This window comes from Rhinopithecus roxellana, chromosome 18 (genome assembly GCF_007565055.1).
Source record: "Rhinopithecus roxellana isolate Shanxi Qingling chromosome 18, ASM756505v1, whole genome shotgun sequence".
Lineage (NCBI taxonomy): Eukaryota > Metazoa > Chordata > Mammalia > Primates > Cercopithecidae > Rhinopithecus > Rhinopithecus roxellana.
The window spans coordinates 54,635,284-54,898,200 of record NC_044566.1 but is presented as its reverse complement, the minus strand read 5'-3'; the positions used below and the strand labels follow the sequence as shown (position 1 = coordinate 54,898,200).

At 35.2% G+C, this 262,917-nt stretch overlaps 1 protein-coding gene across 7 annotated transcripts; it reads right to left on the bottom strand.

Annotated features, from left to right (window-relative positions):
* Positions 1-20,349: 20,349 nt before the first annotated feature.
* TRPC4 (transient receptor potential cation channel subfamily C member 4) lies at positions 20,350-249,124 on the bottom strand. Of its 7 annotated transcripts, XM_010383061.2 has the most exons (12): positions 248,185-249,124; positions 170,003-170,407; positions 134,835-135,353; positions 79,568-79,904; positions 61,489-61,628; positions 51,921-52,234; positions 43,655-43,850; positions 39,397-39,591; positions 27,521-27,562; positions 27,303-27,392; positions 25,743-25,884; positions 20,350-25,490 (listed from the first exon to the last, which is right to left on the bottom strand). In XM_010383061.2, exons 2-12 carry the CDS (start codon positions 170,378-170,380, stop codon positions 25,162-25,164), a joined length of 2,682 nt encoding a protein of 893 aa, XP_010381363.1. In that variant the 5' UTR covers positions 170,381-170,407; positions 248,185-249,124; the 3' UTR covers positions 20,350-25,161. The 7 variants fall into 7 exon arrangements, with proteins under 7 accessions (XP_010381363.1, XP_010381359.1, XP_010381365.1 ...); XM_010383057.2 differs by having other exon boundaries at positions 20,350-25,884; positions 39,382-39,591; XM_010383063.2 differs by lacking the exon at positions 39,397-39,591.
* Positions 249,125-262,917: the final 13,793 nt, after the last annotated feature.

Genomic DNA, 262,917 nt, shown 5'->3' with positions numbered 1-262,917 from the left:
CATTGGAATGGTTACTATGGAGCTGTTCTGGGATACTCTTCTATAGTGATAGTGAAGACAGATGAGGAATAACCTAATTTTAAGCAGCACTCCCTCCTTTCCTACTCTTTTGCCTGCCGCTCCTTCCTTTTTCTTGGTAGAATTTGTGGGTTGGAGGTAATGATATTCCTTAGCTCATGGAACGTTATTGGTATAGAAAAGTTAAGCCTCCTCCATTATTCTATTTCATTATTATTTTCTTTTTTTAAAAAAACTCACTGCACAAAGCATTTCTCTTCTTCCTGTAGAAACTCAGTTGATTGTAAATATATGTTTGTGGTAGAAAAAAATGTATTGTTTTGTGTGTGCATATGATGAGTTTACACAAATATTTTGCTATAGATAATGTATATTTTACTCAATATTGCACATTAAAATGTATCCATATAGCTATGTGCAGATTGTTTAATATGTCAGACTGCTGCATAACATTCAAATGTATGCTTTTGGAACATTGTAGATATCTGATCCCTTAGTGATAGATGGCTAGAAATCTCTTCTATAGCCTGTGCTCTTTCTATAATGTTCTGAACTACCATTATGTTCCCAATTCTCCACTGGAAAGTAAACACAATTTTTTCTCCAAGGATCACGCGTGTACGTGTGTGTGTGTGTGCGCGCGCGCACTACATTCTATCATCCTTCAACCTCTCTCTTTTTCTTGCTTATGTGGCATCTATAAGTTGAGTTTAGGTAAGAGAGCCACTAACCCAGGTTTGTTTATTATAGTCTTTTGTATCTCAACGCCCTGTGAAACACTTAATTTCATTCTCATAATTCATTAAGTCACGTACTGTGATTAACTACATTTTATTGCGAAGGCAACTAAACTCTTGGTGAAACTAAATCCTATGTGATGAATTGTGAAGTAAAGCTAAACTCTTAGGACCTCTTACAGTGCATTAACTTAGTCAGAATAAGTCTTTAGCAACCAAATTGTGACAAATTCAGCTCATATTTTCATTACAGTCACTAGTGCTTAGTAGTACCCAGAAGAAGTTCTACAAAGAGACGGAGTACTATAAATTATCATCAATTCACTTTGAAACTCTCTGAACTTGACTTGGCATTGCCTATTATACCACTACATAGTCTCACGTACATGGTTTAAATACAGCTAGAAGGTGTTACCCTACCACAGGATGACATCATGTTTTGAAGAATCCCAATTAAATCTCATGTAGTATGACAGGCCTATAGAGGATTCTCTAAAACACAGCATTTAATCAGTAGTAGATGCCATTCAGTATGACAACTCCTCAAGGCTGGTGCTGTGATATAACTGGCTTAGGATTCCAGAGCTTTAGATTCCTGTGTTGCTTTCATCTCTAACTTGCTATGCAACCTTTTAAATATAGTTTTACTTCACTGAACCTCATTTGAAATTAGACTACTGGAATAGATTATTTTAAAGATTCCCTCCAACTTGAAATTCTGTATTTATAGTACACTGTTAATTTAAATAAAATAACAACTCTCAAATAGTCCTCTGAATAAGGAATTTAAAAATTGTTTATATCTTCATTCATGGTGGTACAAGATGAAAGTACCAATGATTAGTTTTTGACAAATATTTTTATAAATAATTATGCCTTTTAGATGTATACCAATTACAATATTATTACTGCATAATAATAAGATAATCAATTATGATGACAGCATTTTTAGAGATGATAAATTCTAAAATTTATCATCACTGTTACTTTTCTCTGGGTTAAAGAAACAATTTCTGATGCAGAGAATGATACATAAATTGTATGTCCAAAGACCGTTTTATGATAAAAGAAAACAAACAGAAAGTTACTAGCTAAGCAGTTTCACAGAAGTCTCCATACGGGAGGAAGAAACAAGACTGATATTGACTTGGCGCATCTATCAGGTGAGATTCATTGAACTAGTTGTAAGAGTGAAAGTGGCGTGTCTCCACTGAAGCTTCAGAGGAAGAAGAATCATCTGCTCATTTATACATTTCTGAGATTCCTTTCAATAGGGGCATTCTCAAATGTAAACCCTAGGTTCTCATGAACAATTATGGACAGAAGAGGGAAGAATGGAGAAACTCAAAGCATAAAATATGTAAAAGAAAAATGGCAGAGAGTTTGTTTTTAATAGCACATAGTATGTGATCCTCTTCTATAACATTCAAGCATCCGTTATCGAAACAAAGACTTTGTGTCTTTGCACAGTTCTACTGGCTATGTGATGTCGTCAACTTTTTAACCACTTTGAAACTCGGTTTCATCATCTTTATGATGGGTATAATAACATATTATTTGGAAAGTATTAGAGTCAGAATTTGTAAAAAATCTACATTACCTGAATAATGTAGCTTTTCTTATATTTAGTATTAATATCTCCGATAAGGAATTAATAAACAGAGAGAGTGGAAACTCTTAAGTACATTAGTATGTTTATACCATCAGCTGAGTTTGTTGTTGATATGGTTAGGCTTTGTATCCCCAAATCTCTCAAATCCACTCAAATCTCATCATAAGTTATAATCCTCATAATCCTTATAATCCCCACGTGTCTAAGGAGAGACCAGGTGGAGGTAATTGGACCATGGGGTGCATTTTCCCCCATGCTGTTCTCCTGACAGTGACTGAGTTCTCACAATATCCGATGGTTTTATAAGGTACTGTCCCCGCTTTGCTTAGCACTTCTCCTACCTGCCACCTTGTGAAGAAGGTGCCTTGGTTCCCCTTTGTCTTCTGCCATGATTGTAAGTTTCCTGAGGTCCCCCAGCCATGCTGAACTATCAAACCTCTTTCCTTTATAAAGTTCCCAGTCTCAGGCAGTTTTTACAGTAGTGTGAAAATGGACTAATGCAGTTGCCATTGCGGAAATTTCCCCCACTGGGAAAAAATACCTTAGATAGTTGCCTCTGAATTGGGAACGAGGCTGTGGTTACTTCCTGCCTATGACATAGTCTCACACACACCAGTGCACAAACTCACAGATAGCTATGTTTTCAAAAGTCAAAATCGGTTTGAAGTTATCCTTGTGCCACTCTAATCCTGATTGAAACTCATAATTCCTCCTATACTCATGAGTAAAGGGCTTGGGACTTGCATTTCTCACATTTTTTTAAGTCTCCTGGTCTCTTCTGTAGAGCAATTCCTTCACAGATGTCATCTGCTTCTTAACAGAGGGTGAGAAGTTGGAAATAAATAGATTGCTAATGCAAAAGCTTATGCTAGAAGAGTTAAAACTGTGGCAATTGCCATTATTTTTCTACTTGAGTCAAGTCAAAGGAGCATTCTGATATGAGGAAAAAGCCAGCATTGCTCCTGAGAACTAGTGACCCACGTGGGTGAGAGGATAATAGCAGAGAGTAGTGTCCCTATTTGTTCTCTTTTTACCAGTCAATAGCCAATTCCATTCAACAGCTAAAATCACCCATCCCAGGATGTTGCAAGTTATAATATTCATCTTATTTTAGAGGCAGACAAAGGACTGTGTATCAAAAATTTCATAGCAAAGCTTAAAAATGTGGTACTTGGAAAAACATTTACATTTGCTCTCAGTTAAACTGTGTGCAATTAACCTTTGTAAAACATCACATCATGACAATAGAATCTGCTTTGATTCTGTATTGCTGCAGTTGCTTCTTTTTTACCCTGCACTCAAAGCTAATTTTGGCTTCTATAGCTTTTGACTTTTTACTTGATGCAATTATATACATCACTGACCCAATAATCAAATGATAGAAACCTTTATCAGAGTCTACAATGATTATTGTTGGTGGTGACATGAATCAATGGAATACAGCACAGGTAAGAAAGACAGACAGACAGATGTGAAAACTTAGAGTAGACACAGCTTGTTAAGACTGTTCTGCCTTTATCAGCTGAAAATACAAGACTCAAAAACATCTTTAATGCAAAATGCACATACTGTCACATCATATTCCAGTTTTATTTCATAGATAACTATGCTAATTTCAGGGTGGATTTCTTTAGACTTTTATGGTGTCTGTACATGTAGATGCTCTGAAAAGGCAGAAAACAATAAAAGAAAAAATCTTTTTTGTTTGTTTTTATAAACAAACGATGGTTCTCTGACAGGTTCTCAAATGTGAGAGGAAACAATTATGATAGTACTTTTATGTTTAAGAGACAATAGCTTAGTGTTTCTAATTTCCTCATTTCATTTTTTGTATAATATAATAGGCAAATGCAAACAATGTAACTCCAGCTAGCTGAAACATGAGGATCCGTAAAGAAGAAAGAACATGGTATCTCTCAATTTACCATGACTGAAAGAACCAGCCCAAATATATTGTTCAGAAAGTCAGCTCGGGTTATCAATGAAGCCCAGTGTATTCTGCCTTTCTTTTCTCTCTTACTGTCAAAGATTATGATATAACCAAAACAACATGGGCTTCAGAATTTAAAATATCCAAGTTCAAATGCCAGCTCCACTAGCTTTTAGCTGTGAGTCACTTGCAGAAATTATGCAAATTCTCTTTTAAGTGAAATGGGAATGAAGTTTCTCAGATCAAATTCTTATGAAAATTATGATGAGGTAAAGTGTTTATTCTAAGAGGGTTAGTTTTTCTTCTGTCTTCTTCCTCCTAACCTCCATTACGTTTTGCCTTTTATCTTCTTCCTTCTTCCTTTTGAAGTGAGATACTTATGTTAACATCTATCATATTCCACAAACATGTCATTTGACTTTGGGTATAATACTAAGTTTTCTCAATCCTTTTTCTTCACTGAGAAAACTGTGAAACTGTAAACTATTAACAACCTTTACGAGTTACATTAAACAAAATATGTCTGAAAATCTCTCAATTAAATTAAATGTTCAAAAGTATATTTCTTTGTTAAATTTTCTATAAAATTTATAATTTTAGGTAACCATTGAGTTTATAGACATTTTGCTATTCCTACTACTTTGATTTGATAGAGGAAATCAGGATGGCAAGTGAAATGATAGTATGAGAAAAACTTCAAATCTTTATTCAAAAATATTTGTTAGGTATACATTAAAACCCCAGGACTTTTATAGACACTGGAAATATAATAAACAAGATGGGCAAGTCTCCTGCCCTTCAAGAGAAGTATTTCACAGAGAAAGAGGCAGAAAATACACAGAGAAGCAACACATAAGTTTCTGATTAAGAAAAATGTTAGATAGTCTGATGATTTTTAAGAACTATCATAAAAATTGAGAGCTGGAAATTAACTTTACCAACCTTGTATAAAAATTACGGTGAATTCATTATCTTCTCCTGAATAAACTTTTGTCATATTTTAACAAATCTCAATTTTTTCTTTTAGTTTTAAACGATAGTTCTCAAGGTACTGTTGACTTCAGTTACCGTTTTTATTCAACAAATGAATAAATCTATCACTATTCAGGACTCCTGGTTAGAATGGTAATCTCTAATTAAAAATCCATCACATGTCATCTCACCGGGGTTTAAGACTCCCTCAGAAACACAATCAAAATTGAGACTAATTTTTCCCAGACAGAAAAGTAATAAAAATAATGTTTCCACTTTCTCCCCAAGTGCACCAAGAACGTGGGAAACCAAGTATTTTGGTAAACCTTGAAACACACCAGACTACTCTGTTTTATATCTTTGTTATATAGTTAATTACCCTTAATGTTATTTTTTCAGTCACTATTCCCTCCTGCGATTTTTTTTTTTTTTCTTTTTCTCTGAAATGGAATCTCGCTCTGTCCCAGGCTGGAGTGCAATTGCACGATCTTGGCTCACTTCAACCTCTGATTCCTGAGTTCAAGCTATTCTCATGTCTTAGCCTCCCGAGTAGCTGAGATTACAGGCATCCACCACCACGCCCGGCTAATTTTTGTATTTTTAGTAGAGACAGGGTTTCACCATGGTTGGCCAGGCTGGTCCTGAACTCTTGACCTCATAATCTGCCCACCACTGCCTCCCAAAGTGCTGGGATTATAGGCATGAGGCACCGTGCCTGGCCTCTCCTGTGATTTCTTTTCAAAATCCTTCCATTTTAAATTCTGGAACAACTGTTTATTTACTTATTTCATGGTGAAAACTATTAGTTTTAACTAATCACCCGCTACTTTGAAAATAATTTTGAACAGTTTTCCATATCTCAAAACTAGGTTCTCTCCTGTGAAAACCACCTCCTCACGTAGCCCTGACTTGTGGTTGTGGTTTATTGTCCAGATTCCATGCATCAGGAGAGCAGGAAGGTGGAAGCTGAATCTTTTTATATTTCCAATAGGCCTTTCAGCATATTGCTCTTCCACCCTGTGAATCTCATGTTAATTTACTCTAATCTATGCTGTTCTTTATTTCAGCTGTTCCCCAAGAAATTCTATCTTTACGTTATTTGACCTCTTGAAGCTCTGTCAATGGAAGCTAATTTCTCTTGAAAGACTTTTCTTTCTCGCATTTCAGTATTTTCTATCTCACTGGTTACAGATACTTAGACTGTTTGGTTATTTCCTTTCACATTGTTTATTTCTTGAACTACCTATCCACCCAGGCTACAGACCTGAGTATCCTACTTCACTTCTCCATTTTTCTTAACTATCAGTTTGAGTTGGTCTTTCAAATCAAGCACTAGGATATACATAAGTTTAATTGGCACGTGTAAACTTCAGAATTGGATGTAAGCTTACTTGATAGTATTTGTCATCCTCTTAATTTTGTGTGTGTTTAGTAACTACTATGAACTGACTGTCCTCTCCAAAGACTCATGTTGAAACTTAATCTCCGGTGTGGCAGTATTGAGGGATGGGGCATTTAAGAGGTGATTGGATCATGAGGACTTTGCCCTCATGCATGGGTTAATCCATTTATGAATCAATAGGATAATGAGTTATCATGGGAATGAAACGGGTGGCTTCATAAGAAGGGGAAGAGCAACCTGAGTTAACACACACAGCCCTCTCACCATGTGATATCTTGCACTGTCTCAGAGTTCCCAGCAGCAAAAAGGCTCTCACCAGAATGCAACCCCTTGGCCTTGGACTTCTCAGCTTCCATAACTGTAAGAAATACATTCATTTTCTTGATAAATTACACAGTTTCAGGTATTCTGCTATAAGTAACATAAAATGGACTGAGATCATAAACTTCGGTAGGTCTGCAATATAATGTGTACAATGAGATTTGGCAATAATACTAAGATCTGTGGCTCTTAGACTAGCAAACTTGCCTATGGATGCACACATGTGTACCCGCTGAGAAATACCAGCTGGTTGTATGCCAGGAAGTCTCACAAGCTGGCCTCCCTTGATGAATGTCCCTTAATTCAGGGTCTGGCTCTTTGCCTGCAGGCTCTGAAATCTAACTTTGTCAGCATCTGTGTAGTATAGCCTCATCTCTTACAGACTCAAGTTTGTTAAATGCAGGAGGCTGTATTTTACAGTCAGGATGACTGCTCCTTATTTCCGTAGTTATTGCTAGCACACAAACCAGACTACATGTTCAACATCACTAGTGCATTTGTTCCATGAATAAAGTTATAATGGGGACTTAGTTAGAATCAGAAAATTAGTTTTTCGTCATGGTATCAGCGGCATCCAGCTAATATATCTTCATGTCTTTCCACAGCTAGGTCAGCTACACCCATAGGACCTGAATGATCTAAGTCTATTGGCTAAGAATGCTTCCAAGTAAATATTTGAGTGGACAATGCCATCGGCTTCTCTAACACTCCTTTCCCTTTTTCTAATGGCATTTTTACCAACTGTGGTTATCCTTCCATTCTGACAGACTTTCCTTGTTTAGCTACATTGATACATTAGGCCAGATTGAGCCTGTGGCTCATCCGGCTTCCTTAAGGTGACTTGCAATTTTATTTGATCCCAGCTGTATGAGAAGAAACTCCTATATGACTTAATCCTGAAATCTCTGGAATTCCTTAGTGCTATCCTAATATAATGAAAAAAAAAATCATGCACACATAATTCTTATACTTAACAAAATAATTTTATTTCTTCATGTTTTAAATCATAATGATAACTGAGCTCCTTGGTTCAGAATAGTAAGTAGCTATTTTCCCATCATATAAATGAGCCAATAGAGACATTAGGATAAAGATAGAAATTGAACTTTTTGCTTCCAAGTCCAATAGTCAAAGCAGAAGATTCTGGCCAAAATATTTGGGCTTGGGGATGCCTTTGGCTAGTTTCACTCATTAAACGTGATTACAGCCAAGTTCCCTCCCAGTTTAGTGAGATTATACGTATTTGGAGTATTTGTATCCATGATTAGCCTGACTTCTTCAAAAACATTTATTTCTCTTTAAATTGCTGTTGATAAGGACAAGAAAGAGCAAATGAGGCTGGGCGCAGTGGGTCACGCCTGTGGTCCCAGCACTTTGGGCGGCCGAGGGGCGTAGACACAAGGTCAGCAGATCGAGACCATCCTGGTCAACATAGTGAAATCCCCTTTCTATTAAAAATACAAAAATTAGCCGCGCATGGTGGTGTGTGCCTGTAGTCCCAGCTACTTGGGAGGCTGAGGCAGGAGAATCGCTTGAACCCGGGAGGTGGAGGTTACAGTGAGCCGAGATCACGCCACTGCACTCCAGCCTGGTGACAGAGGGAGACTCCGTCTCAGAAAAGAAAAAAAAAAAATGAGTAAGGCCTTGTCAGGAGCTCAATTCTCATCCTTCTTCCCCTAAGGGTTGTGGATGAAGAGTTGTGCTCGTTACTATCTTCCTACTCAATTTTTTTTATCTCATCCATAGTGAAATCTTAATCTTCAAATATCATGAACCTAGTTTTCCCACACAGGCCAGCCCATCTTTGCCTTTTCCTATCACGTTTTCAACTAATGTAACCAATTAGTCTGGCTATGGTCTAGTGTAAGGAAGTAATTTGAACACGAATCCTCCAAAGTGGCTAGATTTATTCTTTCTACTGTCATATATAAGAGTGATGAAATACATTGATATTAAAAGCTGGTGAAATTTGGGGGCATACTTGCCATGTCAGTAAAAAAATTCACGACTAAGTAGATTAAAATTATGAATAAGAAAAATAGTAACATGTATTTAAGTCTACTTCCTATGCCTCATTGCTCATTAATCAGTGAAATTATAAGTAGATATTTGTAAGTGAGGGTTCTTATATTGTTTACTTAATGTATAACAACCTAGAGCATACACATACAGAAAATCCAAAACAGTTTAAAAGTTTCTTCTCACCTGAGGTCAGGAGTTCGAGACCAGTCTGGCCAACATAGCAAAACCACAGCTCTACTAAAAACACAAAAATTAGCTGGGTTTGGCGGGCGCCTGTAATCCCAGCTGCTCAAGAGGCTAAGGCTGGAGAATCGCTTGAACCCAGGGGCGGAGTTTACAGTGAGTTGAGATTGTACCACTTCACTCCCACCTGGATGAAACAGCAAGACTCTGTCTCACCAAAAAAAAAAAAAAAAAAAGAAAAAGAAAAAGAAAAAAAGAACCCCAGGAAATTTGTGTATACATTACTCTGTGCTGAAATGGGTAATAATACTAGGTTTTGGTGTAAGCACAAACTTGTCATTAACACATGTACCACACTGCAATTTAAATTGGCAAAAGTTATATAGATACTACGCATGGTAATTAATATAAAACTATTAAGTAGAAATCAGAACATAAATGTGGAATTCGGTCTTTAAATATTTTATTCTTGGCATTGATATGTACTGCCTTTAAAACAATTGAAACAAATTGGTTTATCAATAAAAAAAGTTGATTCCCTCAGATACTGTAAAATTAATTAGCAAAAAGCTTCTAATTAATAGGTGTCCAGAATTTCACTTTATCAATTTTTGATTAATTGCGGCACCGATGAATTTCTGTATATGTATTTGTGCATCAATCATTTCTGGCCTTTGAGGCTCTTAAAAGACTATTACAATTTCATTTACAATAGCATCAAAAAGAATAAAATATTTAGGAAAATATTCAACAAAAGTACAAAATTTATACTCTGAAAATTACAGAACTTTGTTGAAAGAAATTAAAGAAGATCTAAACAAATGGGAAAATATCTGGTGTTCGTAGATTAAAAGATATAATATTCTTGAAATGGCAATACTCCCATAAGTGACCTACAGATTTACTGAAACCTCTTTCAGAATCACAGCTAACTTCTTTGTAGAAATTGAAAAGCTATTCTAAAGTGGAATTGCGAGGGACCCAGAACAGCCAGAACAGTTCTGAAAAAGAACAAAACATGAGGACTCCCACTTCCTGATTTCAGTACTACAAAGCAGCAATGATTGAGGCAATGTGGTAAGAGCACAAGGATAGACATATGGATCAATGAAATAGAAAAGAGTCCAGAAATAAGAACATCTAGCCATCCATCTATGGCCAACTTACTTTTTTCTCTTTTTTATTCTTCTTTTTATTATTTATTTCAGTTGACAAAAAAGTGTACATATTTATGGTGCACAACATGATGTTGTAAAATATGCACACATTGTGAAATGGCTAAATCAAGCTAAATAATATATGGATTACCTTACATATCATTTTTCTGTAATGAGGACACTTAAAAATGCTATCTTAGCAATTTGCAAGTATACAATATTTTGTCATTGTAGAGTCACCATATGGTAGGATAGCTGTCTTGAACTTATTACTTCCATGTAACTGAAATATTGTATTCTTTGATGGGGTCAATTGATTTTTGACAAGGGTGCCAAGACCATTCAATGGGAAAAGAACAGTGCTGAAGGCAACTAAATAGCCACATGCAAAAGAATAAAGTTGGATATTTACCTCACAGAATATTTTAAAAACTAACTCAAAAATGAATCAAAGACTTCAATATAAGAGCTAAAACTATAAAACTTTCAGAAAAAATGCGGTAAATAAATATTTATGACATTAGCAAAGGATTCTTAGATATGACACTCAAAGCATAAACAACCAAAAAAATTAGATAAATTGGACTTCATCAAATTTGTAAAAAAAATCATGCTTCACAGGACATCATCAAGAAAGTGAAAAGACAACCTGCAGAAGTTGAGGCAATATTTGCAAGTTTTATGTCTGATAAGGATTTGTATCTACAGTATATAAGAACTCTTAAAATTCAATAGTAAAAGACAAGTAGCCTAATTAAAATTGAACAAAGGATCCTAATAGATATTTCTACAGGGAAGTTATACAAATGGCCAATAAACACATGAAAAGATGTTTGACATAATTAGTTATTAGGAAGATGCAAACCAAACACATGTGAGATACTACTTCATACCCACTAGGATGGCTAGAATCAAAAACCGAGAAAATAAGTATTGGTCAGGATGTGGAGAAACAGGAATTGTCATACATTTCCAATGGGAATGTAAAATGGAGGAGCTGCTGTGGGAAGGTCTGGCATGTCCTCAAATGATGAAACATAGAGTTGTCTCTCACCCAGCAACACCATTCCCAGGTATTTACTCAAGAGAAATGAGAATGTATGTCCACACAAAACTTTGTAATATTATGTATAGTAGCGAAAAAGGTGGAAACAACTCAAATGCCCATCAACAGACAAATGGATAAACCAAGGGTGGTATATCCATAAATGGAATATTACTTGGGCATAAAAAGAAAGGAAATACTAATACAGGTTATGACATGAATGAAACTTGAAAACATTATGTTCTGAAAGAAGCCAGTCACAAAATGCCACATATATGATTCTACTCATATAAAAATTCAAAACAGGAAGTCTATAGAGACTGAGAAGTTCATGTTTGCTTGGGGATAGAGGTGGGTGGGAGAGGGAGCACAGGGTGGTGATAGATGAAGAGTGGGTTTCTTTTTGAGGCAATGAAAATGTAAAATGGACTGTAGTGATAATTACATATATCTATGAATATACTAAAACCATTGAATTATACACTTTAAGTAGGCAAATTGGTATAGTATGTGGATTATATCTCAATAAAGCTATTTAAAAAGATGTTTAATCTTTAGATGCTTAACAATGGCCAGAAAATTCATTACAATTGAATATAAAACATATTTAGTTTTTAAACATAACATATAAAACTTGTTAGAATTGTAGTCACTTGTTTTGCATTAGAAAAATTTATTCCCCATTTATTGTCTGCAGATTGGAAATCAGGTTATTTCACACCATTGAGTGAAATCCCCAAAAAACTCCCTTTCAGAATTGAAAGAACTCACTTCTCTTTAATTTTGACAGGCAAATGTGAGGATTATTTCCTCATCTCATTCTGTCTGTAGTTAAATAGAATTTTGTCATGATAAACTACAAAATTATTTAATGACACCCAATTATTCCCAGGATAAAGATCAACTTCCAAATGACTATTACTCATCTTTAGGAAATAACACAGACATCTCTTATTCTCTGTTCCTCATACTGGGCTGGATTCCCCTCCTAGATTCTCCCCAGTGACACCATAATTATCACACTTAATTGTTATTTCCATTGGATTGACCTTCTTTTAGTGCAACAACTTTTTGTTATTTTATTCTCAGCGAGTATTACAATGTGTGTCACAAAGTGTATGCTTAATCAATGTTGATAAAGGAAATAATAATTGTTTCAAATGGCAATTTGCCATGTGGGTGAGTGAAAATATGAAGGCGCTAAATAATCAATATATCATCAATTTAATAAATTTATTCTAGGTGTGACATGAAAAATGGTGTCTTTTCTGTATGTCTTATTATATTTCTATCTGAAAGAAAATGAAAATACTTACCTAATTTAACAAAGTAGTCTCTTTTCACGTGGTTTAATGAGTGATGGAGAGAAAAAAAAAAGATCTGCAAACCCTGACTGTTAAGCACCATCTATAGGGTGACAAACACCATGTTTCTGATCTTACAATACAAAACATGAGTGAGATTTTTCCCGACATGACATTGTGAGTTCCTATAGAAGGCATTATTCATCTTTTTCCTTCCATTTTTTGACACAGAGTCAAAACTCTAATTTGGGGGAAAAAATGGAAAATCATAGAAAGTGAAAGCCAAATTAGAGATCCAGATGATCTTATACGTGAAATTACTATTTCCAACTTTGAATTTTGTAAAAAGTGGCGACTTCAAATTTATAAGAGAATTCCAATTGTTTCCATTGATTAAGCAATTTCTTTGATTGCTCTATTTTCATCAGAGAATAAAAATATTATGATATTATATATCATAATGACCTAGCCAAAACTGTAGTCTACATTTTTATGGTTATTTATTAAAAATAATTATCCTTCTAATGCAAGCCTTGCAAATGATTTCAATTCACATGGGAATTTCATGCCGCACTCCTTATCATTAAATGGCTATATTTTTGCTGGGCACTAAATTGTAATGTTTAATGTTTTATACACAGTCTCATAAAATTATAATTTCATTATTCTAATTTGATTTATACCAATGAATTACATTAATTTTTTTTTTACCCAGGTTATTTTCTTTTGTTGTCATTATTCACTGTCAAAGCTAAAACGAAACACATGATTGGTGGTTTCAATGGTAGCTACATACAAACTTCAAATTTAGCGAATATTCTTTAGAACACAGGGTGCCATGCCGTATTTCTGCAATCTCATGCTTTTTCAAACAGCCATTGATTTCATGATGTGGTTTGCATTTGAACTTTTTAAATGTATTTGTTTATTTCTGGCTTCCAGTCTCATCAGAGCAATTTTTCTCATCTTTATTGCTTCTCCATCTGGTTCAAGAAGTTGCGAGAAAGAAATGTAATAGAATTGAAAAATTACTTCAGTTTTTTTTTTTTTTCAAATTTCAGAAAAGTCTGGCTACAATTTCAGGGTAACTGGGTTAGTTTTTATCTCATAAAAATGATTTTTCTTTCGTGTTATCTCTTCATTTCACTGCTATTAATAACTGCATGTTTGCCGGTCAGCATTCACCTCATCATTTCCTCTATGCATACATGTGTGATTCTATTCCTGAAGCTTACTTTTCTTCTATAAATCTGTATGTATGTGATGTGGTTTATTTATTTGTCCCCTCCAAATCTCATGTTTAATTGTGATCCCAGTGATGGAGCTGGTGCTTAGGGAAAGGTGTTTGGGTAATTGGGACAGATCCCTCATGAGTGGCTTGGTGCCCTCCTCGTAGTAATGAGTTCACACGAGAGTTGGTTGTTTTTAAAAGAGTATAGCAACTCTCTCTCGGGCTCTCGCTCACTATGGGACACACCTGATATCCCTTTGCCTTCTGCCAAGAATAAAAGCTTCTTGTTCACCAGAAGCTGGTCAGATGCCAACACCATGCTTGCACAGCCTGCAGAACCCTGAGCCAAACCTCTTTTCTTTATAAATTACCCAGCCTAAGGTATTCCTTTATAGCAATGCAAAATGAACTAATATGGTATACTACTTAGTGTACTTGAAAAAGTGGGAAAGACAGCATGATTACATATAAAACACAAAAGAATACAACCTTTAGAAAAAAAACCACATAGAATGAAATCCTCATGATCTAGGCAAAGTGTTCTTCGAATTTTTGTAAAAAGTGAGATCAAAAAACTGGACTTAAAATCTTAAAATTGTGCTTTGTTGAAAACTCTGTCAAGAAGATGAAAAGGCAAGTTACAGACTGGGAGAAAATATTTGCAAAACACATCCGACAGATGACTGGTATCTCAAATATAAAAAGGACACTCAAAAAGTCAGCAATAAAAACAAACACACTAACAGTCTAATTAGAAAATGTACAAATGACATGAGCAGACATGTCACCATGATGGCATACAGATGGGGAAGAAACACAAGAAATAGTGTTTAAAATCATTATCCATCAGGAAAATGCAAATTAATATCACAATGAGATATTATTACATAGGAATCAGAATGAGTAAAATACAAACTGGTACCTACATAAAATGCTAGCAAAAAAAGAGAAACAGAATCACTCACATGTTGTTGGCGAGTGTGTAAAAGGTGTAGTACACTGACATGTCTTTTATAAAACTAAGTATGAAACTGCCATAGTACCTAGCAATTGTAGTTCTGGGCATCTATCCCAGACAAATAAAAATTATGTTCACACCAAAACCTGTACATAAATGTTCATAGCAGCTTTATTTGTATTAACCAAACACTGGGAATAGCCTAGCTATCCTTCCATGGGTGAAACGCTAAACAAACACTGTTATATCCACACCCGGGAATTTAACTGAGCAATAAGAAAGAATCAAACTATTGATGGATATAAACAAACAACTTGAATAAATTTTCAAAGAATTATGCTGAGCAAAAAGCACTAACCTCTAAAGGTTACATGCTACATAATTCCATTTATATAACACTGGTAAATGTTTTGATTTGAAATGACAAAATGATAAAAAATGGATAACAAATTAGTGGTAGTCAGGGGTTAGGGATGGGTGCGGGGGTGCAGCAGGGGAAACGGAAGTATTATGCAGCTGTACCTTGTTTTACTGCACTTTTCTCCACTGTGCTTCACAGATATTGCGTTGTTTTACAAATGGAACCTGCGAGTCTATGGATGCCATCTTTTTAACAGCATGTGCTCACTTTGTGCCTTTGTGTCACATTTTGGTAATTCCACAATATTGTAAACCTTTTCATTATTATTATATCTGTTATAGTAATCTGTGATCCATGATCCTTGACATCACTATTGTCATTGTTTGGGGGGTAACACAGACTGTGCCCATGTAAGATGGTGAACTAAATCCATAAATGTGGTCTGTTCTGACAGCCCCACTGACTGAATATTACCCTTCTCTCTTCCCTTCCTTTGGACTCCCTGTGCCCTGGACACAACTATATTGAAAGTAGGCCAATTAATAACCTTGCGAAGTCTTCTAAGTGTGCAAGTGAAAGAAAGAGCTGCATATCTCTCACTTGAAATCAAAAGCTATAGATATAATGAAGTTTAGTGAGGAAAACTTGTTAAAAGCCACGATAGGGTGAAAGCTAGGCCTCTCGCACCAAACAGTCAAATTGTGAATGTAAAGAAAAAGTTCTTGAAGGAAATTAAAAGTTTGACTCCAGTGAACACACAAATGTTAAAGCAGAATAGACTTATTGCTAATATGAAGAAAGTCTGAGTGGTCTGGATAGAACATCAAACCAGCCACAACATTCCCTTAAGCCAAAGTCTAATCCAGACCAAAACGCTAACTCTCTTCAATTCTATGATGACTGAGATAGGTGAGGAAGCTGGAAAACAAAAGTCTGGAGCTGGCAGAGATTGTTTCATAAGGTTTAAGAAAAGAAGCAATCTTCATAACATAAAAGTGGAAGGTAAAGCAGCAAGTGCTAATGTAGAAGCTGCAGTGAAGTGTCCAGAAGACAAAACAGCCTTCTACTGGAAGAAGATACTGTCTAGGACTTTCTAGCTAGAGAGAAGTCAATGGTTGGGTTCAAAGAATAGGCTTCAAAGTTTCAAAGAATAGGCTGATTCTCTTGTTAGGGTATAATGCAGCTGTTGACTGAAGCCAGTGCTCATTTACCATTCCAAAAATCCTAGGGCCTTTAAAAACTATGATAAATCTCCTCTGCCTATGCTCTATTGATGGTACAACAAAGCTTAGATGACAGCACATCTGTTTACTGCATGGTTTACTGAATATTTTAAGCCCACTGTTGAGAACTACTGCTCAGAACAAGAGTTTTGTTTTGTTTTTTAAAATACTACTGTTCATTTACAGTGTGCCTGGTCACCTAAGAAATCGGATGGAGAGATACCAAGAGGTGTTTCCATGTGAGCTAACACTGCATCCATTCTACGGCCCATGGATCAAGGACAATTTTTGACTTTCAAGTCATATTATTTAAAAAATACATTTTGTTAGGCTGTAAATGCCATAGATAGCGATTCCTCTGATGGATCTGGGCAAAGTATATTGAAAACTTTCTGGAAAGAATTTACCATTGTAGATATCATTAATAATATTTGTGATTCATGAGGAGAAGTCAAAGTACCAGCATGAACCAGTGTTTGGACGGAGCAGATTCCAGCCCTCATGGATGACTTTGAAGTTTTCAATATTTTAGTGGAGGAAGTCACTGCAGATGTGGTAGAAATAGCAAAAGAATTAGAATTAGAAGCAGAGCCTGAAGATATAACTAAATTGCTGCAATCTCATGATAAAAGTAATACAGCTGAGAAATTGCTTCTTATGGATGAGCAAAGATAGTGGCCGCTTTTTTTTTTTTTTTTTTTTTTTTTTAAAGACAGAATCTACTCCTGATGAAGATGCTGTGAAGATTGTTAAAATGACCAACAAGGGATTTAGATGATTACTTAAACTTAGTTGCTAAAGCAGCAGTAGGTTTTGAAATGACTGACTCCAATTGTGAAATAAGTTCTATGAGTAAAATGCTATCAAACAGCATCAGATGCTACAGAGAAAATTTTTTGTGAAAGGAAGAGTCAATCAAGTCACCAAACTTCAATGTTGTATTATGTGAAAAAATTGCCACAGTGACCCCAAAAGTCAGCCACAACCACTCTGATAAATCAGCAGCCATCAACATAGAGAAAAGGCCCTTCACCAGCAAAACGATTACAGCTCACTGAAGTTTCAGGTTATTGTTTGCAATATTTAGCAATAAACCCTTTTTAGTTAAGATAAGTACATTGCTTTTGATATGTACGTTGCTTTTTAGAAATAGTGCTATCACATACTTAATGGACTATAGTATAGTATCAATGTAACTTTTTTTTCTGATTTATCTGTTTTATTTGGGTCTCAGTACAGTAAGGAATAAAATGTAATCTTTTTTAGGGGGAAAAGACACTTGCTTTCCATTTCATTAGGTTTTAGAAACTAACCCAAAGAGAAGGGAGGGAACTCCACCCACTTCAAATTTTCAATACTTTTATAATATTTACACACTAGAATTCAGAACATCTGAAAAACCAAAATGCACTTTGGAATAGACTTTTAATCTAAAAGTACCATAGTAACATTTTATTAGTTACATAGTCAATAATAGTCATTGAATCCTAAAAATAATATTTTTTCTAGTAATTAAAATCTGAAAAATACGTCTGCTAAATTTCAACTTTTGATGTCTCCTCTAACTTTCAGGAGAAAATAACATTCAGGATTCTCTCTTCACTGATGAAAGAGAAGACAAAAACTAATGTTCTACATTGAAACTTTGTGATTTATCATGCTCCAGTGGTATACTTGTTTATAAACATAAATATAAGAGCCAAACATTCGAAGAGAATAGGACCCAAACTTTGTTGCTTCAAATCACAACATGTTTAGACAAAAAAAAAAAAAAAAAAAAAGCATTCTGCAAACCCTGCTATCAATTTGAGTACTGATATTTAAAAGTCTTATTTGTTCTTATTCAAAGCACTTTGTATATGACATTTGTTTTTCCTGCTGCTCTAAGATCAGACCTGACTTTCAGTTAACTCTGCCCTCCACTGTCCCTGAGTCCTGGTCTAGATTCTCTGTAGTTCCAATTTTTTCAGAGAACGAACCCCTCATCTCGTGGATTTGAGGAACATTGCTGTCCAGCTGGGGTGATTTTTATATGTACTGGGAAATGAAAACATTTGTGTAACTTGCTTTATTGTGATATTTGCTTTATTGCAGTAGTCTGGAACTGAACCAACAATATTTCTGAGGTATTTCTCTAAAAGGACAATTTCAGGATTCTTGTGGTGATAGAAATTTTCTGTATTTTGTCTATATATATTTGTTCTGTATTTTGTATCCAGGTTGTGGATACACAAACCTGTATGTGTGATAAAACTGTATAAAACTAAGTAAACACACAAATACACACACACACACACACGTAAGTACATGTAAATCTTTGGAAATAAGCGTAACATCAGTGGATAATGAAACACATGTCAAAATCCTGCGATATTTGCATTATAGTTTGAAAGATGTTTCCATTGGGGGAAAATGAGTACATGGTACATGAGATATGCTTGCATTATTTCTTACAATTGAATATGAATCTGCGATAATCTAAAAAACCTTTTTTTCTAATTTCATATTTGGTACTTCTAACTTTAGAAAGATGACTTAGTATAGTTTCATAATTTTGAGATAGATATTTTCATCCAGAAATTTCAAATATCGGCAACTGAAGTCTAAAGAGATGAAGTGCCTGACTTGCAGTCACCCCACAGCAGCTATGAAAAAATATCAGTTTCCTGCCTTCCCCCAAAGGACAGGGCATTTTGCATTCTGAATGCTGAAGTAGCACAGTGAGTTGTCTGCTGGGTGTAATTAATCCTCTCAAAGTACACTGGTGCCCTGAAAGCATGTCATGTCAATGTGGATCACACCTCATTTCCAGAGGGGTAACCTGGCCCTTCATGTACAGTATTAGGAAAAGATTTTCTAAAAAAAAAAGAAAAATCCAGAAGGAATTTGGTAAAACAATTAGATTAGACCTAAAGAAAATCATAAAATAAGTCAACTAGAATTAATTAAAATCCTGTATTAAAATTATTTGAAGTAATAAAATTTTGGTACAATTCTTATTCAAGCATGGAAAAACAATGTTTGCAAATGTTAGAGAAAAGAACAATACTAACTCATAAGTAGCGAAAAGAAGTTTAGAATGGCTAAAGTATAGTGTGTGAGAGAACGATGCAGAGAAGCGATGCTGGTACCAGAAACCCAGCCCTGCAAGACTGTAAACAAAAGAGAGAAATGAGCTTATTTGCCTTTCAGACATACCTTGTTGTCTATCAGGCACTTCTCATCACTTAAATACCTTGTGGGCTGGGTCTGGTGGCTCACGCCTGTAATCCCAGCCCTGTGGGAGGCTGAGGCGGGTTCATCATAACGTCAGGAGTTTGAGACCAGCCTGGCCAATATGGTCAAATCTCATCTCTACTAAAAATACAAAAATTAGTCAGATGTGTGGTACGTATCTGTAATCCAAGCTACTTAGGAGGCTAAGGCAGAAGAATCGCTTGAACCCAGGAGACGGAGGTTGCAGTGAGCCAAGATTGCGCCAGTGCACTCCAGCCTGGGCAACAGAGAGAGACTCTCTCAAAAAACAAACAAACAAAACCTTGTGTTTTCTCCAATAAGTAGCTCTTTTATCATGGTTTTAAAAATAGCATGTGACAATATTTCACTAGGTAAAATAACTAGTGGAGGAATTTATTTATATAGGTTCAAATGGCTCCTCTATATTTAATTACTTTAGAAAAGGTTTCCATGATACAGTTAGATAAAAACATTAAGTTATAGGTATAGTGTGATGAAATTCTTGATAAAAATGATAACAAAACCATAACCTATATAGCTGCATGTATATTTACATATTAATACATTTGTGAAGGCAAAGGAAAAACATGGAAAAACAGCAAATTATGACCAGTGATTCCATTAGAAGATTAGGAATCAAGGAGAGACTGCAAACTTTAATAGAGCTACATAAAATGTTTTTGAGTAATTAAATACAGAATTTTCTACCGTTGTAATTCAGATGATGGAGATACATGAGTTGACTGAAACCAATACAAATGTTCCTGAGCAGCAGTGTCCAATAGAAATGCATTTCAAGGCACAAATGCAAGCTACATACATATTTTTCGATTTTCTAGTAGCCACATTGAAAAAGGAAAAAAGAAACGTAACTCGTTTAGTTAGTATATTTTATATCAATACTTCGTAAGTACTATCAGTTCAATATGTAGCCAATATAAAATATTTATGAGCTAGTTTACATGATTTCATACTGTCTTAGAAATCTGATGTGTGTTTCACAATTACAGCACATCTTAATTCAGACTTGTCACACTTATAAGTGATTGATAGCTGTATGTGGATAGGAGCTACCTTATTGAACAGTGCAGCTCTAGAGGAAATTAATGGTTTTGCTACTGGTGAATTTGACCTGCAGACATCTTCACTGTCAGCCTAGTAATGGTGTGACTGTACCCAGGTTTGGTCTCACTGTCCCAATCTTAGTTCAACTGTACATTGTCCATCTCTATTGTTTTTCAGTTGAGAAGCTTTGATATTATTTAATACATTTTATTATTACCAATATGCATATAGGTTACCATAAAATCTACACTTTCAGTGAAAATGAACAGTGTATTTTCTGAAAACAGTAAGAAACCAACTTTGAAAAAATTCTCTGAACACAACTTTGTAGAAAAACAAAAGATAACATGGTATTAATTCTGAATTTTAACTTGAATGTTTGGACAACTATATCTTCTACAAGGGCAAAGAGGACAAAACGTTCCCCAAACAAAAAGTCAGTGGTCAAGGCATTTATAATGTGATGTCTCATCCAAATATCAAGATAAGGGAGGTGTTTAAGCCCCCAACTTGACCACCAAACACCTGGGTAAATTTAGATAATTTCCATAAATTCCCTGGGCTTTACTTTCCCCAGTTATCTACAGTGAACTTGTTTAACATGGTTCTAAAATTTAAATTAAAAAAGGCATGTGATAACACTGTATGAATAAAATGCCTTTTCAGACATTGTAAAATCAGAGTAATGGTTTTGGAGTTAAGAGGCATGCCAGTAATATTAAATTTCTAAATTCTACGGTTAGTTTTAAGTCAGAATTTCAGATAATCCAAAAAAGAAAAATATATTGTAAGCACGTTTACAGGGCCACAATGGATGGTTCTTACTAGGTTGAGTTTTAAGGACACTGAGCGTGGAAGGCAGCTGTATACACTGTAGAAGACAGATAAAAATACAATGTACAAGGACTAAGAATGGACAGACTTCAAAACTTAGTGGCCTCTCTTCAATAAAGAGCCATGAGACTGGATAGTCATTTACTCAACTAAATCCCAGAGTTATTAAGGATTATCGAATGTTCGAAGAATATATTCTTATGCCGTTGTTACTTCTGTTTCCTCCACCTCTGCTAGAAAACTGACCTTGCTTCTTCAAGAATAGCATGGTAAGTCGACTATCCTTGACTTTTCATCAATTTGTTTGATCACTAAAGTATTTCAAGTCGCTGTCCACGTCAAGGCAGGAAAGTGAGTATGTTTTTGCATTAGTTTAATTGCCATCCAGTAAATAGAGTAACTATTTTAAGAAAATTTGATATACAAATATTCAGCTCATGAAATAGATACATTTTGAGGATGTTTAGCACTTTGAAAAATTACTCATCATTTTATAAAATAATTCACCACCATTTAAAAAAATATAGCCAATTTCCTTACTGAAGTTAATATAGATTTATTTGCACAGAAATTTTCAGGAAAACCTTTATTACAAATGATGAGGTACATCTTTATAGCATACTTTCTTATAAATGGAGCTTCCAAAATATACTTGTGATAAACAAAGTGTTTTAAACTTACCTGCTAGTCTATTAAACCGAATTTTCAACACGCTCCTTCACCCAATTCAGACACAAAATTTAAGAAAAATAGATTTTTTAAGATTAAGAGAGTATGAAAAAGGAGAAATATTGTTTATGTAAATGAAGGTGATTTCAAACTTCTCTGTAGCATTTAGAAATTTCTGTGGATAGAAATATGAGTAGAAATGAAAACCCTGAAGTACTCACTTACAGACCTCAAAGAAATAATATTTCTTTGCTTGCTATCCTGCTGTTGTTTTACTTTTCTTAGTTTATCCCTACTCATCTTCATTAATGCTACATAATATCACTACATATTTAGAATAGCATTCAATTCTAGTGATTTAGTAGCAGCTGGTACTAATAATATCCAACACTTTGTTCATACTCATAAACACATCTGTCAGCAACATCTGGGGGTTGTTAGAATCATCCTTGCTAGGACACTGAAAAGGGTGATCTTACTTGCTCCAAATACATTCCTCTACTACCATCATGCTCCCCTATAAAATGTCAGCACCTTAACCCTTGATGTAAATAAGCTACTGGGGAAAAAAGGTTTTGTTGCTTGTACTGTTATTGGTGTTGCTTGAAGGAACAGAGAGAATTTGAAATTAAATTCTGGTAAAGTATATATAATGGTGATGTATAGTGTCCTTTGGGAAAAAGCAAAACAAAACAGCAATGCACAGGAGAGGCAAAAAGAAATTAATGGAAAATATCCCAAATGTTAAGAATAGGCCTACAATTTCTCTACTACAGTATGTATGATTTAGAAAAAATTGAGTAGCCCCAGGATTTGCTCTGAGCCCTAATATACTTAAGATAAAGATGTTCTTGAAACAATAAATACATTCATTAGGCTTGTGTTTCTCCAAATCTATCTGGTCCGTTCCTAAGTCCCCAAAAACTAGATTTAGGAGTGAACAGGGGCTTAGTGTTCCTGGCTTTTCTGAAAATTAAAATCTAATATTTCAAATTGAATTCTGAGATCACATACTAAGTATGTTTTAAAAATTACTAGCTTTAATGTAATTTAGTCTAAAGAATCAAATACAGCACATTTTATATTTTGCACATTTCTCTGGCTTTAGAAGAAGGGACACTTATGAAGCTTACCATACTCATTCTCTCTCAAGGTATAGGGCTTCAGAAGTGGCAATGGTAACCCCTGTATATGCATATTTTATAACTTGCTCTTTTTACGTTCTGAAAGGCAGTACAATGCAGTGGTGAAGGGAATGGCTCTGATGGACATATCACAGCTCCATCACGAGCTGTGTTACCTTAGCCAGTTAGTGCTGGTCTCAGTTTCATCATCTGTAAAATGGGGACAAAAACAGGAGCTACTTCAGAGGGCTGTTAAGAGCAGTACATATATGTTAATAGGTGTATAGGAATAGAACAGACTGGCATTGTTATTGCTGTTATTCCTTATTTTGATGTTTGGTAATGAGAAACTGAGTCCCATAATATTATGCCTTTTGGGGTCAATGATAAACCATATGCAATTTCTGAGGTTTGCAGAGTAATTTTTGAAATAAAATGAACTTAGCATTTTTCTATTTATTTGAAATAAATGCTAATTTTATGTGGTGAAGAAACTTCCCATAGTGGCTTAAATAGACACAAGCAATGTAATTTAAGCTTTAAGTTTCTAGTACCAATTTTATGTAAATTGGGAACACTTTCCTTGTAATAGTTCAGTGAATTACTATAAGCTAAATTATCTTGCAAACAAGAAAGAAAGAAAAACAAGAAATAAGAATGCTTTTCCTATAGGCAAAACTATATATCTATATCTGCTGATAAATTAATAATGATTTTTGAGTGATTTTAATTTTAAAGAAATATATAACGATTACTGGTGAAAAGAGGAGACTGCTAGGTTTTTGTACTTCTTTTGAATTGATTACAATATTGCGTTGATTGAAAATACTGGAATTCAACTTCACTTAGATTTAGATTGGTTAGAATACATTCGTTTTCATTTGGATATTATTAGTATGCAATCATCTTGCTTGTTCAATGTGCTTACAGCATTATGGTTTGTTATTCTTTTCTATAACAGAAATTTTGCCATATTTTTGAATTTCAGTTATTCATAAAGACTCATATTTATACTGATAAGCAGTTGAATCTGAAATAGGTAATTAAAAAAAACTGGAGGGGTGAGTTTTTTCTGAAAAAATGTCATCGAAAATCATCAATCATCAAAATGTATTAAGACAAACACTTTTTTACTTACTGAAAGGAAACCCTGGAACAACCTAAAACCCTACAAAGTATTTCTGACTTTGAGGGGGTTTAGACATGACTCCATGAGAACAAGACTTGCTTGCTTTAATTGTGTACAACAATTATTTACATGTCCTTTAGAAATAATTTGGTAATATTTGTGTTTTAAAGTCAAACTGTAGGACTAGGTGAAAAGTCCTTGGCGAGTAACCCTCTCTAGAGACCCTAAAAAATTATGAAAGGCTATAATATTTCAGCCACATTGGTTTTTGCGTATAAAAATAGCTATTTTAGGAGTCAACTACCACATGAAATAAATGACGTTTTAATTGAAAAAGATAGCTAAAATGTTTCTGTGGGTTATTGCAACAGTACAAGAATACAAGGTGCATTTATTTATTAACCAAAACAATTGTAAAACAAATTGTGAAAGCAAAAGCAGGCTACAAAACAAAAAGGTTTTTGATTGCCTTTGCCTTATTTAAACATGTTACAGGTTAATATGCCACAGTTGATAAACGCTATAAAGTGTAAGTTAGCATTTGCTAATACAATTTAAACATTTTCCCACACCCAGAGCACTACAGAAAATATATATGTGTATGGTAAACGCTTCCTCCTTCAAGTATCACAATCTTGTGGTCACATAATCTTCCTGGGTGACTGTGTCTGGGAGGTTTAGATCATAGTCTATACTAGAGTCCTCTTCTTTTGCATGTTTCTCCTTTGGTATTATAGGAACCGTGTCTTCCACCACCACCTTCTCTGACTTGAATGGACACACTCTCTTGCCTACCTGTAACCCCAGTGTGTCCGTATTCCTTTCTCTATGGTCTACTAACACACACTGTTCACTGAGACCGGGAATGCTCAGGTCAGCCCGTGAAGCTAATCCTCGAGATTCCAGTTGAATGTTTCTCTCAAGTGGTCCTGCAGCCTGTTGACGAGCAACTTCTTCTGAAACAGAGAAGATTTGGTTTGCATTTTGCTCAGCAGCATTTTGTTTTGATCGTCTATGAAATAACCCAAAGTTTTTGATATCGGTCACAAAATTCACTTTTCTCTGCTTCTCCCTGGGTGGCTCCTGCACCACCAGGGCAGAGCCATTGCTTATGTTATGTCTTTCGGAGGCAATTGCTGCTGATCTTGGATGAATCAGGGTGGTTAAATCAAAAAGGCTGAAATTCTTTTTCTTGTCCTTGCTATTACCTTCGTTATCACTCTTTTCATCTGAGTCTGCCGAATTTGAGGACTCCTTCGAGGCATTTGCAGATTGTATTGTGGAAAGTTTGCTTCCTCTTAGTAATCCCAGAACTTCAAAGCGGAAACTAGAAATGTCTTGCTTTAGTTCCTACGTAGAATTTAAAATGAAAAATTAGGTTAGGACTTAAACATTTGGAAATACCATTTTCTTTTCTCATGTATGGGTCAGAACTGTTTTCACTCCTTTTCAAAAACAAGGATTCTACTCTACTGTGGTTCTATTTAGAATTCCAAGTTCTCTCCCGGATACTTGATGTCATTTTGATGTCTACTAATTTCCTTATCGGAATTGGGAAGGATACTTCCTAAGGTTGATGCAAAAAGAAACATGAGTTATCTTTGCCACCAACGCGCAGCTGAGTATATTGGGTTTCTCTGGGACTACAGTTTCGAAGACTTCCTCTCCAAATGATTCATCTGCTGCCAAGTTACTTCACTGTCTCTGGGGTGTGTTTTATAAGATTTTAAATATTGGCACATTTTTCTGTCCACAGGGATATCTGAAAATTATGTGGAGCCTAACTTTTTAAGAGCTGGTAGTTACTTGCAGTTGTTTACTGTCTTAAGGAGGACTTTCCCCCTAAATCTGGGTCAGCCTCTACATCCTAGGAATTTCTTCGGATCTAATGACATTTCTTAGACTCATCCTTTTTCCTTGTCTTTTGGGGCAACTGAATTCTCAGTCTTAACCTGATGGCAGCCTTCTTGGTGGCTTCCTGCCCTAACCTATCTCCTAAAGCAACATGAATCATTTAACATTACAATTTGAACTTTATGACTGCAAAGAAAATCTGGGCTTCTAGCTAGTTTTCAACCTGCACTTTAGGTTTTGTAATTTCTCTATCTTCTTACCTAATTCACTACTTCATCCTCACGTTCAAACCTGCTATTTTCTATGTTAAATATCGCCTATAGATTTTGTTTAATTTGTTTGTTTTTGGCCTGTAAGATCTTATTGACCTTAATCATCCAAAATCTCTAAACACTAAATAATTTTAACCTAAATTATTTTAAACATGTGATTCAAGCATATAGTATTTCACACATTTTACTTATTTCCTCTTACACAATTTAAAAAATATCAAGGAGAATGTTTATAAGTGTATTAGTTACAATTAAACTCAAATCTTAAATTTTCTGCTATCAAAGTTTTGCAGAACACACCAAGTTTTTGTTGTTGTTAGTGTGTTAGTTACTAAATGTTTCAGATTTTAAAATCAGGCTGAAATTTCAGAAACAGAAGCTCACTCTGGGATCAGGTAGGTCAGAATCCCTTAATCACTAGGCTTTTCTCTGTATGTTTGGAAACATTGTATTTTGAGAAGGAGTTTCATCACGAGCTTTTCTTTTCTTTTTACAGTTCTATAGGGTTTCAGTTGAAAGATGAGAAGGCACACAGGCTTGCTGGAACACACAGCCGCATTTCTAGCTCTGATTTTAAATGTGCTCTATCTGGATCCATATTCTGCACAATCTGCTTCCTGTGATGGAGATGAAAATGGTTACCTTAAAGTTCTCTTCGGTCAGTCCTTCTTCAGTTTTAGCATCTCTAATCATTGCAGCAACGTATCGCTTCACCAGGTTCCTCATAACTTCCTGAGGCATTTTAGAACAAGAGTATTGATACTCAGTGAGTAAATACATTTCCTCCTGAGTCAGTTCTGAAGGGGGGACTGCATTTTATTTTAATGAAAATTTCAAGACCTAGTACAAGGACAACTTACTTGGTACTGGTGATGTCTTCTCAAATTATCAGCAGCTCGCCTCTGAAAAGGAAAAGGACATTCCTTTCTGGTTATACTGTTATATTACTATTCTAAAAAGTAATTTCTTTTTTTTAATCAAGAATGTTTTTATTCTCATTTCTTCAAAGCGGGAGTTTTACTAGTCAATGGGCAATGGCTAAAGAGTGCTGCACATGGGCCGGGCGTGGTGACTCACGCCTGTAATCCCAGCACTTTGGGAGACCAAGGAGGGTGGATCACGAGGTCAGGAGATCGAGACCATCCTGGCTAACACGGTGAAACCCCGTCTCTACCGAAAATAACCAAAAATGAGCCGGGCGCGGCGGCCGGCGCCTGTAGTCCCAACTACTCGGGAGGCTGAGGCAGGAGAGTGGCGTGAACCCGGGAGGCGGAGCTTGCAGTGAGTGGAGATAGCGCCACTGCGCTCCAGCCTGGGGGACAGAGTCAGACTCCGTCTCAAAAAAAAAAAAAAAAAAAAAAAAAAAAAAAAAAAAAAAAAAAAAAGTGCTGCACATGAATCAAAAGAATGAGTGAACAAGCGTCTATATGACATTTGAAACGCAGAATAAGTTAACAATGACAGAACTGTTGTTCTCATACAGGACACAAGATGATGAAAAATTAGTTAATTAGAGTTAATACACACTCAAAATCAGTTGAAATGATGCTAAGAGAGATAGTACATATCAAATAGAAATTTAAAAGTCTTCATAAATATTAACATGGCAAGATTAAGAAGTTAGTTATGTTATGTAACAGTTAATCAGAAATCTTGTTAGTCACTGAACTCTCCAATATTCATTTCAATAGTATATACAGTAAGAGGAGATTCCTGTTTAAGTAGATGGCTGGATTTAACAGAATAAATAAATAAGGGATTCTGTTGAAACACAGCATTTATTAACTCATTTAATAAATTAAATGTGAGTCCCAGCTCATATTCTGAAGGCATCAGAATGGTTTGAGAGCAGAGGTGGGGTAAGCACAGAGCAGTGATTTGGGAGTATGGAATTAGAGAGATGGGTTGTTTAATGATTGAAAAAAGTCCATTATGAGTTGAGTTAAATAATAAATGACATTAAAATTATATATTTGCAGATTCTCCAGTATTCTAAATATATGAGAAAAACCCCCACATAATCCCAATTTTATGTGTGTTGAATAAACATCAGCATTGATTCTTCAGGAAGAAAACTGGCCAAAATAATATAAAATAAAAATATCTCTATAATAAAGGAATTAATCTGGTAAATTGTGAGAAAGCAAAAGGGATAATATATCTTGGTTTTAAAATGAGGCTTTTGATCTTGTTCCTTAATAAATAATCACAGGCTGATAAAGTAGAATTTCGAAAAGAGCTGTGCCTGCATCACTGTGAAATGATAATTTAAATATTAAACAATTTAAAAGAAACTCTTTTCTTCTCTTCAGAGAAAGAGAAGAAAATGCTATTTTCACTGGCCATAAGGATGCATCCGTCTTTCATGACTAGTAGTGACTTGTAGGAACAGATGAAAGACACGCTTAGCTTCCTAAAGGTCACTAATTATTTTGACTATCATTCACTTTTGCATGAGAAATATATTTTGAGAAAAACATTTAAAATAGGATTAAGCTATTAATTTAAAAACTCAGAAATTTGAAACGACACAAATGTAGAGCATCTTGAAAAAGGATGGCTTGGGAATTTTATGGCTGGGCCACCAGATGGAGGTGTCTGACTCATATTGAGACACAGCTCAGCTGAAACCTAAGACAAACCGCACTTCTAAAAGGAAACACACAGTCTTCTAGATCTCCTTAAATTTACTTAAACTAAAATGCTAAAGTGAGTCGTACATCAATTTCTTTAACACTCTCACCCTAAATATTATAACAGGGATCTGATTTTCATTATTTAAGTAGCTAGAAACTCTCAATTTAATATAGAAAGAATTTAGTCTACTTAATTTTTATTGTTTCGGGGTTCTATAACATTTCACTACTGTGTTTTAGAATCCTATCCTTCTAAAATCCAATAAAGACGTTTTCAACAGAGAGCAGTTAGAAGTCAAGATTTAACTTTAAATTTCTTTAACATCAAACTACGATTGAGGATGACAGAATCAGAAAATTATGAGTAATAAGTGAAAATTATCATAATACATTTTAGTATTAAAATGAGTACAAACTGTCTTTCCTTCAGTAGAATCTTACTCATCCAAAGCCAAAAATTTTTAATACAAATATAAAAAGGTCAAAGACTACATTTGAAATGATAATTCTAGGTTAATTTTCTTGGGAAAAAATTTAAAAAATCAAAATAGCTTGTCAAAAAGAAGAACACTAAAAATGTTCACTATGTACCTTTCAGGTGTTATTCAGTTTCTATAGTGCAGGTTTAAGACTAAGTTAATGCAGTTCATTGTTTTTGCCAACCAATTATTCTCCACAATTATGTGGTAATACCACAAAGCTATTTTTTAGTTGCATGAAATTTTATCAGGCAATGAACTTCAACATCCTGGCTAGAAAAATAGGAATGGATGAAGTTAACCATCTTCTGAACCTAAAACTCAGAATGAATGCAGTGCACTCACCAAATAATTAATGCTAAATTATGCAGCTGATAGAGCTCTCATCTGTTTAATCTCTCTTTCCCTGATTAGCATGACAGAATAGGCTGTTTAGTGATCATTACCATTATGCCCTTACTTTCTGGGAGAAAGTGTGGTGTGACGTTAAGAACATGGTACCAGGGGTTTCACCTGGGTTTGAAGCGGACTGTGCCTAGTCAGGGAGTTTAACTCTGACACCCTCCCTCTTCCTTGATTTTTTATTTTACAGGGTGAAGATAAACTCCACGTGTAGTTTTGAAGATTAAATTAGATAAGATTTATGGCATCTGTCGCTAGCTAATGTTAGTTCTTGTCCTCTGCATTGTTTTCCTTTTTGATTAATAATATGATTTAACAGCCCTTTAAAATATCTTGATTCTCAAAGCTTGTGCGTAGCAGGACACATATAATGATTACCTCTGAGAAAGTAAAATAACATACTTAGATTTCACTGTGTCCCTTTGCGTGATTTTGATGGCAATTCATGCTTGTGGAGAGCATTTCCTTCAGTTAAATCATTAGATGGCTTCAGCTTTGGTAGTAGAGAAGTTTAGAGGTAGGAAACTTGCATGTAAGTGACAGAGTAAGGGGATAATTCTGGTAAATTTGGACAGATGTGACCCAGACTCTGTAGGCAGTCATCTTTTGGGGAAGCCCAAAAGTTTTACGAACTTTTCTGCATGACATTGAATTTTTGCTATGACATTAATGAGACAGCCATATGTGAGCACTGATATAGAAACTCAAAGGAAAATTCAGAGGTCATAGCAAAAAGGAACACTGGCTAGGGGTTCCTGCCCAGCGGACCTGTGGAATGCACCTCCTACAACATGTTGTTACTGAAGAGCCACTGTGATTCAGAGTCTCCTTTGGTCGAGTTACAGAGCAGAGTCTCCAGGCCTGGGGATGAGAGTTCCTCCTTTGCCTTTGTCTCTGGCTGAGCTCGGGGATATTTCTCTTCAGGGGCTCAGGATGATTTTCATGGGTTGAGACAAGGAGAAGCCTACGTCTAGGAAATGCAAGATATTGGGGAAGCTGATTGTCTACCTCAGATCTCAGTTTTTTCAGTGTAGGAACCGTGAGTTGGGAGAAATTGTTTATATTCTTGGTGCCAGGCAGATTGAAGGGAACGGCACCTGGATATGGAAATATGACAGTGTCTCGCTTTGTCGCCAGTCTGGAGTGCAATGATCTTGGCACACTGCAACTTCGTTCTCCCACGTTCAAGCCATTCCCCGGCCTCACCTTCCTGAGCAGCTGGGATTACAGGTGCATGTCACCATGCCTGGCTAACTTTTGTGTTTTTAATACAGATGGGGATTACACCATGTTGGTCAGGCTGGTCTCGAACTCCTGACCTTGTGATCTGCCTGCCTCAGTCTCCCAAAGTGCTGGGATTACAGGTGTGAGCCATGGCACCTGGCCGGAAATATGATTCTTTTACCATGTGCTAGGAGTTTTTCATTTCTCTGCGACCCCTGGAAAGGGCTTTGCCTCCTATGTGAGTCCTGGGATATTTCTGGTGATACTCCTGACACTGTATATTTGGGTTTGGTTTGCCATGGTGGGGAGTAAAGCCAGCTTGTCTCAAGGCTCCATTTTGGAACCAGAACTCTCTTAACTTGTTGGGCTAATTTAAGGTATATTTATTAAGTGACTACATGTGTATGGCAATAGAGTGCAAGAAACCAGAGATGAATAAAGCACATTTTTGCCCTTAAATGGCTTAGAGTCCAAAAGGTGGATTGCCAAGATCATGAATGACTACACATGAAGGCAAAATACAAAAGAAAACATGGGAAGTGATGTAAGTGTGTTATTTGAGTACAGGGGAGAAGGAGATAATACCATGCGAAGGAAAGAAGCCAGAACAGTCCTGTTATAGAGAATAGGGTATTACATGGGACATGAAACGATTATAGGATTTGGACAAGGGGAGGTGCACAGGTGTTCTAGACGATTGGAATAGGATGAGCACATATGCTAGGGTTAGAAAGTGAGAAGCACATTATGGAGACTTCTGGCAGGATAGTTGCAAAGTCTTTGCTATTGGGAATATATAGGTTAGATTGTAGTGGGAAGTTAGCATGGACTGTTAATGTAGAATTTTGATTGGCACATGAATCCAATGGTTACTAGGCACTTGGGGATTTTGACTAGTTGAGTGACATGTGATGAAAGTTTAATTTCATTGATAGTCATCTAGCAGCAGCATCAGGTGGGAATGAGACTTCCTAGCTTCTGGTGGTGGCTGTTAATTCTTGGAGGTCTTTGGCTGGCAGGTGCCTATCTGCAATCTCACATGGTGTTTTTCTCGGGTCTCGGTCTTTACATGGCCATGTTCTTACAATGACCCTATTCCAGTGTAATCTCACCTTAACTAAGTATGTCTGCAATAATCTTATTTCCAAATAAGGTCACAATCTAAGTATGGGTGGTTAGGACTCCAACCTATCTTTTTTGAAGGGGCACAGAATTCAACTCATAATGTATGTACTATTTGCAATAAACATCACAATAATTTTTGGCAATTAGTGACACCATTGAATATTATGCAATAGAACTACCATCAATGATATTTAGGATATTCATATACTTTCTGTTGGGTAAAGGTCAGCTGAGCTTCAAAGGGATTTGTTACCATAAGAGAAGATATTTTTTCTTATATTATCACTGGAAAAGACCAAGAACAGGATAAATGAACAATTTGTGTTTAAAAGTAATATAATGAAAGCCATTTCATTTAAAAATGCCTAAGTGGGTACTGAGCTTTAATACCTAAGAAAATAGGTATTTAATTTTCTTTCAAGCCATTTGCATGTTAACTTTGACAGAGTAATCTGCATTGACTAGGTGTTGTCTAAAAATAATAACTTAGGTAGAATTATAGCATGGTAGACCTGTGTTAGGAATAAAGAATTTCTCAGTGAATGAGTGTACAATATCACATAGAAATTTCCGGAACTGGGCGGCCGGGCGTGGTGGTTCATGCCTATAATCCCAGCACTTTGGGAGGCTGAGGAGGGTGGAGCACAAGGTCAGGAGCTCAAGACCATCCTAACATGGTGAAACCCCGTCTGTACTAAAAATATACAAAAAAATTAGCTGGGCATAGTGGCAGCCGCCTGTAGTCCCAGCTACTCAGGAGGCTGAGGTGGGAGAATGGTGTGAACCCAGGAGGTGGAGCTTGCAGTGAGCCGAGATAGCACCACTGTACTCCAGCCTGGGCAACAGAGTGAGACTCCATCTCAGAAAAAAAAAAAAAAGAGAAAAAGAAATAAATTTCTGGAACTTTCATTTTGCAGCTTTTTTTTTTTTTTTTTTTTTAACTAGATTGGTTGTGAGTTGTGTTTAAGACAGAAAAAATGGACTATATGACAAATCAAGGACTTTTCTTCCTGAGTGTCTAGGAAAAATATTTTGGAAGAAGTGCTCTTTAAGTTGACACTTTTCTTTGCAAACTACATCAGAAGTCACTAGACTGTTTGTGGAATATTCCTTGGCAAGGTAGCTTTAAAGGAGAAGATGGGGGGCATACCTGTGTGCCATATTAGCATAATTCACAGTTTGCAGGTTCCTCCTGATTTGTTAGGACAAGACAATGGCAGTGTTTGGATCAGAGAACTCATGTTAAGGAGAAAGACCATCTAGTGAAAAACTGCTGCTGCTGCAAGGAAACTCTGGGATTTCAATATAAGTGTCAAGTTCCTTTAGAGCAGGGAAGATTTTGCAGCTAGAAAAGAGAGGTCTCTGGAGAATGAGCTGTGACATTTTCTCACTCTTATCTCCAGTTCTCTCCAGGTCCACTATGTAGAATGTCACGCTCACTTCATGTAGCTAGCCTCTGCTGTCAAATTTCAGTGCCGTTTTCTCTCATTTCCACTCTGGTTTTGGTCTAGCAGTGAATTTTAAGCCCATGAATTATGCCTTTTAGTCTTTGCTTTGCTCCTTGAATTCCTTAAGCCATGCATCTTGCTGTGTTCTTCTCCTTTCACGAAAACTAAAAAGGCAAGGGGGCATTCTGGGATGTGATCCCTTTACAAAATTTGCAGTTTGACTTCTTTGCAGATGGATCTACATATTGTTCTCTATAAACAGTCTTTCTCTACCCTTATAGCATACATCTGCTTACTGTTTTTCATGAACATATTTTCTAAGCATATCAAAATAATTCATGTGAAATGTTTGAATGTTGTATCGTCAAACCAAATATTCAGGAACTCACTCTTGAAATACCAAGAATATCAAGCAATTAATTTCTATATATCCCCAATGGGGAAATAAAGTTTCATCAAAAGGCCCTGCCAACAAATCTTGCAGCAGTAATTTAGGAAATCTGGAGATACTCATGGATGAAAGTTGTCGTATTTGTAAGATTTGTCATTAGGCCTACTGAATGTCCTAAAGATTAGGGAGCAATACATTTTGACAAATTGCCACTATAAACGAAGTCTGAGAGGCATGTACTGAGTATTTTTTCTTTAGTGATGATAGCTGTTGCTAATCTATTCAGTTTCTAATTCATTTGCAGTGACTTAACTGAGCATATTTCTGTGGCAACTAGTCAGGCTCGAATATTCCACCTGTATCTCAGGGCTGAGTGGTGCTCAGAGTGATCTGCCAGAGATCATCATGCCTCCTGTTCTTCTCACCATGTGCTTGAGAGAAAACCAAAAAGTGGAAGACATAAAACTAAGGAAGTTAAAAACATTTCTTATGATTTTATCGAAAGAACTAGTAGTTTTTTTGGTCTGGTATACTAACATATGAATGTAAACATTTCATTTAGAAAACTAGTCTGTGGCATTAAATACGTTTCACATTAATTAAATGCTTTGGGGAAGTACTGTATTATAATAGCATCTTTGTACTTGAATTAAATGGATGGGACCTTTGGAGCAACAGCATGAAACCTGGTTTTGTTTTAGTTTAAATAGCTCAGATCTACTATGTACTCACACAAATTAAAGATTCAAAAACTTCAAAAAAAAATTGTGGTAAATACCAGTGCTGTCTTGAATAGAAATGTCCAGTTAAAGTTATAAACTGGAAATGCTTGTTAAAATGGAGACTCCTGACAATTCTTGTATGCTATAAAATTTGAGAACAAATGCTTTAATAACAAGAAGGGCATTTGCTGATAAAATGAGATTAAACAAAACATTTGACAAGAAGCAATATCAAAAAACACAAGTTAGAGTGTGTTTCTTATTTGGGTAGGCTGCCTTTTTCATGGTTTTTTAATAGCCCAGAGATGAAGCATCTCTCAATAATGGGTTTGCTTTCTATCACAAATGTTGTGCTCAGTAATAAAGCATTTCTCCTCCATTTGTGTGTTCTCCCACAAAGCAGTAAAGTGAAAGATTAATTTACCTGGAACTCCCAAACACCCATTAAATGAAGTCCAGAGTTACAAAGAAATATGAGTTAATGAGTTTTCAGAGCTAGTTGTATCAGTATTACTAGGACGCCGTAAATAGCACGGTAAGATCATCAATAATGGGCTCCTAGAGAGTGGCCAATGTAGCAACCCTGAAGAGCACTAGTTTCCCAGGCATTTCCTGGGAACGTGAATGGAATGAGCACCAGGGTGACGTTTACGCAAAGGCTGGGTGACGAGTGTCAGTAAGTGCACTACAAATGGGAAGGTTACAGAAAAATACTTCAAAGAATGAATTCACTTCCAGTGTAGCTTTAATTTTCTGCTTCAAAAATGCAGCATAAAGATAAGCAGGTTGAGGATAAGGGCAGAAGGTAAACCAGCCTGGTAAACAAGGGATTCTGGATACAGGAGTCTAAGAGGCAGCCGAAAACAATGATGATAGGATTTGCAAAGGCTGCTGAGAACAATCAAAAGACACAACAGGGAAGGTATTGCTGCATGTTCACCAGACTTCTCAGGGAAATAAGAGAGGGCAATGGAAAGCAGTTTGAACTGGGAAACGGAAGACCCGGCATTTTTCCCCTGCTCTGTCTCTAAGAGTCCCTCAGACAATGGGCAAAGTAAACAGGTTCTCTTAAAAGAAATGGTTGAGCTAAATGATATCTAAGATCCCTTTGGGGTATAATGGTATATTCTAAGCCATGTGCTGGTTTCACAAAGTGACTGTTACTGTTCCTTAAATGTCACCTTTTAATTAATAGCTATTTGTGTATCTCATTGTCTTTGTATGTACACCTAATAAACTGTCAGGAGGATTAACCAAGTTGAAATAAATTCACAACAAAATTAAATACTTTTCATATCACTTTCTCAGTTAAACCCTCTTTTAATAATACAACCATCTTAATTTATATCTCATTTATCTTATACATTTATTTATTTATTGTTTGAGATGGAATCTCGCTCTGTCACCAGGCTGGAGTGCAGTGGTATGATCTCACTGCAACCTCCATCTCCCGGGTTCAAGCAATTCTTCTGCCTCAGCCTCCTGAGTAGCTGGGACTACAAGTGCCCACCACCACGCCCAGCTAATTTTTGTATTTTTAGTAGAGACGGGGTTTCACCATGTTAGCCAGGATGGTCTCTATCTCTTGACCTTGTGATCCCAAAGTGCTAGGATTACAGGTGTGAGCCGCCGCACCTAGCCTTTCTTATACTTTTATAAGCAAGAACTTCTTTACAAATTATACCTATCATTTATTTTCATACAAACAAAAAATGTATAAAACTCAACTAAGAGTAGGCATCCGAAAATCATATGTTCTTTTCATTCTGGAAATGCAGTATGGAGAAAGAGTAAATTTAGACAGCATTGATGTTGATTGGACTGATGCCTACCCAAGGCTCTAGATTGGTGGAAAAGAGAGACATGACTCAGAATATTTTCCCCTTTGGCATAAATTCCCAAAGCATCCAAATACCCATTGTTGAATGTTAGTAAAATATTAATAGTGAAAAAAAAAAAAAGGAATGGTTTGAGATTCTGATTAGTTTCAAATTATTTTGCTGTGCATCAGCTTGGAGCAAAAAATTCAAATATAGAGATAGACACATAAAAGAAATGTGTGGGTTACTTTTGAGACCAGTAATATATAGCAAATAAAACTGTTTAACTCTGAGAATGAATCACTACTTTAATAGAAAAGCCAATTGACTGAGAGCTCCTCTTTGCTTCTAAAGAATGATGGCAACATAATCCTTTCCAAGAGTCAACAGTGAGAGGATAGGAGGGAGGGTCAGAAGTCAAGCTTTTGGTCTGGTTCTCCATTGGTTTTGTTGGCAGTACAGACGGATCGCTTAAAACATCAGAGTAGGACCCTGTGTTTTGTTACAAGTTTCCTGTTATCTTAAAAACCAAGATTCTCTCTGCCATTGCCTAAAATTAAAATATGAAATACATATTTCTTTGGTGAGTAGGTTTTTTTTTTTGACGCAGAAGCTCTTTTTAAATCAGAATACTCTTATGAAAGGTAGTATATTATGACAGCATTAATCATCACTATCTTTTCTGAGATCGATTAAAAAATGCTTAGAAATTTAAGGATGAGATGGTACAAAGGATAAGTATGTTTGATCTGGAAAGGAGTAAGCTGGAGTCTGGCTTCCTTGAAATCTTGTCCTGTTTACCTCAAGGGAAGCATTAATTATGTCTTGCATTTTTCCCATAGTCTTTTGCATGTGACTGTATGATAATGTTAAATATATTACATAACATATCTGTTTTTATTTCTGAATCTCTCATATTAAAATTGGTGCCCTCAAAGATGGAAGCCATGCCTTCGTACCTCTTGCTACTCCTCAAATTCTAGTTCAGTTATGGCAAGGGGGACACATGCAGTAATTGCTTATTAAATCTAAGCTATTACATTTATTCTAAAACTTTTAACACGAAAGTCAAATATCTGGAGTAAAATAATTTCCTTCCCTTCTAAGGTCAGTCTTAAAGTTCATAAATTAGTATGAGGATGGCAGGATAAGCCTTTGTCACAATCTGACTTTGGTTTCTAAGGTCAGATATATTCGCAAACTGTAGTCCCCCAAATCTATGGGTAATAGTTTATGGGAAAGAATATAACTGTATCTCCCAATCACCTCTTTGTAACATTCACTTGCCAGTCAACTTCTCTTTGGAATTAGAGTTGTTACCGAGATGAGAGGAAAATTAATGCCACTGTCAGCAGGAGAAAGCTCCATTTGGTGCTGACGACAATGCCTGGTGGGCAATGAAGTGAAAGAGTGGAAAGGATTTCTTAGGGCATAGCAGTCACACACCATGTCAAATAAAATTGAAAACAAATTAATATTTTTTATTTTTAATTAATCTCAAATAGTACTTGGTAATCCTAATATAACAACATTTTCAAATACTTCCAAAGCAATTTTCCTGAGAAGATCAAAGTGACTAATGAGTATCAGTGTGTTAATTCCCAAAACATCACTATGAGAACTTTCAAAATTAGAACACAAAGGGAGGAAGGCGTGAAAAATGATTTGTCTTATGTCAATGGTATGGCTGGACCAAAAGCTCAATGTGATGTATCTTCTGCTGGAATTGCTTGAAATCTTGATTTCTAAAATGAGGAAAGGGAAATATCATCTTCCAGTTTACCAGGAGCATGGTTCTGAGCAGTCTCTCTCTCTCTCTCTCTCTCTCTCTCTCTCTCTGTGTGTGTGTGTGTGTCTATATATATATATATTTAGATGCCTAACTTCTTGGCATCTAATATGATAGAGAGTAGACGCAACATATTGAGTAATTAAACATGTTCTGGAATCACAGTTGACAGTTGGCACAGCATATTTAAGTTATAATATTCAGTCAATCATTTAATTGATAATTCTTATCAAGCATAAAATGTTCCGTGTAAGGACCTATGTTAGGCACGAGGAATTTGAGGTCACTAAAACACATGCCCTGCCCTCATGGAGCATACAGTCCAGAGGGGGAACAGACAATGAGGAATAAATGCCACAAATAACCTGCTGTCACATTCTGAAAAGACCTAGAAGACAAGGTACTAAGACAGAGTATGCTAGTTCCCCATCCTTGACTAGCAGAACTTGAGGAGGGCTGTGTGAAGAGTGGGACTTCTATTAAAATAGCAGTGACTGCCCTCGATGCAGGAAATGCACTTGTGAAGAAATCCTAGTTAATCAGACACTGCCTTGGTCATGGGAGATGTGCTATAAATGTTCATGACATGCAGTCGGTAAGAACAAAAAGGCTAAAGACCTGAACATGTTCATTAAAGAATACAAATATGTTCAAATATACAATTTAGAAAAAGAGTAATACTAACATGCTGTGTTCTTACCCCTATTGTTCCAAAACTTTCTGGCTTTCTTCTCATCTTTTTCTTGCACAAGTGTGTCCAGATCCATTTGATCAGGTACCAGAGAGACTTGGGGCTTGGGATGACATTGAAGGGAGTAGGCAGAGTACCTCCTTCTTCAAAATAACTCATCCAAAGCTTTGTTCGTGCAAATTTCCATTCTATATCTGCATGGTCCTGAACAGGAGAACATGACAACTGATGACAGGTTCCTTAATTAATAAGGTACCATGAATTTCACAGACAGCCTGTAACCTGACTTCAAGCGACTCTTGGAACATTAATTAAATTGCTTCTAAAACCACCACTGACTCCCAGAGATAGTCATCTAAACATTTCAGATGGTGGCTTAACCTAGAGTAGTCACAGGTCTTGTGTCACTTCTCATACTTCCTTCTTCAGTGAAACAGACATCTAAAATAATTCCACGTTAAAAAGACTGCAGTAATTAGTTATGACTTGAAGATTAGCCTGCATCTTCTGCACTGTAGGCTCACGTTAGCACAGTTTCATTTGATTCAGGAATAGATTTTCTGTCTTAACCAAAGCCTTGTATTCCTGTTTCAATTAATGTTACCTCCACAGATGCTCATGGCTTAGCCTTCAGTGTTGCCAGGAAAAGTCTTATTGGATATGTTTTCATGTGAATATTATTGCCCACCTTTGGCCAATGGAAATAAACACAGAAAGAAGTTCCTCTAATAAATGTAGAATTGGGCCTCTCTGACACACCATTGAATCTTGACCTAACTTCGGACAGATTTCACCAAAGAGCAGTATGGCCAGTGGTTGCCCACAATCCTGAGGCTATCCCCTTCATCATGTATTACTCACTCCACTTTATTAACCTCCTGGGGAAACTTTGGAACATTTGTGGCAATTAGATTTGGGGCGGCCAGTCTCTTCTTAGAAATTTAGCCATAAATCTGATTTAAGCAGAAAATCTGAGAAGTAGGAGGTGGTAGAGACTGGGCATACATTCATTTTAAGAATTCAGAATAGTTCATTGTAACCAGTTAATATCATAAACACGAACTCATATTTTACAGTAGGAGAATAATCTTCAACTATGCTTCATTTTGATATTCCTAAATTGCTGTATGCTGATGAATAAGTTATACATACATTTCTACTCTGCACAACACGGGTTTTAATCCAGATACTGGGCAGATTGTGCTTTGAACAAGAATCACCATAGCTAGAAATTGCATGGCCTTATTGTTGCTAAGCGAATGTTTGATAAATGGGAACACAGAAGCTGCAGTTTCTCTCCCTTTTCCCCTCCCTTTCCTTTCTTATTTCTCCCTCGTTTCCTTTCTCTTTCTTTCTAAACAAGCTTATCGGTTCTGGCTGATTATACTGCATTGGTAAAGAGAATTGTATATATTGTTTCCTGCAGGCATAGAGAATGGGACTCAGTAGATCTGGCTCAAGGAAATAAAAAGACAATCACTTAGATAAAGCATTGGCCTGTGAATAGCTCCTTCTGATTCTCTGATTCCCAGGGAGTCTCAAATTATGTTATCTTATTGCAATCACTAAGCAAGTGCTTTCTTTGTTCATGATTTAGGATTTTAAGAGGGTCTATAACATAGTCTATGGTGCTTAGAAAATCTCGAGATAAAAAGTTCTAAGCTGGTGATGACTAGATCCACCTTCCACTACTCACCTTCTAACTCCTAGTCAACATTTGAAACTCGGCTTAAGAATCCTCTCTACTCAGAAGCCTGCTCTGCCTCCCATCAGTCCTGAGCTGCCTCATATTTCCAACCCCAGTCAAGGTCCCCTCTTCCACACTTTCATGACATCCTCAAATTTCTTTTCTCAATATTGAAATTATTTATCGATTCTTTATCTCTACTATATCATTTTTTGTTGTTGTTGAAAACGGGACTTTTTAATTCTTTGTATCCCTAAAATTAAGCATATGTCTGGTATATAGTTGGTTCACGATAAATATTTAATCAATGAACAAATGAGTGAACGGAAAACAGGCTTTAGTTGGGGCCTACATAACTGCTTCTGCCTTTCGACAGTTTAATTTTCCTCGTTTTTCATGGTTTAACTATGACTCTGAGTTACAGTTAGCAAGAAAAAAAAGAGAAATAAAAAAAGAAAGAATGTAAGAGAGAAAGAAGAAAGAAAGAAAAAGGAAGGAAGAAAGAAAGATAAAGATAAGAAAGATAAAGAAAAAGAAAGAAAGATAAAGATAAAGAAAAAGAAAGATAAGAAAGAAAGATAAAGAAAGCTAAAGAAAGAAAGAAAAAGAAAGAAAGAAAGACCCCAGAGTATATTCTGCCATTCTGGGACAGGGGAAAGCGATATTTGGCATGTTCATGCCTCAAGGAGGCTTCATGCATGGAGACCTGGAATCACACCTGTCTCAGGTTCTTAATACCTGTTTTGTTCTCCATACTCTTAGGGTTTGGGCTAAGTAGAAATAGAGAGTTGAAGATGATTCTCATCTCTGTGATGAAGTTACCTAGAAAAGCACACCTCACAAAGAAGCAATAAAAAAAGTCATAATATTCTTAAATAGTGTTTTCTTCTTGATGAAATTGGGACATTTAATGTTTTAAAAGATCCAGGCCGGGCGTGGTGGCTCACGCCTGTAATCTCAGCACTTTGGGAGGCCGAGATGGGCGGATCACAAGGTCAGGAGATCGAGACCATCCTGGCCAACACGGTGAAACCCCGTCTCTATTAAAAAAAATATAAAGAACTAGCCGGGCGTGGTGGCGGGCGCCTATAGTCCCAGCTACTCAGGAAGCTGAGGCAGGAGAATGGCATGAACCCGGGAGGCAGAACTTGCAGTGAGCCAAGATTGCGCCACTGCACTCCAGCCTGGGTGACAGAGCCAGACTCCGTCTCAAAAAAAAAAAAAAAAAAAAAAAAAAAAATCCAAATTGCTGGCAGCTTCCTTGTATCTAGCTTGATAATTAAAGGACTTCTAATTTGTTGTTGTTGCTAATGTTCTGGAAAACAGAACCCACATTTTGGCAATAAGTTGATTAGTAGAATATAGAACTTCTGACACAAAAATTTAGAGTCTATAAAAATTTCAGATCGTAAGATGCTTAAATGAAATTCAAAGTATCTACAAATTCAGATATTAACCTCCAAATCCTAGGAGCTACCTATTTCCAGAGGAATTATTTATGCATTTGGAATACTTTAGTCTGTGAATTGATAAATAAAAACCATCTATTTTCATGTTCTATGCAGTTTTACGTCAGTGATGTCTTATGAGAAAAATGTGCCCCCCTAAAGATGGCTGAAGTAAAATTCAGAGTTCTGCTAGACAAAAACACAGTAATAACACTTCAGAGATTTAACCATAGATTCAAAGGTATAATGTAATGTAGTTATTTATGAAGAGAATGGGAAAACTATAATTATGCTTATAAAATAATAATGTCTAAGGTATAAATATGAAATTGTCTTGGTATAAATACTTGTCTAAGGTATAAATATGAAAGACTTAACCATATTACATTCCACTAAGGGTTCTGATTTGCTGCTATTGCTAGTGGTCATAGACGTATATCACTAGTATGTAAGTTCAAGCAGATAAGTTCAAGCTTTGTCTTTCTTGTGCATTGCTGTATTTCTGGTTCCCAGAACAGTACTGGGCAACACAGTATGTACCAAGTAATTATGTGTTGAATGAATAAATAAATAACTTATGCTAAGTTGTTTAGATTCCAGAGTTTCAAAAAAATGTATTGTATTGTGTATTATCCTACAGAATTTAATACTACTTCTCTGAATACATTGCTTTCCCTGAGTCTTAAGAAATTGAAAATCCTATGGCTTCTCCCCTCCCCAGACTCCTCTCTGGGTTATCTTCTGTGTCTTCCCCTACAGGAATGACTTTGCTTATGTGAGGGTGGCAGGTTAAACGGACCGACAGGAGGCAAAACCTGTTGTACGCTGCACAGAGATGAGTTGCTTGTTTCTAAATCAGACCTCAGCTACTATTTACCATAGCCAATGACTGCCTGGCAAAATAGATTTGGTTTATCTTTGTAATCATGTGTAACACGACAAAATCAGATTAACTTATAGCTACATACAATGTGCTACTGCTCAGAAATTTCAAATTAACCATTGATAATTCTTATCTGTCTCATCAATGGCTAATTATAGATTTTATTTATGATGGTAAGAAGATGGAGTATAGCTGACAACAACAGATTCTAGAGGAAATATTGAATTAAAATAAAGCTGGTCAACTTACAGCAATCAGTTGGTAAGAATTATTCATCATAGCTATTAACATGTTGAGTAGAACAACCAGAGAGATGACATTGTATGTCCCAAACATGGTGGCACCAACAAATTCAGTAAATTCATGCTGTGCTTTGACATTGGTCACATATAAATTGATGAGTCCAAATATTGACCAAAACAGGGACTGCAATGTCTCAAATAACCTGTGATAAAGATAAAAGGATACTAATAGCTATAGTAATGGAATAATTATACATAGGGTATAACAATAAAGCTTGGTGCTATTATATATATAATTAACTTAAACATTAATATCAACAGTAAAATAACCTTTTAGGACAATTATAAAATTAAACGATAAAAAGAGTGAAAGGAAACTGTTTTCCTCAAACTAGTAGAAATGGTGTACTTAAATTTCCCAAGAGCTTTGAAAGCTAAATTTAGTTTCTTAGGGCAGAGAGAGGAAAATGTGGCATGGGTACTGAGTTAAGAATGGTTTTTACTTTCTCAAATGGTTGGGAAAAAAAAAAAATCAAAAGAGTGATATTTTGCGACATGAAAATTCTGTAAAATTCGCATCTCCATATCCATAAATAAAATTTTATTGAAGCGTATCCATTCTCATTCATTTATTCATTCCCTATAGCTTCGTTTGTGCTACAATGGCAGAAGAAAGTAGTCACAGCAGAGAACATATGGCTCAGAAAACCAAAAATATTTACTATCTGTTCCTTTTCATAGAACATTTGTCAATCTCTGTTCTAGAGCACTAAGTCATCACTAATAAATGATAGATCCCAAATTTTAGGCTTTAAAAAAGTCTGTTCTTTTACTGATTTTGCTTTGGTTGTAGGAGAATGGAGAACATTATAATTATTACAGATTTCCATGTTTGCAACTAAAATTGGATATTTTGTAAGATGGCAAAGAGTCTCAGAATGCTTAGATAATAAAATTTGGTGGGTTTTTGTTTTTTTGGTATTTCAAGGAACATTTTATTTATTCTAGCCAATGAATGAGCTCTGGCTATTTTATTGAAAATAAATAACTTGCTCCAAAAAATAAAATAAGCTGAGGAGTATCTGAACCCAAATGGAGAATTGTTTGTTTCAAAGGGACCATAATAATTCATTAATATAGTGTAAAAACGACAATAGAGCTTTCATACTCCTTGATAAATCATTAAAATGAGACTATTTAAATTACGAAAATAAAACGAAAACCTCATAGCGGGCATGATGACTAAGGAGGTAGGATTTCTGTCTGTCGAGAGATTAGCATTAGATTGGAATGGTGTTGCAGAACCAAGTCAATTATGGCTTCTGGCAACTCTCAGCCCCAGTAGCATTGTCCCCTATATGCCCTTTTATGGAAAGATAGTCCTTGTGTCAGACTCTGGGGCTCCTCAGCCAATGCCTCTGTGGATTAAGTCAATCATGGTCAAGTGACCCAAGGACAGACAATTCATATAAGGCCAGTGGCCTGTGGCATGCACTAAGGCAAAAATGATCAGAATTCCCCTCTAGACAAGTTTGCCTTAAAAATATCAAGATAATTGCCCAAAGGGGTTGAGATGACAGGGGTTATGATGTGGAGTCAGAGTCACTGGAATGACAGGATGCCAAGGGTCTGAGACAGCACAAACTAAGAAGCAGAGAATTGAGGATGAATAAGCCAGGCAATAAGTAAACTCGGAATAAGGATGAAGTAGCTGACTCACTTTAATGCTGACACACAGAGTAACAATCCCATGGCCCAGCACTATGTCAACTCCGGCTCTTCCTAAAGCTGGGGCTTGCTCTAGGTTCTGCCCTTGCAAAGATAAACCCTTACTCAGAAGATTGAAGGGCTATAATTCTGTGCATGATTTTTATAGCAAAATGCCTGTTACTTGAAATAAGCCATGAATTCTGGTGCATATAACCAGGAGATTCTAACTAAATATGCCTAATTGGCATTCAGGATGGAAATTGCTTTTTTAAAAAGGTAAAAAATTTCGTATTTTTAATTGAGCAACTAATTTTAAGATATAAAATTAACTATTTTCTAGAGCTGTAAAACGATGGAACAACAGATTATTGTGAAGCAGAAAGGGCACTGATCTGATCAACTTTAGCCAGACTGTGATTCTTAAATGGAATGCTGCACATTCATTCTTAGAGGAAAACCCAGATGTCAGATTCCAACAATATTAGAGAGAATTAAATCTGGCTCATCGGCCCTAGACAAAGGGCACTAAAGCCACTCTTTGAAAATTTCTCAGGAAAAAGTAAATTCGGCCCATGGTCATGAATTCTTTATTTTGAGTAACTTTAAAGACAATTCTAAAATTAATCATAGTGTCCTTTGGATTTAATGTGAAATAATTGTATTCTTTCTTTCCAAATAGTGTATTTTCTCACTGTGAGTATACACATAAAAATCAGCTAGTTTTCCTGACATGAATAGCAATTCAAGGAAAGTTATAAGTTAAATATTATAAGTTATAAAACATATTGTGTAAAATGTTACCACATAAATCCCATTACAGGTTCTTTTTCAAATAAAAACAATGATGCAGAATAAACGGCTTATTATTTTGAATAGTATACATTTGCTCCTGTCTAAATACTAACTACTAATCTTAGGAAATATTAGTAAACACTTTTGCAAGATATTTATTGATGTTTAAAAAAATTTAAAGGGGAAAATTCTAAATAAAGTGACATTTCATGATTACTTATGGATTCTTTCTTTCTTTGATTTTCCTTCTTTCAGTGGAATAAGTCACTGGTGAGGATTAAAGACTAGTTCCACTTAACTAAAATATATTTACTACTCAGAGGAATTAAGACCCTGGTCTTAAAGTGTTTCTCAGTGAATTGTTCAGATAATAGGTGGATTTTTAAAAAATCGGTCTGGGTTAACATTTCAAAGCCATTGCTTTCAGAAATGTTTTTATCATTATTAATTCCCAAATCTGTTGAGACCAACATTGCCCATAAATTGAAGGATCCTTACTTAATGCATCACATCTCAGAATGCCTTTACATGACTAATATTTTTCTTGTTCTGTGGTAAGATATGAGCTGAAAACTCTCCAAGATAATGCTGTAATTTAATTAAGTGACATTTAGTACAATACTTGGGTCAAAGACTAAATCCTAACAGTCTGTATGGGTGGACCGAGGTCCTGCCTTCCTAATGATAACATTTTGTCTCTTGCTTTGAATATATTGCTCAACATCTACTTTATATAATTAGCTGGTTTTCCTGATTATATATTTACAGCCAGAAACATTGAATGTGTAAAATGTAATGTATTCCACCATTGAAGTTTTCCTCTATCCCATGGGACTAAAACAATGAGCAAACATAAATTAATAAAAATTCATCTGAATATTTTATCTTTAGTTTATAAGCAAAAATATAATATTAAAATAATGTATGACTCCAACTGGCCAATTACAACCATTAGGAATACAGCTCCAACAAATATAAAAGGGCTTTGCTTAATGAGACAATACCTGTCACAAAGCCTGTGCCCCTCTCTTCATAAGAGAGTACCTTGCCAGGGGCTAATAGCTTAAAATTGCACATAGAGTAGTTTCAACAACTAAATATTCTGTATCTTTTGGTAACATGTAGTTCTCGGGGTATTTAGAGAATAACCTGGAAAGGAGCAGAAGGAAGTATTTGTTCACTGGTGGGAAACTGCATGAAGTCGGAGAGAAGACATGGATCACAGCCTGACACTGGGTGTTCACAGCTAGGGAGAAGATCAGAAAAGGCCCCCAGAAAAGGCCTCCTGGAAAAGGTATATCTGAGGTAGGATTTGGAAAAAATAAATTGCCAAATGGAAGGACAGATAAGGACATTCTTGAATAAGAGAAGAAAATAACATATTTGGAGATTTATATTTACAATCCATCAGGAAATATTGAAGAGTAAAGTATTGCTGGAGGATTGAAAGATGAGACAAGAAAAGGAAGTGATACAGAGGATGTTCGTCTCCTTCAAATACCATGTTGAAATGTAATCCCTGATGTTGAAAGGTGGGGCGTAGAAGGATGTGTTTGAGTGATGGTGGTGGATCATGGGTTGCTCACAAAAGGCTTAGCGTCATTCTAGGAGCAATTAGTGAGTTCTCACAAGATCTGATTGTTGAAAAGACCTCTGCACCTCCCTGCCTTGCTTTCTTCCTCTTTCCCCCTGTGATGCCTGCTTCCCACTTCCCTTAGCCTTTCACTGTGAATGGAAGCTTCCTGAGGCCCTCCCCAGGATCAGATGTTGATGCTGTGCTTCTTATAGAGTGTGCAGAGCCATGAACCAAATAAACCTCTTTTCTTTATAAATTACCCAGTCTCAGGTATTTCTTCATTGCAACAAAAATGGACTAAGATAGGAGGCAGGGGACAGACAGATCAATGAATGATCTTAAACATCAAGCTAAAGAATGTGGCAGTATCCTGTAAGCAATAGGAAACCATTTTGGCACTTTAAACAGAGGACCCTCAGATTTTGGTTTAGAAATATAACTCAGGAAGCAAGATGGAAGACATGAAATAAGGCAGAGACCAGGGGCAGGGGTACTTAGATTTGGGCATGAGTGGAGAGCAAGGGGAAGACAGTGTCAAGATAATAAGAGCGGGAACAGACATTTGTTGACTGACTACACATGGAAGAGATGAGAAGAAGGTAGGATCTAGAATAAGATATACATTTTTGATGTAAGTTTCTGGGTGGATTGTGGTCATGTTGACTAAGAAAAGGAATTAAGCAGGAGGAAGAATACGTTTTAGAGAGACTATGATAAATTCTCTTTGATGGAATGTAAGTCTTTAAGAGGCACGTAGAGAGAAGTGTCTAATAGACAGCTGAATATATTGTGCAACCCAAGGATAGAAATTGGTGTTAGTAATATAAATATGGAAGTCATGTCTTAGACATATACAGCCAGTTCCAAAAGCGTGGATGAGTTTTCATAGGGGTACTGTTAAAAGGGTCTCAGGTTAGTATGCTAAGACATACCACTATTTAAAAGCAGTAATGAAAATAAAAAATTATCAGAGTAAAGTTAGGGTTAGGGTTAAAGTGAGAAAGGCTAGAGAAGTAAGATTTGAAGTGAAAAGGGTAATAATATGGAAGTTAAAAGGGGACAAGATTTGCAAAAAGGGAAGCATTAAACAGGGTCAAATGAAGCAGACACATTAAGTAAAATGTGAGCAGATAAATGTCCATAGTTAATGGTGATAAGAAGGCTCTAGATGATAATTTTTAGAGCAGTTTTAGTGGAATGATGGAAGCAGAAGCCAAATTGTAATTGGATGAAGTCTGAGTGAGAGGTGAGAAAATAACATATCTTGCATAGGCTTATTTTAGGGTTACTTGGATGAAACGAATGAGAGAAACAGGAGTGGTAGCTAATGGGAAATACTGGGTTCAAAATTTCTACAAAGTTTGAACCTGAGTGGAAGGAATAATAGAGATGAAACCTTATGAGAGGTATGTGAGAGATAATCCTCTACCATTGCCAATCATGACAATAATAAGAGTAGCTACCATTTTTGATGACATTGTATGACATGCACTGTGTTAGGTACTTTATATGAATTATTTTATTTTTAACCTTCACATAGAATAAGGTCTCAGAAATAGTGGGTAATTTTTAATTTATGAATCATACAGAATTACAAAAAGAAAATTAAAGACCAAAGAAAGCACAGAAGTAAGATGTAGAGCAGGGGCCCCAACGGTATCACTATATACCCTGTGACAGTGACTGATGTCCGTTTTGCTTAAACAGAGTCATCAAGGGATAGGTGACTTATGCCTAGGACCTCCTGCTTCCTAATGCTAAGGGCTATTGATATATATTTTAATTTTTCAATATCGTGAAGCAAAAACTAACTTGTGGCTTGCAGATTTACGTTCTATTATTTAGAAAAAATAATTCAAGTGCAATAACTGATTTATTTGGGTTGAATGATATAGGCCTATAGTATTTAAGACACATAATTATATGTTGCTTCTCATGACAATAGAGGAAACCATTGGTATAGACAAACGAAAGTAATACATAATCCCAATAATCCAATATATTTGATTTTGGAATAGAATTTATATTAAGTATTTTACATCTTACTTGTCTGGCCATAATCTCCTTTGATTTATGTTATGATTAATTTGTAATATGTTATTACTTACAAATAAACCAATACTAGGGACAAGGAAATTCCTAGGAATTTTAGGGGATCATAAATCATGACAGTGTTAGGTATAACCTATTGATTGCAGAGGAATCAGATAGGTGAGAAGGGTTGGGTCTGGGAACCAGAACTGTTCCCCCAAAATAAAGAGGACCTAGGAGTTAACACAGTTTTAAATGCTGTGTGGAAGTTCTTTCTGGAAGGCAAAGGAGGAAGTCAGAAGGATATGGCAACAGGAACAGATGGGGTGGTTTGGGCAAGCAGTTTGCATCAGGTTATGCAGCGTAAAGTGAGAAGAAAGTTGTGAAAGAGCATTCACAAGGGTTTTCCATCAGAAATCCAGGAGACCAGCTGGCAGACAGACAAAGACTGTTAGAGCAGAACTCTCATTTATGAAGGAAGAGGTTGGTGGGATCTGACCAATGTAAATCTCTAATCCAGGTTTCCCTGGCCAAGTTGCAAGTCAAGAACCACAAACGAGATGGGGGTGAGGGAGGAAGAGAAGTTCAGATATAAAAACTGGGATGCCATCCTCGGCCATGCTAGTTATGAGGATGTTTTTGCAAGGGATTTCATTGATTCCTCCTGTCCAGGGTCAGAAGAGAGCAGTGGGAAGATGTCAAGACTGAGTGAACCAGTCAGGTCAAGAAACTGCTGCTTAGGAATACAGGATCAAGATGGAGCTGGAAGGCCGGCGAAGTGGCTCACGCCTGTAATCCCCATACTTTGGGAGGCTGAGGCGGGTAGATCCCTTGAGGTTAGGAGTTCAAGACTCAGCTATGGCCAACATGGTGAAACGCCATCTCTACTAAAAATACAAAAATTAGCCGGGCATGGTGGTGGGTGCCTGTAGCCCCAGCTACTCCGGAGGCTGAAGCAGGAGAATCACTTGAACCCTGCAGGCAGAAGTTGCAGTGAGCCAAGATCACACCACTGCACTCCAGCCTGGGCGACCGAGCAAAACTCTGTCAAAAAAAAAAAAAAAAAAAAAAAATTGTGTTTTATTTAAGATCCGTGGATGTATCAAATCTATTTCTGAAAAAAATGAGGTATCAATGGCTGACATTTAAAAATTATGTGCAAATAAAAAGATGATGGATAATTAAAATGAAGTTTTAAATATTGGGGCTAAGATAAAACAGATGTAGAATTAAACCAACAAGAGCATTTTAGCTGTAAGTGATTTTGTTCATGTGATATTGAATTTTTCTTACTTGAGAAATTACCATCCTCTCTTATAGTATACATGATTCTGTGATGGCTCATGAATAAGATATGACTTTTAAAGTCACCTACAAAATGACTGTGTATTCAAATGTGGTTACTGTGTGGAGGAATATCACTTCACTTATTAACTCACCTACTAGTTAACTGTCTGTTTGTCACAGTGGGAAGGAAATGGGACAGATATATAGAGGAATAGCCTATGAGAGCTGCGTGACCATCAGACACAGTGCCCATGAAGCTGCGTGCTGTTAGCAAAGCCTGTTATAAGAATAACTGAAGAGAGTTGACAATAGACACTGTCTATTGTTCATCCAGCTGTAAGGGCACAGGAAGTGTTGTGTGCATGACAATAATGGCTAGATTAGTCTTAGATTTCCATTTGCACTATTTTTAGATGCTTAAGTTTTTGTGTAGGAAACTAGAGAATGAAAGAGATACATAAATGGACTTTAGTACCTGGGAAACACATAAGGAAACATTGAAACCTACTTGAATTTTCCAACATGAGTGGTTTTACATATGTTCTATCTTTTAATGTACTTGTAAGCTTTTGTAGTACATAGGTTACCTCTTTCAATTCTACATCAAAAAAATAGTATCTATTGCTTTCTTTTTCATGAAGTCATTTAGAAGAAAAGATGATTTTACTAAAATTTAAAATAAATGTGCCAGGTATTCTTTTTCCTGTCGGTAGTTTTCATTTCTATTTAAAGCCACATTAATTCTGTTTTCTGCATTAAGCATAATTTTAATTCCCCATTTTCTTTATAACTATTTGTCATAGGTTTTTCAAGTTTGTGATGTGGTGCACTCTAAATGCTGTACAACATTACCAGTAGAAATGTCTATTAGACTTACGTTGAAAATGCATTATTCTGCTTTTCACATCGTATGCCTTTGCAGGTCAACCCTTTCGTTTCTTCATAATAGAAGTACAATTGATTTAGGCCATTTGCAAATGCTAGCAACACAAGGCAGTATATGAATAGAAACTTCAAAATGTCCAGGAGCATTCTTCCCAGAGATATTTGCAGAGGTCCCAGGTGAGAATTTGCAGTAAACAGTGAGATCAGACGCAGAGAACTGAAGATGTTTGCAATAGCAAATAAAGCCTCTGCCACCAGAGTAGGATGCCACATGTCCCATGATTCTCGTGGATTAAGGGCACTGTACTGGAGAAAACAGAAACAAAAGGAAAGTAAAACCAACACATGCATATAAATATATCAAGGTCAGACCCAGAAGGTAAACTATTAAATTTTGAACAAAATAATTGATGACCTTGTTTTTGATTTTTGAACACACTTGCCAATTCTAGAGGAACACAGGTAGGATACAAATTACATACAAATGAGTACAAGTGGCGGTCTGTTGCTATGGAAACAGAAATGACCAATATGGGCAAAACCCATCAGTGCTTCCTCTCTGCTATGTCCTAAATGTAAATACAACCTAACTTACAAATCATCCCGGCAGTCATTGAATGGCTAATTTTTTACATTTAATATATAGGAAATATAACATTTATCTGAATGTTCCTTAAGTAGGTAAAATATGTGATTTGAGAAAAAAATTGCCACCTTAAACTTTGACCAGCAATTATTTAAAAAGTAAGCAGATTAATTAAAATGTCAGATTTGAATTATCCTGATATTGAAACATATAAAGAGCAAAATAAAATTTAACTGTGTACTATCAAGGTAAATTTGTATCCTTTTTTTTTTTTGAAGGGTCAAGGTCAGGCATGGTGGCGCACGCCTGTAATCCCAGCACTTCGGGAGGCTGAAGAGGGCAGATTACCTGAGGTCAGGAGTCTGAGACCAGCCTGACCAACACGGAGAAACCCCGTCTTTACTAAAATACAAAAAAAAAAAAAAAGCCAGGCATGGTGGCGGGCACCTGTAATCCCGGCTACTGGGGAGGCTGAGGCAGGAGAATTGCTTGAACCCAGGAAATGGAGGTTGTGGTGAGCCGAGATCACGCCACTGCACTCCAGCCTGGGCAATAAGAGCAAAACTCCGTCTCAAAAAAAAAAAAAAAAAAAAAAAAAAAAAAAAAAAAAGGTCGAATATCCTTTTTGAAATATTGCAGTATGAAAATCGGTAATTAAATCTGTATTAGAACTGAACAATAAATTGAATTATTTGCTTCATACACATCACTGAAAAATATATCTAGACAACCAAGATATTTTTCCGATGAAAAGAAAGTTAGTGCTACTCTGAGTTCCACAGAATGTTTTTTACTCTTTTTATAGCACATTTTACATCAAAGACCTTTACAAATGTGAATCAATTAATTCTCCTTGAAACTAATAGATAGTAGTTTTTAATCTCTCTGGGGAGAAAATGTATTATAGGCTCCTGATCTTATTCAACACTCAGACTCTTGCTTGACTGGTGGTGTAAAACAATCAAGTTTGAACTAGAAGAAAATTATTTTCTATTTTTAAATCCCGATAAATGTTCTTGAACATTCCCACACATAGCTTCCGCACAAAATAGCTAATTACTGAAGATGTAAAAAAAAAGCTAAGATGTTTTTCTCTTTCATTATGACAAGTGTCAGAGTGAAAGTTGGATACTAAACATTACCTAATTCTCTGCTCTTAGTCTCACTATGTATGATGCCACCTTTTCCTTCAAACACCAAGATCACATTCTCCTTCCTTTCCTCACTTCTTTCTTAAAAGACACACACATTTAAGTCCATAAATATTGATAGCTGTTCCCCTATAATTGATAGCTAATTCTGTCAACTATAGAATCAACTCATAAATATTTATAGTTGAGGAATATCCCCCTATGTTGATAGCTAATTCAATTTCTCTTCCTTTAACCTAATATAGCTCGGGACTATATATCAAGATATACAAAAAATGAAACAAGAAGTATTCTTAAGAATGCAGTCATTTTCTTGAACTTTTTACAACATTTAACACAGTGTCCTGAATATCGTGGGTGCTCAAGAAATATTTTCTCCTGTCAAGTATTCATAGTCCAGTGAGGCACAACTAATTATAATAAAAATGCTCTAAGAGATTAACACAAAGTGCGGTGGGAATAGGGAAGAGGAAGTGATGAATTCTGTCTGGCGCTCCTGAGGCTAGGAATGGATAGAGATGATGTGTTGTCAAAGCTTTAAAAGTCCTTCAAATCTAGGAAAGATGCTATGCAGTGATTTAGGTTTCACATCCAGGCCAGCTGGGATGTGGAACCATCATCACATTATGACTGGGTCAAGCTCTATTACGGACCTACTGTGAAAAGAGCCCTTCTTGGTAAATTATCTCAGCTGAGACTAAAAAAAAAAAAAAAAAAAAAAAAAATCCTAAGAGGAAGGTTTTCCATTTTTACAGATTCTGCGCCACTGTGATTATCTAACTTACTTGATTTCATAGTCCAGCACTTCTAGTCATGGCCAGGAAAAAATGCTACATGAATATATTCACTTTATACAAGGTCAAAGCTTTAGGTAAAACATTGCTGGCATCTGGGTTAAAGGATGTTTGAATGGCAAAGAACCATTGGAAGTTAAAGATGGAGAACTCCTGAGAAACTTAGGGTCATCTTCCCAGAAGCTATGTGCTTACACTCAGAATAATAAACCTAGGGACCTTTGCCTCCCCAGGGACAATTTATTTACTTTAGTTGAAGTCTTTCTCTTTTCTTCTCCAGGGGAAAGAGAGGCAGCTGGCTCAGCTGCACGGTATGAGTTCTGAGACACGTATTTTCCAACCTCCTCTCCTGGGGTACAAACCCCTGTATACACAGGGTACGGCTGGCTACTAGGTCCCCCACTGGGGACTGGGGGATGGGGAACCAGTGCTAAGTTTGCTATGTAAGTAAATAATTTATCTGTTCTCTGATCCAAAAAACCTCATATCCTGTCACGGATTAAGATATATAAATATGAAGCAATTATCTCTTGATTTTATTCTAAGTTTTGCTTTTTGAAATTTTTATCCCATCCTTCACATAGACATTTTCTTAAGTTTTTAACTATAGTCATCATTTAACAAAGTGATTGTTATAATGCTTACAAATTGTAACATTCTTTGAATTTGCAGCAAATAATTGTAATTCTTCAATCAGTCAACGAATTTTCCACGCCTATTCTTAGGAATTAAAATATCAATTTGAATTTTTAAAAAATTTCTTTGGCTCTGCTATTTAAGAGCAATTTACAAAACCTACCTTTACTTTTCATCTTTGCATGTTTGTCTTTGAGTGGCCTCTTCTCAGTTTCCTTTGGAAGTTCCTCAATCTCACCTGTCCCTTAGAAGTTGAGTTCACTTTTCAAGCCTCCTCTCTTCTCATTCTACACATTCTCCCTGAGTGTTTTCCAGGATTTCAACTCTCAGTGATTATTCTCAACTCTACATCTCCAGCTGAGACTTCTCACCTAACAGCCCTATTCTGCACTGTACTGTCTGGTTGACTTTTCCACTTGGACATCTCACAGGCATCTCAAACTCACAGACTGAAAGTGTAACTCATCATCTTGGCATCCTCAAACTCTTTCTCTATTTACCCCTTCTGATCTTATGAATGGCAACAGGTCACCAAGTCAGAATTTGAGGTTCATCCTAGAATCTTTACATCTAAAATTCCAGCATCTAAACCCAAATCTTATGTAGGTTGCTTCCTTCTCTTCGTACCTCTTATTTCTCAGATATAACTGTAGCACCTTCCTCACTGCTCTCCCTGCCTTAAGTCTTATGTCCTCCATCATCTATGTATCTCCTCAAGAATCTTGTTTTTTGAGATGTAGTCTCACTCTGTCGCCCAGGCTGGAATGCAGTCCCATAATCTCGGCTCACTGCAACCTCCGTCTCCTGGGTTCAAGCACTTCTCCTACCTCAGCCTCCTGAGTAACTGTGATTACAGGCACCCACCACCATGCCCAGCCAAGTTTTACATTTTTAGTAGAGATGGGGTTTCACCACATTGGCCAGGCTGGTCTTGAACTCCTGACCTCAGGTGATCTGCCGGTCTGGGCCTTACAAAGTGCTGGGATTACAGGCATGAGCCACCACGTCCAGCCCTCCTCCAGAATCTTTTAAAGGAGCCAACCAGACCATGTCACATATTATTTAATGTTCTTCAATCACAACATTGTCCTTGAGATGGCCTTCTGGTTTTTCAACATGCTACATAAAGCTTCTGTGTTCTGACTTCTTTTAAAGATTTAACTGCCATTTGGCCCTAATTAAACACCTAATGTTTTGGCTCAAACTTTCAATACTGGTAATTCCTCAGATTAGTTACACATTCTTACCAAAATGCTTTTCCATGAACATTGTACCATTTTTCTAGAACGAATTTAAATTCCAATTATTTTGTTATTCATTCATAAAGTATACATGAGTGTGCCTGCTCTGTGTCAGGCACTATCTTCAGGGTTCATGGTAGTGATCAAGGAAGATGCCATACGAGTTTACAACATGGTGAAGTCTTACATTAATCAAGCCGTGCTAATCTTTTACTCCGACTGCAGAAGCACGGACACTAGGATCTTGCTGATCAGAGCTGACAGCTCCGTGTTGTAAAGTAATCCTTTAGAAAGAAATCAAGAACTACTTTAAACACACATAGGTTTTCTCGGATCATTCATTCCTGTATTCCTCCTTCTCTCAATTATTTGTTTTCAGTCCGTACGTACCCTAGTTCGGTTTTGCCCCAAGACTTTATTTCTATTCAAAAAGCACTCTGGGGAGAAGAATTATAGACATATTAAAAAACAAAGTGATTAGAGTATATGGATCATTTTTATAAATGTATCTTGACACAGATGTAACACAGAAGATCTGGAGACAGTGAGATGAGTATGAGAGGATGAGATAAGTTGGAGCCAAGTCATGAAGAGTTTAGCAGGAATGTTAAGAGAGAAAGATGAACTGAATCATAATATTGGATCAGAAGTTTATTGAATGTAGGAAAATATGTTAGGTTATCTTTATATCTTCTATAGTCTCTGATGCATACTTGTGAATGTCAAGTAATAAATAGAAATGAGTAAAAGTTAAATTAATATGAAATAAAAATACTGGGCAGTGAGATTAAATAAGAAACATGTATTTGGTTTTAATGTGTGCTTTACATGGTGAAATCTTTTCCCTTTCTAGAAATTCATCAGATAATTAAGTAGTGAAAGGCCAAAAGGACCAGTGTTTATACCAGGAAGGCATATTATTTTCTCTTCAAGTACATAATTCTGATTAAACAACTAAGATTCAAATCTCTATAGCTTTCTGCCATAAAACTAAAGAATATCTTAGACAATCCCACACTTTGGGGAGCAGACTAAAGTTACACCACAAAACTTTGCATGTAAAATGGATAATATTGAAGCCATACATATTTTTATGCTCTCTTTGCACATTATAATACTGTTGCATTGTATATAAAAATTAAGAGCATATACTGCATTTTTATATTAGATTCTATTCTATGGCATTAAATGTTCATTGATTTAATCTTCATAAACATTCTATTATGTTTGATTGTTATTATTGTTTTACAGCAGAGAAATGTGAGGCATAGATTCAGTAACTTGCTCCAGATCGCATAGGTAGGAAGTGATATAAGTCGTAGTCACAGCAGTTCCACGGCCTTGGTTAGAAGGGCTGTTTAGTGTGTGTTTTAAAGAAAGATCTTTCCTGCAAGTAGATGAATTGCAGAAGTGTGAGTGCCATGAACTGAATTGCACCTCCCCAAACTGAGCCCCCCAGTGTGATGGTATTTGGAGATGGTATTTTTGGGAGGTGATTAGGTTTAGATGAGGTCATGAGGGTGGACTTTCATGATGAGAGGAGTGTCCTTAAAAGGAGACACACCTTATAAGGAGAGAAAGTTTGCATTCTCTCCCAACCTCTTACGCCCCATCCCCACCAGGTGAATGTGGCCAACCTTCCATAAGTCAGTGAGAGAGACCTCACCAGAAACCAACTATGCTGGAACCTTGATCTCAGGCTTCCAGTCTCTGTAATTGCAAGACCCCAGCAGAGGTCCTAGTTATAACACTGGTAATCCTATCTGATGCAAAAGAGGTGAATCTATTTACTAAGGAGAATTATTAGCATGATTTCATCTACCTCGTATTTCATAATTACTAAATCACATATCTCCCAGACCTTAATACCTAAATTTGTTCAAGTCTAATCTTCTCTCATCTTCTCATATGTTCACTGCTCTATTTCAGGCAATCATCATCATTTGAACCATTCCCTGCATAAATGTCATAAATGGATCCTTATAATTTATAGGGTAAAATTCAAGCCCGATAGCAAGATGTGGAAAGTCCTTCTCACCTTCTCCTTGCCCACATTTTTAGGATAATCCAAAATAGATATTGAACTCTGCTTGTTAGACACTCTCACTTTTGCATATTGTGTCTTTTCTGTCTTGAATGCTCATGCATGTTCATGATCATGATAGATGTCCACTTGTACTGTCCTCTGGATAATTCCATGCCATTATAGAAAAGTTCAGTTCCTTCTCTCATGCCACAGTAGCCCCTGTTATAGACCTTACTACATTGTAAGATCCTTGTTTACATGCATTTCTCTTTCATCTGCCTAACTGTGACCCACTTGAAGGCAAGAGCTACCTCTTGGGCAGATTTGCATTCTCAGCAACCAGATCAAAAGCTGTTTCTTAGTGTGCTCCAATAAATGCTTATCGATTTAATTAGCTTCTTGATTCACATAATAGCTGTTTGCTTTATCTACATCAGACTCTATTTTTTCCTGCAAATAACCTACCTGTTCTTAAAATAATAATTTATAAGTTATTACAAATTAGCCTGAAAAAATTGAATGACAGAACAAGCGTAAGGTAAGAAAGGACAAATCAAAAAGTCACAGTGACATCACAGGTCCCCACAAATAGCAAATCAAAAATAATCTTTTGATTGCTATCATCAACTTACAGATGATAAAATTGATACCTACATTCAATAATTTGCCCCACACCATACAGATTGAACATGGTGAAGGCAAGTGTGGACCTAAAGCTCACACTCTTTTTAAATTAAAATAAAGCAAAAGAGACACATTAAAGACCTTACAAAAGGCAAGTCTAGTGGACTCATAGTATATGAGGAAGAAAGCAAAGACAAAAATAAAAAAAAAAAAAAGGAAAAACGAATTTAGTGTGTTTATTCTGTAACAGGCACTTTAAATACATCGACTCATTTACTTCTCATGCCAACAGCATAAGGTAGAGATTATTATTTTTCTTATTTTATGGATGAGACAAACAGAGATGAAGAAACAGTCTCAAGATCACCCAACTAGTAAGTGATGGAGGAAAGGAGCACAAAAGATGTGATTTTACAGTGCATGCCAGTGAATACATGCACCCAACTCAAACACATACATTGTGCTAAATGCAAATCCTTCAGAAAGGACATGTCATGGTTTATATTTCCAATTATAGCTGAACTCCTATGACCATATATTAACAAACTATGTATTTTTTGAAGATTTCACATTCCTTAGGTCGTCTTCATCTGCAGTAATTACTGTGCACTTCTCCATATCCCGTTTCCCCCTCTGCCCCCTCCTCTTCATCACTGGGGGTGAATGAGTTTAATTCTAAACATAAAGAACAATGCTTAGATTTTAATGGTAAATTAGATTTTGCCACTGTAGAATTTACAACTTTTTAACTAAATTAAAATCCCACATCTAAAAGTCTTGAGGCAAAACATCTACAAATATCCATTAATCTGTGTAAGCATACTCACTACATACCAGAGTTCTTACATATGAAAAAATATATGTACTGTATATAAACATCATACAAATGTAACAAATACAAACATGATATAGCTTAGTTTAAATATTTTCTAAATAAATGTATAATAGCAGTTTCTTTTGGACTCAATCTCACACTTCTCTGAGCTGTAGAATAGGTCTAGCTATACAATGCAATGTTCTTCACAGTGTCTTCCTTAGATCAACTGTGTCAATATAAACTGGGAGTTTGTTAGAAATGCAAATTTGGACCTTGTCCTAGTATGCCTAACTTAAACCTGGTGATGGAGAAAAGGAGCCTGAGTTTTAGCAAGCTCTCCTTATGATTCTTGTCCACCTAGAAATTTGAGAAGAACTGCTATTGTGATATAATCCCAGAATTTCATAACAGCACAAAACCACAAAATAACTACCTATATTACTTTTAGAAGAAGGTCTGAACAATTTTATGTATACATCTAAGGATTATGACAGAAGAAGGGGACTGGAGAGCTAGGCGCTTAATCACAGACTGCCCACCTCTTACAGAGATGCATAGTCTCCTTTGGTTAAAAGAGTACCTTCTGCTGTCTTAAATTTTTCAAGGTCATTTACCTCAATGCATTAATACAATTACCGAATTATGTTTTCATTTTAAAATATACTTGCTTTCCATAAAATTGACAGAAATTGCTTTCCCCTAGTATTTTGGTGAGAACTGGTAGCATTTTAACTGAAAACTATGGCCTTTCCAACTTCAGACAATTTTGATTCTGTCATACCTGAAGGTTGCCCACAGAAGCAGAGGGCGTTATTTTAAGAACTAGGCCAAATGAATAAAAGTTAATCTACATGTTAGAATTTCGTAGTTCAGATTATTAAATTGAATGCATTATTTATGTCATACCCAATTGTATATTCTTTATTTATTTATTTATTTTACTAATTAAGTAGTCATTTTGAAAATTTTTTTTAAAAGAAAGAGAAAAGAAAAGGGGGAAAAGGCAAGTCAGTGAAGGAGAGAAGATAATCCTTTGGGTTGAAAGAAACCCAACAAAGTACAAAATAATCCCAATTGTCATGACAGAACAAAACTGTTTTATGCAAATTATGAGGTTGGGATAAGATTGATGGTGTACAAAATCTGGGGGAGTAATGAGTGTGTGAGATTTCAGGCACTGTCAGGTTGAATGGGATGAGGAGAAAGAAATTATATTCTGCTCTAATTATATCAAATTGTATTAGTTTATACTGAAATAATAATTTCAACGCTTTGAAAGAGTAATATTTTGATCTGTCTATGAAATTTTATCTATTAGTTATAACTGAAGAAAATAGGTTTGGGTTGTCAAAATTTAAACAGTGTTTGAAGTAGAATTTCAGTAGAAATAGAAAGGATTAGAAACTAGAGCAGTTACCGTGAATAATTTTGAGACATCATTCTACTTAGTAGATGCAAGGGAATTGGGTGATAACTTCTACTTATAAAAATTTGTTTTGTGATTAAAGGTTATGCATTTACTTATGTATTTTTATCCCTATATATCTATTAATAAAACCATGAGCTGATGAATACTACATCCATAAAAAGCTCTAGGTAACTTTATTAATAAAATTAATATCAATTGAAAGTATATCATTAATAATCAGAACATATGCTTTACCAACAACATAAATAATAGTTACCTTTACAAACGCAACAATTTTCAAGGAGATTGTTGCTAAATATAAGGAGTTCATTACAAAGTCCATTAGATTCCACCAATCATGGATGTAGTCCTGAAGTCCGCCATCCCACATCTGTTTAATTTCTCCCCATATGAAACCTGCGATTATAGAAAGATTCATTATAAGTATGGTTTCAGTAGAATCACTAAAAAAAAGCAATATACAATTTAACAATTACAGATCTCGAAGCTGCAAGAGACCACACTGTTACACTAGAATGCAATTTCTATTTTTTTATAGGTAATAATATTGAGTCCCAGCCATAGTTTAAGACTTTCAGATACTAAGTTAATTCTAGAAGATGTTGTTAGGACAGCCTCACTTTCTTTTATCCATTTGATAAATTCATAAAGATATGTAGTTTTTGAGTTATACTGTAGCTCCTTTATAACTATATATTTCCCTTGCAAAATAACATTTTCTAAAAAGCAAATATCTTGACATATATTTTTCTCCCAAGTCAAAATGACTCAAAGATCATGAAAATCAGTGTATCTAGCAATCAAAACTGGTTTCAGACAATAAGTGGAGTACCTTATTGTCTTTCTTTAAGCAGTTAGTGCCTTCAGAGACCGGACTTTAGTCTTGAGAAATGATGGTTATAGCATTCATGGTAATTCATTAAAATACTTTATATGTAGCAATAGCTTTAAAGCTGTATCTAGAAAAATATTTTTTTAATTTTTAATAGGAAATGCTTTATTTTCAAGTTCTATGAAGTACTTACAAAATATTAGTGTAGGTTATTTTATTTCCATTATCTTATTAAAATTTTATAATTCCATATTTAGAGCCTAATGATGAGAGAGATATCAAAATATCTAGATTCAGTAAATATTAAAAGGGTAAATATGATGTCATAACTACATTAACACAAGCAAACAATGAGAATTCTTCAGGATAATATTCTGAAACATGAAATTTAGAGTTGAAGATCTACATAGGATGTAGAAAGTTGGAAAAGTATTATCCCTACACTGACTCAAGAAAAATTGAAATTATAAAATTATAATTTTTCAAGCATGCATCAGAGAGATGAGAAATCAAAGAATCTAAACTTTAAATATAAGTACTCTCCTCTGAAGGATCCATGTTTTGAGCCTTAGCTCACCTGCGGCAGAGTATGCAAGGAAGAGACACTGGTACCATCCAAGACATTAGGCTCACTGTGAGGTCGCAGGAGAGACGAATCCCTGGGACCCACAGTCACAAGGAACATTTCTACTGTTTTGCATGCTCTTCTTCATGGACCCTATCCAAAGCTCAGGGGAAATATTATAGTTCAAGCCCGGGGAAGAAAAGAGGCTGTTTCTGTGGAAGAGGCACAGATTCCTATCCAGGCTCCTCTCCCCTAAGGAGCAAAACACTTTGGCCTGGTGGAAGAGACAGAAAGCACTCCTGGGTCTCAGGTTTAAAGCAACACCAGTAGAGCAGGGGCAGGAAAAACTTCCCTGTACATAAGCTGCCATGTTTGCCATGAAAAAGAGGGCATAGATCATGGAGAAAGTGCCATCCCTAGCACTCAGATATAGGCCTGCCTATGTCTGACCCTGGATGAGGACATCAGAGAGTTTTCCTGCCCTGCATCACTAGGCCAACAAACACCAGTGAACAATCAGCAATTGACAACCACTGGAGGAAGGGCCTCTGAGGCACAGATGCACAGGGAAGGTGGAGAAGGAACACTGAGAATAATCTTCTTTTCCACCCTAAGCTGAGGCATGTGATGCACTGAAATTGACTGTAGCAACAACAAAACCCAAACCCAACTCAACTCCTGACTTACTGCCTCAAACCTCTACACTAACATAGAAGAGAAGAGGCATGTACATTTTTGGGCATAAAGGCTGCGTACATCTGTTGCTAGTCTTCAGCACAGGTGGAATGAATAACTTTCCAAAACACACGTACACATATGTACCCACATACACCATGATGCATCATACTCAAGCCGTCAAAAAAAAAGATAAAGAAAAAATACCGAAAGCAGCCAAGAAAAAAAAAAAAAAAACAATGAAGAAAAGTAAGACTGACAGCATACTTCTGATGTAAAAAATATATACAAGGCAATGGAGTAACATCTTTTTTTTGTTTTGTTTTGTTTTGTTTAGACGGAGTTTTGCTCTGTCACCAGGCTGGAGTGCAGTAGCGTGATCTCGGCCCACTGCAATCTCCGCCTCCTGGGTTAAAATGATTTCCCTGCTTCAGCCTCCCAAGTAGCTGGGACTACAGGCACACACTACCCCACCCGGCCAAGTTTTTGTATTTTAGTAGAGATGGGGGTGTCACCATGTTGGCCAGGATGGTCTCGATCTCCTGACCTCATGCTCCGTCTGCCTTGGCCTCCCAAAGTGCTGGGATTACAGGCAGGAGCCACCGCGCCCGGCCTGGAGTGACATCTTTAAAGTGCTGACAGAAAAAGAATAAAAATTAACCCAGGATTCTATATACAACACAAACAGCTCTAAGAAATACTAAAGACTTTTTCTTCAAACAATCAAAATCTGAGACAATTTATTTCTGTCAGACCCACACTAAAAGACATACTAAAAGGATATTTTTAAGCCAGAAGTTATATAATATTGGACAGAAAGTTAGATTTATTTTTAAAAATGAAGATTTATGTCCAGAAATGTGTGTGTATGTGTACATATACATATATGAAGATATGTTATATATATATAAATATATTTATTTTTATTTAAGTTTTCTAACTTATAATTACTGCCTAAGTAAAAGCTGTAGCAATATACTGTAATTTTCAACATATGTAAAAGTAAAATGTATAATGACATTAGCACAGAAGATGAGACGGGAATTATAAGCCTACCATCATAAGGTTCTTATACTACACATAAAGCAGAATAATATTTTTGAAGTTAGAATGTAATAAATTAAGTTTATATCATAAATATTATGGCATCCTTTTAAATATTTTTAAATATATGAGCCATAAATGTAAATAATAGTGATATACAAATATTTAATCCAATAACAGGCAAATAAGGAAAAATGCAATGAAGAACAGATGGAATAAATAGGAAAGAACAATAGCAATGGGGGTAGATTTCCAGTTTACCCATATCATAATTATACTCAATGAAACGTATGATCTAAACACACTAATGAAAATACAGAGATGATCATACACCAAAAAAAAGTACAGGCACAGCTCTATTACAGTTCATTCCTTTACTTCATTACACAGAAGTAAAGGAAAAATAAAGAAATAACATAAAACAATAATTAAAAGACAGCTCCCGTGGCTACATTAATATAAAAGTAGATGTATTTTACAAGAAGCAATATTACTAGGCATAGAGAGGGATATAACATAAAAATAAAAAGGCCAATTCGCTGAGAAGATATAAAAATTCTGTGTGTGCTTATGGTTAACAAAAGAACCCTATAATACAAGATGCCATAACTATTAAAACTGAAATAAGAAACAAAGAAAAGTAAAATTATAATTGGAGCTTTCAGCATTCCTCTCTGTAACCAACACAACCAGTAGACAGAAATTTAGTAATGACACAGAAGACCTGAACAACACTATCAACAACATGACAACAGCAGAAAACGTAGTTCTTTCTTGTGCACATGGAACATTGACCAAGATAGACCATAGTATGGACCCTAAAACAAACCTCAACACATTTATATATGTTGAAGTCATACTAAGTAAGTTCTATGACCACAACACAAATAAACAACCAATCAATAATTAAATGTACCTAGAAAATCTCCAAATATTTTTCAACTAAACAATATAGATCTTTCGGCTCAAATACGAATTTATGAGAATAATTAAAAATATTTTGAAAAGATTGAAAACGAAGATACAACTAAAAACTCTTGGTGAGGTTTCTAGAGCAGTGCTTAGAGGAAATGTGTAGCTCTGAATGCTTTATTAAAAAAGAATGAGGGGTTCAACTCAGTGATTTCACCTTCAATTAAGACATTATAAAAAGAAGAGCAAGTTTAAACCAAAACAAGCAGAAAGAAGAAAATAACAAAGGTAACAAAAATCAATAAAATCTGAAACATAAAATGAAAGGTAAATCGATGAAAACAAAATCTAGTTTTTTGAAGTGGTCAATAAAATTGATAAAGCGCTAGCCAGAATGATTAACAAAAAAAGATGATATAAATGATCAATATCAGAAATTAAAGAAGGAACATCAATGCAGATCTTATAGATATTATAAGAATAATAAGCAACTAGAATGAATAACTGGGTGCTCCTACATTTCACAACTTAAATGAGTTTTTTTTCCTGAGACGTAAACTTCAAAACTCACTCAGGAGGACATAAAGCAACCTGAATGGTCCTATACTTATTAAAGGAAATAAACATGTAGTTAATATCCTTCCAACAACAAAAAAATTCAGGTCCAGTTGGTTTCATGGTGCGTTCAACCAAACATTTCAAGAAAAAATAATACTGGTGCTAATCAAATTCTTACAAAGACACAACAGTAAGAAACATTTAAGAGGCAAGTATTACACTGATAAACAATCAGACAAAATTCTTTAAAATGACACACCAATAGCCCTTATAAATATGCACAAAAATCCTCAATAAATAGTAGTGAATAAAAGTTAGCTATATATATATAATAAATAATGACCAAATCATGTTTTTTCCAGATAATGAAATATTGTTTCAATATTTAAAAATCAATCAGCATAATTTATCCCATCAACAGATTTTTGAAAAAATGTGATCATTTCAATAGATGCAGTATAAGCATTTGACAAAATTTAACATGCATTCATGATAAAAACTTTCAGTAAAGTATGAATAAAAGGGAAATTTCTTAATTTGATAAAGGGCATTTATAAAAAATTACAACGACTTTTCTGTAAAGGGCCAGAGAACAAATAATTTAGGCTTTGCAATAAATGAGCATCAATGTGTTTCAATGAAATTATTTTAAAAAACTGGCAAACAATCTGAGATCAGGGCCATAGTTTGCTGCCTCCTGTGGTGGTGACTGTATGTGTTTGATAACATCTTATATCTCTGCACTCAACTCCAAAAGTTAGTGTTACAACTTAATTTGAATGTAGCAAAAATTACAAAATTGATATTGAGGAATGAATACAGTGATAGAAAAAATAATTTAAAATATTATTATAATACATTGATTACAGGTAATATATGAGTAACTACATTTCTTTTACATTTTCTCTATGTTTGAAAATTTTAATAATAAAATGTTGAACGAAATAAAAGCATAGTCGACATGAAGTTCTATCATTAATTAGTGAAAATCAACAATGACTATTTAAAATTATCAATAAAGTTTTGTTTTTATATTTTGTTATATTCAAATTTCTAACTCATATGAGAGCTGCTTTCAGATAAATTAATTATAGTGTATTTTTTAAAGTTGGCTGTAGACAACTGCTTTATTCTAAATTCAGCATTTATGTCCTAGTTTCCCCTTTTAGTCATCTTTCACAAATAAATCTCTCATGAGAGGTCAGATAGAATTGGGACATAATTGGGAAAATGATAATATTTACTACCTCCATATTGGAGAAAGGAGTATATCAGAACTGAGTAAGATACGATGCCTGCACTGGATTTTAGAGCTGGTGGGAAACTTAGAATTTAAAATATCCAGTGAGAAAAAATGCTTGGCACACATTTTTTCCACACCTATGGTGCTTTCTCCTACTAACCTGGCTACAGACTCAGAATTCAATAGAAAACCACAGCCTGCATGAGAAAACTAAGGCCCAAAGAGGCAGTGTAAACAACAATGCGATGCCACTAGGTAATGAAGAAACCAGGACTGGATCGGAATCTTCTAAATGCAGTGCACTTGGACAACATTTTCTTATTCTTGAGAGTTTACAAGGCACAGAGCTATGTGCTTCAGAGGACAGAAAGAGGGCTTTGGGAAGGAGGCATAAAGAAGAAGTTATGAGCTCAGTACAATGTTGCTTATTTGTTTTGTCTTGCTTGACACTGCAAATTCCCAGATATTAAATATGTGCATGCAATCATTGGTTTAACAAATGCATTTCAAGTTAATTTTTCACCAGAAGGCACAGTGATAAGAGCTAGTCTATGTTAGGTGATCAAGGGGCCAGGCTCAACTCAGCTAGCAATCAGCTTTAGAATCTTAGCTTAGCCTCTCTAGGTTTCAGTTCACTTCAAAAATCAGAGGTTTGGATTACATGACTTTTACAAAGTATGATTTTTATCCTAACTGGATAAATTGCCAAAGATCACTTCTTCCTATTAGGATTATAACAATTTTACTAAAAGCAGTCATCACAATCGCTGCCATGAGAGATGAAGAGCTGTCCTGTACAAGAGGGCACAGACTTGCTCTGGTCTGCTCCACAAAGCAGAAATTGGACCTTTGATAAGAAAAATATAGAGAGATGGCTTCTGGCCAAATATAAGGAAGAATATTCTGGCAATTAGAGTTGCTCTAAAACTGGAATGGATTACCCTGTGACATAGAGATTCCAATCCAGAGGCTGTCTTTAAGCCACAGAAATTGTAGCAGTGAGTGGAGACGGATCTGCGTAATCTCTAAAATTCATTCCAACTTAATGAATTTGTAATTCGGTTGCTTTCAGATTTGTATGTATCATGAAATAAAATATATTTTAAAGTACATGCTAACCGGAACATTTATATTTCATTATGTATTACAGATAAACTTCATTATCTTTGTACCTGCTTCTGCTAAACTGGAAAGTCAAATGTGATTATTAACAGTCACCGAAATAGCTAAATTCAAATATTTTGTGGGTATTTACATAGAGGAAGAAAGGCTTTGGGAAGGAAGTATAAAGAAGTTATGAGCTCAGTACAAGTCAATATTTTATTTCAACTTCCTTCATAGCTGAGCAGACTCTGTTCTCATTTGATGGGTTAAAGGAGATGAAACTTCAACTGGAAGTTTAGACTAGATGACCTCTAAGGTTTTCTAAGAAGACTACCAAGCAATACTCACAATGCTGATATATTACAGTTCCTTGGGAGATCAAGGAGGAGACATTAAATCTGATTTTCTTGACCACCCAAAATCTTACTTCACTTCTGACCTTTGAAAGGCACAATTGTGTGGGAAAAACAGAGATCCTGATAAAACTGGGAACTCATGCCATCATTTTGTTTAAACTTGAGCTATAGATAAGATTGCCAATCAATGTCTGTTGGGTAATGTGTTGGGATCTCTTTTTTTAAGTTCCAGATTGAAATATCACTTTTTATAGCTCTGGTCACCACATACCTGTCAGATGGCTGTGGATTTATGTTTGTTATGAGCATGGTAGCGGAATGGCCAGTTTCATTTATTCTGGCAACATTTACTGAATATTTGAAGAAACAAGCTTTTAGAAAAACTAGAGGGTGCTATTAACTAAAAAAATGAATTCAGATAGTAAATTATCCATGGTAACTAAAAAGCCTGAAGAGAACAAAGATTAAGAGAGCTTCTGTCACAAAATGTTTATCTTGTTCCCACAATGGGAACATTTCAAAATTGCTCTTTGCTGTTTATAAACAGAGGACATGATTTCTCAGAGTTGTGGTGGAGGCCTAATTACAAGCATCGATGTCAAGACTGTGGGGACCAACAAAGGAAAGATCACAGTACAAATGGGTCAGAGAACTTCCTTTTACAAATATTTGTAGATGCCTGGAAGTTTTTACTATTTTTTTTTTTCTACCTTTCCCATAACAATTTTCACTCAGGGCTATTTGAGGGTTCTATTATGTCCTGCGAAGCTGGCTGTGAGGATGTGATGGGGTAGGCAACGCTCAGCTGCCACATTTAACAGCACCAATTACATGTGACAAATGTGTAACTCTGCAAACAGATCTCCTGTCGTTCCCTTTCTTACTGTCAGTACTTACACCAATAGTAAATAACCCCAAACAAAAAGTACGTCACCTTTTCACCTATGACAACTTCCAGGGGTCCAGCATTTAAACCCCAAAGCTGTGGGGGACCTGACCTTGGAAGTCTCTTCACAGGACACTGAGCTTTATGTTGTGGTATCAAATCAACGAAGATAACTGAACACAAAACATTCCTCCCTGTTGGAGTTTTGTATTGTTTTGTTTTTTGATTTTCAAATCAGGGAATATAAAAGTAGTCTCTTGTCAAAACTCTGCTTCTGTTCAAAGAGAAATTTAAAGGAATTCTTTTTTTCAGTAGAAACCCAGTTGTTCTGAACCGCTAAGAGGCACTCAGTTAAGGGGCAGCTCCTGTTCTCAGCACTATACTTAAAACTCAAACAAAGATGAAAACAAGGACCCCAAGTATCCACGTTCTGAAAAGAGTTTACAGAAAATTGTAACCAAACTTTTCCTTCTAGGGCCTACTAGGAGGCATCAGGACCCTATCTGTTCCCAAACATCTAGCCCTCTACTTCCATAATTTATAACAGAGGTAGACCTAGGAAGACAGATGGCGAGAGAGCCACGAGGTCAGGGAGTGCAGGGTTTCTGTTTTGTTTTTGTCGTCGTTGTTATTTTTTAGAGACAGAGTCTCACCCTGTTTCCCAGGTTGCCGTGTAGTGGTGCTTTATATCTCACTGCATCCTCAAACCCCTGAGCTCATGCGATGCTCCCACTTCAGCCTCCTGTGTAGAGTAGCAAAGACTAGAGGCACATGCTACCATGCCCAGCTATCTTTTTTTTGTTGTTGTTGTTGTTTCTGGTAGAAAAGAAATCTTGCTATGTTGGCCAGGCTGGTCTTGGACTCCTGGCATCAAGCAATCTCCCCACCTTGGCCTCCCAAGGAGGGAGCTTGGATTACAGGCATCGGCAGCCTGGCCAGGACAGTGCAGTTTTCGTGCTAAAAGTGAATATCAGAAGGAGACGTAAGGGTGTTTCCTCACCAATACTACTGCCTCCCTAAGTCAAGTAAAGGAGACTCCAAGAAAACCCCTCATAAAGTCTGGGAATTTCCACAAGGAGGAACTACTACCTCACCGCTGCTGGAGCATCTGTTTGGGCAGTTGGCTTGCTCTCTCCCCTTGGGTCCAGCTCATCACAGAAAATAGAAAAGCAGGGAAGTTTGGCAATAGAGTAGCCCATGGTAGTCTGGCCTTCTGTCTTTTAAGGTGGTAATGTTCTGTGATGCTGTTGTGAGGTAAGTGCATGTTACAAGGATAGGCTGGGTTTGAGCCTTCTTGCAAGGACTCAATAGGGATTTGTTAGGGTTCCAGGACCCCCATTAGGGACTGACTGCTGGTTGCAGGAGTGGAGGAACTGGAAGATGCCTGGCAGAGTTGAATCTCTGACTCAGAGAACTATGCAGTATGGAGGCACAACCGGGCCCTCAAAGAACAGCCATGCACCCCTCAGGAGAGTCAGCATCGCACAGGTGGCTCAGTAATAGCCGGAGAGGCAGGACAACCAACCAAGAAAGAGCTCTGACCAGGGTACCAGATAAATCAGGACATTTAACTTCTCTCATCCCCCATCTTCCCTAAAGCAACAGGAATGAGGAAACATGAAGAGCCTATGTCCCACCTTGAATACCAGTGTTGGAGTTAAAGGATGTGTAAGAGATGGACAATTCCATATCCTTCAAGCCATGAGTCAGGCCTTTATTGGGAAGAGAAGATCTTTAAGCTTATTATAAAATTTGAGTTTTAAACTGAACATAGCCTACTTTTAAATAATGTGAATTTCAGAAAATTTATGATAACTGATAGTGATATCATTCGGAAACAAAGAAAGGATATTTGATATAAGGTGGCCAAGGAGAGTGACAGAAAGAAGTAAAACCATTTCATGTTTAGATTCAAATACATTGAAGCTCCTTAATAAAACCATTACATGATTAGGAAATTTGACTTCCAGAATTGTTTCTCAGTCTTTAATGTTTAAAATACTTTTGGAATTTCTAAATCAGCCAACCATAATCTGAATTTGTCATAAGAATCTACAGTAATTATAATTTTAGTCAGCAGACCATACTTCAAAAAACACTGACATAAAGAGACAGTGAATGTTAAATATTCTTAGTTGGAAGACATCTAAAAATGCTTAAACCACTATGGGTTTTGACACCATTATTTTAACATTTTGAGAAAAAAAAGCTAGGAATATATAATTAAGGAAGTACACATTTTTAAGTTTACCAAGAAAGGATGCCATGTTAGTTTCAGAGTAAGAGTGAAGTGTAGAACTTTAGAATTCCAGATCATCTGATAGCTTCTGACCTAAAAATAGTTACTTAAAAATCAAGTGAGACATTTTATCAGTGTAGGAGCATTCTTTTTATAGGATTTTAATTTAAAAATTTTCCATGAAAACTAAGAAGTAGAATGCTTATGTAGATAGGAAGACAAGGAATAAATATTTCTCCAGTTCCTTGTTCATTACCCTTTCAACAGGTAGCAGTAGTTGCCTAATATATAGTTTCGAATAAGTGAATATTAATAGTTTCACTATGAAAATTACCACCTTCCACTTAATACAAACTTCTGAATATTTTAAAAATAAATATGCACAAAGGAAATATATTTATTTCTTTCAGTTTTCCTGAGTACCCCTTACATACACACACACACACACACACACACACACACACACACACACACACAGAAATTTAAAAAATAATAATGTCCTTGAAGAAAACAAGTTTAACTTTAAGACATAGCAACTAACACATGGAAAGCAAAAGAGGAAACATGTCTAGGTCAAATCGAAGGCCTTACTCTTTCTTTCTTGGAATGGATTGTTTCTTTTAGTACTATAAAGCCACACATAATATGTTTTAGATTAGAAGCAAGGCAGTGATGATTCCTGTGGTGATGTGAGCGTGGTGGTAGTGATAAGTTTGGTATGTTGGTAAAGATAATATTCAATAGTAAATCATATCAAATGTACATCTTAAAGAGCATTACACGTTTAATGAAGCAGAAACATGGTCCATTCAAATTTCACCTGTGTAAAAATCTAAGTCGGCAAATAGAAGTGAAGAAGTCTTAGGTATGGAGACATGTTCTGAGCTGTTTTTGCCTTTTCAAATTCTACCTCTCACACTTTTGGGTCAGTGTCTCAGAAAGGATAAAGAATCTAGATCTAGACTTACATGGACTGGAGTTTGAATTTAGTATCACTTGTTAGCTCCTTGATCCCTTGATCCCTGCAAGGAATCTAAATTCTCTAAGCCTGTTTCCTCTCTGTGAAATGAGACATTAACTCATTTATTATGATTAAATGGAACAGTTACTGTGAAGTTCGAACAAAAGAATGCATTTAAATTACTCAGCACAGTGCCTAACTTTTCAGTTTCTACTATTTATGACTACGATTACTACTACTACTACCACTACTACTACCACTACTACTACTACCACTACTACTACCACTACTACTACTACTACTACCACTACTACTACTACTACTACTATTGTTACTCTGTGCTAATGAACACTAATTCAAGAATCTCTCATGCTGTTTTTTTTTTTTTTTTTTTTTTTTTTTTTTTTTTTTTTTTACTATGACCCTTTCTTTTTAGTATCTACTCTTTTCCTATCTTTTCCCCTCTTCCCTTGAACCATCTAAACCATGTTTTCAAACATTCTCTGAAGGCCTGGAAATTTCAATTTTGCTGTATCAAATTTATATTTCACTGTCATGGCCTAAAAAGAGTTCATTTCTCTCCAATAAAGAAATCATGTGTTCAGCATGAATAGGAGCACACACAATAACTGAAATCTTCATTAATATTTCATTGTTTGAGATATTACTGTGTTAGTCTTTATAATTCTGTGAAGGTGATGTTAAAATATTTTTTCGCACAGATAAATAGTAACATGAGCGTCATATGTCACACTGTACTATCTGATTTCCTCAAAAATTAAAATATCCATTTTAAATTAATAAATGGGTAGTCTGCAACTTGGGTTTGAAGGTCTGTGTGTGTCTGAAGCTAGTTTGCTAAGATTATTTGAGCACCACGCCAAGGGAGGAACTGGGGAAAGTAATAGGCGTATTTCTTATACTTGTGAGTATATTGTCTGGGGCTGCTTGAGGGGATGGGAAATTCAGCAGTGAGGCTGAAAATATGAAGCCATATGATCTTAATGACTTTTGACAAAAGATGAAAAAATGGTCATAAGAGGAAGAATTTAATATATGTGCACACATATGTATATATACACATATGTATATATACACATGTGTGTGTATGTGTATATATGTATGTGTATATATGTGTCTATATGTACTTATATACACATAACTGATTATACATATATGTGTAAAAACCATAACTGGTTATACACATATGTGTGTATATATATACACACACACATACACACACATATATATCCATACATATAGTATTATTTGACTCTACGAATATTTATCTAGATGAAAATGTGATCATCAACTTTTCATTCTACATCTTCAATTTGGTAGGCCTTGTTGAAATGTTCAGACTTGTTAATATCAACCTTTTAAAACATAAAAATGTAAAATAAATTATGGAAATGAGAAACCAATCTTGTTTAAAAAATTGCTAAATAAAGTATGTGTTATAGGCAAGTTGTATAATCTGGATATTATGAGCAATTCTTACTTTATGCCTAGGAATTCAATAGAAGCTATTTTTAACAGAGCTTAGACCTCCTCCTATGTTATATCTTTTCCTCAGTTCACCTTTCTCACCATGCTCAGTGTGCATAGATTTGCATACTGTTTAATTGTGGCATAATCATGGGCATGCTCACAGTGTCATATCACTTCAGCAGCCATTTTGTTTTCTCATAGGAACAAAGTATTTCCTGCTGTATTCATACAATAGCCTTCATTAAAGTTTCTTTCTTTTCTTTCTTTCTGTTTCTTTCTTTCTTTCTTTCTTTCTTTCTTTCTTTCTTTCTTTCTTTCTTTCTTTCTTTCTTTCTTTCTTTCTCTCTTTCTTTCATTTCTCTCTTTCTTTCTTTCCTTTCCTTTTTTTTTTTTTTTTTTTTGAGATGGAGTCTTGCTCTGTCGTCTAGGCTGGAGTGCAGTGGCACAATCTCGGCTCACTGCAACCTCTGCCTTCCGAGTTCAAGCGATTCTCCTGTCTCAGCTTCCTGAGTAGCTGGGACTACATGTGCCCGCCACTATGCCCATCTAATTTTAGTGTTTTAAGTAGAGATAGGGTTTCACTATGTTGGCCAGTCCAGTCGCGAACCCCTCGTAATCTGCCCACCTGGTCCTCCTAAAGTGCTGGGATTACAGGTGTGAGCCACCACACCCAGTCCAAAGTTCTACTTCTTTCATGAAAAGTGTTATCCATTTTATAATTGATTTTACTAAGCTCATTACATAAGTCTACATCTGGAAATTTTACACATATCCATACTCTTTTGTGCAAAGGGATAAGTTATAACAAAATTTGTGGGTTACAATCAGAGTTGGAATGAATTCTGAGGGAAAATTCAAACTGGGTTTCAGGAAGCCCTGAAAACTAGCATTCAAAAGTTTGCTTTTCCCTTATCTTACTACGTATTATCTTCAGAAACAAATGACCTCTCTTTGAGATAAAACTCTTGCCATAATTTCGATGAATTCTCATAATGCACATTACACATATAACATACTTTAGTTTTCATGTAATTTTTAAATAAATTTATCATATTCTATTCATTGCATATTCCTAGTATAATACATTAAAAATCAAACCCTGAATAAGTTAAGACCCTCAGAGTCATGGAGAACATAAAAGTACCCAAGTCTCTGATCTTCTAGCCTCCAGCTCTTTCTAATGCATCATTCAGTGTTTCCAACGAAACTTTTTCTCCAGACACCCAAAAAGTATAGCTCTGTTATCAGGTCCATATCAAGGCTTGATCAAACAACTGTTTTACTTTTTACTCTAGATTAAGTGGGTAATTTGACAGCCTGAGAAGGATATTGGTGTCTATCTGTCTGGAATTTACTCATCTGTTGAGAGTTCTAACAGAATTATCCATGATTAGTTTTCTCTATTAGTTAGAACTGTATCACAATGACCAGCATCATAAGTTTGGTCCCTGTAAAGCTTTTTGGCTTTCTTTCTTATATAATAAAGTTCATCCTGACAGCAAATATGTGCAAGAAGATCTCTTGAGGCTGTTTGATGGCAGAAAGGAAAGGTCTATAACCTTCAAATACAAGCAAGTCTGAAGTAAAAATAATTCTAAAAGCTTTGTTGGACGGTGAGTTCCAACTTATCACTGACACCGTGGCAGAAGGATAGAAGAGCCATTATGAACTGCTTTCTAAAGATATAAAACACAATAGATTTAAACAGTCAACAATGTTGAACCTCAACAAGAAAGATACTGAAATAACAGAAACCTTATTCTGCCATTGTACTGAAACACAAGATAACTGGTTCTATGAGGCTGAATACAGTTCTTATTGCTGAAACACGGCAAGATATATAAAATAACAGAAATTCCCAAGCAAAACCATATTTCTTAAGAAGAAAAAGAAATTGGTTTCAAAGGTTAGGCTTTAAAGTTAGAGAACTTTCCTACCTAGATAAACATGGACATTTATGATATAAATATATAAAAGAAATAAGTGAAAAGTGTTTTGCTAGTATAACCAAATGAGAGGTATAAAGTGATCATTTCTCATACATCAAGATATTATGAAGGTGAGGAAGATCTTTTGAAAATGGAAGAAAAGTAAATTTAGTACAAATAAAGAAGTATTACTTTATACAACAAGTAACTCACAGAGGTGACATGGTTTGAAAATCTAAGTCAATTCAAGAAGACTTGAGAAAAAACCATAAATAGAGTTCCAATCTACCATTGGGACAATTAACATGATGAGGGACACACTTATAAGCCACATCATTTCCGTAAGTCATTCAATCTTGATATTATAAATCTAGAACCTTGCAAACAATGAACTATGAAATGTTCTGCTAAGGGACTCATGGCCACTTACTTTATCTGACAGCAGTACAGGGCAAGATAATATAGAAGATTCATTCATATAGTCATCAAATCAGACCATGCTTTTTTATATATATCACATTTTTGGTAAAAGATTAAAGTGTTCCTACTCTGATGTCTTTAGCTTGGTTCTCCCACTCAACACCATACCTCCCCCGAAAGGATCAATTTTTTCTGTTTTAATAATGGTAGCTTAGCAGACAGGATGATACGATTCGGGGGGACTTCAGATGTCATTCACTCTAAATCTTGTATTTTGTAGATGAAGACACTGAAAATCCTGAGAACTTGTGACCACCCATAATTTAATAGTCTCCTAATGGTAGAACCTGAGCATGGATTTAAGTCCAGTGCCTTTTGCAGAACAGCCCAACAACATAGCACACACTCCTTATAATCATGGATCTAGCAAGGCACTGAGAACTCAGTATCGGATATGAGGCATTCACAATTCACCAGACTTGGTGAACAATATAATGGTTTGACAGATCTCTTTGATATATAAACATTTTTTCCTCATGCCCCATTATTTAAGCAAGATGATCATTTGTATGCCTGTTTTTTTTTTTTTTTTTTTTTTTTTTTTTTCCCTAGGAAATCTCTTTTCATCCTAAAATTCTCAGAAATATTAACTCCCTACAGTCAGGAAATCTTGAGAAAATATTGCCTATAGCAGATATTTTTCTAAGCTGGAATTATAATACTCACAATTAAATCTATACCTCATATAATCATTTAGCTGTGGTTGGATGTAGTTTCTTCCAGCCAGCTTTCATGAAATATTCTGTTAGAATCTTGGTGTGTAGCGGGCAGCCAATGACTGTTTTCACTGAACAAGTAATTAGAACTTTGGACGTCCTATTTTTTAAATACTATTTACTATTTTATGACATTATGTCACAAATCTGTCTATTACCCATTTATTCCAGTAAAATTTAAGCTTCATTAGCAGAAGTGCTCTTTGTTGCTTTACTTTTGTCACTATCATCCTTCACTGCACATTCTGCCTGGAAAGTACTTGACACAGTTTCATTGATGGTATCAAGGAAAGATTAGGAATACTCTACATGCTTACATTTTATTGTATCTATAGTATTTTTTCCAAATGAAGTGTTCTGCATTTTATTTGGGACACTAGAATTTTTAGACATTCAATGTAAGTTATCCATAATGGAAAATGTAATGTCCTAAACTCTTCATAAGAATTGTTCCCAAGACATTTTCTAAGAAAACTCCTTTAAAAAATTCTTAATGGGATATATTTAATTTAAATGAAACAGGAAGGGTTATTTTATCTTTAATACCAACTGCAATGTCATAATTATTTTATTCCAAAGGACATTCGGGACACATAGATTATGTGAGCCTTTTAAATTTTTCTTCTTTTCTCTCTTTTTTTGAGACAGAGTCTCACTTTGTCACCCAGGTTGGAGTGCAGTGGTGCAATCTCGGTTCACTGCAACCTCTGACTCTCAGGCTCAAGCTATTCTCCTGCCTCAGCATCCAGGTAGCTGGGATTACAGGCTCTGGCCACCATGCCCAGCTAATTTTCATATTTTTAGTAGAGATGGGTACTACCCGAACTTCTGATCTCAAGCGATCCACCCACTTTGGCCTCCCAAAGTGCTGAGATTACAGGCATGAGCCACTGTGTCCTGCCCGGTCTGACCCTTTTTTCTAATTTAAACAAGATCACACTTTATGCACTTTAGATTAATGAGAAGCTACTCTATTTTAAAGTTCACCTGAGGATTTTGTCAGTTATATATGTAAAACATCAAATCTTGTCCCTATTAATTTTTCTTATTGGCAATACTTAAAGTATGGTTTTTACAATTTTTAAAACTGAAAAACATATCTATCTCAAATAGGCTGTCTTTTTTTTTTCTGCCTCAATGTCATTTTAGTCTCTTCAGCAGTGTTCAGAGTAACCCAAACTGAATTCTGAGATTTTGAATCATGAAATTTGTCACATATTTTCTAATAGACAAATGATGAGGTGAATATGATAGCAGAGAGGTTTAAAATGATGAGCTAAATTGAGAAAATGTGATTTCTCAGCAAACCATAGTAAAGAGAAAAGCATAATTAAAACGTACATTTTAACCATGGCTATAATAACAAGGAGAAAGGAAAACAAGGTTTTCACTAGCTACTTTTTTTCTTTTCTTTTTTTTCTTTTTTATTTTTTTGAGATGGAGTCTCGCTCTGTCGCCCAGGCTGGAGTGCAGTGGCGCGATCTCGGCTCACTGCAAGCTCCGCCTCTCGGGTTCACGCCATTCTCCTGCCTCAGCCTCCCGAGTAGCTGGGACTACAGGCGCCCGCCACCACGGCCGGCTAATTTCTTTTTGTATTTTTAGCAGAGACGGAGTATCACCGTGTTAGCCAGGCTCGGAGTATCACTGTGTTAGCCAGGAAACACAGGATGGCTACGATCTTCTGACCTAGTGATCCGCCCGCCTCGGCCTCCCAAAGTGCTGGGATTACAGGCGTGAGCCACTGCGCCCGGCCGGAAAACAAGGTTTTCACTAGCTACTTTAAGGTGTTCTACCTTACAGTGGTTTGCTTCAGACCCAACACAACTTTCTATGACAAGAACAAAAAGCGAGTGGCCAATGTCCTGCTGTTTAATTTCCTATTATTTTAAATTAATATAGATTTCAAAGATAAATTGGAACGGATTTTTTAAAAACGGTTTCAGTTACTTTATGTAGAGAATCACTAATTCTTCAGAGTAATCTGTGTGTACTTTTAGAAGACTTATCTATGAGGAATATTAGAATGATTATTTACATATAGCCAATGAGATATGTTGAGAAGTTTTAATAAACAAACTCATAGACAGTCAGTCATGGAATATGAAGTCATTAAAATCTGTAATTCGAAAACTTAAGGTTACATTTCTTAAACTGCTTTTGTAAGCAGATCCACTGCAGCTTGTAAAATAGTTGTTTGGCTTTGGGGGTTAGGTTCTTGGAGCTACAATAGTCAGAACCTGTTCTAAACATTCCTAGGTTCCCAAACGTTAATGAATATTTTCTCAGCAACAAAATTCCATGGCAGCAACATGTTTTTATTATATTTTCTATAGTAACACATTTACCCAGGACCCATGGTAATATCATCCACTCGACGATGGTTGGTGGTGGACCTTGCCTGTTCAAGTCTGACCTGTCGATGTGCTGAGAGGCAAGCAGCAGCAGGAACAAAAAAGTCAAATAGGAGGCTGTGTGGCAGATAAACTTGATAAATGGCTTCCTGATGAACAGTCCGAGTGGGCTTTTGGGAGCTATCAGGTAGCACACAGAGAAGACAGGAAAAAGAAGTCCTATGATGAAACATGTCACCATCTTCACTGCCCAGTGTCTTCTCCTCCAGCCTGGAAATTCGTCATACCAGCGAGATGCCAGCAGCTGTTGACAATTGGGCTGGGCAACAAACTAAACAGAAGGGAAAGGAAAAGGAAAAATAAGTCACAGTTACATGGAGTGGCCTCAGTTCATCAATAAGAACACAACTGGGATATTTAAAGACAGAAATGCTGTTTCACATAATTTTACATTTAAACAATCAAAAGGCCTTAAGTCATTCTGTGAATAAAGCCAATGTATTGAATATTTATTCTACCCAAGCAAGGCACAGTATGACATGTTTAGTGAGACACAACTGAAGTCAAAATACTATGGCTGCACTTGAAGCAAAAATAGAACTGGGGAATAGGAATATGCAAAAGATACACTGATAAATGAACAAAGCAGTTTACAAAGATACACATCTATATACACATATATAAAAATATATAAATGTGGCTCTTTTTTGATATAGTTATTTCTTGGTTGCAACACTATACTTAATTTTTATTTTTATATTGTGTGTACTTTTAACAGTTTTCTGTAATAGATATTTATTACTTTAATCATCAGGAAAAGCAAACTTTATGAGGTACAAGCTAAATATACTTTTAATTGGGTTGAGGCAATATGAAAAACAGATGAAAGAAGATAATATTCACCAGAATGTTAATCATCATAGCTTAATTCAGTATAAACAATGCAAACACCTTCCTAAGTATACCTAATTACCTTATACAAAACATTTCACAGACATGACTCATTCTATCCTGACAACATTTTAGAGATGTAGCATGGACACTACTTACTGTATGTTAAGGAGGTTACATATCTATCAAATTACGAGATGTTTGAATATCTGGTCCAGGATTTTTTTCCTCAATATTTCTTTTTTTCTTCAGTATTTCTCAGATTCTATTTCTGAAACTTTCTCATTGGGATTGTCAGTTAAGCAATATATGAATTAAGAGAAAATTGTATCTTTCAGATGGAACAGTCCAAGAATGCTTCCACCTGGACATACTTGTGTAAGTAGAAAAAGAAGATGAAGGCAATCCATGGCAAGATACCATGGGAGAACAAGAGCATAACCTAGTGAGAAAGTGTATAGTGGGATTAAGCAATGCCCTATGGACAGGTCTGATTGAAGGAGAGGTGTAAGTTCCTTGTAAGAGACTTGGAAAAGTTCTGTTGGCATAATAAAACAGGCTTACTCTAAAAACAAACTTAGTGCTTGTTCCTTTTACAGGTCTCTCCACCCAACTCCACATTTCCCATCTTTCTTCTTTAGTCTAAGCCATATGGCTGTCCTTTAGGCAAGACTTTTTCCTTTCTCTTTTCTAATGGTAAGCAAGCAAGCAGTCTCTGGATATGCAGAAAGGATGCTTTGTTTGGGGATGAAGAAAGAGATGAGGTGACATTCAAAGAGTAATCCAATAGTTGAGGTGTTCAACCATTTCGATTAGATGAATAATGGTTTTTCATGCAACTGTTTCTCTTCATCTTGTCTTGCATATCTACTTATCAATGTATATAGTGGGCAAATAAATATGCAAACAACTGAATTAGGTTTATAATAATGGATTCAGTAAATACAGATAAAACTAGATAAAGTAGTATAGTTTTAAGGCTGGGATAGGGAGGACTCTCCTCATTATCTTGCATGGTGCTTATTTACGGAAATTTCAAGCTCCATAAACAGTCAAGCTAAATTTTATTCCAGACAAAGCCAGGTATTTGAAAGTCAAAATAGAGTTTTTGCTTATATAACTGTAGAGTACTGACAAACAGTGGTTTAGATCGTTAACAAGCACTGTTCTCTTTAAGAGTTTTATTTTTCCCCCCACATAATCCTTTCCATCAGCATTTGATAAAGAAATCATAGTCTACCATCTTCTTTTTTTTTTATTCCCCATGGAATAAAATATTTTTAGTAGTATTAAACTTTAGGACAACTGAAATGTCTTGATAAAAGAGAGTTAAGAAAGCCTATGGGAAATGCAAGATATAACAAGAAGTTGCCATCATCTTATCAGTATTCACACATTGACAAAACACTATAAGGGACTAAGTACTAAGTAACTCATTCCGTGCATGCAGAAAGAGTAAGAGAAAGGTGTGTACTTTGTTCACTACAGTCTAAGTGAGGTCTTGGATTCAAACTCTGCCCTTTCTGGTCAAAATCTCACTACAGCATGGGGCACCTGAGGACAATCAAACAGAGAACTTTCTTAGGATAATTTAAGATTTGTTTGAATTAATATTTCTGCTGTGAATACATACATATATACCCCGTAAAATTACCTAAAAGAAGCAGAGTTTAATCCTCATAGAACACCTGCCATTGCAAAGTGCTAGGATAGCCATGATTTTGTATTTATGTTTCATTCTTAAAAGTGCTTTTTCTTTCTTTAGTTATTGAAAGTATATACAGTGCTTAGTAAATGAACAGTATATGTAATTTTACATTAAACACAGACACAGGGAGGTTGTTGCAGAAGTAAAAAATATGGAGAGGAATAAGAAGAGCAGGAATGAGTGTACATAACACACAAGGTTCCCCAAATGTGGATGTTATTTGGCTATGTATTTGATCTAATCATAGGATTGAAATAAACCAAAAAGTATTCTGCGAATCATTGTAAATCCACATATTCTCGTGGTAATTTCACGTCACCTTTCAACCAAACATGTTCTTTACTTGTCTATACCAGCATTCTCTAAATTGTATCCCGGTAATTAATAGATTTTCCATGCAAAAATGGGTTCGGTGGTTAAATTAGTTATCAAATTAAGGATTGAAATAATTACAATTTTATATTACAGGATTTTTCAGTCTTCAATTGCTAACATAGATTAAATCACTTCAATTATCTCTTGCCCCTCTTTCCCTTCCTCCCTCCCTCCCTGTCTTCCTTCTTCCCTTCTTTCATTCCTTCCTTCTTCCCACCCTCCCTTCCTTCCTCTCCCTGTGTCTTTTTCTTTGTCTGCCTCCCTCTCTGTTTACCTGGATTACTTGGAGTAATGCTTAGCTTTACTTCAACTCCCTCTGAAGGACACCCTCAGAGAGGGGCCACCTGATTCTTTGACAGTGGCCACCAGTCCATTCCAGCAATGCCCTCTCCAGGTGGACCATCACATTGCCTACAGTGTGCTGGGAGCCTACAGCCCCCACCTCCTACGCCATCTTTCTACTGCACCATGAGTCATAAGAGGAGCTACCATCTTCCGCACCATTCCAGGATTGGGAGAAGTGAGGTTTGTTTTTAGACACAATTCATTACAGCCCTTCTTTCTCTAGAGTTGTTGGCCAATTCCAGCACAACTCCTGCCATCCCATTAAAATTCATATTAAAACACTAAAACTTTCAAATTCACATTTGTGCTATGCACTTATAAAGTACGCTGTGAAAACAATTTTAAAGACTTGCCATCTCTTTCAATAACCTTTAAAAAGTTTGAAAAGTCTGATCTCATAATTATTTATAGAATCAATGAGTCATGGGATTCCAAATATTGAAGACACTGTGAAAACCATTGAATCTAATCTCATTTTTACAAATAGAATAAGAGAGATCCAGTATCAATGATTTAAAATTAACTACTAGAAATATGAAAGCTCCAAACCATAACAGCAACAAAGGAGAACAAAAAGGATAAATCTGGAAAGTATATAAAAGCAAAACAAAACCAAATAAACAAGAAACTTCACTACATTGTATTAGTCAGTTTTCATACCACTGATAAAGACATACCTGAAACAGGGCAATTTACAGAAGAGGTTTAATGGATGCACAGTCCCATGTGGCTGGGGAGGCCTCACAATCGTGGTGGTAGTTAAGAGGCATGTCTCACATGATGGCAGACAAGAGAGCTCGTGCAGGGAAACTCCCCTTTTTAAAACCATCAGATCTCATGAGACTTATTCACTATCATGAGAACAGCATGGGAAAGACCTGACCCCATGATTCAATTATCTCTCACTGGGTCCCTCCCACAACATGTGGGAATTATGGGAGCTACAATTCAAGATGAGATTTGGGTGGGGACACAGCCAAACCATATCCAGTATCTAGAAAAGTGAACTAAAATATTGTGTATGGACAAAGTAAGCAGAAAATAATTTAAAATATATAAAACAGATAAATCAAATAATGAAAGTAACTATGGATCAGATTTACTTAGTATTTGTTCTTTCTTCATCTTTTCAGTTTTTCAATGTATTTTTCTAGTTTAAAAAGTTGTACACAAAGTTCAGACTGTAGTCATTCTCTATAGGAAGAAAATCCAAATTCTGGGAACAACCATCCTGGTTACTTTATCTATCTTGACTGCATCAGAGAGTCACAAGGAAGTCTCAACTGACTGCCGGGTGATTATAAAGAGAGTTGAAACTTTGGATTAGCTGTATCATAGTGATTTACATAAGGGCAATCTGATTCCTCTGCTCTAAAAGGACCACAAATTCATATAAACACCAGTGTGCTCTGGGTATTACTGTGTATTCTTTAGCAATTCAAAAATAATCTGCATGGGGGAGGAGTTATTTCCTCTGCCAGAATGCTTTTCAAAAACTCATTTTATAATGCTGATAGCAGGGTCTAAGGATTATTTACAGGCAGAAGACCTTCAGGGAATTAATTTTTTCCATAGCTGAAAAATATATATTTTTAATCTTTTACTTCATCCCCTACATCCCTCATGGCCTCCAATGACTTTTAAATGTCTCTGTCTCTCCCTGCTTCCTGGTGATACCTCTGGTCATGTTCTTCATTAAACAATTCTTCTAGTCCCTCTGAGCATAGTCATACCACATGATTAATTGGACCCACCTGTTTCATTAATCAAAGCATTATTTTCATCTGCCTTTGCAGGACAGGTGAAACACTAGTAAAGCCAATAGCATTCAGCATCATATGTGAGTCAGAGAGTGGCTAGATAAGTGAGGGGAGTGCCATGATATGTAAGAACCACATAAATCTGTATTCTGGGAACTCAAAATACATTGGGACTAATTATGTAACTGGATAACTTCATACAGAGCATTATATAACTTGTTTAAAAAGAGGTATAGGGTATATAAGAGTATGTCTGACATGAAATAAACTGAAAATTTAAGAAAGGAGGTGGAATTGGTTAGTTAAGCCTGAAATAACAGATAGATTTCAACAGTGACAGCTTCGTAAGTGAATGTGTTTTATGTTAGATTAAAAGAATTTCATGTTAAAAACATGGGGATAGAGATAAGTATATTCAGATGAGAAATGTCTTGTGCTAGAAGGTTGTAACCAATTGTAGATATGCTAGAGATGAAATGTAAAGGCAAACTGTGACAATATTTTGGGGTATGGATGAAAATGTTTGTTGAGGACATGCTTGAGTCTAAATTGTTGCAACTCAATTTGTGGGCTGAGGCCAGTAAGATTGAAATCAACAGGAAGGCTGTTAGAGATGGAGAATATCAGGTCCCACTTCAAATCTGCTGAATACAAATCTGCATAGCATGATTCCTATGAATGTTAAAACTTGGTAAACACTGGTTTAAAAGATTTGATGTCTAACGAAATTACCTATAGCTCCATTGTATCTGATAAATATTCAAAGAGTAGTTTCAATTCAGCATAAATATATATTCTAATGTCTACAAAGTAAGCAGTATACAGCTGACCCCGAAACCCTGGGAATGTCTGTGTGTGTATATGTGTATGTATGTGAGCGTGCACGAGTTCTTGAGTGATAGGGATGAGCCATACAGTGGTGGTTCTCAAAATTGAGCAAGCAGCAGGATCACCTGGAGGCTGATAAAACACATGAGCCCCACCCCAGTGTCTGATTGATTCAGTAGGTACAAGGTGAGGCCCTAAACTCTGCATTTTGCCCAGTTCTCTAGGTGACTCCAAGGACTTTTTTTTTTTTTTTTTGAGACGGAGCTCCGCCTCCCGGGCTCAGGTCATTCTCCTGCCTCAGCCTCTGGAGGTTGCTGGGACTAAAGGCGCCGGCCACCACGCCGGGTTAATTTTTTGTATTTTTAGTAGAGACGAGGTTTCACTGTGTGAGCCAGGATGGTCTCGATCTCCTGACCTCGTGATCCGCCTGCCTCGGCCTCCCAAAGTGCTGGGAGGACTAACTTTTAATAACCACTGCCTTACAGAAAGACCTTTGAATAATGTGGGATAGTCTTCTAGTTTTTCTAATGTTTACTATTTTCCTGGTTTTTGCTTTCCTCATTTAAAGTCAACCTTCTTATTAAGGTTATCAACAAGCAAATTTAGCTCTGCAAAGATGCCTTTAAAGGGAATTGCATAGAAGTCACACATCAAGCAGATGTTCTATGGTGTAGTTTAGTATAATATCTAATTACAGGAATAAACACAAAAATATCAACAATAATCCCCACCAAATCACTGAACTCTTGTGCAAGTGGAAAAGCCAAACACAGTGTAATCGCAAGCAAAGGATGATAGCTGACTAATTCACCATTAAGCATGGATACCAATAGGGGACTTAAACCAGTGTTAGACAGACTGGGCTTCAGTGGGCATGAGAAACATGAGTAGGCGATAAAGATCCTGGATAAAAAAGGAAGAAAATACCTACACCTAGTTTCTCACAGATATTTACCCTATGCACCACCATATGCCTTCATCATGACTCCAAAGTGATATGGCAAATCTACTGTACTTTGTATAATGTATTTGGATATTGTAGGGATTAAGAGCACATAAGCCTTAGAAAAATCCCATTGGGATTTGCACCTTGGATTGCTGCTTCCTGATTGTATGAGTATTAATAAATTATTAAATTATTATTGTGTCTTTTCCCCAACTTGTAAAATGGGGATAGTGGAAACACTTATCTCACAGGGTTATTGAAAAATTAAATGAATTAATATATGAAAGGTATGAGTTCCTAGGTCATAGTATATGTTCAATAAATACTAAGTATCACCATTATTGTATATAAACACATGTTTACACACACAAAGATATATGTATATACACATATGTCCATATACATATACAATAACTTATAGACATATATACCCAAGTGTATAATGTGTGTTCACTTTCAGCATAATAATAATTAAAAGATTTATGCAAGGAAATTACAATCACAAGATAATAATAACTGAAGCATAAGGGAACATCAATAAGATAACTAGTTGCCCAATTAAGTTTTTCAGCCTTGTTAAAAGGCAAAAAATCAATAAAGCTTTAATCAAATCTGAGATACGTTGGCTAAAATGCTTGAGAATAATGAAGAAGACTAATTGATAAACTACAGATTCTATTTTCTGCAGACTCTCTTGGCCAACAAGTGCCCTGGCTCTATCAAGTTCAAAAATTTCCTATCCAGTCATAAAATCACCTAAGCATTTTCTTAAATATACGTGTTAAATTCAGATTTGCAGATCAGGATTCAAGGAAGAGCTAAATGCATATTACAGGGGCACCACATTTGATGTCACATAACCAGAAGGGAAGACGATAACTAAATTTCATATGATGATGGTGTTGGTGAGGCAGAAGCTGATTCAACTTCTGAAACCATTCCTGAGTCTACATTCAAAATTGGTTTGGCAATTGATCTGAGACGATGAGTGAGCAATAATGGAAAGTTGAAAATGAGAAAGGTAAAGGAAATAAAGCATATGTGTGTGGGTGATAAACCCAACATTGAACTTAGCAAACAAAACAGCAAGCAACCAAAACCCAATTTAGGTGGTAGGAAGGTCGAGTCAATAAATAATGTTTGTTCTTTGAAAATTATAAAGGGTAGCAGTTGGTACAAAGTCTACCTCTACTCACCAATACCCTTCTCAGAGCACATATACATTATTCCAAACTATTATGGAAAATAGATGAAAAAAATGCTAGTTATTTCTAGGTAGTTACCTAGATGCATTCTTAAAACTTGAATAGAGGTGTGGAGGCAGAAAATTATACTGTATTGAAGAAACAACCATTTGACTTTTGAATCATGTAGGTAATAGATGAAAATGGTGGATGGAAAGCAGTGAGGAAGTCTCAGATCATGGCCTTACATGAATGGGCTGGTTCTCCAGTCTCTAATGAGCCACTGACATTTTCCACATAGTGGAGTGGCATGTTCAGAACTTGTGTTTCACTTTTAATCAAAGTCTCCCGGAGAGACTCTTACTGAAGAATGAACACTGAAGAATGCCAGAGATTTAGGTCCCAAAACTGAAGGAACTGTGCCTTTTCACTTTGGACATCTTCTTGGATCTCTTTGATCTGAGCCTCCTGACCTTTACTGACTAGGGGAGGAGGAAAAGTTAACAGTCCTCATGTCTTCAAGCTTCAATGCTAGCATTCTTTCTGTCCTAAAATAAAGATTGTATTTCTTGCCCTACTATCTTCCAGTAGGGCAAGAATTCAGAAAGGAAAAAAGAGACAGAATGGGAATGAATACTAGTTGTTCTTATGAAATAAAAGGGTATAAACATTCTGCTTTTCCCTTCTCTATTCCTTTTAACATAATATCAAGATCTATTGTTTTAGAGAAAATTAAATTGTTCAAGGCCTTATAAAATAGGAAACTCATTTCATACCTTCTTTCCAGAATCAAAAGTTGATATCACAGAACGGAGTTTTTCTCTACCCATCTAATTTATACATATAAATAATATATGTGAAGGGTTATATTTGTTTCCAATGTGTTAGGTCCTGTAAGCAGAATTTTAAAACTGTAGCCTTAGGGTCAAGAATAAATTCACTTCCTTTTATGCTCTCCAAACTCTTTTCTGTCTCCCTGACAAAAGCTCTGCAGACTATCTTGGCTGACAAATTTTCTGGGCTTAAAAAAGATCATAATAATACTCAGTTTTTAAATGATCTGTTAGTTGAGGTTGGAATTAAATTAGTCTATAATATACAGAGAAAAAGTTATGTATTTTGGAAACAGCAGAGTCCACACAGTCACCCACCTCTCAGGTTGTGCTATCTGCTCCAACTTGTATGGCAACAGAAGGGGCAACTGCACAGAAACGACACATGAAAGAGCCCCCAAAAAGAGAAAAATGGCCAAAAAGAGTAATATTTCCCTATAATTCTGTCAGTCTTTGATATCATTTTCACAAAGCAGACAGGAATATGGAGTAAAGTATTTGTCAAATGGAAATTATCCTTTGGCATCATTTTATTTTTTATTCTTTATTGGCTCATCTAATTGTCACTGATTCCTGCTGATCAAACATCTGGGCTGTTCCTCCCTGGCTGCACCATCTCTCCAGCTCCTCTGCCATCTCTCTCATCTAGGTGTTTTATTTTTTACAAGGGTTATTGAATAATGAGCTTCTCTCTCTCATTCTGTTTTTAAACAGCCTAAGTTATGTTCCTAAAAATGAGGCATGTATCATTTCCTCTCCCTCATCATTGTCATTTCCAGCATTTCCACTTGCCACACGTGCAAGCGTTGCTTGTTCCCGTCCTGGTCTCTGTGGTCTTCATGCTAGTTTCCTGAGAAAATGCACATCCCAATAAGTAAGGACAAATCATGAGACAGGGTGAAGGATGACTTGAAAATAAGGAACAAACTACTGTACACGAGCATATTAGTCACTGAAAACTTAGACCTATAACCATCAATAGTTCAAAGGAACTCAACCTGCAACCTAAAGAATCTGCATGTGAATAAGGACTTCACTGATTATTTTCTGACCAAAGGTACTGCTATTATTGTGGATATTGAAATGTTTTATATATAGACTGTATCTCCATATGCTATAGAGATTTTATTAAAATTTATTTGCTCATTGTGTTAGTTCCTAAGAGCTGCCGTAACAAAGTACCATAAATTAGGTGGCTTAAAGCAACATGATTTTTTTTTTCTCACAGTTCTGAAAATGTGAATTCTAAAACCAGAGTGTTGGCAGTGCCATGCTTTCTCTGAGACTCTGGGTAGAATCTTTCCTGGACTTTAGCAACCTTCTGGTAAGTGACTGTGAATTCAAGTCATTCCTTGACTTGATGGCTATGTCATTCCAATCTCTGCCTCTGCCGTCACATGGCATTCTCCCTGTATGCCTCATTTCACATCATCATCTCTCTTTTTATAAGATAACCAGTCATATTGGAGTAAGAGTCTGTCCCACTCCAGAATGACCTCATCTTCAGTAATTTCTTGTGCAATGATCTATTTCCAAATAAAGTCACGTTCTGAGACAGGCACTTGGGGTTTAGACATTAGCGTATCTTTTTGCCAGATACAATTTAAACCATAAAGTCGACAGTTACTCATTTTCTAGTAGTTGTCTAGTATATAGTTTTTGACTCTATAGTTTACATTAAAATTGATATTTCAAATGCTCCAAAAGTATTTCAAGATCATAAATAATTTTAAAACCTAGATAACATTGTTTATAACACTGTTTTATTAAATATGATTGTTAGCCCAAATTAACATTCTGGAAAAATTGAAGAAATATCACCGTGGTAAATTGTGGCCTTAGATCCCTGTCTTCCAAACTATTCAGTTTTCCTCTGTCTCTTATACCATATTTTTTAATTTTTCTTATTTTGTCACAAGGATTGATAATAAATTGCAATAAATAAAAGAAACAAGGAAGAGAAAAGTATCAATCACATTATGAAATGAGGGGACCCTACACATAGGCAGTCAGCTGTACACATAATGCAATTTTTGAAGGTCTGAAAAAGGTCATATATCTAAAATCATCTCCTATATCAGTCCTCTGTTACAATTAAATCTTCCTAAGAGCTTTCTGAAGACTTGCATATTTTAACTGGAATAAAACATTACATTGCTTAGACAAAAAAGGAATTAAGCAACTAGTACATAATTGTCATCTAGTGAAGACAGGGCTTTTATGCAATGGGATGAAAAAATTTGAAGGCTGGAATAAAGAAGGGTCATAAGGCTTTAATGTAGTCCAGTACTGCACCCTTAGTAAAGAATTCCAGGGATGTAGGAGAAAATATATGTATAAGAATTATCTGAGAGCAAACATGTAAAAGGTGGTAGTTGTATGTACTAGGACTCTCCAATAGAAGAAAAACTTTTAGTATAGTTGCGCTTGGTTTCATCACATTCCTAAGGTTGAATTATTCACATAGCTCTTCTTTTGGAAAATTGCCGCTTGAAAGTCATACAGATACATAAAATTCAATAAGTTCACAATTTAATTAACATTTTGGACCATAACACGGTTTACCCATCTGTGTTCATTGTATTGTTCATTGTATTGATAAGTAGATGAAAGATGAACTCTTCTCCATCCACTCATCCACTCATAGAATAAGTTAAGATTTAGAGAGTTTAGTTAAGATTTAGAGAGTTTCTACCATCCAAAAAACCTGTATTTTGTAACTCAGCTTCTCCCCGACCAAGTATAATTAACCAAATATAATAATGAGGAAACAAAAAACTCAAATAAAAAATGGGGACCAAAATTTGAAGAGACAGCATCAAAAGATATATAGATGGCAAATAAGCCATAAAAACATGATCAACATCCGTTGCACATTAGGGAAATGCAAATCAAAGTCGCAATGAGGTATCACTGCATACCTATTAGAATGGCTAACATTTTTAAAATATCTAACCAAAACATGGTGATACATATTTGCAGACACTTAAACTCTCATACATTGAACAACGAAATATAAATAGCCCTTTTAAAAAAGTTTGCATTTTGGTTTGGTTTGTTTTTACATTAAATATACATCTACCAATGATACAGCCATTCTTATTCTAGGCATCTATCCAAAAGAAAATAGAAACTGAAAAAGAAAATAGAAAATAAAAATTTATGTACATAAAAATATTTGACTACAAATATCATAGTAGCTTTTTTGTAATAACCTCAAACTGGAACAAGCCAAATGTCCACCAACCCAGGAATGGATAAGCAAAATATGGTATATTCATATAATGGAAGATTAGTCAGCAATGAAAAGGAATGAACTGTTGTATTGATATACACACATGGTTGAATATTTTTTAAATTATGCAGAACGAAAGAAGCCAAGGGAAAAAAAGAACACATACTGTATAATCTCATTTGTATAAACTCTAGAAAATGAAAACTAATCTAGTGACGGGCAGCAGATCAACAGTTGCCTACGGGGGAATGGGGAGGGTGCCAGGAAGAATTATAAAAGAGCGGAAGTGACCTGTGATGGTGATGGATGTGTTCTCTATCTTAATTTGGTTATGTTTTCACAGGTGTATACATTTTACAAAAACTCACTTTAAATATATGCAGTTAATTGTATGTCAATTTTGCTTCAATAAAGTTGCTATAAAATAAGTCTGGCCAAGCATGGTGGCTCATGCCTGTAATCCCAGCATTTTGGGAGGCCAAGGCGGGCAGATCACTTGAGGTCAGGAGTTTGAGACCAGCCTGGCCAACATGGTGAGACCTCGTCTCTACTAAAAATACAAAAAGTAGCCAGAAATTGCTTGAACCCAAGAGGCAGAGGTTGCAGTGAGGTGAGATCATGCCACTGCATTCCAGCCTGGGCAACAGAGCAAGACTCCATCTCTAAATAAATAAACAAGCAAATAAGTAATAAATAAATAATACAAGTCTGTTCCTATTTTGCTGGTACAACAAGCACATTGAGGATTATCAACCTCCAATTTGTTCCCAATATTATCAAGTCAGCCTCTTTATCTCTTGTATTCATCTCCTTATTTTATCTCAATATTCCCCCTTAGTTACCATGGAATGTCATCATAATAAAACATCAGATGCATGGGAATTTAAATTAGTACAATCATTATGGAAAATAGTATGGAGGGTCCTAGAAAAGTAAAAATAGGACTACCATATGGTCCAGCAATCCCACTACTGGGCATATATCGATAAGAAATGAAATTATGATGTCCAAGAGATATCTGCACTTCTGTGTTTTTTGCAGCAGTATTCACAATAATCAAGATACAGAATTTCAACCTAAGTGGCTATCAGTGTATCAAAGGATAAAGAAGCTGTGGTATAGATATATACTAGAAAATTATTAAGCCTTATGAAAAGATGGAATTTCTGTCATGTGAGACAACATGGATGAAACTGAAGGACATTATGTTACCTGAAAGAAGCCAGACATAGCAATACAGTTACAGCATGATCTCACTGATATGTGGAATCTTAAAAGTTTGAATTCACAGACACAGAGAACAGAATGATGATTACCAGGGGCAGGATGGTGGGGGCAGGTTTGAGGAAGATGTTGGTCAAAGGGTGCAACATTTCAGGTAGACAGGAATAAGTTTAAGACATTTGTTGTAAAATGTGATGACTATAGTTAATAACAATGTTATTATATTGTTGAAGATCTTTGAGAGTATATTTTAAGTGTTATCACCACAAAAAAGATAAGGATATGAGGTAATGCATATGTTAATGAGCCCAATTCAGCCATTCCATAATGTATGCATATTTCAAAATATGTTGTAATCAATAAGTATAAGCAGTTTTTATTTAATTAAAAAAAGAAATGAACCTCTTTTATGAAAAGAAAATCATATGCATGACTCTAGGCCTAACTCTAATCAGTCTTTGAGTTCCTCTCCTTCTAACCCACGCACCATTCTGCTGAGATGGTGGGCCTTCCAGCATGCATATTTACCTGCATCTTTCTCATTTAAAACTCTGAACTATTTCATAGTCCCCAGGAAAGAGCCCCAGATAGCTCCTTTACCACACCTTCTCTGCCTTCCCTTAGCCTTGCAAGGCTACACTTCAGGCATACACACCACTCAAAGTGCTTTAACCATGCCTGGGCCTTCCTCACCGTTACAGGTTTGTATATAGTATACTGATACATTTGCCTGGAATTATCCATCTCCTGATTTTTCATGATGAGTTCCTATTGGTCTTTCAACTCCGCTTCAGATTCCCCTCGTTACTTCCATAGTTATATGTTCTAAGTACTGTTTTTTTACCTTAAACATACATTTACAATTGCACCTATCCCCTATATCTCCAGCATTATAATTAGGAATTATAATGAGATATTTGAAGATCTGTCACTTTTCATCACTTAATCCCTAGCACTAGTGCCTGACACTGAGATGTCAATGTCTATTTACTCAACTGAAACTGCAGAACATAGCAAAAGGCTTATGGGTCTATTTAGTCAGGCATTAACTGTTCATGTAAGTTCCACAGAAAACCCTGGTTGAAGTCAGTAACCTCAACAACAAGAAGGACACTTTATATTTTTACGCCTATTTCTAGAAGTTACACATATAACTAGCTTCTTCTCCCTCTTCTTAACATAATGTGAAATAGTCCAGGCAGATTCCCAGGAGATCCACTGTGTTGTTTGAGGGTGGGGTAAGAAGGCTGCCTCAGTCCAGGTTAGAAGTCAGTGCTTAGAAGCTATTAAAAATCAAGTTTTTCTTGGAAAGTACATCTTTACAATGAGCAGAAAGTCAGAGTATTTTAAATAGTTGACAAGGAAATACATTTCAGAATAACGTGTTTTTATTCTACAGGAATTGATGAAAGAAGGACAGGACTCAGAAGTGGCAAATCTGGTATTTAATATTCTTCAATTCTCCTGATACTGTTTAAAATACAATAATGATATTTTTCCTCACTTTGCTTTTCTTGTGTAAACAGACATATGCATGTGTCATGAAAAAATGTAGTTTCTAAAAAAAGCAAGCCAGTATTAAAGAATTTGTGTCTTTGAATATAATTCTATTAATGATGTCTAAACATTGGGAAGAAATATCAACATTCAACTCACGTAGGAAAATATTGATGTTAAAAATACACATATAAGAACTATTATTTTTTATAACCCTTAGTCTCTATAGATTATTATTCACTACTCATATCAAATTTGAAATATTTCAAAAGTAGATGCAAAGTTTTATTCTCTTAGGCTGTCATGAACATATACCATAGAGCATATATGAATACACTAAAGCAACTTGTATGTTTTGAGTAGGAGATTTCAATACTCAATATCACTCTGTTCCAAGATGTAAATGTACCCTCAAACTCCATTTCCCTAAGTTATAAGCTTCTGTAATACCATCTATTTGTAGTTTAGGGGCTGTCTCTAAAAGGCTTTCAATAATTATCTTTCGGCCGGGCGCGGTGGCTCAAGCCTGTAATCCCAGCACTTTGGGAGGCCGAGACGGGCGGATCACGAGGTCAGGAGATCGAGACCATCCTGGCTAACACGGTGAAACCCCGTCTCTACTAAAAAAATACAAAAAACTAGCCGGGCATGGTGGCAGGTGCCTGTAGTCCCAGCTACTCGGGAGGCTGAGGCAAGAGAATGGCATAAACCCGGGAGGCGGAGCTTGCAGTGAGCTGAGATCTGGCCACTGCACTCCAGCCTGGGCGACAGAGCCAGACTCCGTCTCAAAAAAAAAAAAAAAAAAAAAAAAAAAAAAATTATAATAATAATAATAATTATCTTTCAATATCACAGTCACAAGACATGAATAGAGTATTTAGTAGTTAGTTATGTATATACAATCTGATTATAAAGTCCAAGGCAAATTCTAAAATAAGCCTCTTATATAGAAAAAGTTCGGTTTTATAGTTTCCTATGTCAGTACCAATATCCATTCCAACTCCTTCCTACCACCACCGTAACTACCACGATATAATTCAGGCAGTCCTATAGACGGTAAGCAGTGACACTTAATCCTCTTGCTATTCGCAGATACCCAAATTTCGTATCTACTTTGCTTGCAGTGGAACCAAGACTATGCTTCTAGAACTCCTTATATTAGCTAGGAATGGTGTGATTAGGAGATGAAAGAATTCATACAAAATTACAGCTAACTGATTTATCTTACTCTTTCATTTTCACTTAAGAAATGATAAAAGACAGTGAATGCCAGAGATTTAGGTCCCAAAACTGAAGGAACTGTGCCTTTTCACTTTAGACATCTTCTTGGATCTCTTTGATCTGGGCCTCCTGACCTTTACTGACTGGGGGAGGAGGAAAAGTTAACAGTCCTCATGTCTTCAAGCTTCAATGCTAGCACTCTTTCTGTCCTAAAATAAAGACTGTATTTCTTAGTTCAAACAGAAAAGAGGCCTCCATACTTGATAGTAAATAGAATTAAAATCTTAGCAATAATAAACATAATCATAATTAAACAAAATGCCTGTTTTCTTTTTGTACCTAGACTTTCTGTGGAAATAAATAAAAGCTATAAGGAGATTTAAAAATGCTCAAGAATTTCTTGCTAAGTTCTTCTCTAGTGCTGGAAAGTCCATTTGATAGTAAGCAGAACCTATCTGCTTCATATCATCTAGACATATTATTACCAAATGTGAGTAACTATTTAACCACCTCCAAACTTTACAATGCAATTTTTGGTGCATCATACATATGCTAAATGTAGTCAAAATATTTACTTATATTTCTGTCAGGATAAATGTACTTTACGGAAAACATTGTTGAAAGCTGAAGACAGTGGAACGTTTTTTCCTTCCCTAATTTCAGGAAGACTATGATGTATATTCTGGACATTTCTGTAGGCACCTATTTCCCTGATCTCAAAGGAATTCAAAAGTCACAATAGGGAATGTTTTCGTATCTACCCTTGGAAATTCAAGAATTTTAGGCAATGCTCTAAAATTATATATATATACACACACACATATCCTTAAATTATATATAGTTATATATATACACATATATCACTATATATGTATATATATAATTTAAGTCAAAAATCTTAATTTCCAGTAAATCATTATTCCATTGGTTGAAAGTAAAAAGTGAAAGTTCCAGAAAGTGTCAAAGATACTTTGTTTTTCTTTCTCTGTATACATAAACGAGATCTAACTAATCTCTACCTTCTCAGCAGGTTGAAGATGGGTTTCTCATTTAGAAAGGACTAGAGGATCATTTATGACATATTTTCCTGAGGTTTACATACTCTTGTTATTTTATTTTTACCACAATAATCTTCTGTCATATCTGTACAAGTTATAGGTCTTCCCAGAGAAGGAAATATCCACCTGTAACTGAAGTTAAGTAGAAGACAAACTTTTCCACCCTAGGAGAGTGTGGAGGCAGAAAAACACTGGGGATGAACTTGAAGAGCCACATTTAAGACAGTTCTTCACTATATCGCTGCAGTGTTAGCTTTAAAAAATAATCAGGTATTTAGATGGAGAATATGTTTTGAGTTGAGGAATGGGAACACTCACTCATTATCTAAGAGGTAATGATAACTTCTGGTACTAAATGTTGTCAGCATTCAGATTTCTGTTCAATACCCAGATTTTAAGAAAATCCAACACATCATAAGGAACTGTAACTCACATTGAAAGGATATTAACCAAGCATAAAATATTTTGCTGTAATAGTGAAGAGTATAGAATTAATATTTAACAATAACAGTACTGATAATGAACAACAATTGTAGAACTATTAATTTAATGGGAAGGGCACAATTTTGTATTTGAAACAGAGAATGATAAATGACATCCTCTTTCATTACTCACCTTCCCTCCTTCATGCATACATTTAAAACTCCAGTAGTCCCTTGTCCCCAACACTTTCTCTTCCTTATTTAACCAGTCCAATCACCACTATACTTTCTTCTCTGTTCAGTGGCTCTCATTCTGAAAAAGCCTTCCTGAAACACCCTTCACCGTGGTGGTTTTCTTTATATGTGCATGTATCATGGGATGAACTATAATATAAAACATTATAGCTATTTACATATTTGTCTCTGCAAACTCACATACCGATTTGATATTATTTATTTCTGCATCTAAAATTCCATTCGGAATTTCTGGTAAAAGGAACATTTTTGAGAATTTTTTTAGAATAAATGAATAAACATATGAATAGTAACAGAGAAACAAATTTTACCTACTGTTATCAAAATTGTGCCTGTGTTATTTTATGGCTTTAAGATTGCTACATACCACAGAAGGAGAGGCTTTTCCTATACATAGGACAGATGACAAAAGAAAGAGACACATAAGTGATAAGATATTCTTTGTCAAAGAAGTCAAAGATATACAGCACAGTACTGGCTTAAATAGTCTATCTGAAGCATTAGGAAGAATATTATTTTCTCAGCAAATAAACATGATCATGAAATATAGAAAAAGAACTGTTTGCTTTAATTCTGTTACAAATTAATTACTGATTTCTAACCCTTATTGGATTCTCAGACTTCTACTCTCTTGGTTTATGTAAACATTAAGAGATTAATCAATGATCCTCAGCTTAAGCATAAGACTTGAAGTATCAACAAAATAAATGTTGACTGTGACTGTGTTTTAATATGCAGAGTTTGAAGAATAAAGTAAATCGAGAAATGCATAAAAATTTGTTTATTTATTTTTGGTTGCTACTCCTTCGTTTTAAAAAGAGTTATTTAAATTTCTCAGATTTTAAAAGGGTGTTTTTACCTACACCACACACAAAAAGTACTTCATGAGATTATCTCCTTCCTATTTTTCAACTATGGTTGAATGCATTTTATAACTTTGGTATGGAAATTATTGGTTTTCACATCAAAGAGAAAGACACAGCTTAGAAATACTAATATAAAGTAACACATGACTATTTCCTAGCGAACTATATTGCTAAATACATTTCTACATCCAAACACATTATTTGTCCCTTATTCTGTTCAAAAAATTGTTAGCTGATGATCTTCTTTAAGGGTCTTGAATCTGTCTTCTCTCTAAGGTATAAAATCTGTATGACTAGAGATATCTGGCCATGAATTGTATCAGTTATCGATTTTCAATTAGGAAAGGGAAAAAAGTAGATGAAGCACAAATTTTTTTAGTAGAAAGATAGACTATGGCTTTTATATCAAGATAATTGAGAAAAAAGCTTCTGGGGCCTCTAAGATGCTATATAATTTGTAATTAGATATTCTCTAATACCAGGCAAAGCCTGATTTTGTACTCTAAATTGAAACTTCATCAAAAAATCTTCTTCACAAAGTAACCACAAAACAAAGTCTACTGTTGTGAATATATTAATTCTTAAGTCTACGATCTAAAAGGTCACGCAGAATGTGTTTAGATAAAATAGCACTACATATCTTTTGCTTAAAATATTTGTGTTTTTATACTAGAGGTCTACTATTGCTCCCATTTTGAAGCTTCTTTTTGTTTGCATTCTACAGATTCACAAATAACTTTTTGGAATAGGATATAAAGATAATATATTCCATCAATTATTTTAACATCGTATTACATGGATGGTCAAAGAAATGGTTATTTCAAACAGAACTTCTCTGCAACATTTTCTAAGGGTTTATGGTATAAGCAATGATAGTACTTTGAAAATAGTTAAGTATGGTACAAATATTGTGACAATGAGATCTTAACTGTATTCAATGTGAAGTAATTTATTAATTACATAATAAACAAATCCATGATTCTAGTGTAAAGATTCCTGATTTCTGTTACATTTAAAGTTTTATTCCCTGCATTCCCAGAATAAATGAATCACCAAAATGTGAATACATTTGAAGTTCACTTTAATTATTTTCACTACCATTCAAGATATAAGCCTCTGAAAGATATAGCAAAGATATCTAAGAAAAAAATATGGTAATCTGTAAAGAGATTTAAGGGGAATAACTTTCTATATTTCTTTCCATACTTTTTTACTTCAATAGTTGGCTTGTTTACCTTGACCAGTAAACTATAGACATTTAATGTATGAGTCTGGTACAGTGCTGTCCCCCAAAATAAAATGTGAGCCATATTTGCAATTTTAAATGTTCTAATAGACACATTTCAGAAAAGAAAATAGAAATGGGTAAAATTCATTTTAATAATTTTAATAATGAACTTGGACATATCTAAAATTATTTTGTGGTAGGATATAAGCAATATAAACATTTATTAATGAGATATTTTGCATTCTTTTCCTTTCTTTTTTGTACCAAGCCCTTGAAATCTCGTGTGTATTTTACACGTTCAGCATATTTCCATTTCGACAAACTATATTTTGAGTGCTCGACTGCCTCATGTGGCTAGTCGCTACAATGCTGGAAAAGGCAGTCCAAGTGTTGTTCAAGTCATAGATGATGGATATCTTTAGAGATTTCAAAAGAACTCTCGAGGGTTACTGAGTACTGAATGTGGGGAACAGTAATTTTGTTGTTTCAGTGGCTGTTTGTAACAGGTCTATTCCAGAAGACAGTGATTGTAGTTATGACCTTGACTGCCCTTCTCTCCAAAGACTGACAAGTAGGCAGTCAACTGATGATCCCCACACTGCTTTTCACTACTACCCAATGCTACATAGTACAGGGGATTTGCATTCTTCTCTCCCACTTATAGAGCCCCTTTTATAGTGCTAAAAGAAGTTTCAATCATGGGGATATCGAAGACTTTAGAAACGGGATGTCCAGTTACCAATTTCTGTTCCTAGGACGGACTTTGGAAGAAGATAGCCCTGCCTAGACAATGACACCTAGTCCTACGCATTTTTTCATTGTCACACTATCAGTGAGCTATCACTGGTGTCAATAGTTCCTATCTTGAAAAGCTGAACTACTTCAGTCCTATCTACTTATCAGTCAGTGACATCTCTGTATGGCATATTTTTGAATAGGAAATCAGACTGCTTTGGTCCTTGCTAATATTGTCCTTAAGAGCATGGGAGAATTGGTCAGTTTTTATGTGGGAGCATTTCACTAATGGATTGGCTTGAGAGAGGTTCTGCCAAAGGAGCTTTGTAAAACGTAATGACCTGGAAAAAGCATGTCTAGAGAAGGGTGAGAGGCTGAAATAGACGGCAGGGGGGCCAAAGATACAGTCTGCATACTAGCAAATATCTCATGTGGCTGAGATCTTAACACTGCAAATGACTTATTGTGTATTTGTATTTGTTCCTCAAAAGAGAAAGAAATGCATGAGGTTTACTTCCAACATTGAAGATGTGCCTGACTGAAAAAAGTTGAATAGACAAAACCTATGCATGCTCACACAAGCACCCTCTATGTCAGGCTAACCAAGATTTGTTGTTCTTAGAAAGTTAGAGGTACAAGGCATTGAAAAGTCATCAAGCATTTCATCTTCCAACCTTTCCATTTTTCAAACAGGAAATTGAGGACCATGGAGGTCAGATGAGTTTCAGGGACACAAAACTAGCAGCAGAAGCAGAGTTAGGTCCTTATAGATGTGATATTGATTGGGCCTTCCTGGGTGAGGGAGAGGAGTTTTGGGATTAAGTCTACCCCAGAATGATTTAAAGGTTGTATAACTATAACTACAATTCAGTAATTACAGAATTTGCAAAAGAGCTGTATTACTTATATGACCACGTACCATTTTGCATTCTTTTATGTAGATAATAAAAGGCATAAAATGAGTAATCCTGGTTTAATCAACCTCTAAAGTTTGCATGAAATAAAAGCTAAACTTTCAGTTCTAAAGTATTGGCTCTTTGTTTAAAAGCTTTTCTTTTCTTTCTCCTAATCTTATGGAGTCCCTGAAATTGTTGTAGACAGTTTCTCATTATCTGAATAACCAACATAGTCCCTTCAATGAGAAACAAATGTTGCCACTGTCTGTCTTGCATGTCTTACTTGGTATTTTGTAAAGGGATTAAAAGAATGTCTCAGTCTTAAAAAAACTGAGACAGAAGAGTAATTTTACTTAGGATCAGGTATAATGATCTGAACATACATAATGGAAATGAAAAGGAGAAGGTGGACTCCCACCTCCCTCAAAAAATCCATGGACATTTTGTTTTTTAGTTTAGTTTTTATTCTAGAGGGTCAAGTAGAGGAATCACTTACTGATCCTAAGGATTAATAAAGCAATGTTCTCTGCTATAAGAGAGATGAGCCCAGGAAGAAGAGGTCATGCACATAGTGACCAATAAGTGGCTATATTTTTAGTAGGAATCTGTGCATTCTTTACTTCTATTTCAACTTTCATATAGAAATTTTCTAAGTTTATCCCTATGCATTCTTTTCCTTTACTCCACGACTTTTCCTACATCCTCCATTTCTCTCTCTACTCTTATTACTGCCACCTAAGCTACCATCATTTCTTTCTTTCCTTCCTTCCTTCCTTCCTTCCTTCCTTCCTTCCTTCCTTCCTTCCTTCCTTCCTTTCTTTCTTTCTTTCTTTCTTTCTTTCTTTCTTTCTTTTCTCTCTCTCTCCTCTCTCTTCCTTCCTTCTTTCCTTTCTTTTCTTTGTTTTCTTTTTTGTCTTACTCTGTCACCCAGGCTGGAGTGCAGGGGTGTGACCTTGGCTCACTGCAACCTCTGCCTCCTGGGTTCCAGCGATTTTCCTGCCTCAGCCTCCTAAGTAGCTGGGACTACAGGTGTGTGCTGCCATGCCCAGCTAATTTTTGTATTTTTAGTAGAGACAGGGTTTCACCGTGTTGGCCAGACTGGTCTCGAACTCCTGACCTCAGGTGATCCATCCACCTCGGCCATACAAAGCACTGGGATTACAGGCATGAGCCACTGTGCCGGGCCTACTTCTTATCTGACACATTTCAGTTACTTGGCCCACTCTATTCTACACACAACACCTAAACTGATCTTTTCAAAGTCACACATTTAATCATGACACATAGCTGCAGAAAATCTTTTAAAAGCTTCTTTTAGCATTTAGGATAAAAACTAAAATTCTTAAAGAGGACACACCCGATCTCACCTCTGCATACCACTCTCTAGGGCTAGCTCACCTACTGGCCTTGCTCTCTGTGCTCCAGCCACACTGATTTCTGCCATCAAAGTATCACCCCACGTGATGCTCCCTTTGTCTATAATACTATTTGTAACCCCTCACCACTCCTTTACCTCCTTTTTTCTCCTATTCAGTCAGTCTTCCTAGTTGAGATTCCCTCTGGTGTTGTTATATTGCTCCGTATATTTTTCTTCATAATGCTTTTCAAAGACTGCACTAATACTTTAATTTGAGCCATTATTTTTATATTAATCTCTCCCACTAGAGCTCTAGTTACACAGGGCAAGAACTCTACTCATTCACCTCAGCATTACCAATGCCTAACAATTCCTAATACATATAGGTATACAAATAATATTTGTTTAATGAAGAATAAATAAAGGCATGTATGCATATGTATGTGCATAAATAAATTGATAAAGCAATGAGATACTTATTGCACCTCTCCTGGAATAGTTCAGAGTGTTCACAAGAATTTGCAGGAGTCTCATGGTCTAAAGAGAGCTGAAAGCACTTGTCTAGGCCCACCTTCCAGACTTGTCCACTTTTCTTCCTCCTGGTATCTTAGACTGGATATGGCTGGAAGGTACAGTGTGAGCCACCTGATGTTGACAAACCCAAGAGCACAATGCCATTTGCAGGCCAGATGTGCATATCTCTATGTCAACATATAGACCTACAGGAAATCAAGGAAATCAACAAAGTAATGCATCTTTGCATAGGTTGAATGGTAGTAAATGAATAAGGGAATTTTCTGTTTTAAGGAAAAAACATGTATTATATGAAGTGTCCAGACTCCAGAGCCAGAAAGACGTGTCTTTAAAATGCAGATTCTAAAAATAGCCACCTTTGGGGGAAAAATAAAATGAGATAAGTATGTGAAGAGCTTTTCACAGTACCAGGTGCAAAAAATATTAGTAGTTCTTTCCTTCTTCCTGCCCCCCAATCCCAATGCACATATTTGCATTGAAGGCGTTACACAGCTTAAAGTAATTTGTAAATATTGCTGTATCTACTTGCAACTACAGTGAGAGAAGTGGGTTCACAAAGTTCAATCATACGTTGCTTTTTCTGGACACTGCATCTGACCTCATAAGGAATTATTATTCACTAGATCATAACATCATAGGCTGTTTTGTCAGATAAGACACTTGGGAAATCTACCAGTTGAAATGTGATCTTGGTCATTATCCAGAATTGGCATATATTAAAAACTGTCTATCTCTCTCCTCTTGTAACTGTATATGGAGGTTTGAATTGCTTCCTAGGAATTATCCCTGCCAACCTATGACAGATACAGCAAAGTGACTCAGAGAAACCGTGGGAATGTGCCTCAGTGCCCCACTCCATTTTAGGAGCCAAGGCATACACATAGACATTTTGTATGTCCTTTTTAAGAGCCTCAAGACCGGATAAAACTTTGTTAGAATGGAATATGTTGTTTTTGAGTGTTTGTATTTTTACCGACTAAGAGAAACATGAAAATTTTTTTTTCTCCTTGCTGCAAATCAAAAGCAGAGAGAAAATATTGTTTAAAACATATCTTAATTTGTTATGTGTTGTTGGTGTGACTTCCTGCATAATTTCTTACATGGAATAGTGCTTTGGCAATCACCTTATCCTTCAAGGTATAAAAAAATTCTAAGTACTAAAATATATGGGAATTACAAGTAAGGAGACGAACAAATTCATTAAATATGAGGTACCTTCTGTTAGAGGAGAATTTTGAATCCTAAAATTATAAGTAAATTAAATTTAAAACTACTCACTTGAATTTGCACTTCTATTTCATACCAACTTTTCATTAGCCAAGGTTTCTTTACCATATATTTGCCAACATGGGGTAGTTCATGAAGAGAGCACTGGCTTTGAGTTTCAAGTCAAGTTTTGTATAAGAAAAATTCTAGGCTGAGTTATTCTTTTTCAAAATAAAGTTGAACTCTGAACCTACATAGTATCTTGAGGAAGTGGTTAGTACTTTGTGTATGTGGTAGGAGGGGAGGTCATTCTGAGGACATAAAAGACATTACTGCTGAAATATGAATGTTGATTCTTAAATATTTTTAACATAAAATTTCAGATAAACAGATCTTAAAAAAAAAAAAAACCACACACTCTCTCTACTCAAGGGCTATTTTTAATCGTTAAAAGTCTCAACGAGCATGGTATTTTTAAACCAGGAAGCTGGAAGAAAACATTTTTATTTTTAAATTGTCCTTTGTGAGTTTATTTTCCTCATAGCTGCTTCTCTTGGGTACATCTGAGTTCTTAAAGTGTTTTTTATCGTGTTTGATATAGGAAACTAAGAGAGAAGTCTGGTGGGGATGGTGGTAAAATATCATAGACTGAATACATGTTTGTATAACCAAATGCACACTCTTTGATCTGGAGACCTACAGTAAGAGTGTAATAACACATGTAGGTGGAAAACAAAAACATAAGAAGTGAGGCTGCCCAGAAGATAGTAACTTATTTCCATGACAATACTTCATATTCACAACATTTTACAGGGAGTTATAAGGGGAGAGAATCAGATTCAAGAACAATTTTCAAAAATTAATAATACAATTCTCAGTGAATTACACTGATTTAGAGATTTATACCAAAGCTTTTCACAGAGTGAACAGCTAATAGATGATGATATCAGAAAATAGTTTTAGAATAGAAGGCTATTTCTACTTTAGAAATGTATAGATTTTAAATCTACATTTTAAATGCTATTGGTTACTTAATAGTAGGAAGAGGAATGGACATAGGTTATATTTTACACACCAGTATGAGTTTGTTAGCAGCGTGGGTCTAGAATATACACTGATGGGGAGTAGCCTGTCGGAGTCTCTGTCAGCTGTGGTGTGGCTGAAACATTTCTTTATGAACTGTTATGGTCTCAATTGCATCCTCTACCCAAGGTTAGTATGTTGAAGTCCTAACCCCAGGATCTCAGAGTGTGACAGGATTTAGAGATAAAATCTTTAAAGAGATAATTAAGATAAAATGAAATACAGAGAAAGGACCAGGTGTAAACACAGAAAGAAGACAGTTATATTCAAGCCAAGGAGAGAGGTCTCAGAAAACTCCAACCCTCTCTATATGTTTCTCTCAGTCTTCCAGTCTCTAGAGTTGTGAGATAATAAATTTCCGTTGCTTAAGCTACCTGGTAAAGGGTACCTTCTTATGGAAGCCCTAGGGAACTAACGTATAGACCAACCCCTGTGAAAAGAATAACCATAACGTTGAAGAAAACACAATGAAAAACTACCCTTAAATTATGAAAATGAATAAAAACAGGCAGAGTCTCGAAAAGAGTAAAAACTTGGAAGAAAGGACCAGGCCAATGAGTTTCTTATTTACTTATTTGTTTGCTTGTATATAGCTATTAGCCTGAGGACAGGCTACCACTGTGGTACATTGTGGAGTGGCAAAAACTCTGAAAATATGAATAATAATGGCCTACAAAAATATATGACAGTATTCAGGGCAACCACAACTGCTGGAAAATGAAGAAAGAATTCCGTAAAAGAGGGAGTCAGAGAAAAGATTCCCAAATTCTGTGCAGAACCCTGAGCCATGCATACATAGGGCAGACTGCAGACAGTCTAGTTAAAGATTTAGAGAAGTACTGAACTGAGATTTTAAGTATACTGGCTCTAAACTACAAAACACACACACACACGCGCGCACACACACACACACACACACACACACACAGAAACATAACAAAACTTTAAAAGATTATAACAGAATCTAGAGTCTCTACAACAACTTACAACATCCAAAATACAACGCAAAATTTCTCCTTCTAGAAAGAAGCAGGAAAATGTGATCCATTCTCAAGAGAAAAGACAATCAATGAAGACTGACCCTGAGATCACCCAGATAATGGATTTAGCAGACATAGACTTTAGTTATTATAACTAAATGCAAGATGGCAAGTACAAAAATATGGTCATAATAAATGAAAACATAAGAAATCTCAGCAGAGAAATAGAAATTATAAAAGTGCAAAGTGGAAAGTTCAGAACTGAAAATAAAATACCTAAAATATAAAAATATCACTAATGAGCTTAACAGCAGAATGGATATGACAGAGGAAAAAGTAAGACAAGCCAAACACAGATCAAGAGAAATTATCCAATCTAAGAAAAAAAAAGAGAAGCAAAAATTAAAGTTAATAGAACCTTAAGTATCTGTGGAATAATATCAAAAGGTATATTTGAAGTCTCAGAAGAATAAAAGAAAGATAATGAGTCAGGAAAAGAATATTTGAGGAGATAATGGCATAAAGTTTCCTCCAAATTGTTGAAATATATTTACAGAATCAAAAAGCTCAGGAAAACCTCAAACAAAATAACAATGGAGAAAACTATGCCAGAACACGTTTATAGCCAAACTTCTAAGACAACAAAGGAGAAAAAATCTTAAAAGCAGTCTGAGAAAATGGCATATTACACGCAGGAGAACACGAATTAAAATTATTGCTGACAGTTCATCAGAAATTATAGAGCCCTGAAGGGGATGGGGCAATATCTTTAAAAGGCTGACAATGAAAGACAAAAAACTGTCAATCCAGAATTTTATACTGAATGAAAACATTCTTCAAGAATGGAGATGAGTGGCACATGCCTATAATCCCAGCTACTTTGGAGGCTGAGGTGGGAGAATCACCTGAGTCTGGGAGGTTAAGGCTGCAGTGAGCTGTGATCATGTCACTGCACTTCAGCCTGGGTGACATAGTGAAACCATGTCTTATAAAAAGGAAAAAAAAATGAAGGTAAAACAAAGACATTTTGAGATAAAAGAACACTAAAAATATCTGTTGCCAACAGACATGTACCACAAGACGTGTTGAAGAGGGTTCTTCTGGTTTAAAGGAAATGATACTGGAAAAAAGAAACAGATCATTTTTTCTATTATTTAAAAAATAAACATACCAATGTGTAAAGCAAAAATTAAGACACTGTCTTGTGATGTTTATAACGTATGGAATATATATGTCAACTACAGCATAAAGAACAGCAATGTGGGGTAAATGGGCCTTTTCTGTGGCAAAGCTTCTACATACTGCATGAAGTGTACAATATAAACTCCAAGTAGATTGTGAAAAATTGAGGGTATTGTGGCAGACAGAATAATGCCCTCCCCCCAGAGATGTCCATGTGGGATAGGTTATGTTACATGGCAAGTGGGAATGAAGGTTGCAGATGGAATTGAGGTTGTTAATCAGCTAACATTAAAATAGAAAAATTATTCTGGATTATCTAAGTGGGTTCAGTGTAGTCAGATGCGTTCTTAAAAGATGGAAGAAGGAGGCAGGAGGAGGCTAAGGTGATGCTGCTGAGAAGGACTCAACCTGCTACTATTGCTGGCTTTAAAGATGGAGGAAGAGGAGAAGATGGAAAGGTCAAGGAAAATGATTCTCCTCTGAGCTTCTAGAAGGAATGCAACCATGCCAAGATCTCAATTTTAGCTCAGAGACTTGAATCATATTTTTGACATACTGCCCTATAAAATAATAAAGTTGTGTTGTTTTCAGCCACTATGCGAAAAATCTGTTACAGCAGCAAGAGAAAACTAATTAATGTATATATTAAAATTTTGAAAGCAACCACTGAAATATAAGGTGAAAAGGTATAGCTATCTAGTGCAGATCCTAGAATGAAAGAGAATGCCAGATATTTGCCATTCCTAGCAATGGGAAGCCTAAGTCTGTCCTTTGTTTTGGACATGAGAAACTGAGCACTGAGGATATTATTATAAGTATTATTATTATTTTGCTTTTTCCTGGAATTATTTTTTCCTATATTGAAATTGGTGTTCTGAATTATCTAATGAGAATGGATTTAAATAGTCATTTTATTTTATTTTGTACTAAAATAATCAGTATTTAAGTGTTTTACGAATAAATATTTATTTCTCAATACCTCAGATAATGACAGATACACCTAAATATTGGCAAAACTAATCTTTTGCACTTGTGCTGTTGTACAAGTTTTACTCAAGAGTGTATTTATTTTTCATTTTTCATTTGAACACATATTTCCTATTTTGTTAACAGGAGTTTCACTTGGGTACATTCTGAATATACTTCATTTTCAATTCTTTAGGGATACGTAATTAATAATATACAGAGCCACAACTCAGGATATTTATGCAACTCAACAATTGGTGCAGTCTAATCTTTAAACACATGGCGTGTCCGTGATTTACACAACAGACTCAAAGGCTGGTGTAAAAATGTTTGCCACTGCCTGGTAAAATATTTATTATGCGTACTTGGAAGAATTTGAAGAAAAGAACTATTAGGAGACACATTCCAAACAAATAGCTGCTTCTTCCTAACCTCACAGACTATACACAAAGCTTCCCAAGAGTCAGCCTATGAATTGTTAGAAAAGAAAGGAGAAGGACCTTGTTCATTTACAGCCTGCATCTTTCCATTTCTCATGGTGCTTATTTAGAAAATAGTTGTCCACTGCTAAAGAAGATTGAAAAAGGAAACCCTCTAGTTTCTGTAAGTTCTTTCCTCCAATAATATCTTGAAAAGGTTAGCAAATATAGTAGTAAGCTCAATTTATTTTAGCATTTATTATATTTTTAATTTCAAAACACTTGTCCGGTAAGTCATTTATCGAAAGGCAAAAGATTGTTAACAAAAGTATTCCTAAGGGATGTTGTGAAGTGAAATTCAAAATATATTTCAGCATTAATGTTAAAATGTAGGGCTTTCAAAGAGGCTGTCTTAGGGTTTTTACACTATGCCATTTTTAGTAGAATATTGCAAAGGAGTTTCTGCCCATTGCACTTGGCCCTACTATGTATCCATGAACATTATAAAGCAGTCTAGAGTGAGGAACCAATCAGATGGGTAGATGTGGCTGAACATTGCAAACCTTGTAATTTTGCCTTTGAAAAAATGAAACTAAACGTTCAAAGACTGTTTAACTTCATCTTTAAACTGATTCATTTATAAATAACTTAAAATATAGACTTTTCTAGTGAATTTTATTTAAATAAATTTTATTTTCTTATTTTGTATTTCAGTCTCCTACTGTAAGAGTAATGTGATTTATAGGTGATTTTATTTATTTATTTTTTTTACTTTCAAAATATTTTTATATGTATGCACATGGAGTTTTGCTATGCTGCCCAGGCTGGTCTTGAACTCCTGGGCTCCTGTGATCCTCCCACCTTGGTCTCACAAAATGCTGAGATTACAGGTGTGATCCACCACACCTGTGGCCTATTTTAATTCATCCCTCTTCAGACAGGAAAATCTTATTCAAGAATTATCATTATTATATTAGTGTTTATTCAGATATTGTAGAAGATTATGGATTAACCTCTTTGATATAACAATTTCAGAAGGAGTATGTGGAGATATGTAAAAGATAAGAATAAAATGTCTATTCACAGATAAGGAACTACAGACTGAGGAAGGTTAAATATTTTGTTCAAAGTTACACAGCAGTAACTCTCAGAGCAGTGTAGACCCAGGTGAGTTTTGCTGTTGGGATTCTCTCTATTATATTTTACTCTTCCCCGACTATCTAGCCACATCAGCCCAATCAGCCTGGGTGTTCAATGGTTTGACACACTGGAGTCAAATCAATCACATATGAAAAGTTTTTAAAATAACATTCTTCCACCACTGGCTCCATTAATTATGTAATATGGCAGGGCAAAAAAGGTTTGACTCGGTTAAATTGGATGTAATAAGAGCATTTACATTTGTTGTGCTCACTGACTCCGTACTAGTAAACATCCCTTATGTGGTATTTGAAAGGTCCACTTAATCCAAACAGTTGTTGAATGGTCAGTGTTTTTAACACCACACTAGAAGAACAAACACTTGGATTATTTTTAAGTTTTAACTCTCAGGGACATCAAATACCTTGTTTTCTATAATGTTTTCATACACAAGATGTTTCTATTTCTTTCAGAAAGTACCCAAGGAAATAGGGAAGTAGCATTTAGGTTGCAAAATATTTAGTTTATTTCTATACATAAGCGATAAATACATTAATTAAGATCAAGTATCAACTATTTTTTCAATTTTATTTTTATTCTAATATTAATTAGTAAATAAGCACTTACTATTATTGCAATTATTGCATTAAAAAAGATAAATGTGACTAAGACAGAATCCCTATACTCAAGAATCTCACACTGAGGGAGTAAAAATCCAAATCAGTATATGTGAAATATTTGGATGAGGAATGACAAGGATAAGCACAGGGTAATATAGGTGTACACAGAAGGGATATCTCATACAGCAGGTGGGAAGGAAGTGTTGACTAGTACTTAATGGGAGCTATGACACTTGAGTTAGTACCAAACAAGTCCCAAGTCCCGTAAAAATACACAGTGGCAAGATTCTCTCTCTCTCTCTCTCTCTCTCTCTCTCTCTCTCTCTCTCTGCAAACATACAAACACGCAAATGCACACATGCACACACACGGGGAAATATAGGAGAACATCTTTATAATTTTGTCTTTAGGGAGTCCCTTTATAAAAAAGAGAGATATTTAAAAATAACAAAAGCATATGATTAAGAGATTTGAACACAGAAAAGCGTAAAATGTTGTACACCCAGACAAAAAACATACAAAAAATCTACAATATATTAACAAAACATTGACATTCATACTATGTAAGGGTTGTCTACAAAACAATGAGAATAAACGCCTACTCCAATAGAAAAATAGACAAGATATAATCATACAAAGAAACTCGAAACTCCAAATGGCTAATGAAAAAAACTATGCTATTCATTAAGCTAATACTTTGTTCCCCTTATTAGATAGGTAAAATTTAAGAAGAATAGTACTATGCTGACAGATGTGAAGAAAAGTTGATACCATTGATACCCACTGTTGGTGGGGATGCAAATTATTGTTTGGTTTGTTTTGTTTTTTTTTTGACAGTGTCACTGTTGCCCAGGTGGAGTACAGTGGTGCTATCACAGTTCACTGCAGCTTTGACTTCTTGAGCTTAAGCAATCCTCTGCCTCAGCCTTCTGAGTAGCTAGAACTACAGGCACACACTATGATGCCCAGCTAATTTTTAAAAATTCCTTTGTAGAGAAGATGAGGTCTTGCTATGTTGCCCAGGCTGGTCTTGACCTCCTAAACTCAAGTGATCCTCCTGTCTTGGGCTCCCAAAGCACTGGGATTACAGGTGTAAGCCACCATGCCTGGCTATTATCTTTTTAATATGGAAAAAATTAAAACTGTAAAATTTTATAAAACATACCTATATTGATGGAACTATTCCTTTCTAAAAATCTATCCTGCAGACAAACTGGCTTATAAATGCAAAGATACTTTTACAAGAAAGTTTACTGAAGCCTCATTTATGATAGGAAAAAATGAGAAAACTTGAATGTCCACAAATTAGAGATTAATTTTATAAACAATGATTCATTCATTATTTATGAATTCCATATGTCACTTCAAAATAATAAAGTAAATATGTAATTATTGATATTTTAAAAATCTCTAAGACATGTTTTTCAAAGGAAAAAATAAATAACACAGCCATACACATAACATATTCCCATTTATATATACAATTTAAAACTGTGGGTGTGTCAATGAGTGTGTCGGTCCATAAGTGTGTTGGTGTGTTTTGTGTGCGTGTGGATGCGGAAATCGGGTTTTGGAGGTGTGCACAGGCAAACATCTGGGAGTATTTCCCTTGATACATCCAACAATAATTCCCAACTTTGAGGAATGAATTAGAACTGGTAAAAAGGGTCTATAACTTTTATTATTTCATGCCTTTAGTTAGGTATTCTGTAATTCAAAATTATTTACACTATCGTATTATGATGAATTTTTATTATAATTATGAAGTTCTAGGGAAGAAGGATTAGCAAATATTTCCTGAAACCAGAAAAACACTATATAAGTGGGTTTTTTTGTTTGCTTTAATCTTCCACATCCATAATGAGGATATTAGGCAAAACAATCTAAGTAGTTGGTAACATTATTGTGAGTAAAAAGTGTTGGTCTCTTTGTTTCAAGAGGTCCTTTCACATCTTTTTGGCAAGGCCCAAAACTCCAACTGTGGTTTTACTTTTTCAAACAAAGTCAATTTGAGAATCTCTAGAATATAGGAAGCATTCAATAATTTCTTGTTAAGTAATTTGTTATTTAATGAGTACTTGAAAGGCTGAATTGGTGAATGCCTGAATGAATGAATTATAGATGGAGAAAACATTAACTGTAAACCAATAGAAATTGTCTCTGAGAAATACTTGAGGGCAGATATAACAAAGACTTTAAAACAACTGTTTTGAAGGTGCTTAAAGAACTAAAGGAGAAATCACAAAAATTGTGTATGAACAGGAAGTAACAATAAAGAATTTAAAAACCTAAGAAGGAAACAAAAAAGAAATTCTGGAGCTGAAGTAAAAAAAAACACACTCAGTAGATTAGAAAGCAGATTTGAGCAGACAGAAGAAAAAATGAGTGAACTTGAAGATAAGACAATTGAAATTTTCTAATTTGAGGAACAGAGAAAAAAATGAAAGGTGAACAGAGTCTAAAGAACCTGCAAGACACCATCAAGTGGACCAATATATACACTGTGGAGGTCCAGAAGAAGAGAGAAAGAGGCAGAGAGAATATTTGAGGAAATAATGACAAACATTTTGATGAAAAGCATGACTATAAACATCTAAGGAGCTCAATGAGCTCCAAGTATTATAATCTCAAAGAGATCTACACCAAGACACATTATAATACAATCATCAAGGACAAAGACAAAGAGAGAATCTTGAACGCAGTATGAAAGAAGAGACTCATTGCATACAAGGAATCCTGAATAAGATTATCAACAGATTTCTCATCAGAAACTTTAGATGACAGAAGGCAGTAAGCTGATATATTTAATGCACTAAAAAAGTTTAAAAAGAAACAAAAAAGAAACTCTAGAGCTGAAATAAAAAACTCAACCAACAATCATTGAGTTATATACATTAAGTATATATAGCTTTGTCCATGTCAATCATACCTCAAGAAAGCAGTTTGGATAAAAAATATTCCTATGTCTGGCAGAACTGTACTTCCAAAGTGAGGGAGAAAAACATTCTAGACCAGCTCTGCAAGAAATGCTAAATTGAGTTCTGCAGTTTGACATGAAAGGATGTTAGTAGCACAAAGCTGTACGAGAAAATAAAGATCACAGTAAAAGTGAATATGTAGATCACTAAAAAGTTAGTATTGGCAGCTCATGCCTGTAATCCCAGCACTTTGGGAGGCTGAGGCAGGCAGATCACAAGGTCAGGAGTTTGAGACCAGCCTGGCCAGTATGGTGAAACCCCGTCTCTACTAAAAGTATAAAAATTCGCCAGGCATGGTGGCGGGCACCTGTAGTCCCAGCTACTCAAGAGGCTGAGGCAGGAGAATCACTTGAACTCAGGAGGTGGAGATTGCAGTGAGCTGAGATCGCGTTACTGCACTTCAGCCTGGGTGACAGAGTGAGACTCCATCTCAGAAAAAAAAAAAAAGTTAGCATTATTATTACTTTGTTTTATAACTCCACATTTTGTTTTCTACATAATTTAAGAGACAAATGCATTTAAAAATCATTTGATTATATTTCATATCTAATGTATAAAGATATAATTTTGTGACATCAACCACTGAAAAGTGTGGAGATGGAGCTAAAAAGAAACTGTATTTTTGCATGTTATTGAAGTTAAGATGGTATGAATTTAAATTAGAAAGTTATATCATTAGAACATTAAATGTAATCCCCATGGTAACCACAAAGAAAATAGCTATGGAATATACACAAAAGAAAATGAGAAGGTAATTACAAAAAAACCCAGCTATACATAAAAACACAGTAATACAGGAAATAAACAAAAACAAATGGTAAAATGACAGAAGTAAGTATCCTTTATCAGCAATAACTTTAAATGTAAATGGATGAAACTCTCCAACTCAAAAGACAGGAATTGGAGGAATGAATAAGACATGATTCAACTATATGCTTTCTACAAGAGACTCACCTTAAATTCAAATACACAAATAGTTTGAAAGTGAAAGAATAAAAAAGGCAATTAAATGAAAATAGTAACCAAAGGGAGAAAAAGTGGCAATACTAATATCAGACAAAATTGACTTTAAATAAAAAAGTGACAAAAAGAACATTATATATTAATAAAAGGTTTATTACAAGAAGATATAATTATTATAAACATTGACATGCCTGATGATAGTTCATGAAAATACATCAATTTTGACAGACTTCCAGGTAGAAGTAAAAAATTCTACAATAATAGAGACTTCAATACCCACTCTCAAGAACAGACAGAATAATCTTCCTTTAAGGAATGAAATAGAGGACCTGAGGAACACAATAAGCCAATTAGATCTAACAGACACATACAGAACACTCTACTCAACAATAACGGAATACACAATTTTCCTCAAGTGATCATGTGACATTATCAGGACAGACTATGTGTTAGGTCACAAATTAATTCTTAATAAATTTAAAAATATCAATATCATACAAAGTATCTTTTCTGAACACAAGAGGATGAAGTCGGAAGTCAATATGAAAAGCAAAACGGAAAAGAAATCACAAATTTGTGAAAATTGAACAACAACCAACGGATCAAAGAAGAAAGACAAGAAAAATTAGAAAATAAACATCAATGAAAATAAAAATACAACACACCAAAATTAATGAGACACAGAGATAGTAGTGCTAAGGAGGAAATTTATAGCTATAAATACATCAAAGAACAGAAAGATCTCAAGTTGAAAGTTTATTTTTACAACTTAGTAAATTGGAAAAGGCAAGCATAAAGCTAACAGAAGAAAGAAAATAATAAAGATGAAAGCAGAGATAAACAAAATAAAGAATAGAAAACAGACAGTCAATGAGACCAAAAAGCTGGTCCTTCAAAGAGATCAATAAAATTGACAAACCTTCAGTGAGACTGACTAAAATAGAGAAGACTCAATTTACTAAAATCAGAAATGAAAACACCACTACTTATTCTAAAGAAAGAAAAAGGATTATAAGAGAAGAATATGAACAGTCACATGCCACCAAATTGGATAACAAATAAAATGAGCAAATTTTTGGAAACACAAAACGTACCAAGACTATCATTACCAAACGGGATTTATTACTGGAATGCACTGATTTTTCAACATATAAAATCAATCAATGTAATACACTACATTAACTGAATGAATTTAAAAAATCATATTATTTTCTCAATTGATTAAGGAAAATTATTTAACAAAATTCTATACCCTTTCATGATTTAAAAAAAAAACACACACACTCAACAAATTAGGCATAGAAGGAAATTATTGCAACACAGTAAACCCACATATGAAAGATCAACACTGGATATCATACTCAATGGTGAAAGACTAAAAGCTTTTTCTCCAAGATCAGGAACAAAGCGAGGATGCCTGCTGTCACTGCTTCTATTCAACATAGCACCAGAATTTCTAGCCAGAGCGGTTACTTGAAAAAGAAAATAAAACTGTCAACGCTGGGAAGAAAAAAGTAAAATTATCTGTTTACATATGATGTAATCTTATATGCAGAAAACCCTAAAGATTCAACAAAAGAATAGTTAGAATTAAACAAAATCAGCAAGGTAGCAGAGTACAAATCAACTCATGAAAATAAGTTACATTTCTATACATAATCAATGAGTAATTTTAAAAGAAAATTAAGAAAATTCAATTTATAAAAAAATCAAAAAGTATAAAATATGTAGAAATTACCATAACCACGGATGTAAAAACTTATACAATGAAAACTATGAAACATTGGTGGAGGAAATTAAAGAGGACATACATAAATTGAAAGTTGTCCCACATTCATGGATTGGAAGACTTAATAGTATTAAGAGCTCAACACTACCCAAAGCAATTTATAGACTCAACACAATCCCTATACAAAGCCCAGTGATAATTTTTGTAGAAATAGAAAATCTATCCTAAAATTCATATGGAATCTCAAGGGACCCTGAGAATCAAAATAATCTTCTATTATTATTATTATTATTATTATTTTATTATACTTTAAGTTCTAGGGTACATGTGCATAACGTGCAGGTTTGTTACATATGTATACTTGTGCCATGTTGGTGTGCTGCACCCATCAACTCGTCATTTACATCAGGTATAACTCCCAATGCAATCCCTCCCCCTCCCCCCTCCCCACGATAGGCCCCGGTGTGTGATGTTCCCCTTCCCGAGTCCAAGTGATCTCATTGTTCAGTTCCCACCTATGAGTGAGAACATGCGGTGTTTGGTTTTCTGTTATTGTGATAGTTTGCTAAGAATGATGGTTTCCAGCTGCATCCATGTCCCTACAAAGGACACAAACTCATCCTTTTTTATGGCTGCATAATATTCCATGGTGTGTATGTGCCACATTTTCTTAATCCAGTCTGAAATGGGGAAAGAATTCCCTATTTAATAAATGGTGCTGGGAAAATTGGCTAGCCATAAGTAGAAAGCTGAAACTGGATCCTTTTCTTACTCCTTATACGAAAATTAATTCAAGATGGATTAGAGACTTAAATGTTAGACCTAATACCATAAAAACCCTAGAAGAAAACCTAGGTAGTACCATTCAGGACATAGGCATGGGCAAGGACTTCATGTCTAAAACACCAAAAGCAACGGCAGCAAAAGCCAAAATTGACAAATGGGATCTAATTAAACTAAAGAGCTGCTGCACAGCAGAAGAAACTACCATCAGAGTGAACAAAATAATCTTGATAAAGAAGAACAAAGCTTGAGGTCTCATACTTCCTGATTTCAAAACTTACTGCTAAGCTACTATAATGAAAACATTGGCACTGGCAAAAGAAAAAAAAAAAAAAACACAGACATAATCACCGGTGAAATAGTCAAGAGCCTAGAAATGAGCCCTCACATATATGATCAAATTGTTTCTGATAATGGTGCCAAGACCATTCAATAGGGGAAAAGAAAGTTTTTCAACAAATGATGCTGGGAAAACTGAATATACACATAAAAAAGAATGAAGTTGGACCCTTGCCATACCAAAAATTAACTCAAAATGAATCAAAGTCCTAAACATAGACCTAAAACTCTCCAACTCTTAGAAAATTAAATAGAACAAAAACTTCATGACATTGGACTTGGCAATAATTTTTAGATGTAACACAAAAGGCACAGGTGAAAAAAGAAAATGGGCAAAGAACCTGTGTAGACATTTTTCCAAAGAAGATATACCAACAGCCAATAAGCACTTGCAAAGAGGCTCGACATCATTGATCATGAGGGAAATGCATATCAAAACTACAATGAGATGCAACCTCACACCCATTAGGATGGCCGCTATTTACAAAAACAGATGACAACAATTGTGGGTGAGGATGTGGAGAAATGGGAACGCTCACGCAGTGTTGGTGGGAAAGTAAAATGGTAAAGTCACTGTGAAAAACACTTGTGGAGGGTTCTCAAAAATTAAAAAAATACAATTACTGTATGATTCAGAAGTTCCACTTCTGGAGGTATGCCCAAAAGAATTGAAAGTAGAGTGCTGAGTATTTGTATTTTCATTTCTATAGTAGTGTTATCACCACAGCTAAAATGTGGAAGTAACCAACCCAAGTATCCTTCAGTGGATGATTGGATAGGCAAATGTGGTATATACATACAATGGAATATTGTTTAGCCTTAAAAAGGAAGGAAAAAATCTGGCATTTGTCACGACATAGATGAACTTTGAGGACATTAGGTTAAGTGAAATAAGCTAATCAGATAAAGTCAAATATATAATTCCATTTATATGCGGTAATTAGTCAAAATTATAAAGGCAGAAACTAGAATGGTGGATGCCAGAGACTGAATATCTATACTGATTAAACACTAACTCCTCATTTCCCCTTCCCTCCAGCTTTGCAAGATGAAAACAGTTGTAGAGTGGATCGTAATGATGGTTGCACAATATGAGTGCAATTAATGTCACTTGGCTATATACACAAAATGGCTAAGATAGTAAATTTTGTATTTTGTGTATCTCACCACAGTACAAAAATTAAAAACAGAACAAAACAAAGCACAGTAGTCAGAGGTTGGCCACTCAGAAAGACTACGACAGAGAAAGACAGCTGGCTAATCCTCTGTGACTATTCAGGTTTCCAGTGAAAACATTAAAGTGAGAAAGTTCTTGTGTTTTGAAAATGCAATGGATCTCTTAAAATGTAGCAGATTAGGCCTATTTTTAAAAACACATTAGTATATTTTTACCTCGGGAGGTAGGTTCAGGGACGGGGAGCTTGTTTGTTATTATGCTTTATTATTTACACACACACACACACACACACACACACATATACATATCTCACATATTTTCTTTTATATGTAAGTATCAAATAATAATACTTTTTCAAGAGCTTGAAAAAACCTGCAGTTATGTTTTGTTTATAATTAAATTATTCAGTAAATGTTAGCAGCGCTTCCCTCATGAATTCCTATGTTGATAATTTCCAAAAAAATTAAATGTTTGGTTAAATTAACTGGCTTTTCTGTAAGTTTCCAATAAACTCCAGAGAAGTAGTTCTTCATTGTTTATATTAATTATGCTTTAATTTTCAAGAGTCTAAACATTTCCTTTTATATTATCAAAGCTCTTTGTACACACACATACACACGCAAACACACACACACAGATTCATTTTAAATACTCACAAATAGCTTCTTAGGCAACCTTGATCTCTCTGAAACTTAAGAAAGTAAAACAAATTATCCAAGATATTATCCAAAATATTCAGGCATTAAATATTATGCATTGTATTTCTAAATGAATTCCCATATTTTTACTCAGAGAATTTTTATTTTGATTTTCCCACACTTCAGCCTGGAGTAGTTTTCAGTTTGCCCAGTCCAAAATTGATCAGAATAAGTACCTAAATAATGGCAGCTGCTTTGACACTAGCAAGTAGAGGCAAATAGTGAGGGACAAGACTTTAAAACTATAAAAAGATAGATTTCTGCCATAATTTTCATACAGGCCAAAAAAGCTATTAATATGAGTGTTTAAAAATCCTAAACTTACAACTAGATGTCAAAGTATAATAACTGGGGTCTATTCTGAAGCTCTGAGTTATTAAGAAAAAAACTACATATATTATATTTTGTGTAAAAATGAGAAGATACACAATGTGTTAGATTTTTAGCCAAATGATTTTCATCAGAATTTATTACATTATAAGCAAGACAATGTTGGCACTTACAATTTAGCTATTCGAAATAATCTATTACTAGCACCAATTTTACCCCTAATATCCCTGGTTAACAGACTTTCTTACATATCCATTCATTGTCTTTTCTGAAAATGGTTGGTCAAGATTCTAAAACACTCAGTTCACACAGTCAGCACACAGAAACATCAAAAACTAATGCTGCTTATACATCCTGATATATTAATCATTTTTTCTTAACACAAGAAGCTGAGAAAATTAAAACTTCCTCTAGAGTTTAAGCGCTAGACAGAGACATGTTGGCAATAGTCAATGAAGAAATGGTAAAACATAAGTAAAACCAAAATGATAGAAGGTGAGAAACACATAGAAAAAATTAAAATGCTTCAATACAACAGTATCTGTTATATTTTAAGAGCTATTACAGCTTCCTAGGCATCTGAACTTTAATCACACAATCAATGCTACGTGAATAATATTTTTGGCAATATTTGTTTGACCAGATAAATGTCAAACTGTATAAGAGATAAAAATGAAATGCAGTCAATCAGTATTAAAATTGTTTTGTCAAATTTTACATCCAATATGCCTTTCATTAAAATAGTTAAAAAGCAAACAAAATCATTATATTTTGCATATGTTTGCCTAAATATTATTTAAGTAGTATGTCCCTTTCCCCACCTCCAAAGGAGCAATCTACTATTTCTTTTTTCTTTCCCCTTATAGTATTTACCTTCATTGTATGCATAGAAGGCAGTCAACAAAAGTTATATGCAAAGCTTTACTATTTTTTCCCCACCAATGGTCAAGTTATTCCTCAACATAAAATCTATTAGAATAACTGCCATCAAGCTGTTATACAAATGGGTTGTTTGGCTTGAAGAAAAAAAAATGTAGCATTAATTCCACAAACATGTATTGAGCTCATACCTAATGTGCCAGTGTCACTGTAGTTGCTGAAAATAGCAAAATAAAGATTTCAGTTCTTGGATTCAAGGAACTCAGAGCCTCATGAATGGGAGAGACCTAAAACAATTAATTATAATATAATGTGGTAAACGTACATGCTCTATATACAGAAGAGGGAAAACTAGTCTAACCTGAGAAATGAGGGGGAATTTATTAAGACCCAGTTTTAACATCATGAAGAAAGAGTAGGATCTAGCTAGAGGTAATTGTTTTATTTCAAACCAATGAAACAATGAGATAATGAGTTGGGAAAAGTTGACAGCATTCTTGTTAAGAACTAAAACAAGACAAGGATGCCACTTTTACCCCTCCTATTCAACAGGGTACTGGAAGTCCTAGCAAGAGCAATTAGGCAAGAGAAAAAAATAAAAAGTATCCAAATTGGAAAATAAGTAAAATTAACCCTGTTCATCGACGACATGTCTTACAGCTAGAAAACCACAAAGGCTTCACCAAAAAACTCTTAGATTTGAATAAATGAATTCAACAAAATTTCAGTATATACAAAGTCAATGTGCAAAAATCAGTAGCACTTCTATACACCAATAACAGTCTAGCTGTGAACAAAATCAAGAAGGCAATTTCATTTACAAAAGGTACAAAAAAAAACCACAAAAACCTAAGAATATATTTAACCATGGAGGTGAAAGATCTTTACAAGGAAAACTACAAAACATTGACGAAATAGTAGATGGCATAAACAAATGGAAAAACATGCCATGCTCACAGATCAAAATTAATATAATTAAAAATGATCTTACTGCCTGAAGCAACTACAGATTCAACCACCAATGTCATTTTTCACAAAATTAGAAAAAGCAATTGTAAAATTCATAGGAAACCAAAAATAAAACAGAACAAAATGCCCAAATAGTCAAAGCAATCCTGTAATCCCAACCTTTTGGGATGCCAAGTTGAGTGTATTGCTCGAGCTCAGGAGTTTGAGACCAGCCTGGGCAACATGGCAAAACTTTGTCTTTACAAAAGATACAAAAATTAGCCCCATGTGGTTGCATGTATCTGTGGTTCCAGCTACTTGGGAGGCTGAGGTGGGAAGATCACTTGAGCCCAGGAGACAGAGGTTGTTATGAACCAAGACTGTACCAATGCACTCCAGCTTGCACGACAGAGTGAGACCCGGTCCCAAAAAACAGTGAGCCTAAGAATAAAGTCAGTTCTGTTGCATTCTATGGGTCATGCAGGTAGTCAAGGCAAGCTCTGATTCAAGAGAAGGGAAATCAGCCAGCACCTCTCAATTTGCATTTATCTCTCTTCTACCCCATCAGGCTTTTGGAGATGATGGATATAAAATAATCAAGGATGACTCTCAGATATCTAACATAAGTAACTGGGAGTGCTTTCTACTTTAACAGAGATGATAGAAGGACGAGACTTAAAGAGAAAGACAATGAGTTCTTCTTTGAAGAATAGGAGTTTCCAAAAATAATGAAGATAATATTGATCTATGTATTTAATCATGATAAAATATCACAGCATTTTATAAAAACCAGGTTCCTTGGCATTGCTGATCCTAGGTCTTTATGACCTAGTCTTGCTGTTTTTTCCTAATTTCACCTTCTGTCCACCCTGATTTATGATCATTTATTTTGGACTTAGTATATTCGAAGCACTGTTTCAGGGATTGAAATTGCACTAATAATCAAATCAGAAAAGATAACACTTAGATACAGGTGGAGGAGGATAGATAATAAACACACAAATAAAATTATTTTGGATTTTGATAAAGGTTGCAAAGATAATAAAATTGTGATATAAAAGGGAATAATGGGTGGGAGAAAAGGATACCAATGGGATGGAATGTTCTGGAAGTCTTCACTGAGAAGGTGATAATATGAGCTGACACCAACAGAGGAGCCAGCCACACTTGCCCAATAGAGAGAAAGTGAGGGTAGAGGCCACGGGTTTGGAATGAGGACGGAAAGGTCACTGAATGTGCCTCCATGTTTCATGCTCTTCTTTGCCTCCATGAATCTGCACAGAGTATTTCTTCCCCATATGCCTTTTTCTAACTTCTTTGCCTGAATAAATCCTATTTTCCCACTGAAACTCAATTAAGGTGTTTTATTTTTAGGAAAGTCTCCCATAAAATCTCAAGGTTAGAAATATTTTCCTGGGCTTCAATAAGGTGACTCTTGGAAATCTCATTTTATTATCTAAGCAAGAGCAAAATTCCAGGTTTTAGGAAACTTCTGAAAGAAATTTGAACTTGGCCTGGGGCTTGCTGTCTTCTCATTTTGCCATTCTTAGTCTTTGGCACCGAAAATACACCTTTTGTGGAATTGCATTTAGAGACAGAAGATCTCTGTGGTGGGAGCTCCAATCCCCTCTGTTAGCCTCCTCACGTGCTCTCTGTCTTAGCTACCAGCAAGATTTCCAGCTTCACCCCAATGGTCAAAGAGAAGGACCATGTGTTTGAGATGGTGGATATGCTAATTAGCCTGAGCTGATCACTACACATTCTATGTATCAAAACATCACTATGTACCCCAGGAATAAGTACAATTATTAATTGGCAATTAATAAGATAAAAAGAGGAGAATAAAGAAAAGGGTAAAAAGAGGTTTCAGGGCTTCATGTCTCACAGCTACCTGGGAAAATCACTGTTCATCGATAAGGGCATGGAGAAAAATAACAACAACGTCCATCATTTAACACTGTATCAGGGTTGTGAAGAATTTTTTTTTTTCAGCAGGCTTTTACAAACAAGAAGGGAGCTAGCAAGGAACCATGTCGGATGGGCTTAGTTTGCTCCTTCTGTGCATGCAGAGGGCATGCCACTCCATGTTCCCTAACACTCCGAAGGAGAAAGGGAATAGGGTGTGAAACAACAACCATAGAGCTATGTGATTGCTTTCCCTGTTCTATACCACCTAGAAGCCATCTGGAAACACACAGCTTCAGAATCACAAATCACCAAATTATAGCACAGGCATTATCAATCCTAGAGAGTTTTACTGTATGTCTTTGTTTCTAAAAATTCAAACAAAAGAATTAACCTCTATTTAGAAAAATTATGACTATGCCTAACAGGATAAAAGATTAATGACGGTGAGGAATAAGTAAAAATGTTTCCTCTCATATGAGTAATTTATGAGAACTCAAGCAGAAGTTTATATCTCAAAATCAACAAAAGTTTCTTGAGAACTATAACGTTTCAGTTTCATAAACTTCCGTAAGACAGAAAGCCAATCTATTGGCTTTCCGTATTTTTCCAGGAAATATGTTGAATGGAATAAGCTGTTAAGCCCGTAACTCTAAAAGCTGGCAATTCTTGTGCTTTGTGATGAATGACAGAGAAAATATGGGTCACTAAATAATGACCTAAGAGAAAATAACCCTGAAGTATAAATGTGAACATTTTTACAACAGAAACAAGAGAAAGCCTTCTCTGTCACTGACAAACTACATGATTGTATCTGAATAATGGAAACCTAATGATCTTATTGCTAGCACTTTCTTTCTTGTCAATCATCATAGTCAGAAGTACCAGTTTTATGCTGAAAAGCAATTCATTTGAGGGCCAAGGGAAGGTATCCAATACACAATGCAGTTTATCAAAGATATTATCACTAGCTTAATGTTTTTGATTCTTGTTTTTGCTCAATGAAAGCTGTATCAGGAAGAGCTGCTTATGTACATTTTCTCAGGTGAATAGAAGAGTACACTTCCTTGAGCATACATTTTTAAATATTTGTTTAAAGTAGTATCAAATAAAAGTTTTTATATCTAATTTAAAACTAAAATTTGCTGTTTTATGTTTTATAAGACACACTTGTCACTTCTTAAACAGTGCTGTTTGAGAGGACAAATTTATACAATGTTTTGGACACACACAATTTCAAATTTAACTGTGAGAAGAAAACACTTTCAGATAGGAATTAGAAGACAGTGGTTACATGTAACTTAATTAGCTGTAAAGAAACTCATGCGGATTGAATTCCAAGCTCTAAAAACCTAGTGTTAAATTAAATGCCTAATGACTTGTCATAGTTTCATGACCCAGTCTGAAAAGTACTGAATAGGCATTTGCTTCTGCCATTACAGAGTGGCAGGCACTGAGAGGTTTGGTCCCTAGCAGGGGGCGGGGGTAAAGCATTAGGGATTCTGTGATCCATGTTGCCTCTGCCTAGCAACAGCAGGTGTGTGCACAACCATGGAGAAAAGAAAGGCAGAGGTTCAGCAATCAGTCATTGAGCATGCTCTACAGAACAGCAGGAGAGAAAACTAAGCTACAGGAATTCTGCATTATATTTTTCTTCTACAGATTTCACAATTCACATCGCTCAGTGTAATCTCACGTATGAAAATCCTTTCTATGAGTATAGCTAAGATTCTGAGGTGTAGCAGTCAGGTTCAAAGGGCATACATAATGAATGCCTACAATATATTTTAAAATGTCATTCAGATGGGCAAGTTAATATCAAGTATGTACTACACAATGTAAGTTGCTTTGAAAGCCTATAATGGGAAGAGTTATTAAAGGCTGGGATGAAGTATATATTATACTTTTTTGGTGACAATATACATCTTAATATAAATAGTTTGGAGTACTTACTATACCAATAGACTTAAGAAAAACAAACTTTTTTCCTTTCTTTTTTCTTTTTTTGGAGACAGGGTCTCACTCTGTCACCCAGGCTTAAGTGCAGTGGTGCAATCATGGCTCACTGAAGCCCCAACCTCCTGAGCTCAAGTGATCCTCCCATCTCAGGCTCCCAAGTAGCTGGGAGTACAGACACACACCACCATGCCTGGCTAATTTTTTTATTTTTATTTTTTTGCAGAGACAAGGTTGCACCATGTTGCCCAGGCTGGTCTCAAACTCCTGAGCTCAAGCAATCCGCCTGCCTTGGCTTCCCAAAGTGCTGGGCTTACAGATGTAAGCCAGCGTGTCCAGCCGAAACTTCTTTTTGATATTCAAAATAGTAATGTAACCCACAAGAAACAGTTGAATGTTTATAACAAGTATTAAAATGTTAAATGATGAAGCTAACACTTTCTTACAATTTCTGCTGCATAGTATATAGTGGAATCATGTATTTTTCTGCATATGCTTAGCCTTTCATATTGGGGGCCCAGGAACAGACAAAAAATAGTAGTAGTAGTAATAATAATAATAACAGAAAACAATAGATAGCCACTCTTTCATGAGCAAATATGCAAGGAAATATGCTAAGCTTTGTACTTGCATTATCACATTTCATCTTCACAAGGCAACCTATTTTAGGGAAGAGAAAATAGAAACGCAAAGGATAAGTTGTCCAACACTACATCCTTGGTTACGAACAGAAAAGAGCATTATATCCAATTCATAGACCTTATTTATTTATTTATTTATTTATTTATTTATTTATTTATTCTATTTTATTTATTTGGTGGGTCTCATTCTGTCACCCAGGCTGGAGTGCACTGCTACAATCTTGGCTCACTGCAGCCTCAACCTGCCTGGCTGCAGGTGATCCTCCCACCTCAGCTTCACAAGTAGCTGGGACTACAGGCACATGCCACCATGCCCAGCTAAATTGTTTTTTCTTTGTAGAGACGGAATTTTGCTTTGTTGCCCGAGCTGGTCTCCAACTGCTAGGCTCAAGTGATCTGCCTTGCCTCGGCCTCCCAAAGTGTTGTGATTTCAAGAATGAGCCACCATAACCAACCTGTTCTTTCACTTTTAATATAATATTTTATTTCAACCACAGAGAGATGAGTTACTTGATACCATTAAAACATTTTCCCCACAGTTCTTATACCTTTAGATGATCAGAAACTTACATGGAAGAAGATCTGTCTATTGTGTATGTACTAGGAATGGAAAGGTTTCCTTTCTCTGTGCCCTAGGCTACTTATCCCAGGACAGGGAAAATGTTAATGTATGAGCCCTTTCCTTCTATGTGCCGATTAACAGCCATCAATAATTCCCTGCCTGGTTGTCTTTCCATTCCCCAGGTCTACTCCTCCATTTTAAATAGGATATTGATTTCCCACCAGACTCTTTCGTTTTGAAGATAGGGAAAATAAAGAAATGAAAGCTCTGAGAGTCCTGAGAGATGAGCAGGATATACAGTAGGTAGAGAGGATGGCTTCTGGTTCTGCGAAGCCATAATACAGTAAGGAAATGGCAGGGTGGACAGTGAGGAGAGGAGAAAGATGGGAAAAATTTGAAATAAGTTTCATGGGATGTCATGAATGCAAGGACTTATTGAAGGCAAATTTCTGCATGCAAAGTGCTATGTTTAAAAACTGTCCGGGCAAGTTTGATAATCAGACACATTTGGGAGCCATTGTCTTCTCTACCTGAGAGAGTCAAGGAAATCGACAGAAGCTTGAAGTCACAGGAAAAACCTTAATCGACAATTTTAAGTGGTGCTCAACCTTGATTGCACATTAGAATTATCTGGAGAGTTTGAAACTTAAAAAGTTTCAAAGATGCGGTGAACATCCCAGATGTTCTGATTTAACTAGTTTGAAAGTGGGATATATGCAGCAATGTAGTGTTTACAAACTTCCCAGGTGATGCTAATATGATCCAGATGAAACCCATTGCAATAGATGAACAAAGAAATAGGGCCGACCTCAAGAGATGCCTGATATAAAGGCCTAGAAGGGGAAATACTGCAACAATGTTATTAATGTTCCCACTTGGCTGAAATACAGACTCTAAGTAGTGATGGTGGGCATTAAGAAAGGTAAAACTGAAAAATTTACGCAGAATCTACATAAGACGGCTGTGGCAGTTAGACTTTATGTGATAGACACTACAATGCTTAACACAGAACTCTTATGATCAGATTTACAGTGACCCAAACTGAGGGTTTCCCTGGGCTTGGGATTTTCAGTTGTATAACTGGCAAAGTTTTTCCTAGATCTGCCTTTCCAAAAAATAAAATAAAACAAAAAACCTTTAGTAGTGTTGTGAGTAATGTTTTGGAGGAGGTTAGTATTAGAGGCAAAATGTTCAACTGGAGAAGCAAAATGTGAAAACAAATAATAAAAGGAAAAATCAACATTTCTAATAAAGGAATGTTTCTACCATACAAAAGGGAAAACAATAACTAATTTTAACCGGGGTATAATTTAAGGGAAGGTTTTTCAGAGAAAGTGGTATTTGAGGGGACATTGGAGGACATGCATCTTTTCAAAGCAGTTTAAACATAGAAGAAGCATAAGGGAAAAGGACATGGTAATTGAATCTCATTCAGATAACCCAGTGTGTTAAATAAGAAAACCAAACTAAGGAAAAGGCTTTACCAACTTTACTTACATAAATGACTCAGCTATGAAGGGAAACACCATAAGGACTATGATGTTCTCTCTCATGTTTCTCCCAGTAGTCTCTTTGCTCTCCTTCTCTAAGAGTTATTTGATGTCCATGAGAAAAAGTCTCCATAGCATGACTTTTTTTTTTTTTTTTTTTTTTTTGAGATGGAGTCTCGCTCTGTTGCTTAGTCTGGAGTGCAGTGGCATGATCTCGGCTCACTGCAACCTCTGCCTCCTGGGTTCAAGCAATTTTCCTGTCTCAGCCTCCCGAGTAACTGGGATTAAAGGCACCCACCACCATGCCCAGCTAATTTTTGTATTTTTAGTAGAGACGGGGTTTCACTTTGTTGGCCAAGTTGCTCTCAAACTCCTGACCTCATGATCCGCCTGCCTTGGCCTCCCAAAGTGCTGGGATTACAGGTGTGAGCCACTGCACCTGACCAGCATGAGATTTTCAAACTTATTTTTAAAAAATGTTCATAGCATGAGATATTTTCCCCAAATTATATATACTCTGGTATGTCAGCTACAGGCATAACAAAATATGAAAGGTATGTTTTACACATCTCAGGTTAAACAAGAGTAAAAAAGGAGAAAAACAAAAGACTAAGACAGTCAGTGGTTAAATGGTCAGCTATGCTGTCAAATTTGTAGCAAGTGCAAAGGTCTAGCATGGCTGCTGACCAGACATCAAAATCCACTGGATCTAGGAGGAGAGAATCATTGTTTCCCAACACCAACCCAACGTCCTTATGAGATAGCAAGGATGCAACATTATCATTAACTTAGCTGTGTGACTTTTTTAAAGATGGGTAGGGTACAACCTTGAAGGTTAGTAATTTCAAATCAAAAACTATGTAGAGAGAGATGTTACTGTCCCTCAACTACTAACAGAAGCACAAAATGACATCTTGCTATAGATCTCAGATATGTAGATATCAGGTAGAAAAAGAACAGGAGTGGTATTTTTAATTTGTTTGTTGGTTGATTTTTTTGTTTGTTTGTTTGTTTTTGTTTTGAGACGGAGTCTCGCTCTGTCGCCCAAACTGGAGTGCAGTGGCCGGATCTCAGCTCACTGCAAGCTCCGCCTTTCGGGTTCACACCATTCTCCTGCCCCAGCCTCCCGAGTAGCTGGGACTACAGGCGCCGGCCACCTCACCCGGCTAGTTTTTTGTATTTTTTAGTAGAGACGGGGTTTCACCGTGTTAGCCAGGATGGTCTCGATCTCCTGACCTTGTGATCCACCCGTCTCGGCCTCCCAAAGTGCTGGGATTACAGGCTTGAGCCACCACGCCCGGCCTCTTGGTTGATTTTTAATATGAAGTTCATATTGTAAGATTGGATTTAGATGATTATTTATTGCCTTTTCAAATAAAATTTGAATTAAAAACCTGTTGGCTTGATAAACTTATCAAAAAAGAGTTTATAAAATAAAGGCCATGATATACAGACAAGTATGGTTCTAGGCAGTTTTAAGAAAACACAATCTGCAGTGTCTGCTCTATTTGTTATTTAACTGGGTTAGCACTCTTGCGATGCACCCCAACTCTCACCCAAGGTGTCCCTTGGTTGTATTAAGACTACACCCTACGTGTTTCCTGTGTCCCTAGATTCTCCCCCACCTCCCCTGTCTCCTTTCTGACAGCAGTCTTGTTTCTCACTTCCATATCAAGGGGTTTGAAATAAATCAAGAAACAGAACCAAGAATCTTGAGATTAAGAGAGCTTTAAAGAGCTGTCTGGAACATTTCAAATCAATTTAGTTTACCTTGCCATGGATAGTGTCTGATTGACATGAATCTCTTCATATTTTCTCCATTCCCCCAACAATGGATAAACAGAAGGTTAGGAGGTCATGAGCAGAGGGCTGTTCAAATGTTGATCTTTCTCCTTCTTCAACAATCCCATTAATGTATGGGACAAAACCCAGATTAGTTCCAAAGTTTAAGCTAATGTTGCAAAGCTGCTGAAACACCTTCATGAAAGGGAAAGACAATATATATATATGTATATGTGTATATATATGTCTGTATATGTGTATATATGTATATGTATATGTGTTTATATACACACACATATATACACACATATATACACATACATACATATATATCTCTTATACTATTTACTGTGCAGAGATTACTTTTCACTTAAATTTCAAAAGCTATAGAGAGTTTGAATTGTAATGTTTTTAGACAGAATAATGTATTTTCTTGCTTTTTATTGTTATTCAACATCTAGGCTACTCTGTCTCTTAATTAGTTACTTCACAATATTGTGAATCGTGTACTTAAAACTAGGGAAGGTCTTTGCTGTAGAAAATAGTTAAGAAGTGTGTTAAGCTTCCCATTCACCTTTAGTAATCTTATAAATATTAGGCAAGAGGAATGACTACATGAAAGTAATTTTAACTGCCACAGACTCTGCATCGCAAAAATCATGCCAGAAACCAAAGGACAAGTTCTTAGTCTAAGACATGTCCTCAGTCATACCTCGCCTTTATGTTACACTCAGAGGAAGAATCAGTTTTAAGGGTATGACTACGTGCTTTTGGTTTCCACCTTCCTTTGATATTATTGATTTAGATGATTGACATTGGGATGGGAGTGCTTGGTCAAGGGAGCAACCTTAAACCTTAAACCTGTCCCATTGCAGAATGGTACTTGAAAGATTTTTGTTTGACACAGAAACATAAAAGTGGAGTAAGAAAGAAAGGAAAAGCAGGCTTCACACTCTTTGAAGAAATCAAGTCCTTCATCACAACGTGAAAACAAAGAAAACTTCACGTTGAAATGCAAAGCTTTCATTACAGGGGAGCTGAGTCATAAAATAAATTCATGTGCTCAACGAAACTAGGCTAGTAGCTTCAGTTTTCTCAGGTTGACCCAGTGTTCGGCAGGATGATGTCTGGGTGGAGGCAATACGGTGTGATGGTTAGAGCAAAGTTTTTGTAGTTAAGATCTGGATTTGCAATCTGGCCCCAATATATAACAGAGTAACACATTATATAACCCTCTGTGACTCTGTTTTTTTCATGAAAAAACCAACAACAAATAGTTCATACTTCAGAAGTGTATTTGGAGGTTTAATATAATAAACCATGTAAACAACTTAACCCAGTTGCTAAAATACATTCATTTGAATTGATACAACATGTTTGTTCTACTAATATACGATCAATACAATTACAGCATCATTAGCCTAGAATTAATAGAAATAATTCTTCTTTCTATGATGCTGCTGCTTAGAAAGAATATATAAAATGAAAATGTAAAAATATCTATGGCATATAATTAACACAGAGCTTTCCCTTTGGATGAGATTAGAGAAGTACCAGAACAAGTCTGCAATCAAATCCTGGCAACATTAATTGTTTTAATATGTTGATTCATAAGGAAACTGTTATTAGGAGATTAACCTAAACAGTGCAATTTATTCAGGCAGGGAACCATCCAGATCTAAGAGCACCTGTGACTTCATTCAGGTGCATTCATCACCTAGCACCTTCTGTGTGTCAGGGGCTACAGTATGACTGGTGAGTAAGATGGATGTGTTCCTGACACCGCCTAGAGGAGGAGATGGAAAAGTAATAACACAATGCAATATAGGGTGTGTATAACGAGGACATTTATCCAAGAGAATCTACGGAGGGGTTTGCTTCATAGAATGCTTCCAGGGTGAGACAAGACGTGAGATGATCTTTAAAGAGTGTGCAGGACTTAGCTATGTGAATGAAGGTCAATAAGAAAGCATTCCAAATCCTGAGAGATGGACTAAAGACAAACCTCAGACTTGTTTAGACCAAATCAAGGAAAACTTTTGGTAAGAAAGATATGAAGCAAGACATGCTAAAGCAGAGTTTTCTTTAAGGCACATGATCTTACTAGAAAACCCTTAATATTTGAATTTAATGATTTCTGAATAACCTAAGAATACATGCTGTAAAACACAACTTATGATTTTAAAAGATATATATGAAAGATATGAAAGTAAAATCTTATTCCTGAATTTTTTAAATTATGCTATCAGTTATCCAATGTTACTTTGCTTTGGGAAAATCATCAATCTGAGAAAAATATGCTCTTTGATAGTAAATGCAAGATACTCCAGAACAACTGTGTAAGAATTTCATTTTCATTTTTTTCTCCATTGAAATTTCAAAACATTTTGAAAGGAAAAAAAATATCATATAATGTCTTTTAAAATTGTATCTTTTGGGGAGGATTGCTTGAACCCAGGAGTCTGAGATCAGCCTGGGCAACATAGCAAGACACCATATCTACAAGAAAATTATCTTTTAAAAAATAGCACTAATTCTTATTTTTCTGTTACATGCTAGATGTTTTTTGCTATCTTTTATCTTGTGTTATTAGGCCCTATCACCCTTCCATAACTTCATATTAGCAAGAATACAAACATCCTGAGAGAAGTGTTAGAAATTATCAAATGTCTTCCATTGCTTTGCTTCTTACATACTGAAGATGGGATTAGAGTTATGGCTTTTTCATAGGTTTTGACATTGAATGCACTTTTTATATTTATAACATATACAGAAGAACATAAGCAAAGAAAACATGTTCGGAAAGGAAGAACATTTTTAGTGGTTCAGGAACAAAATGAAGAACATACATTCAATGTTTTATTGTCTCTCCTAATAGACTATAAGCTGTATGAGATCAGAGACCTGACACCAGGGAATCCCAAGTGCCCCGTGCGTTGCCTGGAATGTGTTCTGTGAAATATATGTTGAAAGAGTTATTAAGGAAATTAATGCATGACCAAAGTGTATTAAATGCTTTTTAGTTAAAAATATAAATACAAATATGCAAGAAATTCAAATTACAATTTCTATCTCCAACAACTCTTTGACAGGAATTTGGCAGCGCCAGTTAATGCAATATCATTGACAGCATTCTGTTATGAGGATATGGTAAAGGAGTTTATGAATATTTTGTTCCCAGGCTTTCACAAAAGTTATTGTGGCCAAAGACGACACTAAATCAGCTCTGATGGCATGACCAAAATGAGTGCAGGCAAAAAATAAATCTGAGTTCCTTCACTGGCTGCAGAGAGACCTAAAGAGCAACAAGTGAGCAGAGCAGGCTGCTTCTGTGTTTTCTGTTTCATTTCGTGAATTGCACATCTTGGGAACTTTATTCCATTTAACGTTTGTAGGATAATGTTAACACTGAACAGCTATGGCATAAGAGAAAATCTTTGCAATCATCGTGTCGATTCTTTAAACCCCTTCTCCAAAGAAAAATTAAAGCAAAGCATACTACTGTGCTAATATGGATCTTTAAGAAGATTTAGGCCACATCAATATCTCAATATCGTTCAAGTCTAAAGCCTATAATGACTTCTTATCTTCCCATTTACCACTTTGAACATCTTTCATCCATATAGCTTGTCGTTGTGCAGTAAAATTATTCTAGTTCCTTTAAAATGTTAGATCTCTGAGTCTAAAACATAAAAACCTAAGAAAATGAGTTAATACTGCTGACATGGACTCAAAATAGCAAAGGTGATTTTATAGTTAGAGGGAACGGACGCAAAAGAAGCTGTTCACTTCACTATTAAGGAAAAAGTTCATTTCACCTTGTTTCTGCCCCCATAACAACCAGATCAGCTTCACTAATCACATAACTAGAGGAAAAAATTGAGAAAGCAAATTCAGGTATCTTGAGCCTTGAGTATTTAGTGAGTAGCAACAGACAAAGCAGCCAGGGCTTACATGGGATCATCAAGGCCAAATTCAAGAGCAACTGAGTACATTTTACAATTCAGAAGTCTTTTACTTTTTCTCTTTGGTTTTTCATCTTACATAGCATTTCTAAGTATTATTCTGGAATAGAAAATTCCTATCATTTAAGTGTGAACAGAGAACCAATATTTTCTTCAGATAGAAGTAAACAGTCTTTTGAGAACTCACTCGAACACAAAGCAATTATGCTGTATGATTAAGGGTAAGAGGTATGAGATTATGTTATTTAATACAACATTTTTAATTTATGGACATTTTACAATAAATTTATTACTCCCTTACAATGAACTTATTTGGTTTCTTATTCCTGACAAATCAAAAAAGTGAGCAAGACATGAGAAAAGTTTTAGTACTTACATCTGCTATTGTACTAAAGTATTTTATTTTATTAAGAATTTATAATAATGTATTTATTGATATAAATAAAACAATACTATATAATTTACTAAGAGTCTTCACACATCCACGTATTTCACACTTCCTAAAAGCCTATGAGGAAAATGTTGTCTATGTATACAGCTGTCCCCAAGCACCTGTGGGGGACTGGTTCCAGGACCTCATGCAGATACCAAAATCCATGGCTGCTCTAGCCCTGCAGCAGTTGACCCTACAGGACCCATAGATAGGAAAAAATCAGCCTTCCATATCTGAAGGTGCCACATCCTATAAATGTTGCACTTTCCATCCACAGGTGATTGAACCCAAGGATGCAGAACCTGCTGATACAGAGGGCTGATTATATATATATATTAAATCCATTAAGCAGGTGAGAATACTGAAGCTTAAGGAAATCTGTCTGTGACCCTCTAAAGTTACAAGACTTATGAATAACAGAGCCAGAAATCTCAGTCTGGACATACTAAAATTCATTAGCTTTTCCATTATACCATACTCGATGTGTACATTTTAACACAGAGGCCAAAAACATCAATTATTAAACCATTTATTACTACTCTTCAATATGATTCATAATTATTAATCCAGCAGACAATAAATGTCATCCACTTACAGCTGAATAGAAAATGCTCTAAAACTCAAAACTAATTTTGTCAGTAGCAGTTTGCTTCACTGTGTGTGATTAAATTCTATGGCATTTTGATGGATCAAGTCTGGCAACACTCACCTCTTTTTGACGGTACTTAATGGCCAATTTTAGTCTTGCAAGATCATTTCCACTTTGTTCTTCTATGAGACTATTGTCATCTCGGTAATTAAGAATGATTTCCAGTTCTCTGGAACTTCTTGTCTGATCCAGTAGGTCCTTAGCAAATTGTTTGCACTGCCGTGACAGCTCTTCATACTCCGACTTGAATTCATTTTCCACCTTGCTCAGTTCCTGAAGCTCCCAACTTAACTGAAAGGCTGTGAGAAAAGGATCTTCGCTTGACAGTGCAATGAGAGAGGGACTGGCCAAGGCCTTGTAGATGTTGAGTCTGGAGCGGGAGTGACGGAGGCTGTCCACATCTGAACTGGACACGCATTCCACACAGTTACAGCGGACCTCGTGGGGTCGAGGCACTGAGACTCCTTTCTGAACCAAGAGTTTTATTATCTCATAATTGTTTGTATGGGCTGCCAAAATGATTGGTGTAATGTCCGGAGTGAATTCAGAGAACTGCTTATCAAGGAGTATAGGAGGCACCTAAAAAAAAAAAAAAGGCAGAGGTGATGAATATTTATTCACTTGTTCAAGCCCATGAATTTCATATACCATGCTACAGCAATATGGAACGGGGTTCATATGCCTTTGGCCAGTTTTTTGTTTTTGTTTTTGTTTTTGTTTTTTTTTGCAGGAGAGATATGGCCTTTTCCCCTACAAAAGACAAGACAAAATTGGGAAAAAACTTTCCAATATGATACATTATTCTTTTCTTAATCTGAGTTATGACATTTTACAGCATTTTAAAATAGGTGGTTATGGAAACTCTTTACTTGATGAAAGTCTTTCTTTCTTTTAAATAAGCCCAACTTGTTTTCTGGCTGACAACCTTTGCTTTGGTTTCTCAGAGATGTTGACGTCCTAAATAATCAAGAAATACACTCAAAAACAGCTAATGATTTGTTTTAAACCCAAGCTCTTTCTCTGCAGTAGAAGTCCTTTAATTCCTCAATTAGGTCTTGTCTTTTGTTTGTTTTTACTGTGTTTTAGCTTCTGCTTTCCTATCATTCAGCCTAGTGACTAAACATGGCAATAAAAATAAGTGGGCTGGCCTCATGCTTCCTCATTTCATCTGTGCTTTTCGGGCATATTTTCCAGATGACAAGAGGTTCTCCATAGCTAGCATTACTGTTTTATTAGAAATAAGCCAAGCATTGAGTCAAGTCAGCAGTGTGAATTCCACTGAGTCAGGTCACCAATGTGTTTAGGCACGACTTCCTTTGGGTTATGCTCTAGGGATGGTAATGATGAAAATAATAATAGCTGCTATTTAGTAAGCATCTGCTAGGTACATTAACCCTCACCCTTTATTATTCACATTTTATGGATGTAGTTCCTCAGTGAGTAAGTGGAAGGCCTGCAATTTGACCTGCAATTTCCATATACTTTAAAGACCTTATATAATAAACACAGATTCACCTGTCTGACACCCAAGCCTGAGTGAATTGCACTGCACTATGTTGCTTTAGCACTTTCAGTTTTTTATTTTTGATGGCACAAAGCCATGGAAGCATTTATAAAAAGTAAATGCTACATAAGGGCAGTTAAACAGGCATGGCAGAAAAAATGATGATGCACATCACATTGAAATATGCTGCTGGAAAAATGAAGGAAACCACAAAAAGATCAGAGGAAAACCATGTGGAGGAAAACGACACTCATGACGACACTTCACTAATGCTACTTTTAAATATAGGTACATTTTTATATGTGGATAATTACATACATTTTAAAGTCATCTGGCCATATAGGATATCCCTTGGTTTCACCAGAAACATTAAAGATAATAGGAATGAAATGTTCTGTTTAAAATTTCCTTTACAGAGGTATGCAGTTATTTAATAGTGAAGATGATAATAAATACTTTTTGAAATGTGCTTGTGAATACTAGGGTGACCACACTGCCTGTTAAGATAGTGTTTTACATTTGTGCACTTTGAGGTCACTATGAAGGTAAATAAAGACTCCTTGGTCACAAGCAGTGCAATCTCGTATCAGTAAATCTGATAACCAAGATGGCTCCTGAGTGATTAAGGTTTGTCAAGTGGATGTAGTGTGCATCTGCCTGACAAAGTGAGAATTCACGTCCCAGGTAAGACCGAGTGGGACAACTCGAGATTTCATCGTGCTGTTCAGAATGGTACAAAATTTACAACTTGTGTATTGTTTCTGGAATTTTCAATTTAATATTTTTGGACCACAGTTAAGTGTTGGTAACTGAAACTGATGAAAGCAAAACTTTGGATATGAGGGGACTACTGTACTTTTAGTGTTTTCTGTGGCAGACAATGAGGGAAGACAAAACAATGTAACTAAATAATTTCCTACATTAGATGTATATTTAAGTGACAGATGTAATTTGCAGGTAATTTCTGGATTCAGTACAATTTCATCTTGTATTTCTATGCTTTTTAAGCTGTTAAGAATTTAAAATGTATTAACCATAAAATATATCTTTGTAGAATATTGCAGAAAATTTTATTTTAAAATTAAGTATAATATATCCATACAGAATAGCACACATTTTTTTTCAAAAAATAACAGTGTAAAAGTATTAAAGAGAGATATAGTAAGTTTATTAAAATATGTAAGAATATACCAAGAATAAATCTGTTTGAGTTTTAATATTCAATAAACCATTGCATATTTTAATTTTTAAAAATATAAAAACATTTATAACTATAAACATATCTAATTTTTATCTCTTATGAGAAACTTTGTTTTTGAAAATGATTTTTGAGTGGAACTATTCTATAGATCCACTCATAAGAATTGATTGGTCAGTAATGATATGGTTTGGCTTTGGGTCCCCACCCAAATCCCATTTTGAATTGTACCCCTCATATATAGAGGGATATAGTTGGTGAGCAGTGATTGGATCATGGGGACGACTTCTCCCATGCTGTTCTTGTAATAGAGAGTTCTCACAAGATCTGGCTGTTTGATAAGTGTCTGGTACTTCCCCCTTCTTTCTCTCACTCTCTCCTGCTGCCATGTAAGATGTGCCTTGCTTCCCTTTTGCCTTCTGCCATGATTATCAGTTTCTTGAGGGCTCCCCAGCCATATGGAACTGTGAGTTAATTAAACCTCTTTCCTTTATAAATTACCCAGACTCAGGTAGTATCTTTACAGAAGTGTGAAAATGGACTAATATAGTAAATAACTATTGTTAAATTATATACTCATAATTATTTTAGAGCTTACTCTTACTCTAAAATGTATTCTAAATGTAACATTATATGTTGTCTTTACCACTAATTGCCTGGCACCCAGCTGGTCATAGAGTGTTAGACATCAGGAACTGATTGTCTTAGCTGGACTCCACGGGGGACTCTGCTGGGACCGTGACTCAGCCAGGCAGGCAAAATATTAATATTTATCTAGGTCTCAGGAGACAGGTTTGCATCCTCTCCGATTGCATGAAGACAATAAAAACCAAACAAAAGTGTTTTAAGAAAATAATTGCCTGTTATGGAGTACTAACTACAAGCCTACATCAATTATTACATGGTTTTTGAAAGCCTGAGTTTTTCTTATTCTCTCATCACTTCTACATTTATTATATTGCATTCTTCTACGTATGAAAGTTCTCCCTCTTCTCCTTTTTGTTGTTGGATATTGCTGTGACCCCACGAATTCTTTCTTTTATTTAATATATTATGATTCATTGCTGTCACTATTCATTTTATGCTTGTTATTAAAGTATAACATACGTATACTAAAATGCATAAATATTAATATACAGCTTGATGACTTTTAAAAATCTGAACATGCTTAGGTAACACAACCCAGATTAAAACCTAGAAGAGTGCCTGCACCTCACAAGCCTCCCACTTGTTACTCTTTTCAGTTACTACTTTTCTCAGGTATACCCACAGATTTAATGGTTATCAGTATAAGTTACTTCCACACACTTTTTAAATTTTATATAAATAGAATCACAAAATATGTGCTTTTTTTATGTCTAGCTTTCTTTGTTCAACTTTAGTTCTTTGAAATATATTCCTGTTATTAGTAGCAAAAACTGTTTTTTCAATTCTGCAAAATACTTCAATTTCTATTTTATTTCATTTCATTGTTGATGACATTTTTGTGGTTTGCAGGCTGGGGCCATTAGGAATATTGCTCTTATGCACATTTTATTTCTGGTTTGAAAATGAGAGGAAAATGTACATGTATATTGATCCTGCATATTGGGATAGAATTTTCTTGTCACACAGTTTTCTTAAGCTAAACTTACACCAACTTGTCCGGCCACCACAATTATACTTGGTTTTATTTATTATATTTATGCCATATACAAATAATTTCTTATTTATTATGAGTGTTGAATTTTGTCTAATGCCTTTCCTGTTTCAATGGATATAATCATATAATTGTCCTCCTTAGTCCTAAAAGTATGGCAAATTATGTTAACACATTTCTGAATATTGAAACATTCTGGCCTGAAATTATTCCCACATGGTCAAACGCATAATGTTTTTACTTTGGCAATTTTTAAAAAATTTTTTTATTATTTTTGTATTTTAAGTTCTGGAGTACATGTGCAGAAGTGCAGGTTTGTTACATAGATATACATGTGCCATGGTGGTTTGCTGCACCCATCAACCCGCCATCTACGTTAGGTATTTTTCCTAATGCTGTCCCTCCCCTAGTCCCCCACCCCCTGGCAGGCCCCAGTGTGTGATGTTCCCCTCCCTGTGTCCATGTGTTCTCATTGTTCAACTCCCACTTATGAGAAATATTTTGGAATCGATTTTCCTAAGTGAGATGGATTTCTAATCTTCACTGTGCTGTCTTTATCAAGTTTTGGTATCAATGTGAAGTTTTCTTCATTAAAAGAATAAGAATGCTTTCCTCCTGAATGTAGTCTACCAGTAGCTAACTGGTCCAGGTTCTTCCTCAGTTTTAAAACACAGGAACAATGGAGGACCAAGCAGAGTTGATGGACAGGGCCCAGCTATTTCCACCCAGCATAGGACATGGCTCATTAGGCAGCCGTATCCTCTGGAGCTCCTGTTTACAGTGGCAGGAACATTCGTCCGCTCTGCATCATGACTTCCGCTTCTCCATCCTGCTTCCTTTGCTTTTAATTTCAAAGACGCTATTCGAAATATATACAAATGTAGGAAAATGTACATTTTATTTTTGCTTTGAAAATGAGAAAAGAAAGAGAGAGAGAAGGAAAGAGAGAGAAGGGTCTGATAAAAGACTTCATGGTTAACCAGCTAATAGAATAGAAGCTTTAATAAAGGAAAGGGGAACCCTATGGTTACTATAAAATTATTAATATAAAATGTAAACCATCCTAAAGGAAAAGATGGGTCTCTGGGATCTTCAATTCTTTCCCTCCACTAGTGCAAATGTGGTTTTTCTAATATAGCAACCTCTTCAGGCAATTCCCTTTCTTAAAATGTTTTATAATTACTTTGATCCAATAATTTATTCATGTATTGAATCAACAAATATTTATTGAGTCTATTGTCTGGCACTGCATTAGATGTAGAGAATTAAGAAAAATGAAGATAAAGCAGTTCAAATCCTCACAGAGATGACTGTCGTATTTGACAGAAAAGTAGAACACAGATTTCCTGTATCTCCCAAGCAAACTGAATCAAATGTTTATTTACTTCAAATCCAACATCATGGTAGGTATCAAGAGAAATACACAGAAAAATAAGAAATGAGTACATGCAGTGTCACATCAGATGATAACCAAATTTTAATCTGAAACTTTCAGTTCTGAAAATTTGCCAAGTACTTTCCAAAATCTCAGGGTACTTTTTCTGCTTTATATATATATATCCTATATTGGACTGGCAGAGTTAGAATACAACAGTAACTGTAGAAATCTGCTATAAGCCTTAGAACATAAAAATTATTTGCTAAATACAGTTTTTTTTGTTCGGTACTAACAAGAATACGGTAGTGCCCAACATTTTACTTTCCTTAGCAAGAAGCGAATAATTGACATACTTGGAGCAGAAAACTGCAGATGCAAACTGTTCTTTTGGAAGTGTTAGAACGTTCAGGCTGCCATTCTTTTTCTACTTGGCAAAGTGCCTAGCAGATAGGTGGTGTTCCATAGATGACATATCGACTTATTCTCCACACAGGTGACTGCCATTTCCGTAGGGTGAAGCCACTAAATCAGATTTCCAAGCCTTCCAATTGGAAACTGAGTCAATCTCAGACGACAAGGAAGGGCAGATCACAGATAGTGAAACAATGCAAGCTAAAGTGACCCCCTCAAGATTTTGCTCTCAGGAATGAATCTCTCTCTAGAAAGACCAAAACACCACTTCTGTCCCCCTCCCCCTCCCAGACCCTTTTTCTTTGCTAAGTTTTCCTGGCTCTCCTTTCAAAATGTCTAATGTTACAGCCCTTCATTTGTACACAAATGGTCTTTGGGGTATATAGAGACTTAAATTCCCCAGTCCTTTTCCCTAGATGGCTGGTACATTTAGCTAGATGGCTGAACATTATTTCAGATGTTATGTCCCAGGATTACAGATTTGCAGGTGCTCAAACAAAAAAGAAAATAAAGAAAATAACTTCACTAAATCTTATAACAATAAATCAGGTCACTTTAATGCCTTTCAATTAATTAACAAATAATTACTATACATGAGCAATGTACAAGGCAATGTGCTGGTGGTAAAAGATGTGTTTTGCCCTCTAGAAACATAATGGAAATTTCCTCTCTCCCTAAACACACACACACACACGCGCGAGTGCACACAGTGTAATAATACTATACAAATGATTTTTTTTTTTTTTTTTGAGACGGAGTCTCGCTCTGTCGCCTAGGCTGGAAGTCTAAAATATAAGTCATTTGACCTCAGAAACATTTAGAAAACCCAGAAAATGGGCTTACTGCCCCTTTGTCATGCTTCGTTCTCAACACAGTCTATTTTCTATCTCAATCCCTCTCCTTTGCTTTATTCAATGTCTCCCGTATGTACTCTTTCTCTTTCCTTTTGTGGTTCCATTGTTACAAGTGAAGAGCACATTTTTCTAGCACATAAAATAAATAGGCCATTGTAGGCACTCAGTAACTATTACTTTTCCATTAACTTTTCTTCTTAAATTTATAAAGTTTTCCATCTTGCATATTTAAGGACATAACCCTGCAGATGAAAATCACACTGTGTTTTATTTATTTTGCTGAAGTAAAATCTACAGACATAAAGGCATTACACCCAGGAAAACGTTTTTGCATTAAATGATATACTCACATTACTAAGAAGCAAACCACACACTCCAAACAAACTACTTTTTAAAAATAAATTCCAAGTTATTGAATCACATATTTCAGTCAGCAATCTATAACAATAGTAGAAGAGGCAATTAAAAGAGGATCCTGAAATTAAACCAAATAAATCCCCCTGTTTTTTATGTTGCATAACTAACCATAAGGTTGCTTTGGCTTTTATTCTGTCCAAACTTTATAAATTTATCTGTTCAACTTTTTTTTCTCAATTTTACTGCAAGATTAGTTACATTAATAACTGTATTATTTTGATAACATACAGCATTAAATATTATTGACGTATACAAGCAATCCATTAACTTAACTTAAAACTGATTGCTATTCTTAAAAGGTATCTACATATTTCACCCTGAAGTGACTCAGCACCAATCTGAAGCACCTATTTTAAAAATAGAGAGTCTGAGGTTTTACCCAAACATATTAATTTTTGCCATTAAAAGTAACGGCAAATACATCATAGAAATTTATCTCTGTCACTAAAATATACATGTTTGAACCATTATTAATACTGAAGTCAAAATTTTTGGAGAGAAATTCATTCTGAAGTGACATTCATACAATTTAAGGGTATTCAATCTATTAAATTCAGTTTTTACAAAATAGGTTATATTGAGTAAAAACAGTTTACTGACATAATACTGTTTGGTGTACCCTAGATTTTAAGAATAAATGGATACATATTCTAACCTGGCTCTTAAAAAAAAAAAAAAAAAGAAATAGGATCTCACTCTGTGGCCCAGGCTGAACTGTAGTGGCATAAACACCAATCACCTCTTTCCTGGGCTCAAACAATCCTTTCCCCTCAGCCTCCCAAGTAATTGGGACTACAGGCATAGCACCACCATACCTGGATAATTTTTTATTTTTTGCAGAGACAGAGTCTCACTATATTGCCCAGGCTGGTCTCAAACTCCTAGGCTCAAGTGATCCCCCTCCTCTCAGCCTCCCAAGTAGCTGGACCACAGGCACAGCACCACCACGCCTGGATCATATTTTTGTAGGGACAGCATCTCACTATATTGTCCAGGCTGGTCTTAAACTCCTAGGCTCAAGTGATCCTCCTACCTCAGCCTCCCAATGTGCTGGGATTACGGGAGTGCACTCACTTGGCTCTGTTTTTAATTATCTCTACAATCCTGTGAAAGTCTCTTAAAGATGTTAAGGGGCATTTTTTATATGCAAAGGAATATCCCTTGTAACATGAAATTTCTGTGACTCAAATGCCTTTTTAAAGTTCTAGATGATCGTAAAATAATAGAAACTTTATGAAAAAGGTGTTTCTTTTTTCAACGGCTTCAATAAAAATGTGCTAAATTATTTAGTTGCCCCTTGTGTTTAGGATCATTGTTTTACTCTAATATATCAAAAGCAACACTTAAAAAAAACCCTCAGGATAATAATTATAAAATTTATCTCTTTCACACTCAGAGACTGATTTCTAATTCAAATCAACACAAGAAATTTCAGCTTAAAGTTATATTTAAAATTTTATATAGCATTATATTTAAAAATTTATTTGACAACAGTAATTTAGAACCTAAATTTATATACATATGTGTGTATATGTATGTGCGTGTGTGCACACACACATACATATATACACATGAGCACAAACTACTTGCACAAAAGCAAGTGGATGTCATATGAATGAAGAAATTGACAGATGAATGCATGGATGGACAGGTGGATGAATAAGTTCGGTTACGATCTTATCGAAACAAAGTCAAAAGTATTATTTTAGGCTCAAACTTCTGCCTTGAAAGAGTAAACAGAATTCAAATTTGCACTTACATAGACAAAAAATTCTTTCTTAGTCTCAGCCTAGGACTAATAATTTACCACAATGTTCATGACAACTGGTGGATAAGAGCAAAGACTCTTGTGCTTTTTACTTCTTCAGTGTGGTTGCAACTTTAAATACACTATTTTTTTTTTTTTTTTTTTTTTTTTTTGAGATGGAGTCTTGCTCTGTCGCCCAGGCTGGAGTGTAATGGCGTGATCTTGGCTCACTGCAACCTTTGCCTCCCAGGTTCAATTGATTCTCCTGCTTCAGCCTCCCGAGTAGCTGGGATTACAGGCATGCACCACCACACTTGGCTAATTTTTTTGGATTTTTAGCAGAGATGGGGTTTTACCATGTTGGCCATGAACTCAGGTGATCCACCCGCCTCGGCCTCCCAAAGTGCTGGGATTACGGGCGTGAGCCACTGTGACTGGCCTAAATACACTAATAGTTTGATTTGACGTCTGATGAAACATTGATCCAGAAAATAATTATAATAAACAGCTTGAAAGAAATTTGGCACAGTTACATACATATGGCTCTAAATCAGGAGTTTTTAAATTTTTGTGTGCCACGGACTTCTTTGGACATCTGAAGCAGCCTGTGGACCCTCATTCAGAAAGAACACTATTTTTTTTTTTTTTTTTTTTTTTTTGAGACGGAGTCTCGCTCTGTCGCCCAGGCTGGAGTGCAGTGGCCGGATCTCAGCTCACTGCAAGCTCCGCCTCCGGGAAAGAACACTATTTCTAAACAAAATCCATAGTATTACACATAAAAATATATTTAAATATATTTACAATATATTGAAAAGCAAATATGCAATGTGGTAACATATGTGCCTATTAGTACATTAAGTAAAAAGTTATACTGGAAGATAATTAGACTACTTTTGAAATAATAAACATATAGGTATATCAGATATATAGTGTAATAGTGATATGATAGGAAAATATCTATAGGAAAATATATTGACAAAGACACAGGCATGGCTAGTGAAACTGATTTTTGGCCTACATTCATAATTGAAGGAAATTACGTGAAATTTACTAAAACTAAAGATGTATTTTTTCCCATCTTCATTCACAGATATCTTTGAATTCTGTTTAACACATCACTAAGTTAAGAATCTCTTAAGTCTAAGTAAATTAAGACTTGGAAGACAAATACAATTTTTAACTGGAAAGCACCAAGCAGATAGTCTTTTTGTAGGAGAAGTAATTGGAAAATTAGGAAGACTTTCTGGAAAGGAAGGTATGATATTTGAAAATTTTTAAAAATTACATTTATATTTATTAAAACACAGAATATTCTATTATCATGGATGCCTTAGAGTATCAAGCTGAAGAAATAAATCACAACACACACACACACACACAAATATTTACTTCATGCAGAAAAATTCTGGAGATTTGGGGAAAGTTGCAGAAGATCTAAAATGTAAATAAAAGTTACTGAAAGATAAAGAATACCTAGAGAAAAGTCAGAAGTGAGGCATAAACAACCAGACAAATTTCTTATTCTAAGCAAATGATGAGTCTGTGCACTGATAGTATTTCCAGGTATTTGGTTAAAGTAATGATAACAATTATTTACAATTAAATATATTCCGGTGAAATCCCAAATGAGTGAGTAGGGTTCAAGGTTGGAAAATTTTAAAAAAACAGCACTTTATTTTACTGAGTCTCTTAGGTACAACATAGATCTTCCTTAATTTACTTGACATATGGGCCTCTATATTTCAGTTAGGGGTAATTTGCCTGTTCACGTAAGTTACTGACTTTTGGCCTCCATATTATTTTAAAATCATTGTATATATTACTACTTTTATTTGTTGCAGTTTTCTGCTTTAGTTTTGTATTTTAGATGGGCAATAAACAAAAGTCTTGGTTGCTAACAAAGTAAGAAATCCTATTCTACATCAACAAAGATCAAACAAAAATTAAAATAAAATGTAAAATTATCTGGTAAGGACATCACTAAAATAATTGTTAGTATGTTGAATCCAACAGTGTATCAAAGGGATAAAGTAGAGCTTATTTCAAAAGTGCAAATTACCTTTACAATTATGATATTTTTAGCTATCATTCATTATGGTAAATAATATTTTTCAATGTGATAATATTGTATGTGAAACAGTGTTTGAAGAATTTCATCACTATTCCTAGAAATGATAAGGATTATTTACCAAAAACCAGTAGCAAAACGCATAATAAAGAATGAAAACTTTTTTCATTAAAATTAGAAATAAGATGGAAATGTTTATTCTCATCATCTTACTCATGATTATTTTGGACTTTCTACATAATGCAATAAGATTAGAAAATGAAATATTAAGAAACAACCTGTTCCTGTTTGGCAGATTACATGGTCATATATTTTGAAAAACTCAGAGATTTCAAGTTTAGAAGCATTAATAAAGCTTAATTCGACATGCACATGCAGTACAGAAATCTATACTTTTCTTGATATTAGTAATACAACTTAATAACAGAAGTGATTACATACAGAATGATAAAAGTTGGACATTATTAAGTGACAACGGATATAGTAAGTGTGAATAGATTATAGAAAAAATAAAACCTTATTAGGGCATAAAAAAAATCGGAAATATAGGAAAATTATTCTGTTTGTGAAATGAAGACCTCATATCAGAGTTATGTTGATTTTTTTATAATAAATACATGCATTTAGTACCATTTCATTAGAATATTTTTGGTTATATTGTTTTATTTAGAACTTCATAAAATTGTTATATTAATTGATATGAAGGAATATATATCCAAGAATGGCTAAAAAATATGAAATTGAGACTATAATCCAAGAATATAGTGAGAGATATGAATCACTTGAACAGAATTTTGACCAGAATTACTTTTGTTTATATATTTAAAGTTTATATGTGAAAAGTGAAATTTTTATTTATTTGGGAAAGCAGTTCATTTACTAACTGGCACTGAAACAATCTTCTACCCAAGCAAAGTTAGGCTACTCATCTCGTGCCATAACAACAAATTTGAGATGGGGTAAATATCTAAATGTAAAAAACAAAAAGCAACACAATTTTAGAAGAGTGATTGTCTGCCCTGAGATTGAGAGCTCGTAAAGCAAGACTGTAAACACAGAATGAAAAACCACATATTTTGTTATACAATTATTGAGTGGGATGGCTAAAGACACAATACACACATAAAGTAAAAAATAAGCTAATAAACTACAATAAAACGCATTTGCAACATATGAAACATACTTAATATCACACGCAGAAAAAAATGTAAATCAAAAAACATCTTATAAGCAATACAATGGACAAATAAACAGTTATAAGCAGATATTTTACAGAAGAAAATCAAAGGGCTAGAAATATAAGAAATGATGATTTTTCTCAATAGTCAAGGAAAAACAGCTAAAAACAATAATGAAATACAAATATTTGTCCATCATATGGTCACGTTTGAAAAGCTATGGAGACAGGCTCCCCCATTCATTGAAAGCTACAGGGATACAATTTTATAGCTTTATGGGAGAGTATGCAGCGTTTATACAAATCTCAAGAAGTCTTACCTCAGGGACTGCTTCCTACAGAAAAGCAGGGACAATGAGAATATTTCTTTACATTTTTATTTCATCACTTTGTGTCCTGATAGAAATTTGGACATCACTTCCATGTTTTTCAAAAGAGAACAGTTTGAACAAATTGTACAAACATATTCTTGTGTGAAATATGATGATGACATTGAATATTTGAATTAGCAGGAATGTTGTATGTATCATTCCAGAGAGATGCTCCTGAAGTTTCATTTTGTCATGCTGGAGAGTTGTAGAATAATTATTTATATAAAGGTTCCTTATTTTAGGCTCTTTAAACACCAGTTGAGAATCTACTTCCTATCAGACATTGTCCTTAGTATTATCTCTATCTGAACTACTTTATTTGATGTGCAAAATCCTTTATAATTAGTTCAATCTCTATATTAAAATCTACTGTGCACTACGCTTCAGTATGCTTCCTATGGTTTGAGCATTTCACCATCAAACTTTCCATACAGCTTTTTAAATTGGTGTTTGCCTTTTCCCTCTCACTTATCCAATTCTGTCACTCAGAACCCATCTTAGTATTATAATTTTTATGATGTCCTTTTGTAAAATGGAACTGTCAATGGGCTGCTTTTTTTGTCTTTAATGGAGGAAGGGGGAAAGGGAAGGTATTATAACTTTCCTACAAGTCAAGAGGAACCCATTTTCAGAAAAGGAGTTTCTAAGAATAGTTAGGAGGATGAGTGCATACTCCACAATTGCAGATTCCCTTATTTCCATCGAAGGCTCTTATTACAAAGTACACCTAACTTCACCCAAGCTTTAGCACAAGTCCATGGCCCACAGGCTGTATGTGGCCCAGGACAGCTTTGAATGCAGCCCAACATAAATTTACAAACTTTCTTAAAACGTTATGAGATTTTTTTTGCAATTAAAAATAATCTCATCAGCTATCGTTAGTGTTAGCGTATTTTATATGTGGCCCAAGACATTCCTCTTCTAAAGTGGTCCTAGGAAGTCAAAAAATTAGATACCCTGCTTTAGTTAGTGATGCATCCAGTATAAGTAAGGATAACTTAATATCAATAACTACTTTTATTTTTTGTAAAGCAAACATTCATTTGAAATTGCATAGACTACTCTTTATTGGAAGCCCATTTTCAGTCTACTTTGAATTAAAAATACCAGCAAAGACTTACAGTGTTGATTTGAAAAGCTATATAGGGCACATAGTAAATATAATCCTATGATTGAATGACAGATTTGTCTTAGAAAAAGGACATGCATTGATACAAATGAACAAGGATCTGGCTAAAACTACTTCAATTAATTGATGTTGTAAGTGCAAATATACTTGGAGTCTAATGATAATAAGATAAGCAATAGCTAACCTGTATGAAACACTTGCCATGTGCCATGCCCTGTGTGGGGAGCTTGTTATACCTCATCTCAGTCAATCCTCAAAATAATGTTTACATGTACTATTATTGTTATCTTCTTTATACAAAAGAGAATGACAGGCCTCAGAGAAGTTCAGTAACTTGTTCATGGTCATATAGAAATCCATGCAACCTGATTCCAGAGTCTAAATTCTTCATCAATAGATGATATGTCTTCTAGGTAAGGCAGTTGCAAATTGTGGGAACAACTCAGGTAGCAAGAATAGGAAAATGTTCATTAAATCCTGCCTCAACCATTCTAGCTGTGACGAAGCCAGTTAACTTCCCCACATTTCTATTTTCTCATTTCCAAATGTGGGCATTTGTTCAAGATATTTCTCATTAAGGAATAAGAACTGAAGAAGCATATATCAAAGCCTTCTCAAAGTTAATTCCCATAGGGCTGTGGTGAAGATTAAATGTGAAAGAATGTTGTAATCTATAAATCACTAAATAACATGGAGGTACTAGTGTTATGTGACAGTCTTAGGATTGTTAGGAGCAAGACCAGAAAACTGTCTTGTTCAGTTTGACCAGATTCATTTGTTTCTCCTCACATAAACACAGTCCCAATTATAGTGCTTGATTCATCCGAAAGGTAGAACAATAATTTCCTTGTGGGCCAATTTTGTAAGGTAGATGTCAAGGTTTACGATGCATGCTTTTTGTTGCTGAAAATTTAAGCTGTGTATTTCCTGAAATGGCATCTGCTTCTTTATTGTGTACAGCTATATATCCATCAGGAATAATAATTAAATACCTTTTTTGTATCATAGGTAAATACTGGAGAAATATATTACAACTCTCAAGGAGACATCAAACAAATAGCAACTTGAAATCACCACCAGGTTGGACTAGGATGAATCACTAAAGGAACTTGAGGGTTACTATCACTAACTCTTAGATTGTTTAGTTCACAGACTTCACTTTTTAAAAACTATATAATATATACATGTATATATGACACCGAAAGGGAATCTACTAAATGACATTTAAGTAAATGTTAAGTTTGTTGAAAATTTGAACTGTCTGACATTTTGAAATTTAGAGATGGAGAAGATGAGGAAGGACCAGTAAAAGATATTGAGAAAATAGATGGTGAAGTAGGCGAAAAATAAGGAGAGCGTGAAATCCTGAAGTACTAAGGCATATATTGAGGCAGGTTGGTAGCTATGGTGGTGGAAGCATATGGAAGTTTTCCCATGACTGATGCTATTTTCTTAGTAAAATAGAAAACATGGCTTCACCTGAGGAAGAGGAGAAGAGAATTAAGGAACTCGTTGAAGAAAAGAGAGAGAGAGAGAAAAATGAATGAATCCTCTAGGCAAGTGGGAGGGTACCCAGGAAATGTAGTAACATTGCTGGGCACCACTGAGCACCCGCTTGAAATTAGTGGTCATGACTTTAGCGTGAAACTAGCTCAAATGGTTGTATGCTTTCCTTAGCCCTCTCTGGCCACCTGAGTACAAGCATACAATAGGCAGAGATTGGACTAAACCAAAAATGTAATTTTACCAGATAATATTAAAAAACGAGTGAGGCAAACTTGTCTTCAGGTGGGAAACTACAAGGATGAATCATTGAATTTTAAATCAGGGAAGTAACATCACAAGGGATGAGGGTCCAAACATATTAGAGTATGCATGGGTACTAGATAGCATGAGCAGGGAAGAAATTGTGATGTTGGGGTAGAATAGTTAATGATAGTACCAAGTCCAAGGGTGGCCCTAGTAGGAGGTGACTAACTCAAGATGGAGTTAAAGATAAATATCTGGGAAAAAGGAAAGTAGGTTAAGGACGCCAGCGTAATTCTAGCATTGTTTGTTTCACCTTTATCTGTTAAGGCAGTGAAATACATTACTACATTTTTCTAATTCTTGCTTAATATTTTTACACTTATATTTTTGAGTGAGATGAGCATATTTTTTTCTTTCTCATGTTGTCCTCTTCAGGCTTTGATAGCAAGGTATACTTATAAAATGATAAATATTTGTGAAAGATTGAAATAGTAAGTTCCTTGAATGGTAGGGCTTATCTGATGTTTTAACGATGTCTTAAATATATTAATCGTTTTGATCTATCATATTTATTTTGAATATTTTAGCCAGGTTCTAATTTCTGTGTGCAGTTTCATTATAAAGATTGTTAATATTACTTTCATCTTGATTATCAAATCTACCAGTCTCCTTTCCCCCAAAATTGTTCACTATAGACCAGGTACTAATTCATTAAAATAGGGCACCAACCTATGCGAATGAACACTAGGCTTAAAAGCATGTCCACAGGATTTTTTTATAGGCTAAATATCTGCTTACTTTAAGCTTTATAGTCTCGTTCATGTGCAAACAAACCAGTAACCTTGGCAAAAGATTTAATGTTCACCAATATGTCAAATTGATACAGTGTGATCTCTTTTAATCCATGTGGAATTCAGCTGTCATTTGATATGTATTTCTCCCATGATAGATTTAAGTCTTTTGAACATCATTATAATAGTTACACAATACTTTAATTAAAATACCCAGTAATTTAGCTAGTTACCACCTAGAATTTTAGAGTGTATATTAATATCTCCTGTATTTTGACTGCATGAGAGAATGAGTATAGGAATATAAGTAAATTTTTTCTTTGGTTTTGCTTTCACTAAATATTACTAAATTGCTTTCCAAAAGGATTCAGTTCCAATATAAATGAAGGGTGTTTGTTGACCTGTATTAAATATAGAAGACTGCATAAGTGCCTTATTGTCTTTTGCTGATTTATCATTCAGTGTTAAATAGAATTATTTTGATTACTTTTCTTATATGCTTTGTAAATTTTTCTTTTCTAGATATATTTGATGTTTTTTTAAATGCACAAATGAACACTTACTCAAATAATTTCATAGTTTACTTTGAAATAAAAACAAATCCTTTAGAGATTAAAACCACACCAAGATGAATCATCTTTTTTCCATTTTCCATTTTTCTTCATTAGGTTTGTTTAAAGCATGCAGCACATAAATTAATGTAGATTTACATTAATGAATGAAAGTTGATATAATTATATTAAGTCCTATGATTTAAGGTTCTAATGAAGCCTACATGCAGTGAAATATATCTTAGTATATGTTAATTTTAAACAAATACTATCAAGCTTGCCTGTAATTTTCAAATGGCCTGAGACTCCTAGAATTGTGGACAATACATTATGAGAGAATTATCTAAATTGGATGGAGCAGGAAAGTAGGGACGATTTACATGGATCCTCACATCTTAACCCACTTTGAATGAGGAACACTGAGAATATGGAGCATGTGAATATATAGAGAATGAGGCCTCAGCAATTCTTTATGGTAATATGCTGTTGCATATGAAATTAACCAAACTTTTTAAAACAAATCTATGCTAAACATGGGAAAATTGGCTCTCAGGGCTTTTCCCAAAATTGGCTTTCAGGGATTTTCCCAAATTTGATTATTTTAGAAAATAATCAAAAACTTCCTATGGACCCTTTTTGGGAGTGAGAAATGCAGAGGAAATATATGGATAATATATCCTGGTGACAAAATGTGCTGGTCCAAAATGCTAGGATGGGAACTAGAATGATTCGTGAATAAGGAACAGCAAAGTCAGAGATACATGTGTAGGGTAGGAAGTCTGAATGTCTGGCTGTTATGATTGGCTAACAGTAGACTTGTGGCTGGGTAAGTTATTTCAAAAGGAATTGAGATAAAATTGAGGAGTTAGATGATCTCGGCTCATCCACGAACTAGCCACATGGCCTTGACCACATCATTCGCCAGCTTCATTGTTAGAGAAAACATCACTGACTGTCTATTCACAGGACTAAGTGACCTTAACATGATGAAAGTGCTTATACAGTGGCAGAGTGATTTATAAATATAAGGAGGAGAAAGTAAGCTTTACTCTAATGATATTAAGAACAAAGATACAGAAAATGACTGTAATTGCTTTTATTTTTCTATTAATGAGAAAGTCAATTTCAGAATATTAAATAAAATTTTAGATTACGAATACTGAAGGAACTAGTCTCTTGAGTGGGCGTAAGATTTCTACATTTTATGTCTCTTTAGTTGAATACTGTATAATTAATGATTTTCCAAGAAACAAATCTATGTTTATGTTTAACCTGCCAGTATATTTAGTAATTTCCTTCTCATTCATTGCCTGTTGTTTTTGTGGTACATCCAAGTAGTATAGTCCTTGAGACAGCATTGACTTTATCCTGCTAAAAAGCTGTATATTCTATTGCTTAAAGATTTTTAAAATGTCAAAAGAAAAAAGAAGAAAATAAAATTCACTCTAAGACACACTCCCCAGAGATCTACATTCAGCATATTATATGACGATAATAACATTAAACCAGATGTAAATACACTAGGCACTTTACATGATTTTTTTTCTAATTTCTAATTCTCATGATAATGATGGAATATAGGCATGTTCTGTTTCAGGTTAAATAGGTAACACAAATAGTAAGTCGTGGAGCTAGGATTTGCACCCACAGTTTTCTAACACACACACACACACACACACACACATATATATACATATATATATATATGTTTGTATATATATGCATACAGATATCTGTATTTTGTAGAGAAAATTGGGAGCAAGTCTTTATATATATATATATATTTTTAGCAAATACAGGCTTGTATAGATTATTGCAAGCTCTGCAAAGAAGACTGCGTGCTATATATGGGACCAACTTTTCAAAGTGTGGAAGACTCCTCAGAACCCCGTACTCCACTTAAAATATTAGGCAGCATTGTCATGTAGTAGAAGCCACATTGAAGAAAAAATGTACATTCCCACATAATCTCTTAACAAAGGTGTTAATAATCTTGGTTTCATTCTGGAAGTGATCCAAACCAGAACTGTTACCTTAACTAAAGCCTGTAAGACCTGTGATGTTTGACTTAATCTTGCCAGGTTGTGCTTTGCCAGATTTTACTTTCATGAACAATTATAAGGTTTTTTAAAATCTACCATATTCATCCATCTACCTATCCATTTCCAAAACTATTACTTAGTACCTAGGATGTACATAGAATTATGCAGCCAGTTGAAGAAAACAAAAAAGACTAAGATTTGGTTTACAGTATAATTTTTGCCTAATGAATAGATTGGCATTCATAAGTTTGCAAAGCAACAGTAGTACCTAAAACGCCCATCACAGTTCAATGGACTGAAAAATAGTTTTATTTCAAAAGACCCAAATGCAACATCAAGAGCTGATAAGAGTTTTATTATTTTAGATATAAGTAATCTTAGGAGGGAACAAATTAAAGTGAGAAAAACTCCATAAAGAAGAATTGTGTGCGTGTGTGCGCGCATGCGTGTGTGTTTGTACATTAAAATAGGAGTTAAGAGTCTCTTAATGTCTTGGTTGCTAAAGAACTCGTAAATTTCTGAAATATTTCAGTCTTGACTCTAAACATTTGAATTCAATAGAGGAAAAACTCCTCTTCTTTCTCTTCCCATGAATTTATCAACATCAAATCAAAAATCTGTATGGTATTTTCTTTAGTTTTGAAAAAGGAAAGCCATCATTCCATCAGGAAGAGTAAGAATGTCCCTCCATCAGTTTTCTCTTGCCTGGAAAGCCCTGCTATATGGTAACATGACTCTCCGCGTATCTTTTTTAATTAGCTTCACACTGTCAATTCCTAAAATTTTTCCAAGTGTTATTTCAGTTATTTTTGTGCAATCTCAGAAGAGAACTTTTTAAAAGACAACTTATTTTGGTAGCACTCCTTAGTTTTATAGCCACATTTTTAATCCTAAAGACTAAGTTTTTGTGGTCTCACCTTCCCTGACGTGCTTACAAATCAATACATTATGTGATATTGTTATCCTCATTTACCTTAATTTGTTAATTCTTCTTTATGGAGTTTTTCTAACAAACCTCTGGTAATATTGCATAGTGAAAAAACTATAATCCACTGAAAAGTAAAGAAAAATAATTTAAAGTATTTTTAATACTTTTAAGTTTTTGCCAGCCAGATGTTTGAAACTAATACATGTATTTTCGAAAGCCTCAAATGTTCACCAGGTGGCAGTGTTTTCCTTAATTGTGGTCAAAATAAACGATCTGTTTTGCCTCATTTATTAAAAAAAGATAGGACGACAGGTGAATATTGATTCCACACTTACATTGGCAATACTGCATTTCGATGCTCTGTCTTTTGTAAAAACATCCTTCCTAAAATATACCTAAGGGAACCTGTATATTATTCTGTATTATTATATATGATAATATATTATCATATATAATAATATATATTATTATATATAATATTATTATATTATTCTATTGGGTTATCTCTGATTATTTCCCTTTATCATGATTTTTTTCCCTTCTCTTTCTCTATTTAAGGAAAGGCTACATTGTGTTTGGTGATTTATAATATGTTTAGATGATGTTTATTCAAACTTTTCTGTGTCTTATAATCCTGGTGCATTTCCTTCCTTTTAGCTCAGGGTCATGCTTCCTGGCTCCATGCAACCTTTCATAGATTCACACCCTCCTAACCACTATGCAGGTATCTAGAAGCCTATCCTCAGAGATTTCATCACCAGAATGCAACAGGTTTGTCTCTTGCATTCTGCATCAGCATATTTGAAGTCTGATCCTAACAACCTGAAAGCATGACACAAATGTGAATCTTTAGATGTAGATCAAACTGGCATACTTCATTCTGAAATTAATAATCATGATGATAACATTAAACCAGATGTAAATACACTAGGCACTTTACATTTTTTTTTTCTAATTTCTAATTCTCACGATAATTATGGAATATAGGCATGTTCTGTTTCAGGTTAAACAGGTGACACAAATAGTAAGTCGTGGAACTAGGATTTGCAACCACATTTTTCTAATTCCAAACCTGATCCTTTTCAACCATGAAATATTTCCTTTTACATGAAACAAACCTCAAAATATTTAGTTTTATTTATATTTTTTTCTTGTTTCATAAAATCTTTATGATGGGGCTAAAGTGGCAAATATGACAAATATGACTGCAAATTGATATAATAAATATGACTGAATTCCAGTCCTGACTCAAGGACTAATAATCTCAGTAGTCCTTGGTAAATTTCCTCACCTTCTTTAAGCTTCACTTTCCTCATATCTGTAAAAGGTGATGACTCCAAGACTTACTTTGTATTAGAAGAATGGGGTGCCATCACTTTAAAGGTGATGTCAAAATGCACTTTAATTATCTCCAATTTTAAGATTAGGCATTGATTCTGCTTTTTGATCGAGAGAATCAGGCAGACTAAGTTGGGATTCAATAGAACACGATACAGTAAAGAGAAAATTCATCCAAAACAGGTGCTTCTGAAACCCTTGATTTAATGCACATTACCACCAAGTCAAGTATTAAATTTAGTGTAAAAGCACCAAGCGGAATACGCTTGATCTACACTTTCCTAAGGCTAGTAATTTAAAGTGAGGTCAGAAGAATCAAAAACTCTTCAGGTGATAAAGGATTAAAGAATTCAGATGTTCTAGGATAAAGTATGCAAGAGAAATATGAATTAGCAACATTTAACATTAATTTATCAAATATGCATTTTTAAATTTTAAGCATTTTATTGATAGAATTAATAGTTATATATGTGCATAATAAAAATATTTCCTATTGATTCCATTCAAGGTGAAGAGTGTATCGTATTCTGCAATGGACTATCCGCCTAATATGACAATCTACTACACTTTTCCCCAAACCATGAAATAGTTTATTTTTAATACAGTTTTACCATGTTCACAGAAACACAGTGGTACTTGTCTATATCTTCTTATTGATGTTGAACTACTTCAGTTTCTGTGTCTTACAAAATGTGATATGACTGTTATGAATTAGGTCCTTTCAGCCTACTCTCACAAAAAAATAGATGTGAATACAATTGGGAAACCAATACTGTATAGAAAACAGAAAAAAGTGAGGATGCATGTTAAACATAATTACTTATATTTACCCTAAAACTGCAATTGATAGCTAATTAGATTCCTTGAGGTGAGGGGTTCATTTGTAAGTATGTTTTAACAAGATTTTGATCACAGTAGGCAACCAAGGAAATTTTAAAGTTATAAGAAGAAATGAGAAAATACATTATCCTTTGTTGAAACTTTGCTAACCAAAACCCTTGTCCTCACTTTCTTACTTCTTTCCTCATCTTGAGTTGTTCCCTTGCTGCTCTGCTATAGCGAAATTGAAGAGGGAGCAGAAGAGAGTGATTCTATTAATATATCAAGAATGCTGAGCATGAATAATAGACACTGTATGTGTGATTGTGCCAGATAACCTTTAGAATCTCCTCCAAACCTAAGAAACTATCTGTGATTTTAAGAAAAGCAGTTTATTTTTTCATTTTTTTTATGAAGGTATAGTGTGCATGCATGTGTGTGTGTGTGGAATATAGAAAGAAAGCAGATATAAAGAAGTTTTGATTGATAAGATTCATTTTATAACCTAAGAAATAGAAAAATTAATAATAGACCATCAGCAAGTCTTTGCGGAGTCTCGAGTCCTTGTTATTAAATTTAGCCAACATTTATTGAACACATATCATGTATTAGGAAATCTGTTGGGTATATATAGAAGGAAAAAAGGAATCCAACATTTGTTAAAGAGGTGAGAGTTCCTTATATAGATAACAGGGTATGAAAGTTGAAATTTTTACAGGTACCAGATACAATTGATGACAGATTCCAGAGTTCACAATGCTTCAAGAGTATATAGCATGGAGACAATAGAGATAAGGGTGGATTTGTGAGGAGGATTTCTTTGTAGACAACTGAAGTTGGACTAGGGGGCACCTGTGTCCCCAAGGATGAGAGAGAGATTGTCTGCCCAGGCACCTCAAATCAAGCCTGGGGGGGTTTACCAGAACCATGGACTTCCTGAAAACGACAACAGCAACTGGAAACTCCATGCTCGATGAATGCGCTTTTCCCCTAATCTTCTCACTGGATTCTCTTCACTTCCGAAATCTTTCTCTCTCACACACACAGTTAGTGTATGGAAAGGAAAAGATAAAACTTTGAATTGGGGCTACTACATCTATTACCTGACAGTAGGAGGGAAAATATGTCCAAACAAAGCCTACGAGGACCACCCCAATAAACAAATGTTAAAGAGAGCTGGACGAAAGCATGTCCAAGCAAAGCCCAAGAGGACTACCCCAGTGAACGAACGTTTCAAGAGAGGAGAGGGAGGGGAAATGCAGCATGGAAATTTTACTATAAATCAAGTCTACGCCATTGCAGATGGATAAATCAGTAAGATACATACATATTCATGTGTGTCTGCATGTGTGCATATAAATATATTTGTGTATGTATATGCATATAAACACATACTCTGTGGTATTATGAAGCTCACAAAGTGGAGGAAAGTAAAACATATTTTCAACATAATATTCGAAGAGTATGAGGAGGCGTATAGGATATGATTATAATGGTAGTAAAGAAGAGAGACGTTTAACTTCATCAGTGTTTCACAATTTATATCATATCACATCATATTTTATAATTTATATCAAAAAAGGGTTCACATTATCTGCCAAATAACTGCCTCCAGCATGGATGGCGGGATCTATTTCTGCAGAGTCTCAGCTGTCAGGTTTCAGTTTAGAAATGGGCCCCTCCCAGAGTCTCTCAACTTGCTGCATCAGGCTGCCCAACAGGGTAATATTGAAATGTGCATTGCTTGACATTAAATCTCCTACACTCTTGTGAATGTGCTGTTCTCGCCTCCCTCTTCCCAGAAATTTCTCAATGTGCCAGCAGTGTCTCCCTTATTACTGCCAGTCTCTTCCTACAACAATCTAAGAGGAATTGAGAAAATCAGATAACCAGTTTTGTTAAATCGGTAATTTAATGCACTCAAACTTCGGTCAAGGGCCAAGATTCAGTCAGGGGCCTCTGACTGAAGGAATTTCAGGACACTTGCTCCATCAAAAGCATGGAAAGAACTTTCTATGCTGCTTAGTGGCCAAGGTTTATTTCTAGACCTGTTCAAAAGAGCTTAGGTTTCTAGACATGCCAGGGTCAAAATATCCAGGCAATTTGGCAAAATAAGAATAAAGTCCAGGAAAACAGAGAAACCTCTACTCAAATCTCACTTAAGCAAGTTAATCTCTCTGAGCCACAATTTCTTTATCCATAACAGTTCAATATATGTGGAAAGAATCTACCAAATAAATGTGAAAACACATCCCAAACCATCAAAGAAAACATTTTCTGTAGTTCCCACTCATGTACATGCATTTATTCCTCACTTATTGAACCCCTATTATTTAGTCATGACTGCTTAAACAAGTGTTCACCAAAGATTCAAAGGCTGCTACTAGGGTCAACGAGAATGAACTCTGCAACTCCTTGGCAGTATCCACTTGGTGCTGGAGGGAGAAAAATGGCAATTGAAGTACTTAGTTATGTCTAGTGGCATGGAGGGAAGTACACCTCTCGTTCTAAAATGACAATAATGAAAGAACTTATCGCAAGGGTTGTTACGAGGTTTAAATAATATAACAATCTAGAATGATCTTAAGAGGATGCTTGATAAATTGCATATTGAATTTTTTGTTAGCAATTTTTATTATTGTGACCTTAGATGACTAGGGTAAAATATTGAAATAGATTTACAATTCACTGCAGCCTATTTGCTTTTTGAAGTTATGTATTATGTTTTGAAGAAAATTATTCAATATATTGCTAATTGAGAATTATCTGAAATTTTGGAGAGTGGGAAATACACAAAACATAAAGTCCAAATAAATGTGTAATTATTTCTCATTTTTACTCATCCAAATATCAATGTGCCAAAAATTCACATTTATATATAATGATACTAGTGTTGCTTAGTGATTAAACTTATATCTCCAAGTCAAATGAATCTATATACTTTCCCTCAGGGACTCCAGAAATCAAGAAGGGATGATGCAATTAAGGAGATGAGTGTTAGGCAAAGTTAACCCCACTCCACTTATATACTATCACCTTTTTTTAAGGGAAGAGAGATTATACATCCAGTTGATAAAATTTACAGCTATCAATTTCTCTTACCCACTCCTGGGTGGGTTTTAGCATTCCCTCAGAAAGCTGTATTCTATAAGTCAGTTCTCACATACTCAAAGTTTGCAGTACAAAACTATTGTCAAGTGTTTCTAATAAATGACTCAAACAATAGAGACTTGAAACATTGACATATTTAGAAACTGATTGAAAAATGAGTGTATAAAACATAAATTGTGATAATGAAAATAAGAACACTCTTTTTAGATGCTTGAAGAACTCGTTCTTGAAAAGAACATTTTTAAAAAACTTTTAAGTTCTAGGGTACAAGTGGAGGTAATTACATAGGTAAACTAGTGTCATGGGGGTTTATTGTGCAGATTATTTTTTTAATTTAATTTTTTTAGATATTAAGACATTATAAAGCTGCAATAATTAAGATACTATGATATTGGCTCAAGGATACATGAATAGAGCAAAGGAATAGAATAGAGTTCAGTAATAATGGTTACAGACATATGCATATCTGACAAAGTACTTGCATCCAAAATACTTCAAGAATCTTATACAGCAGTTGGAAAAGTACAGTCAAGCCAATTAAAATGTGGGAAAAATACTTGAAAAAGCTTTCAGAGAAGATAATATCACAATTTACTGTAAACATAAAAAGATGCTCAACATTATTAGTCATGAGAAAAATGCAAATAAAAATAACAATGTTATATCGCCACCCACCCACCAGAATTGCTAAAATGTAAAAGACTGACAATGTTAAGCTATTATTGCAGATTTTTGGTGACCTGGAGAAAATAATTCACTCTGTGCGCTCTGTCCTTATGGTTCAAACCCTATATGATTGGGTCTTCTTGCAATTTTTGGCAGTGGTACCCCAAACCCCTCTCACTGATTCAGTCTTGCCTTGTGTCCACAGCCTCCTCATATCATCCAGGTAGATGTAGCTAATATACTCAGGTCTTCCAATGAAACACTAATTATCACCACTCCCCATATTAATCACTATGCTGACTTCGTAGCTGTAAATTAATTTTGCCTGTTTTTGAATTTTATATGTGTGGAATCATATAAGATTTACTTTACTTATGAACACTTTTGTATTTGGGTTATTTTACTCAACATCCATATATTGAGATCTAGGTATTATGTCTACCTGTGGTTCATTCTTTTTCATGGCTGTAGGCGATTCCAATTTCTATAAATTTAATTGTATACACTTATTAATTCTGTGATTGATAGACTCTTGGGTTGCTTCCAATTTGGGATTATTACAAAAATATTGCTATGAATATTCTTATGTATTGTGCAGATTATTTTATTACCCATGTATTAAGCCAAGTACCTATTGGTTATTTTCCCCGATCCTGTCCCTCTTCTCACCCTCCACTTTCCGATAGGCCCCAGTGTGTGCCATTCTACTCTACGTGAAAAAGAACATTTAAAATTCGGCATTACCTGTATCCTTGTTTGCTTGTGTTTTGATACCAAAACCAGAAAACTACTCATTTTGCTTGTAATCAGAGAATAAGTGAATATGGCAGGCAGAAAGAAAGGGTATGTTGAAAACAGTTACTGAACATTCTAATCATAACGTGTATTTTCATAATTCCCAATTATATTAACACCTTACGTATTCAAGTAATTACAGTGTTTATATGACTATTATTCCTAAATGATTAATATTTCAATATTATGGTTAATGAAGAAATTCAATTAATACACTGCTTACTGAAACATAATGCTATTAACTTTAGATTTAATCACGTTAATAATGGATTAGAGGGATCTAATAAAATCACCCAAAAAAGCTTTTCGACAAAACCCACATATGAAAGATTCATTTGTCTCTTTCTTATTTTAATGTTAAGCCATTTTTTTTTTTTTTTTTTTTTTTTTTTTGAGGCGGAGTCTCGCTCTGTCGCCTGGACTGGAGTGCAGTGGCCGGATCTCAGCTCACTGCAAGCTCCACCTCCCGGGTTTACGCCATTTTCCTGCCTCAGCCTCCCGAGTAGCTGGGACTACAGGCGCCCGCCACCTCGCCCGGCTAGTTTTTGTATTTTTTTTAGTAGAGACGGGGTTTCACCGTGTTAGCCAGGATGGTCTCGATCTCCTGACCTCGTGATCCGCCCGTCTCGGCCTCCCAAAGTGCTGGGATTACAGGCTTGAGCCACCGCGCCCGGCTACCCATTCTTTATACAAGCACTGAAACTTCACAGGGTATTTGCTTTGAGGAATATTTAGCCTCTTCAGTGCAAATATGCATTATTAATTTAATCACATATAATAATCTAAAGTGCTTTAGGGTAAGAATATAATAACTTTCAAATGGTATCAGAGTTTTCTATTTACCATGCTCTTTCAACGTTAGGCATAGATCCTGGTGAGTGGCAGCTGTGATCCACTTCTTTTTCTTTTGTTTAGATTTTTTTGTTAGTTATTTGTCATTTTTTAATTTCCAACTTTTAAGTTAAGGGGTACATGTGCAGGTTTGTTACATAGGTAAATGTGTGCCACGGTAGTTTGTGACACAGGTCATTCCATCACCTAGGTATTAGCCCAGTATCCATGATGAGAAAGTCAAGGCTCAAAGGACTAAATAATTTTTCTGACATTATAAGACAAGATTAATATCTAAACATTTCTCTCTCGAAACTCTCTCTACTATTTCTCACTCCTTCCAGCCTAAAGATCCTACATGACTCAGTTTTTCTACCTAAACATAGTAAAGAAGAGCCCCATTCTGCATTTTCACATCGTGGAATAAAAATCCCTAAACACTTAGAGGTTTGTTTTATTACTTGTGGCTTTTTTGTTTTGTGTTACCTGATTTTTTTTTTTTTTTTGAAAGTGGTAAATGCCTTTCACTCCCGTGTGTTCCAAATATATCTAATATTTTTGCTTTTATAGTATATCATGCTGAGAGGGAAAAGCACCAGAACATGTTTCAGAGGGATTATTTATCTATAATTTGCTGGTCTTCAAGACAAAAACCATGTCAATGAGACTAAGGAGGTTAAATGATGTATTAATACAGAAATCAGAATAGCCAAGTAGCTTAAACCACTTTATCATACTAATAGTGCAACATGGTCCATCTTTTAAGAATTCTTTCTTTCAGGAGAGAATTTTTCAGGTCTCTTATGACTGCCATTTGCCAGCTGACTATGCTCTATGCTGTAACAGCCTTTAAACTCCCTGCTGTGGAATAATAAGATTCCATTTATTTTTTAGACATTCAAAGTACTTGTTTATATTGACTACATTGAAAATATCAACTTTGGGGGCCATTTTCAGCTTTTTAATCTTAATGGCAGAATAAGAAAATAGTCTAAGACACTTTCCTATTGATAACTTAAATTGATACATAAAGAAATATAATTGATAACCCATATATAATTGAAATATCATTGATAGCTATATCTCAATATGGGATAAGTATTTTATGGGGAGAAATGAACATCTTTAATACTACACTATAACTCTTATTCCTTTCTCTCTTTAGCTCTCTCTCTCTCTGAATTTTGATGTTACCTGAGTTATGGTTACACATGCATTGAGGCTCACTTACTGTCAGTATCCAAGATTTGACCTCAAACAGGGTGTAATAAAAATCAAATAGAAAAGAGTAATTTCAATTGGGCTAACCACAAAGAAGTTAAAATGTTTTCATTCTTTAGAGGGTGGCTCTATGAGTTAGAGTTTATAGATCCTCTTGGTATACAATATCATGTAATAATTACCATATAAAGTTCATGAGATTGCAGACTTGTTCCAAAGCCCAATGTGGAAAACCCAATGAATACAAGAGTTAAAAGTGAAGTTTTTTCAGGGTAACTGAATCCTTTTTGATTCATTCCAAAAAATTTAGATTTGTCTAAAGAACACATTTCTATGTCCAGTAGACAGGAATATATTTATTGGAATCCATATTGACTAAAATTCTTCTATATTTTTATTCAGCAGTGTATATTTTGGGTTATATATTTGTATTAACACGCTAGTACCAATGTTTTATTTCAGACTGTTTGATTTTCTGATCACATAACAGGCAATGTTCTAAAGACACAATTGTATTAACAAATCTACTGAAACAGGTATGTCCAAAAAAAGATTTCCTATATGCACTGAGGTAGAAAGAAAATAAGTAAACCGAGATATATTTTCTTTTGCTCTCCCTGAATTGAGTTTCTGTTTCCAATTGTATTAGTCCATTCTCACATTGATATAAAGAACTACCCGAGACTGAGTAATTTATGAGGAAGAGAGGTTTAATTGACTTACAGTTCCACAGGCTATACAGGAGGCATGTCTGGGGAGGCCTCAGGAAACTTATAATCATGGCAGAAGAGTGAAGGGGAAGCAAGCATGTCTTCACATGGCAGCAGGAGAAAGAGAGCAAAGGGGAAGGTGCTATACACTTTCAAACAACCAGATCTTGCGAGAAGTCTATCACAGGACAGCACTAGGGAGATGGTACTAAAGTATTAAAAATGACCCCACGATCCAGTTATCTTCCACCAGCTCCCACCTCTAATATTGGGGATTAAATTCAACATGAGATTTGGGTAGGGACAAAGAGCCACACCATATCAACAATGGCTACATTTTGCAAATGAAAAAAGAGGTCTTGAACTCTAAAGGGTAAATTGCTGATGCTTAATCTTTTCACATATTTTGTATTATTTGTACATTTCTTTGTCAATAGGAAGACAGAGATAATGGCATAATACAGTAATAATGCCAAAACTATTATTACACGTTACCTTATAAAAACACTTTTACAGAATTTGACCATCACTAGACTTTGAGAAGTAGGTAAGATTCAGACCACAAGTCTGATTAACAGCCAAGAAAAAACCAAGGCTCAGAGAGATTCAGACGCTTGTCCAATTAGCAAGTGGTGAACTGAACTGGAAGCCAGCATACTGTCACTTCACTTCTTTCTATGCTCTTTCCCAGCACTTCACAACTTCTAATGACTTTGTTATTTCTTAGTGTAACGCTATGGTAAGGAGTTTCTGGGGTCACAGTGAATATTTGTTGGGCAACAAAATTATAAATGGCATTATAATATTCAGAATAGAGACGGTCTGAATGTGTACATCCAGAGACTTCTTAAAATTTGTCTAATTCATATCCTGAATTAAAAATAAGTAATTAATGATTTAAATGACACCCATTCAAATTGATGCAATGGCTAAAGCCAGACCAGCATAGTGACTATCTTCAGAGACTCTTGAGTTCCAGCACTGGTATTTCCTTTCTTTGTGATCTGGGACGTGTCACTATGTCACTTAAGCCTTTTAATGCCTTCATTTTCCCATTTGTAAGTGGAGATAGCAATAGCACCTACCTTCATAGGACAATATAAAGATTAAGTGAGATAAAGCAAGTAAAATTCTAACCACAGTTACTGGCATGGTGACAAACTCAGTGAATATCATCTAGTATTACTACTGTTGTTGTCATTTTTTGTCATACAATTTTTATTATTATCCAGACTATGTCAAGGTTGGTTGCTAGCTATTAATTTATAGGTCCTTTCAGTCTGGCCAACCCACTGCCCCATTGAGTCCTCTTTCCTGTCCCTCCTTTGTAAAATGAGGTGATTGATTAGGTTGATCTCCAGGAATCCTTCCAATTATAAAATACCCTGCATTAGTTTTAGTAGAACTTTAAAACCAAAATTTCTTCAGCTAATCACTCTGGAATTTAACTGTTTATAATGTATAGCAAAGTCTTTTTTTCCAAAGTGGGAATACATAATACAGATGTTACTGAAATTGGGAAACTCTCATATATTAAATACCACCTAATAGCTAGTATTTAAGGGAATGAATTGAAATTTCCTGAAAATCAGGTTAGCATAGTATAGTATAAGATATCTAACATAAAATATACAGCTGTAGGTTTTCTCTAACCTGCTACATCTTCTGAATCAGTGGTTCTCAAAGCCCTGTTGCTAGACTGGTAGCATTAGCATTACCTGGCGTACTCATTAGAAATACGAATCCCAAGGCCTCACTTTAGACCTGCTCTGTCAGAACCTCTGCAGATAGGTCCTAGTAGTCTGTGTTGTAACAAGCCTTTCCAGTGATGATGCTAAAGATTGGCAACCACTGATCTAACAAAAAAATTGAAAAGCAAGGTCTGCGTCTGATAAACATTTACTGAAGCAGCTGAAACTGAAATTAAATCTGGACTTAGAAGACATCTAAGGTCTGCTAAAAATAATGAAAAGTCAAATTACCAATCAACTGACTGAAAAGAGGGTTAAGAAGTCAGTCTCAGTTATCCCCTCTAGAGAAATAAGGTATTAAGAAGGTTAAAGCCAGGTTCGGTAAAGTCATCAGACACTATCAGTGCAATGATTGCTGCTTAGTGGAGAGAATCAGAGGCTCTCTGTGCTGTCTCCTGTGGGAAAGAAATAAGCTATTACTCTTCTCATTTAAAAACAACAACAACAAAAAAAAAACAACTAAATTCAAGACCCTGATTTATGAAGGACTACCTTAAATATGGGAGAAAATATTTAATGATCTATGCCCATCTATTTATCTGGAAATACCTAGATCTTTTCATCACATGCTGCATTGAGAAAAATCATTTAATATACTAAAACTCACAAATCTTTAAAACATGTATAAGGTCAAAAAGAAAAAAATCAATGTCAGAACTGCAGGAAGACAAGGTGATTTTATATGCTTCAATGTCCTGCTTCAATATCATCTACATAACAATCTTAGATCCCATTCTTAAATCCAACATTTCTAATTAAATCCTAAGTATTAATGCTAACAAATAAAAAGCTACATATGTCCAATTTGGTCCCATAAGTCTTTTCTTATAGGCTTTATTTCAGTTAATGGTGTTATTTTTTTCAAGGTATATACCCATCAACGTTCTTCTCCTTTTTCCTTCAAGCCCTTCTCCACCCCTCTACCCGCTAACATTTCGTGTTTGCCAAATCCAGCCGATTTAACTTCATAATTTTCTGAGGATTCATTTTCATCTTTTCAGTTCTGACAGCCTTTATTCATATTCCCATGATGCTTTTCTTTTCTGTATTCACAATCGGACCTTAGGACTCTCGAGAAAAGGAACAGTGTCTCCTCCTCAGGGCCCAGGACGAGGCCTGGCAGAGCAGGCATCTGGAAATTGTTCCCCAGTGAAAGCCTTTAAGCGTAGACAAATTCATCTGAAATCTCACAGCTCCCATGACCTAAGGATGCCTACGAAATCTTTTTTTTTCCAGAGAAATAAGTTAATATGTGACAAATTTCTAAAAAAGTATATTTTGAATACACATTTCTCACATTTTAGAAACTACTAAGTGTTCTAAAAATCAGATATGGATGATTTTTTTTTTTTATTACAACCTCTTTCTTTACTCATTTTAGGATGTTACATTTATTTTGTTCAGTTTGATATTATTGTTTTCAGGTTTTATCATTCGGCCTCAATGACCTCAACAAAACGAATGACAACACGTCCCAGAATCTTTGGAGATACCATCAGTATGAAAATTAGGAGAATTAAAATAAAACAAAAATGGCTTTCAATGATCACAAGAATAAGGAATTACACCTTATGAGAGAAAAAAGTCCTATCAAGAACATATTTGCTACTTACAACACAGTGATTTATGAAAACTGTCATTCCAAAAGATGCTGACCTTCCTTAGGAAATAAATTACCTAAGAAAATCACAAATAAATAGCCAGGCTCTAATGGGATTTGATACGACCCAAGCACTGAGGAAATCTTTGTGTGCTATGCTATGCACATTTCATGTTGCTAAAACTTCAGTTTTCATTGTGCAAGATGCCAAGAATTCTGAGGGAGATTGAAATTACTCTTTCAAAATTACAAAGTTCAAACAAAATCATACAATTTTTGTTTATTCTCAGTGCCTTCACTGAAGAGGAATTCTAGAATGTACAAATAGAAAAGGAATTCTTGGCCAGTAGACTGATACAAGAGAAATCTTCCAGAAACACATGGTCTGGGAAATTTCAGGCTCCTGGCAGATCACAAACCTTGACTGCCTTTTATTAATAATCACGATCCAGATCAAATGCCTGTAAGGAGCCAGGACCTACTTGTGAGGCTAGAGTTTAGTTCAGAAGTTGAACATCTTCCAACAAACACTCTCATAATAGCAGACATCTTCTGCAGACACAAAATTATTCTGGTCAGTACAAATGTCATTGACTAAAGAGACACTGAAATTTATGGCCAGTGTTCTCTAGAAAATAGAACTAAGAAGGTTCTTTAGTAATAAAACCAAAAACATGTTCAATGGCAGTTTTATTCTATAGACTTGCTGTAATCTATAATGATTTACATCACCGCCAAAACATCTGTCTTATGGTTGCCTATATAGACATAAAATAAGAGAGTGTACAATATAATATCATTGCTGTTAGAAAATGCAAATACTTGAGAGATACAGCTGTGGAAAGAATTTCAGTACCACAAGGAGACTAAAGTAGTAGCACCTAAACTTACACAGATTAAAAACAGACTCTTACTCATTCCTGTCTGTGTTCTGTATCTCCTTAGTGGTGAAAGTCTGGTATATAACATGAAATGTGTCTTTGGATATTACTATTACCTGTCTACCCCAATCAAGGCTTGTTCACTTTTGAAAGGATACAAGAAACAAGCAAATTTTCATAGCAGTAAAATTTTACCAATATAATGAGAGTAATCCACAAACAACTGTTTATGAAAGAAACAGCAAAATGCCAGCAAAGCAACAAGCAAAAAAGTATTGTTGTTGTGGGGTGTTGTTTTACCAAAGTTTTAGTTCAGGTGAGGGGAAGGGTTGAATGGGGATGAAACATAAAATGGGACCATAAAAACACAGGCTTTTCCCAGCAGACAGGGGTACTCAGCTATAAAGTTCTTTTCCTAATAATGTGGCCAAAATTCTGATAAAAGTCCTCCAGGAAAGCAAGAAGAGCTTGCTTGTAAAAAAAAAAAAAAAAAAAAAAAAAAAAAAAAAGGCACACCTCTTAACAGTCTAGCGTTTGCAGAGACAGAGATGTGTATGTTAACAAATAGGCTAGAATTTGCTAGAGCTGAAATAACATCCATTTTATAAGATTTTACTTTAAAAGACAGATTTTTGAACCACTGCAGAACCTGCAATGTCTTTGCATTAGTCAATTAGCCTTGATGCAAGGAAGTGATGAGTTCAGTGTGAAAGGAAAAAGGATCAAATAGATAATTCAGACACAAGGCAGTTGCAAAGGGAAGAGTCCAGACAGACAAAAACAGACTCCTTATTCATTTCTGTCTATGATGTCTCCACTTCCTCAGTGGAAAAAGACAGAGAGATAGAAAGAAAAAAACACACATTGTATTTATAATTGTGTGCCATTTTAGTTTATTTTCTGTTGATAACTATAAGATAGAGCTACATTTGCACCATTAGTAAATTTGATGTAGTTAAGCCCATAGAGTTCAGCTATCTCATAGTAATCCTTTTTGTTTCTTTCTTTAAGTCTCAATTTAAAAGAATCTACTAGAGTTTGTTAAAGGATAATATCAAAATTAGATGGTGCAACTCACTTTTGCAGTAAGTTGCAGAAGCCCAGAACAGGCGAGCAGGCTAAATAGGAAAAGAAGAAACCAATTCACCCTCTGCTAGCGTAGAATGTAAGAAAATGAAAGGCAAGAGGAAAAAACACCCAGACATACACATAAAGTTACAAGCAACCTATGTTGAGCTTTACGTAGAAATGTTTCCAATTTATTTATGAGCAGTCTACTTAGATTACTTTATTTTGCTTTAGCTCTCACAATTACTTATGATTTTCCGGGGCAGGAAATGCAAGTGGATGTAACTATCATAGGACATGAAGGGTATATCTAATGGTAGTTTTCTGTTATAATATAGTTCAGATTTTGAAGCTTGTATTTCTTAAATTTTCAGGGCATTTGAAACTCTAAAAAAAAAATAGAAAAAGAAAAAGCAAACAAGCAAGCAAACAAAAAACCCTTCTGCAGGTGAAATAAATTAAAAACTGTATTTTTGCAGGTACCTGTTTTTCTCCACTAGGTTTTTTGTGGTTCAATAACAGCTCAACAGCTCCGACGACTTCTTTTCTGATAGCATGTAATAGAGCATCTCCAACATAGACATTAAAGCTTAAGAGTAGTTCGATGAGCTCCAAGTTCTCATTTTCAATTGCAATGAGGAGAGCAGTTCTTCCGAGAGGATCAATGCAATTAATATTGATTTTAAAATAAATTTCAGCTTCCTCTAGGGATTTCTTGACACTGGCATAATCTCCCTTTTCCACAGCATTCAAGTAGGCTTTTTCTGATGGCGAGAGTTCTGATTCTGCTCTTACTATCCTCAGAGGGATGCGATCCCTATAGGGAGCATTAACATTTCTTTTGTAATAGAACTGAGCCATGTTTCATGCCATGCTATTTCTTTGTCTCTGAAAGTAGAAACCAAAAATACAAAGATATTAGTGTTAATATGCTTTTAAAATTGGTAAGCATCATACTTCTTCTCCAACTCACAGTGATATCCATAACAACAATACCATTAGTAACTATTAAGAGTTAAGGTTTCTTTTTTTCTTAAACAATATAAATACTAAATAGTTGTTAAATTATGTGGCAACAAAGTCTTCTTCTAAAATAAATAAAAAGAGATTAACATTTGGTAAACTATTTAAAAAGTTACTCTGGAAGTGAATTTTATCAGAGAATGCATTTAGAGTTTTGGAAATTATTTACAAAGTTTATCATAATTATATATAGTTTTCAGACAATCACTTTGAATATCAGAGGCCATATTTTTGAGATCTCAAAACTAGACCAAGGATATTCAAATGTAGAATTCATTGTCAATTTTTCTAATTGTGGAAACGCTATTGAGATTACGTAATACCATTGTGTTTGCAAAATATTGTTAATTTGTCATATTCGTTTTGTTTGTTTGTTTTCTTTTTTTTTTTTTTTTTGGTAGAGACAGGGTTTTGCCATGTTGCCAGGCTGGTCTCAAACTCTTGGGCTCAAGAGATCCACCTGCCTTTACCTTTCAAACTGCCGGAATTACAGGTGTGAGCCACTATGCCCTGCCCTCTATACTCAATGCTAGTACGTAGTGACATTGAAGTTAATGTAAATTAACAACATTAATGTCAATAAAATATACTGAGCCCAATGAACATGATTGTATTTTTTTCTCTCTTTGAGTTCATTGAGGGTGGAAGACATGTACTGAGAATATTAATTAATCGTCAAGATGAGTCTAAGCAATTCCATTTCCAGAAGAAGATTTGGAAAGGATTAAATGGTGAAAGAATTTATTATAAAAATGTTATTTTCTTAATTCTACTGCCTTTAAAAAATGACAATAAACCACAAGGCAGGAATGTATTCATTATAATTTTTTTTATTTAAAAGTTAGATTAAGGATATAGGTGAATATGAGAAAATTAATTCAAATAAATGAAAGCTCATCTTATCATAAATTAACAAAGGTACTGGAAGTCATATTGATCTAGTATCATCCTAGTGATAGAGATTCATAGAAAAAAAGTATTACATCTTGAGTATGATTTATTTGTTGCTGTTAGTTCCTCTTGCATACTTAGTATCTAACCTATTTTATTTTTCTATGTTATTTAAATTGAACTCACATGCTTATTTGCATACGTTTGCTCTGCAAAATTAAAATAAATAGGGTGTTCTAAGTACTTAAACATGCATATTCTTTTCAATTGATTTTTTTAACCCTAATCATTTTATGAGTAAATTAATTTGATTTGAATTCTGTTTTAACCATAGATTAAACATGAATTACATTAACAAATATGATTATATTTAATAATATTTTTATTCTGGGAAATTTTACATTGTTTGTGTATTACCTCAATTTATTATTTTAATTATCAAGGAATTAATTTTTACCCTTTGACATCCAGATAATTCATCATGATTTCTAAAATATCTAGGTGTAAGAGCTACTATAAAAAACTATTATTTCATAATTGGTATTTCCTCTGGCATAGTATTTTGTAAAGCTACCTTCACAAACTAAGCAAAAAGTGAGTGTTCAATATGTATTAATTTTAGATGTGTGAATTACTTGCTTGAAGGCTGATTATAACTTTAGTATTGTGGGAATGCTTTAACTTACTCTAGAATAACAGGATTAGCATTTATATTACAGAATATCAAGGAGAATTTAATATTCCTCCAATATCACTAACACTTGAGTAAATCAAGATGATTATGAGACTATCTACGTCATTGTAATTATCTGATCCTGAACGCCCCCATTTTTTGCATCAGTGATGCCATTACAATGTTGGCCTTGGAGAGGTGGTTGACACTCCCTTCCTTGGCACCTTTTTTCTCAGTCCCAGGTCAGAGTCTGTAACTGTGTGGGATCAATGCCATGACCTTACCATTGTAATTTTATTAGGACTGACATCTAAATTTTTCATAATAATAATGACTGGTATTTATATCCAATTTCAGCACTGTGCATACTCTTTATTATCTTAGTTCTTTCTTATCTATGATTCCTGGAAAAATATATGAATTTTTATTTTAGAGTTGAATTTAATTTTCCTACCAATAATATTTTTAGCTTGAGACCAGTGTTTGAATGTAGCTCACCCAAAATACAGGTTAAAATGAAAATACACATGCACTTACACACATGCATGCACACATCAGTTCTGCATGTGAATTATGATTCAATCAAGATTCAATCAAGATTAAGAATCATGCTAGAGAATGAACAAACTATTTTTTTTTTATTTAGTTAATTTTATTAATAATGCTACCAAATAAAGAATTAGGTAGAGAACAGCATTTTATTCCTCATTGTCAAAGTACAGAATGTCAGTGACAATAGGGATTAGTGGACAAAACAGAAGCTACTGGAGAACTTTGAGGATGAGGAAAGATAAAAATAAATTAAGCTTATTAATATCTATTTCATTTAATCCAGATAACTTCCACAAATGTAAACCACAGAAGTTCATTTTAAAAAGAGTTACGTTACACAAAAAAAGAGAGATATTTTAGGCAACACTGTAATTAAGAGATGGAGAAGGTAAGGGATATTTGCATTAGGTAATCTATTTTTCTATCCATAAGGTGATGAAATCAACACTTACCAAGGAATGGGTGAGAAAGTAAGAATGAAAGCATTAGTGCTGAGAAAGATCTTTTATTAACTTTTATGACCTCTTTCAATCTCTTGGATTTGAAAAAAGTATATAAGAATTTATGTTAGGAAGGCTAGACAGATTTTAAATACATTTAAATGTAAATACATTAAATAAATAAAATTTAAATATTTACAATTGAATCTTAAAACACTCACAGGGAGGAACACACACACACACACACACACACACACAGACACACACACACCGAGAAGAAAGAGAGAGAGAGAACAACTTTGATGTCTAAAACCTTAACATAAGAGAGGAAGGAAGATGATATAATTTTTCAGCACATAGGCTTGTCCTTGATTACTTGAGATGCAGGGATACTAACTGGAGGACAAAAAAATCAAGTTTAACATTTTAAAACTGTGCTACATAAATGCAATAGCAAGTGGCAGGTGCTGATAAGGCTGATGGAATCTCTGAGCTGACACACTCAACAGCTATGGAATTGCTACTGGATAGAAAGGCTGCTAAAAAACAGGGGACCCAGTATTTCAAATATGTTGACCTATAATGTCAAAATAAAACATTGTTCCTGGTCCTCCACTTTTAGAATTAACTTTGGAGGGGAAATGATTTCTCTTCCCAAGAGACTGCAGAATTTTAAGAATCTTTTCATTTCAATGTCTCCTGTATAACACCAGACGTGGAATGACTGATGGGTCAAATTATATTTAGAAGATTTGGAAGAGATGAGGAGTGATGGGGAAATAACTCAACTTCTGAGATGTGACTTTTTACATAAACTAAAAATTATTTCCCCTAAATGTGTTGAGGATTAAAAAGAAACAAGAATGTAGAGAGAGCTATGACTTGACATTGATCCAAAGAGAAATTAAAATTATCACTAAATATGAAAACTACAGTTCTCTAAGCAACATAAAGATATACAACCAGAAATTTTAGATATTTATATGTATCTGAAGGCACATTGCCTAAAGGATAAGTTTAGTTATATAGTGGAAAGAACAATGAATTTGAGTTCCAAAGAACACAAAGTAAAGGGATATTTAATATGGAGAGATCTCCATTCTTTAGTATATATTACTAAAAGGGAAACGAATTTCCCCAAACATTTTCTTTTCTTCCCTAGTTGACTGTGAGAAGACACGTGTTTACAGGTGTGATCTCATGACACAGTAAGAAACAACTCCTATTTGTTATTAAGATACTATCACACATATGTAAGTTGCATTTGTACTTTGTCTGGAATCTGATATGAAATAACTTTTTCCCAAATAGTGCATTCACACTCAATCCAATTAGAACTTTTTCTTGATATTATTCTAACATATTATCTCAATAATCTTTCACATAACATGTACTCCACATAAAAACATAATGGTCTGATTTTTGCTATCACTCTGAATTCCAGATCCTTTTCTAATTTCCTTCGGCAAGAAACAATACATACATTTCAGTAGCTGCAAGTGTTACATAAAAAATATTGCATATTGACTGAAATGTTTTGTGACTTAGTCCAGTCAAAAATTAACACGAATTTTATTCTTGCTTTGATGATGTCAAAGCGCAATGAACTAAATTTCTTTGAAAAGTTGTAGGGACATTTCTGTAAACCATGAAGATAAGGTTACACTACTTGACAACAACAAAAACTACTTTACTAAAATATTTTGATATTTTAACCTAGGATTTTAAAGATGAAAATCAAGATTATACTTATTTTCAAAATTCAAGCCCCTTGGATTTAACAAGTAACACATAAAAAACTAAACGCTATCTCCATTGTAATTTCCTTTTAATTTTATTTTCTCATCTTCTTTGTGATGGTGTATTCCCATCTTTAAAACACACATATCGAGGGGAATGGTATAGGCAGGGCAAACAGTGTTATTTCGCTGGATTTTTACCTCATGGGATTTAGAAAACATATATTTTAGAAAATAATGTGTAATAGTCAAAGTTTGAAACTCCACCCTGAGAGTTAGAAAATACACAATAATCTATTACTCTTTCCCTCTGATTTCAAAGGAAAAGATGTTCTTTTCTTATTCCAGCTGCTAGCCTTGCTGTCTGAGCTTCCATCCATTCCCATTTCTCTAATACGTCACATGAACCATCACCCTCTTTCATACCTGAAGCCTCTTCCTGTAAACGTTCTTCCCTTCACATCACAAATCTACTTAATTCTCATTATTTTTAAATTGTAATAATCTTTGGTGATTCTCTGTCCTGGCTCAGATTTTCTTTATTTTATAAACTTTAAGCTCATCGTCCATTCACTCATTTATTCTCTCTAACATGGTGTTTATCCTCATCATGAATAAATTTTATTTTTCTTAATCATGTCCTTCTAGTTGCCAAATACATTTGGCTCTTTTCAAGCCTTATGAGTTTTCAGTAGCATCTGGTGACACGTCTGCTGAAATGAAACTGGTCTTGCCTTGGGCTCTGTGCCACCCTTCCCTAATGCTCCACCTCCTACCTCAACATGACCCTTCTCTCAGTGGTTTCCATGGACTCCTTTTCTTCTGTCTAAAGCTGAAATACTGATATGACAAGGGTCTGCCTGTGGCTCTTTCCTTCATCTATCACTCTCCCTATTCTTATCATCACTTGCTGTTTAAAATGTTCCCTGAAAAACATACATATGTTTTAAAATATCCTATAAAATCTATGTTGCCAGACCACATGTCTCCCTTAAGATCTGGACTTCTGCTATCCAAGATGGTAGCCATTAGTCACACGTGCCTACTTAAATGTAAATTAGCTATAGTTAAATAATATTAAGAATCATTTCTATATCTTATTGGGCAGATTTCAACTGCTCAGTAGCATTCCCTCACTACAGAGTTGATGTACTTTATCTCTTCATCATCTTTTACATAGGCTACAGCAATATCTTTCCAAATGATCTTACTGATTTTAGTCTTGCATACTTCCTGTTTATTCTCCACAATGCCACATACCTAGTCTTTCTAAGATGCAAATCTAATCAAATCACTTTCTCACTTACAGTCTCTAAAAGGCTGATAGCCATTCACAGGTAAAACACAAACTTATTATGGAATACTGATTCCTCCATGATCTGGCTTCCAAGACTGTCCCAGGCAAGCTTGTTTTACACTGCCCAAAATACCAAACTACTTGGCTACTATAACTCTGAGCCTCTTATACTGCTCTTTATAGTTTTTGTGCCTTTCCTTTCCTTGAGCACTTAGCAACTCCTGCTGGGTTTTAAAACCTTTCTGAAGATGTTTCTTTTCTTCCTCTCAAGGCACAGTTATATGGTCCTTTTCATGCATCTTTATAAACCCTGTGGATCTCTTAGATTTAGAACATTTCTTACTGGTGTGTATATAAGAGATTGTGACGTAAACAGCTCTGCATCAGCATTCAAAATTTGTTGGTGAATCAATGAATGAATGATTATATTCAGAGTTATTACTCTTCCACTTTAGATTAAATAAATAGGGTCAAATTGTCTTAATCACTTGCCTAAAATTGTTTTAGCAATTCCAGTCAATAGCTGTTAAGCTATCAAATCACCTATGCAAAATATTTTTTTTAAAACCCATTTTTCTTTTCAGCACATCTTTACTACTAAGCTTTTGGCATCTGTATGAGACAACATAACTGTAATGTATAAATCAATACATGGCTAGCTCATGGTTCAGAAACATGTTTCTCACCTTTACTGCCTAAAATCTTCAGAATGGCACAAGACTTTAGTAATTTGCTGACGTTTACAGTGGAATATAAGCTCAGAGGGAAAAAATCAAGACATCTTAGAAAGCAATTTGAGTATTTTATAATAGCAGAAGTAGAATTAGTGTACCAGATAGTGTACCAGGAGAATAAAACATGCATATTTATCTCTACAAAATTATAAAAAAGGATAGGATAAAAACTTAGGAATAAGAAAACATTAAGAAGGAATAATCACAGATCCTGGTAGAACAACACTAGAATTAACCACTGAACTGGTCATGAAACTCTCTCAGTTTGTAAAATATAAAAGTTAATAGAAATAGGGAATAGAAACACAAGGGCCAATATCTATAAAATAGTAGTTGTAGAAAGTGAAAATGAAATAATAGAGTATGAGGACTATTTTTATTAGTAACAACCAACAACTTTAATAGTTATAAAAAGATGCGTAAGACATCAGAAATAATTCATAGTGTCACACTGGACATGTAAGAACAACTCCCTTAGGGACAGAAAATATTCTAAAGGAAGAGGGAAAATAGCATATCCCCCATGAGACTGCAACCTCACAACTTATTAATAGCTATGTCAACATTAATTAGTTGTTTATTCCCTAAAAATTTTGCTCAGAAAAGATAAGATTGTAAACCAATAAACACTGTTTACATACAAACAATCACTATTTACATCAATAAATTTCTGCATGTCTGTTTAGCTGAGATAATATTTTGCCTACTTGGGCAAGCAGCTCCCTTACTAAGTAAGGTTACTTATCAAGACTCTCTTCAGAAGTCTCTTTTTGCTAAATCCACCAATCATAAACTATTAGGTCACAAAAATTGCCTCATTCTAATCATTTTCCCACCTTGAAAGATCAACCTGAAAGCAACTGAGCACAGGCCAGAAAACTCTCTATATTACCCTGCCCCCTTTGGTGACATGGTAAAATTCAGTCCAAGTGACACTCTTCTTTACTGTTGTGAGTTCTGATGAACTTAACTTTGCTTTAGCAGAAGTTTGTATGGTGACATTTTTGGGGAGTTCAATATATAAAGAATCATGTTAACATCATACCTCTTAACAGTAAATTTGGAGGCAATAATATAAAGAGGTTTACTTTAAAAATAGGGAAGAAAAAACAGAAGCTGTAATTTTATATCTTATTAAAATTATTTAAATGCAGGAAGGAATAAAATTAGTTTTCTGCCTATGACCTCAGATTTTTACTCAAAGACCGTGTTTGGACATAGAAGTACACTATAAGGAAAATATAAAGATGAAACAGTCCTGGCACCGTAGCTCACGCCTGTAATCCCAGCAGTTTGAGAGGCCTAGATGGGCAGATAACAAGGTCAGGAGTTCAAAACCAACCTGGCCAACATAGTGAAACCCTGTCTCTACTAAAAATATGAAAAAAATTAGCCGGGCATGGTGGCGTGCACCTGTACTCCCAGCTACTTGGGAGGCTGAGGCAGAAGAAGTGCTTGAACCCAGGAGGTGGAGATTGCAGTGAGCTGAGATCGTGCCATTACACAGCAGCCAGGGCAACACAGCAAGACTTTGTCTCAATTAAAAAAAAAGGGATAAAACAAAAAAGTTTTCTGTTATTTAAATAGTCAAGAGATTTTTTTTTGTCTATTTTGCTCACTGAAATATACATGGTGCTCAGGAAAGGGTAGTAGAGTAAAATGTTTAATGAACATATCTATATGTCAAGATTTGTGTTTGAAACATTGGCAATACCATGGTGAATGAGTACCAATGACCTGCACTCATAGAGTTTATGATCCAGTGGAAGGAACCCACGAAAATTAGCAAACATAGTAATTACAAATTTCTATAAATCCTATAAGGAAAACACGTTTAAAGATGAGATGGAGAAATTTGCAGGAGGAGAAGAGATGAAGAGCTGCATGAGGTCAGATGAACAGGGATAGTCTCCCTGAAACATGAGAAATGACAAAACACTAGCTATGTGAAAAGGTGCAGAAAAAATCATGATGTTAAAGGAACAAAAAAACTTTGAGGCAAGAGGAACAGGATGCATTCTAGGGAATGACAGAGGGCCAGTTGGCAGGAGTGCGATGACTAAGGGAAAAAGCGGAAGAGATGAGTCTGCAGAGCTAGACTGTAGCCAAAGGATTCAGGACAAGGACTTTGAAATTTATTCTAGGCATAGTAGGAAGTTACAGAAGGGCTTTGTGTGAAGAGAATAACATAATCTGATCTCTGATTTTAAAGATCACTCTCACTGCTGATTGATTAGGAATTATACAAGCATGGAAGCTAAGAGACCATCTGCCAATAAACCAGTGAGTTTCATCAAGGGTTTACAAGGAAAGTGGACACATTAACATATTAACCCCTAAGATTAAGATGCCATAATGACAGACTCTGATGTTGCACAATATTCATGGGAATTTAAATGTCATATTTTTTTAATTTATTAATGTTTTTATTAGTACTCTGATTTAACATATTTTGAGTAATCTTGCCCTAATCCTTATTTTCCCTAGCCCCTATTATTTGGCATAATTTGTGGAATTTGAAATTTTTTAGGAATATATTTAGATGCATATAAAATGTAAAAACAAGAACACACGCATAAATGTTATTACTACATCAGAAACACTTGTACTTCTCTCACTGTGTTAAAGACTCACTACTTGCCTTGTTTACAATGAAAGCATAACTTGTCATAAGAAAAACAACATTAAGAAGAAATGTGGGTGAGGGTGGCAATACATTTTACAAATAAGCATTAACAAGATGAGACAAAGAAAGGAAAATAACCTGTTTCACAAATGACTTATTTAACAGCAAAATATGTTCAGTGTGTCCCAAAACAATCAGATCCTGTGGCCCGTAACTGATCTCTGGTTTCTAAATTTGTGTGTGCACGTGTGTGTGTGTGTGTACATGGATGTGCAAACAAAAAAAAGATAGAATGCTTAAACTTGGATGCATATATAGAAGTTTTGATAAATATATGATCCTTCTATTTTCAAAAAAATCACTTATACCCATTAGGAGATTATCGCAAACATAGGAAAAGAAACTATGTGGCTTAGGCATTGCTGTTGTTTTTACTGTTGTTGCAGTGGTGGCGGTAGTGTTGTGTGTCTGTGTAAGGGAAAAAGCCAGAGGCAGAGAGAATTGGACACAAACTGCAGAGTAGTGTATTAACAGGAAGCATGACAAATTAAGAGTCAGGAATGGAAAAATAATAAGTGACATTGAGACATCTGGCTAGAAGTTTTGAAAATAATATTTTGTAGCACCATGAGAATGTTTTCTAAATAGATTTTAAAGTTAAATATTAAATCACATAAAATGATAGGAAAATATAAATAAATATTAGTCTATCCTTTTGATGGAGAAGAGTTTTCCTAAGTAAAAACAGTGGAGAAATGACTTTGTAGAAGACACCCTGTGCATACACAGCATTTAAAAATTCTTAGTACTACAATCTAACACAAAAAATTAAAACACAAAATACCTAGGGAAATTATTCAAAATACATATGACAAAAAAGAGTTTATTAAGTAGAAAAGAAAATCTACTAAGGTTCAAAGAGCATAATGAACAGTCCCCTCAGAGAAAAGAAAATATAAGTAGGAAATGTTTGACAAAGCATTCAACTTTGCTGACCTCTAAAAGCTTAGAAATCTACCAGTAAGATAAAAGTTATTGTGTGCCAAATGTGATCAGATTACAGACAAAAGAAAACCCAATACTAGAAATGATGCAGTTAAAGAATTTCTTCATAAATTGCTGGTGGTGGTTTAAACTGAAGGGAAATAAGGTTCAAGTTGTTTATCCTAGGAATACCTCCTTCCAGGAACCTACGCTAGAGTTGTGTGGTAAAAGGAAGGTAATATATGCATAAAACTAAATACAACTTTGCTATTAATTGTTGGGAAAAAATAGACTCAAAAACTAATAATGGTCAAGTAGTTCATGAAGTTCTGCATATTTATTTAACAAAAATGTTCAGGTATTAAAATAATGTGTATTGCATTTTACTGTCACAGGAAAACAGTGATACTATGATAAGCAGTAGTCACAGTTAAAATTTTAAACTAAGAATGCATCTGTAACAATGAAAAAACTTACACTAAAAAGGAAGTAACTACAGTTATAATTAAGAAAGGTTACATATGGGTAATTGGTGATTTTTGTTCTTTAATAATGAGAACATAATACATCTTGATAAAAACTAAACATTCATCACAAAATAAAAGTTTATTTTGTTAAAAGGAACAATCATCTGTCCTTACTAGCTAGCACGTCTCTCCGATTTAAAAGGTATTTGACTTGTTTTTGATGACTTCGAAAGCTAACACCAAGACCAGTAGGCAGAAATTATAAAGAAAAGTTGCTTCTCAGCAAAAGTTGAACTTTCAGTACTATCCTAAGACTTGTGTAAAGATTAAATACTTTATCTCAGAGGCCAGGAGAGTCCTTGTTTCTGGCAGTAGTCAAACATAGACGTGACAGCTTGAAAGGAATGTGGTAGGATTCAATAACTAGATGGGTAGCTAAACTGGATAATCTTCAGTGAATATTAACACTGTGATCCTAGTAGACTCTGCTTTTGTCATTGTCTCTGCCAACAAACCATGTGACTTTGAACACGCAACTAACTTTGTCACTCTTGTATTTCTCCATTAGTTATATTAAATGATCTCCACACTTCAATCAAGCTGCAACTTTTTACTTAATAAAAAAAAAAAATCTTAGTGTTCTGCTTTGATACATGATTTTCCTGACCTTGTGTCCCATCAGTATATACCATGAGGTTTCCAAAGAAACTATTTCCAGAATACTGTAACTGTTCAGACAAACACAACTAAGAGACATAGTTTCAAATGTATTTATTTTATGACAACTAAAAAAAGAAAATTTTGAACATCATACAGTTAGAATTTTCTGTGGTAGCTCTCAGTCTAAGCATGTTTTACACGATGCAATTAATTTGGCTATTTTTTACTTCTAAAAATAACTACTTTTATATAAAATATAATCTTTCTTTAGATAATATATATTTTTTAAAATAATTAAACATATATATGCTCAAGTAAGCTGGATTTAGACTTTCTTATTAGGAATACAGTTTTACAAATTCACACGTGTATTTTTCTTTGTTATAAAATAAATTCATCAAAAATGGTTTGTTCTGGAATATTCTGTGTTGGATCAGGATGATTTTGCAGGCTGAGGATATAAAGTCACATAAAACACAATCCCAACAGGTAAATGTTGTTGTGTATGTAATTTATACCTCAAATAAAGCTGTTAAGACAACTATCACCACCAAACCCTGACCAAAGAGAGGACATTACGAAGTGGAGGAGCAGCCTTGTTGACAGACAATGGTAAATACTTTGTGGCAAGGTCTTCAGCTTAGACATGAGCAATGTTTTTGGAGGATTCAGAGGAGAAAGCAGCAAGCTCTACCTGGGGGGAAGAAATGCTTGCTGGAGGAGGTGGGGCTTCACCTAAGTATTTTACTATAAGCAGATATTTTCCCCATGACTATATGGAAGCAAGGATTTCTGGGAGGAGGAAGCAGTATTCTTCAAGTAATGGAGATGCAAAAGAGATTCCCATTTTATGTTAGTTTCTGCTCCTAAAATAACTGCTTTTTTTTCATAACCAGTCCTACCATTACACAACAACTTTACTGCTGTATCTTTTCAAAATGTTTGTGACCTCATCTAATCCTCTTCTAATATACTTAGTGACTCTTATTATTTTCTACCAAATGGTGAACTTTCTAGTGATTATAGACATTTGGGAATATGACAGCACTATTCAAAGTCACAGGAGAAGGTAATACATTTCTGTGGCTCAGATAAGTTTAACAACTCCCTCAAGGTCACACACTTACTGAATGTTGCATCCCGAAGGTGCAGCAAAATATTAGCAATGAAAATGCTGATGGTTTCAGTGAGGAATCAGAGTCAGATGTGGTAAAAAACCTTCAGGCTAAATTCGACCCCACATTTCCTGACAATTTTTGGTCATGGCAGGCAGGAGCAAAAGTTCTAACAGAGATACTCCTGAGTGAGGCTGGTCTCAGAATTTTGTTCTTGCCTTTATTGCTTAAATAACCAGAGTTTAAGACTCAACTTTAACTTCAGGCACCTGTAACAAGAACAACAAAATAACAACAGCAACAACAACAACAAAAATTCCAGAAAACTTACTATGTCAAGCACTGTTCTAAGTTTTACCTGCATGAACTTGATGAATCTTCAGGAAAACCTTCTGGGATAAGTGCTATTATTAGTGTCCCAAGCAAAGAATACAGAGGTTAATTTATTTGACAAATGTCGTGTGGGCTTTATAAGTATGTTCCCTACCTACCCTGTATTACACATTTAGACTTTTATTCTGTTACTGAATGGCCATTCAGTTTCCCAGCGGCTAGGTTTTCATCACGTTCTGCAATTCTCTACTGATGGGATTACCCAGGCAGTGGGTCTTCTGATTCTGAACTTGTTTTCTCATTACCAGCTCTCAGGGAGTTCTTTTAAGTCCTCACCAATACTCCTGGAGCTCCCCTAAATATTAGTACCTCAGATCTGAAGCTTCTTTGAAAATTGAATCCTGGCTGCAGTGTTGATCTGTAACACTCAAGATAATGGAGTTAGCCCTATTTGTCACAGTCCCACTGGCTCTCCTCCTCATTAAGGAATATTTCCAGGCTCATAATTGTCTGCTCACTTGTGTCTAAAAAAGACTTAAGGGCTGGATCAGTGGCTCATGCCTGTAATCCCAGTACTTTTAGAGGCCAAGGCAAGAGGATTCCTTGAGTCCAGGAGTTCAAGACCAGTCTGGACAACATAGCAAAACTCGTCTCTACAAAATAATAATAATGATAATAAATAAGAATTAGCTGGATATGGTGGCTCATGCTTGTAATCCCAGCACTTCAAGAGACTGACACAGGAGGACTGCTTTAGCCCAGGAGGTCCAGACTGCAGTAAGCTGTGATCGTACCACTACACTCCAGCCTGGGTGACAGAGCAAGCCTCTGTCTTAAAAATTAAATTAATTAAAAATAAAAATAAAATAAAATAGACTCATGACATGTTAGAGGTATCTAATCTGTTTTCACCCCAACTCCCCAGTTACAGACAGTGAATGAATCTAGTTCAGCTGACTATGGATGCAACTAAGAAATGGTAGCATAATTTATTCCTCTGCTCATATGAGGTGTTACAATGATAAATAATTAAATGTTTCATTCCCAATGATAAATTAAAACCAGGAGGTTTAAACTCAGTGGGATTGTTCTGCATGACAATTCTCACTCTCTTTGCTGTTCTCCAAATAGCAATTCAGACTAAGTATTTAACATCCTGAAAACAGTAGGAAAAAAGTAGAAGGTATAAGTATTATAAAAGGCAATTCTTTCCTTCTGTCTTGAACTTTTAATTTTTTCCTCAATCTTCTCATGTCCTTTGAATTTACCAGTCAAGTTTATTTCTACACTGAACTCAAACATCAATTATGCAAATCAAAAGCAACTTTATGTTCATTATGCACAAGGAATTTGTCATCTCTTAAATACCTCCAACAAATGTAGTAACTACCATAGCAACTTAAAAGACTAGACTTTTTGGGTAAAGGAATTTTGACAGGTTATTCGGTTATTTTCCAAGTTTATGATGGATTGCTGTCCAGAGAATTTTGTTATTCTGTGCAATCATCAACCCTATGACATTGTGATCATTTTTTAATGACATAAAGCTATATTACGACGTTTAAATACTCCTCCCACAGGTTTATTTCTTTAGTATATTGGCACTTAGATAGTTAAGACTACATTTAAAGCAGTTTTTATCAGCAGGCATGTTAACATTTTTTTTAAATTCAATTACCTCTATGCCTTGGGGTGTTTAGCAGATATGATAGGATTATTCACATAAATAGCATAGTGTATTTTCCATCAAATATTCATTTAAGGTTTAACTAAATGAAACTAGTGTCCTTTAATTCAAGTTTCCTCTTATTCTAGAAGTTGGCATAATTTAAAATATTGATTTAAGAAATAAGAAAGAGCTATGAACTACATAGTAGAATGATCCTTTCTCACTCTGGCTTCTAGACCTCGGCTATTTCTCTGCTTCCAGAATCCAGATGCCTTCAGAAAAATTGAGAAATTAAATTACCCAAATATAATCTAACACTTATTACCCTACACCACCTCAGAAAAAATAATTTATTAAATTCATAAACAATTACTGCCTCATGGCCGGGCATGGTGGCTCACGCCTGAAATCCCAGCACTTTGGGAGGCCGAGGTGGGCGGATCACGAGGTCAGGAGATCCAGTTCATCCTGGCTAACACGGTGAAACCCCGTCTCTACTAAAAATACAAAAAATTAACCGGCCGTTGTGGCTGGCGCCTGTAGTCCCAGCTACTCAGGAGACTGAGGCAGGAGAATGGCGTGAACCTGGGAGGCGGAGCTTGCAGTGAACGAAGATAGTGCCACTGCACTCCAGCCTTCTGTCTCAAAAAACAAAAAAAAACCAAAAACAATTACTGCTTCATTAAAATTATCATAAAATGATTTATTCCTCAGGGGAAACTGACAGTTGATATTTTACTTGTGAGTTTTCCAGTTTCCATTCAAAATTAGAATCCCGAAGTGTCGTGATACTAAAAACCTCATAGGCATGGTATGCAATGATGGAACATTCAGATGAAAAGTGAAAAAAATACGTCCAAATATCAATAAAATATTTTGTCTACATAGTATCTGACACTGGGATGTTTATAAATATTTTATTTTTTTATTTTAAACCAGATCCTTGGCATATTCTCATTACAACCTGCTAAAACCAACTATGTAAGTGTTTGGAAGTAAAATCATCATTGTCATGCAAATTCTACATTTTTTATATACATTTTCTATGTCCTGAAGGTAAGAAATACTATACTAGAAATATATTTTAGTGAAACTTTTTTTTAATAGCTGTCTTCTTTAGTATTTTGTAATGAGTGATGGATTATAGTGAGAGACCACCTCAATAAAGGGAGGTAATCATTTTTTTTTTTTTTTTTTTTTGAGACGGAGTCTGGAGTTGCCCAGGCTGGAGTGCAGTGGTGCGATCTCCACTCACTGCAACCTCCACCTGCCGGGTTCACGCCGTTCTCCTGCCTCAGCCTCCTGAGTAGCTGGGACTACAGGTGCCCGCCAACACACCCGGCTAATTTTTTTTTTTTTAATTTTTTATTTTTAGTAGAGACAGGGTTTCACTGTGTTAGCCAGAATGATCTCGATCTCCTGACCTTGTGATCTGCCTGCCTCGGCCTCCCAAAGTGCTGGGATTACAGCCATAAGCCACCGCACCCGGCCTAATGGGAGGTAATCTTTAACATCAACACCTGGTCAATGCTGTGCTCTTGGCCTCTAGCAATGCATGTAGAGCCCAACTTGCCCACTACTAACTTCCTCAAGAATGATCTGATTTTTCTAGTTGATCATTTTTTTTTGTTTCCTGTTCCTTCTACTGCCTCTTCTTTTGTTAAATTCTAGAAACCCTCTTGACTGTCTACATTTTGCATTTTTTAAGAACACAAGACTTGTAGTCAGCAAAAACTTATTTGAACACCAACTTTGATACTTTTGTGGTTTGGACAGAATTACTTAACTCAGAGTTGATTTCTCATGTATAAAAAAGGGATAATGTTGACTATCTCAGAACCTTGTGCGAAAGAATTAAGATGCAATGTGTTAAATGGACCATGGAGCTTGTGTCCCAGAAGACAATGCTATTTTATTTTAAAAGCTCTGACCTTTTGACTCCTGAAATTCTGGAAGTTCAGGGGTTGAATGAACCCTAAGTTTACTGCAATCACATTGTAATCCAAAAACTAAATGCACAGCCCAAGAAGGTTCGATCTGAAGACTTCAGATGATTTTACACTACATAAGGATAAAAGACTAAATGTTTACCATTCCTAGCATCAAAACTGACAGTGAAAAAATGTGTTGGTTTTTGGAGCCAAAATGATTGTGTTTTTGTAAACTTCTGCTACTTAGCCTCAGGCTAGTCATTTCCTCTGAGTCTCTCTCTGTGTCAAAGTAGATAATTATGACCATAGGCAGGGTTGCTGAAGTGCAAATGTGATATAATGTATACAAAGTGGCTACTATGTAGGTATTCAATCAATGGTGATACTTTCACTGCATCTCACTGCATTTCTAGATGTAAGCGCATATAAATAATTTGTAAAAATGTTGTTTAAATCAAGTGGTTTAGACAAATGTCAACTGGCACATATTCTGTGGCAGATATAATTAAAACGTAATGATTACTGCCAGTGTTATTTATTTATTTAGAGATGGGTCTCGCTATGTTGCCCAGGCTAGAGTGCAGTCGTTACTCACATGATTAATCATGGTCCACCACACTCTTGAACTCCTGGATTCAAGCGATCCTCCTGCCTCAGCCTCCTGACTAGCTAGAAATAAAGGTGCACACCACTGCACCTGACAGTTTTATTGTTAACGCAAGAAATATCTACATTTATTTTATAAAATGAGTTTCCAAACTATTGGAGAGGTATTGATCAGCTAGGTTCATAGTTTACAAGAGGACTAATTTCTAATAATCTACTCCCATCATATGCATGTAGTTTTTAGTTGTTTCAGCTTTAGTTTTATAAAATTGAAGAAGTATGATTTTTCATAAAATGAATGAAAATATGAATGTATTACAGATACTAGAAATATTCTCCAAAGTGTAATATATAGGTATATGTAGATAGCTATATGAGCTACTAAAGATAAAATATATATGTGTATATAGAAATGCATTTTTACCAATCACCTAATATATGAATAGAACAGGACTAACAGGACACTAAATAAAAATGATAGGTGAGGCCGGGCGCGGTGGCTCACACCTGTAATCCCAGCACTTTGGGAGGCCTAGGCGGGCGCATCACGAGGTATGGATATCGAGACCATCCTTATTAACACGGTGAAACCCAGTCTCTACTAAAAATACAAAAAAAAATTAACTGGGTGTGGCAGCGGGCGCCTGTAGTCCCAGCTACTCGGGAGGCTGAGGCACAATGGCGTGAACCCGGGAGGCGGAGCTTGCCGTGAGCCGAGATCGCGCCACTTTTACCGTAGGAGGCTTAACCGGTATTGTACTAGCAAATTCATCACTAGATATTGTATTACATGATACATATTATGTCGTAGCTCATTTCCACTACGTCTTGTCAATAGGAGCTGTCTTTGCACTCCAGCCTGGACGACAGGGCAAGACTCCATCTCAAAAAATAAAATAAGAGCAATAATAATAGCTGAAATATAAACTAATATAAACCGTAAAATTATGATACAATATTGATGCTATAGACTTTATATACAAATTAATATGAATTCTATTACAGTAAATATTTCAAGTAAAACGTCCCACAAGAGTATTTCCCTTATATTTAATGGTTTGGGTTTTTAAGCTGAAAATCAGTAAAATATTTTTTTAAAAATAAACATTTTCAATATTTTAAATTTATGAAGAGTAATAAATATTAACAAATCACGTAGACAATACTAAGGCATTAATTTTAAAATGTTTCAAATAATCAAGCATTTTGTTGCGCTTCTTTTGACAAGAAATATTTGAACGAGTATTTATCAAAGCATGAAGTCAGTCTACATCTTATTTTTGCCATAAATAAAAAAGTATGCCCAAAATGTGAACATATTTTATTGTTACTGTGGAATGTAACATAAAAATTTTCTAAAATTGTTTTTCCTAAATAAGGAAGATAATTTCATTATGGCAAATATTTTTAAAAGTCAGCTTTCCTCTCCTCTGGCAGAGAATCTATGTAAGTGATCTTGAAAGACCGTGTAGCATTACTCAAAAAACAGCCAGAATGAATGAAATAAACAATGTTATCCTGCATCATCCTTCACTCCACTTCTTCACTCTACTCTAGGTACAGCTGGGAATCATAACTGTGCTGCATTAAATGACCTGTTTAAATTGGGTGTGAGGGCAGTCACTTGCACATATGAAAAAAAACCTTTGTTATGGGTTTGGGAGAGTTAAAAAATTAGAAAAAGGTAATACATCTTTTATTCTAATGTCACGTAACTGAATATGATGACCAAGCCAAATACTTAAAACAGAATAATAATTCATCCTGTCATTTATTAATCTATGAACACGTTATTGAACTTCCACTGTCTTTGGGCACTAAGTGGGTATTATGAAATGTAGAGATACTGCTTTTGCTTTTAAAATGTTCCTATTTCCAGGTTGCAAGGAAAGCACACAAGATATTGAGGATAGTATCATCAATACTAAAGTAAGGATATTTAGAAAGATTTATAGACACTCAAAAAGGCTCAAAGATAGGTAATATTTGAGCTGGATTTTGAAGGATGGAAAATATATCAGCTAGGAAACAAAAATAGAAGGTCATTTTTGGAAGAGAGAATCAACAAAAGAACCCTGAAAACTGCATGCACACTTAATGGAGACAGTTTGAGTAGAGGGAAGTTCTAGACTTATATATAAATCAATGAAGATAATTCTATAGCTATGTAAAAAAATACTATCAAACATACTAATTAATTTTTAAAAGCTTTGTTGAATGCTTAATCTGTACTAGAAACTGGGTTTAAAATATTTTCACTGTTTAACTTTTTATTTTAAAATGATTTCAAACTTATAGAACTGTTGCAAAAACCATACAGAGTTTGCTTTTGTGCTTTAGCTTCTGCTAATGCTAATGTCTTACATAAACATGGTTCTTTTTTAAAAAAATAGGAAATTAGTTTTTGTAAATACTATTAACTGAACTACAGACTAGGATTTCACCTTGTTTTTGTCTAATATTTTTGTCCCCTTTGAGGATCCATCTCAGGATACCACATTGCATTTAGTCATCATGTCTCCTTAATATTCTCCTATACTGTGACAGTGTCTCAGTTGTTCCTCGTCTTTCATGATGTTGATACTTTTGAGGATTACTGGTCAGATATTTTATAGAATGTCCCTCAACTTAGGTCTGCCTGATTTTTCTCATGATTAAGCTGAGGTTATGGATTTGGGGACAGTCCCACAGAAGTGATGTGGCCGTTTCAGTGTATTACTGCATGATACCAACATGACTTAATACTGGTGACATGAACCTTGATCACTTGGTTAAGGTCATGTCTGCCAGCTTCGTTCATGGTCTTCTATCTAATAGAAGCAAGTCAATAAGTCCAGCTCATACACAAGATGAGAGGAATTAACTTTCACTTACTAGTGATAAATTTATTAAAAAGTTTTTACACATATGTCAGAACCACCAAAACAATTAATAAATGTTTTGGAAAGATACATGGAAACAATACAAATAGTCCTTTTTCTCCTTACAGTGTTGCCCACTGATTGCAGCATACATCAGGGGATCTTGCCTGTAGCATTTCTTAACTGTTGTATTCTAAGAGTGATTTTCTGTTTCCCTCATTTCTTCTACAATTATTATTTTGATTTCTTAAGGAAAAATTGTCCTCTTCTATGTCTATTTATTTATCCAAATCATTTATTTATATCATTATGGATTTATAGATATTTATTTTATTTTTGAGTTATAACATGATACTATTATTATTTCTTTTGTTGCTCAAACTGTCTCAGCTTTGTCCAGTTTTTTTCAGGTTGGCATGAGTGTTCTTTTGACATGCTGTCATCCTTTTTATTTGTTATTTTCTTGAGGATTTATTCACTTTCTATTACTACAAGAGGCTCCAGGCTCATTTTGTATTTTCCCTGATACAGTCCCGGAAGCAATCTTTTTTCAAGGGAGCCCAACTTCCTTTTAATGAAGCGTGGTATTTAGGAATCAATATCTGGATACTAAGTGTGCTTGCTACTATTGGAATGTCACTGGCTAGGCAGACAGTGGCTGGGCTAAGAAAAACATACATGTACACTCACCTACATATACACACGCATTAATTTTTTTTTCCATCTATTTGTGCACACATACACCTTTACACACACAAAATCATTCTGATATTTAAAACTTCAATCTAGCACTACAGGGTGAAGAGTAAACGTGTGAACAATTCATGTTTTCATTTATTCATTCAGTAAATATGTATTGAATAGTTAGTAGATATCAGACACTGTAATATGCTGAGAATCCCTTAGTTAGGGACTAAGTCAGATATGGCCACTGCTTTTATTAAACATATATTAACAGCATAGCTTGTGACGGGCGACAGAAACAGAAGAAATTTAAACAGACAACTATAAAGATCCATTGTTGTATTGGAGGTAGGGGGCTGGTTAACAGAGATCTGAATGTCGAAAGGAGTGAGCCATGAAAAGATGTGAGGGAACACATCTACAACCATCTGATCTTTGACAAACCTGACAAACCAAGCAATGGGGAAAGGATTCCCTATTTAATAAATGGTGCCGGGAAAACTGGCTAGCCATATGCAAAAAACTGAACCTGGACCACTTCCTCACATCTTATACAAAAATTAACTCAAGATGGATTAAAGACTTAAACATAAGACCTAAAACCGTAAAAACCCTAGAAGAAAACCTAGGCAATACCATTCAGGACACAGGCATGGGCAAAGACTTCATAACTAAAACACCAAAAGCAATGGCAACAAAAGGCAAAATTGACAAATGGAATCTAATTAAACTAAAGAGCTTCTGCACAGCAAAAGAAACTATCATCAGAGTGAACAGTCAACATGCATAATGGGAGAAAATTTTTGCAATCTACCCATCTGACAAAGGGCTAATATTCAGAATCTACAAGGGACATAGAGGAAGCTGGAAGCCATCATTCTCAGCAAACTAACACAGGAACAGAAAACCAAACAGTGCCTGTTCTCACTCATAAGTGGGAGTTGGAAAATGAGAACACATGGACACAGGGAGGGGAACATCATACACTGGAGTCTGCCGGGGAGTGGGAGGCTAGGGGAGAGATAGCATTAAGAGAAATACCTAATGTAGATGATGGGTTGATGGGTGCAACAAACCATCATGGCACGTGTATACCTATGTAACAAACCTGCATGTTCTGCACATGTATCCCAGAACTTAAAGTAAAATTAAAAGAAAGAACCTGCTAATTTTAACTTAGATTTTCCCATTACATTAGAGCATGAAAATTTTTTGTCTATTTGTAATTTTGAGTAATGATATTAAAAGGTCCTAAAAAAAAAAAAAAAAGAAAGGATGTGAGGGAACAGCAGTGCAGGCAAAGGAAAGAAGTAGAGCCAAGGTTCCAAGGCTTGAAGGAACCTGGCTTGATCCATTCTAGGTTCAGAATAAAGGTCAGTGTTGCTACAGCATTGGGAGAAATACCTGAGTATGTGTGTTGTGAGACATTAAAAAGTCCTTCATTATCTATACCCTGTTAATGGTGGATTTAAGATTTTCTAGCTAATTGAGTTGTGGCTCCTGAGGACGGCAGCCTAGAAGCCACAAAATCAAAACTGCCTGGAAGGTTAAATCCAGATAATAAGTCTTTTGATGGTCCGATCTTTAAGTAACCCTTTATGTATTAGACAGTAGGCACAATGTTGGAAAAGGGAATTGGTTCAAAACTTCCAGAGAGGGATCACAGTAATGAAAGCTGACATTCCGTGGGTAAGTGGCATGTCCTAGGCACTCTGCCATGATTTTTGTCTATGTTATCTCATTTTATTCTCACAGCTCCAGGAGGACATAACATTATTGTAAGTACTTTATAGATGAGGAAACTGAAGCACTGACAGAGTAAGACATTTTCCTGAAGTCAGACAACTAGTAAGTGATATGAACCAAGGCAATCTGGCTCCAGACTCCACATGCTTCCTTCCTGCCCTATTTTGATTTTTAATCTGAAATGAGAAGAAATATAGAAAGTGGACATCAGCTCTTATAAAAAGAAGAAAAACAGAAATTATGACTGATTTGTAAAGAGGCATTATTTTTATAGAGAAATACTTTTAACTACAAAGGTTTTTTTTGTATTTTATAGGTTGGAAAGCATTTTCATATCTCACTTTGTGAATCTGTAATAACAACAAAGTGCTTTAAGTACTTAGAAGTAAATAAGATTATATTTGGTAATTTTAAGAAGCTAATTACAGACAAGGTCAATAACAAATGCGTACATAATTCTAACATGTACATAATGCTTTACGGTTTTAAAGTGTTTTCAAATGTGTGACTCTTTCTTATAACACCAGGAGGAAGTATAGGATATCCATTTTGGAGGTGAGGAAAGATTGGAGAGTAACACGTCCAAGTAATCTCACACATAAAGACACATAAAAGATAATTAAAATATTTCCGTAAAGATATGTCTTAACAACTAAGAATTGTATTCACAAAGTGTGAATGAGAAGTTAATTATATCTAATCCTTAATTAACAAAATTGCTGTGACATTCTCAAATGTTTGATATTTTATTTTTATATGGCATAGATTATTATAAATAAATATGTCATAAATCAGTGATAAAATTTCAGATCTGGAAGGTAACACACTGACCTTTTTCTTCAACCTGCTCGTAATTCTCTTTGTGTGAAAGAACTCGGATTCCCAATGTATCTCCTGCTGATAATGTTTTATACTATTTTCTTGTATGAGGTGATGAATATTACAGAGGAATACTTTCTGTTTTACAGGCAGTATGTATTATTTTGGGATAGTGTATAATTTAATGATATGAATTTTTGCAATGCAAATATGCCACAGACAACTTATTTCTATCAATGACAAATTACATGACTGCTTATACAATCAAGAAAGTATATCTTTACTGTTGTTTCCACATTTTATATACACCCTGTCTCCTTTCTGTGATGCCTTCACTGGGGAAGTCTTGAATTAGTTACCTACTCTTTTAAATATAAGTTCATAATTTTCTTTTCCATGATATGATTCATGTTTTCTTTTCCATTTACAGTAAGAATGCTAACATATAGAATGACTTCAGAAGGCCCAGTGTCTTAGTACCTGATTGGACAGGGACTTTTCTCTTGATATTATCTGACCTTGAGGTTGTCTTCTTTTGTAGGGTATGTTTCACACTATTTGGAAGAATATGCGTTTTTGGTTGGGAGGTAAATTACACTGGAAATTACTAAATACATCCATAATTATAAAACTTATGACTTAAAATGTATTGTCAAGGATCTTGCACTTTAGATTTTACAATGAACATCGTGATAGCAAGTCAGTAATGTTAACTAAATGTCAGCTAAAATTCCTTTAGAATAAAATATTTCAATTAGTTCCTATGTAAAGAGTTGTTCTTGATGTCTTGTGAAAAATTCCACTGTTTATACAATGTCTTATTGAGAAAAAAAAGAAACACATTTTTCTTGAGATAAAGGTAATGCATTTCTAAATAGAATTGGGAAGAATCAGAGATGTCATTAAAATCAGGATAAAGGAAGAACAAAATAAACCCGGAGAAAGAGGAGTAAATTCATCGCATAACATTGGGAAAATAGAATTTTGATAGAAAGAAGCATGGCTTTATTGCATTTGATGAGGTCAGCTGCAAACCTAAGGGACATGTTTTCTGGACAAAAGACCTTCTCAAAACAAAATACAGGAATATCCTGGAGAAAGTACCAGAGGAGTCAATCATACAAAGTTGCTAGTATATAAGAATATCAAACAATTAAGAATATCACCTCTCAGAGTTCATCAGTGCACTTTTTTTCTTCACCTTCATCTTTAATTCATCAAACTATTGTCAATAGAAATATTTTACACAGTATGATCTCCATCTGTTAATATCTATTTTGGAACAAATAAAAAGATAGCCTCTTGATAGTACTGTACAGAACAAGGTAATTACTGAGTCTAGGTAAAGACAAAAGAAAAACTAAGCTAAAATATGTTTGCTGTTGTTGATGTTACTGTTTCCCAAGGACCTTTCGGCACCTCACCAAACCCTTATTGATACTGCAATAGCCAAGATATACAGTTGCAACCATATATGCTGGACACATAGAACTCAAATAATGACTAGCTTCATGGACAACTGTAATGACATTGTGTATCTGAAAAAAATATTCATCTTGTCCCTATTAAGACCTCAAGTTGGGGCATGAAAGATTTTGTGCTTGGAAGTAAACATAATTAAGTTAGGCTGAGTAGTCTTTGAAGCAAAACTGAGAGGTCAACAGGATAATCACAATTATTGCTCTTCCAGTTTTACCTGAATAATTGGAGAAGGAGAAGAAAGAGCACGTGCTGCTAGTGTCAAGTCCAAATACAAGCTGTAGTGGCTTTCACACACTGCTCCACAATGGGCGCCGGCCCCTGGCCTCTGTATTGCACTGTTAGCTTCCTGCGACTCAAATTTCCTACTCTATTCTTCAAGAGGGCTGGGGTTTAATCTCTATTCCCGGAGAACTGTCTGATGAAAACTCCAGCTATTATAATGTCCATGAAGAAATCTTTAGAAAATTGTTTGAATCAATACATAGAAAAATGATTTCTAGGGCGTCTTAAAAAATTGAACTTACTGCATGGCCAAGTTCTCTCCCTGCCCTCTCTCTATATTTGACAAGGACTTCAAATTGAGCCAGAGGCACACATTTCTTTTTCTCTCTCTTCTCTCTCATAAATGTTTATAATATGATACAATAGTTCTTCCCAGGCCTCAAAACCCTTCTTGCTTGCAATCAATGCTCATAACTAGATCTTTATCTCCATAAAGAGCTGCTGATTCTTATTCAAACATTCCATTTGAGCATTTGGATTAGAAATAGATCATAATTAAACAGTACCCTAAAATATGGATATTTACAAGTGTCAGAATTCAATTTTAGCCTCTGTCCATGTCAGCAAAGTAATAATAATAAACAATGATATTAATAGTATTGTTGCTTAACTTAGTTGAAAATCTAGAGCCCCACCATATTACATCTGGGTTATAATCATAATCATAAAGTTTTGTATCTTTTTAACAGAAATAAATCAACAATATGAAACATTACAAACTCGTTGAAGGCAAGGCATTCAATTCCTGTGCCTCTATCTGTCACCTCCACCTTGCTGTAGAAAAGACTGTGCTCTGAACCCACTCTAAAGCATAAAGGGAATAAATTAACCCATGGAAGTCCATTGCATTGACATATCCAAAGAGAAACTAACACAGACTTAAAAATCTCTCCATCCTTCCAGAATTTGTGTCAATTCTGATGAAATAAATGACAAATTGTTTTACAGTAGAAAAAAGCACCAAGCCAAAAGTGATTAATGAAAATCCTCTGTAGTCATATTTTGAGATCTTCCATTAAAGATATAAATTTAGGTTTGCGAATTGTTAATTTTAAGTGTGATTTTTACTTATTTTCAAAAGCAGATTCTGACACCCTTGTGGTCACAGAAGATGTCAGACGTTCCTAGTTATAGACCTCTTTCAGTCTGACAGGTGCTAAAAGGCCTTGTTCCTCTCACATTTATTTGCTTTGTTTTCCTATATCTTGTTTAGCAGAACTTTTCTAAGATTCTGCTCTCTTTCTTTAGAATTTAAAGACAGAAAGGAACATAACTATGAAGGAAATAATGGTCTGTGCATTCAAAGCTATGCTTCCAATTATTATAGTGTGATGTGTTTAAATGGTTCACAGAAGCAAAAGAAAAAAAAAGGGCCATGGTAATTTAGAAGGTCTTTAGTGAACTTGAAAAGAAATGAAATTGAAAAGAAAATGATAGTATTGGTAGGTTTGTCGCAGAAAAGTACATTAGTGTATGTTTATTTTTAAATGTAGGGGAGTAGAGGATGTGGCACCTACTGCAATGGCTAATGTAGAAAAAAGAGGTATCCCACATTAATGATTAAGTAATTCCGAAGACCTCCTTAGAATTATAGCTAAAAGTTTGGGAAATACATTTTGATGGAACTGTGATGTACCACCCAGTTCCCCCTTCCATGAAGACTTGACTGCTTCAACTATTAGGAATATAGACAAGAGACAGCCTTCAGCTGCCAGTCCTTCAGGTATTGTCTTGTAGAACTACAGGAACTCCATCCAAAACTACACCAGTTGGGGTGGGGCACATCCAATGACTAATTTATGCAGGAGTTTAAAGTCCAGTCATTGTGCTCCAATAAGGGAAATACAAATGGCTCTGCTAGCACCTAAGGATGGTATGAGATCAGCCAAGGTTACTCTATTCTGTGATCATGATCACCAAGAATTCAACCTCTTGTTCTTACCAGTCCTGTTACCTTTCTCTCCCTTCCACAGATGTAGATTCCAAAGGCATTCCTTAATAAATACCTAGCATGCTAATTTCCATCTTACAGTATGTACAATTGAGAACCCCCCTGAAACCGCCATCTAAGTGGCATGAAGTCCCTACATCATAGTGGTAAGACTCACAAAGGGATATCACCCAGAGTTTTTCTTTCAAAAGGGGATTGACTTCTGTTTTACAATTTATATAATTTGTTTCTGTTACCAGACAACAGGTTTATCCAAATGCAACTAAATAAATATAATAAGAAGCTTTGGCAAAAGTTTAATATTTTAATGCCAACTTTCCTCAAACTCTTAAGTGGTAAACAGATAGAGTCACACCAGCAGTGTGTAGGGTTGGAAATTAGGTCAATGTAGGATGCTCTTCCAATCCTTGGAAGGTTGACAGTGTATCCTTACTGACCTCAGGAAATATCAAAATTAGAATAAGCAAAATAAAAAATTTAGAGTCTTTAACATAGCTCATAGAAATAGAAAACTCTTTCCCAAGTTGTTACTTTTCTAATTTTATATCCTTATCCAGTAGTAGTTGTTGTTGTCGTTGTTTTACTTTTTTGCAATGACTCTTTTGGATATCTTATTTTGGTGGAAATCATTACCAAAAGGCTTCCTTCATAACAAAGTCCCCGGGTTTTGTGTGTGTGTGTGTGTGTGTGTGTGTGTGTGTGTGTGTGTTTTTAAATCACTGACTTATAAGTTGTTTAAAAAAATACTACCATAGTAATTCCATCTATCTCAAACTAGAGGAGTAAGATCAAAGGAAAAATAACATGTCTCAAGAGACTGTAGACATAGAATGTTCAAGACAGGGGTTATATGCTGATCCAGTTCATAATTTGAACAGGACCCCATTAAAAGATTAAGGTAATAAAAGGTAAGCACAGCTCTAAATAAAAGCAATTACAAAGATGTAGGCAGGATCCTGTGGCTCCAAATTGATGAATAAAAAGTCAGAACTGTGGGTCCACTATGAATCTGGAGTGAAAATGAGAACCTAGAGCACTGATGTTATTATATAGCCTGAATGAAGTTAGACGCTGAAGGTTCACCCTAGTATATCAGATTCAGTCCTTTTGTTCTAAAACTTCCAACCGTTATAATCAGGGCTATATCCATTTCTGAGCAAGGTCTTCTGGACTCACAACTAAAAAATGACTATGATTGGGCACTAATTAACAACATTTGGAATTTATATGAATTCAAGAATTTTCTTATCAATCTCTTGACATGACTTGCAAAAGAAACATGGCACAATAGAAACAAATCCAATTAATTATTTGAGCATAATACCATATTCATTCTGGATTTTACAATGATGGTTTATAAAATTTAAATCATGCTAGAAGTATTTCTGCTTTAATAAGTCAAAAATTCAGAATTCCATATTATTTACATATTATATATTCAGAATTCCATATTATTTACTGAGTCTATTTTGGTGAAACCAAATGCTTTAAAAACATTTCATAAATTAAGATATAATGTTATTTGATTATTATTATTCCCATTACATAGCCAAAATTATATTGAAATTGTGTATTTTAATAACCTTTTTCTATAATGTTTTTAAAGATATGTTAGAATTAGTAGATTTTCCATACTGCTAATAGCCATGTATAATTATGACATAAACGATAAATCTCCCACTGTTTTGATACTATACTAATTATTATATTATAACCTATTTAAAAACTGATAACAGCTATAGATCAAAATAAATAGACTCCCATTGTTCAAAAGTTTAATCAAAATTCTAATGTGTGGCAGGAAGCAAGAGTTCACTCTTGTTAAACACAAATATAAATATTGCTCTGTAAGACAACTTTCTTCTATAAATCTTGAACTGTGAAGTTAGTTAACAAATTATTTTGAAGAATAAGTGACAATAATTGAAAATTAAAATCCTCATAAATTAATTAAACTTTATAATTTTGATTTGTGTGATGCTCTTTGGTAATATTTCCATATCATTTCAAATTTTTTACATTCCATATTTAATTTATTCCTATTTCTCATACCCATCTTACCTGCCTGTGAATATATACCTTGGTTGCTTTTATAAAAGGCATAAACATATTACTCTGGTTTATCTCTCCAACAAACTGATCTCGACATTTTTTGTACTCTATGTATTTTAGTTACAGCACATATTCTATTTGAAATATTCGGTATATTATCTCATATTATATTATATTTGCATGCTTTCTTAGGCACTGTAGATTTAATAATCCCAGATCTTCTTTCACATACATTATTAACATCATCTAAAATTCCTATGTCTACTCTACTTACATTATTGTGACAAAGTTTTTTAGTTGAACTGAATTATTAATATATATTTAACTATTTGGTCTAATAAGATATCTTAAAAGCTAATAATAAAATTGAAAATCTATTTTACAACAATAAAAATCTCAATAACAAAATTGGCAACATATGCCAAAGTATAAATCAATATATGTTTGTAGAACTATGATTCCAGCCAAGAGAATACACTCCCACTTAAAATAACAAAAATAACAACAAATAGAAAAATAAATGAAACAACAGATTTAAAGTCACTGGACATTATCAGCACAGGACAGTGATCCTGAGCAACAGAGGGAAAAAGACAGACACGATTATCCCAAATACTGCCTTGGGAGAGTTTGCACTTTGTGATACAGGGAGGGAAAATTCAGGTGGAGCCTGTCAAACTCCCTCACTTGGGGACACAGAACTAAGAATATGGGGAGAAGCAACACAGCTAGACTTCACAGGACAAAGTACCAGAGAGGAGAGAAGTGTGCAAAGGTTCAGACATTCTTAGAAGGTTCCCCTCTAGTATTCAGCAGAGTACTCATTACATACATATAAGGAATTACTAGAGGCCAGGGGAAAATCATCTGTGAGAATAACAGGGAAGAGTGCTTAGCACATACACAGGGCTGGGGACAGTCTATTCTCACTTTCCAGAATGGAAAAATCAAATAATTTATGAAGCTTTTAGGTAGACTACACAGAGGGTCCCGCTTTGGTGGTAAGAAATACTTAGCCATGGACAAACTGCTGCTCTAGTTCTGAAAATAAATATTAAAATCAAGACCCTGGCCAGGTGTGGTGGCTAACGCCTGTAATCCTAACACTTTAGGAGGCCAAGGCAGGATGATCACTTGAGGTGAGGAGTTCAAGACCAGCCTGGACAACATGGCAAAACACTGTGTCTACTAAAAATACAAAAAATATCCAGGTATGATGGTGTTTGGGAGTTGTAGTTGGGACCTTTAGTCCCAACTAGTTGGGAGGCTGAGGCAGGAGAAATGCTTGAACCCAGGAGGCAGAGGTTCCAGTGAGCAGACACAGCACCACTGTACTCCAGCCTAGGTAACAAAGAAAGACTCTATCTTAAAAAAAAAAAAAAAAAAAAACCAAAGAGATCCAATTGTTTCAAGTAAATTAACTGAGTCATAGAACATAACTCGAGATTATTTATAAAAATGCAAACATTTCTAGCACTCAACAAAGTAAAATTTATAGTATCTATCATCTAATCAAAGACTATCAAGCATATAAATATGAAAAAAATACAAACTATGATGAGGGGAAAATTTAATGAATCTAAACTCACCTAGAACTCACAAAGACATTAAAATTAGCAAGAAAAGGCACATTATGACAGTTATTAAAAGTTTACTAATGATAACTACAATATGTGAGAAGTAAAATATATTGGATCATTGGATATGCTCAATGGCAGATTAGATATTGCCAAAAAAAATTACTGAGCCTAAAGACGTAACAATAGAAAGTATCCAAATGGAACACATGAAGAGAAAAGAATATTTTAAAAAATTAAAAGAGCATTAGTGAGCTATGGAACACAGTCAGTCACCCTAATATATGTTTAATTAGTGCCTCTTGAAAGAGAGAAGGTTAAAAATATTTGAAAAATAATGAAAAAGATGTTTTCCAAATTTGATAAAAATTCTTAACTAATAAATACAAGAAGTTTAATAAATCCCAAGCATGAGAAACATAAAGAAAACTACAGCAAGGCACGTGACCATCAAATTTCTTAAAATCATAGACAAAGAAACAAATCTTAAATCAGCCAACAATTGCTCCTTCCCTTGGAAAACAAAAAAAGACATACCATGTAAAGAGAAACAAAGCAATGACAACCAACTTCTCACTGGAAAAATGCTAGTGAAAAAAGCAGTAGAACAGCATCTCTAAAATATTTTCTAAAAAAGGTCAATCTAGAATTTTATAGCCACCCACAATATCTTTTCAAACAAAGGTTAACCAACCACAAGGCATAAAATTATAAATCAATAACAAGAAGAAGTCTGGGAAATTCTATTTGTGAATAGAAATTAAATGATATTCTTTTAAATAATAAATCAAAGAAGAAATCATAAGAGAAACTAGTTAATATTCTGAGACAAATACAAGTGAAAATATAGCATACCAAAATTCATGGGAGGTAACAGCAGTGCTTACGAGGAAATTTAGATTTGTGAATGCCTATTTGATAAGTATCTTAAATTAATATCCTAAACTTCTATCTTAAGAAATTATAAATGTAAAAATATTAAAGCAAGCAGAAGAAAAGAAATAATACATATTACTGTGGATAATAAGTAAGATAGAGAACAGAGACAATAGGAAGAATCAACAAAATCAATTATTTTAAACAATCAATATAATTGGTGAAACTTTAGCTAAATAGACCAAGGGAAAAAAAAAGAGAAGACGCAAATTATGAAAATTAAGAGTTAAACAGGGAACACTACTGCTGATGTTACAGAATTAAAAAACATTAAAAGTGTACAAGTGTATGCCAACAAATTAGATGAACTAGATGAGTAGACAAATTTTTAGGAATAAACAAGCTACCAAACAGACTGAAGAAGAAATAGAAATTTTTCATAGACTTGTAACATAGAGATCAAATTAGTAAATTATTTTTTAAAATAACTTCACCAAGAAAAGTCTTCATTGATAAATCTACCAAAAGTTTCAAGAATTAGTACCGATCATTCATAAACTCTAGCGAAAAACAGAAGGAACACTTTACAACTCATTCTATGAAGGCAGAATTATCCTGACACCAAATACAAAGACATTACAAGAAAAATCTACAAACCAGTATATCTATGAATAGAAATAAAAAAAAATCCTAAGGATAATAAAAAGACACGAAATCCAGCAACATTAAAAAAATGACCATATAGTATGACTAGTGGAGTTATTCTAGATATGCAAATTTAGTTCAGCAGATGAAAAACCAATGTAATACAACAAATCAATACAAAAAAAGAAAAAAACACATTATCACAACAATAAACACAGAAACAACATTTCTCAAAGAAATTCAACATCATTTCATTATAGAAATCCTTAAAAGCTAGGAATCAAATGGGATTTCCTCAATCTTGTAAAGGATATCTACAAAAATGCACAGCTAACATCATACTTACTGGAAAATACCGAGCATTTCATCCCTAAGATGGGGAACAAGACAAAGATGCCCACGCTACCACTTCTTGTCAACAATATACTAGAGGTTTTTACCAGGGCAATTAGGTAAAGGAAAGAAAAAAGATATCAAAGTAGAAAAGAAACAAATATAACTATATCTATTTCAAGATGACATAATCTTCAATAATAAGTAATCCATAAAAATTCTATTAAAGATTAATGAATGGATTCAGCAAGTTTATAGGATACAACATTAACATAAAATTAATTATATTTTTATAAAATAGGGAATAATTCAAAAACAAAACTATGGAAACAGTTCCATGTAAAACAGCATCAAAAAGAATAAAATGTTTAGGTATATGTTTAAGTGAAAGACTTGTCGTCTTGCTTTCTTTCATTTGTAGTGAATGACTTGTACACAAAAACTACAGAATGTCATTGAAGGAAATTATAGGAGATCAAATAAATGGAATGGCATTTTGTATTCATGTATTGGAAATCTTAATGTTAAAATGACACTAATCAAATTGATCTATAAATTTAATGCCATGCTTATCAAAATCCCAACTTACTTTTTAAAAGAAATTGACAAGCTGATTCTCAAATGTATAGTGTAATTCAAGGGAATCAGACAAGCCAAAACCATCTAATAAAACAGAAAAAAGTTGGAGGACTTGCATTATCTGATTTCTAAACTTACTAAGAAACTACAATAATCAAGAATGTGTAGTGCTGGAATATTAGACATATAGGTCAATAAAATTGATTTGAGAGTCAGAAAATAAACCCTTACGCTTATGATCAGTTGATTTTTTTTTACAAAGGTGTCAAGAAAAATTTAATGGAAAAAGATCAGTCCTTTCAATAAACAGTGCTGAGATTACTATACATCAACGTGAAAAATAATGAAGTTGGACCCTAATTTCATGCAATATGGAAAATTCAATTCAAAAAGGATCAAAGATCTAAATGCGGAGAGCTCAAACTATACATGATAACTAGCTAATGACACAATGATACAATCAAACCTGCACATATCAATATTAACCTTGAAACTAAATAGGCTAAATGTCTCAGTCGAAAGGCAAAGATGGGCAAGTTAAATAAAGAAGCAAGACCCAGCTGTATGTTGTCCACAAGATACCCATCTCACATGCAGTGACACCCATAGGCTCTAAGTAAAGAGATGGAGAAAAATCTACCAAGTAAACAGAAAACTGAAAAAAGCAGGGACTGATACTCTAATTTCAGACAAAACAGACTTAAACCAACAGTCATCAAAAAAGACAAAGAAGGGCATTACATGATAGTGAAGAGTGTATTAAATAAGACCTAACTATCCTAAATATATATGCACCTAACAAGAGGCACCCAGATTCATAAAACAACTTCTTAGAGACCTACAAAGAGACTTAGAAAACCATGCAATAAAAATGGAAGACTTCAAGACCCCACTAACAGTATTAGACAGACCATTGAGGCACAAAGCTAACAAAAATATTCAGAACCTGAACTTGACAGTTGATCAAACAGGCCTGACAGACATCTACAGAACTTTCTACCCTAAAACAAAAGAATATGCATTCTTCTCATATGCACGTGATACATACTGTAAAATCGACAATCCAATTGTACATGAAACAATCCTCAATAAATTTAAAAAAATCAAATCATACCAAACACACTTTCAGAACACAGCATGATAAAAATATAAATCAATACTAATAAAATCACACAATTACATACAAATTCAACAACCTACTCAAGAATGACTTTTGGATAAACAATAAAATTAAAGCAGAAATCAAGAAACTATTTGAAACTAATGAGAACAAAATACCACATGTCAGAATTTCTGGGACACAGATAAAACACTGTTAAGAGAAACATTTACAGCACTAAAGTCACACATCAAAACGTTAGAAATATGTCAAACTCATGGAAGGATATATAATAGTAAAGGATTCAAGTCAACAAAAAGAGCTAACCTAAATATACAGTCACACAACACAGGAGCACCCAGATTCATAAAGCAAGTTCTTGAAGACCTTCAAAGAGACTTAAATACCTACACTATAATAGTGGGAGACTTTACGACCTCAATATTAGACAGATCATTGAGGCAGAAAATTAATAAAGATATTCAGGACCCAAACCCAGCACTGATTCAAATGGACCTGATAGATATCTACAGAACTCTCCAGCCAAAAACAACAGGATATACATTCTTCTCATCATGACATGGCACATACGCTGCCATTTCTGCTGAAACTATTCCAAACATTAGAGAGAAAAGACTCCTCCCTGCCTCATTCAATGAGGCTAGCATCATCCTGATACCAAAATCTGGCAGAAATACAACAACAATTTCAGGCTAATATCCTTGAAGAACATTGATGCAAAAATCCTCAAGAAAATAGTCACAAACGGAATAAAGCAGCACATAAAAAAAGCTAATCCACCATGATCAAGTAGGCTTTATCCCTAGGATGCAAGGTTGGTTCAACATATGCAAATCAATAAATATGATCCATCACATAAACAGAATTAAAGACAAAAACCACATAATTATCTCAATAGACACAGAAAAGGCTTTCAATACAATTAAACTCTCCTTCATATTAAAAATGCTCAATAAACTAAGTATTGAAGGAAGATACCTCAAAATTAAAGAGCCATCTCTGACAAACCCACAGCCAACATCATACTAAATGGCACAGGCTGGAAACATTCCCCTTGAAAACCAGCACAAGACAAGGATGCCTTCTTTCACCACTCTTATTCAACACAGTATTGGAAATCCTGGACAGAGCAATCAGGCAAGAGAAAGAAATAAAGGCATCCAAATAGGAAGAGAGGAAGTCAAACTATCCCTGTTTGCAGAAAGCATAAGCCTATATCTAGAAAACTCCATAGTCTCAGCACGAAAGCTTCTTAAGCTGATACCCAACTTCAGCAAAGTCTCAGGATACAAAATCAATGGGTAAAATTTGCTAACATTCCTATACACAAACAACAGTCAAGCTGAGAGCAAAATCAGGAATGTAGCATAATCCCATTCACAATTGCCACAAAAGAAAAACATACCTAGAAATATAGCTAACCGTGGAGGTGAAAGATCTCTACAAGGAGATCTACAAAACACAAAGCTCAAAGGAATCACAGATAACACAAACAAATGAAAACGTTCCGTGCTCATGGATAGGAAGAATCAATATCATAAAATGGCGATATTGCCCAAAGCAAGTTATAGATTCAATGCTATTCCTAGTATACTACCATTGAGGTTCTTCAGAGAAGTAGAGAGAACTATTTTAAAATTCACATGGGACCAAAAAAAGAGCATGAATAACCAAGGCAATCCTAAGGAAAAAAAAAAAAGCAGGAGGCTCCAAGCTACCTGACTTCAAACTATACTACAGGGCTACAGTAATCAAAACAAAAATACTGCTACAAAAATAGACACATAGAACAATGGAACATAATAAAGAACCAAAAAATAAGGCTGCACACCTACAACTATTCCATCTTTGACAAACCAGACAAACACATGCAATTGGGAAAGGATGTCCTATTTGATAAATGGTGCTAGGATAATAGACTAGCCATATGCAGAAGATTGACCCTGGCCCCTTCCTTACACCATACAGAAAAATCAACTCACGATGAATTAAAGACTTAAATGTAATAACCAAAACTGTAAAAACCCTGGAAGACAAGCTAGGTAATACTTTTTAGGACATAGGAATGTATAAAGATTTTATGATGAAGATACCAAAAGCAACTGCAACAAAAGCAAAAATGGACAAATGGGACCTAATTAAACTAAAGCACTTTTGCATAGCAAAGAAAATGATTAATAGTGTGAACAGACAACCTACAGAATGGGAGAATACTAGATAAAGTCTACTCTCCAGCATCTATAAGAAACTTACATAAATTTGCAAGAAAAAAAGAAAAAACAACCCCCCAAAAAAGTGCACAAAGGATGTGAACAGGCACTTTAAACAAATGCAGATCAAAACCACAATGAGATACCATCTCACACCAGTTAAAATGGCGATCATTGAAATGTCAGGAAACAACAGATGCTGGAGAGGATGTGGAGAAATAGGAATGTTTTTACACTGTTGATGGGAGTGTAAATTAATCCAACCATTGTGGAAGACAGTGTGGCAATTCCTCAAGGATCTAGAACTAGAAATACCATTTGACCCAGCAATCCCATTACTGGGTATACACCCAAAGGATTATAAATCATGCTACTATAAAGACACATGCACACATATGTTTATCACAGCACTATTCACAATAGTGCACCAGTCAGAATGGCTATTATTAAAAAGTCAAAAAATTACAGATGCTGGTGAGGTTGCAGAGAAAAAGAAAGGCTTATATACTATTGGTTGGAGTGCAAATTAGTTCAATCATTGTAGAAAGCAGTGTGGCTATTCCTCAAAGATCTAAAGACAGAAATACCATTCAACCCAGCAATCCCATTACTGGGTATATATCCAAAGGAATACATATTATTCTAATATAAAGATAAATGAACGGGTATGTTTATTGCAGCACTATTTATAGTAGGAAAGACATGGCGTCAACATAGATGTCCATCAATGATAGACTGAATAAAGAAAATGTGATACACCATGGAATACTATGTAGCCATAAAAAGAACAAGATCATGTCCTTTGCAGGGACATGGATTGGACTGGAGGCCCTTATCTTTAGCAAACTAGCACAGGAACAGGAAACCAAATTTTGTATGTTCTTACTTATAAGAGGGAGCTAAATGATAAGAACACATGGACACATAGAGGGGAATAACACACACTAAGACATCAAACTGGGGAAGGTGGGAAGAGGGAGAGGATCAGGAAAACAATGAATGGGTACTAGGCTTAATACTTGGGTGACAAAATAATCTGTACAACGAACCCCCATTACACAAATTTACCTACATAGCAAACCTGCACATGTACCTCTGAACTTGAAAGTTAAAAAAACAACAATAAAAGATATCAAATTAACAACCTAACATCACACCTAGAGGAACTAAAGAAACAAGAGCCAGCCAACCCCAATTCTAGTAGAAGGCAATAAACAACCAAAATCAGAGATGAACCAAAGGAAATTGAAATGTTAAAAAATCACATAAAAGATCAACAAATCTAGGAGTTTGTTTTTTTAAAAGAAAAAATAGGATTGATAGACTACTAGCTAGACAAAGATGAAAAGAGGGAAGATCCAAATAAACTCAATCAGAAATGACAAAGGATATATTACCACCAACCTCACAGAAATATAAAAAATTCATAAGAGTCTATTTTAAACAACTTTACGCATACAAACTAGAAAACCTAGAAGAAATGGATACATTCCTGGAAACATGCAGCCTCCCAGGATTGAACCAGAAGGATATGGAATTCCTGAACAGACCAATAACAAGTTTGGAAATTGAATCAGTAATAAAAATCCTACCAACCTGAACATCTAGGATATGATGAATTCACAGTGAAATTCTACCAGAGATATAAAGAAATGTTACCGTTCCTACTAAAACTATTCCCAATAATTGAAGAGAAGACTCCCCCTTACTCATTCTATGAGGCCAGAATCCTCTTGATACCAAACCTTACAGAGACACAACCAAAAAATAAAACTTTAGGCAAATATCCTTGACAAATATAGATGCAAAAATTGTCAACAAATACTAGCCAACTGAATCCAGCAGCACATAAAAAGTAAATTCAAAATGATCAAGTAGGCTTTATCTCTGCAATGCAAGATTGGTTCAGTATGCTCAAATCAACAAACATGTTTCACCACATAAATGGAACTAAAAATAAAAATCACACAATTATCTCCATAGATGAAGAAAAGGCTTTCAAAGAAATTCAACGTCCTTCATGGTCAGAACCCTCAACAAACTAGGCATTGAAGGAACATACTTCAGAATAATTATAGCCATCTAAAAAGACTTACAGCAAACATTATACTGAATGGGCAAAAGCTAGAAGAATTCCCCTTAAAAACTGCAACAAAACAAGGATGCCCTCTCTCACCATTCCTGTTGAAGATAGTACTGGAAGACCTAGCCCATGCAATCAGGCAAGAGAAAGAAATAAAACGAACCCAAATGGGAAAAGATAAAGTCAAACTATTTCTGTTTACAGATTATGTGATTCTATACGTAGAAAGCCCCATAGTCTCTGCCCAAAAGCTCCTTTATCTGATAAACAACTTCAGCAAAGTTTTGGGATACAAAATCAATGTATCAATGTACAGAAATCAATAGCATTCCTATACACAAGCAACATCCAAACTGAAAGCCAAATCATGAATGAAATCACATTCACAATAGATATACACACACAGACACACACACACACACACACACACACACACACAAATACCTAGGAATACAGCTAACCAGGGAGGTGAAAGATCTCTACAATAAGAATTACAAAACACTGCTCAAAGAAATCAGAAATGACACAAATGAATGTAAAAACCGTCCATGTTCATGGATAGGAATAATCAATATTGTTAAAATAGCCATACTGCCCAAAGCAATTTATAGATTCAATGTTATTCCTATCAAATTACCAATGACATCCTTCAAAGAATAAGAAAAACTATTTTAAAATTCATATAGAACCAAAGAAAAGTCCAAATAGCCAAGGAAATCCTAAGCAAAAAGAACAAAACTGAAGGCATCACATTGCTTGACTTCAAACTATACTACAAGTCTACAGTAACTAAAACAACATTGAACTGGCAGAAAAAGAGAAACATAGAGCAATGGAACAGAATAGAGAGCCTAGAATAAGGCCACATGCCTATGTTCATCTAGTCTTTGACAAAGTTAACAATAGCAAGCAATGAGGAAAGGTCTCTCTATTCAATAAATGATGCTGGGATAACTGGCTAGTCATATGCAGAAGATTGAAACTGGGTCCTTTCCTTACACAACATACAAAAACCAACCCAAGATAGATTAAAGACTTAAATGTAAAACCTAAAACTGTAAAAATCCTGGAAGATAACCTAGGAAATAGCATTCTTGACACAGGCCCTGGCAAAGATTTCACGAAGAAGATGGCAAAAGCAATTACAATAAAAACAAAATTGACAAATGAAACCTAATTAAACTAAAGAACTTCACAAAACAAAAGAAACTATTAACAGATTAAACAGACAACCTACAGAATGGGGAAAATATTTGCAAACTATGCATTTGACAAAGGTCTAATATCCAGAATATATAAATAATTTAAAGATACAAGAAGAAACAAACAACCTCATTAAAAAGTGGACATGAACAGACACTTTTCCAAAGAAGACATACACAAAGCCAACAGGCATGTGAAAGAAGGCTCAACATCACTTATTATTAGAGAAATGCAAATCAAAACCACAATGAGATACCATCTCAAATTAATCAGAATGGTTATTTTTTAAAAGCCAAAAAATAACAGATGCTGTCAAGGCTGTGGAGAAAAGGGAATACTTATACAGTGTTGTTTGGAATGAAAATTAGTTCCGCCATTGTGGAAAGCAGTTTGGAGATTTTTCAAAGAACTTAACATCAAAATACCATTTAACACACCCATTCCATTACTGGGCATACACCCAAAGGAATATAAATTATTCTACCATAAAGACATGCATGTGTACGTTCATCACAGCACTATTCATAATAGCAAAGACATGAAATCAACACAAATGCCCAATAATGATAGATTGGATAAAGAAAATGTGGTACATATTTGCCATGGAATACTACATAGTCATAAAAAAATGAGATTATATTCTTTGCAGCAACATGGATAGGCCTGGATGCCATTGTCCTAAGCAAACTAACACAGGAATAGAAAACCAAATACCACATCTTCTCCCTTGTAAGTGGGAACTAAGCATGGAATACATACAGACACAAAGAAGGGAACAGCAGACACTGGGGCCTACTTGATGGTGTTTGATGGGACTACGGTGAGGACTGAAAAACTACCTATCAGGTGCTGTGCTTATTACCTGTACATCAGACTCACACAACACACAATTACCTATATAAACAATCTGCACATGTACCCCTGAAACTAAAATGAAAGTTAAGAAAAAGTTTAAGAAGAGCTAAAAGCTATACAATTCTTATTGAAAACATAGGTATAAATCCTGGAGAACTTGGATTTTGCCATGCTTTCTTACATACGACAATAAATCACCAACAACCAAAGAAAAAAATAGATAAGCTGGATGTTATCAAAATTAAAATGCTTTTCCTTAAATAGACACTATCAAGAAAGTAAAAGACAACACACAGAATGAAAAATAATTTGCAAATCACGTCTAACAAAGGTCTTGTGTCCAGAATATAAAAAGAACAATTAAGCCTCAAATATAAGAAGGCAAATATTCAGATTTTTTTAATGTGCAAAGAATATAAACAGACATTTCTCTAAAGATTACAAATGGCTATTAAGCACATGTAAACATGCTCCATATCATAAGTTATTAGTGATATACAAATCAAAACCACAATGAAATACCACTTTGCACCTATGGGGATAGCTTCAATTAAAACAAAAACAAAAAACAATCCAGAAAATAGCAAGTGTTGGTAAGCACGAGGAGAAATAGGAATCTTCGTGCACTGCTGATTGGGTTGTAAAATTGTTCAGCCACTTTGGGAAACACTTCAGTGGTTCCTCAAAAAAATTAAACATAGAATTGCCACATGACCCGGCAATTCTACTTCTAGATATACACTCAAATGAAATGAAAACATAAGTCACACAGAAATTTGTACATGAATGTTTATAGTAGCATTGTTCATAACAGCCAAAAGTTGGAACCAACTTAAAGTCCATCAACAGATGAACGGTAAAAACAAATCAGATATACATGTGATAGACTGCCATTCAGCAATAAAAAATTGAAGCACTGGTTCATACTACAACAAGATGAACCTTGAAGACATTATTCTAAGTTAGGGAAGTCAAACACCAAAGACCACATATTGTATTATTCCATTTATATGAAATATACAAAATAGGTAAATCCATGGGAAGAGAGAGTAGATCAGTGATTGCCAGGGGTTGGGTGGGGCTGAGTGCAGAGGGTAAGAACTGGGAGTGACTGCTAATGACTATGGGGTTTCTTCTTGTGGTGATAAAAATGCTCTGAAATTAGATGTCTGTGCAACACCATGACTATATCAAAAATTACTAAATTGTGTACTTTAAAAGGGTGAATCTTATGGTACGTGAATTATATTTTGATCACTTAAAAATGATATTTTAATTTTTTTAAAAGTTGAGATAAACATGCTTCAGCACATAAATGTGGTAAAATTTCTCTCCAGCTGACTGCACCATAAAAAATATTAAAGGAAGTCTTTCACACAGAAAAAAAAGACAACACACAGAAATGTGTATCTATAGGAAGAAATAAATAAAACATTAAAATGGTTAAGTACGTGAATAAATATAAATATGTTATTATTTGTTATTATTTGATATTATTTAAATTCTTTTTAAAGATAATTGCTTGCTGGGTGTGATGGCTCATGCCTGTAATCCCAGCATTTTGGGAGGCCAAGGCAGGCAGATCACCTAAGGTCAGGAGTTCAAGACTAGCCTGACCAACATGGTGAAACCCCATCTCTACCAAAAACACAAAATTATCCTGGTGTGGTGGTGTATGCCTGTAATCCCAGCTACTCAGGAGACTGAGGCACAAGAATCACTTGAACCTGGGAGGCGGAGGTTGCAGTGAGCCAAGATCGCGCCATTGCATTCCAACCAGGACAAGAGCAAAATTTCATTTCAAAAAAACAATTTTTGTCTGCTTAAGCAAAAATAATTTTAAAAATCTATGGTGGTATAAATAACATTTATATAATATATAGTATATATTTTTGTGTATATATATAATATAATAGCATGAAGTGTAGAAGAGGAGAAAAGGAAGCATAATGTTTTAATTTTCTTTTACTATATAAGAAGTAGTATCATATCACATGAAGGTAGACTGAAAAGTCAAATATATATACTAAAGTAACAATTTAAAAGTGAAATCATAGTTTGAGTTTCTTATCTATTTTGGATGTTCTTCCCTTGTTAGACATAAGATTTGCAAATATTTTCTCCCAATTTTGCCTTGTCTCTTTGCTTTGTTAGTTGTTTCTTTGGCTGTACAGAATGTTTTTTGTTTTTGTTTTTGTTTTTACATGTCATGCCTCTATTTTTGCTTTTGTTACCTGTGCTTTTGGGGTCATATTCAAGAAATTATTGCCCATTCAATAATAGGAAAACAAACAACCCTAATAAAAATTGGGCAAAAGGCTTCAATAGACATTTCTCAAAAGAAGACATACAAATAAACAGTAGATGTATGAAAAATGCTCAATATCACTAATATCAGGGAAATGCAAATTAAAATTACAATAAGATATCACCTCCCATCTGTTACAATACCTATTATCAAAATGATGAAAGATAACTAGTATTGGTAAGGATGTGGAGAAAAGGAAATCCTCACATGCTGTTGTTGGGAATATATATAAGTACAGTCATTTTGGAATATAGTATGGAGGTTCCAAAAAACAAAATGGAATCACCATAAGATCCAGTAGTACTGCTCCTGGGTATACACTCAAAGGAACTGAAATCAGTATATCAAGGAGACACCTGCCTTCCCATGTTCATTACAGAATTATTCACAATAGTCAAGGTATGGAATCAACCTAAGTGTATATAAATGGATGAATGGATAAAGAAAAAAAATGCGGTATACATACACAATAGAACACCATTCAGCCTTATCCTGTCATTTGTGACAACATAGATGTATATGAAGGGCATTATGCTAAGTGAAATAATCCAAGCACAAAGAGACAAATACCTGCATGATCTCACTTGTAGCTGGAACCTGAAAAAGTCAAACTCAAAGAAGTAAAGAGTAGAATGGTGGTTACCAGAGTCTAGAAGGAGGGTGGAGTGGGGAAAGGGGAGATATTACTCCTAGGATTCAAAGTTTCAGTTAAGGCAGGAAGAAGAGATTATAGTGATCTATTGCATAGCATGGTGCCTATATTTTACAATGTGTTGTATATTTCAAAATCAATAAAAGAATATATTTTAAATGGTCATACCAAAAAGAAATGATAAGTATGTGAGGTAATAAATATATTGATTAGCCTGCTCAAACATTCCACAAGGTATATTTGTAACACAGCATCACACTGTAGCCCACAAATATATGCAATCATTATTTGTCAATTACAGTGAAATAATTTTTTAAATGACACAATATTGTTGTTTGTAAGCCAACAAATGAGAGAAAATTAGGTCGCTAAAAAATACTCAATTTGGCCGAGTGCAGTGGCCTGTAATTCCAGCACTTTGGGAGTTCGAGGCAGGCAGATCATTTGAGGTCAGGAGTTTAAGACCAGCCTGACCAACATGGTGAAACCCTGACTCTACTAAAAAAAAAAAAAAAAAAAAAAAAAAAATTAGCTGGGCGTGGTGGTGCGTGCCTGTAGTCCCAGCTAGCTACTCGGGAGGCTGAAGCAGTAGAATCACTTGAACCCGGGAGGTAGAGGTTGCAGTGAGCCGAGATCACGCCACTGCACTCCATCTTGGACGACAGAGCGAGATTCCGTCAAAACCACCAACAATAAAAACTCAATTTATCTAAAAGAAGACCAAAAAATAAATAAATAAATAACACACGAAACAAACAGGAATCGAATAGTTAGATGATTGAATTAAATCTAAGGAACAGGACGTATTAAAATCAATAATTACAAAAATTTAAAATTATAAACACCCAAGGAAAAGATAGAGATGTTTATATTGAATAAAAAATAAGATCAAACTATATACTGCTTACAAAAATATATGCTTTAAATGTAAAGATAATAGTTAAAAGTAAAAAGGTGGAAAGGGCATACCATGCTAACTCTAGTCAATAGAAAACTAGAGTATGTATCTATTGATTTACATCTAAGCCCTTTAAAAACTTTATGCTAAACGATTTTCATGTTAGATTTGTTTTTATTTATCCTACTATGTCTATTACTTTGTTTTCAGCAGTATCTATTCCTGCTTCTTATAATTTCTTTCTTTTCCTGGATTCATTTTATTTATTTCATTTCCTTGCTGCACTCTGCCAGCTCATAGTTCTTTTTTCTTGTTTATCTTCCTAAGTTCTTTCATTATTGATTTGGTGCTTTTCCTTCATGAAGAATTTTAAAAATTCATAGTCAAATGCCATTTTCTCCTGCTTCTCATTCTATGTTTCTGGAATGCATTCTTCATTTCCTATTTTATTTTCTTCCAATTTTTCCTGATTATTTTCCTGCATTATATTTCTAAAGCTTCTGTACTTGTTCTTTCTTAACTCAACGTTGAACTCATGATTTATGAGCTCAGTTATAGAAAAAAATTATCTAAAAGAAGTTTTGCTTAGACAAGCTATTTTATATGGCATTCACCTGATAGAAAAGTACCACAACGACTTTCACAGCCATCTGGGCATATTCTTATAATACAGGGTTTTGCCCATTAATTCACTTAGCTGTTAACGTCTTTCCTACTAGTGAAGATGGGCAGTTGACGATTTTAAAAATGAAAAGATGCTCTCCTCCTCTTCTATGAAAGAGACGGACTGTGCTTCCTGTGAGTGATTCTTTACTTAGTCTTGCCTTTGAGTCTAGGACATCAGCTGCCACCTGCAGATGCACCTGCAAACCTAATTTTATGGTAAGAAATAAGATATTTCTGGCATCTCAGGGTTTTGTGCCTCAACTGTCAGAAGAGTAATTTAGCTGAACTCTTATGAGATCCGTGGTTGTGGGGCCTTTTCTCAATGCATCCTATTCAGTCTTCATTGAGCCTTCACAAAACCCTCTACCCATTTGGCCTTCCAGGATCTTAGCTGTTTTCTAATTTTAACAAAAAAAATGGAAGCTATAGTTTTTAAATTTTTTTACTGTCTTTGTATTTTAGCCAAGAAGAGTAGTCCGACAGTACAGTTTTATCTTCAAACAAGAAACCACTACCAAGTGTAGCAGAAGTGTAGCAGTTATACTTACATTTTCTATAACTAAGCTCATAAATCATGATACTTAATATTTTTTATTCACTGGAATACTGTTTATCTTCATGTTATATTTGCATTTCCCACATAAATTTAGTTCATTTAGGTGACATATTCGGAAACTGAGATATGAGTTCATGTCAATAGTCTATCTGTCCCAGGTATTACAGAAATTTCAGCACATATTTCACTTAAAACGTAAACACAGTTTATAAATGTTCTATATAGCTACCTTCTTTTCAAGACTCTGAATACAATATTGACTCTTACCCATCCTTCCAAATTCTAACTGTTTCCTAACCTAAATTATGCGTTGTTTTTGAATACTTTAAGTCAGATGTACTTTCAATTGATTTTGATTATTTTATGTTTTTAGTTAAGGAAAATTCCTGCTTAGTAAATTAAAGAATCAAAAGTTTGCCCACTGGGTTTTTATGTGTGAATTATATTACTGAAAGTGGGTCAAAAATGATCAAGCTATTTCAAAGAAATTCTTGTCTAATGAACTCTAAACCACAAACACTTGTCACATTGAAAAAGATTACTTTACTCATAAATTCCCAACTAAATTCTGACAGGCAAGAATATGTTCTTGCCATAGTTATTATGTTAAGTTTTCCGAGTCTTCTCATTGACACAGTTTCCATGACAGCACCTTTAGATGAGTACAGTAAATGAGATGCACTCTGGTTTCTCCAACACACTTGGATCAACCTTGAGTTTATCTTACTCTCCATTTATTTATTTATTTATTTATTACTTTTTTTGAGACAGAATCTTGCTCTGTCACCCCAGGCTGGAGTGCAGTGTCACAATCTCAGCTCGCTGTAACCTCTGCCTCCTGGGTTCAAGTGATCTTGGGTCTCTTTCCTCAGCCTCCCAAGTAGCTGGGAGTACAGGCATGTGCCACCATTCCTGGCTAATTTTTGTATTTTGAGTAGAGACGGGTTTTCACCAAGTTAGCCAGGCTGATCTCAAACTCCTGGCCTCAAAAGATCTGCCTGTCTTGGCCTCCCAAAGTGCTGGGATTACAGGCATGAACCACCAGCAGGCCTGGCTTGTTTTTTTTTTTTTTTAATCATCCTGTATATTGTTGATGGAAGAAAAACAAAACAAAACAAAATAAAAACACATTGGAATGTTTGCCTGTATGATACCTGTTTTCTAGCAACAAGTATCCTTTTAAAGCTGGTAGTCAGTTTTACTTGCTTCAGTCAGCTGGCTGTTTCATTCTCTTCGGTGGCTCTTAATAACTTTTAATTTTAACTTCATACCTTCAAAAAATTACTAATTCCTCCTTCTGAGGGCGTTCATTGTAAAATATGGCCTATGACTGTCCAGTGTCCCCCATTCACAGCCATTTCTCTCTCTAATATTAAAGGTTCATGTATGTTTCTTTCTGCTAAAGGCAACATGCTTTACCTGCACTCTTGTGCAGCATCTTGTTACTTGCATCTTTCTTGCTCTTGCATCTTTATGATGCTGTACAAACACCATGGGTTTTTTTATTCTTGCATATCCTGTCACATGTCTTTCTTCCTTCTCCCTCTTTACGGCTACTGAGAACACCCAAGATACTGACAGGAGTAGCAGAGAAAGGAAGACATGTGCAGGCAGTGACTGTAGCAGAAGTCACTGGAAACGTTGACATGACAGTGACAAAGAAAGATAAAAACTATAAGTGAGTAGCCAAAAAAAAGAGGAAGATAACAAATGTTTTGTATCCTAGCTACTCTCAAGCTTATTTTTAGAATCAACATATAAGGTGCATGACATTAGTATGTGTAGCATATTCCTATGCACAATTCCCAATATATTGGTTAATACATCAGGAACAACATAACAAGGATAAATACAAATATGTTCTAACATTTAATTACATATTTTCTCAAAATTTCTAGTTTATATTTAATAATGAATTATTTGTACCGAAATAGTTTGGCTCTGTCCCCACCTAAATCTTATCTTAAATTCCTACATGTTGTGGGAGGGACCCAGTGGGAGGTAATTGAATCATGGGGGCAAGTCTTTCCCATGCTGTTCTCATGATAGTGAGTAAGTCTCACAAGACCTGATGGTTTCATAAAGAGGAGTTCTCCTGCACGAGTTCTCTTTCTTTGCCTGCCGCCATCCATGTAAGATGTGACTTGCTCCTCCTTGCCTTCTGCCATGATTGTGAAGCTTCCCCAGCCATGTGGAACTGGAAGCCCAGTAAACCTCTTTCTTTTGTAAATTACCCAGTCTTGGGTATATTTTTATCAGCAGTATGAAAACAAAATAATACAGTAAGTTGGTACCAAGAGTGGGACACTGCTGAAAAGGTACTTGAAAATGTGGAAGCAACTTTGGAACTGGGTAACAGGAAGAGTTTGGTACAGTTTGGGGGAGTTCAGAATATAGGAAAATATGGGAAAGTTTGGAACTTCCTAGAGACTCGTTGAATGGCTTTGCCCAAAATGCTAATAGTGATATAGACAATGAAATCCAGGTTGAGGTGGTTTCAGAAAAAGATGAGGAAATTTTTGGGAACTGGAGTAAAGGTGACTCTTGTTATGTTTTAGCAAAGAGACTGGTGGCATTTTGCCCCTGCCCTAGAGATTTATGGAACTTTGAACCTGAGAGAGATGATTTACAGTATCTGGTGGAAGAAATTTCTAAGCAGCAAAGCACTAGGTTCTGTTAAAGGTATTCAGTTTTAAAAGGAAAATGGAGCCTAAAAGTTTGGAAAATTTGCAGCCTGACAACGTGATAGAAAAGAAAATCCCATTGTCTGGGGAGGAATTCAAGCTGGCTACAGAAATTTGCATAAGTAACAAGGAGCCAAACGTTAATCCCCAAGACAGTGGGGAAAATGTCTCCAGTGCACGTGAGAGGTCTTCATGGCAGCCCCCTCCCATCACAGGCCCAAAGACCTAGGAGGAAAAAGTGGTTTAGTGGGCCAGGGCCAGGGTTGCTGTGCTGTGTGCAACCTAGGGACTTGGTGCCTTGAGTCCCAGCTACTCCAGCCATGACTGAAAGGGGCCAACATATCGCTCGGGCCATGGCTTCAGAGGATGCAAGCCTCAAGCCTTGGCAGCTTCCATATAGTGTTGAGCCTTCCAGTACACAGAAGTCAAGAACTGGGGTTTGGGAATCTCCACCTAGATTTCAGAAACACCTGGATGCCCAGACAGAAGTTTGCTACAGGGGCGGGACCCTCATATAGAACCTCTGCTAGGGCAGTGCAGAAGAGAAATGTGGGGTGGGATCCCCCACACAGAGTCCCTACTGGGACACCACCTAGTGGAGCTGTGAGAAGACGGCTGTCTTCCTCCAGACCTTAGAATGGTGTATCCACCAACAGCTTGCAGCATTGCCTGGAAAAACTGCAGACACTCAATGCAGGCTGTGAAAGCAGCCAGGAGGGAGGTTGTGCCCTGCAAAGGCTTGGCTGCCCAAGACCATGGGAACCCACCTCTTACATCAGCATGACCTGGATTTGAGACATGGAGTCAAAGGAGATCATTTTGGAACTTTAAAATTTGACTGCTCCACTGGATTTCAGACTTGCATGGGGCCTGTATCCTCTTTGTTTTGGCCAGCTTCTTCCATTCAGAATGACTGTGTTTACCCAGCATCTGTACTCCCACTGTATTTAGAAAGTAACTAACCTGCTTTTGATTTTACAGACTCATAGGTGGAAGGGACTTGTCTTATCTTGGATGAGACTTTGGACTGTGGACTTTTGAGTTAATGCTGAAATGAGTTAAGATTTTGGGGGACTGTTAGGAAGGTGTGATTGGTTTTGAAATGTGAGGACATAAGATGTGGGAGGGGCCGGGGTGGAATGATATGGTTTGGCTTTGTCCCCACTCAAATCTCATCTTGAATTCTCACATGCTGTGAGAGGGTCCCAGTGGGAGGTAATTGAATCATGGGGGGAAGTTTTTCCCATGTTGTTCTTGTGATAGTGGATAAGTCTCACGAGAGCTGATGGTTTCGGAAAGAGGAGTTTCCCTGAATGAATTCTCTCTCTTTGCCTGCTGCCATTCATGTAAGATGTGACTTGTTCTTCCTTGCCTTCCCCAGCCATATGGAACTGTAAGTCCATTAAACCTACTTCTTTTGTAAATTGCCCAGTCTCAGGTATGTCTTTATCAGAAGCGTGAACTCGGGTATGTCTTTATCAGAAGCGTGAAAATGAACTAACACATGTTCTAAACTTCATATCCAACCACATAGAAATACCGCAATATTAAGATAGAGAACTATTGATCTGAGCCAGCTGTTCTTAGTGTGAGGTCTCCAGATCAGCAGTATCTGTGTCACCTGGGAACTTATTAGGAATGCAAATTCACATGCTCTACCTCTCACCCACTAATCCAACACTTTGGGGCATAGCCTAGCAATCTGATGAACTACAGTTTGACAGTCACAGATTTTGATTCTAGACTCTTTTATAAAAACAGACACACTGAAGTACAAGACACAAAGGCAGAGTTAAAGTTGACCACAGGATATTTTTTTTCTTAAGTGATCTTGTTCACACCGTCCATATAAATACTATTTTGCACTTAGTAATTACTAAAATATGTTATTTGAATGAAATAACTCAGATGATTTGTTTCTTTTTTTTGTAAGTAAATATTTAGAATTTTTACCTATTTTAAAAGTGAAAGTATCAAAATGATTCCATTGTACTAAATTTACCTTTTACTTGCCCTGACTCAAATCAATATACACAATATTCACTTCTCTATGTATCATATTTTAGGTATATTCATACTTTTCTCTAGAGAGAAGCATTAAAGGAAAGTTAAGAATATGCACACCTAAAACCATATTCTGCATTTGCATATCCTTGCTTTGCTGGGAGGTCTTGAGTTTTACTTAAGCCTCAGTACCTCTGTGCATGATTATAACTATCAAGAATACTTCCCCATTTATAAAAGAAGAAACAGAGTCCTTGAGGAATTACATAATCTATCCAAGGTGACACAGCTACTAAGAGGTAGAGCTGAGATGGACTCAGGTACATCTGATATCATGCTCTTAAGATAAGCAACTTCAGCAAAGTCTCAGGATACAAAATTAATGTGCAAAAATCACAAGCATTCTTATACACCAGTAACAAACAGAGAGCCAAATCATGAATGAACTTCCATTCACAATTGCTTCAAAGAGGATAAAATACCTAGGAATCCAACTTACAAGGGATGTAAAGGACCTCTTCAAGGAGAACTACAAACCACTGCTCAGTGAAATAAAAGAGGACACTAACAAATGGAAGAACATACCATGCTCATGGATAGGAAGAATCAATATCGTGAAAATGGCCATACTGCCCAAGGTTATTTATAGATTCAATGCCATCCCCATCAAGCTACCAATGAGTTTCTTCACAGAATTGGAAAAAACGGCTTTAAAGTTCATATGGAACCAAAAAAGAGCCCGCATTGCCAAGGCAATCCTAAGTCAAAAGGACAAAGCTGGAGGCATCACGCTACCTGACTTCAAACTATACTACAAGGCTACAGAAACCAAAACAGCATGGTACTGGTACCAAAACAGAGATATAGACCAATGGAACAGAACAGAGTCCTCAGAAATAATACCACACATCTACAGCCATCTGATCTTTGACAAACCTGAGAGAAACAAGAAATGGGGAAAGGATTCCCTATTTAATAAATGGTGCTGGGAAAATTGGCTAGCCATAAGTAGAAAGCTGAAACTGGATCCTTTCCTTACTCCTTATACGAAAATTAATTCAAGATGGATTAGAGATTTAAATGTTAGACCTAATACCATAAAAACCCTAGAAGAAAACCTAGGTAGTACCATTCAGGACATAGGCATGGGCAAGGACTTCATGTCTAAAACACCAAAAGCAACGGCAACAAAAGCCAAAATTGACAAATGGGATCTAATTAAACTAAAGAGCTTCTGCACAGCAAAAGAAACTACCATCAGAGTGAACAGGCAACCTACAGAATGGGAGAAAATTTTTGCAATCTACTCATCTGACAAAGGGCTAATATCCAGAACCTACAAAGAACTCAAACAAATTTACAAGAAAAAAACAAACAACCCCATCAACAAGTGGGCAAAGGATATGAACAGACATTTCTCAAAAGAAGACATTCATACAGCCAACAGACACATGAGAAAATGCTCATCATCACTGGCCATCAGAGAAATGCAAATCAAAACCACAATGAGATACCATCTCACACCAGTTAGAATGGCAATCATAAAAAAGTCAGGAAACAACAGGTGCTGGAGAGGATGTGGAGAAATAGGAACACTTTTACACTGTTGGTGGGATTGTAAATTAGTTCAATCATTATGGAAAAGAGTATGGCAATTCCTCAAGGATCTAGAACTAGATGTACCATATGACCCAGCCATCCCACTACTGGGTATATACCCAAAGGATTATAAATCATGCTGCTATAAAGACACATGCACACGTATGTTTATTGCAGCACTATTCACAATAGCAAAGACTTGGAATCAACCCATATGTCCATCTGTGACAGACTGGATTAAGAAAATGTGGCACATATACACCATGGAATATTATGCAGCCATAAAAAAGGATGAGTTTGCGTCCTTTGTAGGGACATGGATGCAGCTGGAAACCATCATTCTTAGCAAACTATCACAAGAACAGAAAACCAAACACTGCATGTTCTCACTCATAGGTGGGAACTGAACAATGACATCACTTGGACTCGGGAAGGGGAACATCACACATCAGGGCCTATCATGGGGAGGTGGGAGGGGGGAGGGATTGCACTGGGAGTTACACCTGATATAAATGACGAATTGATGGGTGCTGACGAGTTGATGGGTGCAGCACACCAACATGGCACAAGTATACATATTGAACAAACCTGCACGATATGCACATGTACCCTAGAACTTAAAGTATAATAAAAAAATAAATAAATTTTAAAAAATTAAAAATTAAAAAAATTAAAAAAAGAATTAAATAATATGCAGAAAGATTTAAATGTAGTGAGTACATAGTATATGCTCCATCAATATTGACAAGTAGTAGTATTGGTATTTTATTGCTACTAGGGCAGTACCAAGAAGAATTCCCAGAGATTTCCACCAACAGGATGCCTTGATACCTTGTACCTATTCGCATTCCCTCCTAGAATCATCATGTGCCTGCTTTTCCTCAGTTCTCCCACTTTGCGGGATCCTTGCTCTACCGAAAACCAGGTGGTGAGGACTATAGTAAAGGTGATGAGTTCCTGGCCTCCAAATTTGTACTCCAATCACATCCCTTTCTTTAAAGCTTAGATACCATGGTTGGAGTCAAGGACATTACTTGTTTTATAATTCAGGCACATCCAGGGTTAATCTATGTCTCTAGTCATTAAAGAGAACATGGTATCAATGAAAAAGTTACAGTCAATCAACTAGGTAACAACCTGCGCGCTTTAACTTAATTTTAATAATTTGGTTTCAATAATAAATCATTAGCTATTGTCCCGTCATTTAATGAGGGATCATTATGTACCAAGCATTGTGATTTATTTCATGTATCTTACCAACTGAACTGTCAGATGGATATTCTTAGTTTTAGTTTATAGTTGAGAAACCTGGGGGTTAGAGATTTAGGTAACTTATACTAGGTTACTCAGCTCATGAATAAGAGGATCAAGATTCAAACTGGAATCTATGTAGCATCAAATCTGACGCTTTTAATCAACTCCCTTCAAAAAATTGGGGTGGCTTAAAACAAGTCAAATGAAAGACACTGTGAAAGCATCCATCACAGAAAAATTATCCTGCTATTATTTTTCTCAAATGCTGTTCACCCTAGTATTCCATCAACCAAGTATTCTATCCTCCTGCCATAATTTACTGTAAAAGCAATCACATTTGGGTCTGAAACATGATCTTTTTATTGGATCATCAATAATTAATTTTCAGACACAAATTTTACTCTAAACAGAATTTTTGCAAGCAGAAAATAATATGCATTTTTTTGTGTTTTCCTCTGCAAATTTGTTTACCGGTTATGTCAGTGAAAACTCCAGGAAGATAAATCAAATTGAATATAATAGAGGTTGATTACAGAAGAAATCACATCAATTATTTAATTATCCTTCTTTAATGTTTCTCTTGTTAGGTATCTGGCACAGCTTTCCAGCTTTTTCAGCCAGTGGGCTGCAGAAAGGCAATACTGCGAATGAGGAGGGTACTAAAAAAATTAAAAATCTTTAGTACAAATATTATTCAAAGATGTGCTCAAAAGAGTTTGTTTAAAGCTATTTAGACAGTTACAAATCTGAATTTAATTGGTATATTAAATGTAATAACTATAAAGGATAATCTTTGTAGGAAAACTCTTTTAATATGACTCCTTAGACCCTTTTATATCAATGTCCTGCCAGAATCATGAGGACCTCATTCACTTATACTATCCCTACTCATCATTCTCTATCTCCTCCCTCTAATGTTGATAATTATTTTAGTATTGACTTGAATCAAACTAACTTTTGCATAGTAGGAATTCATGAAGAAAAAGAAAGAGAAAAAGGCCTAAAAAGCGTATTTAAGAAAATAATAGCTAAAAATATCCAAAATCTGGGGAAAGACAACAACATCCAGGTACAGACATCTCAGTCACAGGTTGCCAATCACATTCAACCCATAGAGGACATCACCAAGATACCTTATAATCACATTATCAAAAATCAAATACAAAGAAATAATACTGAAAGCAGCAAAAGATAAGAAACCTCATATTCAGTGGAGGCACAATATAGATTTCAGCAGATTTCTCAGCAGAAACCCTTTAGGCCAAAAGAGAGTAGAATTATATATTAATAGTGCTGAAGGAGTAAAAAGAAATGGCCAACCAAGAATACTTTACCAAATAAAGCTATGTTTCAGAAATGAGAAAGAAACAAAAACTTTCCCAGACAAACAAAAGCTAAGAGCATACATCACCACTAGGCGTGCTTTATAGGAATTACTAAAAGTAGTTATTTAAGGTGAGTTGAAAGGCTACTAATGAATAATTAAAATAACATTTTAAAATTTAAAAAAATCTCAATGGTATAAGTAATATGTGGTCATACTCAGAATTCTCTAATATTGTAAGAGTGGTGTGTAAAGCAACTTTATCTCTACTAGGAGAATTAAAAGACAAAACTATTAAAAATAATTTCAGCAACAATAAATTGCTAAGAAACACAAATTACAAAAATGAATGTAAATTTTGACATTAAATTAATAAAAAGTATGTGTGAGGGTGTGAAAGTGTACAATCTTTGTATGGAATGAAAAGCAAGTTGTTACCAGCTTAAAGTAGTCTGTTACATGAAATTTTCTGGTAATCACTTAGCAAAAGCCCACAGTAGTTGCACAAAATACACAAAGAAATTGTTCAAAGCATACCACCACAGAAAACCATCAAACCATAAATAAAGACAGAAAGAGAAGAAGAAGAAAATGGACATATAAAATAATCAAAAGAAAAATTTAAAAATGCCAGCAACAAGTTCTTACATACCAGTAATTACCTTAAGTGTAAATGGATTAAATTCTTCAATAAAAAGACAGAGATTGGCTGAATGGATTAAAAAACAAGATCCAACCATATTTTCTTGTAAGAGACTCACTTTACTAGTACAGGTGCACATAGATTAAAAGTGAAATGATTGGAAAAAAGTATTTCACACAAATGGAAATCAAGAGAATAAGAGTAGTTAGACAAAATAGACTTTAAGTCAAATGTTATTTTAAAAAGACAAAAAAGGTTATTACATAATAATAAAGGTATTAATTCACCAAGAAGAGATAACAATTGTATGTATATATATGCACCCAGCATCTGAGAACATAAATATATAAAGCAATTATTAAATTATCTAAAGAAAGAGGTAGACTACAATACTATAACAATAGGGGACCTCAATACTCCATTTTTAAAAATAGAGCATCTAGACAGAAAATCAATAAGGGAACATGGACTTGAATTATACTTTAGATCACATGTACCTGACAGAAATATCTAGAATATTCTACTCAACAGCAACAGGATTCATGTTCTTCTCAAGTGCATATGGAACATTCTCCAGGACAGATGACATATTATGTCACAAAACAAATCTTAACAAATTTAGGAGAACTGAAATCATATCAAGTGGTTTTTCAGAGCACAGTGATATAAAATTAGAAATCAATAATAGGAAAAATCTAGGAAAATACACAAGCATGTGGAAATTGGACAACATGCTCCTAAATAACCAACATGTCATAGTGTAAATCAAAAAGGAAAAGGAAATTTAAAAATACCTTGAGACAAATTAAAATGGAAACACAACATGCCAAACCTATGGAATGGAGCAAAGGCAGTCCTAAGTTGATGAATATCCCAATTTCCCTAATTTGATCAATATATAATTTATAGATGTATCAAAACACAATGCACCCTATGAATATGTATCATTCTGTCTCAATGATTAATGAAAATAAAATAAATATTTTAAAAGGGGAAGTGGAGATTGCAACAGCATGGAGAACATTATGCTAAGTGAAATAAGCCAAGCAAAGAAAGACAAATACTGCATGATCTCACTTACAGGTGGATAAAGTGGACCTTATGAAGTCCACAAATATATACAGTGAACTCATAAAGTTGAACTCACAGATATAGAGTAGAATGATGGTTACCAGAGGATAAGCATGGAAGCTGAAAGAAATGGGGAGCTGATGACCAAACAGTACAAAGTTTCAGATAGATAGGAGGTAAGGTTTTGGGATCTATTGCACATAAGAGCGATTATACTTGATAATAATGTATGATACATTTCAAAGTACAGATGGTCTCCAACTTACAATGGTTCAAGTTATGATTTTTCAACTTTACATGAGTTTATTACCTTTTAGCCTTATAATATTTTCGACTTAGATAAGTTGATGAGTTAGATGGACATAACTCCATCAAAAGTTGAGGAGCATCTGTAATAGAGGACATTTTAAATGTTTCACCATAAATAAGATGATAAATATATTAATTAGTTTGACCTAGATATTATACATTGTATACATGTATCAAGACATCATATTGATTACCTTAAATGCATAAAATTATGATTTGTCAACCAAAAATATTATTAATAGCAAAAATGTACAGTATATCTTTTGTCCATTAAAAAACTTTAATATAAAAACCATTGTATACAAACTGCTATCACAACACCATCCATAGAACATTATGACAAAAAGAGATAGCAGACAGTGAAGGAAAACTGGAGGGGAAGGAATTCAGATTCCTGACTTATTTATTCATTCATAATCATTCTTGACGCCTGTAAGAGCACATGGATAGAGGGCAAATCAAGATGCAGACAGAAGTGAGCAGGCCTTGAAGTTTCCACTGAGAAGACCAGAATCAGAGCAAAGTAGGTCTCTCCAACATTACACACACACACACACACACACCCTCATCCCATCATCTGGAGAAAGACAAGCCTAGTTAGGAGCTGACCAAAAGGTTACTGAAATTATTATCCAAGAACAACTTCAAGCAGACCAGGGAAATCTGTGAGAAGGCGGTCTTGATCATCAGTACTCATGAAAGAAAAGTGGCATAATGCCTTTCTGTCAAATATAAAAGGTATGTGGGGAATAAAGAAAGCACTGACATTTGAAAGAATTAATTAAGAACTAATGTGCTTTTATAGATCTATGGAGTAGAGATGAGGTGATCTTTTGAGGCTGAGTTTAAGAGACTGTCAACATCTGCTCTTTCTTCAAAAACTATCTTGGGTATACATAACATGCCTAAAGTCCTGCAGATGGTACCCTACAACTCTTAAGCAGGTCTGATTATCTTTTTTTCCAGATGTGACAGGACACTTGCTGAGATCCCACCACTGTCCATTGCCAGGACCAAGATTCCCACAGTTAGAAGAAATCTATGAGCTTCCTGGGAAGGAGGTTGAGTATGCATCCATGGAGACTCAGGCCTTTCATAGAAAGGAAGCTCAGAGGTGAAATGTGATTCTGGATTACTATGCCTTCTAGCTTATCCATGTCATTGTCCCAACTGACATGGAAACTGTGATTCATCTATACCATGAAATACTACTGAGCAATAAACAAGAATAAGTTATTGATACAAACAACAACTTGGACGAATCTGGGTGCTTGTGTTTAAGATGTTCCAATGGAAAGGATGCCTGGCTGTGAGGTGGGTTCTCCTGAAGCTTGTTTTTGACCATGCAATAAACTCCTTCCCATGGTGGTAGATGTAGTGTTGAGGAAAAAAGTCACAACCATGGCATCAGACTTTGGGTTGAGGGACAGTTTAAGAATGTCAGTCCAAAATACAAATGGAAACCTCCATTCTTGGACATGACCAACCAGCCACTGAGTCTAGAATTTCATCTAAATCCACACTAACTTCTGAACAAACCTAAATGAATTTTCACTCAGACCATCCAACGGGGTCTCATTGTGCCTAAAACAGATCTTAAACTGGAAGGGATTGTGGAAAACAAAAACAAAAACAAAAATATGGATTCTTCAGTCTCAGAATGTTCAGCACTGACAACCTAATTTTTACTTCATCAGGCTGGAGCTGAGACCATGCTGTGTTGGGAGCCTGTGTTGGGAAGATGGCATTTCTCTCATTCACTCCTGCATCCTCTGGCACAGATTAAAATTACAGTGCATGTTAGAAACAAACATAGAATACAATCCACATCTCACAGAGTAAATAAGGTCTAATTTGGATTATATGAAAACTACCCAATATATTAACCATAAGCTGTAACAATACTGATGGTTAAATCAGAAACAATGTCTCACAGGCAGTTTTGAATGATACCTTAAAATCATGTGATCTGGGTCTAATATAGTGTTTCCCACATCTGCAGAGCACCTTTAATAAAATATATTCTATCAAGATTTATAGGCAATTTTAGCAAAAACAGTGAAAACTGTAACACATGCAGTAGTGAGCTGTAGTACCTTCCAATCCTTTTATAATGGACATCAAATAATAGAAACGGGGATTACTCAGAAAACCATAGGCCTGAAACATGTCACCTCAATGAAGAAGAGGTTAAATTGCTACTGCCTCTACTTCTTGTTCAGTTAATAGTGTGTTTGCTATTAAATAAGAAAGAGCTCTTAGTTGGAACTCAGTTACAAGTAATTTGTGCCAGATTAATAGTTTTATCTACAATTTGTTATTTTATACAAAACAGCTTTAAATGGTTGTTTAATTCCTGATGTGAAAGATGGTAATTTGGCAAGAATAATATTACTTCTGTGACAATAAAAAATCACTGGCTAAAGATTCTAAAACATTTTTGTTTTTGCTGTATTCATCTCTCTATGGGTACAATTATATATCTCTACTGTGCCATATGAATATAATTTTTTCTTTTAAACATTTTGACTAAATGTCTCAACATAAAAATTAAGATATAAAAGAAGAGCTTATGCTTTTGACTATGATTCTGTAGTGAATTACCACTCCTTCTGAAAACAATTAGACGAGCTGAGTAAATATAAATAAATATGAAAATAAATTGACTTTTCCTAACAAAGAGTTGCAGAGCTAGCTAGGACTTGTGGAACCAATATCCCAGATAGGGGGAAACCACACAGAAATGAATTGACCTTATACAAGCCATATTTGCTCTCAAGGCATTTGTCAAGGCAACCAGAATACGTATTTCTCATGTCCTGGTGAAAAGGGATACAGATAAAAGTATGTGCCACACCAAGGCATTTGTTAAAATCTTATTGTTTGCAGAGAAAGAAGTAAAACACTTATCAGCAAGCTGCCGAAAATTAGGGCAGAGTATTCAGCAATCTCTCACACACAAATGAGAAGATAAAATTTATTATTCTGGACTCTGCAGGAAGAAAAGGCCTTATTAAAGAGTCAAGGCCCACAGGCCCCACGGGTCCTACAACATAGGAACAGGGTCATACAAGGAGTACGTAGAGTCTTGTAAAATCTTAAAATTAGTCTCCAGTCATTCCAGCCTGTGATTGGATTAGATGATTTACTCTTATCCTATTTGCCTTCCAGTAGATAGGATGTATTCTCTCTAAAGGAGGATAACAAAACTTCTACAATTCTTGATACACATTTTTCACTTTTAAAAAAAAAGTATGATACATTTTAATTTAAAAATTCTTAATAAACAGACCAGCACAGAACCCTGTTATTGGAGTTATCAGCCTTAGACTTTCAACTAAATGTGATATTCAAGAATATTCAGAAATTAGATGAGAAATTGTAAAAATTTTATGAGATCTAAAATATAAGAAAATAAATCAAATGGAAACACTAGAAGTGGAAATTTCAATAAGTGAAATTATTAATTCAATAAATTAGTTTAAGAGGGTGGAGTAAGGTGATGGAATAGAAGCCGATACCATTCATATTCCTAACACCAAATTTTAACAACTATCTGCACACAAAAAAGTACTATCACAAGACACAAAAATCAGGTGAGCAATCAGTACCTAGTTTTAATGTTATATCATTGAAAGAGGCATTGAGGAGGGTCTGAGAGACAGTCTTAATTGCTGATACCACCCCTCCCCTATGCTATGTCAGTGGCCATACAGTGAGGAAAGTCTGTGCACTTGGAGGAGGGACAGCACAGTGATGGGTGGACATTACTTTGAACTCAGTGCTGCCCTGTAATAGTGGAGAGTAAGCCTTACTGGACTCAACAAGTGCCTGTGCACAGAGGGAGCATTTGGATTAGACCTAACCAGGTGGGAATTGCCTATCCCAGTGGTCAGAACTCAAGTTTCTGGGCAAGCCTTGCCATCATGGGCCAAAGTGCTCTGGTGTCCTAGGTAAATGTGAAAGGCACTTCAGAATGCAAGGACTAAAATTCCTAGTGCTAGGCTGGACTCAGAACCAGAGGACTAAGGTGACATGTGACCTGGAGAGACACCAGCTGAGGAGTTAAAGGAGAGCTTACGCCATCCTCCCCCAACCCAAGGCAGTGCAACTCACAGGAACAAAAGTGTTCCCCTTCCTTCTGCTTAGGGGGTGGAGAGTAAAGAGTAAAAAGGACTCTGTCTTGTATCATGGATACTCACTCAGCCACAGTAGGAGAGGGTACTGGGCAGAAGCATTCAAGGCCCTAGCTCCAGATAACATTTCTAGACACACTCTGGGCGAAAAGGAAATCCATTGCTTTTATGAAACAACCCAATTCTGGCACGATTCATCACCTGCTATCTAAAGAGCTCTTGGGCACTGAATAACCAGCAACAATCCCCAGGGAGTACACGATGGGCCTTGGGCCCTGAGATGTGCTGGCTTCAGATGTGACCCAGAAGATTCCCAGCAATGGTGGCTATTATAAAAGACTTCCATTTGAGAAAAGCAGAGGGAAAAGTAAGGGGAATTTTTCTTGCTCTTTAGGTACCAGCTTGAACACAGTGGGGCAGTGCAATGAGCAGGCACTTGGGTTCCTTGAGTCCAGGCCTGGGCTCCTAGCATTTCTTGGCCTGTCCTGGGCCAGAAGGGAGCCCGCTACCTTGAAGGGTGAATCGCAGGCTGTGCAGCATTTACCACAAGCTGTCTAAAGAGCTCTTGGGCATTAAGTGAACATTATCAGTGGCCTGGCAGAACTCCACCATGGGCCAGTGGTGGTGATGCCCACCAGATGAAGCTCCTCTGCCTGTGAAAAGGGAAAGGAAGAGTGGGAAGGACTTTATATGTGGTCTGACTTTCACCTTAGCTGCAGTAGAATGGAACGTCAGGCAAATTTCTAAGACTTTTGACTCTAATCCCCGACTTCCAGAAACCATCTCTGGAGTCACTGAGAGCCTGGGGAATCTCACTGCCCTGGAGAAAAGAACACAAACCTGGCCTGCTGATTGTGGAGGCCTAGAACTTTGAGTGAACATAGGTGGTAGCCAGGTGGCAGTTACAGCAGGCCTTGGGCAAGACCCAGTGCCGTGCTGGCTTCAGGTCTGATCCAACACAGTCCAGTGCTGCTGGCCACAGAAGTGCCTGCATAACCATACCCTCAGTTCCACCTGGGTCAGTCCAGAAAGAGAAAGACTCTTTTTGTTTAGCAGAAAGTAAAGAAAAGAATAACAGTCTCTTCCTGGTAATCCAGAGAATTATTCCAGATCTTATTAAAGACCACCAAGGCAGGACCTCAACAAGTCTGCAAAAATCTCAGTGATATTGGGCTTGTGGCCCAAGTCCCTGTGAATAGCTGGAAAGCCTTCTCAAGAAGGACAGGCAAAAATAAGTCTGGGCTGTGAAGACTACAAGAAACACCTAACTGTTCAATGGCCAGACAGCAAAGAACACCTATAAGCATCAAGAATATCCAGGAAAATATATGACTTCAACAAATGAAATACATAAGTCAGTGGGGACCAATCTTGGAGAAACAGAGACATGTGACCTTTCATACAGAGAACTCAAAATAGCTGTTTTGAGGAAACTCAAAGAAATTCCAGATAGCATAGGGAAGGAATTCAGAATCCAATCGTATAAATTTAACAAAGAGATTGAAATAATTGAAAAGAATCAAGCAGAAATTCTAGAGTTGCAAAATGTAATTCACATGTTGAAGACTGCATCAGAGTAACTTAATAGCAGAATTAATCAAGCAGAAGAATTGGTGAGGTTAAAGATAGCCTATTTGAAAATACACAGTCAGAAGAGACAAAAGAAAAAATAATAAAAAATGAGGTATGCCCTATAAGATGTAAAAAGTAGACTCAAAAGGCTGTATCTAATAGATATGGGTCTTACAGAGAGGCAGAGAAAGAGATACGGATAGAAAGTATATTCAAAGGGACAATAGCCAAGAATTTCCCAATCCTAGAGAAACATATCAACATTCAAATAAAAGAAGGTTATAGAACACCAAGCAGATTTAAACCAAAGACAACTACCTCAAAACATTTACTATTGAATTCCCAAAGGTCAAAGATGAAGAAATTATCCTAAAAGCAGCAAGAGAAAAGAAACAAATAACATACATGTGAGTCCCAGTACATCTGGCAGCAGACTTTTCAGTGAAAACCTTACAGGCCAAGAGAGAGTGGCATGACATATTTACAGTGCTGAATGAAAAATAAAATTATCATAGAATAGTATATCCAGCAAGACTATCCTTCAAATATGAAGGATAAATAAATACTTTCCCAGACAAACAAAAGTTGAGGGATTTCATCAACACCAGACCTGTCCTACAAGAAATGTTAAAGAAAGTTCTTCATTCTAAAAGAAAAGCATGTTAATGAGTAAGAAAAAAAAATCATCTAAAGGTAAAAAACTCACTGGTAATAGTAAGCACACAGTAAAATGCAGAATACAATAACACTGCAATTGTGATGTGTAAAAGTCTTTCTAAGTAGAAACACTAAATAATGAAACACTCACAAATAATAACTATGACAAATTTACAAGACATAGACAGTATAATATGACATAAAGGGAAACAATAGAAAGTTAAAAAGCAGAGAAATAAAGCTAAGTGTAGAGTTTTTATTAATTTTCCTTTTGTGTGTTTGTTTATGCAATCAGTATTAAGTTGTCATCAATTTAAAATACTAGATTGTAAGATAATATTTGCAAACCTCATGATAACTTCAAATTGAAAATCACACAACAGATACCCTGAAAATACAAACCAAAAACTTAAATCATAACATCACAGAAAACTAACTTCATGGAAAGAAGACAGTAAAAAAGGAAGAGAAGACCACAAAACAATTAGAAAACAAATAACAAAATGGTAGGTGTAAGTCTCCCATCCAAGTATTAACCAAGCCTGACCCTGTTTAGCTTCTAAATCAGATGAGATTGGGTGCATTCAGGGTCACATGGCTGTAGAATTAAGTCTCTATTTATCAATAACAACCTTGAATGTAAATGGAATAAGCTTTCCGATCAAAAGACACAGAATGGCTGAATGGATAAAAAAGTAAAACCCCATGATCTATTGCCTATAAGAAACACACTCTTATAAAGATACACATAGACTGAAAATAAGGGATGGAAAAAGATATTACATGCCAATGGGAATTTTTAAAAAGCAAGCAGGAGTAGCTATATGTATATCTAACAAAATAGATTTCAAGACAAAAACTGTAAGAAGAGATAAACAAAGTCATTATATAATATTAAAGGAGTCAATCCAGCAACAGGATATAATATATGCACCTAATTCTAGAGTACCCAAATAGAAAAAGCATATGTTATTACAGCTAAAGAGAGAGATAGACCTCAATACAATCACAGCTGGAGACTTAACACCCCACTTTTAGCACCAGACAGACCTCCCAGACAGAATATCAACAAAGAAACATTGGACTTAACCTGTGCTATAGGACAAATAGGCTTAATAGATATTTATAGAACACTTTATCCAAAATCTGCAGAACACACATTCCTTGCCTCAGCCCATGGATCATTCTCAAGAACAGGCCATAAGTTAAGTCACAAAACAAGTCTTTAAACATTCAAAAAATTGAAGTAATATCAAGCATCTTCTTTCATCACAATGGAATAAAACTACAAACCAATAACAGGAGGAATTTTGAAATCTATTCAAACACATGGAAATTAAATAATATGCTCCTGAATGACCAGTGCATCAATAAAGAAATTAAGAAGGAAATTGAAAGATATATTGAGACAATTACAATGGAAACACAATATACCAAAACATATGGGATACAGCAACAGCAGTACTAAGAGGAAAGTTTATAGCTCCAAGTGCCTATATCAAAAAGAGGAAAAACTTCAAATAAATGACTTAAGGATGCTTCTTACAGAACTAGAAAAGAAATAGCAAACTAAACCCAAAATCAGTAGAAAAAAAGGAATAATAAAGATCAGAGAATGTAAATGAAATTGAAATTAAGAAAAAAATACAAAAGATCAATGAGACAAGAAGTTTGTGTTTTGAAAAGATATACAAAACTGACAAACCTCTGGCCTAAGAGAGAAGATCCAAATAAATACATTTAGAAATGGAAAAGAAGACATTACAGTTGACATTGCAGAAATCTCAAGGGTCATCAGTGCTGTTATGAACAACTACATGCCAATAAATTGTAAAATCTAGAAGAAATGGACAAATTTCTGAACACATGCAACCTACCAAAATTGAACCATGAACAAATCAAAAAACTGAACATATCAATAATAAGTAATGAGATCAAAGCTGTAATAATAAAGTCTCGCAGTTAAAAAAAAAAAAAAAGCCCAGGATCTGATGACTTCACTGTTGAATTCTACCAAACATTTAAAGAAGAACTAATACCTATACTACTCAGACTATTCCAAAAAACTGAGGAGGAGGGAATACCTCCAAACTCATTCTACAAAGCTAGTATTACCCTGATACCAAGACCAGACAAAGAAACATTTAAAAAATGAAAACTGCAGGCCAATATATCTGATGAATATTGAGACAAAAATCTCTAGCAAAATATAAGCAAACTGAATTAAATGATACATTAGAAAGGTAATTTATCACGACCATGTTGGATTTATCCCTGCAATGCAAGGATGGTTCGACATACACAAATCAATCAGTGTGATATATCATATCAAGTAAAGGGTTAAACCATACTAAAGGGTAAAAACCATATAACCACTTCAATTGATTCTGAAAAAGTATTTGATAAAATTCAACATACTTCATGATAAAAACTCTCAAAAAACTGCGTATAAAAGCAATATACCTCCACATAATAAAAGCAATATTTGACAAACACACATCTAGTATCATAGAAATGGGGAAGAATTGAAAGTGTTTCTACTAAGATCTGGAACATGACAAGGATGCCCACTTTCATAACTGTTATTCAACATAGTACCTAAAGATTCCACCCTAAAACTATTAAAACTGATACACAAATTCAATAAACTTGCAGGATACAAAATTAATGTACAAAAATCAGTAGCATTTCTATATGCTAAGAGTGAACAATCTGACAAAGAAATAAAAAAGTAATCCCATTTACAATAGCCACACATAAAAATAAATACCTATGAAATAACCAAAGAAGTGAAAGATCTCTACAATTAAGACTATAAAACACTGATAAAAGAAATTAAAAAGGACACCAAAAATGGACAGATATTTCATTTTCATGGATTGGAAGAATCAATACTGTTAAAATGTTCACACTACCCAAAGAAATCTACAGATTCAATGCAATCTCTTTCAAAATACCAATGACATTCTTCACAGAAACTGAAAAAACATTCTAAAATGTATATGCAACCACAAAGACCCAGAATTGCCAAAGCTATCTTAAGCAAAAAGAACAGAACTGGAGGAATCATGTTACTGACTTTGAATTATACTATAATGCTATAGTAACCAAAACAACATGATAGTAGCATAAAAGCAGACACTTAAACAAATGGAATAGAATAGAGATCCCAGTAACAAATCTACACACCCCCAGTGAACTAATTTCCAACAAAGGTGCCAAAAATACACACTGGAGAAACGACAGTCTTTTCAATAATGATACTGGGAAACTGCATATCCATATGCAGAGTAATGAAACTAGATCTTTATCTCTCATCATATACAAAAATCAAATCAAAGTGGCTTAAAAATTTAAATCTGAGACCTCAAACTATAAAACCACTTCAAGAAAACATTGGAGAAACTCTTCAGATTATTGATCTGGGAAAAAATGTTTTGAGTAATACCCCACAAGCACAGACAACCAAAGCAGAAATGGACATATGGGATCACATCAAGTTGAAAAGCTTCTGCACAGCAAAGGAAGCAATCAACAAAGTAAAGAGGCTACCCACAGAATGGGAGAAAGTATCTTCAAACTACCCATCTGACAAGGGTTCAATAACTAGGATATATAAGAAGTTCAAACAACTCTATAGGTAAAAATCTAATAATCTGATAAAAAATGGGCAAAAGATTTTAATAGATATTTCTCAGAAGAAGACACACAAATGGAAAACAGGCATATGAAAAGGTGCCCAACATTATTGACCATCAGAGAAATGCAAATCAAAACTACAATGAGATATCACCTCACCCAGTTAAAATGGCTTCTATTCAAAAGACAGATAACAACAAATGCTAGAGGGGATATGGAGAAAAGAGAACCCTCATACATTGTTGGTGGGAATGTACATTAATATGACCACAATGAACAACAGTTTGGAGATTACTCAAAAACGTATAAATGGAGCTGCTGTATGATCCAGCAATTCCAGCAATCCCACTGCAGGGTATCTCAGTATGTCGAAGAGATAGCTACACTCCCATGTTTGTTTTAGTGCTTTTCACTATAGTCAAAATTTGTAAGCAACCTAAGTGTCTGTCAACAGATGAATGGATAAAGAAAATGTGGTACATATAAACAATGGAGTACTATTCAGCTATAAAAAAGCATGAGATCCTGTTATTTGCAACAACATGGATGGAACTGGAGGTCGTTATGTTAAGTGAATGCACAGAAAGACAGCACAGAAAGACAAGTATTACATCGTCTCACTTGTTTGTGGGATATAAAAATCAAAACAATTGAACACATGGAGATAAAGAGTAGAAGGATAGTTACCAGAGGCTGGTGTGGGTAGTGGTGTTTGAGAGGAAGTGCAGACAATGAGCACAAAAAATAGTTTGAACGAATAAATAATATGTAGTATTTGATATCACAACAGGGTGACTAAAGTCAAACTAATTTAATTTTACATTTAAAACTAACTAAAAGGGCATAAATGGATGGTTTGTAACATAAAAGATAAATGGTCAAGTGAACAGATACCCCATTTTCCATGGTGTGATTATTACTGACTGCATTCCTGCATCAAAATATCTCATGTACCCCATAAATACATACACCTACTATGTACCCAAAAAATAAAAAATAAAAAATATGCAAAATTCATAAATAAATCAGTTTAACTACAGATAGGACATGGTGAAAAAAAGACAATTCATAAATGGGAAGAGAGAGCTGTAAATAAAATATACAGATTACAACCCAGAGGACAAAAATAAATGGAAAAAGCATTAAAAGAAAAAGTAAAGTTTACTAGAACATGACATAGTGTAAAAAGCTATATACATCTTTATTTGGAGGTCTTAAGAAGGGAAAAAATGAAGGTCAAAGCTATATCTAAAGAGATAGTGACTAAAATTTTTCTAAAAGTAATGAAAGACAGGAAGCCATGCTTTAAAAATGGTCCAAATATCAAACAGTAGAAATAAAAGGACACCATCTAGACACATAATTGGATGACTGCTGATAATAAAAAAGTAAGAGAAAACATAAAAACAAGAAAAAGAAAACACACATTAACCTCAGAGAGCATCATCAGACTCACAGCTGACTTCTCAACAGAAATGGTGGAAGTTGAAAGTCAATTTAACAGCATTTTGAAAGTACTGAAATAAAATGAATTTTCAACCTAGAATACTCTAGCTAATGAAAGAAACTTTAAAAGTGAGGTTAAAACAAAAACATTTCAATCCCACAAAAATACAAAATTCATTGTCAACATACTCACACTGAAACGTATACTAAAGAGAACTCTTAATCTACCAAGATACATGTTGGTACTAGAAGGAATAGATGTCATCTAAAAACATATGATATCTGTAATTATAAAAAAAATAGAAAATGAAACATACTAATCATTATTTCTGGAAAAATAAAAATCATCTATCCAGCTCAGGCTCCCCACCCCTGCCCCCATGCACATGTGTTGGTACATAGAAATTATATATTTTAAAAGATAAACATACCATCCTCCAATTTATTTTAACTTACTTTAGGGTATGAAGTAAAGACAAAAATAGCTCATCAAACATATGGATAAATATTTTGCATTGTTTTGTCTTACACTTATATTTCTGGCAACTAGCAAACACTTTCAAAATACCATGCTGCTAAGAGTTTAGAAAAATGAACTGAAAGTATTTATTGCATGAATTAAAATTAAAATGTTAAACTGTTTTTAAAATGAACTATTAACTACGATTAACAATATCAGTAATATATCAAGTATTTTGCTATTTTAGACAGGACATTTGAAAATATTTGTATGGTGAATATTTTTAATATTTTTCCTTAGGATTATATTGGGCACTCATTTTAGTGTAAAACATTCAACCCCACCACCAACCATGTAATGATATTAACTTCATAATGCCCTAGAGAGAATAATAGATCATTTTTCTGAAGCACAATAGACTAAATTCAATGTGCCTTTTCCTGTACACAAAGGAACAATGTAATAACCTGAAATCTCCTTTAAATATTTTTGTTTAAGCCTTTCTTCATATAAAATTTTCTTAAATAGATTAGGAAGAAATGTCTATGTCCAACCTACGGAGAAGAAAGAAAACAGTAATGGGATTTCATCAGAAGGCATAATTTAATCAAGGTTGTAATTTCGTTTCACCATGAAAACATGATCTTACCACAATTTTATAAATGTTCATAAATACGCATGTTCACCATATGCACCACCTACATATGGAAGCACCCTGCTATGGTTGAGGCAGCAGGGAATGTGAATTCATATACGGCAGTTCCTCTGTCATAAGCATCCAATACATGAGGGAGTAGCCTTAGTCCCAGGTCCAATTAGACAATTGAAAATTCCCATTTGTAGGACTGATGGAGTGCTAGCAGCGTATAGTATTGAAGAAACAAAGGATATGTGAAACCTTTTCAGCAGTCGCTGTCTTCGGTTTACTTATGTATCTATTTCATTATATTTAAAATAATCCAGATAAATTTCAGGCAGACTCTGAAACCCTTCTAAAATCAGTTGAATTCCAGTGTATTTTATGAGTAGTTAGAGAGTCTCATTGATCACATTAAATATTTGACAATAATCCTTTCATATATCAAAGATGAAAAGATCTCATTTTGACTCTCAAAACCAGAAGCATTATAAGAAAGTAGATTATCTTTTAAAAACACTTCATTTAGATACACTGAAATGAATTAGGTTATATGCTTCATATATACTAGGTTATTCAAAAATTGATCATTCCAAGTGCTCAGTTTGTTTACTTTTTCTCAACTGGGTTGTATATTTACTTTGTAGATATTTACATTTTTAAAAAATCAGAGTCTAAAATGTTACAATTTAAAAATAGATCTTTTGCATTTGATGTTGGCAATAATTATTGCCATTAATTATTAATCTTTAAAAAGGTAATTTCCACTATTTAATTATATACAGTATTTCAATTACAGCAGTGTAGTAACTGGTAAAAAATGTGCTTAAGCAAGTTCTGCTTTAAGTTCTGGTTTTAGTGGTTCATTGCTAAATACAATAGAATGCAAAGCAGTTCTTATTCTTCAGGTTAAAATTGTTGACATTTTTATTTGATGGAAAAATATCTATCATAAACACTACTATAATGAAATGTTATTTATTAAAGCTTCTTTTATTCACGAAAGGGCAAAATCATTTGCTGGTTCACTTTGTTCCAAGAACGTGCTGGAGTGCTAAATGAAAATGTGCAGTTCAGCTCCAAGTAGCTTGCACATTACAAATCAAAATGTTAAGCTGTGAGGTTAAAATGAACCAGATAAGCAAATAACACTTTCCCTGATGCCAACATCTCTTTTTATACAGCACATGCAGAGGGACATATCTTTAAATGTTCTTTCTCCTTTATTTTAGAGGCTCTCAGATGCTTAGACGTAGGCACTCTAATTATTTTGCATGATAACCCTCAGAAAGGAAAAAATTCTGGCACTGTTGGTAGTCCTAGGAATGCAGGTTCCAATAATGGTTTTTGTAAAAAAGATTATTGTATCTAGTCCAGTCCCTTTTTTGTTTTCAAGATTAAAGGCCATGAGAAAGGTAGTCTATTTCTAGGTTTTCAATAGACTTAGCAGTAGACAGAGGAGCCCATGAGAAAACACTAACAATGGGCCCTGAGAACTCCTAGATTTCTCTAAAATTGATCTGACCTTATAGAATCTCTTAAGCCAAGGTCTCTACTGTCTCAAGAGAAAGGGGTAGGGTGGTGAGAATCCAGGTCATTACATCCCTCACTACAAAAGTGGCTTCTTAGGTTTGCCTCATTGGTTCCATGTGGGACAGGGCAACATGTAGCAACACCAAAAATCCAACCAGACTTTGCAAAACAACTTACCTCTTAAAATACATAGCCTGTGAACGGTAATTTCGTAGTATCTATGTATAAAAGCAAAACACTGTTTTTAATCCTGTCAATAATGCTATTTAAATTTAACAATGGATTTACAGTCATAAAAACTTAAGTCCTACTCTTATAGAAAACAATAATTAGTGGCAAAAAGGATGTATTTAGATTTATTCCACCATGGCCCAAAGTTTTTATTTTGTTCTGTTTTATCTTTTAAATGTCAAGTATAGACGCTACTCATTGTAATATAATTTATGTTATTTATTTAGTGAGTTCACAGTTGTCATGGGAAAGGATCAAGAGAAAATAAGGTTGCCAAATATGTTTTAGATAATACAGAATGCTGGAATATGATAAGAGGCTTATAAACGAACTTTTCTTAAAATATTAAAGAAAAAGGAAAATATGTCTTATTCATCTCTGTATCCTCAGCATCTAGCAGAGTGACTATTAAGGCCTCAGTCAAGTGTGTGCTTGTGTGTGTGTATGTGTGCATGTGTGTAGACAGAGAAATACACAGTCATGCATCACATAACAACATTTTGGTGAACGATGAACTGTGTATATGATGGTGGGCCCATAAGATTATAATACTGTATTTCTACTGTACTTTTTCTATGTTTAAATACACAAATATCTACCATTGTATATTTACAATTGCCCACAGTATTCACTACAGTAGCATGCTACACAGGTTTGTAGCCTAGGAGAAATAGGCTATTCCATATAGCCTAGGTATGTAGTAAGCTCTGCCATCTAGGTTTGTGTAAGTACACTCCGTGATGTTCGTGCAATGATGAAATTGCCTAATGATGCCTTTCTCAGGACATATTTGATGTATGACTGTACGATCATATAGAAAGATTTAGGAGGCCTACTTAGAAACATACTTTTAAATAAGATTGCCTTCCAAGTCATTCATTGCAAATCTAACCATTTTATAGGGACACTGATATATTCACAAACAAATCCTGTGGTCCTTTATGGGTTACTCTATACTATTCAATAATAATTTGTGTTTCACACTCAGAAGCAGTCTCCCACTCTTTATTACTTGTTATTTACTGTTATTACATGTATGTGTATATGTGTGTTTACACATATACACATATATGTATGTTGTATACACATATAAATTATATTCCTTTACATATTGGGCTGTAGATAAAATTAAAGAAGACCCAACTCTGCTTGTCAAACTGCAACTACCACAAAAGAACATTCATTTAAAGTGAGACCTCAATGTGATTCAGGGCATGCAGCTTCACTCTACCTTAGAATGAAAGGGATCTTTACATAAAAAGATACTCATGCTGTCATAAATGGCGAAGATGATTGTACATAAATCATGATATGCTCTCTGTTCTTCACTTCATGTACACTATGTCTATTGTGTCATCCCTCCATTGTATTTTGGGGGTTCATATTGGTGTATGAACCAAATTATTACAATTTTTATTATTACAATTATTACAATTATTATTATGTAACCAATTATTACACAAACCTAGCTACTTGAGTGAACAGTGTATTAAATTAAAGAGGTCGAGCATAGCAACTGACAACAGACCAATTCAATCATTTATGCATTCATTTATTTCACTCATCTATTCAAAAACACGTAGTCAGTGCTATTATACTACTTCTGTGAAAATGAAAATTACAGTGTATTATGAACTATGATCCTGGTATGCAAATTGTGTTATTTCTCCACTATCATTTAGAGATGAAATGCACTAAAAATATAGCAGAGTATCTGAACACTTTTCATAATCTTGATTTGTAAAAACTATCGTCAATGAAGTAGAATGAAAAAAGTTTTTTTAAATCCCTCATGCCACACACAATGGGACATCATGTACTGTCAAGTCTTTGAAATGCACTCTCAACTTACTTTCCAAATATCCTCACTCCAAAGAAGTCTCTGGCTTTCTTTAGTTCAGTAAGCATTCCTGAGAAATACTTGTATCTGTCCTCTTCCAACTCTAACTACTCCTCTCATAGTGTAATGGAATAAAAGCCCTTATTTAAGAATTCTGGCACGGTACCACTTAAACTGAAACACATTAATAACTGGTTATATAAATCCTATAAAAATGAGCATTATAGAGTGAGTAGTTGACTGAAAGTTAAGTTTATTGAATAATGGTGGGTAAATTATTTTTGTAACATAGGAAATAATATGGTACTCATTATATTGTATAAGTGCAACATTATCACGACTGGCATCATTATATAAATATATGCTAAAAATTTAGCCAAGTACAGTATTATGAAAGTATAAAATACATTAATTATGTCAATTATGAATCATAGTATTTATGGCACTCTAATTCAGTTACAAACTCACACAGTTTTGAAAATCCTCTGGTTTCCTTAAAAAAGTTTACTGTCTAGATCTGGAAACAGACCTCTACCAACCTGCAAGACAGAATATAACAAGCTCTTTGCTTGTATTTATACTTGGGACATCTGGAGAAATGAAGGAAACTTTAAAGGAGACGGTCATACTGGATTTAACTAGGCACTAACCAGGATTTAGTGTCTGAAGAACATTTTTACAGAAACAAAAAAGGTAGAAGTTATTCTAGACAGCGGGAACTTTGCCAGAAAATGTAACAAAAATGAAAAGCGTACGCATGTGCCATTCATCTATTGATTCAATTATTCATTTACTAATATTCAACAAATATCTACTGAATGGATAATATTTAAGTGATAATTTTTGTAATGGCATTACATATATGTAAAGAAATTATTCCTTCAACCTCAATGTCAATAGGTTTTGGACACAATCTCGTCAGCGCAAATGCTTATATATGCTTAGTAAGTATCATGACAAATTTGTTAAGATTTGGCACCAGCTAATCGATGTCTTTTGGGATGCATGAATGAGAGCTCCTCTCAAATACCAAGGGACACTACAATAATTAGAAAATCAAAATTTCAGATAAAACTAAAACAAATACACTTGTCTAGAAATTTTACATAACATTGATAAGATGTAGTATAAACCTAATATGTCTTAGCATGACTTCTTTTTAATAAAGACATTTTATTACCAGCTTACAAATGTTCAAAAGTTTGGAATGATAACTTTTTATTTATAAATTATAAGCTCATGAATAGTTCTAAAAAAATATAATCTTGAACTTCGTTCATAAAAACAAACTTTTTTCTTTTTACATGTACTAGATGTATATTTAAGAATATGAAAGGAAGTCATTTTGAGATCATCCTGCTCAAGACAAGTAGCTTACCTCTTGCTCTGCTTCAAAGCTGATAGAATTTTAACAGACTGTTTCAAATTCTATCCCCATTATGGGGACAGTTGTTTATGTTCCGATGCTATATTTTTAAAATTCAAGAAATAAATAACTGAAAAAAATGAATTTATGAACCTTATTAAAAGATTATTGATTGTATCTTAGAAACCACAGGAATTAAGTAAAAAGAGTGTAGACTTTACTCTCAGGTAGATGTAGTACCTGATAGTGAAGGGATTTGATATACTTCAAATCCTGCCTTCCCACAAAGCAATTTTGTGATTTTCATAAATTTCATCTTTCTCGGATTGTTAAAATGTGATAATACTTCAGTTTCAAGGTAGATGTTAAGATAACAATGAAAAATAGCTTTCTTTTTCAAAGTTTCTTGCATAGCACCAAGTGTACATTAAATTCTCATAAATATTGGCCCATTTTCTCTCGTTTCTTTTTTCACAATAGGTCCTGTTTCAGGTAAATTTCAACTCTTGATAGTATTTGTTTGACATAATTACTCATGGTGACTTTTTCGACATATTTCAAAATCTAACAGCAAACTACAGATAGAATATAATTAATGAATATCTGATTCATTTCATTTCACTGTCATTTCTCAAAGACAATGCAGTGTGCTAGATAAAGCTATCAAGGCATATTTTTTAATTAATGTTTTAATTAACATCTCTAATTTTATATGTAACACTGTGTCCATGTGTCATCTAGTGTCTCTCAAGAAGTCATTATTCTATGACACTGCTATATTTCTAAAAAGACAGATAAAATATACATTAATATTAATAGGATATTACATACAGTTTAGTTACAATAGTAGATCAAGTTCTGAAACTATTTCTTTCTTATCCTATTAAAACTAAACAATTTTCAGGAGGGTCATTTAGATTTTTTAAACATTTAGATACAGCACTTAATTTGCTAAATAGTTTATGAAACCACATGGTTTTGAATTAATACATTTTCAATGCTCTTGCCTTTAATTTTCAGTTTCCCAAATAAACGGTGTCTTTCCCTAAATGTATTTTTTGCATCATAAAGTTATTTCAGTAATACTAATGTTCTCAAAAATTAGGTCTATATTTGTGCTGATTAAAAAGACACAGTCATGATATTATATCCCTGATCAAAATATTCTCAAATCTCTTAAAATATTGAGGTGTCAACGCCTCTGGAAGGGTTAGAAATAGAAAACATGAGGAGTAAGATAGTTCTAAATCAACTCTTCATTATAACTAGATAGAAACAAATTCCCAATTAAATTTGGGTTGAATCAAACCAGTTTTAATATTTTTTTTGGGGGGAGTATAGGGTATAATTAGGTGAAAAAGCAAAGATTTTACTTTGAACTGTCTCCTCTCAACCTCATTTTTAATGAGAACCAAATAATCATGGTGGGGTTTCCATAGGCATTAAAGAGGTCAATAACACTGGTTTCAAATGAGTCCAGACAATTCAATTTCTAAAGTCAAAGTGCACATTAGAATTTGATTTCATAAACTATATGGCAATGATGGTTTTGGAAAAATGAAAATTTAATAGTTTATTGTATTTTCCCTTTACCTGACATTATTTTCAAAAATACAACAATCATATTTTCATAAAATATACAGTTCCTAATTTTATAGTTCTAGCTACTGGTTAGTATTTCTCATAAATCTATCTTTAGTTATATATCTATATTAACTTTAAGCACTGATAGTTACAATATTTACTATTGAACAAATGTGTGCATATTTTTATTTTTGTTCCAATACATGCGTAGATCAGAAAAGAGAAATTATTTCAGTTTTCAGCTGCTAAATATAATGCTGATCATCTGAACTGCCATAAATAATCCTGGCAATTAAACATACAGGTATAAAAATATAAGACTATTTCAAAAAACACATGTTTAAAAGTATTTTTAATTCAGTGGGGGTTAAAATCAGTGCATCTTAAAGGGGGTTATTATATTTCAATACAAATGTAATTATGTTTTTCACAGGGTACGCTGATAGCATTTGACTAGATGATCAGATACGTTTATTACTTTGAAATCATAAAAGAAAAATAAAAAATAATGATTGTCATTGTTTCTTTCATCTACAATTAGGAAACAGCAATTTTTCTAAGCTTAGTTATTACAGTGAAGTTTTTAATAACATCTAGTTCACAAAAGTATTGATAGACACAGCCATCCAAATATTGAAAAATAGCCAATCTAACTTCCAGATTCCTTACCAATTAAAATGATGTAATAGTTTATAAACATAAGTTGTTGTTTTTTAATATTTATTTAGCTTTGGTTTCCTAAATGAGGATGTTGAAACAGGTAATTTTCAGTCCTATAGATGGCTGTAGTTCTCCATGGAGCATAAGTTAGAAAGTTAGTTTGAAATGTGTGTATAGAATAAGACATTAAAATTTCCTCTAATGAGAAAGAATAAAATGATTGCTTCTGTTACTTCTTCTTAATACAAAGTATGAATTGATTAAGGTTATTTTATATGAAAAGTTATTTGGCCTCTTACTGGTTGAATAACTAAAATAGCTATAAAATTCATATAAAACTTTAACTCTGTCATGGACTTATTTATACATTTTTATCTTGACCTTTTGGAAATAAGTGCAACAGAAAAATAAATTATATAACAATTACAAGATTTTAAAGATTATAAGTAATGAAAATCTAGTCCAACTCATATATCTTTCAGAATGACCAGTAAGCAAGAAAATTGAAATTGATCTTATTGCTTTTTTTTTCCCCTTAAACATTTAAGGAGGATATTTTATGGACAATAGTGTCCAGGTGAATAAAAGTAGGCGTTATAAATGTAATTTTAAATAGCAAACCCAACACAATGAAAAAGATTTCAGCATTTTAACATCTCCGCCCACCCTTACTCTTAATGTCTAATTTAGAGTTTTACCAAAAAACACCCCCAAACCAAAAATACCCTCCAGTAAACCTTTTTGTTAAAGAATTTGTAATATTCTTGGTGTTGTGATTATGTACTGTGAAAGGAAAGGCAGAAATTATATGAGCCCTGAGAGGCGGTGTTTTATTAAAACTGAAAAAGTTTTACAAGTCTGTCTTTTTTTTTTTTTTTTTTTTTTTTTAATTAAACAACTAAAGCTTCCTTCTGTCTCCTCCTACTCCTTTGGCTTGGTGCTTACTCCTTAAGCAACTTGCTGCATTTTATAGCTATGGAATTTCACTGGGAAGGACCTCCCTAAGAAGCCATGTGAACAGGGATACACCATAGTGGATACACCATAGTGAATGCAGGCAGACAAGATAAGAGATCCCTTTCCTCAGCTCTCCTAAACCCTCGATGCCTTTCCAGTATACTCCTGTCTCTAGTCACAAAAGGCAGCTGAGTTCACAGCTGGAACAACAAGTTGTGCAGTGAATCCCAGTGATTTAACCAAGTAGCAAACCGGGTCATGGGCTTCATTGGCTTCATTGGAATCTCGGTTGCCAGGCGAACTAGGAATCACTAGCCTGGGTCGGGCAACACGGATAAAAGTGTTTCTGTTTCTTGACAGAGAATGAAAATGACGCAGAATGTAATCGATCGGTAGAATACTGATCACTTTACTTCCTTTGTGCCCCTACTTTAAGTGCCAGAGAGCTAAGGCCTCACTTATATGCACCCAGGTGCCCCCGAGATCTCCATTTTCCCCAAATGCATAAAAGGCTAACAGCGGCCACATTCCCCAGCACCACGGCGTGGCTACAGCGCCTTTGTTTACCATATAAGTCACACCGGGGGTTCACTCCTCGCCCTCTCCCCTGCTTTAAAGCCGAGTGCGGTGGAAGACTGAGAAGCACCCCCAAACTCCTGGTCAGCCCGAGTCAAGCACCGAAAGCTTCACAGATTTTTTTTCCTGAGCCTTGAAGAGAAACCATACAGCCAGAACCTTTTGAACTCGTAACCCCCCAGGGATGTCCGCCTCCCAGAAGAGAGCCGGCTTCCCAGGCAGCTTAGGAAACTTAACCGAGATCCCAGAAAGAAGGCGAGGTGTAGCTCCGGTCGAACGGAGCTCCGAGGCGACATCCTCTTTACCTGCAAAGTTGCAATCTTCGAGCTGAAGTGATGGGATCCGGGGACGGACGGCGCGGGTGCCGTGCGGGGTGAGAGCACGCCCGGCAAATTCCGATGGAATTCCCTTAGTCGCTGCCGAGTTTTGGAGCATTCCAAGGAAAAGGAACGAAGCTGGAGCCCACGCAGCTGGCACCGAACTGGGCGGAGTGAGGATGCTCTGAAAGCGAAGCCATGGGAGGCGGGGGAGGGGCGGCCCGGGAGGGGGAGGTAAGCGCCAGGGGAGGAGAACCTCTCCCACCCCCGCCCTCACCGATCCCTCTGGATAAAGTTAAGAGTTCCCACGGCTGATAGCGGATGAGCCCAGAGAAAGGCACCCCGCCTTCCGTCCCTGGCGGCTGCCCGGCTCGGGGTCCGCACAGACCGCGCTGGAAAGGGATAGTCCGGGAAGATGCGCGTCCCACGCACCACACTGCTTGGAGGTGGAGGAGACCCGCGCGCTGGCAGGAGCTGACGCTCTGTCCCCAACTCGTCCCCCTCGAATAACTTCCACCTACCGGGGCCAACTACTTGAGGTCAGCCAGTGGGCAGGGGAGCTCACTACCAGCCAGCCGTCATCCAGCCAGGTCGGTGGCGAGAATCTACCCTGTGGCCCTGGATGCAAGCCAGACACACCTCCAGTCTTAGGGCGGTCTCCGCAGGCGTGTTGGACTTCAGTGCGCTCCGACACCTAGCTTTTGAATGCCCTGCTCCTAGCCTGGTCAACAAGCACCTATGCAGCCCGCCACCCGACTGGAAGAAAGTAGCCCCCTGCAACTCTCAAAGCTTCTCCCACTCCCGCTTCTCTGGGCGCCTGGCACCCCCTCTCCTGTCCTCAAGGTGTCAGACTTCCCTTGCAAGAGCTGAAGGATGCGGCTTGCCACTAGTGTCAACAATCGAAACAGTCGCAACGAATAAATGATGAGCCACAGCGTTCCAACCACCCCCACCCAGTTTGGTGTTTCCAAAAGGCATAGGAAATCAGCAAGTTTCCACCAAATATACCAAAACCCTAAGACGCGAGCCAGCCTAAGGGTGCAAAGTTCTGCGGCCGCAGGTAGTGTGCGTGTGTGCGAGTGTGTGTGTGCGTTACTGGTACCAGCTTACTGAGAGTGAGATTTCAAGATAAAGGTTATCTCTTGTCCAATCTCGTTAGTGTTCACACATGAAAATAAGATGAAAGTACAGAGAGGAATACACACACAGAAACCACACATACACGCTATTGGCAAAGTTGGCAATAACTCTTGCTGTAACTGCAACACGGTGATTCCCAGCTTGTCACTCAGAAAGGCTTAATTGGTTGTGACCCAATGACCCAGAGAAAGACAGAGTTCATGTGTAAGATAGAGAGTGGAGCCCCTGAGGAATCCTAGCTGGCAACTACCCTCCTGGAGACTCTGTTTCTACCGGATTTCCGTTGTTTTCTGAAAGCCCTGAGATTAGCTGCTGGTCTCTGATTGTATTCCAGCAGATGCCTGATTCCAATTTACGCAAAAGCTTAGGAGCAACCCTTTTCTCCTGTCCCAACTACGTTGTTACACCTGGGAAGCTGTGATGTGTCGACTGCAAGGAGGACCAGTTTCTTCCCATGGAATATTCCCAAGGAACATAAACCAACAAACTGGCATCCATATTCAGACTCTAAAGCACAAAATTAAAGAATTTCCTTTTTTATCTTCCCCTACCCACTTCAGAGTTCACATGAGTTGAGGTTTTTGTAAGTAGTTTTCACATGAGTAAAGAGGATATTACCAGAGATCACTCTGGGGTAACTGTGCATGCTGCGTTTTTTTTTTTTTTTAAGTCATTTTTCTTATTTGTTAATTTATCTTTCTCCCTGCCTAACTGCTCCTGTATGGGTTTATTCCCAGCTTAGCTAGACCCCTATTCTAAATTTCTGAGAGCACTACCTCTAGTCCTTCCCAAAATACTAAGGTACATTGAGATAAGCCTGGTTTCTACAATGCTTCTGCAGTAAACAAAAGAGAGAACAACTAAAAGGTTTTTTTCCTTTCCTGAAACTCTTTTTACTCTTTACTTCAAGAAGAATACATGGACATGTTTAAACAGTTCTTTACTTTCCTTAACATTAGATGATGGCTTTTAAAAATATGCAAAATGTATCTCTCACTAGATAAGGTAATAACATTATAATAAATTCAAGTCCACTTTCTAACAAGGAGAGGAGATGATAAACATATATATGGAAATCTATTTTATTTAATGTAACTATAAGTATTTTTGTGACATTTATTGACAATGTTTCTTCTCAGCCTAAAAAACAAAATTCTACATACTGTGTTTGAGTTTATATCTTTGAGATAAACCCCTGGTGGATAGAATTCCACATACTGTGATAAGTATAGGTCTTTATAATGCATATTAAAATACATGCAAGAGAAAAGCTGATCAGTGACAAACTTGTCCATTGTTTAGAAGTGATGAACTTTACTTTGCATCCTTAGCATCTGTACCAAGTTAAATGTTCCTACCCCTCTAAGGATTTGTTCTTTATAGCAAATGTTATCTCTGTCATGATGTCAGCAAAGAGATATTTTACCATTTTTTTCTAATTTGTTATTTTTTCCCATAAAAAGGTGCCTATGAAACTGCAATAAATACATAACAGAAAAGAACACCAAGGAGAGCATTATAGATGTCAGCCATCTGAGCAGGCTGTATTCCCACAGAAAGAAGAATTTGTATTGATCACTGAGACTCCTTTTCAACAGTTTCATGTGATTATTGATTACTGGTTTCATGACTCCTACAAAATGATTAGCAATTACAGGAAAATTACTTGAAATCTGTTTAAACAATCTGGTGAATTGCATATACTACAGTCATTAGCAATCCAAAGAGTTTATTTTTAACAATTTAAACATATGAGTTTGGCAGCATTCCACAAACCTGCACTGCACATAAAATGCACTTCATTGAAGTCAAAGAAATTTACAATAAAATGTTATATGCTATCTAGAATTTATTTTTAGTACCTTGTTAAACAAAACAAGAAAGCACTCTTGTTTCCAAATTAGCAAGATACAAATGACCCAAGAAATGATAGCAGTAAAATAATTTTGTGTAACGTCTATTTATAGCTAAAGTATATTGTAGAATTGGGATCACAATTGTTTTAGGAATACAATTTTCAATTTACTTCTAAAGATTTTTGTTCTGTTTAGGAATTGATAATGTAACATGTATGAAGCACTTTGTTTCAAAGCTGTTGTACCTCAGACATAGAGACAAAGTCACAGAGACAAGTATTTGGAGAATTTATTCATGCACATGTGTCACCATCAGCATTTTTATGTGCCAGTGATGCATCTGTGTATGATGCCATCGTGAAGTATATGATAATGGCCTTTCTGATGCTAAGATAAATTAAGAAATAGGTTAGCATTGTCTTTGATGCCCATGTAACCTGTCTTCCACCCTCGTGACCAAGACTTTACCTCCTACTGCACAAGGGCTCGCCCAAAGTCACTGAAGGGCCTCTACCTCAGCTTAACTTTTGGATCTGGCTCCTGCCCCAGGTTTTAGAATCTGCTTTTTGTCATCAATGTAATGAGTCTCCAATCTAACCTATATGACGGTGCTATACACACAGCTTTTACCTGCGTATTTTTTGAAAAATTTAACATTTTCTAAGTTATCAGAATTTTATTCAAAAATGTTAATTTTAATGAATCACTACATTTTTCTATGAAATACTTAAGTATTTTTCAGGTCTTGAAAATGTAATTGTTTTTATACTGTTACTCCCCTACTGGTTTACTTTTGTGAAAGCCGTTATGTCCTCAAAATAGATTCCTAGTAACACAGTCATGTGTCATGATGCAGGAATATTTTAAAGTACATGCTGTATGTCATAAGGGAGCTTGTTGCATTGAACCCTCATCAACATGGGACGTCCTTAAGGTCCTTTTCCTTCCTTTCTTTTTTTATTTTGGCTGACTCCCTACTTGAAAGAAAATGGTATCTCAAATAATGAGTTGTGTTACTAGAAACGGTGGCTTTTATATTTTGTATGCTTTGCTATTTGTTTCTTTTTGTGAGGTTACACACTTTTTCAATACTTATGGGGGTTTTGTTACTTTTCACCCGTTTGGTTTATAGTAACTCCTAATATTTGAATATTAGTACATTCTCATATTTATGGAAGATATTTATCAGTTTTTATTCTTTGTTAAATTTGGAGGTAATGTTATTTGTTTTAAAGATTTTTCCTTCTTACAAACATTAAACTATCAAATTTTCCCCGATAATTTATTTTACTACTTTAATGCGCCTAATATCTCTTTCCTCTCATATTGACTTTTTTTTTCAAGCTTTTAAAAAAGGATTTCATGTTTAAGACAATTGCTTAGTCATTACTTCATGGACCCTGGAATCATGTTATCTAAATTTAAAATCCCAGTCTCAACATTCATTCCACGAATACTTATGCAGTCTATATTTAAATAGTTTATGAAGTGCAAAGCATTGTACTAGGTGCTTCCCATACATCTGTAAGCAAAACAGATAAGACACTGCCCTTGCTGAACTGATATTTTGAAGAAGACAGACAAAAATAATAAATATATTAAATAAGTTAATTATATACTATATTAAAGGGCAATTAAAAGAACAGGGTATAGGGGACGGGCGTAGTGACTCACGCCTGTAATCCCAGAACTTTGGGAGGCCGAGGCGGGTGGATCACGAGGTCAGGAGGTCGAGACCATCCTGGCCAACATGGAGAAACCCCGCCTCTACAAAAATACAAAAAAAAAAAATTAGCCGGGAGGGGCAGTGCACGCCTGTAGTCCCAGCTACTCGGGAGGCTGAGGCAGGAGAATGACGTAAAACCCGGGAGGTGGAGCTTGCAGTGAGCCGAGATCACACCATTGCACTACAGCCTGGGCGACAGAGCGAGACTCCGTCTCAACAAAAAACAAAAAACAAAACAAAACAAAAAACAGGGAATGGGGACTAAAAATGCTGATGGTGACAGATATTGGTGGTGGGTTGCAATTTTAAGCAGTTGTCAGGAGAGTCTTCCTTAATCTGGAGACATTTAAGTAATAATCTGGAGGTTAGAGAACTGGCTGTAGGGATTCCCTGGTGAGCAGTGTTCCAGGTTAAGGAGTGGGCTGAGCTGATTTATGTTGTAAGGTATTTTTCTTGCCACTGTAGTGAGGATAGACTGAGGGAAGCAAAGGAGGAAGCACGGAGAACAGTTAAGAGGCTACTGAAACAAACCAGGAAATAGGGTGTTTACCAATTTGTACAAAGTAGAGGTGGATTGAAGATCTTGTCTGAAGATAGATTCAACTGAATTTTCCAAAATGCATGCAGGCTGTACGAAGAGTTAAGCATAGCTATGAGATTTTTGGCTTGAGCATATAGGTGACTCTGAGTAAAGGATATTGTAAGATGGAGAAGATCGGAGTTGGGATATGTTTTTAGGGAGAAGATTAGGAATTCATTGGTGGACATGTTAAGTATGAGATGGCTGTAAGAACACTTATAAGCTGTGTGACCTTGGATCATGTCAGTGAACTTCCACGTAACTTGGTTTTCTCATCTGTAAAAGAGTGAAATAATTGTTCCTACCTCATATGCTTGTTATGAGGACCAAAGCATTTTTGTAGGTAAAACACAACAGTGATCAAAACAAAATTTCAATGTGTAAGTTTTGCCTCATTATTATTGTTAGATATAATTCCAACATATTTGGAACTCATTTAAGTATGCATTATTTAGTAACAATCTAACTCTCTTTTACAAAATAGGAAACCAGTACTGTTTATTACAACTGGAAAATAATGAATTAATGCTTCATTTTCACACTGATTGATGATATCATGTCTTTACTATAAACCACATTCTTCTGTCAATGCCTCTTTCCAAGCTATCTATTCTTTACCGTTGATACCTTCCTTTATTTTTATGAATTGGCCCCAAATAGCATTTGGTGCCTTCTCTGTCCTTTTAGGTGTTGGCCAGTTACTAATCACGACAGCTGGAAGGCAGGGGTTGGGCAATACCTTTGTCATTTCCCAATGTCTTACTGGATACAGCTAGTGAAAGCCATTATTGCAAAGATGAAATGAGCTAATGAATGTAAAGTGTTTGCAACAAGGATGAGCATGTATTTATGCTCAATAAATGTTACCTGCTGTCAGCATTATATTTACTTACCATTGAATGAGGGTCTGCTGGCCCCAGGATAGAAAAATTGTTTACCGACTCACCCCATTCTGGTGATCCACACTCTAGGAAGACATCTATGCCAAAAACTACTTGTCTTAGCACATCTCTTCTCCATTCCAACCTGGAGACATTTCACAGCAGACAATTGACTTTATTTTAACTACTCTCTTCCACAAGTTGTGATATCTTCCTAGATCTAAAGTGGAAGTAAGTTCCATCAGAAGACCAAAGAAAGATATTCGGTTGCCTCAAAAAGTAGAAATAGTATACGTACAGAAGACCAGTTTCCTAGTGGATTTGAATATATACTAATGTAGATAATGCATACTAATTTTGAAAAAAGAAGTAGATAATGAAGATGGTCAACGGACCTTCTTATTGATTATTGGAGGACACGTTTGCATGATTCCTAAAGCAATTCACTAGCGTAACATCAAGTTTGTTTTACAATCCATGTTGCATTATATTTGAACTTAGTGGAAATCCTTCCATGTTCTGTGATACAGCAACAGTTACATCTATAAAATAGCAACATTTTTTATGAAATCTCTTTTTTTCTGACATGAATTTTGTGGAAATTTAAGAGGACTTGCAAAACTGCTGCTAGTCAGATGCCATTTTAGGCTGGAACATGTTACCTAATTTTTAAAATCAGGCCATTCTTGAAAAAGAAAAAAGCATAATGTTATTATTTAGAGAAAGTCCTTCTTACCAGTTGTAGGTCTTGATTTATCTGGGTCTGCCTTTTTAAAAAAATGGTTATATAAGTTTCTAAGGAAATAAATAAATGTTAAATGAAATGGTTCTCATCTACATACAGTATCAAATAAAATGGTATTTCAGGAAATGAAATCAGACTGATCAAATGACTTTTCAAGTAGATGATATGGGGCACTATAGTAGAGTGATAAGGACACAAATTCTACAGCCAGACTGCCTAGGTTTGAATTCAACTTTTGCCATTTATTGGGGGTGTATGGTTTTGGCCACAATGCTTTATCTCTATACATCAAGTTATTCATTTTTAAAATGGAAAATATAATAATAATACCTTCTTCATAGGATTGGTATAGAAATCTGTGTAAACAAATATAAGACTATATGTTGCTTTGTTTTTTACTTTTACATCAAAATATGTTCATACTCTGATTTTTCACAGAGGGTAAGGCTGTTTCCCAAAATGTTAATAAAAATGTGGTCTAGTCAAGAAGGCTATGGCTTATTTTGATTGAATCCTTGCAATGTATCAGTGCAGAACGAAGTGGAATAGAGATTTGCAATTTATCTGTGAATTTAAACAGAGAAAAGAACAAATTTAAAGAGCTCAGAGCTGCAAGAGCAATTCAGCTCTGGATTGTCTGGATTGTCTATTCTTCCAAACTATTCTGGAAAAGCCTTCTCCCACTGTGTAGGCAGCAGCACACAACCGGGGAAAATCATGTCATAGAATGAGCTTTGAATTTTTAATTAATTTAAGAAATAATTTTGAGGGTTTTTTTTTTTTTTTTTTGAGACAGAGTCTCGCTCAGTCGCCCAGGTTGGAGTGCAGTGGCCGGATCTCAGCTCACTGCAAGTTCCGCCTCTCGGGTTTACGCCATTCTCCTGCTTCAGCCTCCGGAGTAGCTGGGACTACAGGCGCCTGCCACCTCGCCCGGCTAATTTTTTATATTTTTTAGTAAAGACGGGGTTTCACCATGTTAGCTAGGATGGTCTCGACCTCCTGACCTCGTGATCCACCCGTCTCGGCCTCCCAAAGTGCTGGGATTACAGGTTTAAGCCACCGCGCCCAGCGAATTTTGAGGTTTTAATACACAGATGTACCGCTTGTCTTCAGAAGTAACACACTTCCATATCTTTTACGAGTTATTTCTCATGTAGTGTTTCAAATTCATTCATTTTTTTCCCAGGTACTTGACATTATATGGTGTCCACATTCGTGGTCTCTATAATTGGAATAGCTGGGTTCAAATCCTGTCTTTTCTATTACCCCATTCTATGAAAGTGGCCTTAGGAGAGTAACTTAACCATTCTGTGACTCAGATTCTTAGTTTGGCAAATTGACATATTTATAGTATTTTATTTATTTCATTGTTAAGAGCATTACATTTGGTAGTATTTATAAAACACCATATAAGAGTTCCATAAAGATACATTTTATTCCTTCTTCTCAGTGCAGGAAACTTGCTTTAAGAGCTTCTGAAAGGACGATATCCAGAGCACAATGTATAAGCCCAGCTGGTATCGTTTTCTTGTGAACATAAATTTTCTTTAAATAAAGAAAACCAGTAAAAGCGAAATAAAAGCTCTATTTATAAAAGGAACACTTAAATATTTCTCTATAACATATGATAAAGATATGGAGGTTAACTACTCACAGTGTTTCTAAAGCAATCATCAAATATTTGTCATTAAAGTCAACCCTGGTATCTGGCCTGATAATGTGTGTTATTTGTGTGTGTGTACCAACCCTGCTTCCCATGTTGAAATCTAAGTGTCCTCAGTTGTTCTTTCTTTCTGATCCAAAAGCAATGAAATTCCTTTGACAATTACACACACCATCAAAGAATGAAATCCTCTTCTTAGTATCCCAATTACGACACAGACTTCTTTGCCCTTTCCCTTAAAAAGATGTTCAAATTCTTGTTGACTTAATCATCACCCTGCTGGATTCTACCTCTTTGGAGAGTCAACAACTCATGCCAGTTTTCCCAACACATTCCTGGTTTTAGGGCTGACATTTCTTCATGGGGGAAACATCTGGGTCCTGGGTAAATCAGGACAGTTGGGCCTCTTACATCTTTGTTGACAGCCTTGAAAACTGATTATACAAAATGGACTCACTTTTTTTCTCCTGCTCAACTAAAATAGAGTTGTAGGGACATAGTGAAAAGCACTGAAGTACAAATACCTACTCCAGGAACTGTCATGCAAGCCCAGTCCAAAACCACAGTGGCCTGCTATGACTTTCATATTGCAAGTTTTACCTAGTAAATGCTGCCACTCACCAATTTGAACTCTCTACCTCCTGCCAGACACTACTGGCACCAATAAACTTTCTGTCAAAACAACTTAACTTACACGATTGTCTTCTCCTCCCCAATAAAAAGTCAGCATTTTCCTTTGTTCTTCAGACACATCAGCAACCACTCTGGTCTATGTGTGTGTATGTCCCGGATTGCAATTTTTATATATTATTACCATATAAACCCTTTGCTTGGAGATTTGTCTCTCCATGTATTTACTTCATGTTGCCAGACCCCAAACTAAAATAGCTTCTTTTGCTTCTGAATTTCCATGTAATAGGCTTAGCGTTTTACATCCATTTGATATTTACTGAGTTCCTATTTTGTCATTGTTTTACCATCTCAATAGATGTTAATTTTTCAAGAAGGCAAGAAAATATATATTAATTATTTTACATGAACACTAAAGCCAGTAGTGCTAAATTCAAATCTTGCTAATTACATCAGCTTAAGAATTTTAATTAATTGTTCTTTACATTTACAGTCTTTCATTTATAAAAGAATAACTACTGTAGCAACTATTATTCTCAGTCTACTAACTCAATTTAGCAAAAAAAGTATTCAAAAACATGTGACCAAAATATTATATAGATCCAAATACATGACAATCTTCAATACAATCTGAAACTCTATTTTTCTGTTAGTTAGAAAATAATTATTTTGGTCAACTGGAATATAAAATACATAGATAAAATTGAAAAGTATTCACTTATGATATTTAATTTATAAATTTACCTGTCAATAAATTTACAAATCATATAATACAAAATAATTAGAAATGCCACTTTCTTCTGGTCTCATATTTTGTGAAATAACTTGTTTCAAACTCTTCACTTGCAATTTCAAAATAAGTTTCTTGGTTGTCATTGGAACCTTCATTTGAATCATTGAATAGCTTACAGAAAACCTCACTTTCATTTTTATTCATACTCTTGGAGATATATTTTTGAACACATGATGCATTCTGTGTATGATGCTATCACTAATAGGTCTATCGTTATGCCTCAAGAATCCATCACATAGCATTGGGAGATTTTTTCTTTTATTCTTTGTATCCCATACTCTTAATCTCCACAAAGCAGGCAAACAAAAATATATTAGGCTTTTTAATTATGCAAGGCTAACGTTTACAATGTTATCGAGCACTTAAATCATGAGCCATATTCCTAGAAATAAGTACCACATCTGTGTTGTATTTCTTGTCTTTTTGTTTCACTGATAACTCCTTTTCTTCTGATTTTCTATTTGTTTGTTTATTTCTTTGTTTCTTGAGGTGGAGACTTATTCTGTCACCCAACCTTTAGTGCAGGGGCATGATCATGTCTCACTGCAGCCTCAAACTCCTAGAATCAAGTGATCCTCCTGCCTCAGCCTCTCGAGTAGCTAGGACCACAGGTACACACCACCACACCTGACTAATTCTTTCTTAAATTTTTGTAGAGATGGGGTGTACTTTGTCACCCAGGCTTGTCTCAAACTCTTGGGCTTAAGAAATCCTCCCACCTTGGCCTTACAAAGTATTGGGATTGCAAGCATGAGCCACCATGCCTGGCCTCTTTAACCTGGTGAGTTCTACAGCATTCATGAGCTTCATTGATTGAGATTATTTAAGATGAATTTTCATCTGCTAAATATTACTTTTCACTGTTTTTCACCAAAATGAGGTTATTAAGAAAATCTCCAATCTCACCTGTCTTTGTTTTGTGCCGCCATAACAGAATACCTGATACTGAGTGACATATAAATAACAAAAATTTATTTCTCACAGCTCTGGAGGCTGGGAAATCCAAGATTAAGATGCTAGAAGGTTACAACCCGGATTTTCTGCTTCCAAGATGGTGACTTGAACCCTGAAACCTTAATCCATTCAGGGCACAGCTTTCACCAGCTAAACACCTCCCAGGAGGTCCCACTTTCCAACTCTGTAGCATTGGGGATTACATTTTCAACACCTGAATTCTGGGGGCCATCTCCATAGCATAGCACCTCCATTGCATGATACAAAAAGCTACCCAAGAATTCTGACTGACAGATTTATGATATATTTTCTGAGTTGTAATTTAGGGAATCAAATGGAAACAAAACAAAGATTTAGTTGGGTAACATGGAGTGTGTAGTTGTGCTGGAAGTGATTAAATGCCAAGGTTGTGCTTTTTGGTGGTAGTTTGAGTTATTCTGATTGCACCAGTTTTCATATTCATTTTGGAGAAAATATACAAAATACAGCAACAAATAGTCCTGCTTCTTATGGAAAAAGAAAAGGGGAGAGAGAGGACGGGGAGATCCGGGTGAAGGAAAATACCTGCGCTGTATGTATCCTAGAATTAGTTACTCCTGCCTAGTAAGTCAAACTCTCTGAAACTCTTTAAGAACATAACAGATAAAATATATTCTAATCTGTCAATGAGTTAATGCATTTTTTTATTCTTTGGCCCTGTAACAGTGGTTCCAGATCAATGGTGTCACTTTTCAACAACAGGTCCCTTGAGTTAAGTTCAAGTTGGCTGTAACAAACGTTACCTCTGACATGTCTTGTCATAGCCTGATGCCATCAGTAAAGTACTTGTTGCCAAGATATAAATTTTTGACATATCATAATGTAATAAAGCACCTCAGCGACTCTAGAAAGAAAAATGCTCTATTGATGTTTTGTATGTGTTTCTTTTGAAGCATCTTTTCCTTTTATGAGAAAATATAAATTTGGTTATATACATTAAAAGGCAGAATTTTCTGGTTCTGTTTGGAAGGAGGTGGAGTACATGTTTGAATAGCCAAAAGAGTTGATCTCCAAAAGGAGAAATTGTGTGTTTCTGGAGATGGATTTAATGTCATTATGCATAAGGATGTTACGATTGCTTTACCTGATGAAATGTTTTGACTCTCAGGAAAACAGCTGATTTTCTAAACGGTGCCAGTATGTGTTAAATAACCGAAAAAGTAGAATTGTCGAGATACCAGGGGTTTATTTCCATAAAGTCAATTGGTATGGACAAAGTCTGGTTTGTGGCACGTGTAGTAAACCTGTATGGTAGTGTTCTGTTCGCTAAATTTACTACCCCTTGGGTTTCTCATCTACAATTTGAGAGTAACAGCATCTAACAAAATTTTGATTATTTAAGTGAAATATTCTTATAAGATATACAGAAATGTATCCTGTCATAGCTATCTTACATTAAAATGTTTATGTCTCATTTAAACACATGATTTTTTTACTGTATCAAATTTTATTTCAAGGTTTTCAAATGATTTGCAGTAAAACTAGCTTCAAAGACTTATATAATGAAATCCCTACTTGTGGATAAAAGCTTGTTTTTTTCAGATGAGATACCTACTATGGTAGTACTATTTAATTCTTATTCATGACAAAAGGAAAGGAAGCATAAGATTTATATTCAAGGATTTACAGTAGGCAAAGATTTATAAACATGTTTTAAATCAATTATATGAGGGAAGAGAACGGGTGATTAAACCTAGCAATGGCTTATACAGAGATCAAGGCCATAAAGGCTGTGAAATGAAGGGAAGTTATATATACCTACTTCACGGAGCCCTCCAATTTCTCAGGTAGAAAGCATATGTGCTTCATTAGGTTACAGACTGAAGTAAGAAAAGATTAGGCTACATTGCTAGCCCTGAGGACTAAAAGTAACAAACCTCAACAGCTCCAAATAGAACAGTCCATGTAAATGTGACATTAGTATCTAGCATACCAGCTGTGTGGTGCAATCACTCAGCTATTAATGACTTCGCATGGGGCATGTAACTTGCGCTCTGTACCAAATTCCAGGACCCCTTTCTTCTGTTTCAATAATTTTCAGTGCCTCTTCCCAGTGTGACCTAAAACTTCTATCTTTCTCAGGTCTGAGCTGTCTTTTCATAGATAACATTAAAATATGGAAACTGATGCTATTAAAATGCTTTTAATATTGAGAATTTGCTAAAGTGTCAAATATAATGCTTTCAATTGTCTTCACTGAAATTGCAATATTTGAGGAGTTCTTTGGAAATACACATACACACACACGCACACACACACACATTAGTCAAGCAATTTCTAATAGTCCCAGCTATTCGGGAGGCTGAGGCGGGAGAATGGCGTAAACCCGGGAGGCGGAGCTTGCAGTGAGCTGAGATCCGGCCACTGCACTCCAGCCTGGGCAACAGAGCCAGACTCCGTCTCAAAAAAAAAAAAAAAAAAGAAAGTTACTGAATCGGACTACAAAATACAGATATAAAAATCTGTTTATTTTTACACTAAATGTTAAGATGTTCTTGAAAGTGGAAATTGTTAAAAAAAAAAAAACATTGTAAATTGTAATTGATATCAAGAAAAGAGAAATTACTATTTAATCACTTAGCACAAATTAAACCCCACAAGGCAGAAAAATAACTAATGATCAAGAGTAAATCAGTTCAGTTTTAAGAACTAACGTTTATTGATTTTATAACTAAGTAATTTTATTTTAGAATGTTAAGCATTGTTTATAGAGACAGTATTTGGGGACACTATTTTGCACTGTTTATAAAAAGCCACATTTTTGTATACCTGGCTCTCTTTTAAGATAGTTCTTGAGTAATAGGTCTCAATTTTCTAATTTCAGAAGTTCAATCCATGCCATTATTATTGAGGTCAATTGCTTATTAATTTTCAGAGTGAAACATAAGAAAATATTGGTGGCCAAGAAAATGTTTCTTATTGTGAACCAACACTGAACGACAGTAGTGGAAATGCCTAGTATGATAATTGACTCAATGGACATACAGGTGATGCTGTGGAGAAAAGACATGAATTTACATCTTTATGTCCCAACACCATTTTTCCATACTGGCATAAAAAAAGTGATGGACATTACTAAGATTATTAAGCTAGAATAATCTATCAGCTAGAAACAGCTTTATAATATTAACCTCATCTCTAGATTTTACAGGAAAGAAACTGAGATGAAATCACTCATTCAGGATTATATTATTAAACTTGTTGACCCAGATGACACTGCTCTAACTGAACAACAACAACAAAAAAGCAGCTAGCAAATGTTGAATGGAAGGACATACGTGAACAAAAGTAGCAACAAATAAGCTAAGTTGGTGAGTTTTTGTTGGGGAATACTAGATCAAAAAATACAATTAAGAAAAAGTTGGAAGTTGCTGAGATACAGAGAACCATTCTGCAGCCAGGGTGGATTAAAATGACCCCCTTAATAAGATCATATTTCAAATAAGAATCAGAAAAATGAAAGGAGTGTAGTATGCTCCCTGGGATAATTATAATTGCTCCCTGCCTGTCTACTTCCCCTGCCACTACAAATAGCTTTTAGAAATATTCTAAGAGAGAAACATTGGCTTTATAGAATAATATGTGCAACTAACAAACAATTCAGTGATACTAATTTGCCTATTTACAAAATTACATTTTCCTTATTACATTTGTTGTTTTCCATTTATGACAAACATGATCTATCATTTTTGAATCAGCATGGTGACTCATAAG

Excerpts from the sequence above, each read along its gene's own strand:
- TRPC4 (XM_010383057.2), bottom strand. The coding sequence starts at position 170,380 with ATGGCTCAGTTCTATTACAAAAGAAATGTTAATGCTCCCTATAGGGAT. Across the intron at positions 27,393-27,520 it reads GAAGACATCACCAGTACCAA|GAAGTTATGAGGAACCTGGT; the intron begins GTAAGTTGTCCT and ends AAAATGCCTCAG. Across the intron at positions 25,885-27,302 it reads TGACCGAAGAGAACTTTAAG|GAACTAAAGCAAGACATTTC; the intron begins GTAACCATTTTC and ends AATTCTACGTAG.